General features: G+C 40.4%; 11 protein-coding genes, 2 long non-coding RNA genes and 1 pseudogene across 34 annotated transcripts in view; 7 read left to right on the top strand and 7 right to left on the bottom strand.

Annotated features, from left to right (window-relative positions):
- Window positions 1-8137, bottom strand: part of LOC146545473 (uncharacterized) — a 22122-nt gene extending 13985 nt beyond the window's left edge. Inside the window, exon 1 of the long non-coding RNA XR_014887142.1 lies at window positions 4912-8137. This is a non-coding gene — a long non-coding RNA (uncharacterized LOC146545473). The remainder of the gene's footprint in view (window positions 1-4911) is intronic.
- Window positions 8138-54243: 46106 nt separating this feature from the next.
- On the bottom strand, window positions 54244-62434 carry NFKBIZ (NFKB inhibitor zeta). 3 transcript variants are annotated; one of them, XM_085238930.1, is made up of 12 exons: window positions 62062-62434; window positions 61710-61849; window positions 60745-60781; window positions 60537-60640; window positions 59663-60426; window positions 59119-59224; window positions 58648-58794; window positions 58237-58300; window positions 57502-57671; window positions 56952-57062; window positions 56694-56861; window positions 54244-55711 (listed from the first exon to the last, which is right to left on the bottom strand). In XM_085238930.1, exons 1-12 carry the CDS (start codon window positions 62285-62287, stop codon window positions 55658-55660), a joined length of 2091 nt encoding a protein of 696 aa, XP_085095056.1. In that variant the 5' UTR covers window positions 62288-62434; the 3' UTR covers window positions 54244-55657. The 3 variants fall into 3 exon arrangements, with proteins under 3 accessions (XP_085095056.1, XP_085095050.1, XP_085095043.1); XM_085238924.1 differs by having other exon boundaries at window positions 60537-60643; window positions 61710-61846; window positions 62062-62432; XM_085238917.1 differs by having other exon boundaries at window positions 60537-60643; window positions 62062-62431.
- Window positions 62435-70899: 8465 nt separating this feature from the next.
- LOC146545472 (uncharacterized) lies at window positions 70900-74318 on the top strand. The gene is made up of 3 exons (XR_014887121.1): window positions 70900-71248; window positions 71787-71929; window positions 73337-74318. It is a non-coding gene; the product is annotated as an uncharacterized LOC146545472 (long non-coding RNA).
- Window positions 74319-77578: 3260 nt separating this feature from the next.
- Window positions 77579-97634, bottom strand: NXPE3 (neurexophilin and PC-esterase domain family member 3). Of its 4 annotated transcripts, XM_085238941.1 has the most exons (8): window positions 97494-97618; window positions 95402-95544; window positions 93476-93526; window positions 92895-93102; window positions 87268-88028; window positions 86350-86423; window positions 82190-82396; window positions 77579-80718 (listed from the first exon to the last, which is right to left on the bottom strand). In XM_085238941.1, exons 4-8 carry the CDS (start codon window positions 92985-92987, stop codon window positions 80168-80170), a joined length of 1686 nt encoding a protein of 561 aa, XP_085095067.1. In that variant the 5' UTR covers window positions 92988-93102; window positions 93476-93526; window positions 95402-95544; window positions 97494-97618; the 3' UTR covers window positions 77579-80167. The 4 variants fall into 4 exon arrangements, with proteins under 4 accessions (XP_085095067.1, XP_085095059.1, XP_085095070.1 ...); XM_085238933.1 differs by lacking the exon at window positions 95402-95544 and having other exon boundaries at window positions 97494-97634; XM_085238944.1 differs by lacking the exons at window positions 93476-93526; window positions 95402-95544 and having other exon boundaries at window positions 97494-97634.
- Window positions 97635-102263: 4629 nt separating this feature from the next.
- CEP97 (centrosomal protein 97) lies at window positions 102264-119278 on the bottom strand. 2 transcript variants are annotated; one of them, XM_085238906.1, is made up of 12 exons: window positions 118949-119278; window positions 116927-117069; window positions 115206-115364; window positions 114675-114776; window positions 113985-114098; window positions 112888-113054; window positions 112129-112293; window positions 111080-111210; window positions 110167-110923; window positions 109037-109112; window positions 107776-108345; window positions 102264-106957 (listed from the first exon to the last, which is right to left on the bottom strand). In XM_085238906.1, exons 1-12 carry the CDS (start codon window positions 119016-119018, stop codon window positions 106892-106894), a joined length of 2520 nt encoding a protein of 839 aa, XP_085095032.1. In that variant the 5' UTR covers window positions 119019-119278; the 3' UTR covers window positions 102264-106891. The 2 variants fall into 2 exon arrangements, with proteins under 2 accessions (XP_085095032.1, XP_085095026.1); XM_085238900.1 differs by having other exon boundaries at window positions 102264-108345.
- Window positions 119108-123507, top strand: RPL24 (ribosomal protein L24). The gene is made up of 6 exons (XM_085220336.1): window positions 119108-119241; window positions 119468-119543; window positions 121234-121344; window positions 122251-122399; window positions 122797-122860; window positions 123377-123507. The coding sequence occupies exons 1-6, from the start codon at window positions 119108-119110 to the stop codon at window positions 123455-123457; spliced, it is 615 nt and encodes a 204-aa protein (XP_085076462.1). The 3' UTR covers window positions 123458-123507.
- Window positions 123508-127209: 3702 nt separating this feature from the next.
- On the top strand, window positions 127210-141636 carry LOC100545669 (zinc finger and BTB domain-containing protein 11). The gene is made up of 10 exons (XM_010720687.3): window positions 127210-127801; window positions 129958-130193; window positions 130835-131066; window positions 132136-132959; window positions 137334-137513; window positions 137975-138211; window positions 138995-139139; window positions 139832-139949; window positions 140247-140405; window positions 140874-141636. The coding sequence occupies exons 1-10, from the start codon at window positions 127492-127494 to the stop codon at window positions 141055-141057; spliced, it is 2625 nt and encodes an 874-aa protein (XP_010718989.3). The 5' UTR covers window positions 127210-127491; the 3' UTR covers window positions 141058-141636.
- Window positions 141323-142601, top strand: LOC146545471 (zinc finger and BTB domain-containing protein 11 pseudogene; annotated as a pseudogene).
- A 7538-nt stretch (window positions 142602-150139) lies between these two features.
- PCNP (PEST proteolytic signal containing nuclear protein) lies at window positions 150140-159909 on the bottom strand. Of its 2 annotated transcripts, none has more exons than XM_019619335.3 (5): window positions 159614-159909; window positions 155472-155640; window positions 153335-153409; window positions 152793-152848; window positions 150140-151811 (listed from the first exon to the last, which is right to left on the bottom strand). In XM_019619335.3, exons 1-5 carry the CDS (start codon window positions 159907-159909, stop codon window positions 151682-151684), a joined length of 726 nt encoding a protein of 241 aa, XP_019474880.1. In that variant the 3' UTR covers window positions 150140-151681. The 2 variants fall into 2 exon arrangements, with proteins under 2 accessions (XP_019474880.1, XP_010718742.1); XM_010720440.4 differs by having other exon boundaries at window positions 155472-155692; window positions 159614-159768.
- Window positions 159910-160897: 988 nt separating this feature from the next.
- On the bottom strand, window positions 160898-164063 carry TRMT10C (tRNA methyltransferase 10C, mitochondrial RNase P subunit). Of its 7 annotated transcripts, none has more exons than XM_085238827.1 (3): window positions 163884-164051; window positions 163391-163406; window positions 160898-162299 (listed from the first exon to the last, which is right to left on the bottom strand). In XM_085238827.1, exon 3 carries the CDS (start codon window positions 162266-162268, stop codon window positions 161024-161026), a length of 1245 nt encoding a protein of 414 aa, XP_085094953.1. In that variant the 5' UTR covers window positions 162269-162299; window positions 163391-163406; window positions 163884-164051; the 3' UTR covers window positions 160898-161023. The 7 variants fall into 7 exon arrangements, with proteins under 7 accessions (XP_085094953.1, XP_019474878.2, XP_003202833.3 ...); XM_019619333.3 differs by having other exon boundaries at window positions 163913-164047; XM_003202785.5 differs by lacking the exon at window positions 163391-163406 and having other exon boundaries at window positions 163913-164063.
- A 55-nt stretch (window positions 164064-164118) lies between these two features.
- Window positions 164119-165796, top strand: TXNL4B (thioredoxin like 4B). Its single transcript, XM_085238878.1, has 3 exons — window positions 164119-164471; window positions 164837-164988; window positions 165431-165796. The coding sequence occupies exons 1-3, from the start codon at window positions 164340-164342 to the stop codon at window positions 165594-165596; spliced, it is 450 nt and encodes a 149-aa protein (XP_085095004.1). The 5' UTR covers window positions 164119-164339; the 3' UTR covers window positions 165597-165796.
- Window positions 165797-166684: 888 nt separating this feature from the next.
- On the bottom strand, window positions 166685-169678 carry LOC100545050 (putative protein ARB2BP). The gene is made up of 3 exons (XM_010720396.4): window positions 169542-169678; window positions 169173-169246; window positions 166685-167964 (listed from the first exon to the last, which is right to left on the bottom strand). The coding sequence occupies exons 2-3, from the start codon at window positions 169200-169202 to the stop codon at window positions 166918-166920; spliced, it is 1077 nt and encodes a 358-aa protein (XP_010718698.2). The 5' UTR covers window positions 169203-169246; window positions 169542-169678; the 3' UTR covers window positions 166685-166917.
- A 1061-nt stretch (window positions 169679-170739) lies between these two features.
- On the top strand, window positions 170740-212378 carry SENP7 (SUMO specific peptidase 7). Of its 9 annotated transcripts, none has more exons than XM_085238775.1 (24): window positions 170740-170895; window positions 171875-171921; window positions 174462-174569; window positions 176498-176592; window positions 185690-185887; window positions 187518-187715; window positions 191524-191624; window positions 192368-192537; window positions 193466-193601; window positions 194377-194561; window positions 195296-195442; window positions 196713-196746; window positions 197428-197601; window positions 197994-198256; window positions 198770-198903; window positions 199700-199816; window positions 201330-201449; window positions 202939-203031; window positions 203835-204025; window positions 204417-204469; window positions 204786-204823; window positions 205052-205120; window positions 207643-207793; window positions 210170-212378. In XM_085238775.1, the coding sequence occupies exons 2-24, from the start codon at window positions 171886-171888 to the stop codon at window positions 210305-210307; spliced, it is 2949 nt and encodes a 982-aa protein (XP_085094901.1). In that variant the 5' UTR covers window positions 170740-170895; window positions 171875-171885; the 3' UTR covers window positions 210308-212378. The 9 variants fall into 9 exon arrangements, with proteins under 9 accessions (XP_085094901.1, XP_010718688.2, XP_085094879.1 ...); XM_010720386.4 differs by having other exon boundaries at window positions 193466-193808; XM_085238753.1 differs by lacking the exon at window positions 174462-174569 and having other exon boundaries at window positions 193466-193808.
- Window positions 212379-212806: 428 nt separating this feature from the next.
- IMPG2 (interphotoreceptor matrix proteoglycan 2) lies at window positions 212807-268377 on the top strand. The gene is made up of 19 exons (XM_031556307.2): window positions 212807-215575; window positions 216883-217125; window positions 227289-227455; window positions 235294-235325; window positions 235425-235448; window positions 242149-242195; window positions 242633-242724; window positions 245482-245643; window positions 248275-248333; window positions 252066-252310; window positions 252885-252967; window positions 257122-257446; window positions 258003-259771; window positions 260730-260949; window positions 262098-262308; window positions 264110-264298; window positions 264486-264684; window positions 265529-265608; window positions 266435-268377. Exons 1-19 carry the CDS (start codon window positions 215497-215499, stop codon window positions 266445-266447), a joined length of 4239 nt encoding a protein of 1412 aa, XP_031412167.2. The 5' UTR covers window positions 212807-215496; the 3' UTR covers window positions 266448-268377.
- Window positions 268378-286786: the final 18409 nt, after the last annotated feature.

Here is a 286786-nt window from a genome sequence, read left to right as displayed (position 1 = left end):
ACTGGGAAAACCAAAGATATTCAGTTCCAGTCATAACTACAAGGAGTTTTGCAATGTCATTCATTTCCCTAGGTAATACCCAAGTATTTCTTTTTTGCTGTGCTCCAGCTAATATCCACTTCAGCTTTCATATGAGGAAAAGAAATCAGACGTGAATTACGCAAAGCTAAAAAACCAAATCAACCACTATGAGTTCTTAATGGTGCACACAGACGATTATAATAAGCACAAAAGTATTTAGTCTACACCATTATCCCCCATTAAAAGGGAACAGATTACAGGAAAAGAACCACAATGAGAAGATATTCCTAGAATTAAATATCTGACAGGAGTTTAGGCCACAATACAGGAATCAGCAGCATCAAATAATGGGATTATTGTTGCATTGAAGAAAGACCCCTGTATCTGATCCTCAGCTGGATTAGCACTGTTCCATGTATATCAAAGGAGTCATATCTGATAGGCATTGCTGAGATCCCAACTGCCTCAACCTTTTATTTATTTAGTTAGTTAGTTAGTTTACAAGAAAAACAACTTAATTTATGGCAAGCCCCCCTTCTTTTTCTAGCCTACCGTTTTTCTAACTCACACTAATCCTGGCTGAAGTGGCCTTTATATAAAGTCTAGCACCCTGGGCAACCACCTCATGAAAGCAAAAGGTTATCCCTTCACAATCAAAACACTGCAAAAGATGTTAAAACTATTGAACTACAAAATGTACACGTTTCCTACCCACCAGGTGCTGCTGGTTTTCAGTGCTGATGGCAATTTAGTAGATGTAATATATTGGCAAGAAAGTCTTCATGGGTCACTGAAAGCAAAGAAAATCTTTTTAACATCATGTTGTGTGCAGTCTAGTAATCTAGCCAGAGTTTTGAATGTAAGAATGTGAACAGTTCTCTTCAACACAAATACTCACGAGGATAGGCAAACCTGAGCAATAGAATGTATTTTTTTTTCTATGAGAAGGTACCACTCTGTTCTTCTCTGAACTTCTATCTCCTAAGACAGAGAAATGAGAATAGCCCTGTATTTCTCTTGAAACAAGAAATTAAGTTGGTAAGCCTATTTCCCAGCTGAAAATACTTTGCTTATCTATTTTCCTGTCTCCAGTTGTCAAACACAGTGCTGCAGGACCTGCAGTACAGACAACCACAGTTTGAAAGCTGCAGGTTCAAGTGATTCTAATATTCCAGCCTCACTCAAAGGAACTTCTGGCTCCTGTCTAAAAGTGAGATGGCCGCTGCTGAGAGCCATACAGGGTTTTGCTAGTACTGTATGTGTACCAGTACAGTTAAACTGCTGGTGTAGAAGCAGTTATGGTGGGAAAAGCACAGTTACATGAGCCCTAGGCTTTCTGGCTATGGGACAAAGCCACAAGAAATGCACCAATATGGTTCTTGTACTAAATTATATGTCATCAGCTCCTAAGCCACGTGCATCTGGATTCTCAAATGTGCTCATCAAGTTAGGGTCATAGATATTCTATAAAGCAGGGCCATAGAGACTTTTGAAATGAGTTGTTGAGAAGAGTGAAATGAAATAGATTTGCAAATATTTTGAAGTCTGTTGTTCATTAGTGAGACAGCCTTGATTCCCAAGAATGTGTGGCTTTCAGCTTCTTTGACCAGATGGATGTCAAAACAGCTTTTAGCCCAAGTTCATTGCAAATAGTTTTGTTCTGCTGTTTATAATTTATTAAAGTTGTTTTGCATGCTCGCATTATATCTGCTTTTGTAACCTGTGACTGAAACACTCCAAAAGGAAAAATATGAATAGTAATCAACAGATAACAGCACTCAGTGACTAGGGAAATAAATGCTTGCTGCCACACACAAATACAGGCATTTGCCTGAAAGAAAACTGGCTGAACATACAAGCAAGCAAAGTCTGACCTGCTAGGGGCAGCTACTTCTCTTTGTGCCTGCCTGCATAGGAGTTTCTGAGCACCCTGTGAAGCAATTTCAATTTCACACAAGCCTAGTATTAAGGATGTTCTGTCCCTGTCCATCCACCTCGCACTTGGGTGGCCTTGCTGTAGGATGCTGACAAGAGGACTTTCTGCACTAATTTGTGAGGCTGACACGTCTCCCCTCCTTGCAAATCAGTTGGTGGCAGCCTTCTCTCTGAAAGTGTACCCCAGGACTCTATCCTCATTGAGAAATTTCAGATTAGCAACTTAAAAATGCCACGTATGCTGATAGAGACAGAATTGGGTGCTGTTATAAATGGAGAGAGCCTATGCAGAGGAAAATAATACATAGTTATCTATAGCATTTAGCCCATTTTTTTCAGTTTCCTAAGGAAAAGAGGCTTACACTACCATTAGTTTTCTCTGAGTTGCTTCATGTAATTATCCTCCCAGTGCCCCATTCTCACACTGAGCCACATTTCACCAATACAGAAATTTCAAAGACAGCAATTTCCTAGAAGTTTCTCAAGGCATCAGCTGGCAACAGGAGGGAGAGAGGCAGCCACCACCAAGGGAAATGACACAGAGGTTCACACAGGTTTTCATGATGTCTCTCAAGCACAGAAACCACGTCAGTTGTTGTCTGCTCTGTCTTTGGCACCAGCAAAGTAAACCACAAGGCACAGAGCTGTAGGCAACCAAAGTTTTGTCCACTTTCCACTTTCAGAAGTGGTCACTCCTGAAGTGGGTTACAGAGAAGTGGGTCACAACCTGGTTGCACACACACTATATGCATGTTTCTGTTCAGCAGGTAGGTTGGGTTGGCAGCAGCCGCTGCTGAGGGTGCACTGCCATGGCTTTGCATAGCCCCACAGCAATAAAGGATAGGTTTGCTCCACAATTAGAGAACTCTGTTTCTTGCTTCAGGTGACCAAGAACTTAGCAAGATGGATGCCAAGACACATTTGAGAAGGAATACACCCAACAGTATGAACATCACATGGAGCTTGATCATTTTAGTGAAAAGAAGAAGCAAGCCGTGGGAAGAAGGAGAAATGCTTTCTGACAGGAAGTGTAACAAAAACTACAGAGGGGCACTTATTAAAACAGTAATTTCCAGTTTGCTGCTCTTCAGGCCTGTCAGATATAGCGTCAGTCTAGAGAAGGGCAGACCTGGGCAGGTACTCCTGGGAAAAGACAGTCTTGTCCAGAAAAAGGTTACCATGGAAAAGGTTTTGGAGGAGGCTGAGTGACTGCCATACACCGTGCCAGCTGCAAAAATCCCTAATCACTGGTTAAGACCCCATCCCAGGAGATGCTGAGAGTAGCACACCAAGCTTTGCAGTTTCTGAAAGGTGAGTGGATGATAGAGGGAATGCAACTAAGGGTGGGAGCCTACCTCAGACTGAAACCATCACACATCTCGCCTGGAAGCTGCAGCACAACAATCAGTCTCAGAATTCAAGAACCATATGAATTCTCTCTTCTCCCCACCCATTCCCTATAAAAATAGTGTCTGGAAATCTGAGCCAGAATTGCTAATATTAGGTGAAAAAAAATGCACACACTACTGAATATTAAAATTTAAAAAGTTTCTCAGAAAATTATGTCTATGATAAGTCTGCACCATCAATATAGGTTTTAAAATCTGTTATAGCATTTGCACTGAAACAAAAGACCAAGTCTACACAGCACAGCTCTTGGAAGGTAGAGAGACCTGGGTATCCACCACATAAAGGTAATGGAGCTCCACTTCTTTGCTTACTCATCAGTAGGTGAAAACCAATGTACTCAGATTGGGAGTGAGGGGAGAAAAAAGACTTAGTAAGTATCTCAAGCAGTTTTTGTCAACTTGATGTGAATCTGAATGTTCTTTCCTGTTTCAGCTTATGCATGCTTTCCATTGCTGGCTGAAGGTTTTCATTTTCCATTTCCGAAAGCATTAGATTTCCATCTCTTACCCTAACAACTGTTTCTGTGGTTTATTATTTTCCAGCTGCTTCTGATTTGCTCAGAGAATACAGATAGGCCAGCTACAATAAACAGTCACAGGATGTGCACATTATTCATGACAAACAAACAACTCTGGCCTCTTGTTGCAAACACAAACAACAAAATCATAACAAAATGTTGAACAGAAGCTGTACCACTGTGCGCAAATGAGTGTTTATTTCAGATCTAAACACTCCCTCTGCTTTCCAACGTCTGGATCTGACTTCCCAACTGACTCTTTGAGAATCAAGAGAATCTTGGCCTACAAATGCAAATATGTCTTCAGCTCTGAGACTGCTCACAACTAAAAGAACTGTTGAAAAGTAAATTGTTTGGTCTTTACTGTGGACAAAATGTCACTTGGAGCTATATCATGGTTTTGAGATCACTGAAGTCCTCAAAAGACAAGGTTTTGCCTCTCAGAACTATGTTACAATGAACCAAGAGTATAAACGGTGTATTCTTTTTTAAGATGGGTGCTTGGATTTTGTTTTCAGCTCTTAATCAACACTAAATTGGCAGAAAGAAACACTGGAGCCACATTCATCACTCATGATGAACGTCTTCTTGAAACAGCCCTACGCAGCGTTTCCCTTTGTCGTGGGAGTGATGTGGATGACTTGACAACAGAATCAACTCTGACTTGTCATTCTGAGGTCTAACAGCCTTCTCATTATACAAAATATCTGTCATTATCAAGCATATTCTGAGCCCTAGCCAGATGATAATAAAATGCTTCAAAAAAAAATCAAAACACTTTAAGCTGAGCAAAGTTGCACTGTTTTCCACGTTTTTACAGCCATTCTTGCAAATGAAAAATGATCGGATGGTGTTTTAATTACACATCTCTTGAAACAACTTTTCTAATCATTTTTTTTTAAACACCACAGTGAAAAGCATCCATGTGATTTGGCTGGGAAGAGAAGCCAGGAAACATTACTAGTGGTTTAAGAAGTTTTAATCTCATAGAGATCAGACACATAAAGAAAACCTTAAGGCTCACTCACCCAAAGCTGCCATTTGCAAGTTTTCCACAATAAAATCTCTGCACACTGTATCTGTGGAACCTTTAGGGAAGCACCATCAGTTTGGTTAAAGAAAAAATCAAATAATCTCTTCTTATTGCTACATGTACAAATCCAACTTCTGCAAAATGATTCTAGAGCAAGAAGTTCAAAAATCCTGGACAGAATTCCTATTGGAGTGTTTTAACTCTCTGAGCTCTGGCAATGATGATGGTTATGATGTTGTTAATGACAATCACATATGCCTGAAATCCTCATAGTTTCTGCTACTCACCATTTTTATGTCACAGCTGTTCAGAAGGGCTTTGATTCTTCACTAAGCTTCCAGGAAGCATTGCAACTTTGATTAAAACGATGATATTTGTAAAAGGAAGATTAGTCAAGTTTAATGGCCTTCTTCCCTATAGAAAGCTTTGAGCAATAAGGAGTCAGTGATCATTCAATAAATTCTTAGTATGCTTTCTCATAGACAAAAAGTTCTTGGAGAACACATTTTCAGTACAGGAGGTTAACATAGAAATAGGAATGAGATACCAGCAAATATTCTCAAGGAAGCCCTTTCTTTTCAATATGACTGTCAGAAAGTTAAAAGCAAGACAGACCTACCTGTCCCCAACCTTTATGAAGGGTTTGTAAATGTTTTAAAAGGAAAGGCAGGCTACAGTCAGTTCTGTTCAGAGTTCAGTTACTGTAGAGACACAACTCACTAATGCCCACCGTGGAAGACTGATTTCTTTTTAACTTCATCTAAAAAATTGTTGATTTGGCAGAGAACTCTGTAAATTTCGGTGTTAGAGTGAGGACAGCCTAAAGAATGGTCTGGTGGATTTACTAACAAGTTGGACCGATGTAAAGAGCCTCAGAGTGATTAAACAGAAAAAAAAAGAAAAAAAAAAACAAAAAAACTTCTAAGCAAGTCACTCAAGTGGGAATGCCCAAATTTGATTTCCAGCTTCTTTTCTCATGTCTCCTCAAGAAAGTCACTGAGTTGTGGAGTCTCTCAGCAGCCATATGTGCAAAATGTCTCAGCAATAACTAAGTGTGCTGAAATTGCGATTGTGGAAATCAGGTAATTGAAATGAAGCCTCTCACGCGGAAAATGTTGGTGGGGGAGGAGTGAAAGAGAACACAAAAACAAGTTAGTTACTGAGCGTTAGCAAGCTCATAGTAAAATCCTAATGGAGATAAAGTTGTTTTGTTTTTTTTACCACAAGATAACTAAACAAGGACAACTTGCTTCTCTCCACTCATGGTTAACCTCACCCTTTTTGTTTCACTACACATATGGTATTTGCAGTGAGTAAACCAAATATAAACTGTAGATAGCACATCCCTAATAGGATGCCACGATGTGCATGCTCTTTAAATCAATTATATTAATCTTTTAATTAACATAAAAAGTTTTAACTGATGGTTTTGAAAGCTTCATTTCAAAAGGCTTCATTTTCCTAGGTGTGGATTGGCTTGCTTCATTTATGCACACAAACATACAAAATCAAAGTCAACCTTTGAACTGGCAGATCTTTACTTCCACCTGCACACTTTCTTAAAATGGAGAAAACCAGGGGCTGAACATGACCCTTCACAGTGATGGTTCTGCAGTAGTCTTATCACTCTCCTTAGTCTGTAGCCTCTGAAGATGAACATGGTCCCAAAACACCATAAGCTGCCATCTGTATCTGGAAGTGTCACAGGCTGTGGGAGTTCTCTTCTAGGCCTTGAGAACCGCTGTGCCATTAGGGCTTAAACATACATGTATTTAAGAGCCCACCGCTGCCAGATGTTCCATTGGATAGAATATCTACCATGGTCTCTCATGTTTGAAACCTCAGGGACAGAAAGGAAGTCAAGCCCTACAGCAAGGACAGCCACTGAGGCTTGCTCTCTAATTTTGCTTCCTCTGCAGAGAGAATGTCTTTGCCCAGTCCATCAAAGAAAGCAATCTGAAGTATGGAGAAAATGAAAGAAAGGTTCATCACAAAGAAAGAGAGGTTCATCACAATATCACAACTTTTACAAACGTTAAGCAATATTTCAAAAGCCTACTGCCATTGGGCGTGGGTGGGGAATAAGTGCCATACACTGCAAAACTCAGAATGGACTTTCCAGTGCTGCACACTGGGTCTAATGAAACGACTGAACAGAATGCTGGGGTGCCAAGAGCTGCCAGCTCTCCTCTGTGGGGGTTTCTTTAGACAGCCAGACTTCAAGTCTTCATGGATGGATGAGATTCACAAGATAAGGTAAAAGAGGGTGGAAAAAAGTGGAAAAAACCAATTATGCAGACTTGCAGAGAAGGTCTCAGGAATAACTCCCTAAGCGCATTCATAACTTCTAAAATATTTTGTCATGCTAGGACCTTGCAATTTTGTGTGTAGACTCACTCTTGGGAATAGACAAGCTTGAGTTTGGACACAACTATCTATTATCATGATAACCAAGTCCCAACAGTTTGTTAAAGCTTCCTTGGATCACACACTGCTCCCTATCCTGTACTCGAGTCAGACAGTATCTCCTCCTCCTACCCTCTCCTTCCATTCCCATTCTGTCTGTGGGGGTAATCCCCATGATCTCCTGGCCCTTGGCAAGGCAGGCAGTGAGGGCAGAAGAGCAAGCAGAGATGGCACCAAGCTACAAATGCCCAAGTGCAGTCACTTGCTGCCAGCAGCACATGTCCCCAGAGCTGCTGGGGCTGGAGATGGTGACGTGGCCACATCAGGGATTCAGTACAGGGTCAGCAGAGACCACCAGGCCAGTGCCAGGAGAAACAGAAATGATGCTTTAAGTGTTTACCTAGAACAGAACCAGGACTTCCCTATCATGGCTGGGGCTGCACTGGCTGGTGCTGCTTTTGGCTGTGTGAAGGTGGAGGAGGAGCTGCAGCTTTCCTGGAAGTGGCAGAGTGGGTGACCCACCATGATGAGAAGCACTCTGTAACCCCTGTGCTAGTGCACCTGAAGAAGGAAAAACATTGTTTTTTGCTGCTCAGGTCACACTGAGTTGGAAAAGGTACTGCCTTTACCAACTTCCCACTTGGAAGGGTATGAATAGTCCATGATTTACAGAGATGTCTAATTAATATCCAGTGTATATAAAAAGAAAACTATGCGTTGCTGTGCACTTCAAGCTGTGGAACAGAAGCTGTCACTTCTCTAATTAAGAAAAAAACAGAGCGGTTTATTAAGCACAGTTGTGGGAACATAGTTTCAGTCTTCAGTGGGCTCATCTGAATGTTTTTCCATTTTAGTTCATGTAAGTTCATGCCCTTTGGGTTTCACACAAAGCCCTAGGGTCTGAGCAACTCAAAATCTCAAAATCAAAATGTCAAGTTGAAACGAAACCATAAAAGGTATTTGGATTTGCATGAAAACGGGCCCAGATTTGCTTCAGGAGTTCCTGAAGCCTGGTAAGGCTTTTGAAGAGTCTAATCTGAGTTTTGTGGTTTCAGTACAGACTGAAACCAGTGCGAGAGAACAGATGTGCTCCTTTCAGGAAGCCAAAGCAGAGGAGAATGATTAAGAAGCTATGAGAACAAGAACCACAGGGGAAAACAAGTATCTAAAACCAGAATTTCAAGTGCCGAACAAAAAGTATTAGGAACTAAAACGACATGGTCCACATTTAAACACTACCAACACTTTCTGAGGATCAGGTCCTCAGTGTGACTGCAGTTCGGATGAAAGTCCAGTCATAATAACACCACGTGTCCTTCTGCCCATATATAAATAGCTTTACTATTGCATAACAAAACACGCACCCCGAGAAGCACAAATCCTCTAAAACACTTGTTTTAATGGGGATCTTGTCACCTTAAAAGTAAATCCATACTTGCAGCACTCTAGCCACAGCAAGGAAAAATGTAAAAGAAAAAAGAATAATCTGCTGCTTTTATTCTCTCTGGTTTACATCTATAAACCTGTCTCGACATCAAATATTTCTGGCTTTGATCTATTTTTAAAAAGTGCAATATTAATTTCATATACTCTATATTTATTCTTATTCTAAATTTTTCATGACATAAAAGTAACATATTACAAGCCGGTTTAGTGAATCACCCGAGAAGATGCAAACACAAAAGTAAGTTTAACTGAGAAAATAACATTTCTTTCCATTGATGGTCTGTACATTGCATTCAATTACACTCTACGTTAGCATCACTTACACTGACAGGATGCAGAGGAGGTTACTTCCTGAGTAGGGGCTGATGGGGCTAATTGATCTCTTTAGATTTAACCTCTTGGCTGAGCAACTGAGCATCTTAAAAACATTATCATATCATGACAATCAAATATTATAAATAACATAAGGGAAAACCGTGAAACTTACAAGTGCCTTGTTTTAAGAGCATTTTGCCTAAATATGTATAACTTGAACATTTAACCTGCAAATTAAACTTTCTGTATGCATTTTCTGGGAAGAAAATAAAGACCAACAGAATAAAACATGAATTTGGCTGAAATGCTTCTTTCCCTATCAGCAGGATACTAAGTTTCACTGCTTTATACTTCATCTTGCCAAGGAAATCCAATAGTTTCCCATAGCTTAAGCATTAGGTTGGATTCATAGGAACTCAGAATGCCATGCATCATGCACTGGGGAGCTGTGACAATCCCCACTGATGTTCTTATGCAGAACCTCTGTAGTGTCAGCTCCAGCATCGGAACATTTTGTTTCCATGGTTTTCCCAACAGGATAAAACAGTATTTTCAATTCCAAATTTCATCTTTCATCAACATTTCACACTCCAACATTTTTTTATTTACGCAATGTGCTGTACTATTTTAACCTATAAAACCTTTTACTCTTGTCAAACTTTCAACAGCATTTTTTTGCAATTGAAATGACTTCCCATTGGTTCGACCTGTCCTCATATCACAAATTCCCTCCTTAGCCATGCCTTCTATTTCAGAGTCTGTTGCAGGTGCCATCAAGTACTGCAGCCATGCCTTGCCTGGAATCTTTCACCAGGGAGGATGGTTAGTTTCTGGCACTGCGAGAAGTTTTCTGCATCCTTTTAGCTAAGATCAGGCCCTGGCATTCAATGATGCTTAATCATGCCATTTTTATTGAAATCACTGGGGGTTAAGTGCTTAAGTAAGCCTGCAGGCTTGACCATACAGTCTATAAGCTAAATCTATTAGATAAGAAGACAAGCGCTCCTTCCCACATTCCTGCATTGTAAAGACAAATATAAGGTTGGTTTGGAAAATTTTAATGAGGTTTCTTTCCCATCCAACATCTCAGGATCAATTTTGGTAATCATCTGGGTCAAGTAAAAATGATTCAGGGGAAGGAGTTCCCATATCCCAGCAGATCAGGGATTTCCCTCTTTCCAGTGATGATATTTCAGTGTTTTAATTTTGTAGAAATAGGCTAGAGTAGAATAAAAAATCTTAAGAAAAGAACCAAAACCACAACAATTTACTCCATCCAAACAGCAGTAAACTATTTTATTTTCCTTCTTGGAAAGAAAGGATTCGAAGGTCTGAAGCTTTGTTTTTCAGACAGTTTTGACCTTTGGGGAAAAAGAAACCCCAAACGATCAAAATTCTCACACCTCCCATCAATGGGATTTGGATGTCCAGCCTGGCCCTAGGCAGGGACTGCAGATCACACAGGAGACAGGCACAGGCAGCTCTCCATCCCTACCTGCTGGCATCCCAAATAGCTCAGTGCCTTGTAGAGTTACTGACCTTTTTATGGTCACTTTTTTTTTTTTTTTTTTCCCAAAAGGAGCTTCAGCTTCAAAGGAACAGCTGTGCTGGCAGCCAGACATACAGGAATTCCATTTAAATTGCAAGGTCTTGTTGGCTGGCCTTACAACACTTCCATGAGGAGTTCAGAATTTTCCTCAGAGAAGGGAAAGAAAGTGGCCCTGAAAGACAAGCACATGGGTCCAGGGATAGCTTGCAAATTGGCACAGGCACTGCTGTAGAAGGGAGGGCTCGATATGCCAATATTTCTCTCCCCATTGCCTGTGCTTGGAGCTATTGCTGCCTCAGGGGGCAGAGGTGGGCCATGAGGAGAGTCTCAGAGCTGTCATCTCAGCTTCCTGAAGTGTGTCACCACTGATACTTGTTTCCAGAGGACAGTGAGATTTTGGCAGCGTCTCTGCAGATTTCACAGTTTCTAGCTTCCATAAAAGCCACCATCCGATTCTCAGCTGCACTGTAGATCACTTTAGACAAGAAAAAGAACAGGGAGGCAAGCCTTCAAATCATGTCATGTTCTTTTAAAAAAAAAAAAAAAAATGCAAAGGAGGAATCTTTGCATTATAAAAGTGACAGCAAAAGTAAGTGAAAAATGGGAAATAGAAATTATACAGGGAAAGGAAAACACAGTAGGCCAAAGTGACCTGAGGGGTAGCTGAGCCATCAGGGCTTACAGTGCTTACCCTGACATTTGTCTCTGACTCTATGTCCAGTCTGTGGCCTGAGGCAAGTAAACAAACGAAAACAAAAAACAACATGCCAGTGAAAATACAAAGCCCTCAATTATATTAAAAAAGAAAAGAAAAAAGGGAAGGGAAGGGAAGGGAAGGGAAGGGAAGGGAAGGGAAGGGAAGGAAAGGGGAAGGAAGGGAAGGGAAGGGAAGGGAAGGGAAGGGAAGGGAAGGGAAGGGAAGGGAAGGGAAGGGAAGGGAAGGGAAGGGAAGGGAAGGGAAGGGAAGGGAAGGGAAGGGAAGGGAAGGGGAGGGAAGGGAGGGAGGGAGGGAGGGAGGGGAGGGAGGGAAGGGGAGGGGAGGGAGGGGAGGGGAGGGGAGGGGAGGGAAGGGGAGGGGAGGGGAGGGGAGGGGAGGGGAGGGGAGGGGAGGGAGGAGGGAGGGGGAGGGAGGGAGAGGGAGGGGAGGGGAGGGAGGGGAGGGGAGGAGGGGAGGAGGAGGGGAGAGGAGAGGGAGGGAGGGAGAGGAGGAGGGAGAGAGGAGAGGAGGGGAGAGGAGAGGAGAGGAGAGGAGAGGAGAGGAGAGGAGAGGAGAGGAGAGGAGAGGAGAGGAGAGGCAGAGGAAAAGCACAGCTGGAATTATTTTGAGAAACTCTGGGGTTTGTCCTGTTAGTTTTTTCTCTTTTTTTTTCTCTGTTGGTTGTTTTTTTTGTTTGTTTGGTTGGTTGTTTTTTTTTTGGTATTGATGCAGTGAGGAAAACATAACGCTTTTCCCTTTTTTTCCTTTTTTTTTTTTTTTTTTTTAATAACAATAAACACACAGTCTAATCAGAATGTGCCCAGGACACATGAGAATGGATCTTGACCATTCTTCACTAGCTGGGTAGGCCACAGCTTCCCTTCTGAGGCTACCTTCACTCTCGGGAGAGCCATTTGCTGCTGCAAGGTCTGAAGCAGAGGTCCAAGGTGGCATTGAAGCCCATTCTGCTTCACCTCTGCCCTCTAAAACCAGCCATGCACCAGTTTAAAAGAGTGTTGGAGGAGCACAGACATATGACAATGTTTCCCGTGGGCATAGTCCCATTTTTCAGCACTATAGGACCTCCTGCGTCATCAGTAGTTTCTGTGTATTTACACAGGTTGCTTCAAAAGTAATGTCTCCTATTTATTTGCAAGAAAACAGCAACCAATAGAAGGAGTACAGTGACACTATTTGACAGAGCAAATTCTCAGCTACAAAATACTCTTTTTCAACATAGTCACCATCACTAACTATGCATTTTCACCAGCAATGAACAAAAGCCTGCATGCCACGCTCATCAAAATCTGCACCAGTGGGGAGGTGACCCACTGTTGCCACTACTAAAATGCACCACTCACTGCCTCACTTTGCTCATATCCACTGTTTAGTCTCCAACAACATTCAGCAAGTATCAACAAATATCAATGGGTGCTGTTTTTTCTGCATGTTTTTTCTTCATCCACACTTCTGTGCCAGATGTCATTTTGTCAGACTGCCTCTCTGTTGCCATCAGTTGCACAGCAGCGAAATGTAAGGGAATATTGGTGGGAAAGTTCCACCTCTACTGCCATACCAGCAATATCTATCTCTGATGTCATGAGCCAACATAATAAAATTGGAGGCATTACTTTCAGAGTAGCCTTTGTAATAACCTCCAGTGGATTTTTTTGCTCCAAGGCTCAGCAGAACCCTGGGCAAAGATGCACTTTTCTCTATTAGTTTTAAATATGCCACTTGCAATGCCTGGCTCTTCAAGGGGGCAAGAACGGCCAGATGAGGGAAGGGAGCAAAGGGCAAGGGGACCTTTTTGCCACTGCAGGAACAAGGCTGGCTGCAGATCCAGAAAGATGGGGTACTAGGCAAGCACAATCCCACACAGAGCTGGAGTATTCTGTCCAGAGAAGCAGCACAGGACCGGTCAGGCTATGTTAGCCTCAAGCCCAAGCAGAAGACATGAGCCATGGAATCCAAGGAAATGCACCTCCTGCAGAAGAGCACTGAGCTTTCCCAAGGGCATGGCATGCCAGCAGGCAGCTAAATGAGAGGCCAGATTTTCCCCCAGCTCAGCGCATCATGCTCAATACTTTTTGGAAAACTTGACTCACAGTGTTACAAGCAATGTCAGCAGCACAAACCCTGTTATTTATCTGTAGGACAACAATGTCTAGAGGCCTGAGGCATGCCATAGCACTTCTCTGTCCAGGCGCTGTGCAATCCTGCTGGCTGCAAGCTGTAGCTCCAGGAGAGACGACCTGGCATCAGCAACCTTGATCAGACATGGCTTCCTGATGGCCACAAGCCACTTCATTTCTCTTTTCTGATCAACCACATCACTGTAGAGAATATTTAGATTTAAAACCACAGAGCCAGCCTCTGGTGACTGTTGCTTCTGGGAGACATCTGAAGCACATATCGCTCTGCTTAATTTCACTACACACAGATTTAGCCCCAGTGGATTTGCATCACAGGTGAGACAGACACTACCAAACAGCATCTCTCTCTATAGGTCATGCATGCACTCCTAATCCTCCATCAGCCTTCAGGGAAGAAGCTGCTGCTCCCTCTCTGAGCTCACATTTTTCTTTATTACATCAGGAGTTTCCCTAATGTTCACTGTGGGGAGGCCCTGTGGCATTTTCTACCTTTTGTTCATTGAGACCTCCTGAAAAGTTCTAGCTGTGACTTCTCCCACATACAGATTTCAGAGGAGTTAGTAAATAAACAGCCAGAATTCAGCTGACATCAGCTTCACCACAAAATAGACATGGAGCAAATCTGGGACACTTCTCAGCCTTTTGGCCTACAATAGGAGAGGAGACAGTGCTCCTTGGCAGCCTCACCCAGCTGGGGAGAGGCATCACTCAGTGATCTGCATCAGCAATACCACTATTTCAGAAGCTCTGTGCAGAATGAAACAATCTCTGCCAGCAGCAACAAAGGACATTTTAAACTACAAAAGAAGAAGTGAGCTTACCCAAACCAAGAAAGGAGAGGAGGAATGTGGTACATAAAGATATAGATTCACTTTTCTTTTTTTTTGCCTTGGCTTTCTTTGTGACCTTGGGCTGTCTGCCATAATCCTTTGCAGAAATCTAAGTATGTTCTCTATATTCTGGAAGGACCAGTGCTTGGCACCCCAGAAGACCAGTTATTTGCATGCCTTGCTTGCCATGCTGGGGATGGCACCACATTACAAGATATCAGGAGCAACCCTGGCCACAGATACTCTTTTTGTTTGTACCACTTCACAGAACAAGAAGCATCCCAGTCTCCCAAAACATGCTGTCTGTTCTGAAAAGATCTAAGAGCTTTCTTTCAGAAATCAAACTGTTCTGCATCATCCTCCTAATTCTAAACAGAAGAAGAGAGGGAAGTGGCACCACCTCTACAACATAAGTCCTACCACCCATCTGACCCATCACAAAGTGGATCAGAAGAGCCCCTTCTGAACCATAATAGCTGGCATAGCAAAGAATTCCACCAAAATTATGGGACAGCTCCTTACCCTGCATGAGTCAGCAGGAACGTACAGCTTTTTGTGAAGAGGAGGAACTGCTCCCACAAATACGCAATAAAACCTACCTGTATACTTTTTGTAGGCATTCCCATAGTAATTTGTTAGAGAGAAGCATACACTTCAACAAGATATCCACAGAAATGGGCCAGCAGTTTAACTTTTGGCATGGAATGAGCAACAGGGTAGGTCTTTGTTTCAGATCTACACCTCTTAGGCCTTGGAGATCCATTACCAAATCTTAAACTATTAGCTCAAGCTAAAAATTAGAATGAGGGAAGTAATTTGAACAATTATTTGTTATATAAATACTCCAGTTTTAGAACAAAAAGTTAAGAATGCTGTTAAGTATCTTTGAAGGCTACTTCATCTGTTTAGAAGAACCAGGTCAGGAAGCTGAACAATTAGCTATACAGTGTCCACACAGCTTCATCTGGTTGCACCATATGGACACTGGGATGCAGGTTTTGCATCTCAAACAGTAAGAGCTCTGAGATCATTCATACTGAAAGGGAATAGGGGATTTTTTGTATGATCACAACACAAGATGTCACCCTCTTTTGTCCGGAAGATTTCTTGAAAATGACCATACCAACTTCATCAAAATATAAGCACATGCATGCTGTGGTCTGCTATCACTCCCCACTTGCACTCACTGTGGTTTCTGGGCTCACAGCAGAAATCTGTGTGCTACAGACCAAAACAAAAATACAGATTGGGAAACCAAAAAGTTGAGAGAGGATTCATGCGTGCAGAGATGCAAGATTTCACAAGGAGCAGAACAGAAAATCCTAGATAGGTCTGCATCCAGCTGAGGTCAACTAGTATTTGTGGCTGAATCAGTACAAAAGAAGTATGCATATAGGAAAATAATCATTTCCTTTACTTCAGAAATAGAATCAGTGTCAGCCACAGGAAGTGCACATGCTCTCATGTTTAGATTTTCAAATAAATATTGGATGAAATGACATCAAAGAAGTAGAAAAAGCCTGGGAAAGTCCTTTTTTTTTGTAGTCTTTCCTTTGCATACAAGCAAGGCTTTGCCTTATTTCTACATTCACAGCTTAACTGAAATCATTTCAGTGATACCTGAAATTCAAAGTATATGACACTATGAGATACTCAGCAAGTGGTCAGGAAAAATATTTGTATGGGTTTAAAAATAAAACAGTATGGGTTACTTCAAATTGGAGTGCAAGGTCTGTTAACTCATTATAAAGATTTCACTAAGAGAAAAAAAATAAGGTCAGTGCATAGAAATTACTTACTCCAGTAAGAGCACAAAAGTAATTATAAAAACTCTTTTTTTCACTTACTTTACACCTTGTCTTCCTACACTGGAATACTTCCGCACACTACTGGACCTAGTGGCTCGTTTTAAAGTTCCTTCACTGTTACAAGCATTCTTTTGAAATCTGGTAGGCTTAGTGCAAGTGAAGTGTACGTTATTTGTATCTACACTAATCCCTCACTTCCATCTTAAGCCTCAGGCTTAAAAGTATAAGTGGGAAAACATTCTGGATAACACAGCAAATTTTTGCCAGTGATCAGCTGTAAACATTACTGTCTGAGAGGAGAAGGAATCTTTCCATGTGTGCTTTGAGCCTCAAACACTCTCCAGTTTCTGACTCAGCCTTGAGTCCTTCTGATTCTTTCCATTTCAGTTGTAGTGCATTTCTGGGAACTGTTTCCACTCCACTCCTTTACAGGCAGTTGCTCTCTTGAACTCCACTGATGGGCTGTGAGAGAGGGGAGACCCCTTTGTTTGGGAACAATCTGGCCTGTGGGATAACAGGTAGTGAATCAGAGGCAGACTTATTCTCAGCATTTCATGTGGAGCAGCAGCTGCAGAAAAGTTTCTGTTCCACCAAACGATATGTCAGGTATTAGGGCTATGACTGTGACATACGCTACTGGAAACCAGAGATAATTTGAATTCCTCCATATAGCTCCAATGGAATCTGACAGTTGCTATGCACCAAGCACTTGCACTGACAACCGTTGGGAAGGGTATGCACAAAAACTGTGGCATTACCAGTAAGGTCTACAGGTTACATCTTGTGTGTAGACACCTAAAACAGCACAGGAGAAAACAGCAGGACCTTGAAGTAAATACCCAGAAGCATCTCGCTCCCTATATGGGCTTCTCTCCAGTGCTCCAGGTTGGAAAATGAACTGCCAAAACTAGCCTTTACCCCAAAAACAAAACCTAAACCCTGCCTGTGTTCACTTTTTGAAGAGAAGAAAAGGTGATGGATGATGGCCAACAGCCTACAATCCCACGCTCTTGTTCCTTGAGAGCCCAACTCCTGCCAAGCTAGAGTGGTGGCTGTATTGACTGCATGACACCTACGTGCCACCAGACTTGTATTTCAGAGGATCTCTCTTCACTACATTTGTTCACTAGCGGTACCATCAGTTTCTCTGTACCCATCACATGGCAAAACTAGTGCTGTCTTTTACACAGTGAGCACTTTTACACAGTGTGCAGGACTGCAGCCACAGCAGTTCAGCCTTTGTTGGCCTGAACAAAGTCGTAGAATCATGGAATCATTAAGGCTGAAAAAGACCTCTCAGATCACCTAGACCAACTGCCAGCCCATCCCCATGTCCCTGAGTGCCACATCTACACAGCTCTTGAACACCTCCACGGACGGTGACTCCACCACCTCCCTGGGGAACCTGTGCCAGTGCCTCACCCTCTTCCTGAGAAGACGTTTTTTCCTATCTCCAACCTGAATTCTGAGCAAAAGAAGTAACCTTCTAGCAGGCAAGAATTGGAGTAACTGAGCTCTAGGGAGAGCCTAAACAATATACCAGGTCTTTTTAAATCACAGTGCAGGCTAATTTTGCTTTCACAAAGCAGATGAAACATGCATATATCTCAACTAATTTCAAGGGAACTTCTGCTGAGTCATTCTTCCTCTAATCAGTTTGCAGGAAAACAACTCAGTGGAGCCTCCCGTGTCATACAATATGGTGATCTCATCAAAATGCACTTTCTGTTTTTCACAGAAAAAGAGAAATTGAAAAGATCACTCTTGTTTTTGTTTGGGTTTTTTTTTTTCTTTTTTTTTTTTTTTTTTCCTGAAACTCATTTATTGTAAGTGTTTTTGGCAGTGCAGGAAACTAACTAGAAAGGCAGAAAGGCAGGTCAAGTGGTTCAGCTGGTGGTCACTGGTTTCTGCTTTTCACTTGTCACTTCCCCCTTAGGAGGCCTTTACTCATTTTAAAAAATGAAGCATAAGACCTGTTTTAAAAGGGAGAACACAGAAGTTTGTGTTGTTCTTTCTCAAAGAAACTGCCAGTAGGTGCTGAGGCTGGGAGAATAGAAGAATCATCAGGTGATCTGAGCACCCTGAAATGAGAGGTGCAACCTGCTTCTCCAGCTCATTGGAGCGAAACACAAGAGTGAGACAAAAAGGCAGTGGAAAGGGCAACACTATGCAAATATCCTTGAACCAGCCAGCCTCAAGCTTTAGAGTGCTATATCCAAAATAGTGCCACTAGTTTATGGGCTAGAGGCTGTAGGGTCTGAGCCCTGTCTTCCCAGTGTGGGAGTCCATTTTAACACACAGTGCCCAGGTTAAAGCCCCGAGTTCATCCTGATCTTCCTCTTCTGCACCCACCTGAGTGTCACACCAGTTTCTTGCCCTCAAGCAAAAGTTCACCAGCAGCCAAGTGCTGCCAATGGGACTGACTCAGCAGACCTGTGGGAACAGATCCACACACCCACATGAGGAGATGGCAGCGTTTGGTCAGATGCCAAACCCCATCCTGCCTGTCCTCCACTCACCACACAGCAGACAAGGAGCCCCTCTCATGAGCCAGCAGCCATCACCTCCAGCCCTGGTGCAGCGCCATGAGCTGTGGGGGAGGGTTTATGTTCCTGGTCAAGGCTGTATGGTCCTGCTTGCTGAAGGAAAGAGCACAGCTGAAGGCAAAACTTTGCAGATGGAGCACCAGGACCTCCACCACAGGAGGAGAGCCAAAACTACAATTTTTTGAGGGAGATGCCTTGCAGCAGAAAGCAATCTCAAAGTGAATGATAGGAAAGCCTGAGAACATGTCTGTCAAGGAAATAGAAACTGTTCTTTATGCACCTTGCCAAAAGGGAAAATGGGGGGTAAAAACCTTTCTTATGTAAGAAATGAGGAAAAGCTGATGGCTCCAAAAAGGAGTCCCCAGCACACACTGTCCAGATGTAGCTGCCATCTCAGTGCAGTGCAGGGAGCCCAGGCTTCCAGACGTATGTCATGTCTGCTTGGTGGCTAAGGCAAGTTAGATAGAAGCAGGAGCTGACAGAGATGCTCTAACTCCCTGGTTTGGGCTGTCCCTTCACATTACAGATGTCTGTCCTTTTTCCTTTGCACTGCTGTCTTCACCGCTCCAGGAGCTGCTGTCTCTGGCATCCTGCTACACATGTTCCTCCTCCCTGCCCAGTTAGGCAATCAGTGAAGCTCTTGTTAGAGAGAGAATACAGCTATTGTCCACCAAATTACCCAGACATACCAGGTGCAATAACTAAATATTTTGCAAGACCTGATCCTGTTTTATGTCAATCTAGTTTATATGAGTACACTTTTCACTTCCTCAGAAAGTCAGTAGGATTTTTGGAAAGGATTCCTCAGGTCAGGAACAGATCTTCTGACTTCGTACAAATCAGCAGCTCTCACAGCTTACATTGCAGGCACCCAGAGAAGGACATGGGGCTCCTCAACAGCCCTACAAATGCTATCTCCAACAGAAAGGGCTCAGAGATGAGCTTGGTTTCCCACTGTGCTCCCCTCTTCCCATCCTGTCCCTTGCTGATGCCAGCTCCCTCTTGTTCCTCCTCCTTCTCTGCAATGTGCTTGGGCATAGCCCCATGGCTCACACACACGCTAAAGCCACTGGAAGACCTGACAAGGAGAATCAGGCCCTGACTGCTATTTCAAGGCAGATCTGTATCTGAAGCAGTGCGGTGCATTCCAGCCTCTCTACTGGCTACGCTTGCAGTTGTAGAAAGCCATGTTTAAAGTTTTTTCCTCAAGCTGGAAATTCATTAGGGCTATGTTAAGCTAGTTAAGACAACAGCAATCTGCTTCGGCTGGCTCAGCCTCTCCTCATGCTGTCTGAAGAGGACTGAGGAATTCATTTAAATTAAATTAATGAGTGAGATATTTTTCTGCAGTGATAACAATTGGATTCCTCAAAGTGTGTTTAAAAATGCTGGGCAGCTGCTGGAAGGGAAACCCCTTTCTACACGACACTTAAGATGAAGACAGAACTCCAGCCACACCTGCTCATTGGTAAGGACTCCAGTAGCCTCTCACCTGAAGGTTAACTATAGGCATGCAAGGAGACTGCTGTGTCCTGATCTCAGATAACTGCAGAGGGAAAATCTAAATTTTTCCCCTCCCTTTTTCCTGCTCAATTCTACCCATTGAAGCCTCACCAAGAAAAATGCTAGCTTCAACTTTCAGTAGCTCCTGAGCTCTTTGGGGGGGCTCAAAGATCAACCCCAGGAAAAATGTAATCAATAATAAGAAGCTATCCAGAATCTCTGCTTTTACTATGTATGAGATAAGCAACTCTGAGCCATGAAATGTCTTGTTTGACACTAAAACAAGGCATCACCCTAATGCATAAAGATCATGAGCAAGACTCATAGTGGCTTTGGCTGGCTTTCCACAAAGCCCACTGAAATTGAAATGCAGACTCCAGTGCTGCTTCTCATCACATCATTCTGCAACTCAAAGTATCTGAGAGTTCAGGAACAACTTTAATCACAGCAGACACTCAGACATTTGCTCCCCTCTCTATCCTCCACCATTTAGAAATACCATTGGGCAACTTCCCATTGTTGGGGATGTAAGCAGCCTTTCTTGTTTCCAGCTCAAAAGTAATGGGAGTTATTTCACAGCCACACATACTTCTCTAATTGAGAGGTCATGGGTGGATGGGATTTCCAAATTTCACTGTCAGCTCAGTAGCTTAGCATCCCTACATGCCCATAACCTCTTCATTTACTTCAGTCGAAGCACACTCATTCAAAAAGTTTAAATAGCTAGATGAGGCTCCTTTCATCTCCATCAGGGTGCAGATAACGAGCAGTTTTGCTGGCAGATCTAGACAGGGTTTTGCATTGCCTCCCATGCAGTACCCTTCCTTGTGCGCTTGTGCCGAGGGCGAACCCTCAGAAACCCAGAAGAAGGAGGCAGGCAGGTTGTGCCCATGATACACTCACAGGGATCCCTCCACCATGCACCAGAGAGGTCTGACACTTTCATGGCTGCCTTTCTCAGGTACAGAAGCAGTAACAAGCAGGCAGGTGATGGTATTGTCTTCCTTTCGCAAGCTGGCTGAGATTGAACTTGCCTCGAATTAAAAAAGAGTGAGCAATATAGCTTGGCCAGCTATTTAAAGAAGAAGTAATAAAAGACATCTCTGAAGAAGCAACCAATAGATAGCCCAGCTGCTGCTCATTCTGTTACAGCTATTTTGAGGTTACAAGCTCTTTCGTGCAAGACTCAGATGGGGAATTCACTTCTAAAACAGTAATAGCTTTGAGCTATGATGAGGGTATTTTATCAGTGCTAGGCAATGTATGGACAGTTGTCTAAGAGGAAGCAAGCTTTTAGCAAGCGGACTTCTCTTTTTCTACTAATGTAACAGAAACATTTGGAAGGCCTAGAGAAGTTATAATTTTAAATACTCTCTACCATCCACAGCGAACACACACTTTAAATTGCAATTCAGGGGCACACAAACAGTAGTTGAGCCTCATTTCAGGATCCAACAAAGATAGCTGGAGGACAATGCTTGGCATGTTTTTGTTTTCCAGACAAAGGTCAGTGCAACACTGACTTTATATAGAAGGGCCTTCAGGTCGAAAAGATCAGAGAAAAATCAGACATTAGCCATATTATAACTTGCTCAAGGGTTAAATGCACATATTGAGAGAGGATGAAGACAGCCCCACTCTCTTAGGTTAGCTTTTCGCATCTAACTTGGGTGCTTATACCCGCCCTGGGTCGTCAGCAGAGTAACTGGAAAGCAGTTAACATCCCCACAGCCTCCAGATCAGGATGTGTGCCCCAGGCAGGCTTACCATCTGTGCCCCCAACCCCACAGCCAGCTCAGGTGCCCGCAAAGCATTATACCAAATCAAGGCTGCAGGGCACAACAGGAAGACAAGCAGCACATGCATCTCCTAGTAGAGAACCCAAAAACAGAAACTGCCAAAACCTGTGTCTCTGCTCAGATGCCATCCCTGGGATGCCACTGAAAGATGTCTTGCTCTGCACCTCCACCCATCCCACTTTGCTGACCAGGATCCCTCCAAAGAAATCCTCAGCTCATACATGCAGTCACTCTTCTGAGCATTGAGGCCCCATCTTCTCAGCACAAAGCAGTACCACTCAACTCAAAACCAGCTGTGGCCAATGTGTTCCCCACCAGAGCACAACAAATCTCTGCATGTCATAAGTTGGAACAAGCACTTAAACATGAGAGCTTCAGAGAATCATCAGCCATGTGGCAAAGCACCTCTTCAGAGACATGATGGCCTAAGTACAGAGCTCTGCTGAGACCAGCACGTGCTTCCTCCTTGCTTAATAGGAGATACCTTTCAGGAGGAGATGAGATTGATTACACCTTCAGCAGCCACCAGCCTCATTTCCTGTCTGGAACACGTATGTATCTATTCTAATCTAAGAAATGGATATCAAGCACTGAACTGTGGCCAGAGAATCCCGACTTTGTTTCAGGAACAAGCATTATTCTCCCTATGCCATGGGCTGGATTTAAGCCACTCCGTTACAAGAGAATTAATCTCTATTCATTATCAATATTCAAATTACCTACTGGCATGTGCAAGTTTCTTTTTCGTCTCTGCCATGGGTACACACAAACACAGATGCACACCACCAAAGTACATTTCTGCCACTCCTAGCAGCTCCTGAGCATCAAGTTTGCCATTAACAGACACAACAAGAAACACAGCAATGTGCACACGCTGATCATCAACCACATTCAAATGTGCAAGGCCACCATCTTGCCTATCAGCCATGCTCTGCATGGAGGGCATCATAGAGGGATGGACAGAGCATGTACAGTCTGCCAGCCACCTCCTGTGCAGGCATCAGGTTTAATATTGCCATGGTGAAGCCCAGAGTCCTGAGCCTGGGGCAAACTGGTATCCTAAACACCAGATGAACGTGAAGAATGTGGAAATGCTGTAGAGCTGCCAGGTCCCTCCCACAGTGACAGAAAGAAAACTGAGGGAACGGTGCCCTGATGTGCAAAAAGTTGGCTTAATTCCCCCAGCTGCTTAACAGCAGGAGTGTCCCTAGAGTACTTGCAGGACCTCCAAGTGTGCACAAAACAGAAGACTTTGGTGTTTGCTGTGACACTTCAAACCATTTTTCTGCTGCTACTGCACAACGAGGAGGGCCTGTAGGAGTTAGTGGAGATCTGCTATTTCACATCAGTTGAAAAAACATAAACTTGAGTTGCTAAAGCACAGTTTTTCTCAGATGTCTACTCTATAGGATAAAGCCTCTAATTAACTATATGGCAAATGTGATGGGAAGACTTCTGCTAATTATTTCTATACCTTTAGGCAATAGAATAAAATCAATAAATACCAAGAAATTGATAGTTAAAAAACACTGGCAGCTTGCAGGGCAGGTAAATTAATTGTGTGGTGACAATGAGAACACCTCCACAAGTCAGAGTGCAGGTGGAACCAGGCCTCAGGTGCTCATTGCCTGCCAAAATCTCTTCTACTTTCTTAATGTGTTCCTGCCATGGGTCCCACAGCCTCCTCCTTCAGGTCTCCCTGCAGCACTCAATACTTCTGCAATATCTGGAAGGCATTAATTAACTGTGCTGCAACATTCAAGGCAGGAAGAATGACAAACAAGTTGCAAATGTGCACAGATGAAGCCCTCATTGAGGACTCTAATATGCGCTCTCAATGCATGGAGCTAACTCCTCCCTTGCTGTAACACACAGGAAAACTCCCCAGCCTCACATGTCAGTCACGGGCAGCACTAAGGGATGTTCTGGGCACTTCAGACTGTGCTGCGTGGAGCTCGTTACAAGCTACTGAGCTACTTTGCTGTGAAGCAAGGCTACCAAATATGGCCGCAAGGGGCAGCCCCGGACCAGAGGTTTCATCCATCCCTGAAAGCATGTTGCTTGTCTTCTATGGTCAAAATCCTTCATCTGCCATCTCCCCTCTATGACTAAACTGCATAGTGAATAGAAATAAATACAACTTTCTTGTATTTATCTGCTTCTATTTTGTTTTCAAAATTCAAGACATTCCTCATTGAAATAAGATATTCATATTATAATTAAAGTAACTGAGGGATGAAGAACTGCAGAAATAATGTCCCAGCATGCTGACCAGAGAGTTCTGCCACATAGCAAAACTTTTCTGAAGCAGAAAATCCTTAAATCACTTTCTATTATTCAAGAGAAAAGACTATGTTAGGAATTATACTGCTTTAACACTACAGGAACAGCCAAAAAGAGGAAAAATGATCTTAAATACATTGACTTAACACTGTTCATTATTTCTCAGAGAATAAATTTCTGGATTCAGTTACACTTGTATGAAACTAGGGCTTACAGTTGTGTAGAGATCTATAACCTCTTGTTAAGAATGTCTTCCTCCACACACAAGACCAGATCTAAGTGCTTTAAGCCAAGGCATTTGTAATTTTGGACCTTCTATTGTGCTGTGCTCAATTCCATTATCAGAATTTGCATTTCCAAAAGTCACTTGAAGTTTAAAGTTGGGCACCCAAAAACCAAGCCAATATAGGAGTTACGTATTTTGGAAAGCCTCAGTGTGTTGGCTTCATTTGTAGGCCACGGAGTTAGTTTCATTGATCAGAAGGTGAGATAAAGATTTGAAAAACAAAACCACAATCGCTCATTAGCTATAAGCTTCTTCATACATGCTGTATTAATTCAAATGTGAATTAGTCCGATCAGACGTGGAAATACAACCCCAGCGCCTGGTGCTGGCAGAGCAGCTTTGTCTTCTAGGCTTCCCGTCAAGTCCTGTCCTGCCACGTTCCCATGCCAAGTTGGCAGGGACCAGTGTGCTGCCAGCAAATAAAGCTGGCTGCTGCACGAGAAGGTGCATGCAGAAGGCATGTCTGGCGAGTATGCTCTCATGACTAACATTTCATTTCTGTGATAACACGCTAGGCCACCTACACAACTAGCCCTCTGAATAAACACTTCACTGCATGGGTTCCCATGAACAGACTGATGGGAGTCCTAGATAAACTGCTGCTGTTGCTCTCACAGTGGTTTACTAAATCTGGACTATCCCCTAGATCTCACAGTATTTTTGTAGCTCTGTTTTCCACTGGTATTGCTTGGTCCAATTATTCTACCACTCCATTACTGAGATGCCAAACTACAACTTGATACTTATGTTTGTATTGCTAACAAACACTTTGGTCAATGTGTATGCCTCCACGGCCACGCACTCCTCCATGGCTGAGCACTGCCCAGCAGCTTGTGGCACGGTTGGCTTCCTTCCCTTTGCTGTCACAGTCACAGCCTTGCACCACTGGTAGAGTACCCAGTGGCCACACTATCCAGACCCACAATGACCATTCTTCTCCATCAGCCAGCCACTCTGTGCACAGCCCCAGCTTCTCCTGGCATCCCTACTATCACAGTGTCCTCTCAGAAGAGGCTCAGCACATCACCCAAAGTACCTACATGAACTAGGTAGTAGGTATATGAACTAGCTAAAGCATAGTAGATGGGATAGTGAAGCCCCTTTCCATCAGATGACAAACACTCATCTATTGAGCCACATGGGCCTTCCAAACCAAGTGCTCCACAGCTCCCAGCTGGTGAAGGCTCTCCCCACTCCCTTTCCACCTTTTCTCTCCCTCCACAATGTCTCAGACCAATATGTATAGAAAGGCATATCCCATGTGTCTTTTCTGTCATCACATATCAACAAAAGCATTTACAGCTTCCAAACCTTCAACAACAGAAATTCCCTGGCTTTCAAATAGACGATTACAGGCTTGTTCACAAAAGTGAATTTACATCAAAGCAAGTCGTTGGCATGATTGCATTTACCAGCACGAAAGAGGCACATTCAGCTGTTGGCTTTTCCACCAGCACAAGTCACTGCTTTCATTTCCTCTGCATTACGCTCTGAAGCCTTGAGGGTGAGTAACCACTGCTCCTAGGACCTGAGCACTGTGGGATCATTTCTGCAGCACATGACAGGCAAGCTGGAACAAAAGCCATATAAAAATCACTGTATCTCACACAAGGGATCAAACCTCTGAAAGAGAAGGATCTCAAAGTCCACCCTCACTAGGTAATGGGAAAGGAAAACACTGGGAAACTCTGCACAGAGCAAGAATGGGACAACTAGCACTACGATCACATCCACGAACAGAATCATGCCATCATCACTTACATGGCAGAAGCATATCTCTGAAATGTGTCATATTTGGGAAACCTTCGAGGAGTTTGAGAACATCAGAATCCCAGCATCATCTGGACAGGCAGGCAGATAACCAAGGCTAGGTATGACAGAGGGACCAGCCCTGGAGAGGAAATTGACAGGAGCAGCTTTCTAATAGGATTTTCCAATGCTTGCTATTGCCAGGAAATTAGAGGTTGGTTGGGGTGGCTGGAGGCCAGTAAGGCACTGGGTCATCTGGGTATTCCTTGGTCATGGGTAATTGCTGAGGCCAGGCACTGTGCAGAAGTCTGGGTGGACCACCACAGCAGCCACTGGCAGCTTTATTTCTCAGAGATTTTTAAACCAGAACCATCTCATCTCTTTCTTGTTTGTACGAGGAGCCTCCTTCACCCCATATCTTTAATTAAGAGGGTTGCATGCTGGTTTTGTTTTTTTTTACTGTGTGGTAGCTTTTATCTAACAAGTATATGTAAAAAGTATGCCTGGGGAAAATCATATTCATGGGAACAGACTTTACAAAGCTACTTTAACCCAGCTGCTTTTTTAAGAAGCACCCCAGGGCAATCCCTTGAAGATATTTATGCTCCTATGGTGAGTTAGAGGCTTCTGAAGACTCCCACTAGTCTATCTTCCCTTTATTACCCTGGTTAGAAGCACTGGGAAACGCCACTGTCCCTTTTCTCTCAGACTAGGGCATTCATGACAAGCCGCTTGGAAGCAGGAAGATGAGCTCCACCCTGCAAGCTGCTGAGCACTGCACTCCCTTGCAGCACCAAGTAAACACTCCTGTCAGCCCAGGGGCTTCCAGAGATTGTGAAACTCATCCAGACCCAAATACCTGCCTAAATCTCTGCTGGCAAGATGCCTCACTGTGCATCACACAGGCCAGATACACATTGCAGGCTTTTGCCAAAATTGCTGTCAGTCAGGGACTAGGATGTCTGGCTGACTCAAAATGTGCTGAAAAGCATGGCACATTCAATAGATAACACTGCCCCAGCAAAATCCGGTGATGAGGAGGGTTTAGATTAGGGTTGGAGATTGAAGAGTATTTTCAGGCTTTTTTTCATCTTTCCTTTTGGATCTCATCAATATGTAACATCATTTCAAGATTGGCTTTAAGATTCTGCTAAAAGTCTATATAAACCACTGTAAAAGCTTAATCCAGATCCTACTGAAATAGAAGGTCTGGAGTGTCTGCTTGTGTCACCCTATGACCAGGAGAGGTTTCCAGACTAACGTACCAAAACACAAGAACATGCATCTTGGTCAAGCTGGCAAGGTTGACTCAGAAGGTGAAACATGACTGATTATTATTATTAATGATTATCATTATATTTAAGAAATGATGTTTCCAGGAGGATTCAGGAGCTCCAGCCTTACTGTGGACTCCACATCAAATAGCAAAGATGTTCCTGTCCCAGAGAGCTGCTGAGTTCATCCAAGAGCACACCCAAGCAGCTCGAGGCAGCACAGATAAAATCATTGCTGCATACCCTCATGTTCTGCCATCAGCTTGTGCTGTCAGGAGCAAATGCTAGTGCCTAGCCTGAGCCACACTTTTAGCTGGCAATGGAGAGACAGTAGTCTAAATCACATATCCATTCATTTTACACTGCAAAATGCCTCCATCTCAACGTAGCATGTTTAAAAGTCAGTCGACTGTGAGCTTTCATATCAAAGGGCAAATACTGATGTGTGAGAGGCAGAGTGGTACAGCAGAGAAGTAAATAAAGCAAGAGGCCTTACAAGGCTCACAGCTGCCCTGATATAAAAGAATCATCTTTCATGCTGATAAAAATAATGTTACAAGTCCTGATAAGAGTAATCTCCCAGGCTCTGATAAGAGCACAATGAGAACAAGCCTTTTACAATGCAGCACTAGTGAACCACAACCCCAGCCTGCCCAGAAATCCCCTTTCTAGATGCCGCTTTCCTTTGTTCACCAGCAGCACAAGCACTGAGAAGAACTGCTCCAGCTTTCTTCCCTGTCTAGGAAATTCGAGCAGCGCAACCAGGACAGGACTGGATGGACTCCACCCAACTGAATATGGAGTAATTCGCTCCAAAGCAACTAAAGCATGCAAATAATTTCATTGACTTCAAATGAAATTATTACTAGTTTAAGTGCTCTACTGAATCAGGGCCAGGGTGCTTGGCTTGCTGGACTATCAAGTCTCAAATGTTTTGGAAGGCTTTAAGTGAGAAGGAATGGTTTGGGAAACAGGGGGGAGGACAGTGGGAGGGAGAGGAGTTCTCCCACTGAATAATAGATCAATTATTTATGTGGAAGTTTTTGGTAAGTATGAATTGAGAGAAGAACTATGAAAGGTTTCAAACTGTTTGGAAGTTCGCATTAAATGCGAGTTACCACCTCATATCCACTCTAATCCAGAAAACAGACCAACTGTATGGTTATGAAACTGAATTAAGAAATACATCCTCTGTGTGCCTCTGCACACAACAGAACTTGTTCTCCCCATGTTTCTGTAGCAATACAAGCCAGCCTATCACTATTGAAGGAATGAGGTGATTTCCATAGCACTAAAAATGCCTGAACCCCTACCTTGTAGGTGTCATATTGGTGGAGCGTAAAGCTCTGCTCCACTGGCCAGCTAAGCATGAGCACCTATCCATGCTGGTGGAGGCCACCTGTAGCACCAGGGAAATACAGGAACACAATGGCAGAGCTGCTTTGCTAGCTTGGTCACATTCACAGCTGCAGGCACAGGGATGGCTCCTCCAGAGCTGCGGGCATAGCAGGAACAAGTTAAAAAAAAAAAAAACATGGAAATGATCACAGTGGCCACAAATATAATCGTTTGGCTGCAGCTACCCAAGGGTCCTACAAGTGAAATTAAGTAAAAAGAGAGGCGGATGGAAAGCCATTGCCTCAACTTCATGCTGGTAACACCAAGAGTATCATTTGCCACATCTCAGTCCTAAAAGGCCTTGTCCCTTGGACCTAGATGTACCAAGCAGCTCGTTCCCATCCTCTCCAAGTACAGCACCAACTTACCATCTTAACAGCAGCACATTGCACTTCTCATGTCTGAACTCGGTTTATTCCAAAAACAACAGATGAAAGCTGGTGAGCATTAAAGTAAATAGCAGTTTTGCTTTCAACCACATTTGGAGCAGAATTTGACCAAGAATTAAAAGGACACTTTCTAGCAGGGATCCAGCAGGTTTCTGATGCTGTTCCAATAGCTCCAGGAGGCACACCTGCTCTTGGATCTGCATGGCAATTTCTGTGGTTTGGCCACTGAGGATGGTTTTATATTATTTTTAAGCACTACCATTAGAAACAAGGACTTTTTTTTTATTTTTTTTATTTTTTTTCCCTCCACTTCACTTCCTTTGCGAAGAGCTTAGAACTGAATAACTATGCAAGTGAACAGGCCATACAGAAAATACCCACTGCAGTGTTTTGGGATGCTTTGGTCAGCCCCAGCCTCTCATCCCATGCCCATTTCCCCAACTGCCTGCTGCGAGGGCTGGCCCCAAGCACATGTGGTGTGTTCCCAGGCAGCCTCAAGTCCTCCATGCCGCATCTTGGCCTTGCACCAAGAACTGACCGATGGGTGATGCCATAACAACAGACCCTGCCAAATCTGCCATCCACCCATGCTGCTGTTCCGCCATGCACACGGTGAGGCTGAGGCACGGCCTCTGGCTCACATGGAGTGTACAGCCCCATGGGATGAGAGGCCTGGGCCGCAGCCGAGCTCTTCCGCTCACTGTCTCCAAGAGCACAGACAGTGCTTTGACTACTATGTATACAACATTGGGTGGTGGTTGCTAGAAGTGAGCACATCAGCAGGGAACTCAGTGAAAACATTCATAAAAACACATTAAACTATCAAGCGCTACTAGCTATTACAGCAGTTTTCCACAAGTATTGCCAGTGGTGCAAAGAATAATCCCAGTTCAACACAGCGGTGGGGAAACCGAATTCATGACAAAACAATTATGGAGGGTGTGCTGAGAATCAGGCCGGGATGTGGAGGAGAGACTTCAAGTCAGCAACTGTGATTTTAGCATCATAATTTTGGATAACAAAAGTGTGTAGGGCACATATAGGTGAAATGGTGCTCAGGCAGGTCCTCAGAACATGGCTTCTGGATAGAGGTGGATGAAAAACCCCACAGATCTAAATCAGAGAAAGGCAGGAGTGTTTCATTCCAGAAGAGATGAAATGACCCTTTCTATACAGACTGCCAAGGCACCGGGGGAATTTTCAGTCTTGTCTGACACCAGAATACTGGGAACAGGAAGAGCTGAGCAGGTCATTCCTGCCTGGGAGCCAACAGCACAGCTGAAATTGGACCCTATTTGCGTCACCATCAGACAATTATCAACTGCTTCAGGTAACTCAGGTCATATGCCTATGCTTCTGAACATGCTGGTGGCTGGATAAGGTCTGTTGCATTCCTGCTGTCAACCAGTTGCTTTGTGGTGAACTTTGTCACATCAGAGCATCCAGTGGCCAGAGGAAGGCACTTCCTGAGATGAGCTGCTGCCTCAGAAGGGACACCAGGCTGAGGTGCTTCCCAACAGTTTGCACAGGTATGGGCATGGTGGCACTCTGCCCTGGGAGGCCAGTAAAGAGGGGTGAAGCACAGTGGTGGATGCAGCACCAGCAGTTTGCCGATGCTCAGTCAGGTCAGTGGGAATTGTGGTCACAGAAGTTATTGCTGCAGCCTGGTGAATTTTTAGCACTTTGCTAATTGAAGTGGCTGTAAAGCCATTTCTTAGTGTGTAAAGAGCAGTAACATATCAAAATTGGAGCCATTGCAGAAAATGTTCTGACATTTTCTACAGTGAGACATTTTCATGACTCACCCTAAATCCAAAGGGAAACATTTCTATTACGTATTGCAAATGGGCTGACACACATAACATCTGCAAGCTGTGGTTCCTCTCTGTTCAGCTCAGCAACTCTCAGTGCCTCATTGTGCCAGCATCAGGTAGGTATATCAACATGCCCAAAAGTCAGTTGCTCTCTCAAAGAAAGTTACAGACTTCACTTTTGTGAGTATTTCTAAATCATATACATAGGCAATTTTTGGTCCAATTTCAAAAACAAAAAAGGAAAATGTATTACTGCTGTTTCCATTTGTTCTCCTTTTGTACAGAATTCATCATCACTAACAACAAACACTTGGAACTTTTTTTGCTGGCTTGAGTTTTACATTCATTTTGCACTTTGGGAGGGATGTTAGAATGCTTCCACACACACATCAAGACATACAGTGGGAGAAGGTATAGAAGAGTCACTCAGAGGATTTTAGGTGTCAGCTGTGGCAGTGAGTTGGCCAGTTATTGCACCAGATATGGTGGCATTGCCTTTCATGTAAGGCACTCAAAGGTGTGATGATCACACGAGGCAAGATAAGGACAGCAGCTCTCAATAGGTAGAACGCAGAAGAATTTACAAACTAGAGCTTTTCGTTTATTTTTTTTCTTTGATAACAAAACATCAAAAGTTGATGAGAAGACCAACTACAGCTTCCCATTAAAAATTTTATACTGCTACCATTCAGAAACCCTTTGCTGGAAGAGAGGAAGCAAAGGATCAGCTGTTCAGTCCATACAAATGAAAAGAACATCTAGAATCACTGCTATGAATGTGTGGAAGAGTTAGGCTTAAAATCATTCCTAATTATTAGCTTGACAGTCAGCTGAGCTCAAAGGCAAGATAATCACCCACTTTCAAGGCTTTTGGACTAGATCTCTAATAGGTTTCAGGCCCTGGCATATGCTTCCTTGTTTACAAACAAAACCAGGAGGAAAAAAAAACCTCCTAAAACAGCAAGACAGGCAGAGGAATAAAAATATTAGAGAGCTGGAAGGGAGAACAACTACTTAGTAACACCACCATTATCCAGTAATCAAAACCAGAAAAAAATAATTGCTATTAATGTGTACATATTAATTCTAGATGCCTCGTACATGTAATCCTTAGATGTCTTCTGTGGATTAAATCCACTGCTGATGTAATAGTTTGTAGCTAAGTGGAGCTACACACACCGTGGTTTGGTTTCCACCTGTTTTTAGGTAAATCCCCGCTTCCCTCTGTTCTGCATACCCTTCTTCCAGGAACCAGAATGCTAAAACAAGCTGTTTGCTTTGCTTTGTTATCTCTAAAGTATATTGTCATAACATTGAAATTCAGTTTCTAAAGGCAGCAAAACCATAGCAAATAAATAGCTAGGATGGAAGACTGTACCAAGCAGGCTTGATGATCCATAAAGTACACATGCAAGTATGTATTTGCCTTAGCAGATAGTCAGAATGTTTTGTAGGGATGTAAAAATTACTTCTGTGCCATTCCTCATGGCAGAGGAATGGAAAAGTATAGAGAGCAGTTGGATAGTAATATTGTTTTTCCTGAGAGAACCTTACATCACTGCTGTTCTTTTTCTATCACAGAAGCCAACATCTGGGAAACTGAAGAGTATAAATCTGCTAGCAAAAGAAAAAAAAAATCATGCTGATTAATAGTACCATTTCCCTGTAAATTCAGTTATAATCCCTATGCCCCTTACAGGAAAGTAACTTGATAAAGGCTAATACAAAGCTAGCAGTAGAGCTGAAGTCCACTGCAACCTTGCCATTATATTGAAGACCACTGTACACATCCTTGGAGTCATGAATCAAGTCATATACAGTTACCAGAGAACGTCTCTCCAAGTGTGGAAGGATCAACCCATAACAGCAAGACTTAGCCTAGTCAGTGGAAGAAGTTTATCATTTAGGGATGTCTTTTTAGTAGCAGAGTAAGATATTCTAAAAGCAATCTCAGCTTTTAGAAAAAAAAAAAGCTTTTAGATGCTTTTTCTGCTTGCTGTGAGCCTAAAAGCTAAGGTCAGTCTAGGCAAATATTTTCCCATCTCAGATTTTTTTTTCCATTCTACAGCTTTAAGCCATTATCAAAGCACGTCACAGCTGGGAATAAAGCCCTGCAGGAAATGAAAAAATGGAACGAAAGGAAGAGGAAGGCTCTAATCGGAAGGAAATCTCTCAAGATTAAAAATAAATAAATTGATAAATATATAAAAGGAAGCACCAAGCAACTGGCTAACACAAGTATCACTGAAATGTCCTGTGCTTCCTTTTCCTCTAGATAAGGTTGCGCATTGACACTAGAGAAACAGTCTTTTGAAAATTTCTTCTTATCTATTTTATTTTCATCACTGCTGATCTCAAATCAAGGAGGTGGTAGAAGTGAAAAAAGGAGACAGAGTTCTAGCTTTTTAATCTATAGTTTCTCATTTCTATTTTCCATCCCCTGGGGATGCAGGGCTGAGAGGACTCTACGTCAACAAGTGATACTGAGTCCCTTGAGAATGATGACAAGAGCAGTTTCGAAGTTAATGCTTGTGGCTCCAGCAAGTCACTCTGTTGCAAGCACCAAAAAAAAAAAAAGTCCAGTTAACAGACTTTCCACTAATTTGCAAAGTCTGGTCCTACTATTATTAGGAAACTTACATGAGAATCAGAATAACAGGCACCCAAGTCAGCAGCCCAAGACTCTCTTAGGAAGCAGCACGGCCGCTAGGGCTCTTTGGGGTTCACTGGACTGTAGGCAATATGGGCACTCTCTTCTGCTCAGCTGACCCCACTCACTGGCTGCACTGACCTTGTCTTTAGTGGCATAAACTGGCCTGTTGGGTGAACTAAAGGGAAGGTTTTGCCAGAACTCCTTATTTTCCAAGAAAAATGGAAGCACAGTTATGTCAGAAGCTATCTTTTGATACAAAAATAAAAAAACAGCAACAACAACAAAACACCTTACATAAGTCAAAAAAAGCACAAAATATGTCTTTGGAGAAGCAAATGGGAAGTTTCTTCAGCTAATTCAACAATTTTTTCAGCAAAGTAATACAGCGGTTTCTTCCACTTCAATTCAAAAAGCTTATTAAGAAGCAGATGTGACGCAGGGTAGTAGTTCCACCTCAAGAATTAACTATGTGGATACAAATATACATGTGTAAGCGTACATAAACACATTACCCAAGATGGCAGATGTACTTTGGTTTCATATATTGTATAATAGCGTTACTGGTTCTTGGTTTCTTTGCCATTACAGATGTTACGCAAAACCCAAATATTTAACTGATTGCATTTTATTTCAGCTAAAGAGCTGATAGAAACATCCGCCACAGAGCACAGGTGGAGTTTATTCATAAGCCATACAAGTGGATATTTTCCCTTGACCAGAACCCATATGCTGTCCAACTGCAAAAGCAGACATGGATATCAGTCTTGTAAATGGATGTGTAGCAAATCAATAACGCATGGACACCTGAGGCTAATAAGGAATGATTATGAACAGACAGAAATTAACTGGACTCATACTATGGCAAGAATTCTTAGAAGGCACCAATTTGCTTTCAAACTGAAGAACAAGGTCAAGCCATCTATTCTCCTTTCCAGATCTATTCAGCAACACTGGCTTTGACATCATGGAAGGAATATGGAGCAAGATCACATCCGAACTGCTCAAAATGAGAAAAGTTCACCCTGCAAGACATAGCTCAACCTCCTCCACTCAGTGACTGACACCAGCTACAAAGTACAAAATATGTTGGCTCCATCTGAATTATTCCAAACAAAACTCTGACGCACAGTCAGTGGCAGAGCCAGCGCTCCAGTGCAATGAAGCGGCCTGCCATTTCACTGGTCAGCCAGCTATTATTTCAGATGCATCTTTCTGAAGCATCTACCTGACCTGTACATAGCAGCCAGAGCAGGGAAGGCAAAGCCACACTGATCAAGTGGAAACTTGGCACCTGGTCTCTGTGCCAGAAGCAGAGCAGGGCCCTCAACCTTGTCGAGCCACATAGCGGTGGCACAGGGCAAACAGCTTGGCTGCTGCCTGCGGTGCCCCAAGAAGCATTGCTGGAGGCACCCAAAATTTGCCACCAGATCTCTGGCAGCACAGGCATGAAGAGGAGCCTCAAGAGCAGTGCCTTCCTTGCAGCACAAGTAGGTGGAGGCAGGGGAATACCCAGGCTGGTAAGAGGAACATCACCCACCTACCCAGAGAAAGATGAGTCACCTCTTCCTCCCTCTGTAAACAAAGTACTTGAAACCCTGGTTTAGTGGTAAATTGTGAGAAGCATTCTTGTTCTTCTTTCAACCAAGTCACTTGCCATTGGGGCCAGCATCCTGCACGCTATTTGCAAGGTGAAGAATCACCAGTGCTGAGCTGGTGAGCTCATCCGCGGGAAGGTTTCTTGAAGTGTGGTTTTATTGCAGAGCAACTGTGATGCAAAGTTACCTTTCCTCTGCAGGCTCTGCCTCTGTGGGGTGAATCAGAGTTTAACAGATGTCTTTGGTGACCAAGATAAGTTTGCAGGGCCAGGCCTGGGCAAAAAACTGGGCGTGCTCTGTATCCTCTGAATTGGGCAGTTTACCCCATTCAGCACAAGCCAGTGGGACACCCCAGAGATCTCTTGGGTGCACCAGTGGCACAACGCCCTGCTTTGTCCCAGCAGGACACAAAACGTAGCCACTTGGGCTACTTGCAGTCACGTGTTGAACTATGAAAAGCCTGTGACCAATATCACCCCCTCCCCACTAGCATCCCCACACCAGGAATGGGCTCACATGTGACAATCCTAGTGACACAGCAAAAGCTGTATCTCATGCAAAGAGCTTTTTATTTTCAATTGAATTATATTTAAAGCAGCTCCTTCTATTGCCTTCTATTGCTTTTTACCTTGCAATATTCAAACACCAAAGCAATCACAGTACTCCTGCAATTAAAATGCAACGGACCAAAGATCTGCTTTACACACTACTAAGAAATTACAATAATACATCACCACAACCTCTTAACAAAATGGACGGTCAGCCCTTGAATGAGAGATGCAGTAGATTTGGAAAGAAGCTCTCCCATTTTCTTCACCCTACATGTGCCACATTACAAAACCAGGTTACAGCACATTATAAGATTTCCTCTGAAGCATCAGGTTTGCTCCCCTCCAGACCCACATATATGGGAAGTGGCCTGAAATAACAGATTGATTTCATAAAACATCTCATGCATGAAGTTAACTGGAAGAGGAGGGAAAATGCAAGTACCCCAGTTTACTCCTTTTCAATTCAAGTGTCCTTCTCGCTCTTCCCCACAAGAGGAGGCAGTGGGATTCTCCAGCTATCTTCTGCTGCTAAACACCAATCTTATCTGCCATGTTTTTCCCTGAAGGCAGTAGACCTAACACAGAGAAAAAATCCTGCAAAACAGAAGAAAGTGCTTGTTGGAGACCTTGTTTTACTACATAGCTCAAATACCTGAAAATACTTGGAAAAACACCCTTGTTGTTTTTTGGTTTTTTTTTGTGTGTGTTGTTCTTTTTGTTTGTTTGTTTTGTTTTGTTTTTTAACTTGCAGATAATCCTCCAAGTCTCAAGGAAAACTATTCGATGTGCTTAATTCTTCATCAAGTCCTTGAGGATTTTCCAAGCAAATCAAAAGGCACACACTATGTGTTTTTAATGTAGCCCAGTAATCTCTATCTTAACTTACAAGCTGCCAGAAGTAAGCTGTAGCTTGAGAATGTCATCTTTTATATTTAATTAAAACATTCCAATTAAAGCTTCTTCCCTTTAGAGTTTCTGAAAGAGTAGATCTTGAAAGCAGGATGTGGGAACATCCTGAAAGCAGAGAAGAAGAAACAGTGCTCCAAATTGCCTGCAGATGAAGCCACTCTTCTAAGCCCCTCAGTTCAAGTTAACCATGGATTAGTGCTGGGTTAGTGAAAGCAGCATTCTGGGAGAGCAGTAAGTCTCCACTTATACTGGGGAACCAAAATGAGCTTATGTACATGGTCAGATTTCCCTTAAGAAGCCAACTGCTGATTTTTATCATCTTCCACTTGGCCATTCTCTCTTTGGGTGCTTCTTTGGAGGACACATGTAATTGCATAATCCACAGCCAGGAGCTCACAAAAATGAACACAACCTTTAGTCAATGCACAGAGGTTGAGAAAAAATCCACACATAAGGACTTGGACATGCTGAGATGTGACATCAAGCTGAGCAGCAGAGCCAGAAGCTGAAGGCACAGATTCCCTATTTCCTGCCAGAGCAGGAGTGAGGGCTTTGGTCAAGGTTTGCCCACTGTGCAGTGCACATAGGGACCAGCCCTATGAATCATGGCATGTGCTTTCCCAAGGGCTTCTCAGGAAATTTGCAAGTCTAATCCTAATTGTAATTTGCTCCAAATAGCCGCTGGCAGAGCTGCAGGCACACCATCCCATCTTGAGCCACCCTCGCACCCCTCGAGCAAAACATTCCTGTTCTTAGCCATCTCTTGTTATTCATGTCCTCAAACTCCAGCCCAGCACTCATGCCCATCTCCACCGTCTGGATCCGGTTATGTCTCTTACCATGGGGAGCAAGAGCTGCATATATGTTCCTTGCACCATCTGCCATGACTATCTCTGCAAGAAGGTTCTTACTGGAAAGGCAAAATACTACCAACCTCTGTCTTGTATGCAGTCAGTCTTGCTTTTGGATCTACCAGTTAATGCATTGGTGGAAAGCTAAAACGGCCTTCCTTTGGCATGGAGCACCTTCCTGGTCCTAAATATGTGAGCATGGTGGTGATGGCTTAGCTGACAGTTGGATTAGATGATCTTAGTGATCTTTTCCAACCTGAATGATTCTATGAAAAATCGCCCTGGTCAGAAACATCTTTAGAGGTATATAAATGCTTGTGTGATTCTAAAACTTGCTGCCACCCTCTGCTTGACCAGAGCTACATAGCTCTTGAAAGATAATCCAATATAGTACAAAACTGAGAACAGAGAAGAGCTAGGAGCTCAGGAGCAGGAAAAAAAAAAAAGAAAAAAAAAAAGTTGCTGTAGAAAAACAGATTTCCTTGTAAAAGATAGTTTCATCACAGCTCACAAGCAAGATTCTTATGTCCTTCTGCTTGGTGCCAGCATCACCTGCATGGTCAGTGCCCTGGAGTCATCCTGGCACTTCTTGAAGAGAAGAAAATTACCCAGAGCACTGATATGGCATTGAGCCCTCTTGGACGTTCATACAACATGCAACTTCGTGACTGTTTTGGAATTCATGCCCTGGTCAAGTCTCAGCAGTGGCTACACCAGAACTGTGGGGAGGAAAGGTCATCACTGAGACCAGATGTCCCAATCATCAGCCATAAACAGCTTCACATCACCACATTTGTAGAAGAGGAGACAATAGTGGTACAAAGCACACAGAAAAAAAAAATCACCTCAAGAATTTGGGCAGACCAAATTCTCCAAAAATAACCATCAGTGTCATTTGTAGAATAACAGCTCAACTCTCCAGATTGTCACTGACCATTTCTACTTTTCAGAAGCAATAGTCATGCAGAAAATTATTGCACTTGAAAAGAGAACCACGATCATCAGATTATCACAGATCCAATTACAACCAATTTAAGTATTTCACACAATACATACAGATTTGTATTCACGTGCCAAACAAGATACAGACCGCTTGGGAGTTTGACGTCAGTTTTTCACTTCAATCAATATTTGCCTTTTAGGTCAATACATACTGATGTTTGCTATACCAGAAGCTAGAACCAACATGCTTATTCTTGCAATTATTTTGCTTAACCCTTTCAATCTCTGGAATAACGCTTGGAAGAAAAAATGGGGAGCTGATCAAGAGCATGCAGCCTGTCTGCATGGTCCTTCTCTCAGTTACATCCAGAAAAAATACTACTGCAGTTCTGTTATCTGGAAGAATCATGTTGTTCCTTGCCAGAGCTGGCACAGAGCAAGCAACAACACTGCCAGTAATATTAAATATCACTAATAGCCCACCTGAATAGCCGGGAGACAAACATTCAGTTATTAAAAGCGACGGCACAGAATTGCCTAATTAAGCCTGGTAGCTTGCTGTTTACAATGGATTGCTGCCAGAAGAAGAACACAGTTTTACAGCCTTTATTGCTATTGTTTCAGCGTATTGAAAAAGTAGGCAGTTTCCAGGTAACCTCCAAAAAATTATTTTAATCAACGAGAGGTATTTGCACTCCCTAGCCATCACTTGGTTCAGTCACACCGAGATAAGCAGGGGAGTGAGCACCCGTGTGCTCATCTGCTTGGTTTATACAAGCAGCAAGTACACTGTGTGCTCATGCTCACTCTACTCCCCTTGCCAGCATTCCCTAGTGTGAGCACTTGCAAGGAAAATAGCATCTGCCTGTAAGGGTTTGTGCAATATGTGCCACGTAGGCAGGTGCAATGCCTGCACAGATGGACGGATAGACAGACAGCTTCCCCAGTGTCTCATGCATTCTGCAGGACTGAATTCTTGTCTGTGAACATCCCAGCTTCAAGTGAGCTCAGGATTACAGGAGGACGCAGAAATAAGAGCTGGTGCTTGGGGTACAAAAAGTACCAGCACATCCACAAGTGCCCTGCCAAAAACATGCATGCACACACAGTAAGCTTGTGGGCAGACTCTCTCCTTCTCTCACATGTATATGTACATATGTTTATATATGTGTATGTATATGCAGATATGTGTACATATGTTTTTTTTTCTTTCTGGGCCACAAGTCTCCCCTGCAAGCCTGGAATTGCCAAAAACCTGCTCCAAGTAGTTAACAAGACCAACGATGGGATGCATTCCAGAAATAACAGGGAAATGAGAAACAGGCATGCTGTACATTAGGAGGGAAGGGAGAGAAAACCATGGAGAGAAGGGCAAGCACACAGAAGAGATTTCACTATCCATGGGTTAAACACAGGGTGACAGAGATGCAGTGCTCTTGGAAGGGAGCAAACAGGAATTTCTAACTTCCTTCTCACATCAGCTGTCCCTGGATCCTTGAACAGGATCCCAACTTCAGCACAGGCACTGGGCAAAGCCCCATTGCCCACCTCAGGGCTTCTCTAGTGCCATGTCTGTTCTGCAGCGCCAGCACCCGCCCCACTCCAAACACAGCTCCTCAAGGCAGAGGTGCAAGGTCATCGTGCTTCAATGCAGCCTAAAAATAAAGATAAAAACCAAGCCAAGTGGGCTATTAGTGCATGTAAGACAAACACAGTTTTAACCTGCTTTCCAGTAACTCACTGCCCTAATGGCAGAAGATTGGCAATTAATAGCATGGCTTCCGCCTTAAATCACATCAGGAGCTATGGTTTGAATACACTTTAAAGAAAGGAGGGCAATCGTTTAGAAGGCGTGAGAATTGTCAGGTCGTGCTATCCCTCCTGCCTCATACTATTGCATGAGGCCCGATGCTGTAGAGAGGTTTTAATGAAGGCCTTACATCGCTCTAGGTCAGGACATTTGCATTTGTGAAGATTACATTGAAAGCAGAAGAAGCGAAAGATCCTGAACAAACAGAGATGTTTTCATCTTTAAAAACAACATTCCCTCCGTGGGAACATGGCGCAAGACACTGGGAAACAATGGTTTCTATTTCCAGCTCTGCAGTCAGCTCGCAGGAGTCTGACCTTAAGCAAATCGTTTTGCTCTGGAACCTCATTTATCTGCCTCGGGTGTGTGAGTCTCATTAGTACTCTTACTAATGAGCTTCGCATAATCATATGCAAAGCATGGCCTTTTAGTAGATTTTGGAAGACTGAGATTTGTAAAGTCCTTTGAAATTCAAGATGATGAAGATATGTAAAGATCTCCCTCATGCTCTCCCTCTTGAGCACACAAACAGGCAAACACCACCAGGTGATACAGACAGATTCTGCTTCAGAACCTCCAGGACCCAAGCACAGCCTCGTAGCTCAAAGTCCAGTTTTGAAGTTTTATTACTTCTTAGAAACAACATTGCTATAACACTCAAAATGAACCTGAACGGCGGTAATTTACTGGAATGGTTGGTCTTGAGAGTGCAATAAAGCCTAAACAAAGCTGAACTTCGGACTGTGTGCTGTGTCGATTTACTGAACTTGATAGGTTAATTTATTTCTTTGGCCTGGTTTACACGTCGGCTGTACATTGCAGAGCTCCTTCTGTTGAAGTGCTGCTCGTAAACCACCTTGCCCTGTAGTAGCGCTAATTGTACTGACGCAGTCACCATACAAGTCTCTCTCTTATTCCACTAATTGGTACAGGTAGAAAAAAACAGTTTTCGTGCCTACTGTCCCAAAGCAAAAAATCACTCTGTTCCTAAAGGACCATCTCAATCTTTTGCAGTGGCAGCTGTCGGTCTAATAAAAGATGTTACCTCCCCCTGCAAATGTCATCCAGCTGATGCTCTTTGAACAGCACACTTGTAACGAAGCACCAGGATAAGAAATCTGTCTTATTCCTCTTCTCTGCTCTTCCTGGCAGCCTGTGTGCATTCACAAAGGGCTGGAAACCAACAGGAGCACACTGACTACAGCTACTTACGCTGCTTCAGAAAGACTGAACTTTTCCCAAAATAGCTTAATGGGAAAATGAAAACAAAACAAGACTGCTAAGTGCAGCATCCTTGCACAAAGCAGCATTTCTCCCTCTATGTAGAGTGACCATAAGTTGTACCTAGCCAATTTTTGGTCTCCTTTGATCTAAGCCAAAGCTCCCTGTGAGAGCCTTCAGCAGAGTAGGCAAGTAAGTCTCCCCTGCACAAAATCCAGGGTTAAAACACCTCTCTGCATGCAGGGAGCTAATCTGGACCCCATATACTAGGGTAGAGGACTTGTGATCTACTTTGCAGAACTAAGGGATGTGAAGCCATATCAATGGTGCCACTACAGGTTTTGGGACACAGGAAAGGCTACTTCATCCCCACCAGGCGTCCTCTGTGGAGTCAGGGCTGGAGCAGAGATTGGGCACATCTACACAGCAGGCAAGAAGCAGCCTGGGCATCAAAATTAAAGAGAACCAATAGTTTTGATTGACAGACAGGGAATTCACAATTGAGGTTTTGCCAGGATGAGGAAGCAACAAAAAGATCACCATTTTAGAAAAGATGAGATCAGATTCTTATCTCTGATCAGTTTTCTATTATTGTTTCTCCACTGAACCTAATTGCATTACTTTGCATTTATCCTTGGGTAAGGAAAAGGAAAGCATAAGTAAGGTTCAATTTAAGAGAAATTAGGTAAGGCAAGGAGGCCAGAAGGCTATAATTATAGCCTCATCTCACCATGCTCAGTGCTAGCTCATGCCATAACCCCTCAGATGCACAAAGAAAGGTCTTCACTGTCTTGCAAACAGCCCAAAGCCCCTCCACATCCCAGAGGAGCCACATGGCTCCCTCTGAATTTCACCACATCACAAGCAGATCTCCAACCATATCCCAGACTCAGAGGGCTGCAGTGCTCTATGAGGAGACAGAGGTCTGCCAAGAGCAGCAGATGGACCTAAAGGCCTAGAGCCCAATAGAGAGAGTGCACCCAGAGCACCCAGAGGCCTCAGCTTTTCCCATGGAGGCAGAGCCCTGTGCCCAGTTTTGAGCTACCTATCAGGCTAGGGGAATGGCTGATGTAGTAAGAGATGTCAATAGAACTGGTTTAAGTTATCTCTTCCCACCAGCCAGCTGCACCAGCAGTAATCTCCATGATGCAAATTGGACATGGACTGACAGGGACAAGTAGTTCCCTTTCCCCTCTCACTCCTTCAGTGCAGGAAAGCATCCTTTTCCTCCCAGATAGGGATGAGTCAGCACGAGGCAGGGCTGCTCATGGTTACAAGGCCATTCTCCTTGTCTGCTTCCTGAACCAGAGCTAATGCTAGAGTATTTCCTGCCCTCTCACAGGCACTCAGCAGCCCAGCCACTGAAGTCCTGGCAAGAAAACTTGTTCCCTGTCCTACGCACAAGTTGGCTCTCAATGTGTTTGCATGTCTCCTGGTAGCACAGGGGTAAGCACTCTTCCAAAACTCTCAGGTTGGAGACACCAAGAGTCATGAATTCCACCACACTTGGCCTCTTACATCAGTCACTATCCCACACACCTCCAAAGCATGATTTATGAAAGTGAAGAAAACCAACACATGAGGTGACCAGCACAGGCAATAGGGCTCAGGCCTGGCATGGTAGACCAAGCCAAGCCACACCAGGCACAGGGCCACAGTGCCAAGATATATTTCCTCAAGTTTGCCCATCCAGCTGCTCTTGTAGCACACAGAGCATTAAGCACAAAGGCATCAAGCTCAGGCCAGGCAGAGATATACATGTAATATGTTTTTTACACACTCAGCTCACCCATTCCTGCAGTAGGGCAATCAGCCTCAGCACTGCTCCATCTTCAGCCCAACCTCCTCTTTCTGAGGAGGTTGCATATCACACAATCAGCAAAACCAGGCACTTCCAAACTGTTCTGTGAGGCCTTCTTGCCTGGTCAGCAGGAAAGGAGAGAAAGTAGAAGACAGACTTGGTCACCACTAGAGAGCAGATCATTGTGGTAGCAAGCTCTACAAAAGCAGACTGGTGATTCCTATCCTCCACCACACAGCCACAACCTTATCAAGGAACATACCAGAAGAGGTTGGTGGCACCACACAATGGGTACAGGAATGGTTCTGCTGGTTTACCCCAAGGCACCTCTGCTTGGAAAGAAGCTCCCAGCTGCACTGACAGACATAGCAGATTAACTTTATTTAGGAGAACATCCCAACACAGGCTTCCCCCTGGCTTCCTGATAAAGGATGTAATAACCAGGAACTGCACCAAGGGAGGTTCCCTGGGCTCACTGCAGTCTGCAAGATCCCTGCTGACCCAGTTGAAGGTCTGCAATGGCAGCTGTACAGCACCACATGAAGAGAAGCTTTGGAAAATTGTGCATTCTGCTCCAAGATATTGCAGTGTTTCTACAGCTTATGTCAGGCAATGGATCCGTCTCAAAGGGACTTGGACACAACCTGGTGACCCAGGATGTTAGCAGTCAGGAAAGAGGAAGAACAAAGACAGACAGACAAAGGGGCAGACAGATAAAGGGAATACACTGTTTATGAAAAGAAAGGGGGTGGGGGGAGGGCTGGAAAAAGTATAACGTTCTGTGGGAGACAGTATCCCCACAGGAAGAAGTAGAGGCTTGTTTTAAGTGGGTTTATTTTTTTTGTAACATTACAAGTATTTTTTTTTAAGGAATGATGTTTCACCTGTAAAACCAGAGTTCATTTTATCTCCACCCACACCTCATTAATCAACCTCAAAGCACATTTTTACAATAAAGAGATACAGTATTAGTTAAACTAATGACTTACTTTGGCAGAATCATTCCCTCGATCTTGCTGATGGCTTGGATTGAGCAGACGAGTCCTGAGAACAGGTCAAGTACAAACCAGATCCTTGAAGGGGGTTGGCACTGAGGGGACACCATGGTCTCAGTCTCTATTGACAGCAATGACGAGGAGCACAACACAGACCATAAAGACATGACATAGCAAAGAAGTGCTTCTGGGTGTGCACACAGCACAGCTGGAAATGTTCACTGGCCAACATTAGAGAAAGAAATGGTAGTGTCAGTGCAACTGCTGGACTCCACATTGAGAGGCGAGATGCAAAGCATGCCTGAGTAGATACTGCTGTATATATCAGTGAAGCCCTGCATGAAGGGTGGCAGGAGGTCGGCTGCAGGCTATGGCTGGCCCCCAGCATGGCTGAGATGCAGGGACGAGGGCTGCACAGGTCCTGGGGTCTGCGCACTGAGCACAGAAGCAGGCACTCAACCTTTTAGCAATGAGTTATGACCAGAGGAACTTGAAGAGGAGAGTAAGGCAGTAGGATGGATAAATGCTAGGTAAATCAGCAAGGTTTGGCTGTTTCTTCTCATAAAGAGTGGTGAGGCAGTGACACAGGCTGCCCAGGGAGGTGGTGGAGTCACCATCCCTGGAGGTATTCAAGAGTCGTGTTGATGAGGCACTGAGGGACATGGTCAATGGGCATGGCAGAGATGGGCTGATAGCTGGACTAGATGGTCTTCATGATCTTTTCCAACCTTAATGATTCTACGATTCTAGTTTTGACCACTGTTCCCTTCTTCACAGCCAATACTTTGATAGGAGCAGGCACAAAAGTACATTGGTGGTGCTGCAAAATAGGATTTGCACAAAAGGGAAAATGGACAAGGGAGACAATAGCTCCAAAGGTGAGGCTGGGAAAGGATATGGGGCAGGGAGCAGCAATACAGAGCATGAGAGAGGGGGTGGTGTGACAAGGCAAAGCCTTAGATAGCAACAAATGTAGATAAGCGGGGTGGACAGGAGGAGAAATGGGCGTAATGAGCACCCAAGTGGAACCAGCAACGGACAGAGGTAAATAGCTCAAAGGCAACATGAGAGGCAGGACCTGCCCACATGAGAAAGGGCATGGCACTCCAAAGAGACTGAGCAAAAGATGGGAAAAAGCAAGTGCCATGGTTAGATGCGACTGAGTGCAACAAGAGAGCTCTTGGGAGCTACCCAGGAAAAGAGGCACCAAGGAGGTGACAGCAGCAGCCTTGAGTAGAAAAGCAAGTCTAAAGATGTAGTGTGGCAGCAAAAAGGAGGATAAAGCATTTCCAGCAAAGTGATCAGCACACAACAAAGCAAAACAAACAAACAAAAATACCACACTGGCAACATGAGAAGTAGGAGAGATGGAGGAAATTGGACAGGCAAAGGACATCAGAACATGCATGAAAGCAGAGAGGGAGAAGACAGAGCAAAATAAATCCACCAGTACCCTGCAGCCCTGAGAAATGCAGTAGGGTACAGGCTGCAGAGGAGAGAGTAGGGATGCAGTGAGACCAGAAATGCCCTCGGGAAAGGATGGGGATAAGACTCCATGATACTCTGCATAGCATCAACGCAGGGATATGTGGAAAGCAGGGCAGGGAGAGATGAAGACCAAGCAAGCTGAAAGCAAAGCTAATGGCTTTAGCAAAGGTAAGGAGGAGTCTATACCAGTACGGGAGCAATAATTAAGAGGATGTGGCACTAAGATATGATGGCAAGTAATTAAAGGTTGGTAAGAGGCAGTAATTTAAGGCTAATAAGAGGCAGCAATTTATCAGGAGCCAACAAGAGTAAAGAGTCCAGGAGCAATAAATTCAACAATGGAGTAAAACTAAACAGGCAGAGCAAGAACCAGAGCCATCAGTGTGATAACAAGGACCACAGCACAGCAGCATGTAGACTGTACAGAAACCAAGCCAGAAGCTGATGGATGCCCCATGGGGCAGCCAGGCCTCCTCCCTCTCCTTATTCAAATCTCCTCATGTATGCCGGAAGGCCTTTTGGAAGAGTCAAGCAAACAGTCAGGGAAGACTCATCTGTTTGATGCATGCTCATCTTTGTGGCAGCGTCTAGACCAGGAGCTCTTCAGGGCAGAGGCTGTCACAAGATCTCAGCAGAATGTGGGGGCAGCGGGAGATTGCAAGGGTGGGCAGCACCTGAATAGAGGTGCGTGCTTCTTCCATAGAGGGCCACACCGCCTTTCCTAAAGTTCTTGCTGCATTTTTCTGGTAGTCTCCTCAAAAGCAAAAAGACTTTTTTTAAAAAAAAAGAAGAGTTTATTAGTAGTGCTCCTGCCCCATCCATGTTGACAGGGGATGGCTGTCAGTGACCCTGCAGCAAGTACCTCTTACTGGCAAAGGGCACACTGGTGGCCCTTGTGGTCGGGACAACCAAATGGTTGTGCTGTGCCCCAGCACATCCTCACCCGCAGCAAGATGTGGAGCTGGTTAGTGCCCAGCCACCTCAGACAGGTTCCCCTCCAGCCCTCCCTGCCCAGGCTCTGCCCAAATATAGGGCTGAGGCCACCAGGCGTGGAAAGGCAGTGCTACCTCAAAATAAAGGGAAAAGTCCTGAGATGCTGATGTAGAGAGCGTGGGAAAGAGGCTAACGACATTCATGCTCATCAGGAGACAGATAAACCACTTTAGTAACAGAATTTCATTATGACAACTAAGGAAGAAGAAATAAAAGTTCTTTGTACTTTATTACAGACACAGCGAACAAAGGCATCTGCCTTTGCGCTACTGGTTCATGGGCAGGCTGCAGTCCTGGATGAGGGCTGGAAGCTTCTGAAGCACTTTGTGCCATGTTCCAAGCAGCACATCAGACCCTCACCATCATGACTCAGCCATCCCACTCCAGCTCAAATGTGCATGCAAACCACCTTTTCTAGGGTCTTCCTCCTCCTCGCTGGAGCAGAGAGAAGAGACAGCAATGTTTACGATCTCACATAGACTTACTCTACTTATGGGGAGAGACACAACCAAAAGGGAAACAGGGAGGACACGAGGGTCCTCACCAGCCATAACAGACATTCTTCATCTTTGTCAGGCATGGGAGAGTCTACGTTGGCGTTCATTCTCAGGACAGAAATCCATTAAAAAACCTGACTTTATTCCATGTGGAGCTTTGTTATTTTGCTACAGGTTTTTACTAGTGTATTCCATTTGCAAATTCAAGGGAATAGTATGGGAAAAGTTTCTATTTTTAACAAAAGAACTTAAAAACTTCTGAAGTAATGAAGTAATCCTGGATTAAAAGATTAATCTTCTTGAAAGAGTTTTGCTGCCTTATGCACTCCCACGCAATACATTTTACATACTTAGACTTTGCATGCATACATACATACAATTCTCTTACAGAGTACAAAAATAAATTGATCCATATTCTAAACTTACTCTACATATGCATTTTTCTTCTTCAGACATACGTGAGAAAGTTTGAAGAACTGTACCTGCCTGTGACTAGGGCCAGGGGCAAGGACAGAGATGGATAAAAGCAGCATACTCTAGGCAGTAAAGCATCCTCTCCTACTTGATAACTGTTAAAGACACTTATTTTATTTATTGTTTGTCTATCCTAAGTAGCAGTCCCCACCTCTTAGTGAGTCAATCGCATCCTGAGCTGAATCATGCCACCCCTGCCCTAATAGGAAGACTTACACTATACAGCTGTTGCAATATTCATAGCAATATTTTAAGCACATTTAAAAACTCCTATCAGCAAAACAAATGTTTATTTCTATTTGAATCATCTCCATTCTTTTCTAAGAAATACATCAATGACTAAAACCGTGTTCTGTGATCAGCTTTTTAAAACCATAGAAATATATATATAAGCTGGAAAAGATCTTTAAGATCATCAAGTCCAATCATCCACCTCACACCATTATCCCACCATTAAACCATGTCCTAGTGCCACATCCACCAATCTGTTAAATACCTCCTGGGACAGTGACTCACAGCTTCCCCAGGTAGCAGCCTATCCTCCCTTTCCATGAAGAAATTCTTCCTAATACCCAGTCCAAACCTCCTCCGGTGCAATAAACTGGAGGCCATTTCCTCACATCCTATCAGTTGCCACCTGAGAAAAGAGACTAATCCCCCACCTTGCTGCAGCCTCTTTCAGGCAGTTGTGGAGAGCGATAAGGTCTTCCCTGAGCATCCTCCTTTGCAGATTAAACAATCCCAGCTTCCTCAGCTTCTCCTCATGTCTTGTTTTCTAGTCCTTTCATCGGCTTTATTGCCTTTCTCTGCACACACTCAAGCAACTCAGTATCCTTCTTTAGTGAGATGTCCAAATATATTATTTCACCTTACATAAGAAAAAAGGCTTTCACAATTCCACCCCCAACATTCACAAAACGCAGCAACAAAAGACATGGATAAAGCTCAGAGTTCTCTGCAGTTGTTGCACACTACATTTGCTTCAGTCTGTTTTTTCCTGATCCAGGTCTCTTTTTATTCTTCCTGTTCTAGCTGCCTGGAGTTAACAAGATGAAATTCTTCTGGAAGAAGTTGCATCTCCCTCCTGAACTTTTGACCAGTGGCTGATCCAAACTGTCTGGCAGCCCCAGCCATGCAGAATCACACAGAATCACAGAATGGCCAGGGTTGGAAGGTACTTTAAGGATCGTGAAGTTCCAACACCCCTGCCACATGCAGGGCCACATTTAATACTCCACATTTAATACTAGATCGGGCTGCTCTGGGCCCCGCCCAACCTGGCCTCGAACACCTCCAGGGATGGGGCATCCACAACCTCTCTGGGCAGCCTGTTCCAGCACCTCACCACTCTCTCTGTAAAGAACTTCTCCCTGACATCCAACCTAAATCCTACCACTAGCAGGGTCTCTCAAATCGAGTGGAGAATTCACATTGGCACAACATGAACTAAACTTAAATTACTTATAAAAGATTGTGAACAACTGACAGATCAGTCATCGCTCACTGCAAATTTTGAAAGAGCAGGAAACTGCAGGAATAATTGCAGGCTTTCACTGCCTTTAGATGAGGTTCTTGTGGTTCTGTGAATATCTTCAGGCAAGCTTCTTCTCTCTACTTCTGGTTTCTTATCTAGGTGATAGGATAAATGTCTGGCTGCTCTTTGAAGCCACCTGGAAATCTACTGATGAATGGTAATAATAGCATGTTGCTATATCGATTGTTTTTCCTCCAGTTGCTCCAAAGATCTTCCTCAAGATGTATGCAGAGGGGCAGTCACTGGTGACGCCATTCTTACTCCTACATGCTACACCAAACTGCAACACAGTGCAAAGGACAAGCACTGTAAGCATCTCTTCTCTCAAAATCTTTCATTGCTGTTGACCTCACATATCCAATCTTCTTACAAGAACCACAAATTTATTGGTGTCACTTGTTTTTGGTGGAATGAAAGTTGTTGAGAAAAGGCCTGTGGTTTGTCTGAGGATAATAACATGTACCTGCCAAGTTCAGCAAGATTTATTGGTTGTTTATGTAGTCCCACTCTTCTTGGCAATTGTATGGTAAGCCTGAGTTTGACATCTATGAATTGCAAACACTCTCCTGTCTCTCTTAGTCCAGGGCAGCTCTGGGCCTTTCCAGAAAGACCCCAAGAGACACATATGCAACAACTGAATGCCATCCCAAGGAGCCACAGACTGAGATGAAGCAAGCGCTGTCTCTTTCCAAATCTAAGTCAATAGAGAGAGCTCAGCACTGCCAATGAGATCTTTTAGCTGGGGCCTAAAAACCAATCTCAGACAGCATTTGGTATCATGAACTATACATACATGACTGGGACCACCTGAACAGGACTACAAACTTTCATTAAGGATATGTGAAAGCATCTCTGTATTGCACCCATGTAAACATTTCACCAAGACCCACTGTCAGTCCAAATCACAGCCTAGGCAAGTTTAAAGAAGCAATGAGCTTCCACTCTTAAATCAAAACCACTGCCTTCGTCATCCCTTGGGCTTTCTGACTAGCAGGGGAGGGTAGACATTTTACCAGAAACTAAGAGAAAAAACCACAAATGTGGTTGCTGCACTAACCAATCTATTTTCTAAAAACAGTTTAGATCAATTTTTCAGAGCTAAGAGGAAGGTTTACCAAGTAAAATCCAAAGAGTTACTGAGTCATCCTCTTAATCAGTTCTAAGAGCTGAAAATACACACTAAACAAACATGGGCCCAGATATATCACCTTCCCCCCACAAAACCGAGATAGATGCCTAAAGGTGAAACAAATCTCCAAATCAAATCATTTGAAAAGAGATAACTTCACATAGCATCTCTACACTATTGTGGTTCCCAATTTCATCAGTATCTTTCATCAGGTCTCGAATTTTTGCTAAGAGTGAGCTAATCTGTAAATAAACAAACAAAAATAAAACACTAAGATTCGACATGGGTCCACTAGTCAACAAGAGTGGGTAAATTGTGCTAGGAAACACAGCTGGCCACGTGAGCTTTGTCTACAGATCAGCATTCCCACATACCAAGGCTGGCTTCAAACTATTTCAATTAGGGGCTAGTTCTGCCTCCTTTAGAGGCAACAATATCAGTAAGTCCACCCCTTAAGCAAACTAAACCTTTCTCTTCTCAAATTAGCATATAATTTTCTGGAAAAAGTTCTAAGGTGCTAAGAGAGGCCTCTTCTCAAAGTGGAAGAACACAGCCAGGCAAGCCCTCACTCAGCCCTACAGATAATGGGGAAGGGAGGCAGGGCAGTTGTTAAAAGGCTCCCTGGCTAACAGGGGAGCCACTTGCCCTTCAGAAACCAAACACAGGTCATTCTCATCACTGGCAGCATCAGTCCTTGTCCTAATCACAAGAAGTAATAGGTAGCAGTGTCACAATGGTGGCTGATACTAACCGTCCCAATGTGAAGCCAGAGGTACAAGTCATCAGTACCTTGAACCAGCACCACTACTAAAGACTCAAGAGAAGTAGTAGATCAGGATGATAGGAGAACTTGCTTTGAATGCTCTAAGAGATTTGATCAATTTCTGTCAGATATTTAGTTGCAAGAACCTGTTCTCAAGCTTCCGTTTTTAGGGCACTTGAATCATCCTACAGAGGAGAGCATTTACGTTTTTTTAGAGAGGCGACCAGATAAGCAAACAGTCAGGCGAGAAGAACAAGCACTTCATCTTGTATCTTTGAAGTCTCTTCCACCACACCCAACCTCTCTAAGAATGCACTTCCTGGACATGTTTTCTTTTTCTGATAAAAATATAAAATGAGCAATGAATGTGGGAAATGTACTTTTTCCATCCCCAGAAGCAGAACACATTTCTTGTAAATCATGAATTGCCACCTTCCACAGTTCCAGCCAGATGAATAGTCCACAAAAATCAAAAAGCAACTCCTTCCTGAGGTTTGGCTTACTTAGACAAACAAATCAGAAACATCCTGGGAACAAAGCTCTCTACCTCTTAAGATCCCTACTTAGACCAAAGCTAGTTTCTTTTGCCTCTATTGTATATAGAAACAAATGGCACGCCTGCATCCAAGTCAATAAAAGTGGTTCTGCACTTTTCCAGCACCACAGGTTTTCAGGTAAACACTACTGGCCTGCTAAATATTTAACATCACTTGCCTTTCAGTAAAAGAAAAAAAAAAAAAAAGGATCGTTTCAAATAACTATTCATGTCACATCAGATACGTCAGAACTTCGCAATACTATAGGACAGATAAATGAGTCAGTTATACTTGAGGTGAGGAAGCTTTCTTGTGAAATTACCTACAGACCTCAATACAATGAATTAGACTGTGTGCAGATTAAATTTGTTCCAAACACTTCTGCCCCACCTCAGGATTTTTTTCAGTTTTATATATATATTTTTTTAATGTAGAGTGCCTTCAAGAATACTTACAAATCAACAGCACTAATATCACTGAAACAACAGCCCCCGCTTGTTAAAAGCCTCTCACCAACAGCACCTATTTTATACATAAGTACAGTGTACACACTCATGCTCTGCTACCCTCAGAAGCCCAAGGTGCTTCTATCCCTTTGTTAAATGACTCAGCCAACAACACCCAAAAATGAGTGAATGAGTGCCAGGCAGGCAGATTGGGCTGATGTGAAGGACCAAATCTCATCAGCACTTTTTTCCTTTGTAATCATCTTTTATAAAGAACATGAAAATGCAGAAAGCTTGCAATTTGGCTCCTCACAGAAAAAAAAAAAAAAAAAAAAAAAAAAAGACAACTTCACTAGCAGTAATAGATGCATTCAGATGGCATCATATCCAATATAATCTCAGCCTATAGCCTAATAGAAATTCAATCCTATTTCCACTCTCCATCATCATTTCATACTCTTAACTACTATATAAAACACGGCCTCCTCTTTCTGCCATTTCTCAGCACAATAAGCTATTTTTAAGGCCTCCAGGGACCACTTTCTGCACATAGCAGGAGCAGACCAAATGATCTGCTGGCCCTCCCTTGAAGCACTCTGTTAACCACAGGATGAATTTCCCAGATTTTCCTCCCACAAAGGTGCAACTGGAAGCAACAGAGACAGGCTGAAGCTGAGAACCAACCACTAAGACCCTATCTGCAATGACTTGGACAGAGGATATAATCATCTACTCCAGCATCGTATCTGTTAGAAAAATCCCAGGAGAGATTTAAGAGCAGGGCAAGCTTGTACGATACTACAGAGCTTTATCAAGTACTTTCTCAGCACCCTTCAACACAGGGAGGACTGACACGGTTCATCTACTTACTAATCCTCGACAGAGGTTTGCCTTTTAAATATGTATACAGCCCTTCCATCTCAAATAATCACATCCTTTTGTCTGTTGTGCTCTTGATTCCTTCATTACTAGTGTTTGGCTTTTGTACAGTGGAACCCACACTGAGCAGCTAATCCCAGTGCAGTTTCTCTGGCTGGACAACAGCACAGGTCTGTGCTATCTGCTGTCAGTCACCGCTCCTGCAGCGGAAAAGTGCTCATGTATTCTGCTCTTCCCTGTAGGGAAGCTCTTCCACAGACCCACACCTCTTCCAATCCCAACACAGTCCTACCTGAGCAGACACCCAAACTGCATGCGACAGTGAGGTGGGGGCAAACAATGGGTTTATTCAATAGCACAGAAATGATCTAGTTCCCCTCAGTTCCTCTCCTACTGAAAGGGACTACATGGTTCATTTGCTTTCTGACTGCTGCTGTCTACCAGCTCAGTGCTCAGCCAGGACAGTCTGTCATAATAGTTCTCTTCTTGAAAGATCAGTTGGAATCAACTCAGAGCCCATCTTTGCACTTGTGAAGTGAGAACAGTCCTTCCCCAAGCGTATAACTTGTATGGACTTTCATCAGTGCTAAATTGACCGTACCTGAGCTGCCAGAATAGAAGGCAGGCAAAAAAAATAACAGGGAAAACATGAGATTTTTTACAGAATTGAAATTCTTTCATATAGGGACAATAAAAGAATAAAAGATCCTCCGTGAGAGAAAATTGTTCAGGTAACGATTTAGTCGCTAAGTTGTGCAAATTCTAACTCCTATTTGAGGCACAGCTACCAATACGCAGGCAACCACATGGTGCGTGACCCAAAACACATTAGGATCACCCACAAAAAATAGCATGGAAAGTAAGCATGAGCAGTGAAGCAGAAGGGAGACTCCATCTCACATCTCACAGAAGGACCTTCACCAGTCTTGCAGTACTGCTGTGCTATATCAGTTTTATCTCAAGCTTGGTTTTGCCATCAGTATTCGTACCACAGACAGTAACCACCAAAATGTGTAATTAACATGTTTATTCAAACACAAGATACATTAAACCCTTCAAGAAACACATCACAGCTCAGCCTCAGCATATTAGATTTTCCCACTTAGCTTGCCTACAAGACATACTTTGCCACAACAGCACAATCAGACTAAATGGCTATGGCAGAGAATCGCGTGTGATGCGAGAACTGGATAAGAGCAAAGACCACTAGGAGAACATATTGCTGGAATTACAGCCCAGTGTGGATTGTTCTGAAATTGACGAGAGAAGGAAGCTTTCTCCAACAGAATACAAGTATAATTAGTACACATTTTGCATTAATATTTATAATTATTAAAAATAGAAAAACATTAGTTTCAACTGGCTCTCTACAATACCTATAAGGTAAAGCCATAAATGGACTAACTCTGCTTAGGTGAAAAATGCTAAATCTCTAGAACTGACTAGAGCCCAATTCAGTAGATAACTTAGGCATGTGCTCAAGTTCTACTGACACTAGTGGGGCTTAAAAACATTTAAGTATCACAATGAACAAAGAGAGATTTCAACATGCATCAAGAGCTAAATACATGCTAATTATCTCCAGTGAATCAGGATCATAATCCTTAAAATATGACAAAGTTATATACACTATGTAAATCACAATATTTCTCCCTCAACCTACTGTCCAGACAAAAGAAAACGCCTCTGCTGGATACAAAACCACCCAATACTGTCCCCTGAACAAGCATGGCTCTCATGTTTTAACAGCTACAAAAGCACGAACACATCAGTGCTAGGGACAATTCATCTTAACCGTTCTTTTTGCCCCAGTATAGTATTAAAATTTCACATGTGATTTAAGAGTTCAAGATCAGCAAACTCATCTCTTCTTCAGCTCATTCCCAATCTACTGATAGATGCTCAGAACTATACAAGTGTACAACAATGCCAATGATTATATACAATCATGCACAGGATACTGGAAGGAAGCCACAAAGGTATATAAATAAAATTTCCATTTGAAAAAAAATATTTCTCTTACACTTAATACTAAAGTGTTATCACAAACAAAAAACTCTGCAGTGTTGTCACGTATCAGCCATCTCCAAACAAGACTGACTGTAGAATCATCCTTTTCCAGAAGTTAGCTTGTCATAGCTATGAAATCCAGGTATCCAGGCAAAGGTTCCACATACTTGGGAATGAAACATTCCCATTTGCTCAGAGGAATTTAACTGCTGGTTTGTTAGGTTTTTATGGCTTTTTTTTTGTTGTTTTTGTTTTTTCCCTAAACTTACATAACCCACTATATAATAGTGAACAAAATACTTTTGTTTCATAGAAACAACTAACATTTGCCAACACCAGGCAAATGGTCTATTTACAGATACAATAGGACTGCCTGACTGACAGTGAGTGTACGGTAACTCCAAGTAACATGGAGCTCAAAACAGGGACGCTCTCTGTTGAACTGTCTTCCCTTTTAGGATACGTCTTATCTAGACAAAAGAAAAAGACAAAACCATTAGCACATATCATCCTAAAGTGAACCAATCTAAAACAAACAAAAAAACCAACATTAGAGGTCCAACTCAACTCTTTACAAAGATAGATAATACATGACAAAAGGAAATGGTTTTAAGTTGAAGGAAGAAAGATTTAGGTTGGATGTCAGGGGGAAGTTCTTTACTATGAGAGTGGTGAGGTGCTGGAACAGGCTGCCCAGAGAGGTTGTGATGCCCTGTCCCTGGAGTGTTCAAGGCCAAGTTGGACGGGGCCCTGGGCAGCCTGGTCTAGTATTAAATGGGGAGGTTGGAGGCCCTGCTTGTGGGGAGGAAGGGAGAAGGTTGGAGCTTCATGATCCTTGATGTCCCTTCCAACCCAGGCCATTCTTTGATTCTGTGAACTCTGCATTCCTCATTTATCTGAGTCTAGCTTCCAAGTTCAGTTATATCAGAATGGATCCAATTTTACAAGATTTGAACCAACAGAATTACTCAGTTTATTAGCTTCTTAGCTCAAGAGCCATCTGTTTTGGTTACATATTTGTACAACTGCTATTTCTTCATCTGTTATTCAAGCCTAAGAATTGCCATTTTCCCTGCTTGTTGTAATTATTAACATGGCCTTACATCATACTGAGATCAACACATGAAAGGAGATGACCTCCCATATGCTGCACATTTATGAAGAAAATACTTCTAAATATTATTTTCATAGGAAAAAAGCTTCTGAGATGGGGAAGAAGCTTCAAATTAAATCTGTAGTTTCAAGTCTCTGCATATTCTTCCTGATTCTAACATTAAAGAAAATGTTAAAGAAAACACCAGCTGCAGGAACTTTTCTCTAGAAGTTACAAGAGCTCAAAACTTGGAATATTTTGAGAGAAATATAACTTCTGTGTTAGTGCAGGAGGACAGGGGCTAAGAGGTTGGGGATTTTTGGGGCGGGTTGTTTTATTTATTTATTTATTTATTTTACCTGTTCTCCTACAGGGCCATCAGGAACCAAGTGAACTGGCTGTTCATTTTCCAAATTTCTGGCACTTGGATCAGCTCCCTTTCGCATTAGCAGGCGAACTGCATCCAACTGACTCACCCGATACTGCAGGCTGGCAGCCACATGGAGTGCTGTGTTGCCATTGTAAGCCTGGAAAAGACAAATTAACACCGTGAAAAAAACAGCAAGGGGCATGAGTGGCAGCGACAGGTGTACACATCCTGGATTATATCTACCTACCTTTGCATTAACAAAAGAGAGGCAGTTGGGCAGCTCCAAGAAGAGACGAATGAGCTCCAGATTTGCTTCCTCTGCTGCCAAATGTAAAGCAGAGCGACCGCTCTTGCGATCCTACCAAAAAAAGGAAACAACGTTGAGCAATAGTACTCATTTCACTGAAGGTCTGTCTGGACAGGAAGCAGTACTTGACAACAATTTACAGTTCAAAAGCAGTATATCATCAGCATCCTATTACTACAACGCTCCAAACATATTCTTAAATTTAAGGCACAACCAATTCCAACTGGCATGGTATCATTCTTAATCCAGAAATTAGACCGTCACCTCCCTTTTCCCATGGTTCATTTGCATTGATAATACCTTGTTCTTAATAAATCCAACATTCTTATTCCACTTAGGTAAATTAAGCTTTAGGTTGCTTAGGAAGCTTTCAAATGAGTCTACTTCCTCCCTGTTAAGTGAGCTGAGATGTGGCATGGGAAAAAGGGGCATGATCTGCTTCCATGCCTTCTTTGGATCTGGCATTTTACACAAAAATTGTTCTACTTACTTTTGCTTCAACAGAAGCTCCCATTTGTATCAGAGTCTTGATGGTTTCAACCAGGCTCTTGTTTCTCAGCAGAAGTTCCTGAACCTCAGGGGAGTGAGGTGGTTGACAGTTTTGTAGTTCATGCAGCACAGCATTATGGGCCAGAACAGCACAGTGCAGGGCTGTCAAACCTTAACATGAGAAGTTCAACATTAATGAATGAATGTAATACAAAATTCTTGACTGGCTGTTTGCTTCTACATTTTTAAGTAAGAATGACTACTACTCCTGAATAGCTCAGGATTTGGGCTGCTAGTCACTCTAAGTGACAAGTCACATAAGGATCTCTGTTAAAATACTTCTTTAGAGAACATACTTCAGGAAGATCTGTCACACGGAAAATAGGTTCAATTAAAACAACTCTCTGGTGCTAGAGACACTGCATTCTGTATCCAGCAATATACCACTGGTACTCACATTTTAAACAATAGCCTATTATCATCTACCCTTTCCATGTCAAACACATCAATCACACATACGAGAGACCAGGGAAAGATCTCAACAGGCAGAGGCTAGCTGTGCCTTTATCTGACAGATATGCCAACTGTAATGCAATTTCAATTCTAATTGTGAATTTGAACCTGGCAAAGATATAATCCATTTTATTGCTCTTTTCCCAGGATAACATTCACATCAGCAGCTATAAAACCCTGTATCACCCAGTCAACTGTAAGTTATAAACCCCAAACTACTCACCGTCATAGTTCGTTGCCTCAAGGTCCACATATTGATTGCTTCCCATGGCTCCCTTTTGGATTGCCTACAAACGTGGGAACAGGTATGCATTTAGGTCTACCTAAACCACACACTGCTTCCTCAAGCTTGTATACAGTTCTCGCTGCAACAAAGTTGCATTCAAAAACAGTATTAAAGACTTAAGACTTACTTATTGTTTTCGTATACTACACTACCTAATCCCTCACTGGTGGGAATCTTACAGCAAGAGTCATCCTCACTTTAAACCGTTAATGTAGAGTCTAAGATAATATCAAAAAGGCTACACAGGAAAAAGATAAGGAGAAGTGCAGCATTTTTGTAGCCCTCCAAAACTGCTAATATCAAGTTAGAACTATGGATAGGGCAGAGCCATGTCTGCCTCATTCTCACCTGAAGGACCTGGGCATGCCCCTTCTCAGCACAAACATGCAATGGTGTTCTACCCCAGCAGTCTGTGGTGTTGACTTGAGCCCCCAGGCTAACCAAATCCTGCACAATGAGATGCTGGTTGGCAGCCACAGCAACCTGGAAAGCACTCTGCAAACATTGAGAAGAAAATTTCAACTATTAGTCATCTGATCTCTAACAGGAAAGAGCAACTAAAACAAACAAAAAGCCTAGCTACCCAGTATTATTTAAGCAGTGATTATGAATACCAGGAAGCCAGGACAAAAAGTCGAGTGTATAGTTTTACCAGCTCAAGGTGATCCCAAGAAGTATTAATAGCTCAAGGTTAATATTAGTATGCAGACTAAATCTCAGGGTTAATATTAAATAAGCATTTCACCACATTTTCCTCAGGGTCCAGACATCAGAGCACTCAGGTGCACAAAGCGGGTGGGAAGAGTTCGAGAACCTCACCTGGCCATTGTGCTCTTTAATATCCAACATATGCAGAGCAGCCATTTTCCTTGCAAGAACGTAGGAGAGAGCTCGTCGGCCCTGGGCAACAGCAATGTGAAGGAAGCTGCATAAAGAGGGGAAAACAGTTAGACAGCCACACAGATTGGGGCTCAAGTCACTACGCAATTCCAAACGTACACTGTGGGAACGGCTTTATACTGTCAGCTTCAGACTTCATCTGAGTGACTAAGATGGAAACTCAGGCACCTTCCTCCCAAGGCAATTTAAAGCATCTAAATTAGAATCTTTTTTCTCTCATTTTACCAGATAAAAATCTAGTAAGTACCTGACACGAGATGATACAGCTATCTTATCTACTAGATATGCTGCAACTGCATGCATCACAGCCCATCAGCAAGACCACAGCTGGTGAAACTACTGCACTCATGGCACAAGCACCACTAAGAAACAGCTTTCACTACAACTTAGTGGTCTGCCAAAACCTGAACAGAAGTACTCTCCAACATTCTATTTCAGAAACAGTGAGATAAGGGCTACTCACGTGTCTCCATCTGAGTCTTTTGCTAGGAACTGGTCTTGAGAGATGTTAGCCAATTTGTTTTCCTCCTGCTCCACTTGCCACTGGAAAAACGACTTGCCCAACTGCGTTGTGTTTCTGGCAACACTTTGGGGTGGTAGAGAGACATTTAAAGTGGCCAAAGACACACTGCGTTCAAGACTACTGCAGACATTATTTGGAGCCAGGCTGAAGTTCTGAGCGTGGGGGCTGACAGTAGCCTGCGGGTGGGCACTGGTCAAGGACTGAAGGGGAGCAGAGATGTTCTCCGAGCCTTCAGAATCGTTCAGGAGGGAGGAGAAACTTTGTGATGGGCAATACTGCAGTTCATGGCTCTCAAAGGCGTGCTGGTGGTAGCCTGGAGACTGGTCATTGGCAGAAAACGGCCTGTACTCCAGAGATGCATCCGAAGTGTAGTTCTGTGACAAATCCTGGTTCTGCGATGAAGGAAACTGGTAATGCTGAGGAGGATCAAGCATATTCTGGGAGGTATGATCTTGGAATGCTTGGTACTTCTGGGGTGGGGAGAAAGCCTGTGTTCCCGAACTGTCATGGTACTGTTCTCCAGGTGAGCTGTGGCTGGAGACACCGTGCAACCAGCTAACCTGCACTGTGTTCAGGGAAACAGGGCTGGACTCGTTCTTAATGTTTATGATGTTCTGAAGCAGATCAGAACTGCTGTCATGCTTTGGTTCGTTTTTATGCGTCTCTTCCATGTTATCCATTGAAGTTGGGGTCTGGGGTGGCGTCTGTCAGAAAAAGAAGCAAAACAAGCCCCACGGAGTCAGAGGTATTGTTTTAGGAGATACTTTCCGATTACAAAGAAACAGGCATAGAAAAAATACTACTTCAAGCTTACCAGGAGGTGTGGATGAACATTAACTTGGCGTTTGAAAGGAGGTCCATCAGAAAGGAGCTCAGGAGCCTTTCTTTTGCCACCCTGACCTAGAACGCTCTTTAACTCTGCTAAAATAAACAAACATATCAATAAATAAACAATTATTCTTACAATCAATTTTTAAAATATCATTGCAGAGTATTCAGAAATGTTCAGGTGTTTTTCTTACCTGTGTATGGTTCGTAGTTTACCAATCCTCCTTGTGCCTTTTGAGGGGGAAAAAAAAAAACCAAGAAAAACAGATTATTCAATCATTATAATGCTATTTCAGTGAAAATGAAACAAAACAAAAAGAAGCAGAGGTTTGCTTTTATAAACATAGAATACGTCTTAGAATAATCCTAGTACAGGACAGTCAAGCCTTAATTTGTTTTCAATTGAGGTTAGAAAACATAAAGAGTTTTATGCAACTTAAATGAAAACTGCCTTTTTTCTTAAGGCTTTTTTAATTAGCTATTTGTTACAACACCACAGAACTCAAGAAAATGTAGCGAAAGACAACATTCCCCAGTGAGGTCTGAAGATTTTGCTTTTTTTTTTTTTTTTTTTTTTAAATATGAATTAGCCTGCTCATTTTCTCTGTCTCTAATGCTGTGAACTTTTCTATGCAAAAAGTTTCCAGTGGCAACACTTGTGTAAGAAACTCCAACACGTTATCAAAAGGCAGACTGTGAGGAAAAACTCTCTCTAAGCCTCTCAGCGTTTCTCACATCTTCCTATTTTCCAGACTGCGGTCTGTCTGCCTTTACACGGGAAGAATGCAATACGCTGCTATGTAATTCTCCTCAGAGAAGGCTCTCCGCTCCTAAAACGAATGTCCTCACATGAGCTAACAGGGCTTGTCTAAGCACAGAACATAAGCCCATTTTTATCTGAATTCTCCTCAAAATGTTTTTTGAGGAGAATTCAGATAAAGATTATGTTTTTTGAGGAGGGCTCAGTGAGACGTTCAGGTGCCCCCCACCTGTCTTGCCCATCTCCTCCCAGCTCTCTTCTTCCACGGCGTGTATTGAAAAGGAAGAATTATGACTCCATCCCCATCAGATAACACCAGAAACTTTAACGCGTGCCTTCCTTCGCCAACCTCAATCATGGTTAAACCCCATTATGTCAGCCCTGAAAAACGCTCATTACCTTGCCTTCATCCGCAGCGGGGCCCGAGGACATCTGCTTGCTGCTCCTGAAGTGCAGCAGGAGCTCCTTCACCGAGTTCTTCACGCGGACCCCCTGGAACGGCCCTCTGTGCTGCTTTCCTCCCCCCATGTGCTGCTCTGCTGTCGAGAGAGCACACGGAAGACGGCGCTTAAGCCGCGGGGTCGGCATTCACAGAAGCAGACGAGCCCGTGGAAGGCACCCAAAGTCGCAGCCGAGAGCCTCATCAGGCCCGGCCCAGCGCATCGCTACCAAAAGAGCCGGAAAGAACCCGAGCGCGGACCCGCGGCCGCCGCCACGTCCCCTCCTCCCCGCAGCCCCGGCCCCGCCGTACCTTGCAGCGCGGGGCGGGCGCCTCCCCGGCCGTCCCTCCGGCCTCCGCGGCTGCTCACCGAGAGGTCCGAGTCTGAGCCCGGCGAGCCCGGGGCGGAATGCGCCGGAGAGCAGCTGCCCTCGCTGGAGTGAGGCGAGGCGCCGTAGAAATAGGCGAGGTTAATGGGGCTGCTGAGAGCCCCGCCGTCGCCGTCGGGCGCTGCGTCCCGGCTGCTGTCCACGATCATGGCGGTGCCGCGGGGCGGCGGGCGGCGGAGAACGGCGGGCGGCGGCGCGGCGACGGGCACGTCCAGGGCTGAGCGGGAGGCGCGGCGGGGACTGGCGGGCGGCGGCAACCGCGCCGCGCTTATAGCGGCTCCGCCCCGCCGGCAGAGGCGGGCCCGGGCACGGGCGGGGCCGCGCTTCCCGTAAGGGCGGCGGGGGGAGGCGGGACGCGGCCGCGCCCGGAACGGGGCTGGGGCACGCAGCCAGGCCGAGTCACCCCGCAGCGGCTGCCCAGCGCGGAGCAGGCACCAAAAGTGTCTTGTTTTGTGCTGCGGTGGAGTCGGAGCGCAGCAGAGCGGGGAGGCGAAGCTGTGCGGTGCCTGCGCTAAGCACAAGCGCAGTCTCTCACTCGCTTTTAACATCAACCCCGCCGGCCTGTTAACTGTATTCACAGGGCGCGCTTCTCCCTTTTCTACCTTTCGGAAAGGTGTTTCGGCTGGCTCAGCTGCCACCGTACTCACCGTCACACGAGCCCGTGTTTGTCCGCAGCAGGTTGTGATTAGGATGTTGTTAGCACTGCGGCTGCCCCGAAAATATGCAGTAAAACACCACTGTATTTCTGAAGTATATTATGCAAATTGGAGGTCTATAATTTAGGTTATTATACATGTTCTAATTGTGCTAAAAAAACATGAGACAGGTGCAACGTGAAATTATATTAATCAGCTGTGAGGAGGCAGGAGGGAATTACCTTGTAGTATTCAAACATTTTAGCCCCTGTCGAGTGAGGAAAGGGTTTCACTTGGCAGCATCCACAATTTCCTACTCCAAAAACACTGCTTTTAAGCCACAGATCAGATTTATGCAGTGACAGTAAAACTGGCAAATGCAACATATAAAATGAAGTCAAACGCTACCCAGTGCCAGAAATAGCATAGCCTAATAAAGCAAGAAATTCATTTGCTCCCTCATCAGCAGCAGGTTTCAATGAACTGCATTATGCAAGCAAGGATTTCTGAAATCAGGCTGTATGTTTTAAACATGTGACTTTGCCCTCTTGTTCTCCAAACCTCAAGATCTCAATCATGATACCTTAGCTTTAGGTAGGCACTTTGACTATTTTCTTGCTAAAATGCACTTGCTGAGATCCCTTACCTCTAGGACACGCTTTGCAGACTGATGGGAAGATCCATAACATGGCTTTCTGAAAACAAATCTAACTGATCTAGTCTAATTTTTGCATCTCTGCTCTGTAGTTGGGAAGCAAATGATTTTAGTCTGGTCAGAAGGGTCTCCAACTGCCAAAGTGAATGGATCTTATCTTTTAACAAACAACGTGAATTGGAGAAGTATGTAGATGGAAGAAATAGATTTAGTGGCATAGTGGTCTGTAATTCCCTTAGAAATGCCAAGAGTAAAAGTGGATGTCAAACCAGAAGTGGGTTTCTCTCCTCTTAATTCTATTAGGTCACGCAAGGTCCATAAAAACACATACAGGCAGAGCGAGCAATACCTTTACCACTGCTATTCCGTAATCATTTTGGATCTGATTTAATTGAAGATTAGCCTCTATGTGTAAACAAAAACTATCCTATGAAAAAATATAATGAGGTTTTTACCTTAATGCAAAGAGGTTGTGGAATTTCTATTTCAAAGTTGCAAGTCTACTGAAGGCTGAACTGTTGATCTGCTCTCATTGTACTGGACAAAATCCACTTCGGGCAACACTCTGATACCTCAGCTCTCAGGTGTTTCATCAACAATGTCTCATTTATCAGGTCTCCTGACATAAATCTGCTCCCCATCAAAGCAGATTAAGACAGGTCTAATTCCACCAAACTCTGTAACAAAAGACTCTTTCAAAAATACACACACCCAACGTTGCACAAGATGAGCCGGCTCCCAACAACCTCTCAAAGTGCTCCATGCAAGTTACTGGCAAATTATTGCTACATTTACAAATTGTAATTATTAATACTGCAGACCTCGAACGTTTCTCTTAGCCCAACCACCACGTAACATTTGTGGTGACCAAAGCTCCAGCAAATGTCTTCAGCCTAAGGAAATTCCTGCCAGGCAGGGTAGCAACCAGAAGGGCTCATCACCTCTTCTCCTGCCAGGAGAGCTGGCAGAGCCTGTATGGACGGCCACAAGCTAGGAGGAGGAGGAGGTCAGTAGAGTAGGTATCTACAAAGGCACTCACCAGGCAGCTTCAGCCAGCTTTAGCTAAGCAGTAACCCAGCAAAACCCATGGAGCTACAGAGCCAAGAGGCCTGTGTAGGGGTGGACACCTCAGCTCCCTAAGCAATGGCCTCCAGATTCTCATCACCCCTCCTCTTGTTCACTGCGATGCATCAATAATGCCAACTAGTGGCCAACATTAGCAACATTTGTCCCGAAACCTGTCTTGAATAAGGCAGCAAATAGCGAGTCGTGCTTATATTCCTATCTCAGATTGCTGCTAAAATGAGACACAGTGTATCGGTTTTCAAATCAAAACCTCAGCTTCTTTCCTCGCTACCAATTAAACATGTAGATTAATCACTGCTGCCTGTCTCCACGTTGCTGTCTTATTCAGAGCCAGCACTGAGCAAAGACGCACTGGAAATGCTGTACTGGGCTTTCCCACGCACAAGGCCTGAGATAACTGTGTTCTTGACATAAGAAAACAGCTGACCCACTGCCTAAAATTGAAGCAGATCAAGGAGCCTGTTCAGAGCTTTGGGGGTTTTCTGTTAAAACACATTTTCATTATTTTCAACACATTTTCTAATCATAACCATGAGGTTTTCCCTCATTTCTGGGTCCTGGTGCTGAGAGTAGCACTTTAATCATGACAACATAACTTCAGACCAAGAGAGATTTTTTCCCGTCCAGCTTTCAACCATCTCTGGTTTATCCTTTCTCACAAAATGCCTATGGCCTGAGCTGGAAGGGGAAGGGGACTTCCAGACCATATTGCAGCATAACATTAAAGAAACCAGAAGGAAATTTTCTGTGAAACTGCCTCAATGTTGGATGGGGACAATTGGTGCAATGAGTTCTGCAAGGTAATGGAAGGGATTGAGCACTCCCAGCTCTGAAAAACCTGGGCTGCACAGCTCAGGTAGAGGTTTGCAAATGCTTGCAAATTACTTCCTCCTAACACCCTATATCATCCTCTTTAGCTTCATAGGTAAGTGATCACCAATCCAACAAAACCAACCCCTACTTTTATATGGTCAAACGACGCAACCCCACAGCGTACCCTCATATCCTGTTCCCAGGATTGGTAACAGAGCATGTCCATGAGCTCAGTTCTGGGATCACCAACTCCTAAGGATGAAACTTCAGTACGGTTTGGTCTAGGACTGCTCCCTACAAGCAGTTGTACAGGCAAGGCTGTGTCAGTTTACCTCCCGCTATTCTGAATGACTCTCCAAAAGGCATCCTTCCTCATCTTCCCCCTCTGAAAAATCCCCTGGAAGCTGTAGCTCCACGTCACATATGCAGCAACAACTTGCTTGAAAAGTAGCACTGTGTTGGCAGTGATATGTTATTTCAGGCACTCAGTGTTGAAGAGGGGGAAAAAAAAAAAAAAAAAAAAAAAAACAGCCAACAAACCAAGCATGGAAAATATGTCCTGAGGAGGCCACACAGAGCTCAGAAAAGATCACAGCAAAGGGTTACGCTTTATGAATACGGCCAGTCTGCTGTAGGGAAATGGACAGCCTATACAGCATCTGTGCCTGCACTGCCTGGTCCCTAGGGCACACACTGGGGTGAATGCAATCAGGGATATCGACTTCAAATAAGTCAACTCCAGAAAGCAGAGCTTTGCTTTCACTTTACAGCAGTACGCAGTTGTCTCTGCCAGATATGTGGCCACTCCTAACACACTGGGGAGCACAAGGAGAGTGCCAGCCCCCGGAGCAGCTCACAGTTTGGTGGGAATGGGAGTGGTCTAAAGCCTCCTCAGGCTGTCCGAAGTGGCAGCACAGAACAACACAGAACAGCCTTTAGGTAAATTGGCAGGGACAAACTAATAGTAACAAGAATTTGGTTTTGCAACACATTTCTGGAATTGTATGACCTCTGTGGTGTTTCTTAGATTGAAAATAAAAATGGTAGCTTACTGTCCAGTTGCTTAATGCAAGTGAATATTTGCTGCGTGGATGTCAAATGTTGCTTATTCTGAAATAGGTATAATTAGCCTCCTGCTGCAGCCTTTGAGTCAAGGTGTGTGAATACAGCTGCCACACCTCTGTGTGCCAGAAGCATTTCTACGCAGCATACAAATTCCAAACAGTCCAACATAACACTGAGTTGGCTTTTAGAACAGCACCAAGAAAACTGGAGATGAAAGCTTAGTAATAACTTCACTCCCAGAGACTGTTCTACAGGATCAATAAGCATGTTTGCCCTAACAACTTAAGAGACCACATGTTGGCAAGTTGGAAACAGGCCATGATGCATTTTTCTTCCTCTAAAAGCTAGTACAGAGGAGTCTGTGTTCCTTCCCTCTGCTCTACTTGTATTGCTACATTTTTCCTCGACATTGGTCTCCATGATTGCCATTCTAGGATTAGTCTGAACTTCAAAAGGGAGCGTGTATAGTTCTTCATATTAGAGAAAAAACTCAGACTATTTACCGTGTATTTTTTGGGTCTTACTCCTTTGATCTGAAGAATGCTCTCAATTCTGCTTTTTTTTGTTTGTTTGTTTGATATTTAAGAAAAAAAAAAAATGTTGGTTACTCCCAAGTAGATTTTTTCACACTGTGTATGTAAAGCCACTGAAATCAGTACAGGGGAAAAGAAACACCAAACCTGTAAGTGTTCAAAGCTGCCTAAGCTGATTTCTTTGCAAGTAAACAGTCTCCTTTGTACGTCTTGTATTTGTGGACATTCCTTTTGGCATACTCACTGCCCTGATTAGAGTAGCTTAGGAGAAAACATGACTATCTCATTAGTACCTTGCAATAGGAACTCATCACTAAGACACACGCACCGCTGATGTCACAGCATGTAAATACAGAGCAAAATGCTGTTTCCCCATAGCAAAGGGCAACATCACATGTCAACTGGAAAACGTACTGCTGTATGCACACGTGAAGTAAATAGTACATGTTCCTGTCTCAAAACACTATGCTTACAATATTTTGGTTTAGAAAGGGAGTTAGTGAAGTTTCTCAGTGCTATTGAGACCACTGTAGATTTAAAGATGCAAGCATGAGCTTTCCTTATGATTCATGCTGAAGGCCTTTTTCCTCCTAACTCAGGTGGCCAACCTAGGACAAAAACCTATCGATCATTCTAAGCCCACATTCATTTTTGTTTTCTGTTGTCAGAAATGGGAGCAGTGCTACAACCAAGGCAATGGGTTAGGCTCCAGCAGGCTTGGATTTCAGTCTCCTTATTTTCCACAAACAAGGACAACTTTAACTACAAGGAAAACAGAATCATGTTCTCATAGGGGATACAAAGTTGTCTCACAGAATGCAGTAGCATAATTCAGCTCTTCAATGCAGAAATATGAGGAAAAACTGCTTTATCTCAGAAAGGCTTTAAACCAGAAAAATATAGTTTTCAAACTGCACTTTGCCTAGGATCAAACAGTCTCTCAATTTACATAGTACTGGATAGTAATGGATAGACTAATGCGCAGGTTACCGTACATTTAGGCTTCACAAACATATTTTTCTACTCAAAAATGTTGCCCAGACAGATTTTGAAAAATTACCCACTTCTTGGATGCAAAAATTCAGTCACATCTATTTCACAGTACTCACCGGGCTGACACATGGCCAGAAATACCAGGCACAGTGGTAGCACACATGCAGATCAACTATGCTGTAGCTGTGCGGTGAGATCAACACCTGCAGGGAGCTTCAGCATTGATTTCCACTGTCCTACACAGTTGATATGCAAGGATCTGCTCAATCTGAGAGTGCATATCAGCATGCAGGAAATCCCAGGCAGAAACAAGACAATGCTGAGTGTCTCACACCACTGAGACTCGCACCACTTTAACAACTCAAAGTTTACTGCAGCAAAGCAGTTGCTGTTCTTGCATGCCTTATGTCTTGACCTTATTTCACTATGATTTTCATACCATAGATTTTAAATACCTTTAGTTCAGACTTCCAGTTACTAGAGAAATCCCAGCTTTCAAATCACATGGCTATTTGACCCCAGGAAAGTCCCAAAACTCAGCTGTGGAACTGTCCTCCATTAGTCAGACAAAAATTCAATAAACAGGAAATATTCTCACTTTTCTAAAAAGCACCTAAACCAAGGCAGCCAAGTAAGATTTCGCTACGGTAAGGAAAATGTTGGTTTCATCCAAGCAGCATTATAAAAACTTCCCTGATGCTTGGGATGAACTTTAAATTCCAGAGTAGGATTTATCCACAGTTAAATGTGTGCAATCATCCTCAAGTAGGACAACGTCACTATCAGAATTTGTTGCCACATGTGTCTCAGCAATATAATTCCTACAACTGCATGAAGGGTACTAATATCATGAAAAAGATACTAGCGTCACGTCTTCTTTTGACTCTGTAAGATTAACAGCCAGTTTCTACACGCTTAGAAAGAAATCCATTACAATGGATAGTAACAACACGTTACATTAATACGCAAGTTGTGCAGCAGTTAGCAAAAAATAGCAAGAAACTTGAAAAGAAACCCTCTGGATTTAGTGGGGCATCATGAAAAACTCTGTTCTCACACCTTGGCTCTTTCCTTCAGTTTTCAGCTGGGAAGATGTATTGTCTAAAGCCAGACACATACTATCTCGCAGGACACTGCTTTCCATGGAAGCTAGACCATGGATTTTTAAGTTTCCTTTTCAATTCCTGCCAATTTCCTGAAAAGAAAGCAGGGCTTAAGGCAGCTCTAGACTAGTCTTACACGTTTCGTCTCTTGGAGCTGGTGATTGGGGATGCAAAAACTGCACTCAAGTTTTCTGGCAGCATCATTAGAACTGTGTTTTGCTGTCCACAAAACCCTGGGCTACAGCAGAAGGGTGGGCTACGGCCACCCCTGCTATTCTACTGCTCTGGGAGGCTAGGGATAGGAAGGACATGCCCAGGGAAACAGCATTCAGTCCCAGAGCTTTGCCAGCAACTAGCCATAGGCACTTGAAGTCAGAGGGTGTTTGCTCCCCACACACACACCCTCCTCCTATCAACCTCCATTAAATGCAAAGGGAAATATGGCTTTCTGTAAAAAAAAATATAATAATAATTTAAAAAAAAAAGTCAATAAAAGGTTTCAGTAGCCAAAAATAAATTGATTGCCTCAGGAACAAAGGTGATACAAGAGTTTAATTTGGAGCAGAAATATGGCTTTGTTCCCAGTGTCCTTAGGTGACATTTTTCCCCTCACTAGATGGTCCCACAGACTGGCTAATAAAGTGTCCAGGGTTTGGCTCTTTCTCTGGTCTTGAGGGAAGCCAAGATGTCCCAGCTAAAAATACCCAGCTTCTATCTCAAACAGTCACATGCTCCCCATCCTCAGCCATACACCTGCCTCAGGTGACACTGTAGCATGGCTACAATTACATTTTGTTCTCTCCAAGAAGCTCAGTGCTGAGCTGCCTCCCAACCTGCAGATACAGGCACAGGTAGCAAATCGGGATGCTGCATAGTCAACCTCATGTGGTAAGCCAGAGAAACCCTCACCAGGCAGTGAAAAGGAGTTTATGGCCTGGTTCATTAAACTTATAGCGTACTGGATTTTTAAAGTGAAGTTTGGGTTCATTAAGTATACTTCTTTTAATTTCCACAGGCTTTTGCTAAATCTCAAAAGCAAGCATAAATCCCTGCTCTTATACTTTTTGCTGTGCTGTCTAAATGCATCGTGACAAGTTTACTCCTGTCCTATTGAAACTGGCAAACTTGTATGCTGATGAATTCTGCTATCCCATAATTACTCACTAGATTAAACAAACAAACAAAATGCTGTAATCAAGATACCCAAGACAACTTGCATCCATTACCAATCTCTCTTCCAGTCAATGCCCTGATTTTAGCTGCCCATCTGTCCTAACTCTGGAAAAATGATTACACCCTCTCCTCAAAAAAAGGTTATAGTCAGGGAGAATCGCTCAAAGCATCAAAACTGTTCGGGGTTAAGAACTGCAGTTATTTCACTTGTGTTTTGTCCCTAGACCCACTGCGAGCTTTCAAAATCCCACCATTTCTTGTGGTTTCTTCCTTCTTGGTTATCACCCATTACCCATCCAAAACCCAACTTGTCTTCTACACCCAACCCCAATGCAGATGTGTCCGACGTGCATATATGTAATATGTAAGTTCCAATCAATTACAGCTTTCAAAGAATAAAGCAAGCAGAAATAGAGTACCTTCATGTCAGAAGAGCGAAGTTAGAGCTCTGTGGAATACAAGCCATCCCCTTGTACCCCACTGGCAAGCGATCATCCCTTATGGCCACATCTGTGAGAATGACTGAAAAGTTCCTCTGAGGTTTAACAATATGAAACAGAAGCGACAGCAGGGAAACTACCCACCAAACATCTCGCTTACACTGGCTTTTTAGTCATGGGGAGAAAAAAAAAAAAAAAAAAACAGCTAAAAAAAAAAAAGACTCCCTAAACACCTTCTCCCTAAGTTTTAGAGCTCCAGGCTGAGTGCCCACAGGGCTGTTTTTATTGCAGTGCCCAGGCACCATTTATCTTTTAGCTCTGGTTAATCGGGGAGGGCCAGAGGGGAATGTTATGACATGTGAGAGGAAGCGGGAGGGTGGAGGACGGCAGCGCGAGAGTGGCTCCCTGGACTTTTTCTGCATGGTGGAATTTCCCAGGCAGGGTGAGCCCCATCAGGGACATTCCCCTGCCAGGGAGGCTGGCAGGAAACCCCAAGCTGGCGTAACGCTGCCAAATAGGGTCTAGAACACACTGACGTATGTTTTACAGCAAGAGCAATGAAAGAGGTCTGTTACAACAACGCAAGGGAACAGAAACCTGCAGTGTGCAACTCGGTAGGATTTCTTTCCTCATGTAGTTTAGTTCCACCTTCTATTTTCAGCACTGTACGTACAGCCGCAAGAAACTGAGAAACATTTTGTAACCCTCTTCTGTCACTGCGCTACAGGGTAGTCTGTACAAGCAGGTACCCGTACAGCAGCCACAAAGAAAGCAAGCAATTCCATGGATTTAAAAAAAAAAAAAAAAAAAAAAACAGCTTGAGCCTTCACAATACAGAGCAGGGAACAATACCTCTCTCCTAGGTGAGTGTCTGGATTTCAGGGTGGTTTTGCCTTCAGAAAGACTGAGATGAATTTCACAGAAGCTACTATCACTTACATCATGCAAACTCCACACAATCAGAAGCTTGATTTAAAAAAAAAAAAAAAAAAGTACTTCCCCTTAGTCATAGATGCAATGGGTGTAAAGCAGTCATCTGCTTCAGTAGATAAACTAATCTTGAAATCTTTATAATGGGAGAAGTTCCCTAGATTTTCCTAAAAGGAGAAAGGCTCCTTAAAAATCATTTTGCTTTTCTTCCCCTTTCACCAGGGCCACAGGCTAGAACACTTCGTGCTCAAAGAGTGCAGCCAACAAGGAGAGAACACTCAGATCTTCTCAGAGCAAACACTTCCTGGCTTTGATGCATTTCATTAAACTTTCTCAAGCACAGTTAACATACATCTACTAACGAGGTAAGAACATTTAACCCCTAACCCACTTGTATCCCTTGTGCTTCCCACAAGGGAAGTAGATGTTTAAAAAAAAAAAAAAAAAAAGTAAAATAAAAACCAGTCAAACTCTATCCCCACCTTCACCCTGCCTCAGCAAGCTGAAAGACGTAGGAGAGAACTTTTTCTTCCCAAAGGTGATAATTTTGAAACCTTCCGCCTGCAGGCAGGAAATGCTGTGTGGGCTCCATCTTCCTGTTCTCAGATCTATTATATCACTGGAACATGTTCAACTGATAATCTCAATGGGCTCAACATTTCTTCAAAATAAAGGTATTTTCTTCTAGCCGGGGCAAGAATTTGCTGGGCAGCTGTAGGCCTAGAGTGCCCTCAGGGTTGTGTAACACACGGCAAGGCAGTACCACAGACCAGGCCCTCACCCAGCTCACTCCCACTGCAGCTTTGCAGCAGTGAGAGGCCACTCAGGCCTCTCAAGACCTCCCCAACAGACCAAGATCTCTCTTTACAAAGAGGGGATGTGGATGGACCATCATCACCAATACCTGGAGCACCACTCAGCTCATCCAGCTCTTTCCCCACAGGTGTAAGCTGCCTTCCAAACCAGGGTAGCTGAAGTGCTCTGTGTCCTAAAGCCATTATCAGATACTCGTTATCAGCTGCAAACATACCAGAGGTCAGCCCTGGGAGGAGGACCATCCACTCAATCTAACTGCTGCTGCAAAAACAAAGTCCGAATGGGACAAGAGGTAGGAACTGAGACACAGAAGGGCAAAGAAACAAAGTCAAGCATAAAATGTGCAGCAGAACAGGAAGAAGAGTCAATTTCAGTCAGAAATAAAAATATCTTCTCGTAGCAATATTTGCTAGACAGACCAATTAGGACAATAACATATTAGGAATAAGTCTGTTGCCACAAAATCTACATTGCAAATTGTGGATTTGAAGTCAGTGGGATTGGAAAATACTCATTTATTGGACACATTTTACAACATAAATAATTGTAGCATTTGTTTGCTACTTGAGTTCTTGAATTTTTTTAATTAAATTGTGAAGACAGTATCTCCTTTCCTTATTTTTTTTTTTTTTTTTTTGGTCTTACTTATCAAAGGCAAAAGACACAGCAGAAGCAACTAATAATACAAACACAAAGGGCAAAAATGTTTGGCAAAAATGTTTAAGATGAACCAGAACGGGAAGACAAGATTAGAAGGAAGAAACAGCTAAGACAGAAATATCTGCCTTGCCCAGAGAGAATCTGATTCAGGTAGTGAAAAAGGGCAAGCGGTTCTGGAAAATCTGACTCACTTGTCCCAGGGAATAAGAGAGAGGAAGAAGGATTGGAAAGAACTGAGTGCAAAATTGCAAGGGAAAAAACATCAGCGCGTTCTGCTTATTCTGCTTTTTACTCAGGTAACGTGAGTAAAAACCTGGTGAGCCCCAAATGGCAAGTCCCACCTTGAAGCTATTCTGTGAGATCCTTCAGAGCAAGCTGCCATGGTGTGGCAGACCAGCACTCATGCCATACCAAATCCCAATTACTGCAAACAAGCTGCAGCAGACATTCAGACGGAATGAGAAAGGAGAGCCCTGCATCAGGCTGAACCAAAAAGAAACCAGACTCATAAAGATATGCAGAAGGCTCAAGCATGAAGACAGGAGGTAAAAATACACTCGTCTACAAAGGCTGCTCTGAAAGTAATGCCTCCTATTTTATTATGTTGGCCCATGACATCAGAGTTGGGTGTTGGCAGTATAGGTTAAGCCATCCCAAAAAGTTTCTTTACATTTTGTTGCCACAGGACTGATGGCAGCAGATTGCAGCCTGACAAAGTGGTGTATGATATGGAAGCACGTTTGAAGCGAAGGTGTGTCACTGAATTCCTCTATGAGGAAAAAATGACACTCACTGACATCCATCAATACTTCTTGAATGTTGAGAGAGACCAAACAGCAGATGTGAACTGAGGCAGTAGAGGGTGCATTTCAGCAGTGGCAACGAGTGGGTCACTTCCACTGGTGTAGATTTTGACAAGCATAGCATGCAGACTCCTGGTCATCACTGGAAAAAATTCAGAGCGAATGGTAGTGACTGCTGAAAAACAGTGTTGCGTAATTAAGAATTAAATCTATCAAGCAAGGTTGTTGTGCTCTTTGTATTTGTTGTAGTTTCCATGGAAATAAATGGGAGGCATTACTTTTGGAGTGACCTACATATAATATCACCTAGTGGTGTTTGTACCATTCATTTTTAAGCCTTAGGAATTAAAAGATGAACCACTATCAATGGCAGATTTGAGAAAGCTTTCATTTGAGAGTCATCCCAGGCTCTTTTTCAGTGCCTCAGAATCCCCTTCTAGGCACTTTCATTAATGATTCACTAATCTGTTAAGCCCATCCCAGCTGACACAGCTAAGATGCAGGCCAAAGCGTACTATACTTTCACTTGGGTTTAGTTACACACTCACTCTGCATATAGGGCTCACAGAAAGCTATTCAAACGCTGTTAACTTTCTAGCATCCTCCCATAAAATCCCTCAGCTCCACTTCAGGCAATTCACTCTGACAGAATCAGAAAACAGACCAGTTTATTTTACTCCAAAAGACTAGATGTAGTAAGACAAGCAGTAAAGAAGGATAACATTTGAGTCACGGCCCAAAAGTGGGCTAGGTAACCTAATATGAGAGCTCAGACGTGTGAAAGCAGCAGAATGAACATTTCAGGAGAGATTCAAAGATCCAGATTTGGAGAGATAATAAAACATTTCCCTCATTTCAGAGCTTCCTGTACCATAAGAAGGACAGCTGATGTGTTGGAAATTACGTAGTATTTTGCTAACTAAGGATGCAGTGATAAACCATGGGATGAACACAAGACAAACCGGATCAAAAACCCTCAGGTCTCACCTCTTTGTTAGACCCAGTGTAGCACCATTGATCCAGAAGTGCTAGGCTCCAGCCTTATTGTCAGAAACTCAGGTTCCAGTCCCCTCTCTGCCAAGCACTTGTTTCACTTCCGGAAAGTTAGAGACCTTCTCTGAGTCACCACCAGCTCTGAACAGCACTTGGCACATGATGAAAGCCTGCTTGCTTACTGCTCCTTATTCTGTGTTTTGGGCTTGGTTTAAAAAGTTCCTCACCTCTGTTATCTATCACGTCTACAGACGTTTGACAACCCAGTACACATGGCTGTATAAACAAGCCATAAGCAAAAAGTTTTACAGCAGTGCCTAACAAACAATTTGTATTGCATTACAGTCAGGAAGGGAGTTCAGAAAGAAATGTCTGAACAGCCTGAGCGAGGAGAACTGTTCCTTTTCAACACATTTGGAGAGCAATATACGTATTTCAGAGTGTTATGTCACAGGAGTGACTCCATCCCTCACAATTCCTATTATTGCCTATGAAAACCTTAGCATGACCAAATAACTTCATTCCTCTCCTCGATGGCGAGGAACATCTCCACAGAACCATAGAAGACCTTAGCATGACATTCCTCAATCTTGTTATTTTCGCTTCCCCTCTTTCCTATTCCTTATTCCCCTTTCCTCTCTAAGCATGTCTGAGGCCTGATCTCACATCACACTGAAAAGCATCTTACACTTTGCACCCTCCCTGCTCCTTTTTTGGTTGGGTGAGCAGATGGGACACAATGGCAGCACGCTTCACTCAGAAGAGCAAGCTCACTGAAGAACAGCAACTTAGATGACTCCATAGGACATTGCCTCAGATCCTGCTTCCTTCTAGGGTCGGCATTAAATGAGAGGGGGGACAGAAAAACAGAAAACATTTTGCAGTTCTGCCTCGGTATACTCACTTCCATTTACCAGGAACTTGTAGTTGAGGGATTTTTTCCAAGTCAAACAGAGTATTGTTGGCAACACACCCTGCTTACTTGCTTCTCAGTTGTGAATCCTGGCTGCTGTGTAACCCCAGGGTAACCCAACAGCAGTCCCCCACCTCCTCCATCCTAGCTCTCAAGCCACCATAGGGCAAGCACAGCTTATGTCCTAACATGGCAGCGGGCACGTACTCAGACTACAGCATTTTGTCCATTACTTAAAGTAATGAAGTGACTAAAGGATTTTCCATTGGCCAACTGGGTTTTCAAAGCCCTCAGAGAAAGAAGCCTACATTACGTACAAAGTTTTCTTGTATGTCAGGACTGACACTGACAACAGGAAACAGTGTGTTTCAGTACTGGGTCTGGTGCCAGGCTTGAGCCACTTGCACAGATCACGCCTCTCCAAATATACATACATCATCTGAAAAAAAAATATTAAACTGATTTTTATCTATAAACTGCTGTATAAAACTTTTACCCAACATGCAACGCATAATATAGTAGTTAGGTAAAATTAAGGGAAATATGACACATTTCTAAAGGAACTATAAAAAGAAGGAAAGTTATGTGATGTTAGGACAAACAAGATAAACTGATACCAAATCAGATCAAACATGTCTGGTGCACAAGCTTGCCCATTTTAATAGGAACTTCTTACTCTTTGAGCCTTTTTGGCTATTTGAATGGCTTTTCCAATCTCATCAGGCAATAATATGTTACAGCCTTCTTTGTACTGTAAGCAACTCAGTATCATCCATATAATAGGAAAAAGACACCTGTGAAACACATTCTTTTTTCTAACATACAGAGACCTCCACTGCCACCAAGAGCCTTCTGAACATTCTAAATGCGTAGCATGAACTAAGTACGAAGAAGTGATCTGGGCTTAGTAAGTAAGAGCTTTCTAAGTTAAATATGCATTTTGAGACAGACATTTTTTACTGTTACTTAACCATGAGCACAAAGAAGTTTTAACTCATGCTTCTGGAAAAAAAAAAAAAAAAAAAGTAAAAAACCCAATACTCTTACCCTAACCAGCAGACAACTTCAGATGTTTGTGTTTGTCATGTATGCATGGAAGCATTATCTGTAGTACACAAGAAGTCATGCTGACCCTTCTAGTATGCAATATTCCTTTTTTTAAATGCTTACCTTTAACAATGAAGAATAATGAAAAATACTCATTTGAGTCTCAAAGTAAAAGTGCAGTGGTGTTGCAAAGAGGAGAAATCAAACAGCTGAAATTGAAAAAAGTCATGACAACAACTGCCTTTTGTCCTCTCTTTCATCAAGAACTCAAATAACATTTCCACTAAGTATCTAGAATTAAGAAAACTGTCTAACATGGTTTTCAAAAAGCAATGTCATGAAAAGCAAGGTCAAACTATCAGTAGTGGAAAATCACTGAGTATCAGTCTGATCTGTAAAATGAAGATTACTTGCTTTACAAATTGCTCAGGTATCTTCTGTTGAACACCATAAAAATACAGAGTTTTTCACTGATACTTCAGTGATCTGCACATGGAATAAAATAAAGAAAACTTATGTAATGAGAGATTAATAATCAAAAGGCTCAGGGTTAGGAATAAAAATATCCAAAGTAGTATAATTTTCTTCCATTCAACTGAAGGGAACGGAAAGAAAAACAGGGCTTTGAAAAATCTCATGAAAGAAATTTCTACATGTAAATGAAGATATTCCACTGAAACCTGCAAAATTCCTTTTGAGTCCCATTTCAAGTAACTCGAAAAACAACCAACCTTTTAAGTCCTCATTAAAGTCCATTTAGAACCTTAAAGGTTTAAAGAAAGTGATTTAAAAATATTTTATTGCTTCTGATTATGTTACTATATACAGGACGTACACAACTGGTGAAACTGGTAGCAAAAGGAGAATAGAGATGAAAATAAGCTTACAGTTGAACCAAATGACAAAAGCATTCTGCTCTCAGTCTTTGCCTTTTAACATCAGTAATTCCTCAGTATCTCCCTTTTTTCTCCATGTCTATTCCAGAGCACAAAGAAATAAATCATCAGTCCTCATCCCACATTAACGGTCAATTTTCCTCAAGTTCATGACTTGCACATTAATCTGTTATTAAAAAATTAATCTGAAAGGCAGAGGTTCTATCAGGAGGTGATTAGACGTCTTTGCTAATAGAAATCTAGTTCTCGCTTTCGATTGTCATAACATTCAAGATTTTTTCCTCTCTATTTTTCATGGCTAACAGTGATGAGAAGTTGTTGTTGAAGAGCACTAGTGAGCAACAGAACGTTCACATAAGAAACACGCTGTCACAATGCTTTCACACATGATACAGCATTTTGAGGAAAACCAAATGGTTAGTCTACAAATTAAGTAGTTTCCTTCAAAGTAAGAGTTTGAAGTCTTATTTTCATTAATGTTATTTGGATAGATTTCTTATTCAGGATGAAAGCTTTGTACTCTACCCATTTTAAAAACGCACCTAGAGAAGATGAAAAGTCATTTTGCATTGTGGTGGTTGGGGGTTTACATTCCCAGGACTGAATTGGTGTGGTCTCTTACTGGCAGCAGATGTGCTGCTATTAACATATTCAAGTAAGAAACACTTACCTAAAGCTAATATATGCACAGACACTAAGCAAGGCAGTTGTCAGTAGCAACTGATGAAGTGGACACCCTGAATTCTGGTCTGAAAAGGTAAGATTAAGTGCTATTTGGCTGTACGCAACTCCTACAGTGATTTTTAAACTTTTTCAATTTGTTAAGCCTATTGACGGATGGTGTTGATTTTTACATGCTAAAAGCACTTACATTTGTTTTTAAAACAGTGTTCCTGTAGCTAGCAGCATAAGCTCCCGTCAGTGTCCAGGGACAAGAGCACAGCCTTCCCATACATGCAACAAACCTGCAACCTGTCCATTTGTTCAGTTTTTATCTTCTCAGTTCACTCACTAATAATTGACTCCTATTCTCTTTAAGCATTATGGACTTCTTCAGAAGCACATGTGTCTTGACACATTTCTCAGTACTGCCATTGGTAAAGACCAATTTTGGCTTGAGTGGGACCAGAAGTAAGACCACACTGAACACTTTCCTACTCTGCAATTTCAGAGCTGAATTTAATCAAAATGTTCAAAGTGCTACTTCTTAAAACTGTAGGCAGGCTCAGTCAAATTAGCAGCATTGAAAACAGTTCCAGAAGGCCTAAGAGCCACCTGCATTCACATGGACAAAACAGCAAATATTTACCAAGCACCTGTATGAAGGGCATTCCTGGATGTTTGGTACGGGGTGGGATTTTTATTATTTTTCTGTCTTCTCTTTATTCAACAGCTTCACTGTTGCCAGCGTAAGTAATAAAACTGCTCAATACAGAAGGAAAGGAGGACATCAGCACAAAGCCTTGATGCTAGTTTACGCCAGACTTATGCTACCCATTCATAAATTGTTAAGTGTATTCAAGTAACTTGGCTTCTCCTGACACAGTGTATTATGTATGTACAAAAGTACATAACAGAAGCCCAGCTTTACAAGAGCATAAAGGAACAAGTTTATCTAACAAGGAAGTAAAATGATTTCATTAGGAAATGCCTCAAGCAGGCAAGCTTGCAGTTTTAACATGCACAAACTGCCTGAGACAGTGCCTTCACTGGGGTCAACATACACACATTGCTTTGTTACAGATAAATCAAGAAGACGACAGTATCAAAACTCAGAAGAGATTCAGTAGTACAGAAAACTCAACTAAAATACTGGCTATTTGCATTATTTAGTAGCTATCTGTAAATACCAAGAGTGCCTAACTAGTGTGCTTTACTAAATTTTAGCCAACTCCTGATGACTTTATAGTATAGACATTATGATTGAGCTTCCTTGAATGACAATAGCAGCTTTAAGACACACACTTCACATTTCTGATTAGGACTTTGAAAAGAGAATAGGCATTGTGCTTCTCTGACCAACGTAGGACTGCAGGGGATCCTCCTCCAACTCTGAGTTGACAGAGAGAGAGAGAGTTTGGGAGAAAGACTGCTCCCAAATAATTCTTTCACTAGATTCCACCCAGTTCTGAGCAGATTCCACATTATGTGGACTAAACATACAGTGCAGATAACTAGTAAAGCTAATAACCCACATAATTCCCTATTGAATCTTGTCAATTTAAGGTGCTTACTAACAATCTGAGATATTAATAAGGTTCTAAGGAATCAACCTCACAGGAAGATATGGCATGAACAGTTAACTCTTCTCCACTATCCCTCACAGCTACTAGATTTATGGCCAGCCTGCTTACACTGAACGCAGATACAATAAGCACAGTTGTCCCACACCATCCAGCATAAACTTAGTAGCTCCAGCAAAGACCAAGATTACCTCAGCTGCAGCAAAACGTGACACATGGATGCCTACTTGTGCTAAAATTGCAGAGGGCACACGTAAGATAGAAATGTATCTATTTGATTCCTAACGATTACTTCTTTTGGGTGCAAGTTATGTGGCAAGTAGTGAGCCAGAGACATCTCCCAAGCATCCACAAAGTGCACAGCAATTCCTGAGAACATTTTCCTCATGACAGAATCAAGCTGAAGGGAATACCAGTCACTGTTAAAGAGGCTCACTTCTGGCCCAAGCTCCTGAACGTTTGCGGTTCTGATGACAATTAAAGTCTTGGGGCTGCGGTCCAGCAGTTGAATAACTGCCCTCCGAATGTTCCTCAGCCTCCTGATATACACTTCCACAGGGAAAGTGCTGAAGTGGGACCATATAGTTATGGCTATCACAGTGTTTCTCCCCCCAACGATGCCATTCAGTTCGTTAGCAATGTAGCGCAGTTCACTTGTAAAGACTGTCGTAAAGCGAATGGGTGGCCCGTGACAGCGGAATTTCAGTAGGACGTTGTGCTTCAGATCCACAGACATAAAAGGGCCCACGTTCTTAGGACTCCCCAGGTTAAATTCCACTAGATCTGAAAACCCAAGAGCAAACATTAGTTCAAGACAGAAAAAGACACAAAATGATTCATCAGGACAAAAGGATCACAGGGCAACAGTAGCAGTGAATACATACACAGTTCTAAGAATCCTAAGGTGAAACAAAAGATAAGCATTATCATAGAATAACCTAGGTTGGGAGGGACCTCGAAGATCATCAAGCTTCAACCCCCTTGCTGTAGGCATGGTTGCTATTCACTATATCAGGCTGCCCAGGGCCCTATTTAACTGGGCCCTGAACACCTCCAGGGATGAGGCATCAGCAATCTCTCTGGGCAGCCCGCATCCATGCCTCACCACAAACAGGTTAATTCATACACAAATATTACAGAATTGCAGACCCTTCAAGTAAAAAATTTCTTCCTAATATCTAAGCCAAGCCTTCTCTTCCTGTTTAAAACCATTCCCCTTTGTCCTATCACTATCTGCCTATGTAAAAGTTTGGTCTTGCTTCTGCTTATAAGCTCCACTTAAATACTGGCAGGCCAAAATGACATCTGCTGCAGTCTTCTCTTCTCCAGGCTGAAGAAATCCAGCTCCCTCTACCTTTCTTCACAGGAGAAGTGCACCAGCCCTCTACTAATCTTTTTTCCTGCCTCTGGATCCACTGCAACAGCTCCACAGGCATATTGGCTACATTTTCAAAATGGAGTTTATATAACTGTTGAAATTTGCAAGCCAGCACACTTTACCTTCAAAAAATCCTAAGTATTAGTACTTTTTCCAAGTTCCCCAAACTGTTTTTTTTTTTTTTTTCCCCCAGGTAGAAAAAAAAGCATTTCCAAACAGATCTCTTATTTTACCAATAGGCTTTTCCATTGTCACCCTATGAGCCCAAAGTGCACTAACTTTTACAGCAACTTCAGAACTCCATTAAATTTAAAGAAGAATTTAATTGGTTAACATGGAGTCTCAGTCTCCATTTCAACACTACTGAACTGCCTTAGAGTAGGGATGAAGGAGGAATACCAAATGGGCTACTGAAATTGTAGTAAGGAAAAGTTAAAATAAGGAAAATGGAAAAAAGAGCTCAAAATCAAATCAACAGTAGTCATCTGCTTCTGGAAGTCATTTTGCTACTTCATTCCAAAAGTATTACCAGTCAAGCCTCACCCAGGCAATCCTCCACAAGTTTTGGTATGCCACCTCGTGGCCACATAATAACTCACAGTAGCAACAATGTTCTTAACTAGTGAAACATTTTATAATGACAGCTTCATAGATGCACAACTTGTGGCCCTTTTTCTCTTGAAGCCTAGAAGTTTGAGAAAACTTTAGAAACATTTGAATGATTGCCTTTCTATCAGCACTTGTGATGATGTTTTTGCCTTTCCTCTTCTTTTTGATATTAATATTCAATAAAATAAACTCTGCATCTGAGATGAGTAAAATAAAGAATTGCAAAGTCTTCAAGGTTAAAAAAAAATTAAAAAGAAAAATAACAACCTGGAACAGCTGCAGTCAGATACTCAAACCACTGCCTTATTGTAGAGTCTCCAAACAAGTGGATTACTTTTCCTTGCAAGCACTTGCTTATATCATCTGACTTGTTAAAATGATAAATCCAGTGTGTTCTCGGCCTCCAAAGGTCTTCATAGTAATAACCAGAAGGGGAAACTGTGGGATCTTCAGCCCTGTCCATATTGCTTGAATCTGGAAGAAAAAAAAAAAAAAACCTTTGAAATTAACATATAACAAACACACCTTCTATCACTTAAATGGACATGTACATTCAACTACTTCACTTCAGAATGTATATAACATACATTAAAAAGCTCAGTGCATCACAAGTCTGTAAGACCAAGCACGTTCCCCACTATTTCTGCACCAAAACCTACTACACATGACCACTTGTAGCTTTAAAGTTTTTTTTAAACTTACTTTTAAACTTAACTACTTTTTAACTTATTTTGAAGTACTTCTAAGTTAAACTATATCTGATGATGATAAAGAAGGACAGTCTGGTCAATATCACAGAATTTCCAAGCCTCTCTATGCCTCCTCTGCCAGCACACATCTGCAATCTGCCAAAGTACAGCTTCCCCCTCTAGCGGCCAGTCTGCCAACAGGAAGGTATGGCAGCTGTTGCGCTCTACAGGAGCAGCACCTCAAACTGCAGCAGCGAATACCAGCCCTAAGGTGACAACATGCAAGAGATAACCTGATACCACTTGTATTTGCTAGTGTAAACCCATCTATGGAACAGTCCACACACTAACACTAATACAGGCCCGTCCATGGGCGCTATAAGAATGAAATCTGAATTATGAGGACTACAAAACCAGGAAGTGCCAGAATTAAAGCTACTGCCAATAATTATGTGCCTTTTGAATGTATGAATTGTGTTAAGTATGAAACTCATGGAATTAAACTTTTCTATTGTCCAACTTCTTCCTTTTTCACTGCTGGCATAGGTTGCCCTCTGAGGAGTAATTTGACGACACCAGGGAAGCTCTGATTCTTTGGACTCCTCTTTGTCTTGCAGAAGTTGGATGTTATGTTGAAAACTGGGACCAGTGATTACAGGAAGAGAAGCTGCAATCTCAAGGTTACATCAGTCAAACATTGCCTTATTTCTCATAGCAGCCAGTGTGATACTAGCACATTGAACTTTCATGAGGTCATTAAGTACAGGTTCCTCCTCTACCACGTATCTATTCTAACACTTAAGAGCCTGGAAATGAGCTGACTCACAGTTCCAAAGAAACCCAAAGCGATAGCCTGAATAGAAAAGCTGTCAATGAACAGTGAACTGAGAAGCACAGAGCTGCTCTCTGGCACTGAAGCCAGCTAACTGCACAGAAGAGCCATGACCATCTATTAAAAAACATTTACACCCACCTTAGCACGGAGACTACTTGTCCTTGCCCTGTCATAGCCTGCAGCTGTTTGGGACTGCACACCCACACATGGCCAAAGCCATGCCAGTGCCCATTCTAACTAAAGAAAAGTAGAAGCAGTGGAGTTCTAGTGCCCAGAAACATCCTCTGCTATATGTTTCGTTATAACACAGCAGCAGCTAAACTCTCTAAAGACACAGATTCAAACAACCCCCACAGGCATCTTTAAACACCCATCCCTAATCATCATTTTTGGTCTTACCATTCCTATACAATATTCTGTGTTTTACATCAGTAGATTTTAACCTCCTTATACTTTACAGGAACGTTCACAGAACACAGTCTAATCTTGAGAACCATAGAAAAATCCATTAGAAAGTCTTATATTTGGATAATTTCTTAAATAACACGTAGCAAATAAAGCAATAGGGCCATTGAAGGAAGAGCAATCAACTAACAATGCTGAGTAATCTAAACCATATGAAATAGGACTCCTACAAAGGAATTGAAAAGGCTACTATGTGGTCATGTAACTAAAGACAAACTCATGTGAATTCACAACTTAAATTCTTTTGTTTTGTAAATTTTAGTGTAAAGATTCACAGAATCATAGAATGGCCAGGGTTGGAAGGGACCTCAAGGATCATGAAGCTCCAACCCCCCCCTGCCACAGGCAGGGCCACCAACCTCCCTATTTAATACTAGACCAGGCTGCCCAGGGCCCCGTCCAATCTGGCCTTGAACACCTCCAGGGACGGGGCATCCACAGCCTCTCTGGGCAGCCTGTTCCAGCACCTCACCACTCTCATAGTAAAGAACTTCCCCCTGACATCCAACCTAAGTCTTCCCTCCCTCAACTTAAAGCTATTTCCCATTCAAACCCATTAAAATCATTCAAACTTTTTAAGTGATTATTTTACTAAGCATATAAATAGGATGCTCTGAAAGTAATGCCTATTTATTTCCATGGAAACTACAACAGATACAGCTACAAAACACTATTTTTCAGCATGGTCACCACCATTAACTATACATTTTTTGCTAGTGATGAATAAATGTACATGCCACGCTCACAAAATCCACACCAGATGAAGTGCCCCACTGCTGCTGTACTGCTACCCACACAGCCTGCCTGCATCCACATCCACCGTTCAGTCTCTAGAAGTGTTCTGCAAGCTCCGATGGATGTCAATGGGTGCCATTTTTTTCCCCACATGGAAGAATTCAGTGACACAGCTTTGCTTCATCCACTCCATGTCAGACACCATTCTGTCAGACTGCCCTCTGCTGCCATCTGTCACACAGCAACGACATGCAAGGAAATGTTGGTGGGATGGCAGTAGAGGCTGAACCTTCCCACCAATATCTGCCTCTGACATCACGGGCCAACATAATGAAATGGGAGGTATTACTCTCAGAGCAGCCCTTGTACATATGTGAAGTGGGACATGAGAACAAGCTGTGAATTCACAGTAAAACTAACACCAGGTTTTGAAACCTTTGTACAGCAGCATACCTGTTACGCTCCAGAATTCAAAGAGCCATTACTTCTAGTTTTGATGAAAGAAGGTAAAAGCTCTGATCTGAACAGTTACAAACCAAGAATAGAAATAGATTATAGTTCAGAAAAAAATGAAATTTCAGAAGTGAACTATATCTACATTTACCTCCCAAAGAAAAGAATGTACAAAACTAAAGACAACAAAATAAGGAATGTAAGTAGGCATTAATCCTAAATCACACATCCATCATGTCTATTCCAGAGTATTAGATTTATTCATTCAGAGACTGTTCCTGTTAGAAGGAATTTCCCTGAGGAAATTGTGCCATTCCTATCAACTCTTTCCAACCTATCATTAAACCTCAGGAAATAAAAACATACTTTGATCATCCACCTCCTATAAAAAGGGTGATATAATCAAATCTCAAACAGTTTCTACAAGAAAATATTTTAAAAATTAAACAACAGAAGACATCACATCTAAAGGGTCTGGAGACAGAAGGGGGAAAATGCTGCTGGCCTGATAGCATCTTTTTATTTTTTATTCTTTAAATAAAGAGAATGGCAGAACTAAAAAGAAGCAGCAGTGTAAGCTGCTTTCTTTTATGACTTAATTGCTCAGGTCAGGAACTCTACCTTTAATATCTCCTACAGCTTAAAAAAAAAAACTGGAAAACTTTCAATTAAGGAGTAATTCTCTATCATATTTTTATGCAGTGTATTTAGAGGCATTAAAAGCATGCTGGTGAACTTGAGTTAGATAAGTGTTTCAGTTTAACTTAGCACAGACTGTGTTTTCTGTGCTTAGACATGATACAGAAAAACTAGGTTCTAGTCCACAACTTTAAGTTATGACACTACATGGTAACACAAGTGATACTAATAATTAAATGCAAGTTATCTGATACCTATTACATAAATTTCTTAGAAAAATAAACGTGTAAAACTTCAAAGACACCTCACAGTTAGTTTTGCTAGATTAACCCATTTGCTAAGCAGTTAAATAAGACATTTTATATCTGAGTAACCATTAGAAGTAAACATCAATTATTTTTCCGAAAAGTTCAATTTACATGTCTTTTTAGATAGATTTGCTCTTAGTCCTTAGTAACATTCAAAAAGTTCCATCTTCAACACAAAAAAAGACTTGAGACTATTTCTACTCCACCTTATGAAAACTAACAAACTCATTAGTATCTCATGCTTCTCACTCTTTTTATTTAAATATGAAATAAAAACCAAGAATTTTATAAAATTCACTATACCTGCAAATGCCTTGGGCTTTACAATCACCGAGTCGGGTCCATTGGAGAGTATGGGCATTTTGATATTCACATCACTTGAACAAAAATTAAAATAGTTATGTGACATTATCTTCAAGTTTTACAGCCTTACAGATCACTTTTCTTAATCCACGTGTTGACTCCATACAGCTGAATTGATTATTCAATTTCCTTAAGACCACTATCACTGTTTTCTGTCAGAATTCAAGATTTAAGAGCACGAAGACAAAAATCCTGTGCACATTCTTACTTGCACAAGCCTAGATAAAACCATTAAGCTATGAGAAGTCTATTATATGCTTTAGGGGATTAACCACAAAGATTGGAAGTTCCCAGCTTGGGGCACGTGGACTTCTGCCAGGAGGCAAACTAATTGAGAGGGCACGCTGCTGCATCAGCTCCCAGCTCTGCCTCATTTCAGTAACTGCTTACCTCAAGTGGAGGTGGCTGTTGCTTTCAGCCTCCACAATGCCACATGCTGCTTCACAGTTCACATGGGAATTCTAGCAGCCCAGCATTATCACCACCTCCAATTTTAGCTCTATGCTATGCTGCCAGTTGTGACAGCAGCATTAGTCAATATCCAACCAGTCTCAGAGATCCTCAGCAAGACAGCAGTTTGCTCAATATGGAAGCAAAGCTCACACCCCTACACACAAAGAGCTCTCAGAAGTGCTTGTTTGTGGACAGCTGAATGAACCTAGTATGGTTCTGTGATTGAACCCTACTGGTGGAATACAAGAGATTCCCACCCTTAGAGAAGGTGTGCATCTTCAGGAGCAGGTGCTTGAATCAAGTAGTTGAGTATTTTCTTCCCCTCCAACCTAAAGTTTGTCTTAAAAAAGCAAATATATATTTAAGAAAATGACTGAGTACATATAAAGTCAATGACATACATACCTTTGGAAAAAGAGGCTTTCTTCATGCGTCAGAAGGCCTTTTTGATATCCACCCTTGGCATGGCTGATTCGGCTGGAACAGGACAGTTTTCGTGGCTTGTAACAGAACCATGGCTCACCAGTGTAGAGATCTGTGAAGTTACAGACTGGAAGATCTCCAGGCAAGCATACGTTACACTCAGTAGTTTCTGAAAATCTCCCAGACTTAAATGAGCTTTTGAAATAAACTCTGTCAGGCTTTTCTTCTCGTAAACGCAGGAGGACTTGGACTGCTTCACTTGGATGAACAAGAGTCACAGATACTTTGACCTCTCCTGGCCAAAGTAACGTAAAAAAGACTTTGTAAAGGCCGTTACGGCAATCTACAGTCCTTCCTATTGCTCCAGCTTTCAGCAGAGGAGAGTGGATTCGTGCCTGTAGATAGTCTCCACCATATTGCTTGGGTTTTCCTTGGAAATCTCTCATACGAACAACCACCTCTAACTGGTCACCCACCTTGAAGAACCTGCTGGGCTTCACAATCACAAAGTCACTGTGTACTGGATCAGTGCTTTGCAAAAAAGCAATTTTGCCATCAGGGGGTTTCGGCCATTGCAGTGCAGCAAGCAATGATTCCTGTTCTGCTCGTTCTCTTTTGGACAAAGTCTGCTGCTCATAACCACAGTAAGGCTTCCTGGTAGTTTTAGTCGTCTGTGATAGAGAAGGCTGATCATTGTTCTCAGTTATCCAATTTGATCCTGAAACTGTGTAGTCATCCAGGTGCTAGAGGGGGAAAAAGAGCACAAGAAACTGTGCTATTAAATGAAACACAACGAAGAACAGATGCTGTCTTACGGAACAACCCTAAGAACCAGGAGTTTGCTTCGCACAGCTTTAAAGCTGACCAAATGAAGCAACTTTAATAGAACATATAAATTGATTTCCTGGACTATGAGGTGTCTAAAGAAGCAGTTGTACAACCTGTGATTACCCAATGGCTACTTTATTCTGACCTGGCAAAGTGGCTTTTACATAAGGACTCAGTATTTTCTGTGGTAGTATTTTGGCTATTAGCGTATTCTGTATCAACGATATGAAATACAGAAAGCCCCTACAATTAAATAGAAAAGTAACCCATTTAATATTCTTACCATAATTAGAGTCTGGCCAAAGCATTATTCTGATTTAAGCTGCCTTGTAGAAAATTACCTCTATCCCAGCCAAAGTAGTACTATGTTTTGGACTTGTCATGAAAAGAGTGTTGATAACACACCAACTGTTTAGTTGTTGCCTAGCAGTGCTTACTGGGTGAAAAGACCTTGACACAAGTATTACCTAGCATATATACACATACTAAGTAGCTCCCCCTCTTTATGTAGTATATTAATGTACTCAAATTAAATAAAAGAAAACTTTGTTTATATTTCTTTCTTTTCCAAAAAAAGTAAACCTGACAAGAAATAGAAACTTACAGGTTTGAAGGTCATTATAAGAAGTTGGTTTTGATCAGCTTAGAATGAGAGAATAATGAGCACATTATAATGTAGAACAGATATACATTACTTTCCTGTTTGATATCCATGTTAACTATAAAATATGCAATCATGAGTTGTAATATTTTAACTACAACGCAAAGTACCCATGGATACTTTTTTTTTTTTTTTTTAAAGATGATTTATAATAAAACCTTCTGCCTGTTTTATTTTTCCATCCAGGATTTTCAAGAATTTCCCCAAAGCCCATTAAAGGTAATTCAGAATTATTTCTATTTTCCATTGTATCAGGTAAAAATGTGAACGTCTCCACGCATTTTTTCTAATCCAGTAAATTCCAGGCAAAGCTGAGAATGACTCTCAAGCACAGTTCATTCTTAAATCTTGCCCACATATATTTTTAAATTACACCAAGTTTCTACTTTTGGATGTCTTCATTACTTCCTTTCTTCTGCTCATACGTATAAGTGGCACAGAAAACATTGCATAGTAAGATTTTTTTTTAAAAGTTAGTTATACATTTGAACACATCCAACACACTAGTAAGTATGCCTTAGTTTGCAAAAGCATTTAAGAAACTTCCTAAGGAGGAATGTGGGGGAGAATAGGGGTGTTTTACAAACTCTCAAATTCAGTGGAGATTCTCATGGGATAATTTCTTCTTTTAGCTTGATTCATCAAGAGGATGTGGGCTAGGGGAGTGGGATGGGAAATAAAAAAGCATAGACATCCTTTCAAATGAGACACAGCTACCTAAGAAAGCCTTAAGAACAGGCCTATAATTGCTTTAATCTTCCGTAGATTTCTTCAGAGTTTATCCTATTCCTTCTGCCAGAGATTTATTTGTACAGAAGATGGCTATGAGGTAGCTAGCCTTTCTAAAGTATCTCCAAGGAAATATCTATAGAATTCAGTGGAAAAGGGCACAGAGAACACTAAACCAATTCAAGGTCACAAAACAAAGTACATAATATAGTTCAATGTTTCTAAAACAGTATACTTAAGCAGCTTTTTTAGCACAGTGCCAAGCCAAAGCACTTCAGTTGCATGCAGCTAAGTTCCCAAACAAGAGCTGACACATCAACTGAAGCATCTCCAGATTATGACAAAGCAGAATTGACCACACCATAAATACTCTCTCAGTCAACCCTTAAGGAGAAGGGGAAAAAAAACAAAACAAACCACACCCTCTCTACAAAGGTAAATGCAAAACTGTCTCCACATCATGGAAAGACCATTCTTCCTGCAACAATCTCACTCATCTTTACAGACTTCTTTCAAGCCCAAATAAGACCATATATTATTGCAAAATTATAAGTTAAGGGGTGAAAGTATGCTACAACACATGCGGTATTCACAGGAAAAAACATTAGAAATTAGCTTTTTCCAGTTAAGGCAGGAAAAGCTTCAGTGTCAATTCATATATGGAAGATCTTTGATTGGAATTTCCAAACCATCTTCCTTTCTGAAGAGGTTCCCTTGCTCATTTCCAAACAAGTGTTCAAACTCTCCTACCCCTACAAATAGGCAAACTTTGCCCTTTGGATTGATAGATTAGTTTGTCCCAACACCATTCCCTATCCCTACCTTTTTCTAGGGTCTACAACTCTCCCCAATATCCAGTCCATTCAGAAGCCTGCCATGCAGAACTGTGGGCTCTATAATCAGCAGTGAAAACAAAATCAAGTTTCTCATAGCAGGCAAAAATAAATAAGTAAATTAAAAATCTTGAAACACTTCTCAGGAATCCTCGCCCTAGATCTTAGAACAGATTATTTTAGTTTCCAATATAATCTCCATATCGAATAACACTTGTCCTGCTTTATTTTCACATATACTCCATACAAAAATGTCTTGATTTTGAATGCAATTCCTAGCATTTGTTCATTTTCTGCTTTCTAAAGTTAATCAGAACTCCAGTGTGATCACAGAGTAATTTAATGGCTGTCTACCTAGTAAAGCAGGCAAGACAGAATGGATTACACATCAATTAAGCTCATACAAGTCTGTCAGCTGTTCCTGATGCATGACAGCTATGCCATAAGCAAGTAAAAATGGAAGCTGTATTTTCAGCTTCTAACATCCTTGCTACCAACTAAGTGAAAATAAGGTGTAATGTACAACATTACAACCCCAGAGAGGCAATCACAGTCTCAAAGACATGTCCCTGCCCAGGGCAAAGGAGTAAGAATACATGCTCTTTGAAGATGACTTTCAAATCAAACCTGTGACATTCTAGACCTGTGACTTCATTAGATCCGTAGCAAACCCTTGTTCTCAGTTAAATGCAACAACACAGGTGGTTGATAAACAAAAGAGGCTGAATATTTCAGTTCCTGCTGAAAAGGTGGATCTTCATCTATGTTTTGAAGTCCAGTATCATCCATGAGTTGTAACTGTTAGATTTATGGCAATTGCTCCACATGTACTATGCCAAACTGTTTACCTTCCCACATTAGAGCAGAAAACATCCCAGGAGACTTCCAAATGACAGGCACGGAAGTAAAAAAAGTAGTTCAAGTTCACCCAGAGTCTTAATTCATACAGCAGATAATACTTGAGACCAAATATCAGCTACTGAAAGGCCAGTCATCTTATTTTCAGTCATTTTACACTCCAAATACTTTAGCCCTCATATTCATCTACAACAGCCGTGAGATCAGCTGTCTTCACTGCGTCACAGCACTGAGTAGATGCTAAATAAATCCAAAATGACAAAGCCAGTTCTAAAAAGCCACCATCTGACACACAACTGTTCCAGCAATAAACTGAATGAGATGACAGTTTTCTTCTGCAAAGATCTGCAATTCAGCAGCAACACCGCCACAAAAAAAAAAAAAAAAAAAAAAACAGCATTGTCATATAGTTCATTTGTTCTTTGTTCTTTTTGTCTGCTGGTGAGAGGTGGATGGTTGGACAACATGATCTTAGAGGTCTTTTCTAACCTTGGTGATTCTATGATTCATCCTGACTTTTGAATGTTTCCAAGCAGATACTCAGTCTTACTGCAAGGACTTTTGCTGTTTTGCACTGTTTGCCCTGAATCCGGCACCCACAGTGGAATAGGCAATGAACATTTGTTATTTTATAATATGTAGCATGGGAAAAATATCTCAGACGTTATCCTTGCCCTTATCTGAACCTCCAACTCAGCAGTGCCTTTTTAGGCATAAGAAGGGATCACTTTACTTGGGCGTCACTAGCCAGAAGATAAAGACTTTGCAAGTAGGTTACATGCAACTTAAACTTATAACACATTTATCAGCTAATATGAAAAATAATTAGGATTTACCGTTAGGCTAAGCATTATGCTCACCTGCTAAATGCTGCAATGGAAAGTCTGGGCAAGCAGCCACAGGGAAGAGTCAGCCTCCAAGGCTCCCTGCAATGGATCCTCAGTGATGTTATTTAGCTTGACTTCAGTGAGACTCCCCTAATATCCTCATAGACAAACTGATGCAAACTGCTACATAAATGCAGACGAAGCTGGACTGAAAACTGACTAACTGATCTGCCGTTGTGATCAACAGCATAAAGTCCACCTGCAAAAATAGAATTAGGGTTTCTGGTAGATAGCCAACTGATCAGGTGAAAACTCATTTTCTTGCCGCAATGTGTTAACAAGAACATATCCAGTTAACTGAGGGAAGTGCTAATTTCTCTCAGCTCAGCCATGGTAGAGCCGTATCTAAAGCGCTATATCTGTTTACTACATCTGTTTTTTGTACACCTACTGCCACAGTTAAAGTGAAGAGACCAGCTGAGAATCCCTAAGATGACTAAGGCTTTGGAATACGTGACATACCAGAAGACACTAAAGGAAGCAGATTTTCAATAGTCTGGAAAAGATCAAGAAGGGATCTTTTTTACTACCCAAATTGAAGTTAGAAATTGTAGTCAGAAGCAGACAGTAAAAGGACAAGAGGCAACTTCCACATGCACGTATTGGTAATGTTCTTTATATACAGCAATGAAAGGCTGCCCAGACAGGCTGTAGAATGCCTCCTTGCTGAAAGACATCTAAATTCAACTCAAGAACATAGTGAGCAAATCAAAATAACTTGGAAGTTATCCCTTCGAGTGTTGGAGATCTCCATACACACCTTCTGCTCTGAATTTTTCTGCGATTCCAACCATCCAAACCATCTCCACTTACCTCTAACTGAAAAAAGTTATGGACCAGCACCACAACAGCCAGTACTGCCATAAGAAGGCAGAAGATTTGCAGTCTGAATGAGTCACGCCACATTGTCCATTCATGTCTTTTCCTCCCATGTTAGATGCTGCCATGATTTCCATTCATCACAAACATGAATGTCATTTCGTCTCAGTAGTGCACACTTCAGTTGACTTCCACTTCATTCCTGCAAATACATTTACAAGAATTATATAAAGCCCCCCCAGAATTACTTGGAGTTGAACACACAAAGTATATAAGTGGTGGAACTCTTCACTACAACAACTGGTTTAACAGACCTGGTAAGTCTATAATCAGATTTTTGAGGCAATCTGAACAGCACTGTCTATAATTTTAATGGGTATATCAAGGCAAAAACATCATAAAGGCAATTTCACCTGTATTTGACAGAGAAAAATAAAAAGAAAAATGTGATTTCCTTCTGGCAACTAGGAAAATAACCATCTTATTTATCTATTAGGCCACACTGTCACCATCCAGCCATTTTAAGCCCAAGACTTTTAGCAGAAACTTGTGGTTTTAGGCATCCCCACATTTACCTGATTGGAGACTGCAAGAAGTTATCAAGGACTGAGGTCTGAAGCAAGTCTCTGTAAGTAAGACAAAAGGTATGTCATGCAAAAGGCTAAGAGAGGGAAGCAAATAGCTGTAACACCTAGCAGTTCAAGAAGAGATGTGTAACAGAGCTGGATGCATTAAAATAGAGTGAAAACTTTAGAATTCCTCTAAATGTTGGACTACATCCTCTCTGATTTTTATCATTCCTTTAATACAATGCATTTTTACAAAGATCTAATGGTTAAAAAAAAACTTCTTGAAGAATGCAGGATTGTTTTTATGAAATTCAATATGTAATAGCCATGCTTTTATAAAACTTAATTCTCAAGAAATATGATGTTTCCTCGATACTGCTTGATAGCTGATGAACAACTGTGATACAGAACTACAGACTTAACAGTTGATAAACAGTTCTCGCAGCTTAATGCTTTTCAAGTTTGAATCTTTTGTCTTTCTCCTTTCTGAACGGGATAACTTCAAGGCAGTGATTTTGCAAGCTAAACGGGTTTCATTCTTACAGAAGGAGAGGATCTGAACTTGGAAACACAACAGATGGCAAGCAGAGGCAGTCAAAAGAACGCAGTCCCCTCAAATCCAATATTCTCCACACAACGTTACTCAAACAAACATCTACCAAGTGCAACAACATCACATGATTAGATAAGCATTGCACAACCTTCTATAAATAGTTTAGCTGAAAAGCAACAGTATTTATTCAGACTGTATGAAGAACATCGCATGAACTTAAATATAATGATATTTTGAATATCACAATTACCTAATTAAATCTTTCACTAGATGAGCATAGATTAGAATCCTGAAATATACTACTGCATAACCAGGACAGTCTCAAAATAGACTGTACATGGAATTGCTTTATAAGGATTATATGGATTATAACTGCAGTTGCTTTGCAGAGAATTACAGAAAACATATCTCCAACTGACAAACAAGCATCAAAAGAGGAAAACATCCATTAAAATAGAAGTATCCAACTGATCTAATGCAAAACAAACAAAAAAACCCACAAAAAACAGACTTATTGCAATAGCTCTGTGTTAATATAAAGTATTAAGTTTGGATAAAATAACAGATAGGTTTTTAAGCTATCCTCCATGAATCTCTTAGACTGTTCCCTCTTTGTTGTATTGTATTTCCAGAAGACATCTGGGAAGTAGCAGTCCTCTATGAGAAGAAGGGCTAGCGAGCACGAGACTTCTCCTCACTGCACACAGAATACTTTACCTACTTCTTTGTCCTGGTTGGGTAACAGAATCCCACTTTAATGTCAGCCTTACTGGCCTTTTCCCTGACTTCTACTCCGAGATATTCAACCCTTTCATAATTACTGCCAAGCTCTATGCAGACAAGGTGTGTCCTAACTTAAAGGGCTACCCCATCTCCTCTCCTATCTCTCTTCCCTAAAAAGCACGTAACCATCAACACTGGGCAAGTGAATAGCTCACCATGTCTCACTGAGGCCAATCACATAGCCCAGAGACTTTAAACTTTCAGTTTCTCTTGTTTCTTTCTCACACTGTGAGCATTCATGTAGAGGCATTCAAGCTGGGCCCCTAATTAAACCAATTTATTGCACGAAATATCTGGAATTGCCCCATGCTGCTCTCCAGGTGCCCTCCTGGAGACCTCTGATCCCTCTCCTGGTACTGTAACCAGTAACATTTCAGTGGATTGAGGCTCCCCTCCTCTGCTAGTTGTAGTTTAAAAGCTCTCTCCATCAACTTGGCAAGCCTGTAACTGAAGATGCTCTTCTCAAACATGTTTCATAGCTCTCTTGCTAGAAGAGAAATTTTGCTCAAAAATACTACATCTCCGTAAAAGTCACATGCTCCAAAACAAGCAATAGCGTGCTTTTAGAGCTTTCTTTAGTAAAGGCCTCAACTTACTTCCAGCTTCATCATCTGTGAAGAACAGATCTAGCTCATCTTTTATATAACACAAGCTATTTAAGCAAGACAAAAAGCCTTCAATTCTTCCTGTATCCTTGAAGTGTTCTCTGGAGGCATCCGTCTAAAAGGCAGAAAATATCCTTGGAAAAAATAAAGAGGAAAGACAGAGGAATTGTATGCATATATGTGCATATATAATATAGAACCATAGGGGATGGAAGTGACCCCATAGAGTCTAACCCTCTGCTAAAGCAGATTTCCTACAATGGGTCACTCAGGTAAACAGTCCAGGTAGGTCTTGAATACCTCCAGAGAAAGAGACTCCACCACCTCTCTGGGCAGTCTGTGCTAGTGGTCCGTCACCCTGACAGTGAAGATCTTCCTCATATTTATATACAACATCCTGTTGTAATGCTGTAATGCAATGGAAAGTGCAGCAGTGACAGCAGAGTAGCAAAGCCCTATGCTGCAGCAAGTGAGGGCTTGCTCAAATGCAACAACCACAGATATAAAGAGGCTGTTTACCTTCAGAAGGCCTCAGTTACACAGGGATCTTCAGCAAGATACCAGTACCACCACTGCCAACCCTTTAATGAGATGTGGGAAGGAGTGGATCCTGGCTCCACCCCTTCCAGCACTCAGGTGGACTGCTTGCACCTGAGCTCCCCTGGGTTGGCCCTGCCTTCCTACCAGGTGCTCAGTCACTGCTTCAAGCTGTGACTTAGTATTTCCGCTACATCTGTGTTCCAGTTTATGCCCAGTGCTCCTTGTCCTGTCACTACACAGCACTGGAAAGAGCCTGGACCCAACCATTTAATTCCCACACTTTAGATATTCATGAAGAGTGATGAAATCCCCTCCCTGCCTTCCAACTCTCCAGACTGAACAGTCCCAGTTTTCTCAGCCTTTTCTCATTTGGGAAATAATTCAGGTCCCTTTTATGTATATTTATATACATATTTATATTTATATATATACATATATAAATATAAAATGTAAACTGTGTGTGCATACACACTATTTGCTTTCAGCAAAGTCTCTTATGCTGGTGGTTTGCTTCCAAAAGTAAACAAAACATGACAGGCAGTTAAGATTCTTTTATAAGATATATATTTTTTTTCTATAGCAAATCAGGGGTTTTATTTATTTATTTATTACATTTTTCACTTCAGTCCTACGCTTACTTCTCTGCTCATGAAGTATTACTCCTATCAGCTTTGCACCACTTCAAGTTATTATATCCATTGCTTTCTCCAAGGTTACAAAAGAAACACATGAAATTAACGACGTTTTTATGATCAGCCTTCCAGTTCTCTGACGCCCATTTACAGATCCGCCTTTTATTTTATATCACTGTCACCTCTGCCCCCAAACACCTGTGAGCCAATAGGGCTGCCAAAGCACATATCAGTGCATCCACCTCAAAGAACTGCGGTGCACATCGCTAAGATACAGATCTAATCCTGGTGATGGCTCTTGTATGCTAGGCACTCAGCTGCTGCAGTCAGAGCAGAAGAGAGGCGCAGCCGCTTCTCCTAGCCGAGGCTCGCTCCCCAGACAGCCCTGACATTCAGAGGTCATCACAAGCCATTGGCAGGAGCTCGCTTTGCTGCAGCTTGCTGCAGCTCCTCCACCCTGATAAACACGCGCTGCCACAGCGCGGGTCCAACGCGTTTCCACGCGCAGGGGGTTGGGAGAAGAGAGCAAACAGGAGGCACCGCCGCCCGCAATACAAACCATCATTCTGCAATTAAAACGCTATTTTTTTTTTTCTTTCTTTTTTTTAAAACCTCATTCTTCCGGTCCGCAGCACACCTTCCCCTCGGCTCGGAACGGCCCGGGAGGCCGCGGCCGGAGCCAGGCAGCCCCGCGCCTCCAGGGAGCCTTCCTGCCTTCCTTCAGCCGCCGCCGAGACAAAAAGCGAGCGAGGCGCGGGAGGCAGCGGGCGCTGCGGGATTCTCCTCCGCTACAGCGCCCCGAGCCCGACCCGGCCCCGCACCCGCTTCCCCTACCGGAGTTTCCCGTCCCCATACAACCCCACCGCCGCAGGCCTGATCGCCGTCCAGGCTCCCCGCCACCCGCCCCTCACCGTGATGCCGGCCGCTCCCCCGGGCCAGGAGACGACAGCTCCCTCTCTCCCGGCCCGGAGGCGGCACGCCGCGTATCTGCCGGCCCGGTCCGCCGCTGCCATGGCACCACCTCCCGGCACCTCCTCCTCCACCCCGGCCCCGCCCGCCGACATCGCGTGCCGCTCGGTCCGGGCCGCCCACAGCCATCGCGCCGAGAGGGTCGATGCCGCGTCTGCTCTTGTCCAGCGTCTTCATCAGCGACCTGCGTGAAGGGATGGAGTCCACCCTCTGCAAGTATGCTGATGGTACCTGGGAGGAGTGGCTGACACACTAAGAAGGCTGTGCTGCCATTCAACAAGGACAGGCTGGAGAGTTGGGCAGAGAGGAACCTGATGAAGTTCAGCAAGAGCAAATGAGTCTTGCACCTGGGGAGGAATAACTGCATGCATCTGTACAGGTTAGGGGCTGACGTGCTGGAGAGAAACTCTGCAGAGAAGAACCTGGGTGTGATGATGGACAGCAGGTTGGCCATGAGCCAGCAGTGTGTGCCTTGTGGCCAAGAAGGCCAATGGTATCCTGGGGTGCATTAAAAAGAGCAGGCCAAGGGCGGTGATTCTCCCCTTCTGTGCAAGGCCACATCTGGAGTACTGTGTTCATTTCTAGGCTCTCTAGTTCAAAAAAGGCAAAGATATCCTAGGGAGAGTCCAGCAGAGAGCAAGAAAGATGATGAAGGGCCTGGAGCATCTCCTATACAAGGAAAGGCTGGAACAGGCTGCCCAAATTGTGAAGTCTCCTTCTTTGGAAACTTCAAGACCTGCCTGGATGCCTACCTGTGTGACCTGCTTTAGGGAACTTACTTTAGCGGGTGAGCTGGGCTAGGTGATCTCTAGAGGACACTTCCAACAGCTAAATTATGATTCTGTGATGAAGCTGGAGAGGTAGTAGGCCAGCTGCAGGAGCTGTGCTAGGGACATGCGTAACAGCACAGCAAGAGGGCAATTGGGCAATAAGCCATGCTGGAGGCAGGAATTTCAAGAGCCTGGGTCACACACACAGACAGCACTGAGCCTAATGCTCTGTGTCAGAGCTGTACAGCATGTTCAGTCTGGCAACAAGACATCTGCAGTTGGGTTTGCCATTGTAAGTAATCACAGTGCACATGGAGGAATAACTCTGCCCAAAATATTCATGTGCTACCTGCTGCTTCTGTGAGTACAGGTTAAAGCACGGGTGTCCAACCTGTTGGCTTCCCTGGGCTGCGCTGAGTGAAGAGGAATTGTCTGGGGACATATATAAAATATATAATATAGTTAACATATTTAAGTAACAAAACATTTATAAAAAAGATAGCAACAAAAACAAACTAGTGGGATATTTGATCTTGCAACCTGTGTGAAACTAACACATCAGTCTGCTTCAGTGGCAGTGGCTGCAGTTCTTAGTGAGCTCTCAAAGTGTTTGACAGGTTTTTGATGAAATATTTCTCTTCCTGTTCCTGTTCCCTTCCTCTTCTCATCCTTGAAAACAGTTTTTCACAAATGTACGTACTGCCAAAAGCGATGACGTGAATAAGGTGTGACTGTGAAGTGAGGGGTATTCTCTCTGCTAAGAGGTTTATACAAGTCTGGTAAAGAGATCAGATTTCTGAGTTGAATGTCTCACTGCAACTCTGTACATTCCATTTGAAAATTCACAGGTCATTTATGTTGACTGAAAATGAAGTTGCAAATATATACTTAAAAAAAAATCTTTTCAGCACTCTTGAAACATATTCTCAAATCTATGTGTCACAACAGAAAGCACATCTGTGTGTTTTTTACTGCTCACAGGGATGTGTTCAGCCAACGTACCAAAATGCGTAACATTATTTGCCACCATTTGAATCAGCACTGCACTGTGCCCCACATCTCAGTTTCAGCTCAGACAGTGCCGCTCACACAGTGCTGTGTGGTTGCTGTGAATGATGACGGGTGTGTGTCCAGGGCTGGGATGAGCCATTCAGTGGGGCAGAGCCACTGCCATGATGATGTGGGGCAGGGAGCAGCTGCAGGGCAGGGTGGGACGGCACACGGATGGGTTAAAAGCTCAATTACGTGTCTCCTAAAGAAAAGGTAGCATGCTCACTTCCTCACAGAGAAGCTGAAAACACACAGAGCAGCTGAAACATTACCATGAAAATAGCATTTTAGCTATTATAAATGTTAACTGCTTGCTCATGGGCTGACCCATCAGCCAAAACTATTTAGAATGAATTAAGTGACATTGCTTTCACTTCTCCTTTTCCACACATTAGTGTTGACTACTTGATAGAGACAAAAAGCAAAGTCTCAACAGACACCATCTTTTGTTACATGCAATATGAGGACTGTTTCAAAAGTAATACCTCCTATGTTGTTACACTGGCCCACAATGTCAGAGGCAGATGTTGGTGGGATGGCAGTAGAGGCTGAACCTTCCCACCTGTATTGCATTACAGGTTGTTGAGTGACAAATGGCAGCAGAGGGCAGTCTGACAAAATGGTGTCTGACATGGGAGTGCAGATGAAGCAAAACTGTGTCACTGAATTCCTACATGTGGAAAAAAATGGCACCCACTGACATCCATCGATACTTGTTGAACGTTTCTGGAGACCAATCAGTGGATGTGAGCACAGTGAGATGGTGGGAGTGTATGTATGTTCCACCAGTGATAGCAACAGTGGTGTTAAAGACAAGCCACATTCTGGATGGCCATGTACAGCTGTCACACCATGAAATGAAGAGCATCTTCATCCATGCTCGTCCAAGTGAATCAGCTAATGGTGGTAATTGTTGAAAAAATACTGTTGTGTAACTGAGAGCTTGCTCTCTACAACAGCGTAATTGTGTTCTTTGTGTCTATAGTAATTTCCATAGAAACAAATAAGAGACATTACTTTCAAAGCAACCTATGTGTAAACTACCAGTCAAGACTTGAAAAGTTATCTGGCTACATAAACAAACTAAAAATACAGGTACCTTGTATTGATTTTTTCCTCCTCTCTATTACTTCCAACCGACTTTTATAACAGGCTCATTACTGAGACTCTTTCCTGAGCCTTGCAGGGCTTCAAAGCCTCTTACAGTTCAAAGTGAGGCCTCAGGCAAAACCATCTAATTAGTGTTAAATGTCGGGCATAAGCCCCTGTGTGTAACTAAACTGATGGCGGGTGTGAGGGGATGGAAGATGACATCATCACCAAAACCTGAGCTCTTGTCAGAGGAAATAAATACCATTGTGCTCTTTGTGATATTTTGCAGTTCACCGCCAACCTTCCCCATAAATTACTTGTTATTGAAGCTAGTCTTGATGATGGCCTAACAGTGAATCAGATGTGTTTTTCTAATCTCTGTCCTGTTAAGTCCTTATGCCCAACAAGGCCGCATTGATAACTGAACATCTGCCGCATACTCTGTGGAAGGGACCTCCTAAGAGGCAATTTGCATTTCAGCTATTTGAACATCAATGGTTCCGTAAGGACTGTTCCACCAGCAACATCTAGTTTTCATTAGCCTCCAAAATCTACATCTCCAGCAGCAGTTACTGCACTTTGCTATACCTTACACCTTTCCTGGTTTTCACAACAGAGGGGTGTAACAAATATCTTGAGATGAATACTGAAAGATAACGAATGCAAAATAACTAATCTTTCCCTGGTTCTTTTTTCCTAAGTTATGCTGAGCCCTTGTCCTTATCACTTTTCTCTCACCAATAATATTCAGTGCATCAAGGTTTATTGAACTGATCCTTAATTCCAGGAAGCGTCAGGGAGTTGTTTGCTTTATCCCAATGGCAAACAAAACACATATTTGTGCTCAAATATGATGGGACTTCCTGAGCAATGCATTGGACAGTCTTGAGCAGAATCTGCAAAGAACACAACCCAAAACTGGGACCAAGCAAGCTGCAATGGAGAGAAGACAAGTGAATGAACTCCACACCAGAGAGATCAGCACAAGATACCTGTGGAATGGATCTTGAAAATGTGTGCTGCTGCAGCCCATATTTCTGCCTTCAACTTCAAGCTGAAGGAGCTAATGATCAAAGAAAAAACTTCAGGCCACAGAAGTTCTCAGTATCTCCTCTTTCTCTTCAGGTCTCGCAGCCTCTTCACACTTCAGCAGTAACGTCCTGAGCTCCTTTTCCGTGCATTTCAGACATCAGAAAATAAAGCAGCATGGAATTGGAGAACTTCACCTGATATAACAGAAATTGATGGGCACAGACATCAGAAAGATTGATGCTTGAATGCAGTTAAGCACATTTGCAATTGTTTTCCCTTTGGTAAGTCTTAGGAGCAGAGTCCTCATGTCTGGGGCTACTTAAGAGATGCGTAGATGCGGCACTAGAGACACAGTTTAGTGATGAGATTCAGTAGGTCAGGCTGGTGGTTGGACTTGATCCTGAAAGTCTTTTCTAATCTAGACAATCCTATGATTCTCCATCTGGAGAACTCTGTAGAGAAGACTGCCACGTATTTTACTTTAAACACAATAGACAATTAACAATATGAAAAGAGGGCCGGTGATTGAACCAAAAGACTGCAAGTAAGGAATCCCAATTTCACTGACATCTGCTAGCAAGCTGAGTATAAATTTAGTACCTACTGCATACTATCTTTAGCACAGTGGGCTATTAGATGCCTTCATGTACCTAGTCATGAATGCTAATGCTTACCTTGTCATCATTATTTTGCAACTCTGTCTCTAAAAGAGCCCTCCAACTGTAAGTCAATGACTAGTAGCTGTAAGAGTCATGGATAAAGTACCAATTAACATTTTCAATAAGCATACAAATCATTTATTTAAACTTCAAAATACAAACAAAATATATAAGAAACAAATTCAGAAACTGTAAACACTTATAGAAAACATATGAACTGTACCAATTTAATGACCCACCATTCTTGACAGAAAATGGTTAGAAGTAGAAAGACAAATCAATGTCCAATTGTTATTTTTCCAGATTCTAGTTTAGAGGTAGAGTACTACTGTGAAAGACTTCATAAAATTTAGTTCAGTAGAGTTATGCTACAAGTGAATTTGGCCAATATATTTATAAATGCAATGAAGTCATAAAATAAGTTGTTTTTTTTTTTTTTTTTTTTTAATCCAGAGCTCTTAATCTATACAATAAAACTTGGTTTGGCACTTTCCAAGAAATAAAGCACCTTTCCTGATAAATGCTTTTTTATGATTTTGCAAGTTGAGGATCCTGCACTTCTTCCATTACTGAAGAAAAGAAAGCATTTAAAAACAGGCTGAAAAAGTCCTGATTTTTTGGCAGATTTACAGAAAGCAGGATTTTTCTTTTTCCCTCCAGTATTTTGTCCTAGAAAGCCAAGCAGGAGGAAAAAAAATCCTGTAACTGCAAAAGGAGATTTTGAGAACTCACAAACACTTCACATGTATTTATTTGTGTGGCACAGTCTTCAAGGTTAAAAAAAAAAAAAAAAAAAAAAAAAAAAACAAAAAAACAAGGAAATAAGATTCTTTTACACTGACTAAAAGCAGAACAATTTTACATTTTATTATCATTCAGCGAGTCTCCACTAACTGCTACAATTCTACCTTCTCAGGTAGAAAGACATACTATAACTTCAAATCCAGTAAAAAGTTCCCAAGTAGTTTTAAAGGAATGTACCTTTGATTTTTCTTCAAATGACCTGCTGCAAGTAGAAATTAAGCTTGGAATTCTTCAGACAGTATTTACAAATCCATTAAAAAAAAAAAAAAAAAAACAGGAATAAATTGCAAACTCAGTAACGTACAACATTATTCAGGAAAACCAGATATATACAGACAGCCTGGCTGCTAAGTGCATTATTTAAATTGGTGCATGCAAGTACAGTCTGTGGTGGCTTAAGGAACTTAACTATAACCTGTTAAACTTCCATCGTTTAGTGTAGCAAGGACTATCTCTAGTATTAGGTGAAATTTGTGTTCTAGAAGCAACAAAATCAGGTTTAGAGTTTTAATGCCTTCTTGCTTTGTGGTATAAGAACACTTCCGAAGATGTAGATAATGGTAAATCCCAACTTAAGCAGCCAGTTCACAAGCACTCAACTGAAGTATGACCTCGTTTCTTTTAAGTAAAAGAAAAGTCAGGTCGATGTTTAGAACCTTAAAAGGCACCCCACCTTTGCAGCACATGCTTATGATATTTATAAAATAGCACCACACAGTAACAGTCACCACAACAAAATGTTTGAGTCGCTGCATTCATTCAGCAGCTAAATGTTCCATTAGAGTTTTAGGGATGGAGAACAGAGCTGTGACAATTAAGTACAGTTCATGGAAGAATGCAGGAAGACAAGCTCACCTGCTTTCGTTAATGATGCACTGCCTTGTGTTTTTCTTTGTAAAGTTACCTAACACACAGAGGAATCAATACAATCCAAATACTTTGGAAAACAAATAAACAAAAAAAAAAAAAAAAAAAAACCTTGAAATATAAAGCGTGAACATGCTTGCTTCGATAATATTCTACTTTTCAAACTATCATCTGAACAGCATTAAACATTATATACATTAGAAAAACAGCATTCCTGATTACATGGAAGATTACAGTATCTGTAAAATAAACGTACTTGGTAGAAAAGTGGAATAGCAATGAGCTGATGTTACTATCAATCAAACTTTAAGCCTGAAAATACACTGAATTGCACTGCCATTTTTGTCCTTGTGCCCCTCTTGAGAAGAGCAAGAGAAGGAGTCACCTCTATCAGACTAACTGAAAGGTTTGCATGAGCCAATTACGTCACTGGGGGCAAAACTAGTTGCATTGATTCATCATTCTAAATAGTTAATCTAAGCTCCATTTAGCCAATCTTGACAAACCAAATGAACAAAGCGCTTAAACCACACTCACAGCAGAGCAGACACTGCCTGACAGATAACCAGTAGTAACCTCTTTCATCAGCACTGGAGTGTCAGTCCATGCCAAAATGCCCCCTTTTCTCCTAGAAAGTACATTCTTCTGTTGAATACAAAAGCCTCGCAAAAGCAAACTACCAAAAGACCTACAGTATTAATACAGGAAAGTTTCAGATGTGGATTTTCATATATTTGGCCTTTTGATTCTTTTATGAAATCTCAATCATCTCCAAAGGGAGCTGTACATCCCTATCCATGGAAAAAAATTAGACTTGGATGAAGAAAGCTTAAGTAGACAAACAAGAGTAAGTGTTAAACTATATATTAAATGTGTACATTGCCATATACAGATTTTTTGAGAGCTCAGAATGGATTTAAAGAAGCCATTCTGAAGTAGGAACTTGTTTAACTCTTTATTTTGCTACTGTATCCCTTTCATGCCTTTCCCTGTATATGTTTCAATGGCCAGACTGAAAGTGTTTCGTGCATATAAAAACTAATTCCTTTTAGCCCTGTAAGGATTAATCCAAAGTTTCATCTGTATTTGATTTCTTTCTGTACCTTCCGATCTTATGCATACACAAGATACTTCTCAGAACGTCAGAAAAAGACTATGGTACTTCAAAGCTTCCACAAGAAATAAGATATATATGATTATAGGACACTATACATTTTGCAGTATCTTCATAAAATCAATTTCAGATATAAAGGTTACAAGTTTAAAAAACAAAACCAAGCCAACAGCTGACCTAAGCATTAGTTAAAATAAGTCTCCTTGCATTTGTGTTTGTAAGCTCTAATAATAATAGAAATGTTAAGAAATCCTAGGGTTTTCATGAAATATTTCTTTCGTCAACTTTGCATCCTTTGACACATTTCCAAAATTAAACTTGTCTCTTCTCAAATGTTGCTGAGAAAGTGATACTAGTACAAAACAGAAATATTTATAGCATTTTGGTGTCTTCAGTGATGCATTTTTTATCCAGACAGCGGTCTAGTTTTTTTGCAGATCTGGCACATGCTAATCAAGCACTCTGCTGCAAAAGAGAGCTTATGGTTTCTTATTCCTAGCTGCTGCCTTCAGATGCTACAGTCCAATAACTGATTCAAAGACAAATAATTTCTCTTAAAAAGTCTCTTTAAAGGCTTACAAGATCTTGGTAACAGACTGATGGTCCGGGAGAACTGCAGAGATCTCCAAGCATGAGCAACTCAAATACACATTGAGAAACTTCAGAGGACAAGAGTATGGCCAGGTAGATTACACAATGCTTTGTACAGCTAGTACTGTGATAACTCAATGCACCTCTACCACTTTCAACACCCAAGCATGTAAGTTCTAAGATTACTGATGAATCTGTTTACCCCACAAATATGCTGTAAACTATATTGAGTTAGGAAAATAACACGTTGAGAATATACCACCTTTTTTTTTTTTTTAATGCTCTCATGTACGCAAGGCACAGTCAGTTGTCAGCCAGGCTACAATGGCAGGTCTCTAGAGCATTCAGTGCCTTCAAATTCCAGAAAGAAAAACCAAATAGATAAACAAAAAGATGATGGCTACTCTATATACAGAGGTAAGCTTTATTCTTCCAAGGTGAACTCCACCACTGAGCAGTGGGTTGGTACAACTCCACTTATGTTCTAAAGAAAGGCTATTTTGAGGCCTCAGGAGGATGCTGGCCTCATGCCAAACACCTGAACTGTGATAAACTTCAGCTCAGAACCTAAAATAGACAAGCAACAGAAGCTTTTACAACAACTATATTATTTTGCATGGTAACACGGTCAGAAGAGTTACTTTAGGACAGCACTAGTTGATTTTAGTGATATAGTAGCACCAGAAGTTGATCTGTGTGTTCAGAGAGATGCAATAAGCATACGTGTTTATGTCTTTGTAACTGGCAGTATTGTTCTTGGAGAAATTAGTATAAGCAAACTGTTGAAACACTGGCTTTTCACTGCATGTTGCAAAACACAATAATAGCAAACCTAATTTACCCCTAAAAGCCATGTCAACTTTTCCTTTTCTGACATTCATCTCAAATTGCTTGGCAAAACAATTTTCCCTTCCCACTTTTGTCATTTATTAAGTTACCTATCTTTTTTCACTAAAAAATAAAAAAATAAAAAAAAAAATTAAATGGCTTAGACAAAACACAAATGCAATTCCTCGCCTGGTGTTTAGGTGAAAAGAGTTTAGGAAACTAAGCATATTTTCCAATAGGCAATTAATACAGTTTTTTTTATCTACATGCAATTGGAATGTCAAATACCAAAAAGTAGAAAAAAAGAAAAATGACCCCCCCCAAAAACAACCAAGAGAGATATCAATAGTTTTAAGCCATAACATTTGCTTTTAATATTCATACCTGTATATAGGAGTTGTGATCCAAACACACTCATGTCTAGAAAGCCATGAATCCCAAAATGATATTAGCAACCTCGTGGAGGCAAAATATGTATCATTAAGTCTGCTGCTGAAACCCAGCAGTGTACTCTTGGAAACTAAGCTCCCAGATCACGTGCCCTTTTGAAACTTATTTAGTAAAGGCTGCTGCAGGTTCCACTTGGAGTTTTTTCTTACCTGAGAAAAAAACAGGGAAATTCAACCCCAGGGAAAACAAAGACCAAAAGTTTGTTTCAAGTTCCCTAAGGTCTGACTCTAAGTCTTTGTTTCAGAATCTATGTAACTGACCAAATTCCAAGCCAGTAGCTTCAAGTAAAAGACAAAAAAGATGTCACTGGCTTGGACACAGGATTCATGGAACACATTTTTGAAACACTAGTTAACATTTGCTGTAGTCAAAAACTTTGAAAGGCAACTGCTTTCATCTTTTTTCATCAAATTTTTCTCTTTGAAGAATAAGGATTCAATTCTGTTCTCTAGAAGAAAAAAAAAACAACAAAAAAATCACAAGACTAACTAACACTTTCACTGAGGTGAATTTACAGCCAACACCACCCTGCGCCCCTTCAGAACTAATTTCAAGGAAGCCAGTTACTAGAATATCAGCTAAGTGTTAGAAAATAAAGTGCATAATGAAAGCCACTGAAAACTTTGGTGATTTCAAGCTAGCAGTATATGTCAGTCCTCAGCAACATGAGCAGAATGCTAATTAAAACAAATTGTTAACGCGAGTACAAAACATGAATAAATAAAATCCAAGCACACATGGAAATTAGTTTTATATAAATGGGGAAAAAAAACAAAACTGGAAATGGAATCCCTAGTCCTTAGTGAAATAGAGCCTACTACACAGCTATTCCAACATGCAGCATCTGAAATGAAGAATCACAGTCTGTTTGCTTCCCTTCACCTATTCCTGAATTTAGTTTGCAGCTGTCAGGCGTCTGACTCATTTCACCTCGTGCCGGGGAAGATGTGCCTTGAGGGATACCTACAGAGAGAATGTCAGATGAAGAATCTTGGCTCTCAGCTGAAATATCAATTTGCTGCCAGCCACCCTCTTCTCTTCCATCATTGCAGTTCGTCCCTTCATCTGCCTCTTCTAGCTGCTCAACAGATTCCAAATACTGCTGTAGAAGCCTGTTGTCCTGCTCATTATTAGAGCTCTCTCTGCTTTGTTCACATCCCCCATGGTCATCTTCTACATCTGAAGAATGTTCTGAAACAGAATTGCCACACTGTTTGACAGTTTCCAGCGAAAGAGAGCCCTCAGTTCCTTCTGTTAAACTCTTTTCATAGCTACATGAGTCACCAGTATGAGTCTGGTCAGCCATGGCAGAATGAAAACCAGAATCTGGGAATTGTAACAAAGACTTCTCCTGAAGAACATCACTAGCTGGAGCTAACCAAGCAGAACTAACATCTGATGGGGTTTCTTGCTCAGGTGTAGATGTTTGAGCAGAGGGTTCCGACAGACAAGTACCACCAGCCGAAGGGATCCCAGGTTGACAAGCAGCACCTAAGTGTTGTGTCACCGTAAGCTGCCACTGTTGAAGGGATTTAACCTGTAAAGTACAAAGAGCACTTAGTTTCTAAGCTATTGTAATTGGCAACAAAACTCTAATATAACATTTCACTATACTTTAGGGGAAAATACTTTTTTCCCCCAATGTTAAATAATAGTTTTTAAACTAGATGCCCGACATCCACAGAGCTCACAACCTTGATGTTTCAAGAAAAAAAAGAATATCTTTCCCTGAAGAAAACAGGGAATCTTCTCTTCAAGGCAAAAAGATAAGAAATCTTTTAAAAATAGCCCATTCTTAAGAAAACAAGCCTTAGCTTGGGGAGAAATAACAACTTATTAAAAGATATATATTAATATATGTTTTTCCTAATCTAGAAATTATTTGCTTAGAAGCAACACTTCTCAACAGTGTTTCATTTGCCCTAAACATGTAGCAGTCACATCTTGTTTAATGCCTACTATGCTTGTTCAGTTCTCCTTGCATTTTGTCCTTCTTCTCATATCAAGTTGTATTTTATCATTTAGTTACACAGTTTACTGTGTTAACACTTCTGAATATTAGTTTTTCCCAGTATAAAAGAACAGCCAAACCCATTGCGGTTACATTCTAATAAGCCACCAAGTTTGTAATTGGAAGAATGAACCATATTCACCATCTCTTCATGCTCTCTTGTATGAAATCTCTTCTCAGTTCATAAGCAAAAAATAATAGGACTAAAGCTATTTACCTGGTTCCAAAGAAATCTGACAGCTTCCTCCTGTACAAGCCTCTGAATCTTATCTTCCTCTCTTTCTTTTCTTAGTCTGCAAGAACACCAAAAATTATGCAAATTAAATAATATTCTGGTAACAAGATCAACATACATAATACATACATAAAAATACCTGCTTACAAAAAAGAACTCTTGAAAACACCACATTGAGACAGTATTGCCATCTGGCTTGTTATCAATATCTAGTTGCTGGCTTTAAAGTATACATTTGTTTCTCAAAGTTACAATTAGATTTTGCTTTCCTTTTGCTATAAAGCATGTATAGCTTTGCTAATACTTCAGGGGTCTTTTTGCATACTGAACCTGACCTCTTCATTTTAAGTAGAGGTGTCTCTTTCTCTTGAGTTAGGAAGGAAATGATGGGGAAAAAAAAATAGTACTTCTGCGCTTCAAATTATGCTTTCCCCACCTGATACCACCAAGATAAATGTGCAGTACAATGTGAAAGCATTAGGATTTTCTATAGGTTCACCAAGAGCTCAGCCTGATTCACAGAACTTTTGTCATTATGATAGCAAATGAAAGGGATCTGTCAAACTGTTCCCAGGCTGATCCTGAATGATATTAATGAATTCACAATTTCTGTCTCAGAACTTAAGAAACTGTGATTATAATCCCCTTAAAACATGGATTCACATGATCAAAAAAATAGAAGTGTATTTGAAAATTATATCATGAAAGACACTGTGAGAACTCTTCCTCTGACTGATTGTTAACAGAGGAATGACTCAATACCGACACTTAGAGACTTTGTAACTGCTAAGAGATTAAGTCAGAAACCTCACAATTTACAACTGCCATTTTGATTATGCAGCAAAACACACATGTCCAAGTAACAAAGGAATTGAAAAAGTTAATTCCAATCCGACCCACTCATAGAAGACACGAGAGGATGAGAAGTTACATGCATGCATAATGATTATATCTTACAGGTATTCTTCCTCTAGTGTTATCACTGTTTTGTATCATTAATGCTGGGTCCTACTGTGCACAGTTATATGAAGACTCATTTATACCTTTTCTGAACTATCTTGGAGCAAGCTATATTCAGGCTTGGAAAAATGCACAGTACAACCTCAACTTACTTTTGTATTTCATCAGTTAAACAAATTATGTGCTCCTGCATCCTGCTCAGTCGAATTTCATATCGCACTTCCTTGACTTGGGGGTGGTAGTTCCTTGCATAAAACCCCTTCCAGCAGGCTTGAAGCTTGGTAGCTGCTTTAGTCATTCTTTGGAGTTCATCTGCACCTTGACCAACAGAAGCTAAAGAATCTGAATTTTCTCTTGTCACCTGCTCAGTACAGAGTGTTGTAACTTTCAATTCAGCGCCTACTGAGTTGCCAGGCTGACTGTGCAGAACTTGGTCTTCAGAGGATACTGAAGAATTGCTAGCATCAGCCTGGTTAGCCTTTACCAGATCAAGAGATGATAATTGCACCCTGTCTTTGATTTGCTCTTGAGTTTCCACACTTTCTGTCACTTTGTTGGAGTCCTCTTTTGTAAGCCAAGAAGTTTCTTCTTGCTTGTTAACTGTTTCTCCTCTCTTAGCATCTTTTGCATATTCAATTACAGTACTATCATTATCTTCTAGGTCCAAACTGATTCCACATAACTTCGGGTCTGAAGTAGGAGACACTGGAGACAATCCTGAAGCAACTGGCATGAAAGTAGACTCTGAAGATAACAGGCTGCTATTTAGTTTGTCTTCATCAGTCTGTATGTCTTCAAGGTACAGCTCCTTGTGACAATTTCTTTCATGAAGAAAAGTGTTCTTCACTGCATAGGAATGATCATCATTCACGCTTGGTCCAACCCAGGAATTCTTCTGGATGACACGTTCTAGATAGGCAGAAAGACATTTTCAGAAGTTTCACAGTGTTTCAATAAAATACTTTAATTCACAGAAATTCATACTTTATTTGTGTTAAAAAAAAAATAAATCTGCATTTATTTTACACCCACTGGTAAGGTCACAGGTATAAATTTACATCTTACCATTATCAAGAACTATCTGTGGTAGATGGGTTGGACTGCTGTGTCCAGAAGTAACAGGCAAAGTTCTGCTGGAAGCAGATGTAGCTGGTCCTTCATTTTGGTTTTGATACATCAGCTGCCTCTGGTGGAGCCTAAGCACAGTTTCAACAGATTACATATATTTTAATATATATATTTTATATTTTATATTTTTTTTAATTTTTTTTTATTATTTTTATTTTTTTTGGTACACAAGCCATCTGAAATAAACTATCAGCTACTCTGAAGTAAACAAGAAATCAAACCATTCTAAAACAAGATGCTAGCTACAGCTAGTAGGTGCTAGCCTACACCTAGTAAAAGGACTACTCACAAAGTAAGGGACTGCACAGGCTGCTCCTGTTCTCCTTCCTTCTGCCTCTTTCTTTTCATTATATATATGTGTAACCAGAAAAATAAAAGAATAAGAAAAAAAATACAGCACACAATTCTGAGTACAGACTGAAAACCACGGAGTATCTTTATACACAAGCAAGGGATACTGATATTTTAAGTGTCAACTGCAGGACATACTATGCTTGTATGTGTGAAGAGTTTGAGGAATGGACTTTTAGGCTTGAAAATGACTTTATCCAAATGCATGACCCTGCACTCTAATACAAAATCAGGTAACAGCATTGCCACAAAGGCATTCCTTACAATCTGAGGAAAGAGAAAGATCATTTCAACCTAGTGAAATTAAGAGATCATAAGGTAGATATTAAAAAATCCCTCTGCCTTAAAGATCATATGTGTATAAGCTTTTTCTTTGCAATAGAAATCTGGGAAGTTAGAGTTTATTTTAATTACAGTCCTTGTACAAATCATCTTCAATTGTTCTACAGAGCACAGACTGCCTCCAGAGTGCCCAGCAAACACTCCTGCTGCTCTCTTGCTCCTCATTCCCTTCATCCTGTACCTCCATTACTCTTCCCATCTTCTGCTCTTGCTGTCGCTTTAAAACACTTAAAAGGAAATATCTAATACATAATGAGACATTTTCTAACAACAGAGAAGCAAGAAGTTCTCACCTTTGCTTACTTAGTATTTTTTCCAGTTTGGCATCTTCTTCAGTCTGGAGCCCATATGTAGATATAAGAGGACAAACAGTAGCCAAGTACTGGACTAACTGAACATGCTGCCCAGGTCGATATGATCTTCCTTTACCTTGACTGTAGAGCCATTCTGCTTTCAAACTGTTGGGAAGACAGTCTCTGTTAACATATGGCATAAACCTCATAACTTTGCTTTGAGTGCTGTTCCTCTAAGAGCTACCAAAACACTGAATGTGAACAGTGTCCAGACACCTCCGCTATCATACATATAGCAGTGATATACACAGTGATACAGTAAATACTGATATTTGTAAAACAAAAACAAACGAATTTAAATGGAAATGAGACTCCTTACAAAAGGGCTTGAGCTTCCCCTAAGATAATAGCTTTAACAGTTGCCTATTATCTCATTCCACAAAGTCAAAGAGGCTGTGAACTTGAGAGAGATAAAAGACCACTGATTGTTTGCTACCACAGTTTGGCTTTGTACAAGTGCTACAGTGATTTGAGTAAAAAAAGAAAACCTTAATTCCTATTTAAATGATTTTATATAATAATACCACTATAGCAGATAAAAACTTTTGCAAAAACAATGTATATTGGCCAGTATCTCAAATGGGCATTAGCTAGACAAACAATTTCAGATTGTTAGCATTTTACCTATTTTTTATCATATAAAAATGAAATTTCAGCTTACACAAACTTTACTTGATAATTCCAGAAGTATCACATTACCTTTCTTTCTGAGAAACCACGTATCCATCAAGAATTTTAAGGTTGAGACACCAGCTGACTATGTACGGCCTGTAATCAAAGCCAGGGATTGAAGGTGTGGCCATCACACAAGGATTGTTCATTATTGACAGCTGTTCCAGTTGAGGAAGAGAAGCCAGGAACGAAACCTTGAGAAAATAAGATATATTTGTTAAGTGAAGAGAACCATTAGCAGCTTACAGAACATAACCTAATGCCTAATTGCCTAATTACAGCAATACATCTCAAAAAACAGCAACATTACAATTACACTGAAAACCACACTTGCTTGTTAAACCTGACTATCTTTTAAATGGTCTTTTAGCTACTACCATCATGTGCCTGTTAATTTTCCTGCAAGAAGTATAGCTCTTGGAAAACATTCGTTTCTCTTAAAATTCAGGAGTTAGCTTGCACATATAAGAAAGTGTATTTGCTGCAGTAAACTGGAATACTATGGAGATGTTGACAAAACAATGGCAATCTGAAAAGCTGAGAAACATTGCCCAACACTGTAGAAGGGAGAAATACATTACCAAATGAGGTTTTTCTTCCAATATTGATGTCCAACTAACATGTTTTTTCCTCATATTAGAATAGATAAAGGAAGAAGTCACACACACACACACACACACACACACACACACACACACAAATCCAATAAAGAAAAAAAAATATCACAGAATACTCATTTATCTTACATAGAGTTTGTATGGGAGATTAGAGACCATGTTCTGAACAGAACAGCTGAGCTGCAGCAATTTATCAGCTCAAGTTTCAACCTTTAGATAATCAGGAAAGTCTCTCTGTGAATCTAGTCCTCGAAATATAAGACATTCATAAATAATATAAAAGCATAAAATACAGTAAGAAGTCCTGTAAGGACAAATGTAAAAAGCTGTTACCTAACTTGCACAGCTAGATCAAACAGTTATTACACAGAGAATTAAAGTTTTCTTCTATTAACAAAGGTGATTTCAAAGAAGAGAGTCTATTTCACTTACATACTCAAAAGAACAATCCAGCTATTTCTTTTCACTCTCCCTTAAAGACAAAGTCATACATTTTCTACATCTTACCTCATTTAAGTCTCTGATTTCATTTTCTGCCAAAGAAAAGACAGTCAGATTCTGAGGTAGGCAAACAGGGGCAGTACGAAGTGAAGTTATAATATTTCCATGCAGCAACAAGGTCTGTAAAATAGCAATATGGTGATAAAATGCATGTTTGAACAACAAAAAAATAGCGTTTCTTCCCCATCGTTCCATCCAAACAATAACTTCAGAATACAAACAGAAAAAAAAATGAACAACAACTAAGGCTTTCTGGCATAATCAAAATAATGTTTGCATATTCCAGGGAGGGAAAACTGAATTTTAGATATTAAAGCACAATGTTATTATTAGGAAATACAGAACTGACACCTAGCTGCATTTACAAAAAGTGTATTTGAAACATTATACAGTGTATGTAAAAGACTTAACACTATGCTTTGTCATGATTCATAACCCGTTAAGAGAAACGAGTGCTATCTTACAGCATTACCTTAATCAAAATCATTAGTGATTGCATAAGAATCACTGACCCAGTTTGTGCAACCTGAAAGCAACAAAAAATCTCTTATACTCTTCCTTCTAAAAGCCATAAGGATTAATTAGAATGCTTTAAAATCTAGCATTTGAATAATTAATGCTTTAAAAGCTAACAATTTTCCAAAAAAGAATGCTCAATGCAAAGAACGTAAGAAAAACAGCTAAAAGTGCATCTACCTTCAGAGACATAAGTTTTGAGAGATCTCCTAGCTGAGATATGTTGTTGTCTGACAAATCAAGGTGCTGAAGAGATGCGCAGGAATTGATTTGCTCAATGGCCTACAAAAATAAAGGAGTCAATTTCAATAGTTTTTTAGTCATTAAATCGAAAGAGGTGTCAATAACTGAAAATTATCTGGGAGCTAACAACACTGTATAACAAGCCCAACATTAAAACCATGGTTTTTAATCAGTTTAATTTTAAAAATAATTCTTTTCCTGTTTTGTAGGCTACCTCCCAGTTCTCATTACATGTTGGTGTCAAGCCATGTTTCATTTCTCCCCAAGCCAGTTCATGTCCAAAAGTTGCCCTCTTCCACTTCATTACACTAGTGGACACAAAGGTTCAACATTTGTTCCCATTAAAACCAGAAGCAGAAATTGACATTTCTTTGCAGTGGAACAGAAACATTGTAAGGATCATCTTTAATGTGTTTTCCAAATTACTATGGTAGATTCTGGAAAATGTATAAGACTCTACGTACTTACCTTAAGATTGTTTCCTGCCAAGTTGAGCCATTCCAGGTGCACCAACTCCTTCAGCCCTTCTACATACCCAATACTATTATGAGGCAAGTTTAGCACACGGAGCTGAGTCAGTTTTGCTACACCCATCATTCGTACCAAACGATTGTTGGCTACAGACAACTGCAGATGGACACACAAACAAAAGAAACAGTTTCAACAATTAAACTCTACTGATAGCATAGGCTGTCTGTCAAGATAAAAGTCCAATCTAACAGGAACTACTTCAGTGTATATGTTAAATTTTCAAACAAATACTAGAAATACAAAAAACTGCAAGAGACAAGAAATAAACCAATCGAAGTAGATTTCCACTAAGTCTGTAGAACTGTGAAGACTTTCTCATATCAATAGTTAATTAAAGAAGGAGAATAAACAAGGAAATGAATAATATGAAAATAAGCTTTTAAAATCAGAATTGCCAAATCACTGTACAAATTTTTGCAACATTCCTGCTGTAAAACCATACTTCTTGTCATGTTACGAGATAAAATATATTTCATGATTCTCAGAGAAGTCCTGCGCTAACAGAACACAAGAAATACCAATTAACACCGCAACTGTGAAGCTGGCAGACTGGTGAGGGTTTGTGGTAGCAATTAAAAGAACCCTCTCCAACGTCAGTTTAGCTCGTCTCTAGAGGTTGTGTAGGCGACTCCTCCAAGACTATTTGCAGGCACTTGCAATATTTAACATGGACTTGTACAGCTTTGCTCCAGCAGAATTAACATTGATTTCTCCTAGCATCATGTACATGCTTAATATTGCTACTACTAATACCCTCATGAACCTAAATGAAACGTTTCAAAATTAAGTATATTAAAGCTAAGCACTAACAACATCAGAGCCTGTGTAACTCAATATGTTAACAAGAATCATGGAATCATAGAATTGCTCAGGTTGGAAAAGACCTCCAAGATCATTGAGTCCAACCACAACCTAACCATGCTACTCTAACTCTAACAACATGACTAAATCATGTCCCTGAGCACCACATCCAAATGGTTTTTTAAACACATCCAGGGATGGTGACTCAACCACCTCCTTGGGGAGCCTATTCCAGTGCTTAACAACCCTTTGTGTAAAGAAGTTTTTCCTGATATCTAACCTAAAGACAACAGATCTCTCCCACTTAATGTTTGTAATTGCTAATTGCTGAGTTGTTTTCTTCTTCTTTTCCTTTTTTTTTTCTTTTTCTTTCTTTTTTTTTTTTTTTTTTTAAACCTAATACATATGGCTTATTCATTTATTCCTGTAAATTAAGGCTACTAACAGTTCTCTGTGAAGAGTTTTGAAACACTTACAGGACTCTCCCTAGTTGCATGTCTGCACATTTGTCTTTACTCCATGTAAACTACATAGCTACTTTTAAGATTACAGAGATCAAGTACTCAAAAACTCAAAAGTATCAAAATCAGGTCAGTGACCTTTCTAAATATTCTTAGCTACATTACATTAATCTAACTTTACTTACCTAAGAAACCAGCAAAAGTTTCCTCCACCACCAACTGCAGAGCTGTGCTGAAAATAGAGCTTTCTACTTTAGTTCTCCATTGCTTAATTTTCTATGAAGACAGTAACTGCTGACTGACTTCTACCGTATAATGTGGCCTTATAGCAGAAATATTTCAATTAGCACCACAGTACCATTACATCACAGCAAATACAACTCAAGTAACACTGACCTGCATCAGATTCCTGCATTTTTCCAAATGTTCCAATTTAATTATCTGGTTTTTGTCCAGAATCAGAGTGTGAGTATCGGGATCACAGGGTAATGTTGGACCCAGCTTTTGCAATCCTTGACCTGACCAGTTAACTACCAAACCTTAGAATAAGAAAAAAATACAACAGAAAGCAATCAAACTCAACACTTGACATATGAAAATGCATACTGAAAACACAGAGTAACACAAACCGATCTGCTTTTTTAACGCACACAGCTAATTTAGTGATAAAAATGCACTTTCTTTTCCACTTAATTCAGACTAAATACATTAGGAAAAAAAAAGCATCCAGTTATTGGAAGATGGGGATGCCAGCCCCTGTCCAAATAAAGACTTCTGGCTGAATTTTGGCAGCAACAGTAACAGAAAGATCCCCTGAAGTGTGAGGCTGAGCTGAGTGAAATTCAGACAGCTAAATTTAAAAGTGTAATCCTCAAAACCCCAAACTTAAGAAAATCTATATTTTTTTAACTTCCTCGATGGTTTCAAATTTTAAGCACCTTGACAATTAGAGTGGCTCCTATGTGTTGGACCTCTCTATCTAATAAATTCCTGCTGGCAGGCATACCCAGAACATCCTGAACACTCCAAGTACACAGCAGCAGCCATATTTGTCACTACACAAACAACTGTAAAGGACAAAAAGGGAGAATGATACAGAGATGAGCAGCATCCACACTTTAGTTGCTCAGAACACAGGAAAGCTGACCAAGATGCAAACCTACAAACTTGGCTCCCTGGAGCATTCCATCAAACACTCTGATACAGTACCTGAAGATTAAGGCACCTAACTCCTATTTGTTAAATGTTCATTTGACAGTTCTCAGCTGAAGGAAAAGAAATAGCCTTGTGAACAAGTCCTACAAAAGCTAGGCCAGTGAATAAACACCTGCAGTTTTCTCTTTTTTCCTTTTTCTGCTTCAAAAGAAAAACATTATTAGTCTATATAAATTTTTTAAAGCACAGTCTGGTACAAACTCAAAGAGGAAATTTCTAACTGTGGAACCCAAACTGACACCTCTTTGTTAGGAGAAGTCAGGTGCTTAAACCTGACAGAAGAAACAAACATTAAGATTCACCCTACGCCCTTGAAATTAATTTAAATATTTAGTATTTAGAGACACACTTCCTCTTAGCAGTTTGGCTGCTGTGAAGACTAATCTTAGTATTTAACTTATTGGGTAGGGAAAATACTTAATTTGGGGCCAAAGGTTGCAGTCCAGGACTTCAGTGGCCAAACGGGTCAGTGCATCTTGCCTAAGTACTGTGGCAGTTGTACACATGTTGATAGGCTAAACGTTGTGTGCTTCAGTAAGGTATCCAGTGAAAAGCCACACAGATAGCCTGTTCATAGCAATGCTACAGCAGAGGTAAGATTTGAGCAGGAACAAATTGTAAATACAGTAGAATAGTATTTAATTAGTGGAACACCTGATTAAAATGTTCCATGAAAAGCCAACATTGAGTTAAGAGGAAATCACTTGACATCTACAGGGAACTTGAACAGCTGGGTACCTATGGTGTGTGGCAGCCACTAATCACTGCTTCCATACATTTACTCCCTGCTCTGCATTTTGCACGTGTGCACCATTACAGTACTTGTTTGTCTCCTGGTCTGTAGATCACACTCCATCAGCAGCACGTTCCATACAGAGTCCCTACCCCAGTGCAGTCTCAGTACTTGAAGAGCCTTCCTGCTCTAAAGTTCAGCTGTGCGAAGGATGGGGATGAGCACCGCCGGCACGCCATTCTGCCAGCCAGACATCCGTTTCCCTAAGGAGCACCCCTGGTGGCATTTATTGCCGCTGCTTCTCAAACCCACTGCGACCTGACCGCTCAGCGGAGCCGCAATGCTGAGCGCGCAGTGCCAGCAACCTGCCATACTACACCTCCCAGCACGCACGGCGCGCCCCAGCCCCTCAGCACCGCACAACGGCGATCCAAACAAACGCCGGCCGCCCGCCGCGGCGGCCCCCTCACCCCCTGCAGCCGGCGAGGCGGGCTCGGTCCGCGCCGCCGCTCCTGTGCCCGCCGTTCCTGTGGCCGCCATGCTTCCCTCTCGCCGACGCCGCCAGGCAACCGGACGCTGGGCGCCGATTGGCTGCCTCGCTCCTCGACGAGAAAATTCCCGTTGTTACGATGATTAACTTATCTCCGCGTAGACTGACTGCCCCCGCTCGCAGGGCCGCGCGGCGAGACCTAAGGAGACCCGGAGGCAGCCGGCAGAAGCTCCCACGACGACCCCCTTTCGGGGGCCCGCCCCCCCCCGCCGGGCCCTGTGCAGGCGGAGCGCCCCCGGCATGCCCCGCCCCGCCCTCGCCACCCCCTTTTCCGGCCGGCCCCCCCCCTTTTGGGCCCGCCCGCCGCCATCATAAATTGGGGGGGGTTGGGGTATAGGGGGCCCCACCCCCCGCCATCCCCGGCGGGGAGGCCGCGGAATGACTGAAAAACCTTTTGCCCCCGGCCCAAATTTTCTGCTAACTTTTGTCCCCTTCGCAGGGTCGAGCTTTTCAGCTTTAGGGGTTTTAAAAACCCCCCGGGCCGGGGCCCCCGCTACCCCCCAAAGGAGGGCAAGGTGAGGCCGCGGGGGGGCGGGCGGAGCCCCGGGGAAGCGGGGCCCCGCCTTGCCGGGTAGGGAACCGGGTGCCGGGCGGGCCCTGCGGGCAGTCCCGGCTGTGAGCCGCCGGGGGCTGCGCGGTGCTGATGATGTCAGTGCGCGGCGGTTTCGGCCCACGGGAATTTTGCGAGCCGGCAAGGGGGGTTTTATGTGTGGGGGGGTTTTGGGAGGGGTGGCTTAGCACGTCCGGTGTAGAAAATGTTAGTTAAAGGGTCTGCTTCTAACGCTGAGCTCTGCTGAGCCGGGGGGATGTGTATCTAGTGTGTTAGTTTTGGATAATTGGTTTTTTTATTTTTTGGGGACAGGGTTAGATTTATGGTTTTTACTTTTGTAAAGAGATGCTGTATTTCTTGCCCCGGGTTTAGATTTCCCAAATTCAGCTGTGGTCCCCTGTCCCTGTAGGCACTAAAGGGGGGGCTGGGGGTGGCCCTGGGCAGCCTGAGCTGAGGGGTGGCACCCCGGCCCCCCGGGGGGGGCGGGAACTCCCTTTGGGGCCCCTTCCAAACCCCCTATTCCAGGGGGCTTTATAGTTCCAATGCTGTGGTCTTGCTGTGCAGCGTTTCTTAGGAAATGACAGCTAAAGAACTGGTTTGAGTGATTATTGATCTCCTTAAAAACTGAGAAATTTAAACCCGACCAACTAGTAGGAACTCAAGGAAATCAGGCCCTTAATTGGGGGTTCAGTTGGGTTAAAGGAAGAAGGTTTTGAGCAGTGCTGGTCTCCCAAGAGTCGCTTATGTCCACTTGTGACCCTCACGTACAAAAAGTACATAGTTAATTGAGAAAAAAAAATTTTGCACTTCAGAAAATGGCTGTTTATGCTGAAAATTAAGGAAAGTACCGCAGTGTGGTGGGGATTTAAAAAAAAAAAAAAAGCATTGTGAGCTTAACTCTGAAAAAAAGCATCAGAGCATGCTGGGGTAGGCCCATAGAAGGGCCACAAGACTTGTGAAGGGGTTTGAGAATATGCCCCCTGAGGAGTGACTGAAGGTATGGGGGTTGTTTAGGCAGGGGAAAAGGCAGCTGAGGGGAGCCAAAATTGCTTTGTTCCAGTGTTTGAAAGGTTCTTAAAGCGAGAACGGGGTAGGTTTTTTCTCACTGGTGACAGGTGACAGGATGAGGGGAAACCACTTCAAAATGTGCCAGGGTAGGTTTAGGTTGGAAAAAAGGAAAAACTTCTTTACAAAAATGGTGGTTCCGCACTAGAATAGGTCCCCCAGGAGGTGGTTGAGTCCCCATCCCTGGATGTGTTTAAAACCCATTTAGATGTGGTGCTCAGGGACATGATTTAATCATTTTGTTAAAATTAAGGTACTATGGTTAGGTTGTGGTTGGACTCGATGATCTTGAAGATCTTTTCCCAATTTTTTTTTCTATGCAACTCTATGATTTTTTCCCGGGGTGGAAAAACATTTTTAAGTGGATGCTTTTTAATGGAATGAAATTGATTTGTCAAAGGAACAAAATTCCATACCTTAAAATTTGGGGACAGAAGCTGGATTCAGAAAAAATTGTTGTCTGTGTAAAAAGATACAAAAGCATCGGTGTTGAAAAACACAATCAAAAAATTACTTGATATGCTGACATAAAGTGGGAATTTTTCTTTCACAGAAATGAAACTTAGCCAAATTCTTCCTTTTTTTCCTAGGTTTTCCAATTCTGGAAAGCAAAATGTGAGTCTGCATTCCTTTCCAAGAGAAATTTCCGTCAAATCAATTGGACTTTTTTATATAGGGGGAAGCACAAGAAAGGACAGTCAGTAATTTTAAACCAGTTAAAGCTGCTTTCAAGTTTTCCCCCCCCAAATCGGTAACTGCTCTGTTAGATTGGAGGTAACTGCAGTTTGGGGATGGGTAGCAAAATTATGACCCATAAAACCAGAAGGTGGTCAGTTTGGTGAAAGGGGGTTTTTAAGCTCCCCTTTTTATGTTGCTTTATATTTGGAATGGAACACTACAAAAAAAGTGCTATAACCAAACATAATCATGTTTGAGGGTTTCCTCAGAACCACAATAGGGGCATCAGATTTTAAAAGCTGTCCGAATTATACGGGTTCCCCTTTTTCATTTGAAAAAGCTCTACAGACGATGATTGATCTGGAAACTGCTTTATTATTTGGACTGTAAAACTCCTGAATTTTTTAAAAAAATATTGATTATCAGATGATGTGGAAAATGATGAGTGAGGGAAACCCCCATGTAAGCTTCTTAAAAACTTATGTATTTAGTTTTAGATGTCTGTGTTCTTGTAGGGGAGTTAAGCAAAATTTGGTTTTAAGGTCCCTCCCAGCTGAAAAAGTTCTATGATTCTAACTTTGTAGAATGCCATTGTTATCCAGGTGCCACTGCTCTGAAATAATACAGCATGTTGGGGTAGGTTTTTTCCGCCTCTTGCTTAAAAAAGCACACCAAAAAAGTATTTAAAAAGGGTTACATGGAATTACCCATTCAAAAATTGTGAGTTCATTTAGAGAAACAAAGTCAATTGCTTTCTGATCTGTTTTGGCAAATGGGAAAATTTTTTATGCCCAAAACGAGGAATAAATTTCTTCTGAAAACAACTTGGTAATACCTTCAATCTTAATAGCAGCTTGTTTCTGAAATTTTCTTTATGTTTTTATTTAAAGCCTTTTGTTGCTAATTTTCTTTTTATTCTGTCATTTTAGGAAGAGATACAAAAAAAGCGCACACGCCGTGCTTTTAAATTTCAGAGGGGTTTTTCGGGTGCATCCTTAGCTGAGATTATGGTTAACCCCAACCAGAAGCCAAAAGTCCGAAAACCGCAAAGGGGGCGGGGTATCAGGGGAGAAAATAGGTGCCCCGGGGTATTTTTGGGTTATTAAAAAACCCCCAATGCATTTACCTGCAAGATTTTGAGCTCTAGCTAAAATCAGTTTTTTAAAGGCATTTTGGGGGGGTCAGTATATTTGGAGGCAACCCTGAGTAATCTCAGCAAGAGTTACTGTCAGCAGAGAGGGGTCGTTTCTTGCTCTTTTCCTTTGTGAAAATACTGCTTTTGTCACACGCAGTTCTGTTGTCTCTGAAATAGCCTTGCTAGAGGGATTAAAAGCGGGGGATAAATTTTAGAAAAAGTATTTGTGTCCTGACCCTTGGGGGCTCTTACAGTGGTTGAGACAAAGAAACAGTGGTTAAGACAAAGAAACAGTGAATGGCAGACATGAATAATTAGCTTTTTTTCTGTGAATTAACAGGGCTGCAAAAGAAGCCAAGAAGGCTAAGCAGGCCACCAAGAAAACGGCTGTTTCTGCTGCAAAGGTAAGATGCAGTGGGTATACTTGGAATATGCCAAGCACCACTGCATGTTATAATAACACCCAACACCACTGCAGCACTTCATTGGGAATTTGTGTTTTAATTTGTCTTTTTGATCTGGAAGCATACTGACCAAGCTAATGCACTAGAGATACACATGTGAACTGCTGAACAGAACAAACCACTTCTTAGAGGGAGAGTAGATATTACAGTAAAACCACTTTCTGACCAGATGCCAATGATGAGTAGATGTCAGTTTGCCTAGATGTGACATTATTTAGAGACTTGGTAGCAGTGTGCTGGTGAGTGTTAGCATGCTCTTCAGTACTGCTTCTGATACTAATGCTGAAGATTGGCATCATCCATATTTTAGGTTTATACTCATACGTGTAGTAACAATCTATTAACTCTGATCTGATTTTTAGATTTACCTAAAGAATTCTAAGTGTAGTATAGGGACACTTTCAGTAATGTGGATAATTTGTTTCTCTTTGCTCACATGTTGTTTTTTCTCCACAGGCTCCAACAAAGGCAGCACCTAAGCAGAAAATTGTGAAACCAGTCAAGGTTTCTGCTCCCCGTGTTGGTGGAAAGCGCTAGCTTGCCAGTCTGTTAGCCATACTGAATAAACACCTAACTTGCTTTCACAACTTGTGCTATGTTCTTTTCAACTGTGTGCCAGATACTGAAGAGAATTAAAGACCAATGAACACCCTCGTGCCATAAAATGCTCAGTTACTTAGAGGATCTGCTATGCTAGAAGACATTTCATAAGTCTTAAAATGAATGCAGTAGTCTAGGCACCAGGAAGGATTGAGCTGATATATACGCAAGCAGAGTAAGCTTCTACATGAATGTCAAGTGCTACAGAGTTGTAAGTTTAGAATGCAAACTGAGGGGGTGAAACAGTGCAGTCTATGACATAAAGTACACTTCTTCCATTATGAAACAGGTGTTTGCAAGATGTTGTACAGGATAAAAGGAAAAATGGCTTTAGAAATGAACATTTCATGAACCACATGGCTGTTAAACAGGAAGTAACAAAACTTCTGAGTGCTGGAAGCCTTTGTCAGGCAAAGCTTATTAAGGTCTTGCCTTGCACAATTTCCTTGAGTTTTTAGTAAGCTAACTGGCGCTATTTGACCTAATATGGCCCTTCTGCAATTGTGATCTAGTCAGCAGTGCTTAAAACCACTTATAATAGGTTGAATAAGCTTAAAATTGTTATCAGAAAGATGGTGGGAATTAATCATATAGCTGGAACGCTACAGTTGAGGGCTACAAGCTTTTTAGAAAGGATAGGCAAGGTAGGAAAGGTGGTGGAGTTGCCCTCATGTTAAGAAGTGGATAGACTGAAGAGTTGCCTATAAGAAACAACCATTACCAGAAGAGCCTATGGGTTAAAACTATGGACCAGTAAAGGACACCTGGTTAGGTTCTGTTACAGGCCACCTGTAACGGGGAGCCTGTTCACAAGACTTTGCTTCAGCTGCAAGAAGTATCATGCTCACAGGCTCTTATCCTGGTGGGAAATTTCTACTGCCCAGATATCTCCTAGAAAAACAATGCAAAACTGACCTTAGAGACAAAGAACAGAATAGAGCTGGCAGCTCTTTAAGGATGTCTTTCTGAGAGCACAAAAGCTCTCCATCAGCAAAAGAGCAGAGGAGTCAGAAAACTGGCATTGGCTGAGCAAGGAGCTGCTGGCCAAACTGATGGATAAGAAGGAAAAATACAGGTTGTGGAAGTGGGGATGGGAGGCCTAGGAAGAATATAGGGATGCTGTACAGGTGTGCAGAGATGGGATCAGGAAAGCTGAGGTACAGATGGAATGAAACTTGACAAGGGATATAGAAAATGATAAGCAACTTTACAGATACATTGGTCAGAAAAGGGACAAAGGAGAGCCTAATCTGACCTAAACCAGTCTATGAAAATAGAGTTGTTGGTATACATTTACTTCAAGCTCATTTAGACTCATAATAAGCAACACAGACATGGGATCCCTTAGTAATTCTCTCCCACTCCCAGGAAGAATGGCTATCTAAACTGTTTGTATGGTACACAGCTCTCTGGTTTAGGACTTAAGCCTTGTAGGCAGCGTCCCCAAACTTCCCCTTAGCTTTGGGTAGTAATAGCTTCAGGAAAGCAGTGTTTTTTAACTTACTAGAAGTATAGGAGAAAATGAACTTTTTTATCTTCTTGATTGATTCTCCATTTATTGATGCTACTTAGAATCTTCAAGGACCTCAATCGCTGGTTCTGATTGCCATCACCATCGTGCTCACTAATCCTAAGTGTCACATCTGCATGGTTCTTGAATGTCTCCAAGGACAGTGACTCCACCACTTCCCTGGGCAGCTTGTTCCAGTGCTTGACCACTCTTTCTGAGAACAATTTTTTCCTATTAGCCGATGTGAACCTCCTGTAGTGCAACTTAAGGCTATTCTCTAGTTCTATCACTAGTTACCTGGGAAAACAGGCTGACCACCACCTTGCTACAACCTCCTACCAGGTAGTTGTAGAGAGAGATAAGGTCTCCCCTGATCCTCCTCTCGAATAAACAATCCCAGGCTCCTAAGCCACTGCTCATAAGATCTGCATTCCAGACATTTCATTATCTCTCAGCCCGACCCACGCTAACAATGCAAAACAGTATTACACTTGGCAAACCTATAAGGAGTACACTTTTAGTACAGTCAGTTAAGTTCTCAAAGCTCTTGAAAACTAAAATGCAATACTGTTTGTTTTTTCAATCTGTTTGCCACTTTACAGATGATTTGAAGAGCTTTGAGGGCTTTCTTTGTTATTACTTTAGCTAAGAAATAAACTCTTTTTCATAGTTTTGCTTTCTCTGGATCTTTTAGACTTCAAAAATGCAAACAGTAATGGATGCTTTGAGTGACAGGTATTTTGAGTTATATTCAGGTTTCATTAATAAACTAGACTACAGATCACATCAAGTTTGCAACCCTTATACAATAGATCCAGTTTGATTGATTGCATTAGTGGAATTTGTACCAGAAAATTCCTAGTAGTAGTGTTTTTGCTATAAGAGTGTAGGAGCTACTCTTGTTTAGAACTCAGTTGAAGATCCTTTTTAAACTCACATCAAACTTTTTAAAGTGAAGAAGCCAGAAACTTAACAGGGAAGAGAATTTAAAACTATATACACTACTGAATTACTTCTGCTAGCAGTAACTATTAAAACTTGATTTTATCACTTGTCTTTTAGTATTGCTTGCACACTGCATACATGCCTGCCAAAGCTAATCTCAGAAATTGCATATAAAGTTCATCAGCTGAAAAGTGGAGATAAGCCATTAGAAACAATTTGCTTGTAATGCCATGAGCGATACGTAAGAATTGATTGTCAGATATGATAGTCCAAGTCTTGAAGTCTCAGCCTTTGGATGCTCGAGATTACTGTACTGAAGCATAAGAACACTAAAGATTACTCTTTATTGCTGTTTATTTATGAGCTCTGACCAATACAATGAGACTGGGTAAGGAAGAACAGCCCATCAGGTTACTCCTGTGAGATACGATGCTAATGAACAAGGCAGGCTGTAGTCAACTGCACATTATTCAGCTCAAACAGATATAACGCAGTGCATTTAACAAAGAAATTCATAAATAAAAGTCATTGTGGTTACCTAATGCAACGTAATTGATCCTCTATTAAATATTTATCACAAAAAATGGAATGCTTAATTTTTTTCTAATAGACCCATGGAATAACTTGAAATGGGCCTCTAGAGGTCTCTCCTTGCTCAGAGAACATCTGATGGGATCAGGTTGCTCAGGGCTGTACCCAATTGAGTCTTGCTGTCTCATAGGAAAGCCTAGTCCGGTGTTTGATAACTACCATGGTTATAAAATAAACCAATAAGATATCATATATATAACGAGAGCTTTCTGTGTACAAACCTGTATTTGTTGCCAACTACTACACAACTCAGAGGAGCTTGCCTCTACCTTTCCTGCACCCTCTGATGGGACAACTAAGGAGCAGCAAGGCCCCCACGAAGCCATCTCCTTTTGAGGTCCGGCATACCAGATCTCGGCCTAACCCCAAACTCGGTACTCAGCTCTCCGACCGTCTCTGAGACACTTCTGCCAACCCCGTACCACCCGGCGGATAACCAAGTGCTCGGCCAAGGTACTGAAGCACGCAGAAGCCTCAGCCACGGCCACTCCAGCCCTCCAAGCCTCCGCCCACATCTAAGATGGCCGCCGCCAGCCTTCCGCCCGGCCCGCGCCGTGCCCGGCTCTAAGATGGCAGCCCCACTCTTTCTATCCCTTCCCTGCGCACGCTCACCCACCCCCGCCGCGGCGCGCGGACCGCTGACGTCGCTTCCTCTTGTGCAGCAGCCATTTTGTCTTTCCGTTGCTGCTGCTGCCCGAGCTTCTCCCTCCCTCCCGCCGCCGCTGGCCGCGAAACTCCAGTTCCCCCTCAGGCTCGGCTCCCGCCGCCTGTCCGTTCCCCTCCCCCTCGCTACGCCCGGGGGCGGCCGGCGCCCACCCGCCACACGCGGATCCCCGTAGCCCCCCGGCACCCCTCTCCGGGAGTTCACCGCACACGGCCGGCCGCGGGAGCGGGAGCCCGGCCCCGCAGCCCCCCTCGTCTCGCCATGTCCAGCGAGGAGAGCTACCTGGCCATCCTCCGCTACCTCACCAACGAGCGGGAGCCCTACGCGCCGGGCACGGAAGGCAACGCCAAGCGGAAGATCCGCAAAGCGGCCGCCTGCTACGTGGTCCGCGGCGGGACCCTCTACTACCAGCGGCGGCAGCGGGACCAGCAGCGCTTCGCCGAGCTCGAGGTGGTGCTGCAGGCCGAGCGCCGCGCCCGCCTCATCCGCGCCGCCCACCTGGCGCCCGACGGCGCGCACCGCACCCGCCTGCAGACCTGGCAGGGGCTATCGCAGAAGTACTGGTGGCGAGGTGAGCGCGGGGGGCACTCGCGGGGACGGCGCTGCCGCGCGTTGCCGTGCTCGTCGCCTTGGGGACGCTGAGGGGCAGTGCCTGCGTGCTCCGCCGCCTCGCGGCTGGCGCTTTGGGAGTGGGAGACTCTGCCCTTCAGAGGGGAATGAGTCGTGAGAGGACTCCCGCGTGGTGCTTCTCAAGTTGGCCTTAGGTCGGTCTTTAGGGTGTCGGTCTTGCTGTCGTAGGTGCGCCAGCAGCACCGCTGTTGAGTGTGGTCGTTACACTCACCGTTATATTTGCCTGTTTCCTTCCAATGAGAAGCTGCACGCACAGAGCTAACCCCCAGCTGGGAGTGGAGTGATGTCACAGCAGTTAGAAACAGTGCTAACTGTTAACATCAATAATTCCCAGTCATAGCTTTCTTGCAGCTGAGCCAGCAGCTTGGGATCTGTGTTCCCTATGGAGCTGGTGTTCTACTTTCAATCTGAGGTATCCATTAAACAAATCTCCAGCTTCTCGGTTGCCCAGAGCCTGCTTTCTGTTCATCCTGCTTCTCTCGTTCTGCTTTTTTTTAGCTGTCAGTAAGCAAATCATAGAATCATAGAATGGCTTAGCTTGGAAGAGACTTTAAAGATCATTATGCTGTCGGCATTGCTACTACTACCAGATCATCCGTCTGGGCTTTGAATGGTTCCAGAGATGGGGAATCCACAATTTTGGTGGGCAACTTGTACCAGTGCCTCACCACGCTCTGAATAAATAATTTTTCCCGAATATGTGCTCTTGCAGCTTTAGTTTTCTCTGTCTTAATTTGCAGGCTTTATAGTCTAGCTGCAGCCCATCTTTCTAGTCCAGATCTTGTTGAGTCGAAGGTCTTTAATGTGAAAAAGGATTTGGAGTCTCCAAGCTGATAGACGCATTCTGAATGATGGTCTCCTTGCCTTCGTGTAGGTTCTTGTTGTCTACCCGACATCAAACTGTTGTGGCATCTGTGTCATCCATCCATCCATTCTTAATGGACCTCAGTTTATCTTCTGTTTGTCAGAGTAGGACATTCTGTATCTTTTAATTTTATTAGGTAGCTTTATTTGCATAATCTGTCTTATTTCTCTTACAATGCTAAAATTCACACCTAGTTTTCAATTTGTGCATTTTATTTTTTCTCTGTGAAGACAGTGCTTTTTCCCTGATGTGATGATCCTCTCTTGGTGTTAGGGCACAGCAGCTTTCACTCATTCATCATTCCTAGGTTGATGCTGACCTACTGGGGCTGTAGCTGGGAACCAGTGTGGCTCAAGGGTTGAGAATGGTATTAGAAGTGGAATGGTATTAGAAGACAGGAGACCTCATGTCCTGCCCAGGTTTTAGCTGGAATCAATGAAACATAAACCATGTCTGAAATGGGTACAAATGTCCTGTGTTTTCATGTCTTGGGTTGCTTGAGGTCTGCGTTTTGCCAGTCCTTGACAGGAATGCGTATCTAATGGTGGAACATGGCATGTTCCACAATAGTACGAGCAGCGTGAGTCTAATGCAGTGTCAGCCAAAGTTCTGGGATGTGATAGATTTTGAAGCATAAAGGAATGGGTTCTATGGGCTCTTATGCTGACTTTGTGGAGAAAATAAATTTGGGTTCAAAACTGTACTCTAGAATGCATTCATGTCTTAAAGCTGATGCTGAGGTTAGGAACTGTTGAGTATCCAAAATTACTTGGTTACATCTCATAAAGTACTGGAGGAAGGAGTTTCTTTAAACTTCTAGATTCTAAGCTGATTTAAATGAGTGTTAATTATACATACCAATGTCATTGCCTGTAATTCACTTGGTCCCAGTTTTGCAAGAGCCTTCACATGAGCTTTTTAATTCTTGTCCTCTTTAGTGATGACAAAGGGAGATCCATTTGCGTGGAACTAATTGCAGGATCCATTTACAGCTTTCACTGTCTTGGGATTCTTAAAATGAATGTGTAAATTGAAATATTTTTCCTACCTTAAAAATCATACAATAGTGTGATAGACAGAACTGGAAAAAGAGAAAGGATAGAGAACTGACGTAATTTTTCTTAAATATTCATTTCATATATTTTTGCTGATCACTTACATTTTTAATTATGTTTTTAAGGTGAATTGAATGAAGATTAGAAACCTAATTAACTTCTGTTAATTTTCCTTAGGTATTCTTAAGCAGGTTAAAGATTACATTAAAGAATGCAGCAAGTGCCAGGAAAAGCTAGATCGTTCTAGATCTCTGTTAGATCCTTCAGAAATGCTGGAAGAACTTGGACTGGATGTAAAATCTCATGAAGACAGTAATGAAACAGATGATGAAGTGAGCAATGCGGCATCAATCCCAGCTGCATCCCCAAAGCCTGTGAAGAAGAAGCCAATAGCAAAACATGAGCTTGTATTTGTAAGTACTGTTGTTTACATCTGAATGTATTTAAGATGTTAATGCATTTCTAGTGGTACATCTATTTTCCACTGCTATTATAATCTGGTAATGATAAGATGACATATAATTTGGCAAAAATATTTGGTATGTGGAAGAAGGTGACTGCTATATGTGATATGAAACTAGTGATAGTAGGTGGCCTTTGGAAAATAAAATGACTTTAATTTCTATATATGCATTTGAGACTTGAGGGAAAATGAACTGCAGAAGTATAAGTGAAGTATTCCATATAAGATTCTCATGATATTTGTATCTGTTACTTAATAAACTACGTTATGTTTATATATAAAATTTTTGATGCTGGTGAGCAGGGGTTCACCTGTGTAAAGGCTGCTGAATCTAGAAGCAGTTTCATGTTGCAGCATTGAAAAATACAGTAAAGGAACAGATTGGATACATCTTGCCATGTTTCCTGTTTGTTTTAACTGTTTGGAGGGAGGGTGAGATTTGGCACGTCTAAAGAAAGAGAATGATAGTAATTATACAGTCTTGAACTACTTTTATGGTTGCAGCAAATAATTCTTTGTGTTTCAGTATGAATGCTTAAAGAATGGCATAGTCTAAATGTAATGAAGTTCTCATAATGTTGTTTGTGGCAGGTTGACAGTAAGGGCCTTGTGAAGCAGTCGTCTTCCAAACATTGTCTGTCAGTCTTAAACCAACTGAATCAGCAGAGGCTTTCCAATCAGTTCTGTGATGTGACTCTACTGATTGAAGGAGAGGAGTACAAAGCTCACAAATCTGTCTTGGCAGCCAACAGCGAGTACTTCCGAGAGCTCTTCATTGAGAAGGGAGCTGTCACTAGTCATGAAGCTGTAGTGGATCTGTCAGGTGAATTGTTGTGGCTTTCAAAGATAGAAATTGTTATGTATGAAGTAAGATGTATAGTATTTGCTTTAGTCTCTTCTGAGTTGGTTCGAGACAACCAAAAACTTTATCTTGCTTTTTTTTTTTTTCTTTTAATCTCTAAGTATTTTGTATGCATTTAATGCTTAAGTGATCGCTCTGGTTTTGCATATCCGATCTCCCATATTGAATTGACAATGGAATTCCATCTCCTAATTTCTTAGAATCTTTGATTTCTTCTTTTTTGCTTGTTTACATGCATTTTCTTCTTACGTTAGTCCCAGACTTCAAATGTTAGAAGACATGAAGAAGGGATGTTCACTGGCTTCTCAACAAATTGAGAAGCAAATACTAAATTGTCTCATGTCTGGAAAAAATGGCTACTCATATTTTTGCTTCTTTCTCAAATCTTCTGTTTCTTTGAAGATGGGAGATGGTCCAGAAATAAATGCTCAAAAAATAGCTTTGTAGTGATGAAGAATATTGTACAGAACTTGCATGTGTTCCATTTTTTCCTGGTGGTTTCTTAACCGTCTCTGTCTTTGCATGAACAATAGACATGAATGAACATATATGATGGTCCAAAAAGTTCCCCAAATATTAGATGTATGATTTATCAAACTGTGGGAAATTATACCAAATGGTTCTTCGCAAGCTTTTGTTTATCTTTTTTTTTTCCCCACTGGCCACTTTTTAGCCTTATTTTTTCTGCAGTATCAGTTGTTATTTAACTCTTAATACTTTCTGAATGTAGCAGTCCAGAAAGACTTGGGTTAAATTAGGATTAATTTGCTTCAAAGATATTCAAACAATCATCTTAAGAATTTTATTGTGAAACTACTTCTGTTCTGCTTATTGAAAAAGTTGTCGGTCCATGAACAAAATATGTAAGGAGGATTTGAGTTTGAGTAGAGGGGCTTCATGTGGGTGTGTTTTACTCTAAATTTCGGACTTAACCATATCAAAGATGAACTGCTGTATCTATCATCAGGTATTTTGGTGTAACTGGGGGGTCATCAGTATTTGCTCTAATCTTCTGTTTTGTTCTTGGTAGGGTTTTGCAAGTCAAGTTTCCTTCCACTATTGGAATTTGCTTATACTTCAGAATTAACTTTTGACTTCTGTAGTATGGCAGAACTGGCCATGCTTGCCCGGCATCTCCTCATGTCAGAGGTTCTTGAAATCTGTGAGAATGTTCACAAACAGATGGAAGAGAAACAAATTACAGTGTACCAAAAGGGAGATATTCAAACAGTAGAGTCAACACAGAATTTAACAGAGCAAACTGCAGTTGAGATGCCTCCTGTGGACAGTGCTGAGCAACCTCTGCCAGTAGAGCTGACAGCCAGTGAAGTGACAGCAACTGTGAATGGAGCTCCTTCCTCTGTTGAGCCAGAGGAGAAAGCAAAATCCCACCCTGGCATCCCACCCCCAGGGCCTGTGGAGGCCTGTCCTGATGATCTTTCAAAGCCTGTGGAGCAGTCTGAAGCAATTGAAAATGGTGTCAAAATGCAGCTGGTAGAGAGCGTTTCAAATAGCTCCATGTCTGCCAGGCAGCCTGAGCCATCAGTTGTGGAAGCCATGGATACAGAAAGTCCGTTGCAAAAGGAGACAGATGCAAATGAAAATTGTAAAGTAAATGCAGAGACTATTTCTGGAGACTCCTCAGAAATGCTCAAGGAAAAGCATGGCAGACAAAGTAGAGAACAGAGCCTTTCTGCTTCACCACCGGAAAGCTTGGCTTCCAGTCAGGATGACACTTACAAGAGTAAGCTTCGGCAGCGGTCTGTTAGTGAAGGTGGATACATCAGATTGCATAAAGGAATCGAGAAGAAACTGCAGAACAGAAAGACAAATCCTAAATCTGCAATACAGCAGGTATTCTTCTGTTTAGGCCTGTTTGTGGTCGTTTGTTTTCAAATCAATTTGAAAAGACTGTTTCTCATTTGAAGCACTGTCTGGCAAATGTTTTAAGTGTTTTCTTTTTTGAGAAATCAACATTACTGCAAACTGAAGTAACTTAATATGTGACCATTGTTGGGGAGGAGTATCAAAATTGTTTCCAGATTGGAGATTTTTGGAATGCTTACTATTCTTAACCTACTTTGAATACCACCTTCATAGCTTTTCATGGTTGGACCAAAGGTGTATCTACTCCCTAAAGTTCTTAATGACCTGCAGGTTTATTTCTTAGGTGGCACATGTATATGTTAGTGATAGACAAATATGTAGATATATAGATCCATTACTGAAGTCAGACTTACATCTGTTAAGACTCACATCTCAGGTAGGTTTTAACACAGTCATAAATCATCACAGTAAATGCTTAGTAGCTGAATATATATATTTTTTCTTTTAATGAAACAGAGGTCTTATTCTGTCCCATTCAGGAGCCTTTCCTGTTTTGGTGTACATGGTTATGTGACATTGATCTCAGTGAGTGTTAGAGTTTTTTTGTTGGTGGTGGTTTTTGTGAGAGAGAATAGCCTAGAATCATAAAATGGTTTGGGTTGAAAAGGACCTTTAGTATCATCTAGTTCCACCCCTGTACTATAGGCAGGGACACCTCCCACTAAACCAGGTTGCTTAAAGTCCCATCCAGCATGGCCTTGAATACTTTCAGGAAGGGGGCATCCACAACCTCACTGGGCAACTTGTTTTGGTGTTTCACCACCCTCACAGTAAAGAATTTCTTCCTGATACCTAGTCTAAATCTACCCTCTTCCAGTTTAAAACCATGTTCCCTCATCCTGTTGCTACCTTCCCTTATGAAAAGTCCCTCCCCAGCTTTCCTGTAGGGCCCTTTCACGTACTGGAAGGCTGCTGTAAGTTCCCCCCAGAGTCTTCACTAGGCTGAAGAGCCCCAATTCTCCCAGCCTGTGTTGTAGGGGAGGTGCTCCTGTCTTCTGATCATTTCCATGGCCCTACTTTGTACATACTCTGACAACTCGGTGTCCTTCTTGTGCTGGGTGTCCCAGAACTGGATACAGAACTCCAGGTGGGGTCTCACAAGAACAGAGTAGAGAGGCAGTATCACCTCCTTTGAACTTCTCTTGATGCAGCCCAGGATACAGTTGGTTTTTCTGGGCTGCAAGCACACATTGCCGGCTCGTGTTGAGTCTCTCATCAACTGACACCCCCAAATCCTTCTCAAGCCATTTTCCACCCAATCTGTATCTTTGCTTGAGATTGCCCTGACCCAGGTGCAGGACCTTGCACTTTACCTTACTGAACTTCGTGAGGTTGGCATGGGCCCACTTCTCAAGCCTGTCCAGGTTCCTCTGGATGGCATTCCTTCCCTCTGGTGTATCAACTGCACCACTCAGCTTTGTGTTGTCTGCAAACTTGCCAAGGGTGCACTTGATCCCACTGTGCACATCGCCTACTAAGATGTTAAATCACACTGGTCCCAGTACTGATCCCTGAGGTACACCACTTGTTACCAGTCTCCAGTTGGATACTGAGCCATTGACTGCAACTCTTTAAGTGTGTCCATCCAGCCAATTCCTTACCCAGCGAGTCATCCATCCATCAAATCCATTTTTCTCCAGTTAGGTTATGAGGATGTCATGTGCGACAGTGCCAAACGCTTTGCACAAGTCCAGATAGATGATGTCAATTGCCCTTCCTTTATTCACTGATGATGTAAATCCATCATAAAAGGCCACTGAGTTAGTCAGGCATGACTTACCCTTGGTGAAGCCATGTTGGTTACCACCAATCACCTCATCTTTATTTTCCATGTGCCTTAGTAGGGCCTTCAGAAGGATCTGCTCCGTGATCTTGCAGGCGTGGAGGTGAGACGACTGGCCTGTATTTCTCTAAATCTTTTTTTTTTTTTTTTTCTTCTTGAAAATGGGGGTTATGTTTCCCCTTTTTCAGTCAGAACTGCCATGACCTTTCAAATATGATGGATAGCAGCTTAGCAACTTCATCTGTTGGTTCCCTCAGAACCTGTGGAAGGATCTCATCAGGTCCCATGGATTTGTGCACCTTTGGATTCTTTAGATGGTCTCGAACCTGATCTTCACTTACACAAGCAGATCTTTTCCAGTTCTTCCCTTTGCTTTCTGCAGCTTGGGTGAAATGGCTGGAGCCCTTGCTGGTGAAGACTGAGGTAAAGAAGTCTTTGAACACCTCAGCTTTCTCCATATCGCTCATGACCAGGTCTCCAGTTTCCTTCTAGAGAGGGCCCACATCTTCCCTGAGCTTCCTTTTATCACTGGTATATCTCGCATATAGAATTTTTCTTGTTCCTCATTCTGCCCATGGCTAGATTTAATTCTATCTGGGTTTTAGCTTTTCTAACCTGATCCCTGGACAAATTCTTTGCAGTCCTCCCAGCTAATTCATTCCTGCTTCCACTCCGTGTAGGCTTTCTTTTTGTGCTTAATTAAGTCCAGGAGCTTTTAGTTGATGCATGGAGGCCTTTTGGCATTCTTGCTTGCTTGCTTTTTTCTCAGGATGCACTGCTTCTGGGCTTGGAGGAGTTGGTCCTTAAATACTGACCAGCTTTCTTGTGCCCCTCTTCCCTCCAGGACTTTATCCCATGTCACCCTGCCAATCAGTTCCCTGAAGAGTTCAAAGTTTGCTCTCCTGAAGTCCAGAGTAGCTTGCTGCATATAATCTTTGTTGCTCTAAGGATGTTGAACTCCACCATTTTGTGGTCACTGCAGCTTATGCTGCCCTTGCGCTTAATGTTACTCACCAGCCCTTCCACGTTGGTGAGGACAAGGTCCAGCATAGCATCTTTTCTTGTGGGTTCTTGTAGTATCAGTTGGAAGAGGAAGTTATCAACACATTCCAGAAACCTCTTTGATGTCTGGTGCCTTGCTGTTTGTTCCTCCAACAGATATTGGGGTGGTTGAAGTCCCCCATGAGGACCATGTTTTGTGAATGTGAAGCTTCTCCTATCTATTTACAGAGGGCCTCATCCACTTTGGTCTTCCTCATTGGGTGGCCTGTAGCAGACCTTCGCTACAATGTCTCTTTCCCCTGCCTTCCCTTTAACCCTAACCCATAAACTCTGTCAGCTCCTTGTCTGTCCCTAAGTGGAGTTCCATGGACCCCAGCTGGTTGTTGATGTGGCAACACCCTTTCCCCTTCTCCCCTGCCTGTCTTTCATGAAGGGTTTATACCGAGCTATTACTACATTCCAGTCATAGGAGACATCCCACCGTATCTCAGTGATGCCAATGACATCATAGCCCTGTAGGCACACATGTGCCTGCATCTCTTCCTGCTTGTTCCTCGTGCTCCGTGCATTAGTGTACAGGCATTTGAGTTGGGCTCCCATTGAGGCTGATGTACCAATTGCAATTCCCTTAGCTTATATGAAATGGCAGCAGTGAGTAGTAGTCTGTGGGATGTATGATGTCTGGCAGCCTCTCCATCACACCCCTGATGAGTAAGCTTTGCTTTATTCGTTCCACTTCACTGCATGTTACAGAAAACTGATAATTTCCAGTGTTCTGTGAAGTTTTCCCATTGTAGATCTACCAGTCCCAGGCTCAGAGGTGTAATTTGTTACTGTTATCCTAGCAAATGGTAGCATTAGTCTCTATTAACAGGTTAAGAAGTTAAAGCCAAGGTACTGAAACAAAGATAGTCAAAATATATCAAGTGCTGTATTTGTGACTTTGGGGTTTTTTCTGTTTTTGGAGGGGCGTAATCTTGAAGGTAGTTTCAGGAGAACCTTTGCTTAACTTACTTGTCAGATTTCAAGTTCTTGTCCTTGACAGAGGAATGTTTTAAATAATTGTTCAAATTATTTAATTTGAGTCAAAAATAAGTTTCTGCTTTCAAAATCGATTTCATAGTGTTGCATTTTTGTCCCGTGCTTGTCTCATCTCCCCACGTGGTGCTGTATGTTATATGAGGATTAGGAAAGAGCCGCTCCTTCCTGAGGTTCCAATTTTGATACTGGAAGACTAACATGACAGAAATTGCAGCAAAAAATATTGCTGCCTTGAATTGCAATAATTGCAGTTGGCATGGAGATGTCAGGAATAAAGCATGAATTTTCGAAGCTCTTATTAATCATCTACCAATACTGCCTAACAAGAAAGTAGAATACCCTTAACTGGAAGTAACTGTGCTTAAATATTGTAAATTTATTTAAGTGTAAATTAAGCAAGACTGATGTTGTTGATGTTACAGTAACAAAGAAATAAGCTTTAGTGCTGACTTTGAGAGGAAGTATGAATTGTACTGTAATAAAGTTCATTCACAAGTTATGCTTTCCTGATGTAGGTTGCCATGAAGCTGGTTCAGAGAGGGAAAAAAATGAAACAGCCCAAAAGAGAGACCACGGAAAATAACGAAGTAGAAGCTCAGCACAAATGCACTGAGTGTGGAATGGTGTTCCAGCGACGCTATGCACTTATCATGCACACACTGAAGCATGAAAGGTCTAAAGACTACAAGTGCCCAGTAAGTTCTTTGTCCGTAACCTTGCTATTAAATTTCATTCACTAATAACATTAATAATTATTTTTCTTGTCTCTTTTAGTATGTGCTTTTATTTTCCTCATAGATTTTAGAGACAGATGGAGCCCTGATCTGAGTAGGTAAAATTCAGTGCAGCCACATGCACTTGCTCCCATGTCACATGATGCTGTTGTTCATAGTGCTGGGGTGGGTTTTCCTCCTTACCATAGCAGTACATCTGCAACTATGTTTAGATTAGCTTGCAAGCTATAGCTTTATTGGGAAGCTATCAGCACTTCTTTAGTTAGCTATAAAATTCAACATTTAAATAACCAGAGATAAAATGTCTATTGGAGTCAAGCTGTAGACCTACCTAATTTGACTACAATTCTTAAAATCCTTGCTCTAGCTTTTTTGAAATTACTTTTAAAGGCAAAGTAAAGTTGTAATGTTTTCTTTTTCAGTTGTGTAAAAAAGAATTCCAGTATGGTGCCTCCCTGCGAGCCCATCTTGTCCGACACACGCGCAAGACTGAGGTGAATGCTGCAGCTGATGGTGTAGAAGAGACAGGCGTGTCCTCAGTGAAAGGGAGAACTAAACGGGAGTTCATATGTGATATATGTGGGAGAACTCTGCCTAAGCTCTATTCTCTCAGGATACATATGCTCAAACATACTGGTGTAAAACCACACGCTTGCAAGGTAAAGAGAAAAATATTTTAATCTTGATCCTCTGTTCTAAAAAATAGATTAATCATAGAATGGCCTGGGTTGAAAAGGAGCACAATGATCATGTAGTTTCAACCCCCCTGCTATGTGCAGGGTCTCCAACCACCAGACCAGGCTGCCCAGAGCCACATCCAGCCTGGCCTTGAATGCCTCCAGGGATGGGGCATCCACAGCCTCCTTGGGCAACCTGTTCCAGTGTGTCACCACCCTCTGTGTGAAAAACTTCCTTCTAATATCTAACCTAAGCCTCCCCTGTCTCAGTTTAAAACCATTCCTCCTTGTCCTATCACTATCCACCCTCATAAACAGCTGTTCCCCCTCCTTTTTATGCGCTCCCTTCAAGTACTGGAAGGCCACAATGAGGTCTCCCTGGAGCCTTCCCTTTTCCAAGCTAAACAATCCCAGTTCCCTCAATCTTTCCTCATAGGAGAGGTGCTCCAGCCCTCTGATCATTACAGAACGGAGAAAATACTGTAAAATTCCTGATGATATTTCTTGTAGTCCAAAACTGAGAAGTAGAATTGAACTAGATATGGAATCTTGAAAATTAATGTTCTCAGTCTAGAATATGAATTTGCTTGAGCATTCCTGTTTTTAACAGACTTGTTTTGGTAAGTGCAAGATATCACAAGCTTGGTCATCCTAGTTACTAAGAAATCCAGCAGTTTTTTCTGTGTTTGAAGATAACAGCTTTTCAAAGCAGGTGTATTTTAAGTATTGAGATTTATTTGGTTTTGGATCTGGATTTCTTTTTAGGTTTGTGGAAAAACCTTTACATATAAGCATGGATTAAAAATGCACTTAGCTCTTCACGAAGTACAGAAACAGTTCAAGTGTGATTTGTGTGAGAAGTCCTTTGTCACAAAAAGAAGCCTTCAAGAACATATGAGCATTCATACTGGTAAGTGAGAAGGAAGAGGAGCCTTTTACTTTAGATGGCTTTTGTATGCTGGTGAATGCTAACATTGCTCTTCAGTGTAGAAGGTACTGTTAGAAATAATTAGTTTTTCCCCTAGGTCGGCCTGTTGACTTAGAGGTAAGCAGTCATTTTGCATTCCTTCTCTGGGCAGATTTCACTATAGCTTAAGGTTAATATGCAAATACTATATATGAGAACAAGGAGTCATGTTTAGTCTGTTCCTATGTTTTTGTTGTTTATGCCTATATTATATCAGTTCAACAAAGACAGACGAGGCTAGAATATTTCGGAGCACGTATGCTTTTGGTCTGTACTTTCAGAGTACAACTTGCTAAGTTAAATTTCTTCAGAATCCGTGTATGTTTTACAAGATTTTCTGTACTAATTAAACATTTGTAAAGAAAGAAGATATTATTTGTTGCTCTTCTAAATTAGTAAAAGATAGATATTTTTAGTCAATATGAGAAATATCTTCCAGTTCTTTTTCCTACTTTTAAATAGCTTACATCTTATATTGTTTTCCTCTTTCATGGGATATTATTTGTATGGTCTGCAACCTGTAGGTGTTCTCATCCCTTCAGATAAATTCCAGGAGAAGAAAATAATGCTCTCACAAAGCATTCCAGAGAGATGGAGGCTTGTCTTTGTAACATGCTTGGTTTTGTTTTTGTCAGGAGAATCCAAGCATCTTTGCACCATCTGTGGAAAATCTTTCCACAGGGCATCGGGACTCAGTAAACACATAAAGAAACACCAGCCAAAGCCTGAAGTTCGTGGATATCAGTGTACTCAGTAAGTTGTTCCGTGGTGGTGTTTTTTATTAAGATTAAAAGCAGTTCCTGTTTGAAACACAGCTGTTCGTTTGCCTGCAGTAGGACTTGTAAAGTGCTAAATAATAATAATAATTTAATAAGAAAAATTTTAAAAAAGGCTTTTGTTAATACATGCATTGGAGAGAGAAAATGTTTTTTAACTAGTCTCATGCAATTGTGTTGTAATGTTCTTGTATACACCATACAGTACGTTGAGCAAATGTTGTATGAGTATTGATGACACTACATTGGAATGCTAAAACCTTTACTTCTACAGGTGTGAAAAGAGTTTCTATGAAGCTAGAGATCTCCGTCAGCATATGAATAAGCATTTAGATGTGAAACCATTTCAGTGCCAGTTCTGTGGAAAATGTTACAGTTGGAAGAAAGATTGGTATTCTCATGTAAAGTCTCACTCTGTCACAGACCCTTATAGGTAAGAGGAAATGTATTTCACTGAAATATATGAGATTATACAGCCACACACCCCTAAATTAGTCAGAAGGAACTGTCTAGTCTGTGGTAAAAGTGCTAATTGTTTGTCCTCAATGAGGGCCTTGTGTTTTTGGGAATGGATGGATGAAATCAAATCAACTGATCAAACTGGTAATTTGCTGGCACAGTCCTGGGGCTAATACATAGGAAGTCATAAGAGGATAAATGTATTTAGTTTAGAAATGTTTTGTATGTGATCTTGCTGCTCTGGAGTGGTAAGTGGAAACTTTGTGGCTGTGAATAGGAGAAAATATGGCTTTCACATTTTTAATTATGGAATTACCTGTCATATGAAGCAGCATTCCTATTAAACTTTACCTACATTAATTAAAGTTAAATTTTTGTTCAAGCAGCGTAAGAGAAGCATAGGATAATGGTTCTGACAGATCTCCTATTTAACACGTTCTAGGTGTAATGTATGTGGTAAAGAATTTTATGAGAAGGCTTTGTACAGAAGACATGTGAAGAAAGCCACGCATGGGAAAAAAGGAAGAGCAAAACAAAACCTGGAACGAGTTTGTGAGCATTGTGGAAGAAAATTCACACTGCTCCGGGAGTATAGGAGACACATGAACAATCATCAAGGTATGTAGAAAGCAGGTAGTCAGGACATTCCCCAGCCCTAAAAATGTTGCAAAAAGATTATTGTGGGTTTTCATTGGATCTGTGATACAGGAGACACAGAAGTTCTTATAGATTGGCCCCTTAGTTTTAGACTTGTCCTAATTAGTTAAATTGCTTGCAGTGATTCCCAGAAGTGGCTGTTGGGGTCTTTCTAAAACTACGGTGGCATGGGGACAGTATCAATTTGTCTTTCTCAAGCTTTAATGGAAAAGGAATTTTCTATTTCTTTTAGAAATGATAAAAAGCAGTGTATCTGCCAAAGGTTTGTATGCAGTAGTTTGGAATGGGCACGCAGTTAACAAAATATTTCTAAGTCAAGAGAACTGTTGGCTTGAATTTAGAAAAAGAACTAGTGGAAATTGGTCACCTTTCTGATTTATTACAAGATTATAAAAACTTCACATCCCATGCAGTATTTCAATGTATGCAGAGTGAAAGAGGAAGAAAAAAGCTGTAGATGGCCTTAGAAGCTAACTAAAATAAATGCTGATTCGATGAGAGGTGTGTTTAGAAAGATTTACAAAAAAGAGGTGTGAGTGGGAAAATAAAGTGACGCTCTTTAAAGTGAAAAATCATTTCCAAAGAGCATCACAAAAAAAAAAGTACCTGCTTTAAATTAAGCAGCCTTTTTTGGTAGGAAAGAAACTGCAAAAAAGGGAATTTTAAAAAGGAATTTTTGGGAAAAAACACTAGTTTGTGAAGAGCACTTGGGGAAAGGAAAATCTTAATGTTTGGTTTTTGCACAATACTGCATTACCAAAGGGGTAAGCGAGATCCTTTTCTTGTATGGAAAAAATTGTGTTTCTATGATTTCTGTTCTGTTATACTGCTGTCCCCCCTGTCATTTTTCATTGTTTCAAAAGGGGCGAGTCTGCTTTGCTTTTTTTTTGGTTTGAGAACAGTTGAAAAACCATTTGAATGTCTAATTTGGGGGGTCGCCTGGGCTGATGCACGCCCCCCGAAGCGCCACGTGAGGACGCACACTGGAGAACGGCCGTATGTCTGTCCTTTTTGCAACGAAGCTTACATAGATCCGGGGACGCTAAAAAAACATATGACCAAGTTTCAAAGGGACTACGTACCCAAAAAAATAATGCTGTAAAAAGATACTCTTCAATTTCATCCCCCGGGAACGCGGGTGGAACACCCCCTCAGCATTTTAGCAGCAGACATGCAGGAACAAGAAACTGAGATTAGTTTTTGGGGTGAGGGGATCGAGACTTTGGTGGTGAGTGGAGACACTTTTTAGGCAATTAAAACATTTGCAACTACTGAACAATGTTTATCAGTCTCTACTTTTTCTGACCAAAGCATCATGGGGGTGGTAAATTATGTACTTGCACAGCAGCAAGGACAAAAAAAGGCTGAAGTTACTCAGGCTATGGAAACTGTAGAAGTAGAAGTAGCCCATGTTACAGAGACAGAGTGAGTAGAGCCTGTAAGAGAGAGCAAGGGGGGCCAAAGTCTTACCATATGGGGCAGAAAAACTCTAGCTGGATATCTGAGACTTGCAGCGACAAATTTTTTAAAATTGTTAAACCCCTTTACTGAATTTCTTGATATGAAATATTGCACGGGGGGCTACAGGGAAAAATTTTAAATTTTTCAGTTTAGGCTAATGCTTTGAAGGCAAAAATGTCTGTACTGGGCTGGTTTAAAAAAAAAAAAAAAAAAAAAAAAAATTGGGCTAATAATATTTTCTGGGTAAGTATCATGCTGTAAATTTAAAAACCCCTACAAAGAAGCTGCACAAAAACCTAGAAACATATAGCAATTGATAACTTTTGTTTAATGTGCAAAACATCAAGTTCGTGAGCAAATTCCCAGAGTTGGGTTCCATCACTTTCCCAAAACAAGGAAAAAATGAAATGCTTCAGCTGTGCTTTTTGTGTGACTTAAAGAAAATCACGGGCCTTTGTCTTTTGGCAGTTGTGAAAACTGAAATCAGTGAATCCCAATTTTTCAGAAGTTATTTATATTCCAAGTCATTGGGCAGCAGGTCCAAGGTTCAAAAAAAACCAAAAGGGCACCACTGCACTGATGTCAGAGGGTGTAAAACCCTGAGATGAGGAATACAAGTTCACTGGAAAACAGCCCATTTCAGAGGTATTACTCCACAATAAACTGCCTTTAATTTTTTAAGTGAGGAAATTAAACCTCATCCTCTTTTATGTTTAGGTGAATAATGTTAAGATGTGTAAAGGAAATGTTATTTTGTGTACCCCAAGCGGGTAAATTAGTGATGGATATATTTCTGCATTAAAAAAAAAACAGAAAGTTGTAAGTGAAAGGGATGTAATGGCACGTTTCTTTAAAAATGGGCATATGTTTTTACTGAAGGAGTCCTGCAACTTATGATCTGATTTGGTATCTTGCTGATGGGAGGAACTCTGACAATTCCCAAATGGGGGGGAAAACAATATCAGGGTAGAAAATTTTAAGTATCTCAGTATCCTGTAATAAATTGGTCAAAAGCTCTTCTGGAGACTGGTAATTTTTTTTTTGCTTCCCTAACAAATGCTTTGGCAAGCTAATTACCTAGTGTTAAAATATGTGGATTAAAAATTTTCCCCTTGTTTTTTAATTTTTAAAGCTTGCCTCACAGCAATGCTTGGCCCTAGTTAAAACCCCCGTGATTTAGTACTTTTTGCATCTCAAGGTTTGGGTTTTTTATTTTTTAAATTCTTTTTAAAAAACAAATGTGTTTAGTTGGGGGTGATGGGATGTATATGAAGAGTCAAGACTGCATTCTTTAAATTTGTCCCTCTAGCACTGTCAAATGTTTTCCAATTTTGACAGCAGCAGTGTTCTCATGGAAGCCCGGAACACTGTAAAATACCCCTGGTAAATGAAGTTGGATTTGTGTATCTTTGTATCCGTGAAAAAGATCCACTGAGGAGCACTGCAAAATCCAAAATAAAGTAACCACTTCACTTGAATTAGTATTTTTACCTTTTTTCACATTTAATTATGACCATCTGCTTTCGAAGCTACAGGGCACTGCTCTTTTTCTATTTTACAAGCATGAAGATTGGGGTTTTTTTCTTTTTTTTTTTTTTTTTTTTTTCCAAGGCAGGCCAAGTTCCTGGCTTGGATTTTGTTTAATCTATGGATTACCCCTTTAGAGGTGAAGGGCATCCTACAGAGAAGTAAGGTCATCATTTTTATTTCCTGCAGCCTTTACAAGTGAGGGGTTTGTTTTTTCTTTTTTTTTTTTTCTGGCTACCCAATTGAGTAAAATTAAGAGGAATACTTTGGGGAAAAAGTACTGCTAGCTATAACGCTTCAATTTTTGTATGGTAAAGGAATCTTGAGATAGCCATCCTGCTATAAATTATAAAGACATAAGTAAATTAACAGTTCCATTATGATGAGAAAAGAATAGACTGCTAGGTAATCTTTAAAACTTACTCCAGTGTTTGTATCTGATAAATAATTATGTATTAAGTGATGAAATTTCAAGGAAATACAGCTGTAAATAATGCTAGAACATTATTTGTATATTTAGTGTTTTCCTTACAAAGAATATTATTGGCACCTCAGTTTAATCTTTTAATCTTTGGTGCATTAATTTATTTGCCCAATATATGGTAAAAACAGAAATTTCAGAGCCTGTAGAAGTGCTTTAACTGATGTGATGGCCTGCCATTTAAAAAAAAAAAAAAAAAAAAAAAAAAAAAAAAAAAAGATGAAAAACCACCTGAAAAGTTGTTTCATAAGCAAAACTCAGCCAGGAATATCAAAGCTGAACATTGGGACATCCCTTTCCTGACGTACTGTGCCTTGCCTTTTCAGAATGGCATGAAGTTAGCAGGGGCTGTCGGTGCCTGTTTTGCTGTTCCTGTGTTTGTACAGTTGCCTTATGTTTTTCTTTAGATTTCTTAAGCTCTTAATTTAAGATTCTCCCACAGCCTATTTGAAGACTGCTAGTAATGCAGTTAATATTATTTAAGTTGATTTTTTTTTTTTAATAAAGCTCCTAAGATGTATCCATTTATATTCCTAGTAATAAATTCTTGTACATAAATTTAATCTGTAAACTATACTGTTTTTATTTAGTGTATGATGTATAAAGTTACGGTTTCTGTCATTAAATAAATCCAGTATTGTCAGAAATTATTAAGCAACCTTTTTTGTGGAAAATGTTTGAGTTATTTATTCCTTCTCTGTATTCTACCATCTACATTGGTTCCTTCAAAGTAATGCTTCCACAATGCAAAGAGCAAATAACACTTTGATAGAGCACGTTCCCAGCTACCAAACATTTTTCAGCATAGTCACCACCACTAGCTATGCATTTTCACCAGCAGTGAACAAGAGCCACACTAATGAAAATCTGCACCACCCATAGCTGCTATGACTGCATTGTTGTTAGGAAAACAGGATAATGTTGCCCATGTAGTCCATCTTTCATTGCCCTGAACAGATGGAAGTCAGAAGTGCCAAATCTGACCTATACATTGGATGTATAAGCAATTTGCTCCATGGTCTTCCAACTGCCACCTAGTATGGAAGCGTGGTGTTATTGTGTTGCAAGAGAATGGTGGTTGTCTTCTCTGACCTGACTGGAAATTTGAGCCCTGAGCTCGTTCAGCATTGATGGTTTGTTGTGGTTCCAGGAAATCCAGGACTGTCTCTTTCCTACCTCAAAAGACAATGAATGACTGTACTCACTGACTGCTGCATATTGAACTTCTTTGATGGGGAATTCACATGTTGCCACTCCACATTATTTTGAGTTTGACTTGTAGTGCTGATGCCATGTCTCATCACCTGTAATGAGGGGATCCAGGAAATGGTCATCTTCAGCTTTCTTTCTGTTCTTTCTGTACCTATGTGAGCATCTTTGGGACCTACCTGGCATGGACTTTGTGACATTTCAACATTGTGTCCAATGCACTGAAGCTGATATTCAGCTCCATGCACAGTTCCCTGGTTGTAATCTGCTCATTTGTGTGGAGATGACTGAAAATACTTTGTGGCATGACAGCTGGGTATGGCCATCCAGAACATGGCTCATCTTTCACACTGCTGTTGCCACTGCTGAAATGCACCACCCACTGCCTCACTGTGCTCACAGAATTACAGAATGGCCAGGGTTGGAAGGGACCTCAAGGATCATGAAGCTCCAACCCCCTGCCACATGCAGGGCCACCAACCTCCCCATTTAATACTAGACCAAACTGCCCAGGGCCCCATCCAATCTGGCCTTGAACACCTCCAGGCATGGGGCATCCACAGCCTCTCTGGGCAGCCTGTTCCAGCACCTCACCACTCTCTCTGTAAAGAATTTCTCCCTGACATCCAACCTAAATCTCCTCTTCCTCAACTTAAAACCATTTCCCCTTGTTCTGCAGTTATCAACCCTTTCGAAGTGTTGATTCCCCTCCTGTTTGTAGGCTCCCTTTAGATACCGAAAGGCTGCACATCCACTGTTTGGTTTCCATCAGTGTCCAACAAGTGTTGATAGATGTCCATGGGTGCATTTTCTCTGCATAGAAGAATTCAGTTTTGCTTCAAACGCACTCCCATGTCAGCAGTCATTCTGTCAGACCTCCCTCTGCTGCCATCTGTCACAGCAACATGAAAGAGAATATTGGTGGGAAGGTTCAACCCTTCTGCCTCTGACATTGTGGGCCAACATAACAACATAGGAGGCATTACTTTTGGAGCAGCCCTCATCTGTATACCTAGGAGGCTGTTCCATATGGTTCATTTAACACCTGTATTCAACTTTTGCTTAAGTTAAATCAATTTGTACAAGGATAGGAAAACCACTGCATTCCTAAATTAAGTGTTAGGACATGGACAGACTAGAGCACAACAAACACTGTATAAATGTATACTTTGGCTGTGTTTGTGTAACACTGCTACCCAGGAGGAAGCATCATGTGGCACTTATGTCTTTGCCCCTACTCTGGGTTGGGAAGCTCTCCAGCATCACATTCCTGGCTGAAGGACCTTAGTCATGCAGCTGCCTTCTCATTACTGCTAGCAACTTAAGGCAATGCTGGTGTTGCAGAAAGGCCAGCTTTGTTGTTGTTTTGTTCCTGGGGAGGTTGTTTTGTTGGGATTTGTCTGTTGGTTTTGTTTATCCTGCTCCCTAATGGAAACACTAGGACTTGGGCACATTAACACTTAGCATTTTAGCATATTAGCTAACTAACTCTTCTGCGAGCCCACACAGGAATCCAGGCTACATCAGAAGTACACGTATCAAAATCAGGATTTCAAAAGGCTGAGAACAGAAGGAATAACATGGCCTAACAATGAACAAATACTATTCAGTAAGGCTGCAACTACAGATGTAAAAATTAAAAACCACAAGTGATGTGTGGATAACTTTCCCTGCCCTTTCATTTGTGCCAGAATCACATTACTCCTGGCTGTTAAATGAAGAGCTGTGCATACCTAAAGCATTGGAACTGTGTACCTACTTAGCAGGCTAACCATTTGGTTATGTCACAAGTCTACTGTGACTATGAAGCTCACTCATCAGCTATGAGACTTGCCAGAAAGCTCAGCAACATATGAAAAATATATCTCTGTAAGAGGACCTTGTCTTATAAATGGTAGCATCAGCATTAACTTATTCTGTACCACTAAGTTCAGCAGCCCAGGCTAGTGCTAAACAAGCACTTAAGATATGCTTTATTTTTTTCTTACCTAAGATATGCTAGCTTCATTATTAGTCTTCACACTATACTGCTCTATTTTGTGTCTGCAACACTGGAGTGTAGTTTTGTTTATGTATGAACATGAAAAGCTACCAGATTTTTGCACAAAAGCAAAGGTTGAATTACCATTTTATAACCACCTACCAAGCATCAGCCAATACTTTAAACATAATGATTACAAATTATGGAAAACTAGGGGGAAAAAAAAAAAAAGAGAACTGTATTTTTATTATGACTTGCATTGCCTTAGATTAATATATTCGTATTTCAAGGAAAGTATTCACATAGGCTTGTGACTTGAAGTTTCAGCAGAATTCTCACTAAAGAACCACAAACATTTGATCTGTGCATTTGTTTCACTATGAAATCCAAGCAAGGAACCAAATTTAAGAAAGAGGTCAAAGATGAGCAAAGGTTTTTAAGATCTCACTGTACTCAACTTCATCAGATAGTTTATATTCTAGTTGCTAGCTGTGGCAGTCACTGCCACTCTTACCTACCCTGAAGGGAAGCTGGCATATATCTATTTATACTGCAGAAGGAATGCAAGCTAGATTTTAAAGGTTTACTTTGTACCTATATCTCCTGCTCGAGCTCCTATCACTCTTAGAAATGGAAATCCACAGACATTTAGTAAGTTTTACACAAGGTTAAAATGTAACAGCTCACGCTTCTAATTTTATAGTTATCCATGCCTCTACTCAGAGGCAATGGCTCCAACTTATTTAACAAGTAGCTTTCCAAAGTAAACACAGTGTAATTTTTAGGATGCAAATATGTATCTGTTAGGCAGTAAAAGTTTCTGGGCTTCCTCACAATGAAAGCTTTGACAAGACCACTCAGTACACAGAACTCAGCACAGCCCTGTCAGTTCTGACAAGGAGGTGCTCTAGGAATCACGAGCCTAGCAGAAATGAAATGCAACAGGCCTGAATACAACTGTGGCAACTGCCAGGGTGAGGATGCCATGACATAACATCTGCTTTTGCCAAAGTTGTCTGAGGTAATCTACTACAAGGAAGTAAACCCACAAAATTAAAAGAGCATCGTCTGTTACCTTACAGACAGGCAGCTTGATACTTCCTTCTGCTTGATTAAATATAGATTCTGAGAATCTGGACAGTACACTTCTTACATTTTCAAAGGAATGAAATCAGGAGTGAGAGGCTACACCAGCAATGCTTGAAACCGCTACAAGTAGCTGCCTACATTCATTATCTTTTGTATAATTAGTGTTAAATGAGCTTGGATACACCAACAACCCTGCCACAAAGCAGGTTCAAATGCAGTCCAGGCATGGAAAAGGTTACCGGATAATTACTTCTGCCTTCACCTTATGTCTTAAATGTTTTACAAGCTTCTCAGGTGCTAAGTAAAGTTTTACTGCTAAGCAAGCATAAGCCTTCTGATTAAAAGCGTAAGTTGTGTGTATAACACATTTCAACTACTGATAGTCAGACACATCTCCCTATAAGGCAGCTGAAGTCTCTGCAAATGCCCTTGAAGAACTTAAGGCAGCTAAATCAGGTAGTTCACAATTAATTTTAGAACTCTTTAATATTCTTACCAAAAAACAAACAGAATCCCTGAAATACATAGCTTTCCCCTTTATTACTACTATATTCAGACAATGAATATTGCAGAGGAAGCCCAGAACTCCAAGTGAAGTTCCAGCTAACATTCTCCTCAACCATACTTCTCAGATCAGTTCTTCCTTGCATCAGACAACAGACACCTTTGTAACTACCAGATCAAGCTTGTCAGACATTCAGTCTCAAGTGGATTTAGGTAATCCTGGTTAGATTTTCTTCCACGCAGCACTGAGAAGGAACTTGAACTTCAAGTGAGACAGGATTTCTGCTTACCTTCAATTCAGATCTAGAAGTTATTGCAGTCTCTCACAAAGAATGGAATTACATTTACTGACCACGAAAGTAAATCAGACAAATATAAAACTGTAATCTGACTTCCACGAAAGCTACATCCTAGCAAGTGTGCTGCTCTGCCTACAAGTACCAGGAAACTGTTGAAATCAATACCTGCTTCAGCCAAAGAGGTGGAAGACGTGGTTGACAGCAGGGTTAATTAAGAAAGAATAGTCTTACTCCAAGTCCCCTTTTGCTTTCTCCTAAGACAAGAGACCAAGAATGTATCCAGTAATTGCTAAGAAGCAAGATAAAACAGCCACTCACTAATAATACCTACTATCTTCAAGGATTTCTTTGGACAAATACAACCATATGTAGTAAGTGAAATGCAAATGCTTCATTTTGCCTTGCCAAGCTCCATAGCGCCCAGGTTGGGTTATCTGTTGCTGTTTTGTTTGTTTCTTTGTTTTAAATAAACAAAAGATATATGCTATGGAAAAAAAAAATAATGTATACTTTTTTATGTTACGTTTATAACAAGGCTTTTAAAGAAAATAGTTACAGGTATTCAACTGCATCAGACTTCAAAAGAAAAAAGATTACACATACAATACAAAAATACAAAAAATATTTTTTTAGAACATACAAACTCAAAAGTCTAAGTGGTCAGAGCTTTCCTAAAATAAAATAAAAAAATACAACTGAAGATGCACTTTCCTTTCTTCACTTGCAGGTTTAAATTTAACATGAAGAGAAGCTTTAGAGAGAGGATAAAAGCAATTAATATACCGAACTCTACGATCAGTTCCAGGTTAAAATGAAAGTGGTTGTTGATGCTATCAGGTATTGGAGTCTGGAAAGAACCTTAAGTTTTTTGAAGTTTTTTTGTTGTTGCAGCTGTTACTTTGTCATTTTTCCAAATTACTGCAAAAGGCAGACATACAGGAAGAGGATGAGTTTTATTTCTAGTTGATACTACACGTATTAGGACTGCAAAAGCAGGATTTTTTGAAACCAGATAGCATCCAGTGAAGACACAGGCATCAAGGCATTTTGTTTTACATGGCAAGACAGGGAAAGTGCATCTTAAGATTTTTCATACTTAAGCAGTGAGTTATTGATTTTTGGTGTGGCTTTTATTCCTTCTAGGCATAGTAAAGAAAACTATTTCAACCAAACGGGAAGCTTAACGTACATTATCTTGTCCTTTTGGTGGTGGCCTTTGTGTATCACTCATTGCTGCATTTAATATTAGTCTCTATTTAATTCACAAGGAAATGCTAACAAGCACTACTGAAGGCTAATGACTTAAGAGGAGCACATTGAAAATACTGATTTATCCTTGTAGTGAATATTCTTTACAGACTGTATCTAATATACAGACAAGGCCCATTTCCTCGGTGTGAAACAGGCCACAGAATGTTACACATCCTACATGAAGTTTTAAACAAAATTAGAGCTAAGTTACCAGAGCCACTCAGAGCAACATAATTTCTAGTTTGCAAAGACTTAACAAAAAGTTAACTGCGGGGAAAAAAAATAAATCCAGGTTCTTAATGTTTCCTGTTTAAGTTCTTATTCAAATTAATAGTCCAGTAACACTTCTAGCACAAGACAATGCTCACTCTTTAGCAGTATTCCCAGGAGCCAACTGTTTCTCCTGTTAGGAAGAGGGAGCCAGAAATAAGAATGCAAGAGCACTCTACGTTAACCTGATTAAAGAGACAGTAACCTTTTTCCTTCACCTTAATTAATCACTGACAAAAAAAAAAAAAAAAAAAAATCTTAAAAAGGTACCACTCCAATTTCTTTATTATCTGTAACCTTTTGAAACTAATCACATGGAACTACAAAATTAGCAAATGCCTTGAGATCTGTATACAAAACATAAATTACCTCTAATTTCAAACTCAGTTATTAGTGTACCACTCAAAATCTTAAAAAAGTGGCTCCAAAGATAGTCTTACACCATTCTTAAAAAAGGAGACTGTTCCTTTAATGTTACACCCTCCCCTCCCCCCAGACACCCAAATCTCAATCCACATTGTTTAGTTATTCTCTTGGTCATGGATATTTCCAAGATGAGATTTTATATTTCGCTCCCATAGCTTCTGGTTGTCGGAAAACCCATGCTTTCCTTTATTGAAGGAATTTGGTCCTGCTGAGGTTGGTGTATCCCTGTGAAAAGCAAAACAGCATCAGTTGAGAAAGTCACTTTAACGACAGTAATTTCTGCAACAGGGCACTGAAAAAAATCAATTTCAAGTCCAACCTGCTGCCAGGAACTACCACACATTTCTTTATTTCAGTTATGTCAGGAGTCCTAACTACTAGCAACTGTCGGTTGGCAAAATAAACTCATCTGTCTGTGGTACGTCAAGATGAGATGGGGCAGCAGAGGGAGTGGAAATGGCAGTAACTGCTGCTAACTGTGAAGAATTTGTAGTACAGGCAAAGAAGCTGAGGATCCAAATCAACTGTTGGAGAAGAAAATTCACTGAGAAGCATACTGCATTAACAGTAAGTCAAGTCAGGGATCTCACTTTAAAAGCAATCTATAATGATGAACATCTTCAAAATATATATGCTCAAGATTAATCTCTCACTTAAGTAAAGCCTTCCCTCTGTTTAACAGTGACTCTAATGTGCCACAAATCTGTGTCAAGCAAAAGAGCCATATATGTTTATTTTAAAAGTAAACCAGCTATTTGGTTTGGTTTTTTTTTTTTTTTTTTGTCTCTCCAGAAGACCATCTTCATCTTTCTCTTGCATGAGTTTAAAAATCCAAGCAGTCTACATACCTCAGGTCAATGTGTAAAATGGGGAACTACCAAGATATAAGACTGAGCAGCAAACAAAAACTTGCAGTTTGAACTCTTGACTACTAATCTCCAAGAAGAAAACTAGTTTTTATGTGACAGAGAATAAATTTCTTCCTCAGGAAGAAGGCAGCAATTAGATCCAACATATAAATGTACGTATACTACTCTTAAACTACAATAGAAACATACGATCTATATTAACTGTGCTTGTTTCTGAAGAAAAACTTTTTGGACCTATTCCATCTTTCTGTATTGTAAGCCATCTGCAAGACTTGACTTGAGCTTGATATTCTTCCACGCTTACCCTTCTTCAAACCACAGTTCACAGCTGACCTACCTTCCAATGTTCTTCATACGCATCTTAGCTTCTGGAGGCATTTCCTCTGGTTCACTCTACAGCGGAAAAAGGTGTTCAGAGTGTGGCTGGCCACTATCTTACGAACACTTCAATGCTAAACTATGGAATGCAGCCCGACAGGAAAGCAATGTGATTTAGAAAAAATAAAAATAAAAACAATTTCTCTGATCATCTCTGTGCAAGAAGGAGCAGAAACATGACAATGAAATACTTAAGAAACCAAAAAGAGCACAACTTCTCTTTGCCTCTCCTTTATAAAGCCCAGAGAAAGCAACCAGTAATTCAAATGATGTATATTTTGTTTTCAAGGAGAAGTTATCAGTATATTTAACAATCTCTTGAACCAGTAGAGTACTACAGAATTGTACATACTTAAATGGAAAATAAGGAGTTGCCACTAAGCTGAAAATCCCCGTCACTTATATTAAAAAAAATAAATTAAATGACTTGCTATCTCCTTCTAACTCTAATCTGCACCAATGGGACTCTTAAGTTGTGTCAATCACCGGCTTATTACTCACATCTTCATCTTCATTGAAAGCAGCTGCTACAGAAAGGGTTTTTGGAGCAAGGGTTGGAACGGGCTCTTTAGGCTTCTGAAAGAGACCAAATACACGAGTAAAGTAAATCTACTAACTCAAAAAAAAAGAAAAAAAAAAAGAAAAAAAAGAAAAAGAAAGTTACCCTTTGCATTTTAAATAACACGGTAAAACAAAGTCAAACATTTTCACCGAAGCTGAAGGGGCAATGAGGAGGAAAAGTATTTTATTTTTAATCAAAACAGATGAAATTTCTCTCTAATGAAAAGGAAAATGGCTGCTCATCTGTGCAAAAAACTCTCCGAAAAGCTGGTTGAGCCTTCTCAGACTACAGATCCCCACAAGTAAATCTCAACTTACTTGCACTCTGCAGGGACACACAGCCACTGGTGCATGACATGAACAATTAGATCAGAACCCAAATAAGTGGTTGTATTAAGAATTTTACTACGCTATCCTTTTCATTATTCTTTTGGAGTATCGTTACTCATTAATGCCAAGAAATTGAGTACATTTATTTTCTTGCTTTTTCACAGATTAACAGCCTTCTGGCTTAAAACAATCTGAACCTTTTTATCCAGGATCACTCACGCTTGAAGGCCTGAACAGTATAAACGTCCTCTGAAAAAGTACTTTTTAGACTTCTGGTAAATAACCTCCACTATTTCAAGCACATCAAGCTATTGAACTCATGATTGCCACATGTAGTAGAGTTACTTCTGATGTCTTCTCTGCAAGACCACTAAGGAAGTGCTGAATCATCAGTAACAGCTTGCTTCAACAGCACTTTTATCTAAATCAATTATACGCAGTGCTTCATCCATCATCACTTTATTGGTTATCATTTTGTATACATTCATATTTTGGAAGCTGATACTGCAGAATAATCCTTAGGCCACTGCCTACAGCTTATCCAATATCCTATATTATATAAATATTGTGTCATCTCTTAAAAGCATCGGCTCCAGAGGAATGGGTAGCATAGTAAGAAAAAAGGAAAAAAACTAAACTAAAAGGAAACAGGCTGAGCTACAGCACTGTCAAAAATGGTACAATATCAATCACTCACTAAACTCAGTGAGCCAGAAATCCTGAGATAAATTTACTGCCACTGGAAATAGCTTCCTACATGAGAAATCTGAGTTTGCTAGTTGCTCAGAAGGCAGATCTGCCAATTTTTCAGTCTGATCTGACCTAATTGTGTTTATACCCTGGAATGCTGCCAGCCCACGTCTCCTTCCCATGTGAAAATAACAGACCACTCTTTTCATCTTCTGCAGATCTGCACAATCCTGGCACTGCAGGTGCAAGTCTTTCATGATTGCAATCTGAACTTAATCCAGACAAGGATCTATAACCTATCCATCACAGTGAAATGTATAAGGGAAGTATAAATGAACCATTTAATACAGGGGGAGCATCTGGCTTCTCCTTGCTTGAGCTAGTACAGGTCTACTTTGTAGTAAGGAGAAGCATCAGGTTCACTTCAGAACAAGCACAAAGTATCCTTCACTGTTTATCACAGAGCATAAGAATTCTTCGAGACCTGTGCAATGAGGTCTCATCTCTTGCATATTATTTCAATTTTCCAAATAAATCCTTCAAAAAAGTTACAAAACATGCAGCAGCAAATGAATCACACTGACCTTGCAAGTAACGAGCTGAGTTATGAAAAACAAACTACATTTCCCCATGCAAAAAACAAGATCTTCAGAATGGAAGACTTACTAGGCCACTTCAGAGAGCATTTGCTTTCATGAAGCTTTAAGCATCCCATGCAATGAAGCTCCCAGCTCTCATTTCAAAGTGACTTGAACAGATTAATGAGTCTGCTCATTTCCCTCAGGAAATTATTCCAGACTATCAAATTTCATTACAAAATTATTGTGCTTATTCAGAGATCTATAGTTAATTTCCACCAGGTTTTATGCTTCCTAAGACAACTGACCTGGTATTAATCACCTTGAAGTACTTACATATGCATGACTAGGTGGCTCTCAACACTTTCTTAATCTTCATCCAAGTCACCCACATTTCATTCAAGATTTGCCTTCTGCAAGGAAGCCTCCCTACAGTACGTCCCCTTTTCCTTAAAATTAAAAGCCCGCAGACAACTTACATTTGCTGCTAGTTTGATGGATATTGCAGATGCCTTCTTTGATGTCTGACTGCCTATGGAAAATCCAAACTTGGACATTTTGGCAGGGGCAGGCTTTGTGGTGAAGTCTTCAGCTTCTTCATTAGCTGCCCGTTTCTCTGCGCTGCGACTCGAACTTTCCCCTCCATTACTGGAAGAAACAGTCTTAGTTTTCACAGGTTTTTCTGCCTCTTCTTCAGGTCCTGGTGAAGTCGAAACAACTTACCAAGATGAGCTATTTTTACTGAGCAGACTGATGGGAGCAGCAACCTCAAAAAGCATTATACTTTGAGTGCAATAGGTTAGGTGTTTTAAGTGACAGCAGTTGTCACCAACGTACATTTAGTGGACAGCAAAACACAAAGAGCAGAAGAAATCACAAGCACTCCACTATTAATACAGAACTTCTCATGTACGAGCCAGGAAAAGAATCTTGAAGCACAATCTATTTATTTAGTATGGAAGTCAAAGTTCACGTAGTAAATTAAGTGCAGATGACTAAATCTCTTTAGGGTTTAAGTTGCAATAGATAAAGTTTCACAAACTAGAATCCCAATTCCAAACCTAGAGCAGATGACCTAAGTTAAAATTAATTCTACTAAACTTTTATAACAACATGTCCATGCCAGTCTCTTGGCCTGTCTGGCACAACTCTAAGACCAGGGAAATGACTACAGTCAGGCCGGCTGTCTCAGTCATGTTTCAAGTCACTGCTTGTCCGCATCTCATCTGTAATAAATTTGCCAAGCTCTGCTTGAGGAAGGAATCGGCACTGAAAAAACATATATATAGATTTCATCTTTTCTATTTTTGCATAAAATCATAGAAGAACACAGTAGTTGCACAGTGGTCTACAGAAGAAGAAGGACTTGAATCACATTTTCATTTCCTACAGACACGGTTGCCTCAGCTACGCCAAGGGACAAAGGTGCCCTTGGAACACTCATAGTGAACATAGCAAACACTTCAACGAAAATACATTTCTCTGCTGCTGCAATAAGCAAATCACTGCAGTAGCAGATGGAAAAAAAAAAAAAAAAAAAGCATGCATTAGAAAAAGGACAGGTAAGTGCTCATACTATCAGTCTAAGAAAAACTAACAGTGGTTTCTCATTGTATCAAGTTGAGAAGAAGACTCTCCACAAACAGCAAATTCAGAGCATGAGGGAAGAAAAGTTCTTGGTATTGCCCTCTAGCAACAAAAAGCAGAAATAAAGCACAGCAATGGGGGAGAAGCTAGTCTGAACTGGGGGTCACAAGACTGTAACTCTGGGATAAAAAAAAGAAAAAAAGAAAAAAGCAAAGAGAGTCAGGAGAAAGGAAAATTAAGGACGTGAAGAAATGTTGAAGAGAAAAATGAAAGACATACGCTCCAATTTGGCAGGTTTGTTGGGTTGGGTTTTGGTAGTGGTAGTTATTTGTTTAGTTTTTAATTGCCTTAATTTTCACAGCCGCTCAATATTGAAAATTTTCAGGCATCCATTCAGTACAGTTACTACCTATCCACCATCTCTATATTGCTATTTCCTAAATCAGAAGTGTTGTCTCAGTAACAGAACATATAGACTTTCTACCCTAATGTTCGAGATAGTGAGAGACAGGAACAAAATTGATTTCTCATTCATCATTGGGAAAATGGTAGATGACAAATTTCTTTCTTACACAGATGTAAAAAATTCTAACTTCACTCTATTCAAAAATAGCACTAGTCTGCATCACTGGAAATCTGACTCAAATTGTAAGCACGAAAGCAACAAAGAGAAACAGGCACCATTTTCACTAGTGACCTTGGGTACTGGTTGCTGTCTTAGAACAGCTTTCAAACAGCACTCTCCAGGGCTATGAGAAGCTGTTTACAGCTTTTTCATGAAACAGAATATTCAATTACTAATCTAACTTAGGTATATCGTAGCTTGTAAAGTGATGTGAGGGCAGGGAGAAGATTCAGTGGCCCAAAAAGCTTTGGAACGATTGATCTAGAAGCCTGCCTCAAAGGCAACCACAACATCCCAGACTTCAGGTCACACTGGACCATTCCAGGCTTCTAAGCTCACGCTGGCTTGAAGCTAAATCAAATTATGATACCCTACAGCTTACTAATTTGACTGCAAATTCTAGAACATTGCTAAACAAAACATGAAGCCTGAGACCATCTAGAGTTGGCTGTACCAACTCCCACACACATTTTCTCACCCTTCTCCAGGAAATGTTAAATAGCCTCCCTCTCAAAATTAGATCCTACTGCCATTGCTTTTGCCAGGCTCTATTTAGGACAAACTGCAGATTGCTGAAATAAATGGTTTCCTTACAAAAACTTGCTTGATGAAGGTGCTACAAATGGCTCAAGACAACTGGGGGGACTAACTGCTGTACTACTCTATTTCCAGAGGAAACAGAAACGAAGATGCAGATCATTCCTGAAGTAGGTCTCTGTTATTTCCTCAGCCAATGCAGACATATTTTTAAACAATTTTTACTATTTCCTAGGGATTTCTAAATGGTTCTATTTCACCTATCACAAGCACCATTGCTATTTGGAAATCTACTATGACCAGCGCTTTTTTCATGGATCACAGTAACAATACTGTCTCTGGTGACAGCAACAGGATCCAAGTGATCAGCATGGAGCTGTGTCAGGGGAGGGGCAGCTGGGGGTTAGGGACAGGTTCTGCACCAGAGGGCGGTGGGCATGGAATGGGCTGCCCAGGGCTGTGGGCAACCCAAGTTGCTGGGTTCAAGAATCTTTTGGACAGTGCTCTCAGACACAGGCTTTGAATGTTAGTTGGTTCTGTGTGAACCAAGAGTTGGACTTGATGATCCTTGTGGGTCCTTTCCAACTCAGGATACTCTATAATTCTATGATAAGAAGCCACACTGCTTTACATGGGAGTTTTCCTCACAAGCATCAACAAGCTGTGTGTGCACATGGACATCTTTTCACTGTCTTGGTGCTAGAAGTGACAAGAGCAACAATGCTGGGTGCAGAGCATTTGGGGCTATCTTGCCCCAGGAGTGGGACCAAATTTCAACTGCGTTAAGTTCGAGAAGGAAAACATTGATTTTGGCAAAACAGAAGGCTCTAAATTGCTTTAAAAAGTCATTGGGGAATAACAGCCACCATTAGGGACAATGTAACATAACTCATTAAGATCACATTCCAGCACACTAGAGAAGTAGGTGGTACAGTACGGACACTGGACAGAGTAATACTGGCCAGTTATAATACTGCACACACAAAATGAGAAATAAAATAATAATAATAATAATTAAAAAAAAAAAAAAAACAGAACATGAAAAAGTCCAGGAACCACCACTCATACTTTGGTGATCAGACATAAGATTCATTCTTAATACTATCTTATTTGGTTTACAAGACAAATTAAATCTTCCAATAGATCTAAGAAATACCTTCTGTTTCTAGCGATATTTAATTCAAAACCAGGGAAGGGAAGCTTTAGCAAGTCACCGTTTTCCCAATTTTAAGTCATAGGAAAAAGAAAGCAGGTAAGAAGGAAAGACACATGATTAAACATTCCAGGAGAACAGATGATAAGCAGTACATGAGGAGACAGAAATATCTAAATAATACGAAACTAAATAATAAACTTGTAGATTGCTGCCAAGCAAAAAAACAAAAACAAAAACAAACAAACAAACAAAAACCCTCGTGATGCTTAAGATGGCACACAGGGATATTCACTGCATCACTACTCCCCAGGTGCTACAGTTGTTAAAGCCAATGTTGGGGTGTTTCAATGGCAACCGTGAAATCCCTCTCGATACACGGCAGAATTATTCCGTGTATTTTTTCATTAAAATAAAGAAATAAGAGAACGCCTTAACGCGGCCAGGGCGAATTCGTCGGCTACAAGCGCTGCCGTGAGGCCGAGGCGGCCCCAGGCGCCGTGCCCAGTCCGCGGCTTCCCCTTCCGCGCAGCCCCTCAGGCCCGGTCAGGCCCGGGCCGCCCCCTCCCCAGGGCCGGGCACACGGCGCAGCGCGGCCCGGCCCAGGCCGGCCTGTCCGCCCCGGGGGCGGCACTCCCCGCGCCCCCCACCCCCGGGGGCATCCCCCGGTCCCCACAGCGCGCCCCACGGGCCCGCGGCGAGAGGCGCTGCACGTTCACCTCCTGCGGGCGGCGGCCGCCTCGCCTTCTCCCCCTCCGCTCTGCCGTCCGCCATTTTCCCCCGCCTCCGCCTCCCGCGCAGCGCATGCGCGCCGCGACGCCGCGGGCCCACCGCCTCCCGCTCCTCCCACGGCCATGGAGAAGGCGCAGCGGGTTGTACCGGAAGCGGAAACCGCGCGGGGAGGGCGGGAAGAACTCCTAGCGGCGCCTGTGTGGTGCACTTCCGGCGGGCCAGAGCCGGCGCGAGCTGAGTAACGCCCTGCGGACTGCGCCAAAGTCATCCAGCCTCCCTCCATCCCTCCCAGCCGTTTCCTCACGAGAAAAAAAAAAAATAAAAAATCAGAGGGCCCCGTTCTTTGGTTTCCCGGATACAAACCACTACATGCGATCGGTAATTTGAAGCACCAGTGTATGCAACTGATGAAATCAAGACACTTTAATTGCCTATGAACGAATCCAGATGCTTCTTGCGTTCATACGGTGCCCATTGTCACCCTGCAGTCTGACCACTGGCTGCTGCAGACTGATCCATGTACACTCAGCTGTCATAAAAAATAAAAGGCACTCTGCACTTCTTTAAGTACTCTCTGAGATGACCTTATCATCTCAGAACTTCCAGCAGTCTGGGAAATGTGCAGTACACAGACTGAAAACACAGTCATTAGCAGGGAAAAGCCACTCAAAAGAGCGCGAGGTATTTTTTGGCAGGCTCAGGAAACTCTGGGCTATTCCTTCCTAACTGTGAATTCCTTTGTCACAGAACACTCAGAAACAAACCATGCAACTTCCACAACTCCCCAAACTCACGTTAAAAGAGCAGAGAAGCATTGGCACAGGCTGCCCAGGGAGGTGTTGGAGTCACCATCTCTACAGGCGTTCCAGAACTGCGTGGATATAGCACTGAGGAACATGATTAGTGGGCATGGTGGGGATGGGTTGATGGTTGGATTAGATGATCTTAGTGGTCTTTTCCAGCATTAACAATTTTATGATTCCATGTCAAATGTCAATTTGACAAGGAAAAGTGTCCTCTTTTTGGTCTCGCCTAATCTTTTAGAATAAGGCTGTGGATTGCCTCCACTTGCAAACCCATAGCACTGAGGTATTCCTTGGAGAACAAACTTCATATTTTGTAAGAATCACCCTTAGCCCATTATGACTCAAGTGAACAGATTCATACACATTGTAATCTAATTTCTATTGCATAATTTCAAAAGTGCACAAGTAAATTCAAACAGACCCAATAACACGGTCATTAAAAAAGAAGTACTCTTAACAAAAGTCTTTTTGAAGTAGTCTAATAAATTTTAGTGACAAATAGTAATTACAGAATACAATCCCGGAAGTCTCAGGAAACTGGCACATTTAGGGTTATAGCTTGCCCGTGAAATAATTTTCTTCTCCGTCACTCTATTTTTGTGTTAGCCTCTTGGAGTAGTTGTTTGCAAATCGTTTTTGTAATTCTTCTGGTCTCTTTCCAAGTTTAAGCATGTTGACCAAGTTTAAGGTTTTTTTCAGTTCATGCATAGGCTTGTTTACAAAGCCACAGTACTTCCTTTTTGGAACAAATTCCAGAGCCTTCTTCCAATCTCCAGTATCTTTCAAGGTTAATAAAATATGCATCATCTGATCCAGCGTGAGATTTTTAGCACCACAATTCCAAAGCAAGTATTTCTCCAATGGAAGGGCTGCAGTCTCTAGCCCCAGTCGTTTTGCCTGTGCTAAAGAGACTCCTGTTCTTATATTCTTATCAACCAGAGACCCGACAATGTAGATTTTGTCATGATCAAAAGTTTTCATTACTTTGGGAGAATCAGCAGTCAGATAGATAAGCTTATCCTTTGGAAAGATGTCTGTGTAGCACTGGTCTGTCACAGTGATAAGCAGCTTGTCCCATGCTCCTCTATAATGTTTGATAAATTCCTTATGATACAGACTATCATCTTTGAAATTACAGAAGTGAATGTGGAATGGATCTACAGATCTTCGGTTACAACCTTCACTTAATACTATTTGTCTCACTGCATTTGCTACTTCTCTGACAGACATATACTTTTCGTAAGACATATCAAACACCAGAGGCTGGCCAAAGATCATAGACTGAGCAACTCTCCAGTTGTATGCTTTATCCATAGAGCTGCTCCACAAACAAACAGATGGATTCTTCTTGGGCTCTTCAGTTTCTGAAGCTCTCTCTTGTGTTTCCAGCCTCTTTTCCCTTTTCTCATCCATCTTTCTTTTGTTACTTTTCTTGTACAGTTCTTTAAGATGCAAAAATTTTAAATACTTCTTTTTGGCTGATTTGGAAGGACATTCCATAAAAGCTTTTAGCTGTTCTTCACTGATTTTTTCAGGAACTGGTCTACCAACTAGCCTCCACAACTCCAAAGTCTCACGTGCAGCAGCCAAAGCGGAGAGCTCCTTAGGCTCAGAGACTGTCTCACTGCCATCCTGCAAACCAGACTTCATAACTTCCTTCCACGCATCTAAATCTACTTTTTCTGAGGAACTGCGTGAATTGTCCTCTTTCAGGCAAGGTGACAGAATCAAAGTTCTACTCAGTGGAAACAAATCCCGTTTCATCCCATGTTGTATTGAAAATGAGAAGGCAGAGCATCTTACAATTTTTTTCAGAAGCATATTAGCAACCTGCATACTTGAACGTGTGCTGTGTTCAAACAATTCTCTGCAAAAAAAGCACAAGAGGGGGAAAAACTTGTCAGAAGTCATGAAGAAAACACAGATGTTCGTCCTTATTACTGCTGACAGACAAGTTACTTCCTGAGGAATACTAGGAATTTCTGCTTCCACTATTGCTTTTCTACTGTACTTAAAAACAATATATATGGCACTGTTGCAAACAGATGTGTTTAGCTCTACTGCTTAAAACAGCTGTATCTAATGCAATTCAAAACGCAGTCAGTTTCTCAGTAGTGTTCATTTTCATTTTGTCTGCCATTTGACAAATAGGACCTTTGCAACAAAAGCAAGCAAAATGCTGCATGGAGACTGAAAATAACTTAAAACCACATCCAGATACCTACCTAATTTCTTTTCTATTTTAGTACCTGTTTTAATTCTTCTATATGTTCCCATATAGTAGGACACTGAGCTACTACAACTACCACTGCTATAGTTTTGCAAAACCAACAGTACTGCCAAGGAAGGAACGCTTATATCCCTTACGGCCCTCATTCCAGGCTTCCTTAGCAGCACAAGCACTCAGCCCTTCACTGTAAGAAAGATGCTGAGGCTATGGAGAGCATCCAAAGAAAGGCAATGAAGCTGCTGGAGGGTCTGAAGCACAAATGTTATGAGGAACAGCTGAGGGAACTGGGATTGCAGACCTTACTGCTTCCTACGGCTACCTGAAAGGAGGTAGAAGCGAGGTGGGAGTTGGCCTCTTCTCCCATATGACAGGAATAGGATGAAAGGGAACGGCCTCAAGTTGCACCAGGGGAGGTTCAGGTTAGATATTAGGAAAAGTTTTCTCTCAGGAGTGGTGAGGCATTGGCACAGGCTGCCCAGGGAGGCAGTGGAGTCACTGTCCCTGGAGGAGTTCAAGAGTCGTGTGGATGTGGCACTGAGGAATACAGTGGGCATATGGTAGTGATGGGCTGATGGTTCGACTAAGATGATCTCAGTGGTCTTTTCCATCCTTAACAATTGTATGATTTCTGAGGCTGCACTATGAACCAAACCCAAACCGATCTTAAGGCCAACTGCTTGGGAGAGGGGGAATGCTAATTATTAACCCTACTAAAGGAGATTACATACCTGATTTGTTAGACACCTGCAAAGAGATGGAAACGGAACAATAAAAATCTAAGATAACAGACGACCATCTTTTTTCTTGCTGCCAAGTTGTCTGTGAAGCTCACATTACTACATAAAGCTAAGGTCATAAAACACACAATCTCATAAACTTCACATACTGGTTTTTTAAATGTAAGAGGTTCGCAGAAGAATAGAAATATACCTTAGAACGATTAGTATTTTCCTTGTCTTATACAAACCCTTAAGCAGGGGCAGCGCGAGACATGGGGTGAGCAAAGACGCAGCCCCTCGGCAAAAGGCAGCACTACACGCTCCCACTCCCAGCAGGAAATCACAGCAATAACAACCAGCAGCCCTCACCGAAGCGAGGCGGGCTTAGCGTACCGCTCCCAGCTCGCACCCCGCCGGTGCACGGCCCGGAGGCGGCAGGGCTCTGTCAGTATCCGTAGGGAGCGGAGTGGGCACCCCGAGCTCCCACGGCAAGGAGGCTTACTTCTCGCCCCGTCCCTCAGTGGCCCACACCTGCCCGCACTGCGGCTCGTCCGCGCGATCTCCACCCGACTGCTCCTCTGAATCGCGGGCGAGCGCGGTTAATAGTTCCCGCACACCACGCCGATCCTCTCCGCCATCTCCTGCGCGTTGGGAAGGCGGGAGCGCCGCTCAGCGCGTGCGCGGGGAGGAGTCAGTCCGTTCGCTTTCTTGCCCGGGCCCGCTGGGCGATCTCGGCGTTCTGCGGGTTCTGAACAGACGTTCCGACGATCATCATCCCACCACAGCGGTCGGAGCCCCAGGGCTATATCTCCGCGCGTTTGGGCTCCCGGCGGGGCGGGCTGGCTCGCTGATTTCATCCTTCATCCTTCGTCCTTTTTTTTTTTTTTTTTTTTTTTTTTTTTTTTTTTTCTTGCTGTGATCGTCAAGAGGGGGTCGGTGGAGGCTGCGCTCTGTCAGGATGAGTTTCCTGCTGCCCAAGCTGAGCTGTAAGAAGGAGGTGGATCAGGCCATAAAAAGCGTGGCAGAGAAGGTTTTGGTCCTCCGGTTCGGAAGAGATAACGATGCTGTCTGTCTGCAGCTCGATGATATTGTAAGAGCTTTTTTTTTTTTTCTTTTTCCTTTTTTTTTTTTTTTTTTTTCCTCCCCCAATATAAGTGAACGCTCCAGATATGCCTGTTGTTCACAGGGCAGTGCCATAGGTTGTGTTTGGGTGATAGAGTGCCTGATAAAGATGGTGGTAGTGTTTGCAGCTGACATTTAAAAGTAATACAAAATGTTACCCTCGACAGTTTGACACTTAAGCATGCAGACTGCTATGTGTGTTAAAGTGCTAGAGGTAGATGGGACATTCCAGCCTTGCTTAAACTGATAGGATGTAATGGAGATGGACTTCGTAAAGCTTGATGCCTTTTTTCCACTACTGCCTCAATCCATTTTCCCCGTCATTCTTGTCAGCTTGCCAAGACAGCTCATGACCTAAGTAAGATGGCAGTCATCTACTTGGTGGATGTGAACAAGGTTCCTGTGTACACCCAGTATTTTGACATCAGCTATATTCCATCCACTGTATTCTTCTTCAATGGACAGCACATGAAGGTCGATTATGGGTATGTCATCCCACCTGACATTGTCTGTTACATTTTTAGTAATTTAACAGTCTCTATGTTACCTTGTCTAAAGCAGATAATGCTTGAAAACTGTGTTGCTGTTGATAGAATCTGCATTGATAACTATGTAAGAAGGCAGAAGTACATAGCATTACAAAGTAGTTTGAAACACTTTGACATAATAAGTAGGTACCAGCTGTGAAATATGCTTACCTCTGCAAAACAGAGTATGATTAAAACCTTAGACACAACACAGCACCTTCTTGGACTTTGGATATCAAGTCATAGTTTATTCCTGACTTGGTTATGTCATCACTGATGTGGTTCTTTCAGAATCATCAAGTCAAAATCCTTAATTTCATTATACAACTTTTCTTGTCCGTGTTTTTGTTTTGAATGTTTTGATGTTACAATACTACTTTTATTTTATGCTTATCTTTAGGTCTCCAGATCACACCAAATTTGTAGGAAGCTTCAAAACGAAGCAAGACTTCATAGATCTGATTGAAGTGATTTACCGTGGTGCCATGCGCGGAAAGCTTATTGTGAGAAGTCCTATTGATCCCAGTAACATTCCTAAATATGACCTTCTTTACCAAGGAATTTAGTGGGCTGACCTGAGTTAAAGAATTATGGGATTGGCAGATATTCTAGAGATGTTTTTTCTCTGAGCATTTTTATCCACTGCTGATGCCGTGGGACACTTTGAGCATTTATGGTGAAGGATCATATTGGTCTGTTTCTGAAGACAGACGTTCTGTCACTTAGTACTTCTGTCACAAATAAAGCTACTTGTTAACATCTAGAATTCATGTAAGTGACTGTTCTTTGAGTTGCATGCTGACCAGCAGCTGTAGAACAGATCTGCTGCTTGTATGCATAATGATGGTGTCAGCACAATGTTAATAAGTGAACTAAACAGTAGTGTACTCTATTAAATGCCTATTCAATACTACTTTCATTCAAATATGATATTAGCCAAGCTGTATTTAAAAAGCTGCAGTTGTTACTGAAAGTACTTACCTTGCTGTGCCTTTCCAATAGAATTATATATTTCTATCCATTACTACATAATGGTATGAAAGCTTTTTCAGACAGCATCAGAAATTACTAAAATCAGAAATAGATGAACATAATAATAATAACATAAAGGGAATTTGATACTGTTTTTTGTACCTAGTCTTACTGTTCAGCAATTATTTTTTTCTTAATAAGATGGGATCTGAAGATGTAGGGCAAGGTACAGTCACCCTTCAAAGCTCTTTTGCGGACATCGGCTGCTTTTAATTCCCACACAATTACACTGGGAATTCAGAATAGCAGTTTATTTTACGTATGCTTTAAAGACTATTTGGCCTTTTCCTTTAATAAATTGCAAGCCATTCGTATGGACACTTAAACTGTTTCCCACTTCTAAAAAAATAAAACAGCTGAGAGGGAACAGCTACATCATTCTCTCGTATCAGTTTGATAACTGTAGGTTGCTAGCATATTTTATAACCCCAGCAAGTCACTCTGTGTAGCCTCACTGATTTAGTTGGATTTAAAATTGCAAATTTGCAATACTTTGTGTATTCCAGAATTGTCCTTTTATGCACTTAAGAAATTAGAGTTTTGTCGATCGTTTAGTCCAACTACAAGGCTGCTACCACAGAAAATCCAATTAAAAAGATTATACAGACAAGCATTGATATACATTAACATCTTTATTTTGTGCAGCTTTAAATTTCACAGCTTGCTGAAGGGATATGACTAAAGCTTTCAAGAAGGCATTTTCTTTCCTCATGGTTAACTTCTATTTTTGTGTTTCTCAAAAACAAGTGTCTTCAAACTTAAAACTGTAAGTCTCTCCATAGTGAAGGATCTTAGCTGCAGGGATGGTTATGAAAAGAAGAGATTACTATCAATCCCAAGTCAGTATACCTTTGTTTACCAACTTTTGCTGCTTCGGGTTGCAATAGGTGAACGTGTAAAGGCTGTGGTGGTCTTGGCTTTCAGGGTGCTGTTCAGGTACTTAAAGACAGAATGCAAGCAGTAGGAAGGTGCTAAGCTATACTTTTCAGTTCCAGCAGAGACGGTTGGACAATTCACTTTGACAAGGGAGCCTACAGCTTTACCTAAAGGCTTATTGTTTGATACCCATTCACAGCAGTGTTTCTGTATCCACCATTGTATCTGTGGATCATTTCTAACCTGATGCTGTATATTGTGCATAGAATCGATGAATGCCACAGAAAACACTTTATTCATCACTTCCCATTTTCTCTGCACGAGCAGATCAATGAACACCAAACCACCATAGCCGTGGGCAATGAAAGCCACATTCTTGGCTGCACTTTTAGAAATGAAATGATCCCATACATACATGGTATGCTCCTCAGGGCTACTGGTGCACCGCTTGGGGATCCACTGGCAGGAATGCATACAAGTCACTGATTCTACTCTGGTAGAATAGCTTAGCTTCTCCCTTTCAGTCTTCAAGTCAATGAGATTGTCATTGGGATTCAGTACAATCACTCCCCCGTGGCTTTGAAGGGCCATTTTGATGAACGGTATTTGTGTTCCATGGTACAGGCCCTCACTGATGATTGTCTTTTGCCCCCACTGGCCAGCACGAAAAACTCCATGGTCCTGAAGAAGGACAATTATGCTAGAAGAACTTGTTAGTGCTTTCTCACTCATAAAAAAGAAACTTCTTGGTTCATCCTCCGCAGCATCAGAAGGAATATAAACTTTTTGCAGCGTGCAGACTCTTTCCAGGAGCTCATAAACATACTGGGTAATCATACGTCCTAAAACTTCATAGCGTTCATGATTCTTCTCGTGGCTGTTTTTGTAGTAATTGAAAACAAAGGATTCATTTGTATCCAGATGCCTCAGTTCCCCTTTTTCATTAAAATCATACTTCAGTTCCTCTTGATAACCTGAACCCTCTAGTAGTGTCCTCAAGCTTAGTTCATGTCCTGTTTGTAACCACTGCAAATTAAGAAAACTACGTCAATGTAATAATAGACCACCATACAACAGTTATATAAAGCGTGCTGTATTGTAATCAATATTTACATGTGGTTACACACAAAGCATTCATTGCTTTTGGTGGGCTATAGTAAACCTGCTCAAAAAGCCAGATTCCTTTTGCAACAGCAGTACATTGATACTAACTCTTCCTTTGTAAGCACTTGCAATGTGGAAATTATAGAATAAATGACAGAATTAACTAGTGTGATCTGGGAATAATAAGAAGGGAGTCCATGCCTCAGTTTTCCCACAAGGTTACTACAGCTGAAAATGGAGACCATCATATGATTTTTCAAATCGTGTGACCAGTTGACAACAATTATGCTAGGAACAACGTGCCCATTTTCCTTTTAAGTAAAGTGTAGAGAAAGCATTCTACAACAAACAGAAAAAGGTAAGTGCAGTTTCCTCAAGACTATCATGCTATCCAACAATTCTGTCTCTTTCTTCTCATTCCTAAAAAAACTGAGGCTGCAGTTTTCCAGCACATTATGAATAGCAAGTTAGTACCAACTAGTAGTAGCAAGGAATAAGTATTGATGAACAGCACTTTAGAACATAAACTAGCTTGGAGGACAGATTTTGTACCTGCAATGCCAAGTATAAAATTAAAAATCAGCAGTCACTATTTTAGATACAGTTGCATAATGTATTTCTTTCTTTTTTGTAAGTCTATATCCTAAATCAGTTTTGACTGCTTCTTGTGCTACATTTCTATATACAAACACAGTATTCAAGGGTTTCTATTCTATCTTTACAACCACTATTTTGATTTTTAAAAAAATTACTGTTGGGGAGAAAAAGACAGATAACAAATACACCCTTTCCCCTTCCTTCTCTTTCTTTTTTCTGCTCATACTGAAAGATAAGGAATGGGTGGTTGAGTCACTGTCCCTGGAGGTGTTCAAGAAACACTTACATGCAGTACTGAGGGACATGGTGTAACGGTAAATGTTTGTGGTAGATGGATGTTCTGACTGGGTGATTTTGGACATCTTTTCCAGCCTTGGTGATTGTGTGATTTTAACATATTTCACCTGTAAACTTAGCATTTGCACATCACTTAGCACGTTATAAACATCACTGAAGTATAAATCACATAAGCATTACTCTTTAGGAGATTTGCCATTTAACAATTTATTCTAATAAGACCCAACATTACCTACCATATGTTCCCCTGTAAAGTCTGCCATCATCACAGATGAAAATCTTTCTGACTCTGGGACCGTAGGCAATTTCTCTGTGTGAAGAAAATGAGTTCCACATTAGTTCAGGTTCCATTACTTTATGTATATTAGTCTTAAATATATCTAGGAAATATATCATTTGCTACCAGCTAAGGTCTCTAGTGTTTCAATCTAACATCTTGTGTTTGTATTTTACACCTGAACAGAAGTTAAAGCTAAGTTTCTTTTGCATGTAACAATCGTTAAAACAGGTTTTGTAGAGCTTCCTACTACTTGATATAAAGATATTACATTAATAAGCAGAGAAAACAGTTGGTATTACTTCAGAAAACCACACATCAAACTTACAGTTCTAAAGCCACCTTAGGAAGAAGAAAAAGATCTTTCGTCTTTTTATGAAAGGATTTCCAAGGCCACCAGCTGGAAACCATTGCATCAGCTGAGCTTGTTACTTTGCTACATGCTGAGCTGGAGCCAGCCTACTCAGCTGCAGAAGTTTTTAGGTTTCAGCAAAAAGGTGTGGCCAGCAGGGAGAGGGAGGTGATTATCCCCCTCTACTTGGCTCTTGTGAGGCCCCATCTGGAGTACTGTATCCTGGCCTGGGGTCCCCAGCACAAGGATATGAAGCTCTTAGAGAGGGTCCAGAGGAGGGCCATTAAGATGATCAAAGGGCTGAAGAACCTCTCCAATGAGGAAAGGTTGAGGGAACTGAGCTTGTTTAGCTTGGAGAAGGCCCTGGGGAGACCTCATTGTGGCCTTCTAGTACTTGAAGGAGAGCGTATAAACAGTAGGTGGAATGGCTGTTTTATGAGGGTGGATAGTGATAGGATAAGGGGGAATGGTCTTAAATTGAGTCAAGGGAGGTTTAGGTTAGATACCAGGAGGAAGTTTTCCACGCAGAGGGTGGTGACACACTGGAACAGGTTGCCCAAGGAGGCTGTGGATGCCCCATCCCTGGAGGCATTCAAGGCCAGGCTGGATGTGGCTCTGGGCAGCCTGGTCTGGTGGTTGGAGACCCTGCACATAGCAGGGGGGTTGAAACTACATGATCATTGTGTTCCTTTTCAACCCAGGCCATTCTATGGTATGGAGCTGTGGAAGTTCTGGCAATATATATGCAATACATGGGGGTGGGGCAGTGCAAATTGAGGTGTAATTAAACTATGAATCCACCTTCAGGATTCTGACTGAAATGAAGGTGAAAGTCTCAGTAGTAAAATGGGGTCGACGAGGTGCAATATAAGCTTCATTTCGTTTGGTTAGAAATTACTGAAGAACAACCGAACAACAAGAAGGCGTTTTCCGTAGCGCTCCCTCAGAGATCACAATTTCCCCTCCTTTAGCACTAGCTTCCTTCAGCCCCGCTGTTCGTCCGGCTCATCAATTCGCCAGACGCGAGCTGGCCGCCACTCAGAGTCACGCCCGCTTTCCCCTCTAGGTCCCCGACGGGCTGAGGGAGAAAATTAAAGCCGAGTGCTGCCGAGGGCGGAGCCTCGCTGCGGGCGGGCAGGCCTGCGAGGGGCCGCCTGCGAGGTTGGCGCTGGGGCAGCCGTTGTTGAGCAGGTGGGGCCGGTTCCCCCGGTTGGGGCGGGGCTCTACCCGGAAGTAACCGGCGGAGTTGCGCAGGAGGCGGTGGCGGGGCCTTAGCGAACGGCAGCAGTGGTAGCAATAAACAACAACAACGGCGGCGGCGGCATTAGCGGTTGGTGCTGGGGAGGGGCTGCAGCGTGCGCTTGGCGTTGCTCTGTAGGCGGGGCTCCGGGAACCCTTTAACTGCTAAGGGGTTGGGTGGGTGTTCGGAGGGGATATAACGGAACCCGGTCAGCCGCAGCGCCGGTGGTCGAGTGGGTGTTTGCGTTACTTCCCCGTTAAACGATCGCGAAACCGCGAGGGAGGACGGCGGAGCGGCCGGCGCCTGGCGGCAGTGTTGCTGCTCTTTGTGAGTGGCCGCAGGCCACTCTTCAGCCCCGCAGGCGGCCGGCCGGGAGCTGTCGGTACGGCGTTGGGCTAGGCGATGGCCGGGTCCTCTTATGTAGCCTACACATACTGCTCTTGTCCAACTTAGGGCTGAAAAATTGCTGACCGAAACAAAACTACCCAGGCTTAAATGGTGAGCTAGGCTTCTTGAGTTATGCATGAGGTTTGAAGGGTTTATGACCTCTCTGCGTCTCATGTAGAGTATGTGTGAACAGAAGAAATGGCTTGGAACGCTTGTGGTTCTGAAGCTCTGCTCTTCCAGTGAGGAAGAACTTTATCTGTTAACAGATTGAATTATATTACTTTATTATTATATATATATATATAAGCGTTACAGTGTTACAAATGTCTTTCTGTGGTGCTTTTTACAATCAAAGATTTGCTTACACTCTAGCAAGCAGGAAACATAATTCTATACATGCTTCAGGGTAAATACCTTCCTTCAAGACAAGTTCTGATGAAAACTTTGTTAACGAGTCCATACACACACACTGATAATGCAGAGCCCTGCTGAAGCAGCTGTCTCTTGCCATTGTGGCTATCTGTGAGCTTTTGTTGTGCTAACTGCCTGAAAAAGGGTGTTTTTGTTTTTTTTTGCTTACCGTCTACTGCTGCAATCTTAATTCCTTCCAAATAAATGAAATGTAAATTGCTAAGCTTATTTTGTATGTGTATGTGTATAATTATATATTTTTCTTTTCTAGTGGAAAAAGTCATGGAAGGAAGACCATCACCTTCAAGTCGTGTCAGTGTAAGTCTTTTACAATTTATAAAAAGTAGCTTTCAGGATGTGGGTATCCTGAGATGCTCTGGCTGTACTTATGTAACCAGTCACTCTGCAGGGGTCCTGTTTTCACTTTATTGGAACAGCTTTCTTGAGAACTAGCTTAAGCTAGCAGCAGTCAGTAGTAATGTATGCTGCTGAACATGTTGATACAATATAGGGTTAATGTTTAACATAAACCGAACTTCTCAAGGCCATATTAAGACTTAAGCAACACTTAAATATTAATAATAATACTCAAGTCAATGAGCTGTGTAACTGATTAATCTTTGGTTATCTACTGAGATGTGTGTAAGAATCCATATGCTAGTGTCATTTTTCTTAAAATATCCATGTTAGCTGTAGTTTCTAGCAATGGAGGCATAAGTGAAAACAAACTATAGGCACAGCAGCTGATTTCATCCAGGTAAGGTCTGTCTGGTGTTTTAGAAATAAGCACATTGTTCATATACATTCTCTGACTTTTGCTTCTGTGGGTGGCAGATAAATGCTACTGATTTAGATGCAGAATCTACAAAGTGCATATATGTGTTGATTCATTTGCTTTCTGTTAAGGGAAAGCTGAGGCAGTTTGCATACATTGCACTTAAAGTAAATTCAGACTTCTGTTGGTTACCTCTTTACTCTCTGTTTGTCCTGTATGTTAATTGCAGCTATTGCTAACCGACATCTTAATGAGTACTAAACGTTTTGAGGATGTGGTGCACTGAGGTGGAAATTTTGCTGATGAATAAATCTTACACTTTTTGTCCCTCTGTTGGATCATCTGTTTCTGTTCTTTGAGTCTGACCTTATCTTTTCTCAATGTTACGTTATTACAGAAGTTGTCTGAAGCTCTGTAACACAAAACACATATTTAAATTTTATACAGTTTTTTGCTGTCGGGAATCTTATAGCCTGCTGCTTTCCTTCCTGATGGATTCTATATTGGTTTTTTTTTTTCCTAAAGGAAATTGATACCTCACCATTAATACACATGAGAGAAACATCCTGACCAATTAAAGTTTATAGGCCATTTCTCCATACAACAAAATACCTCTTATTGCAGACGTTCTTAATAAAAAATTGGAGATACTTCTATTAAAAGCGTTGCCTATGTGTGCCTATATTATTACCTTTATGATTTGATGATCTTGTAGATCCTTTCCAACCTTGTGATTCTATGATCTGATATTGTATTTGGCACTACTGTTTGAACATCAAAAGGAGCTTGAGGTACTGTATAGAAATTCAGACCTGATAATTCACTTAAAAAAATAATTCAAAGAAGGATAGAGAAGAATAAAAGCGATCATGATTTAAGTTGAAAAATGGAAGGATTATCTCATTGGCAATGCAGTATGCTTCAGTTATGATCTGAAAGACTGCATACAGGGCTAATGAATGAAGCTTCTGTGTTAACTAAGTTGCTGGCCTCACGCTTTTCTAGAATACTGACTTGTAATTTCATCTTGCAAAGTAGGATATCAGATAGCTTGCAAATAAAGTTTGCAATGCACTTTGCAGTAGCTGTCATGTAGAGTAGCTTTTGGTTTTTTTGAGGGGGCTGATGTATTTAATTAACTGAAAGATCAGCACCACATTCCATATCTAATGCGTTTGAATCTAGTCCTGTTTGCAGCCTGTGATTTTGCACATGAAGGTGTCCAGTGAAATGTCTAGGTTTCCACTTTTATGTTTAGTTGAGTTTGTTTAATGTGTTTAATCAACTTGAGAGTGACTTACCTCTCTTCTTCTTCTTCTTATTCCTTGTATTGGCAAATTGCTGAGAATTATTGATAGCCCAGAGAGGCAGTGAATGCCCCATCCCTGGAGACATTGAAGGTCAGGATGGAAGGGCCCTAAGCAACCTGATCTAGCTGTACATGTCCCTGTTCATTGCAGGGCTGTTGGACTAGATGACCTTCAAAAGTCCTTTCCAACTCAAACAACTGTATGATTCTTTATTTTCAATACTTAATTTTGATGAGGTTGGTAATGACAACAGGCAATACTATTTTGAGGACATTGGAGAATGCTATTGCTAAATAATCATATTAAAACATTAGTAATATGAGAGGATAAATGATGTTCTTTATTTATTTTCTGAGAGCAAACATAGCATAATTCAGCTGTTTTGTTTTCTCTTGATTGCTCTTCAAGCTGTGATGCGAAGATCAAATTAGAGCGTTAGCAGGTTAGAGGGAACCAAGAAAATGGAGTAACATTAGATTGGTTTTGTTCTCACCTTTTGGGCACATATTTGAGATTGTTTTGAAATTAATGAAGTAAGATTAGTTTTTTTTCTTGGTGTTCATCGGTTAAAACCAGCTCCTGTTAGAATGACAGTGATTTATGATGAAACATCAATGAGAATACTTCTAAGTTAAAGTAACAGGTCAGTGCTTTGCTTGCAACTTTGTTATTTTACCTGATGATTATAAAATCTTTGTATCTGGCAGTATGTCAGCTCCTAGCACCAGTGGATAATTTAGTTTTATCATGTGTGTAACATCCTCTATTTTCAGTTTCGTATACCAAAGAAGAAACCAAACAACAAGTCAGAGGATGTTCAAGTTCAGTCCCCTTTGGCAAGGCTCCCAGGCTCTCAGCATTGGGACTACCCTTTAAGAGAGGTAAAGAGAAGTTCTTGCAGTGTAAAGTGCATAGGAGAGTTGTATGGGTTTTTTTGTTCTGCTCTTTTAAGTACCAAGTGCTGCCTTGTACCTATGTGATCAGTACCTGACCCATGTTTCCTGGGAAGGTCAAGCGTGTAGATCTGAAACATGTCTGCAAGAATTAGAGCTACAGCAAGGGATATCTGCTGTATCACCAACCTAAATCATTAAAAAGCAGAGTTGGTTCTTAGATGTGGTTTGACAGGTTTCCATAGTAATCTCAGGTCCTGAAGTTAACTTTTAACTCAAGAATTTAAAGGCAAGTATGTTTATGTGCAATTTTTCTTTAGTTCATTGTTTTTTGATTCCTGGACTTGTAGGTAATATTCAGGTTGCTTATCCAGATTGTTCTCACAATGCTATGGAAGTAGCTTTTACATTGAATTTTGGTCATTATTTTGTATCTAAGAGCTGAAACTCTTAGGAATAGATGAAATACAGCATGGCTTCATAGAATAATAATAATAGAATAACTCATTTTAGTACTAAGAATAAGAAATAATACATGTTCTTAAACAGAATTAGCATAAATGATCATCTTGATCATCTTAGTCATGTATAGAAGCAAGTGTTTAGGGAATTTCCAACAGATTTGTATGCTAAATATTTTTAAAATGCCAAATCTTGGAAATTATAATAGTATTTTACTGCTTCAGTGCAGCTTTAAGTTTATTGCCAATTTTGTTGCTTTCAGAACCACAGGACTGGTCAAACAGGCTCCTCTACAGAGAAGGCTAGTGAGGGAAATTAGGGAATCTTCTGACTTACAAGAGTGCTGACAGTGTGACCCATTTCTTATGGTAGGCCTGGACATTTGATTACTGTGCAATATAGACTTGCTGTATTATGTTCTATACTAGTAAAACAAGTAGAACATCCAGTTGTATTCCTACTTTGAAGCAGGAAGCAATGCAACCTTCAGTCACAAGCAGCAGCCTCTTTTGCTGAGCCAGCTAACGTGTAGAACTGTCTTTCTCTCTGCTTCCATAAAAGCAGTGATTGGACTAGATGTATTGAAGAACCGCTTCTTACTTGAATATTGTCTTACTTTCCATTTCTTGTTTTTCTTACCTGTCTATATATAACAGATTTTTCCCTGCAGTTGAGGCCTTTTTAAACATTGCCTGTTCTTCATACTTTCTTGCAAAAGAGATAATTCTTAAGGTGTGGACATGAATCTTTCAGGTGGCCTTTCACAGCACACTTACACAGCATTGTAAATATCTTTATGTGATTTCAGACTGACTGGCATCACTTTCAAGCCTCAGTTAGGTTTTAATGTGAGGTGAGAGTAGAAGGTAGTGACAGGAGATAGATTTCTGGAATTGCAGAAACAGCTGTATGTTTTGGTGGGGCTTTTGTTTATTTAAATGGAAAAACGTAATTGCATTCTATAAGGTAAGAGAACTGAAAAGGAAAAAGGAATTACTGGCTTTGTGAGTTTTGCCATACTATGCCAGTGTGAAGCCTTCAGATTCCTGTTGTTTCTCAGAATTGTGCATTTTTTGAATGGAATATTGCTTGATTAACTTCATGGAGTTAAATAATAAGATATCTAACATAACTGTGGTTATCTGGAGCAGACCTAATATTTAAGTCTTCATTTGGGACAGTGCTACCTTAAATACAAAAGTAGTTGAATTGTGCTGTATTATTTTAGATGAAAAATGAAGCAAGTTCCGATAAGCCCAGTACTACACAGATGCTTTATAGTAAACAAATCCATATGTTACGAAATTATTATTATCATTATATTCTTTGTGTCTCTGCTCTGTCTGATCAATTGCACTATTTCAATGCCTGGCCTTGTTCCATTTTTCTTATGTAATGTCCAATGTGACACTGAAGTGTGTTGGAGTGTTCCACTTTTGTTTGTTTTATTTCAGTGGCGATTAAGTGCCAGCAACAGAGAGACTTCTACAAAAGGAAGAAGGCAAAGGGACTGTGATAGATGCAGCTCTAATGATGAAGAACCAATTGGGTACGAAGTCATCTCAAAATTATTCTGTTTGTATGTTCTGCAATTAATAACATTTATTGAATATAGGTAGCTTTGGTCTTTAGTTAATTGGGTCATGTGAAAGGTTTTCAAAATTTTGACCGATCTTCAGACGCTTGTGTGTCAGTGATTTATTGATGCTGAATTATGAAACAACCATGTTTTTTTTTTGTCTGCTTAAATACAAGGCTGCAAAATCAGAATGAAAATGCAATATTGGCTGGAGAAATTATTCCATGGAATCTTGAAAGGTGTTTGTTACTTTTTGTAAACTATCATTTTAGCCCTAGGTATTTTAAGGTTTAAGGTTTCCAGATTGTCTTTGGTATGTCATTCTCTGCTCTGCAGCCCACATTCATTATGGAGACTTCATCAACTGTTAAAACAAACAAACAAAAAAACCCAACAGGTATAATGGTAAGTAGGGAAAGGCTGTTATTAAAAACAAAACAACAAAAAAATCCCAACCAAAATTAGAGGCATCTCATCTCTGTTATGTTTAAGACACCTAATTGAATAAAGAACTGCCGAATGTGCTGCTTCTTAATGCTCTGTTGCCAAAAAAAAAAATGTGTTGATTTCTTTGAGATTATGGCAAATTATTTAAAACTACCTTCTGTGAAGCATCAGCTAGATAACTGTTTACCCAAGAAAGTTTAAAACTTCATTGACTATGTAGTTAAATGAAAATGTAGGCTTATATTCACTGGCACTAGCTAGAAAGTATACTGACTTCATGATAAAATTAACTGTGTTCATGGTAGTGAAGCAACCATTATTCCACAGATCATGCAAGTATAAGCAAATAATCCCCATTCTCTGCCTTATTTTCTGACTAGAACTTAACTTGATCATAGTGATTTATTGTCAGTAGAGACTGCTAGAAATGAAGTTTACAGATTATGAGAATGCTTAATGACAGCAAGTGCTTGAAATACTCATTTCAGGGGTTGTGTGACCTATGAAGCATCATCAGTTGGCCCTGTCTTTACATTCAGAATGCTTCAAATTTTGCAGGCTAAAACTGTGTTTGATGTAAATCTTGAATTTATTTTTCCTATTTATTCAGAGAGGTAGCTGTTTAACTTGTTTTGTTACCTCAGGATGCTTCACTGTAACTTCAGCAGAAGTGACTTACACTGAAGTACAAGAACTTAAAAGCTAGATTAATTGCAGTTTCCTGAGTTTTGATTGCTATGAGTGGTTGATGTTTGACATCAGTGATGGAGTAAGGATGAGTGGGAGTGCTTGTCCAGGGGTTGAAGTCTTGAACAGGCAAAAAGCAGACAGCAAAACCAAACAAACAAAAAATAACCAAAAAAACCCAAACAAAACAGCTGAGCTTCTCTCAGGCATTATACATATATACACATACATATATTGAAAGCTTCTCTATATATACATATATATTGAAAACTTCCTTGCAGGAAAGCAGGCTTTTTTTTTTTTTTTTAAACAAGACTGTCCTGTTATTTCAGAGGATTCTGTGTTTCACAGCTTTGATTTGTTGTTGTATGGGGCTGCTGAATCACGGCCTGAACCTCTGATTAATCTCCTGAGGTGAGCAATGAGTCAGCCATGGGAGCGCAGGTGAAGGCAATTCTCCTATGCTGCCGGAAGGGATGGAGCCTGACTCCACCTCTCCTAGACCTGTTTAAGAGCTGACTGCCAGTGGGGAAGGATCTCTCTGGAGATCCGCTCCACTGGAGTCTGTTCTGCAAGCCCAGGATAGGGTGAGTGTCTCTCTTTTCCTACTCCAATATAATAATGACATCAGCCAAGCTCCTGGATATACTATACCATCTGTATATTCATTGATTATACACTATACCATTTGTATATCCATTGATTATACAGTTGTCATGGCAATGACCTTGTCTTGCACATGTTTGAGACATAACAAGCATACTACACAAATTCAGAAAGTGTTTTTCATTGATCTGTTACAAATATCCAACCTGAATTGAGGCCATTCCCTTTGGTCCTGTTGCTAGTTATGTGGGAGAAGAGGCTGACCTCTGCCTCACCACAGCCTCCTTTCAGGTAGTTGTTGAGAATGATAGGGTCTCCTCTGAGCCTCCTCTTCTCCAGACTAAGCAGTCTCACTTCCCTCAGCCACTCCTTGTAAGAGTTTTGATCCAGATCCTTCACCTACTTTGCCCTTCTCTGGATGTGCTCCAGGGCCTCAATGTCTTTTTATAGTGGGGTGCCCAAAACTGATCACAGTACTTGAGCTGCAGCCTCACCAGTGCTGTGTACCCTCCTAGTCCTGCCGGCTATGCTATTTCTGATATGAGCTGGAATGCCCTTGGCCTACTTGGCCATTCCGTCATGCTGCTGGCTTGCATTCAGCTGGCTGTCAACTGATACCCTGTAGATAGGTGGCAGCAGTTACAATTGCCTTTAACCAGTTTCAGATCATTCAAGAAAGGTAGTGATCACAGTCCAGTAATGAAGAAATAGTTCACCCTTTTCCAAGGATCTGGGCTCACTGGAAACTCTCAGAGAAGGCAGTCTCCAAGTGGAGATGCTTCCCTTTTGGCTGCCAGCCCTTAAATAGGGTTAAGGTTGCACAGGTGAATTGCTCGCACTTGTGCTCACGGGGTTGGCCGTGCCCCTTCACCAGGTGCTCAATCATTGGTTCAGACCATGACCTAACAGTTCCTATACCTGCCCTCTGATACTTCTCTTCTGTGTAACTTTCCAGCCTCTCTCCTGCCCTGACCCTGTAGTGTTGCATGGAGGGATGCTGTGACCAAAGCATAGAACCTGGCACTTGGTCTTGTTGGAGCTCATATGAGTGGCATCAGTCTTTCCAGTTCCTTCTGTATGGCTTCCGTACAGGCAGATCAATGCTTCCTTCCAACTTGGTGTAATATGCAAACTTGGTGAGGGTGTACTCAGTCCCTTCACGCACTTCATCAATGAAGATATTAAACAGAACCAGCCCCAATACTGTCCTCTGGAGAATAGCACTTGTGACTGGTTGCTAGCTGGATTTAACTCCATTCACCACCGCTGTCCAGCTGTTTTGTTTTTTTTTTTTTTACCCAGACTCTTGTTTAAGCCATGAGCTGCCAGCTTCTCTGGGAGAATACTGTGGGAGACAGTGCTAAAGGCTTTACTGAAGTCTAGGTAGACTACATCTGCAGCCTTTCCCTCATCCACTAGACAAGTCACCTGTTCATAAAAGGAAATGAGATCGATCAAGCAGAACCTGCCTTTCATGAATCTGTGCTGGTCGGGCCTGGTACCCTAGTTGTCCAACACATGCTGTGTGATTGCACTCAATGTGATACCTGCTCCATGACCTCCCCTCATAGTGAGTGTCAAGCATGCTAAGAATCTTCCTAATGCAAAAGACTCTCTCTTCTTCCTAATGAGGACTCTCATTTATGTTGAAAAGTAGGAAATAAGTCTTAATAACAAACTCTTAGCTCTTATTGTGTTTTTTTGTTTGTTTGTTTTCTTTTAAGTATAATCATCTTCACTGATGGGAGCTAATATTAAATATTTAAGGAGTTGTATTTCCTCTAAGGTATTACTCGAGCATTGTTAGTGACTCCCTAATTTTAGTCAGAAAGGACTAGCTGAGTGCATTAGCACAAACTCACATTTGCTCATGGCCTAATTAAAATTCTGAATTGCAAAATTTGGTAGCTTGTTGCTTCTGTCCCTCCTACTGCGAGAAAAGGCCATGAGGGTTGGAAGCTGTGTTGTAAACCACCATTTTCTACATTTGAACACCTCAGCTCAGGATTTTGTGAAATGTTAATCTCAGGTGATTTGTTCATGATACCTAGACAGGGTTTGAGGGGAGGTTAGTTCATTAGTCCTCCTCATATTCTGGTGGTCTCTTACATGTTGCTGCGATTGTGTTAAAACAGATTAGGACTGTCACTTGATATTAGCATCTTGCAAAAAGGTAGTAATCATATTTATGTAGCCGATCTATTGATGTTTTGCATTCCACTTTTTTTTTTTTTTTTCCAGGAAGGGGATGATCTGGTTTTTAGGTTAACCATCACTGCCTGGAAATGGAGCCTAGAGGCATCCATTTGTCTCAGCTGTATACTCTTTTGTTGTCCAAGAGGAAAATAAAAACAAATTTAAAAATCTAACAACAAAAGACTAAACAGAATGCTGTTTTGAAGTTCTAGTTTCTGGTCCTGGTCCTGGTCTGTTTTTTTTCAGGGGAAGGGTAGGAGCAGTACTTTCATAAGGTGTGATTCTTTCAACTTGATATTTTAAACGTTAATTATAATATGTATCACAGCTGAATCAAGTACTACCCTGAGACAGTCATTTACATACTGTTTCCCCTTGCCTTGATGTAATCATCCAAGTAGTTGTAACTTTCAGGACCAGCAAAGCAACATTCATTTTTGCTGTTAAAACATTGACTTGTAATGAAGTGATGAAATATCAAGGCCTTGAAGTAGGAGGGCAAGGACAACACACAGAAGTTTTCTTTGAATAATGTAGTTGTTGAATATGGCAGTGAATTTTCCATTAATCACTGATATTTGATTTATTCTTTGAGGCTCTTTAAGGGCCAAGGACCATGTGGGCTGGGTACAACTGCAGAAGCTCAGATGGATGAATACACAGCAAGGTTGTCAAGTGGTTTTGTTCTGTAAACTCAGCTATTACAGGACTTGAAGGGGAACCTTCACATGGCATGTGGCAAGCCACTGTTAAAATATTTATTTGTACAGAATTTGGGCTTATGAGTAGAAGAATGTAGACATTGTAGATAATTGTCTAGGCAATTGCCGTTAATTTACTCAAAAAAGAAGTCAGTAACTTCCAGGTCTGATTTTGATCTCTCTCTAATACAAATTTGGACAAACTAGAACCAGTGGTATATACTAATTATATACATATATAATCATTGAGATAGGAGCTGATTCTAGGAGCCCAATTCCTTAGCGCAGTAGAGGTCAGACATTTTCTATCAGTTGATACAAATAATTAATAGCTTTTGTGCACTTAGTAAAGTAAAATGTTGTGGGGCCTTTTTCTTTGCCTGTGAAATGATTTAGGATGCAAGAGGAGCAACTAGCAGCATTTTTCATATTGCCTTTTTCTTTTTCATTATCTTTTAATGTATTCCTTTCTCTTCTGTTGAAGTAGACAAGAGGGGTTAGGATAGGTGTTTGCATTAGAATCAAAAAATATGCTGCTTTGGTTTTCCTTCACAAGATGCCTCCAGTCTTATGTTGCACATGTTCTTTTCTGTGTCTGCCAGTAGAACTTGGCTTTGGTGCGTATTTTGCTTGCTTTTTTTCTGCTTCACATCATTTTTTCTTTTGCAGTTTCTTTCGCATGGTTTGCTTACATTATTCTGCGGGCAGCTTAGCAGTTAAATTATGAATCTGTCCTAATTCTTGTTTACAGAGATGCAAGCTGGCTTAAGTGCAGATGTTTTTCTTAAATTTGTTTTATGCTCAATGACATGATTTTTCAAGAAATATTATCAGGTGCTATTTCGCCTTTAGAAAGGAAAGCTATTGAAAGTGTTTAGCACTGTACAACTCTGAAGATAAGTCACAACCTGCCTGTAGTCAAAAACTGATGCTATATAAGAAGTGATGCTTTAGCCTGACACTATCTTTTTTATAAAGATTTTTTTTTTAAATGTTAAGGCCCATTAAATGAAGGGAACGGTGACCATTAGTGACTTTATACCTAATAACAATCACTGAACCAAATTGCTAAGAGCCTGTCAGGATCTAATCTGATAGGACTGTGAGCAAACGATGTCAGATCTAAGTTTCCAAGATGTCCAAGAGAGCTGGAATCTTTTCAGTTATCTTTACAAGTCCTGATCATACGATTAAACTGAAGACTTGGTGTTCATGTATGGACTAATAATCTTGCTGACTCAGGATAAATTTAGAAAAAAATCATTAGGGTATGTTGTGATCAATAGACACAAATGCAAATCCTGTCATTTTTACAATGTGAAAGAAGTTTAGGTCTGTGAAAATACCCTGTTATCATGATTTTAATCAGGAGAACAGAGGAATGTTCCGTAGAGTAACATTTATATTGTTTCATGGAGCTCTACAGTAATAATTTTAAAATGCTTTTTATTTTTTGTATTGGAAAAATGATTTCAGAATCAGGTGTTCAAATTGCTTCAGTCAGCTGCTGACTGTTTCTGTGTTGTATTTGAAGGAAAGATGCTGTTTGGGCAATTCAGGGTTTTATTTGTAGTTCCAAGTCCTCTTGGAGGAATAGAAGAACTGTCTGGCTTAGTTTTCCATTGCTTATTCTCTTCTGGGACACCAGAATTATTTTCTCAGATTTCTTAGACATATATATTTCTCATCCTTATGTAGCCATTATTTCTAGTATACCTTACAGTTGGACAAGAAAAAAAAAAAAAAAAAAAGACGTATAGATCTGATCACCAAGATTAACGTATCATCTCTGAGCATCTGCGAAGCCCAGAAAAAAAGCTATAACTTCTGATTTGGAATAGACTTCCATAGGAAATATCTCCTGCTTCCTATGCTGAAGACTACTTTGCAGGTTTGGTTTGCTAGGCTGCTATGGTTGGGTTCTATGCTGTTAAACACTGGTGTTATTAAACTTCCCGTAGTCTGGGGAAACTACAGCATTTCACCCTTCCAGAGATAACTGAATATCAGTTATGTTGTTTGCTCCTTGGAAATAGAACAGTGGGACCAGCCATGTATCTTGGTTGCCTTAAGTTGCTCAGACCTATATTTACTTTCCAAGTTTGTCAGTAGGATAAACATGTCTGTAAAGAAAATCTTGAGCCTCACAGTGTAAAACAAATCTTTTTTAGATCTACAGTACTTGAAGTAGGTGCTCAGACTCTGCAAAGGGTTCTTAAAAAGAACAATTCTTGTCTTATATATGAAGAGTATATACAAGTGTATAAAATGTAAAATAGCAGATGCCTACCTGATTTTTCCTGACTGCCTAAAATATTCAGGAGCACTCCTGTGGTTTGGATCAGTCTTTTGATGAGTCCAAAGACTACATACATATGACTTCTCTTTGCCAATAAAAAGCTTATCTCTTGCTTCAGAAACCCTGGGTTGTTTTTCCTACAGTAGTTAGGAGCCATCCTGTACAGAACGAAACACTTCTTTGTTCAGATTCTTAGTATCTGAGTGCTTTAACTTTTTTTTTTTTTTTAATTCTTCAAGTTGAGTCATTAGTATTATTTGAGCAAGTTAAACAACAAGTAAAATATTGGTGCGTTACCAACATTTTTTAATCAGAAATCTGAAACATAACATCATAAGAGCTACTGAATAAAATTAATTATATCTCAGCCAAAGTCTCAGTACTTTTTGGCCGTTTCATTTTCCTCTGGGAAAATTCTAAGGGAATCCTAGAGAGTGAAGGAAGCTGCCTTTGTTTGAGCTAAAATTACTTAGTTTTGAATTGGAATTACTTAAGTTCTGTGTCTGTTGTGTAGGGCAGTTGTCTCCAAAGTGGTTTTCATGCCCACAGGGCAATCCGTTGGCATGCAGGAACAAGTATTGTTTATACCATTAATAAATTTTAAAAAAGGTTGTTGTTTATTTCGTTTTAAAATTTCTATTACTAACATATTAGTACAGTAGTACATCTATGTAATTCACAGTTAAATAAACACTGTGGTTTCTGTATGCTCAAAATACTCTTGCTGATGGGGTATGTGATTATAAAAACATTATACTACTAGTTCAGGAAGTTCATTGGAAGAGCTCTTGATGACAGCAGCTCATTGTGCATTCAGTGATGCAGAGATCTGACTAAAATTGATCAGCAGTCGTAGTTTACATGCAGGTTTTGCAGACTGTGCATAGGAAGCTTATTGACCTTTTTGTTCATTGAGAGGTTGTGTATTAACATGGCAAGTAACAAGGGAAAAGAAATCTCAACATGCAGCAACTCATGCAAGAGTGAAACAGAAGGATTTTGTGAAACACTTCCCTGTTCACATTTCATCAGTGTAGCAGTTCCATATATATAAATATATATATATATATTTAACGTTCAAACATACCTGTTCTTCTGTAATTTTCTTGCCAGTTGATCTGTTTACCACCTGGTACAATATGACTGTTCTGTTGATGAGAATGCAGCTCATCACTGGCACAACAGTTGTTAACCCACTGAGCAATAGCAACCCAGAAATACTGCTGTAGCATGTAAAAGCTATGTGAACAGTAAAACTTTCTATAGCTTAAAAGAAGGTGAGCAATTTAGAATAGGCAAGAAATTGCAAGAGAGAAGGGAGTTCTTACATTGGTAGTCTTATGAGCTTGAGCTTGTATGTGTGCTCTTATAAACAGCCCTGATAAAACAGGTCCAATTCTCACTTGTTTGAAATTGTAGTCAGCAATCTAGGATAAATGCTGATAAATCATCTATGGTATGTAATACTTGTCAGCTTAAAGAAAACTGTTCAAGTTACTGGCCTTGATACATATTTAATTCTTGTTTAAAGACCCTTAACAGGGAGTTTTCATTAACTTAGTAGTTCATAATTGTTTGCTATTTCTGTAGTGAAATTGAAGAAACATCATCAGTTGAAGCTTCAAAACTGTCAACTATATCTTATTTGATTTTATTTTACAGCAATATTGTATTCTGAATTTTGATATGGAAACCAATAGTAACGATCTAAAACAAAATGCCACAATATGAGTGGTTAATGTTGTACCCTGAAAATACTCAAGTGTATACTTTCAGAATAGTTTAGAAGGCCATTATGACTCCACTTCTGACATTTCGCAATAAGAAATAAGTACTGAAATTTCCTTGCCCCTACATGGAAGGTTTACCACTTCATAATCATACACAGATCAATCAGTCATTGATAATAGAAGAAGAAACCCTGAAAAGATATGCTGATAAGAGATGCAGTTATAATTTGTTTCCTACAGAGAGAATTACTTTGTAAATTGCTGGGAAAATGGCGTCAATACTACTGAAGATATAAGATATGATGCAGAGACAGGAAACTCATGGAAAAGCTTTGCTGCATTCGTGTGACTTAACAAGCTCTCAACACCCTATTATTAATTTATTATTATATGCATGGCAGGCAACCCAAAGTTATCTTGACGAATGTCCTGAGGACGAAAATAGGAAGAAAATACACACAAGCACAACCTAAAACTGATGCTAATTTTTCTGATGCTGGCAAGCTGCAGTCAAATCAACCACCCTCATCATCTGTTGCCAGCCTAAAGATATGGCAAATTTTAAACCCTGCTCTCCACAGCCCTTTTCTGTCTAAAAGGTATGTTGTCTTTGCCTTATATCACTAAACAAAATCATTTTGCTTGCAGTTGTTTTTCATGAGAAGGTATTCTATGTTGTATCACAGCTGTCGTGTTCATTTTTATTCACGTTCTTATGTCATCTGACTTGATTGAATTCCATTGCATCTACTTCCTTTTGATAATCTATGAGAGAGATGGTGCCAGGTGCACTGTAATGAGATTTCTGATCAGTTGGCTTGTTGGTGATCCTGTACTGGCAAGATCAGTTCATTCTGTTTCAGTCATTAGACATTCAAAAAATAGTTTGTTTTTTTTTTACTTTTTACTTATTGGGAAAAGGAGAACACATTTGCATTTAATGACCTTCTTTATTGGGCAAGGTTGGGAATGTATTGTCACTGTTTCAGACCAGTTATGAAAATATAAAAACAGGCAGAAAGATCAGAAGAGAAGTATATCAAGTCTAGTATCTCTTTTCCTTAGACAGTGGTCAGTTGCAGCTGTCTAGGAAACATATGGCTAAAGTTAATGTCTTTTTCACTCATGTTTCTCTCTGAGCTTCTGATAATGGACTTCCTTAATTGGAGTTTGCATCCAGACTGTGATATTCTTTTGCATCAGACTTCCATTATATCATATTTATAATAATAAATCATTGCATTTCACCTGTAGGCCTCTGCAACAGCTTGTTCTTAATATAGCCTCCTGATTAAAATTAGGTTTACATCTCAGTGAAGGAAGAGATCTGAGCACTCCCCTCCATGGAGTCTATACTGGAGCGTACTTTGTGAAGACAAGAGAATTACTCAGTAGATACCCAAAAGACAACGTTGTTTGTCATGGCAAAAATATCATGATGATACGTTGTAATCCTAAATAACTTGGAATGGAATTTGTAGAATTTAAATCCTAGTTTGACAGAGAAAAGGGAAATAAGTCAAAGGCTATAAAACAAGCCAGCTTTAGTTGCATAATGTGAAATAATTTGTGCTGCTGCTTATGTTTGTGGTCAAGTGGACAGTTGTGTGTCCATATTTTTAGTTAGCTTATTTTTGTGATTGTCTCTTCTAACACTTAAAAGATTTTTTTCTGAGCCTTGCTTTTGCTGTATTGTACAATGTCACCTGCAGGTTGAGGAAGGGAACAAACTCTAATGCTAACTTCTTGTGCATGTGCTGCTTTTTACCTACTGAATAATTGCTTGGGAGAGTTCAGTTTGTTTTACTGGAGGCTTCTTGTTCACAGGAAAATCAAGATTGCTTGCTCCAGAATTGAGAGAAATGTATACAGCTATTGTTCGAAACTACTTAGAGATAGACATGAGTTATTAAATTTTATTTTACTTTAATGAGGTATTAGGAGCAATGTAGTGTGAATTGTATCTGGTTAAGTTGAAATTATCTCATTGGCCTTTCGCTGTATGGATTCTGACTTGTATATTTTCTGTTTATCTGCTTACTCTGGATTTTAATTTCCATAATGGGATTTTGTTTTATGTCTCTAACTGACATAAGATTGAGAAAAGAGTAATGATGTTCGCTGATTTTGGAGATCATCCAGCCTCTAAGATGCATTAATATAACATGAAACTTCTTTCTCTAGATCTCAGTGTGGTATTTATGATTTACTGTTATATATATATGGCAGGCAACCTCAAGTTATCTTGACGAATGTCCTGAGGACGAGAATTGGAAGGAAATACGTGGACAGTCACATATTAATTGATTCTAATTTATCTGATGCTGAGAAATTACAATTGGGTCAACTAGCTTCATCATCTGTTGCCAGCGCACAAACATGTCAAATATTAAGTTCTCCTCATGAAAGTTCTTTTCTGTCTGAAAGGTATGTTACTCCATGCTGATTTTTTTCAGTCTTCCTGAAATGATACAGCTTCACAATGGAGAAGAACTGCCCTGAAACAATTTTTAATGATATTCCTGCTTTGAAGCATTTCAGTGTTCTTGAATGAAAACTAACATCTACGACAAACCATTTTAACTTTGCATTTATTCTCATTTGTGCTGTATCAGATATTAATGGGCTACTTTTCTCTCGTAGAAGGAATTTCCATTTTTGATAGATCAGTGTTTTTGATTTGTGAGGGTTGCCATGTAATTCAAACATATTTCACTCTTGCTTTGCTGCTGCTTTTAATATGTTCTTCCACAGTTTCAATTAACTTTGCAAAGTTTTGGCAAATTTCTCTTTGTTCATTTCTTTTCTCATTAATCCACCAGGGGTCGCAGTCTCATCAACAGACTGGCACAGTTTAAGGACTGTATGTGTGTATATCTCGTCGCCTAGCATATGTTTTTTTTTTTCTTTCTGATGTTTACGTTGACTGTCATAGCAAAGTTGAAGTGCTATACTAGCAGATAGTTGAATTACACAGTGTTTGTTTCAGTCCAGGATGACATTTGAACTTGGAGTAAGCTCCTGCCTTTTATGACTGTATCTTCCTTTACGGCCTTTGCTCAGTAGCAAAGTATTCACAGAAACAAATAGCAAGAAATCTATGTGGAAAAATAGAATGAGAAGGGAAAAGAAGAACGACTGGTGACTGCAGGAATAATCAACAGTTTCTAGCTATAAGAAATCCTACGCATTCTTGAGAAAATTAAGTCTTACTCTTCATTCTGATAGATGAACTTGATTGAGAACCTGAATTATAGGAATTGCTTTCTCTTTTACTGTTGGGATCTCAGTTACTAGTTAAATTAATCTGACAAAGTTGCAATTTAAATAAGAGAGTTAGAGCACTTCATTAAAGTGTCTGTTAAGTGTCACTCCAGAAGTATGTCATTTGTTGCTAAGACATCTTTTCATAACTTGGGACCGACTAAGTGTTGACGAGTTTGGAATTTTCTGTTGTTATCACTTTGCTGTACAAAATATTTAAAATCTTTAATTTTTAGAATTCTATTTTTCTTCTTGGCATTCTTTTGGACTAAAGGACTTAGTGCATTCGTAGAAAGAAAAGCATAAACTTTTAAATATTATTCTCCAAACCTAGGGAAGCATCTTGTGTAGTTTTTCATGCTCATAATTGAAGGCTGGCTGTTCAGTTTTAGTACAAAGTACAAAAATGGCTTTGAACTCTTCAGGACTGAAATAGCTGATAACTGTTCTGCTCTACATAAACCTGTGAAGAGAATAATGCCCAGTGACAGAAATTCATTAGAGATATACCATTAAAGTTCAGACTTTTTAGATAGGTATGGAACTAGATATATGTTTATATAGATTAAATAAAATCTGTACTTTTAGTTAACATCTTTTTGACTAAAAAGGGTCTATATCAGTTTTTTTTAGTACGTGATTTACTCATCTTATTTTAGATTTGGTGTTGAAGGATTAAATTTCTATCCCACTAATGTGTGAAGTGAAAAACTTGTTACTAGAAAGCAGGAATGTTAGGAGGATTTTGCACCTCTCCCTCCCCCCAACCCTCTCTGGGACCTTGGGGTATTAGTGCAAGTTTTAATAGGTACTACATGGGAAATGGAGAATTTATGATTATTTCCAACAAAGACATAGTTTGATCCTTGTCACCTTTCAGTAGTTAATGTCTGCATTTAGAATACACTTGGCATTGATTCTGTAGAGGCCTTTTCTCTCAGAGCAGATCAAAAGCTCCCCCCTTATGAATATACATATGTGGCCATTTGACATTCTCTGGTTCCATCAAAATAGCTAGAATATGGGCTCATCCTTACTGAAAATTGTTCCTTTGTTGTACTGCGAAAATCACAGATTAAGTCAAAGAATTGTGTGTTATCAAAACAGGGTGGTAATAAGTTAACCTTTTTCAGTCAACTAGAATTTGATGCGAGTTCCCCGTTTCCTTTCTTCCTTTTGATGTTAAAGAATTAGTGGATTTTGCATTGCTTTTTCACTGCAACTAGTGTGAAATGCATTTGTTTAAGTCATGGTCATTATAATGAATTTAAGGTGAGTGTTAAATATAAAGAAACTTAGGGTTGTTGATAGATTTATTTCATAGTTAGTTCTCATGGATGTTGAGAACAACTCAAGTATCATCATTCAAAGCAGTCAGATTAAATAGTAGTTCTGCATACAAGCATATAAATTGAGAGATACATTGGTTCCAAAATAGGTTTTCTGCAGTAAGGTAGCTATTCCATAACTAGAGCTGCCTCATCTATGGAAGACTTTGTCTTTTTCAAATACAGAGAGAATAATATTGCTTCTATGCATTTACACTTTTTGTGCATATGGACACATTTGTGGTTCATCATGAATCAAAAGAGAATTAGTGATTTCTTCATGGTGATTATGTAGCATTCAGCACTGTAATATCAGAGCAGTCCGGACATCTGTGTATCTTCACAGCATTCCCAAAAAGCTGTGATACTGCAGTTTACACATATGGCACTGAAGATTAGGCAGCTGTTCAGAAATGATTTTGACTCTCTAGTTAAAGATGTCAAGAGTATTTTTTCCTGTGTTTCATGATGTTCTTGTCTGAACTCAGCTATTTGTGATTTCAGTTGTTAGGATCATCAGTTAGCTCTTTGCAAATTGGACTGCAAAATTCCAAGTTCAGCACATTATAAAATTATTAACCCAAATCATTTTGTACTAAAGGATATGACAAAAGGAGAAATTGAATGAGTTTTCCAGAGCAGCATTAAAGTGCTTTATCTATGAAATCTTAAATTATTTTCTTACCTTCCAACACTCTCAGCAAATAAAGGAGAGGTCACAAAGGTTAGTTTGCTATTACATTTTCATAAGAGAAGTCTTGTATACTGAATGGAATTAAGTTTCTCTAAGAAAATATAATATGAACATATAATTAAATATGGTATCATAGTGCGTATGCTAGAAACCAAAGTATGGCTATGTAGACTTTTTAAATCTGTGGCTATAGGTATATTATAAAGGTATATTTACAAGGTCCAGACTCAAATGTACGGATGTCATAATGTTCAAGCTACCAGTGCATCCTGAGTAAATTCTCCAGTTTATTAAAAACAAACACAATCAACAGCAAAAACATCAACTGATTACTTTCTTGGATGTTTTTCTTTTTTGAAGGAGATTACAAACTCAGATGAACTCCTGTAGGTTTTCTAGTTCTCCATACTGTAGATTCTGTCTCTTTCTTTTCTGTTTCTTTCTCTTTCACATCCTTTCACCTTCCTTTACTCTCTTTCAAAATTACTGTTTCAGGCTCTTTTGAGCAGGAATTTCTATTTCAAGTCTCTTCTCGTTGCAGGAACTTATCCAGTGGACTCTATTATCAATTCTAAATCTAAATAAAAAATATACTACTTTGCTTCATTCCTACTGCATTCATGACAAAGGCAAGGATACAATCAGCTGACTTCTTCTCTTTTAAAAATTTGTTTTATGTTCTCATGGCAGTCATGCTTTGCTGCAAAATAATATTTCACTGTCTGATGTCAAGCATGTCAGATCTTCATTCCTTGCCTTCATTTCGTTAGTTATGTCAGAGTATCTTAATATTTTCATAATGGGAACTGGATTAGTTTGCATTTCATTTGCCAAGCTCCACGTGCTTGTCAGAGAGGTAAAAGTTTGTCTAACTAACTTGTTTCTGCTGAGATTCTTATTCAGTATTCTTTCAAAATTAAAGATAAGTTTTCATTCATGTTCTTCACAGGTCAGAGCATTGCTTGACAAAGTCAGATGGCAATCTTTCTAAGGAACCAGAAAGAGGTAACGTTGTCTTGACTTTTAGAAGACGAAAGCTGGAGAAGAAAGGTTTGTAGTGAGCAATAATCTAGCATTTAAATATGAATTGCTGGGAGTTTTTTGGGGGTCTTTATTTAGTCTGGTATTATGAGGAGAGCAGAGAAATAAACAAATTGTTTTTTGCATGAATTATATGTTTCCCCATAGCCAAGTTTTTACAAGCATGTTAAAATATATCAAGTAACAATGTCTTTAAATAAGAATTAACCAATGGTGAATCAGATCTGTGAACAAAAGGTAACTGAGAGAAGCCTAACTACACCGTTAAATAATGATTTTATATATTAAAAAAACCTTTTATAGTCAAGAATTGAATATATTAATTCTCAAATTGCGATTCCTACTGAAATTTGTTAAATTTTTGTTTTTTTCTTATTGAAAATAATGAGTTCTCTGCTGATCCTCTAGGGGGAATATGCAATCTTTTGAACACTGTTTAGTAGTATTTGCTGACTTGAGCAAGAATTGCAGAATGTTGCATCCAGCAGAAACGAAGAGAAAATCTGTGGAATATAGAGTGTTAATCCATATGTGGGAATTCTAAATTTAGCTACATCCTCATCAATTCTTGTGGTAACATAGTATACAATGTTAGGGAACATATTCCGGCAACCACATGCAATTGTGAAAGAGAAAAACTATCTTCTGTGGAAGGTGTCTAGTTCCATGCATTTTATATAAAACATAACAAATATGAAGAAATACAACAGTTTTTAAGGATAACCCCTTAAATTACTTATTTTCTGACACAGAAAACAAGAGCTCTGATGAACTGGATAAGAAGAGAAAAAACATGAACACTACCTCTCCTAGTTGGAAGGGATCAAGCTCTTTGGATTCTGAGAAAAGGAAAAGAAGATTTAGTGGCCATATTTCTGATGATTGTAAAGAACACATTCCAGAAAAATTGCTTCTACAGTCTGTAAGTTGTGTTTAATTTTAATGTTTATGCTTGTGTGTATATGTGCCCACACTAAGTGTGCATGAGTGCTTCTGTAGACCAGTAGCAAGATCCAAAATATGAGAGTTGTACCAACCAATATTGTTACAATAAAGGAGTTTAGTGGTGCATCGAGAAGAGTGAATGTAGGTTCTTCTGTTCGCAATATCAGTATATGGTTGTTGTAGCAGAAAGGTCACAAAGGATGAAAGATGACATTTCCTTCAGAGCAGAGCATGGAGGAAAACAAAATTGGAAATAAGAAATCTAGGTACTTATGTTTCTTTCATGGATGGTATAGAACTGATTAGGAAATTTTGGTACAAGACTTGCAAAGTATACCTGGAGTTACTGAAATTTTGTGGATGCCATATTCCTTCTTCCTCCTTTGTCTACCATACCTTTCCCTAAAGTTTTATTCTTTTCAGTTAATAAGATTTGGAGGAAAAAAAAAAAAAAGGAAAAAAGGAGAGGCTGACTGAATCAGTCAAGTAAATGTTATGGTTTCTATTTAAGCTTTTGAATATGATAAAGGTAGATCTGTGACTTTCTGATTAAAAACTTACAGAAGTAGGTAGTTGACCAAAGCACACATTTGCAAAGTAACAAATGTTGCTGTTGCTTGGTCGTTCATCAACAAATTCTGGGAGAGTAACTGAAAATCGGAAATAGTTTCTTGTTCAGTTTGAAGCAGTTTTGAGTAGGCTTTGAACAGGTTGTCTCCCATATCTGTTTGTAGTAAGAAATAGAGGGAGAAAGAAATTACACTGTCTTCAACTCTAACGGCAGTCTCCTTAAGCTATGATTACGTATTTTATGTAGAATGTAGCAAAGTTTCAGTTATTACTAGTCTGAACCAGCGTAGAAAGATTAAGGAATAAATAAACATCCTTTGATTCCTGTTTTCTAGAAAGAGCAAAGATTAAGCTCAACTCGCTCTTCTGGCTGCAGAATTCCCTGTGAGAATGAACAAGATCACAAATCTAACCTGGTGCAGGATTGCTTTGCTCAGACATTGGAGAGAAACTGTAAAGGCACTCCTACCAGTAAGCAATTAAGACCTGTTCACTGCTGTTCAGAGGAGGCTGGCTCTGAGTCTCCTTCCAGAAACTTGTCAGAAAAACAGCTTACCACTAGTGTTTCACCTCGAGTTAGTACCATCAGAAAGGTAAACATGGACACATCACAGTACGTGAACAAGTTGAAGAACAGAATCTGCAGGAGTAATCGGCCACTTGTTTCAGCTGATCCAAGTATGTACTGTAACTGTGTTGCTGAGATTTATTATTGGCATGCTTAGGGACTCATTCATGATTGACTAGTTGAAATATATACAGTCAAAGATTGAGGACACATATTGTGTTGTTCACAATGCATTATGCAGATCAGAGAACAGTGCCCAGTTCAGTCTAGCAGAGTGCAGAGCATTTTGTACTTGATAAACAGAGCTGAGAGCAGGATTTTCAAATTCCAGTCTGTATTCTGCAGCTGGCTTTGAAAATATAGAAAATCAATCTTGGATGTTTTAATAATATTTGAATTGAATTGAGTCAAATACTTTTGTTGTTGTTGAAGCAGATATTTTGTTGCTTGTCTCTTTTGGGAGTCAAGCAGTTTTGAAGAAGAGATACAAAGTGATAGTAAAGATAGAAAACTACTTCTTACAGACACCTTCATACACACAGCCTTTGGCTGGCTGGAATAACATACTTCAGTATTATATACTGGAAGAGAAAGAGCTTTTTGCTCATCTGAAATCTGCAATGAGATATTCTCAAGTCTGGATCTTGTAATAAATGTATATATTTTTTTACTCTTCAGTTGTCCTCTCCAGTGATGATGAAGACAGATCTTCTGAACCAAAGGATGAAGAAGGACTTTCTGAACCAAAATGCATGGAACAACTGCAGGATAGTATTACTGATGTTCAAGAAATAGACCAACAGTCTGATGACCATTTCTCTGAAAAGCTATTGGAAGATAATGTGGAAAGTCACACAGAACAGGTAGTGCAGTTTTTGAGCTATGTATTGTTATGTCAGAGTATTCATTTATTTATTTGCTGTTTATTTTTTCTTGCATGTTGTGGGACAACTGTGAAATGATTAGAGCAGATATGGACTAGTCACAACCAAACAGTAGCTGTAGTACTTTTTTCGTAGTTGTTTCTCTTGTTTTCTGATCCTCTGTTCTAACTTTTGCTGCATGGAGAAATTAAAACAACTCTCTGGACAGCAGAAAGAGGTGAGGTGAAGTTCCATTTCCTATGTGGCTAGCAGTGGAATTTGAATCTAAACCTAACAACAGTTGCCATGTTTTGGACTTAATGAGTCTTGTTTTGCTTTGTTTGACCTGAATTTGGTATATATTTGTAATTTCAAAACAGGCCAGGAGAGTCATCATTCTTTGTCTTACAAATGCATTGTTACTGTAATAAGCATTGAATTGGATCTATACTTTTGATATCAAAAGGAGAGTATTTCCTGTTGCTCCATTGTTTGAGTTTTTGCTTGGATATAGATGGCAAAGAGTCCGGGTTATGTCTTGGCATTTGGAGATCAGAGTAAGATACTATTCAGCCCTCGAGGAGATAGTTGGTAACGACTGTGATAACATGTACTGTTTCTATTATGCAATTTGTGAATAAGTTCTTAAAAACATAAAGAGAATATGTAGGACTACAGAATGGAAAGAACTCATTTAAAGAAGCTCATATACCCCCTCCATTTTTTTCCCTCAGCTTTTAACAAAGTCAGATGAAGATAAATGTCCTTCCAACTTGCCTTCTGGAACCATACATAGTGAACAAATGAAACCAAGATTAGACTTTGAATTTGAAAGCCTGTACATTGGGAATTTTAAATGGTCATCAACAGGTCCTGTTAGGGTAAGTTTGTCTATTATGGTTACATTTGAGAATATTTAAAAAACAAAATTCTGTTTAAATAAAGCCAGTGGAATTTAGTGTGGATGCACTTTTTGATTATCATTACATCAAATTGCTTTGGCTGAAAGATATTTGTATGTTTGGATTGTTGTCAGTAGAAATTTTGTGTAGTTCTAGTTTTCAGAGGTAAAGATTCTGGTAAATGCTGTGGGACAGAAATCATTTTGGGGCAGTTTTTTGTGAATTGTAACAGCAAATAATGGCTGTGGTAGAGTAGATGTCAATTGGAAATGAAATTAATTTTCTTAAAAATAATACAGATACTAGAATAAGATAATTATAGTTCACATGTACAATATGCATTAATCTTGCCATTTAAACAGAAAATTGTTTGTAGCTTCAGAGAGCTGTAAAATGATAACTAAAAGCATTAATTGCTGCTCAACAAAGTGTAGAAATATAAGTGAAGGTGTACTCTAATTGCAGTACCAACTGTGGGAACTTATATAGATCTTTGAACAGGCTCATTGTATGTATAGAAATTAAAAAATGTTGGAATACAAATGTCTTTTTTGTTTACAATAAGACATTTTGAAATACTGTAGTTTGCAATAATAAGAAAACAGCAGTTTTGTGCAGCAGTTCTCATGTAGTAATGAAAACATCTCATGGAAATTTCCTATATTAAATGACAAAGTAATTCCAGAGATGAGTTGGAATAGAACACTTAGGTAGAAAGCTTTCCTTGGAGGACAAACAAGTTTATTCTTTGTATATACCCACAGTATATCACATAAGGGAAGAGAAACCTCTTCTCTCAGCACATACTACACCCTTCAGTAAAAGTGATGATAAAACATTCTTTATTTAGCCAAGTTTTTCTAACATAGTGACAATATACATCGAAATTTTAAAGGCATTTAATTCAAAGATCAGTGCAAATACCAAGGTCACATCCCAGTGTGGACAGTTTACAGAGTGTTCTTCGTTCAAGTAGTGCAGCTGACAGTCTTTATCAAAGGATATCTCCTGAAATTCATTTTAAGTGTTAATCTTTTTTTTTTTTTTTTTTTTTGAAAGAATCTGAATGTAACTCTTTAAATTCATAATATGCATTTAGGAATTTTGTTTTATGTGAAAAAGACAAATCTCAAATTAGGCATATTATTTTAAGTTTATTTGACTATAAATAAGGGAGGATGTGGAGGTAATAAAACATTCAACTTGTAAAAAGTGAATTCATTTATATTGTTTTTCAATCTCATTCCAGTTTATGACCAAGTATATTACAATACCATTTCAAGGTAAGGCAAACTTATTTAGCCTTTTCTTTAAATTTAATCTTTAGAGTATTACATGATACTCAGCCTATAAAATTCATAATCTTTCACAAAGACACCGAATCACTTTTGAAATAAACATTTTTCAGTAAATGGAGGTAGTGGTATCTGTAGTGTAAGCATTGATAATAGCTACTTTTTGTGCTTTTAAAGTGAACTTGTCGTTTTAGTGGCCTTGTTTGTGCATTCCTGCCTATACAAAGTGTTGGACTGTATTAAATGTAACTATTTCATTTATTTCAAGTATATCCTTTCACATCAGGGGTTTTAGACCCTTAGGTTTATTAAAAATGTATGAGTTGACTAAAGCTAAGAGGAACGTAACTGTAGATTTGCGTTCATTCTGTTTTCCCAAGATGATGCATGGTTTATTGTATCTCACAGGAAAAGTTTTCTGAGCAGTTCTGGGTTGGATTGACTGAAAGAAAACAGGAAATTTTTGGTATTTTTGGTTTGATAACTTTGTTTTATGTAATTTAAATGGTTTCCCTGGTGCCAGGAATGAAATATACAATTACAGTTTTAATAAATTCCGATGGTGTATATATTTTAGTATGTGGTAACTCTAATTATTCATACTACAGCATGTAGCTTTCTCTTCTACAGCCACGAATAGTTAGTTACTTTAAATCCTATTTTTTACAGTGGCACTTAATAAGAATATTAAGTTGGCTGTGGATACCTTGGATGTGAGAAGGTTTGGCTTGTGGAAAAATGATGGTGGCTGTTCTTCAACAACAATAATTTTCATTTGGTTGTCTGTGGATTATTTAGAAAAGATTGAAACCCAATTAGGAAAACGTGTTAGCAGCGAACCATGTGAGTACTCTTGCCTTATATCCCAACATGAGTACAGTGCACCTCAGCAGCAAACCCCTTCTATCCACAAGGTGCTTCGGCATCAACTCATCTGGATGGGGTTCACACTTGGACTTGAGGCTCTCCTGGGACAGCACTGGGAAGAGCCCAGATGGGGATGTCCCTTTTTCCAAGTCCTCAGTTGGGGTTTTTGCCTGCCATTGTGCCCTTGTGCTTCTCTGGGCTTGTGGAGCTGGGCTTCTGATGAGCCGATGAACCTCTCTGATGAACTCAGGAAGGATATTACTTGGTCTTCTCCTGCTGTTGTTTCTCTATGCTCCTTTGTGGGTATGCAGATGAGCTTTTGTCACACAGCGGTATCGTTAATAATATCCATTCTTTCCTTTTTCCAGCCAAGTCTAGTGAATTTATTTTTCTTGAACTGTCCCAACCACTCACAGAACAAGAAGTCGTCAGGCTGTCTGAATTAATTACAGAGATAAGCAAGAAAAACAGAGCGCCGGATCTCCCTGAATTGTTGTCTTTGAAGCAAGCATTACTCTTGTTTAAGGACTTGTCTCCTGAAGAGAGCTCTTTTATAAGTTCCAGTGAGGATCTGCTAAAGCAGTGTGCAACAAAAGAGAGTATCTCGTTTGCTCAAGAGCCTACATTTCAGGTTAGCAAGTAACTGTTTCTTGATTAATTACCAGTTGTTGGTGTTCACATATTCCACTCAGTGTTGGATCAGACAGGTGCAGAAAACATGTTTTGTGTATGTCTAGTTAAAAAACAAAACAAAACAAAAAAACACAACGCAATTATGTTTGCTATTTACTTCTTACAAAGGGGACAATTTGTGATAAACTAGACTATATGTGTGAAGGGATAGCGGATAGGGACCTCATCAATAAGTGGCAAATGCTCAAGCTTTTGATTGACTTATGGCTGCATATGCCCAGACCATAAGGATTCCCTGCTGTTGTGGTGACCCAAGGGCAGCAAGCTAGGAGTTAGTCAAGTAAGAAGCAATGAATCTATTTATCAGTTGAACTAGAAGTGAATGGCTGCAGTAGAGAAGAAGCTGTGTATCTTTCCCATTCCAGAGACCTCTTGACATTCCATGGGCTGCTCTGCAGCTTCAAATGCTGAATAATGTTTTGTGATACTTTTTATTTTCTTTTTCTGGTAGAAACCAAAACCAAAAGTGGCCAGGCCCAGTTACGCCCTTGCGAATAAGCAGAATAGTGGTTGCTACTCTATCTCTCTATCTTCTGCACTGAATGAAGAATGGAAAGAAGTAGGAGAATCTGGAGCAGTTAAGAAGTATGTAATTTTCATTTCTAGTTAATTTTGGTGTTGTGTAATAGAGTATAGTATCACTAGATATAAATGTCGTTATTCAAAAGTTAACAGACGAGTGTGTTACAGGATGAAATAGAACCTCAGAAATCAGGGAATACCTGAATTGAGACTGCTAGGCTAGATCATGGATGCATCAGTGGGAGGATAGGGTTCTCATGGCCTCTATGAGTGTCCATGTTCATATTACAGCAAAATGATTGGTAACTTGTGTCATTTTTTTTTTTTTTTCCTTTAAACAGTGTTTTCTTTCACTGTTCTGTCACATTTGATCTATGTATAACTAGTTTGTCATACGTTTCACTAGTTATTACAGGACCTAGCTTAACAAAATTCATTAGAAAATGGGAACATGCAAATGTGTAATGCAGGTATCATATATTTAGCATGGCAAATATTAGTTGGAATAAATTGTTCTTGAGAACTTTCTGAGAATATGTGCCTTAGTATTTTTCCCAATTTGTATAGCCATTTATCAATTACTTTTATGAAACGAAAAGAGAAAAGGAGGAAAAGGTAAAAGTAAAAAATTTCATTTTCAGAAGTTTTCTCAAAATTCTAGTGTGCAGTGGGGTACATGAACACTATTGTAAACATTCTTACTATTGGGCTTAAAGAACTTTTGGGATGGTTAAAGATTCTGAGAACTTGCACTTTACCAGGTTTTCTAGAAAGTATTTTTCATGTAGAATGACCATACAAAAGAAGTGTTGTATAGAACGTGGTTCTTTACTGTTATGACGTGTTTTGTGTTTTTTAGTCTGATTGTTTATCCACCCCCACCTGCAAAAGGAGGACTTGGAGTCACAAGAGAAGACCTAAAATGCTTAGAATACGGAGAGTTTCTTAATGATGTCATCATTGATTTCTATCTTAAGTAAGTAGTCAAATGCTTACTTGTCCTCTTCTTTCTGAACTTGATCTAGACTTTCACGTAACTGTAAAAGTTGATTGCTAGGTATGGTATGATAATTTTTAAAATAACAGTATTATCAGGTTGTATGCCTTTTTTTAAAGCTTTTGTATACTCTTTGAAGTTCAGTCTGTTTCAGTTTCATTCTTGTTGATCCTTAAAAAAGCTGTGATACACTACGGAGATTATAGAACAAAAAGCTGGATGGAAAAAAGGCTGCATGGGTATCTCACAGAACAGAAAGTGCTGAGCAGTTTTCATCAGGCATTTAAACAAAGAGAGGTTCTGGGTAGTTAATTTACTAGGTTTACGTGAAGTTGAGTATCCTCAGCTATTCTGTGTAAGTGTTCAAGGATTCTTCTGATATACAGCTCCTGCAAAAAGCAACATAACAAACACTTCTGAAGAAGGTGAGCTTACCTGCACTATGCCACCCTACTAAAGTTGCTTGTGAAAGTAAGTGGCGTTGTAGGCATTCCCTCCTTATGCTGACTTAGACCTAAGCAGCATTCTGCCTTTCTTTGAAGATTAACTGCAGGAATTCCATTCAGCTTGGCATCAGTCATAGCTTCTGTAAACATGAGCAATAATGAGGCAGTTAAAACTTTTAGTCTAAAGGAATAGGATAGCAAACGTACCAGAGTGTTTTCTTGTATTTTTACAACAAAAGCTCCTATATGCAGTACTAAACCAGAAAAAAAAAAAAAAAAAATGCAGGATAGTCCTTGTAATAACTGTAGCTCCTTTCTACCAGGAAAAGAAAAGGAAGTTTGAATAAAGGAATTTGATGCAGTTATTGCAGAAAACCCCCTGCTTTTTATATTTGCTAGACTTCTTCCCATAGTCTTGACTTTCACTGTGGTAAAACCTCTATGATATATGACTGTGCTATATATTTCATTAAATGAAACTGGAGGCACCTTATGTAGTATTACTTAAATATTGAGAGCTTTGGCCTTCTGGAGTGACAGAATAAACACTCAAGTCATCGTTTATAGTAAAATGATCAACAGTAATATAATACTAAATGAGTACCTTGGAAAGTTCATCTCACACAACTTTCATGTGTTTAACTTGTACAAGTCAAGTTGGTAATTTGTACTACTAACCTGTTCTATTCTTTTTGTAAATGAAGTATAACACTGCATAGTCTTATATTAGGCCTGGCTTTATTGCAAGTCGTAGAAACATAGCTGTAAAAATAAGGATAGCAACATTAATACTGGAGCACAAACTTGAGATAAAAGCATCTGCATTTTTAGTAGCTGTTTGGCCTTTTCAGTCTGTGATGATATTCATCCATGTAAATAATATAAAATAGAGTAGATTAAAAAAAAAAACAAACGATTGTGAAGACAACTGATATTAAGCATAATCTAAATATGCAAAGTCATTAAAATAATAGTTATTCTCTTGATCAGTAAAGATACTTTCTAGAAAGGGAATAATGCTAATTTCCATCTTTTTTCTTTGATAGATACTTGTTGTTGGAGAAGGCACCAAAGCATCTTGCTGAGCGTACACACATTTTTAGCAGCTTCTTCTATAAATGTCTGACGAGGACAGAAAAATTCTCTGAGGAAGATCCCAAAGTTTCGTAAGTTCTTGTTAGATGGCATAATGACCTTAAGCAAACTATTTGTTGCTGCTATTGAGAAATTTGCACGTTTTCTTCAAATTAGCACGTTAAATATTAATCAGTTTTCTCCAAACGACTAGTGGTTAAATGTTGTAACTCACAGTTGAAATATATTAATTAAAATCTGTATATTATTCAAACAGAATAGGAATAAAAGTGTTAATACCTTTCCCCATTATTAGGAGTTTCATCTTCTTCACTTGATACAGTTACTTATGGATTTTGATTTTTTTTTTATTATAGATTCAGAGTTTTGAAAGGTATGCATCATTTTAAGTAACGTATGTCCAAAATGTTTTTAGATTTACCACGTATTTCATGTTGCACACTGATAATAAATTATTGTCCAAAGGTTCACTGAAAAAAATTTCTTACACACCAAGTTTACACATACAAGTCTCAAAAATCCAAGAAACGGTGCTTCAGATAATGTCTTTTTTTTAAAAACATCTCCCTTCTGATCCTGAATGTTTTGGAGTGGAGACAAAATTGTCCATGTTAAGAAAGCTTAGATGCCTATATAGGTGTTTTTCCAAGTTGCAAACATGTCCTCCTCTTTTATATTTCCAGCACTTCTCAATCATGTAGAAGAGAATGTTAGCAGCCTTCACTTAACAATGTCCTCTGCAGAGCTTTTCAGCAGCTTGGTTTTCCATTCCTTGCTCCTTTTTTCCCTTTCCTCCCACATTTGAAGTTATGATTCTTAGTCATAGTTCAGAATGTAATTAAAATAGTGATGAGATTTTGTCCTGATTTTGCTTTCAGTTCACATTAGTACAAGGCTTTTTGAACCATTAGTCTCCATTTTAACTTAATGATAATAAGAAACTGAAAATCTGAACTGAAATGTCTTGTAGTTTTTTTCTTCTTTTTTTTTTCTCCTAGAATCCTTTTACTATGCTTTATGTCTGTAGGCATAGAAACGAAATGTGATCCAACCATTATAGCTCAGGACTGGAGGGAATTTGTGCTGTGGTTCTGGCTTTGCTACCGGTTTGCTGGGGTACCCTAGGAAAAAGCATTTATGTTTGTGCTTCTGAAATGAAGACTATTCAATAGGTTCTCAAAAGAAACAGTGTGATATTGAACTTGTGGATGTTGTGAACTTCTGTAGATCTGCTTTTACACTAACAGATAGATGCAATTTTTGCATTTGGTGTAGTAAATAATTACTCGATAAATAATTGCAGCAAATCTTTCACATCAATGAATAGTTTACCAGAAAGTTTATGATTCAGAAATGGCTTGTTATTTACTTGGGCATAGTGTTTTGCTGTTTTTTTTTGTTGTTGTTGTTTTGTTTTGTTTTGTTTTTTCTGTCAAAAGAAAAATATGTCAAGAGCAAATGAAAAACCTGTTGAGGCATTAGGAATATGTAGGAATACTAAATCTGTATACATTACTCTTAATGAACAAACCTCAATAATAATTGTCATTTGGTTTCCAGAGTGGCACAAAGAAGACACAAAAGAGTAAGAACATGGACTCGTCACATAAACATCTTCAGTAAAGATTATATCTTCGTGCCTGTGAATGAGGAGTAAGTCTGTGTGTTTCAGACACCTTTTCTGATATTTAAAGATTTTAGTATTTGTATGTTGATTTTAAAGATTTATGGCTGTAGGCCATATGGCTACTGGCTTGGATTGTTGGAAGTGATCACATTAGATTTTGAAATAGCAGTGAGGTATGGAATGAGGAATTTTGAAGTCTCTTCAGAGGTTAATTTTCCTATTAATTAGTGCTGTTGTAAGTAAACTTTACATCTTTGTTCTTGGTTTTACTGAAAATTGCGTTTCTGTATTTCAAAATAAATTTCATACCATTATGATTGATTCTTGTGCAAGTAATGCTTCTATAAAGAGTCTCTGCAACTCATGGGGTTAATGGTAAAAGGAGCAGGAGTAGCACTGTGACTGGGCCTGGCTGAATAACTGACCTGCACATAAAACTCCAGGAGAACTGAATAGTAATTGGAAGTTACTGTTGAATACTTACAAGAAGACATAAAGGCAGAGTCATGTTTAACTTGCAACTGTATTCAAAGCTGGGATCACTGTCACCAATTATTTTATTACTATACAGTGGGGTGGGTGGTAAGAGAGAGCTATAAATTGCTGTGGAAGGAATTTATACTTATTTCTGCAGTTATGCCATAATGTAAAGAAAAAGGTGAGTCAGAGAATTTATATGTGATGCCATGAAAGAACATTGCAACAGCAGTTATGTGTAATAGATCAGTTTTCCACAAGCTCTCAGTGTAATAAAAACTTCTCATATCCTTTTCAGAACCAAATGTTACAGAATTTTGATGTTTTTCCTCCCCTTCTCACTGTTGGGCAGGTCTCATTGGTACATTGCAGTTATCTGTTTTCCTTGGTTAGAAGAAACTGTATATGAAGAGTGTCCTCATCAGAATTCATTTAATCTATCTCCACTTCAGTCAGAGAACAAGAGTGATGACTCTGTAATTGGTTCAGTGTTGGCCTATCCTGAAGAAGAAACGGATGCAAACAGATTTTTTTTCTCCAAAGGTAGATAATCTAAAAGAAAATTATCAGTTCATATACAATTCTGATAGTTTATTAATCCTCGAGGGAGAGAAATAATGTCTTAAAAGCTATTTCTTAAGTTGTAGTATGTTTTTGTATTACTATGAATAGCAAGGACTACACTGCATTCTTTTTTTCCTGCAACTTTGCAAAATAGTGGAAGAGAGGTAAAGCAGTGACATTTCTCATCGTGAGTGAAAGTTCTTGGAATATTGTCAGGATGGGAAGCCCTCTAAATCTGCTATTTGACTATTTAGAAGGGAAGCAAAATTTATTTATTTTTGAATGCTCATAATCATTAATTTGAAAATGAAAATGTTTCACTTTAAGGAATCTTTTCTTAATACTTACTACATTTGTTCTTTTGCACTAGGTGGCAATGAATCTGCTGATTCTGCCTCAGTCCTGGATTCAGGTATTTCTAAAGTAAGTGCCTTGCTATACTGACAGACGAAATGTGTTACTTTATTTCTGAAGGCTCTGAGACTTGAACAAATGATTTTGTCATCTTTTTGCAGCAGCTGTCATTATTTATGTGGTCTGCAGCATATGCAAGGCACTTTGAATTAGTCTGAAGTCCTCCTTTGCCTGTTTATATTGCTTATGCTATTGTTTCACGTTTTAAAAGATTTCATATAGTTTTCTGTTTCTGAAAGGGAAGGCTCTGGCTTTTAATCTGTAAAGACATTTGTTTTCACACTTGTACTTTTTGTAAAATTAATTTTATTTTCTCTTCTCCCAGATCTCCCTAAATAATTCCAAAAGGCAAATTTGTAAAAGGTATGTTTCTGTTTTTATGTTAATGTTGTATCATTAAAGATCTTATTAAAAAATTCCATGATGATTGATTCAGCTATTTGTTGTACACCTACAGATGTAGGGACTTTCTATTTTCTTGCACATTTGTTTAGTTATTGATGCTCTTGTTAAGCTATATTAAAAAAAAAAAAAAATTGCTTTGGTAGTGTTGGTAATGAAAGACTGAAATGACTTTGTTGTTGTTTACAGGCCTTGTATACTGATCTTAGATTCTTTGAAGGCTGGTTCTGTGCAGAAGACAGTTCAGATTTTGAGAGAGTAAGTGACAATAGTTTCCATGCTGGTCATATTTCTATGCTTAAAATACTTTTCTCTATGAAGATATACCTTTCTGTTGCTAAAGGATAACTCATAAGCAGCCACAACCATTATTGTAACAGCAATACAGAAAAATCTGTAAACCAGAATCTGTACTACACAGAAAAGACCCTTCTTGTAGAAGTAAATCCTTCATAGAACTGCAGTGGGAGTAAATGAAAATCAGTTAATTTTTTTACAGTATCTGTTCCCTAGAGAGACCTCCCCACCATGTTTGTCTTGGGAAGAAGAATGAAATAGCAATTTTAATTTTTAAATCTCTGTTTAATATATATTGGTGTAGCGACTTATTCTTTGAGCTACTCCCAGAGATAAAATTCCAGAAAGCGAAATTTCTTTGTTCAGTCACAGAGGTGTCACAAAAAGTCAGGAAAAAGAAGAGATGATTTACTGAGATGTGAAGCTGGGGAAGCAGACATCATAACCTCAATTTGCAGTTACACACTGAAAGCAGAAATTAAAAGAAAACTGATACAAAGGTTCCATAACTTATTGTTTCATAGAATCAAAGAATGGTCTGGGTTGAAAAGGACCAGAATGATCATGTAGTTTCAACCCCCCTGCTATGTGCAGGGTCATCAACCCCCAAACCAGGCTGCCCAGAGCCACATCCAGCCTGGCCTTGAATGCCTCCAGGGATGGGGCATCCACAGCCTCCTTGGGCAACCTGTTCCAGTGTGTCACCACCCTCTGTGTGAAAAACTTCCTCCTAAATCTAACTTAAACCTTCTCATCTTAGTTTATTTTTCCCTAAGTTGATTTTCATTATGCTTTGAGTAGTGTTCAAACACAAATAAAGTCTACAGGCATAAGTCCTTTTGGTGTCCTTATGACATGTGCCTCACTAAACACTCTTTGAATTTTGTTTTATGTTTGGTTGTTATTCACAGGTGCCATTTTTCTCAAAATTTGCTTTGAGTGTTTTATATGTATTTTTATTGTCAGAATTACAAGGCCTTGTGGAAATCAAACTGAGGTCTGACTTAATGTGTGTGTAATTTTTTATTCCTTGAAGTCAGACATATATTTTTCAGAAATTTTGAGTGTTTGCAACTGTAACTGAAGTCAAAAATAGTGCATAGCCTTAGTAAAATCCAGAAAAAATCCATCTACCACCTTTCCTTTGTCCTGTGTATATGTGGTCTTGTCATAAAACAATATCAAATTAGTGAGACAGAATTTTTTTGTGTGAATTTGTGTCGATGGGACCTGATGACTGTGTTATTTTTGAATGCCTTTCAGTGTTAATCTTTTCAATAATTTTTTCAGTTACTGAACTTAAACTAATAGGTTCATGATTTCCAGGGTCTTCTCTTTTGCCCTTCTTGTAAACTGGAACAATATTGGCTAGTTTCCAGTTGGAAGAGACCTCTCCAGACTCCCAAGATCTTTGGTAGATCTTGAGAGGAGTCCTGGTTCATTACAGTTTTAATATAACAAATAGAAAGTCATTGCTCCCCCAGCTTACAGCACTGGGCAATGAAAAGCCTGTAATTATTAAAGACCAAGGCTATCAAAACATTAAATGCCTCTGCCTTTTTCATTATCTCTATTCGTCAAGTGACTAGCATTATCCAGTAACATTCCAATATTTTCCTTAGACTTTTTCTTGCTATTAGCATACTGTTGAAAGGACTGTTTTTGTTATCTGAAACATTATTGGCCAATTTTAACTCTAGCTGAACTTTAGCCTTTCATGTTTTCTTCCTGCAAATGCAAACTGCAGCTTTGTAATTTTCCTCTGTAGCATCACCTTGCTTAGAGATCTGAATCTGACTTTTTCAGACACTTGTGCCTTCAATCCCATGTTCAAAATCAGTAGTCAGTTCAGAAAGTGAAATCAGTGAGTTGCTACTGAAGCAAGAGAACAATAAAAAAAACTGATAACAAGTAAGTCGTAATCATTAAAGAAATGATCCTTTAAGTTTTTTAACAGGTTTTCCAACACTTTATACCCTCGTGGGCTGCAAGGCTTATAATGGTGTAATTGTAGCTGAAGTTAAAAAAGTGAACTTTAAAGTTTAACTTTAATAGCTTTCTAAATTTTTCAAATTCTAATTTTTTTAAGGTAGAAAAGCACTGCTGGCTTTTTTGGATGAACACAATAAAATCTAGGAAATATCACTTGAATTCTTGCTGGAGCTCTGGTTTAAAAATGACCTAGTATCCTAATAGCTTGAATAAACTCAATGCAGATGATGATAATTGATTATTATTCTTAAATAATTTCACACATCTTTTCCACTTTGCTTATTGTATATTATATGATAAAACTGAATCTGTGTGGAAATTTTGTTACTTGTACGAATTTCTTTTACAGATTCTGTGAAATAAATTAGTTAAGGCTATCTTAACATTTTGTTCAGCTATAGAACAAGATCGAGAAGCTTATCAAAATGCATTGATCTTGGGAGATATTTGGTTTATTTCTCAAATATTAATCTATTTGCTTTCTTTTATAGGTACCTTGAAGTAGAATGGGAAGCTAAACGAAAAACACATCGTGAATTCAGTAAATCAACAATGATTGACTTTTATCCAAGAGTGCCTAAACAAGATAATAGTAGTGACTGTGGGGTGTATTTGCTACAATATGTGGAAAGCTTCTTCCAGGTAATAAAAGAATCTGCTTTTCCTATTCCCTAAAATCACCTCAAACCATAAACTACTATTTCTGAGAGAAGTACCGAGACAGAAAACCTATGTTGCTTAGTGTCTAACATTGTCTAAGGTATTTGGATGTCAGGGGGAAATTCTTAACAAGAGAGTGGTAAGGTGCTGGAACAGGCTGCCCAGAGAGGTTGTGGATGCCCCGTCCCTGGACGTATTCAAGGCCAGGTTGGATAGGGCCCTGGGCAGCCTGGTCTACTATTAAATGTGGATTTTGTGGCCCTGCCTGTGGCAGGAGGGTTGGAGATTTATGATCCTTGAGGTCCCTTCCAACCCTGGCCATTCTGTGATTCTGTATATGAGGAAGAGAACATAAAAGCTGTTCTTTGTGTCGTGTCAGGAGGTCTTTGTGTCTGGAACACAGATGATTTCTCTATGTTTCTTAGGCAGGCATTTCTACCTTGTGGTTTAATATTGCATTTATGTTAACACATTCAAGGTCTGCAGCTGTAAAGATATATTTGGATCTTATGTAGTTTATGAATTTCTGGCCTACAAATGGTACAAAGACATGTTTTCTGTGCAGGTCCTCACTTCTTGTTGCCTTTCAAACTTTGTTCAGCTTTTCCTTTGGATTTTGAATGGCACTGTCTGTGCAGGCAGCAGCTTCTGCAAAGAGGTGCAACTAGGATCCTTAAGAGACAATGCACAAAGCTAAGGGAATCTCTCATAAATGTTCAGTACATACTTCTAAATATCACCTTCTTGACCTTCTTCATGACTTGCTCTAGTACCTCCGTGCCTTTTTTAATCTGTGAGTCCCAGGACTGAGCACAGTTCTTCAGGTGAGATCTCATGAGAGCTGAGTAGAAGGAGAGAGCTGAGTAGAGGGAGAGAATCACCTCCTTTGATCTGCTAGCTACCTTTCTTTTGATGCAATCCAGAGTATGGTTGGTTTTCTGAGCTGCAGGTGCCCATTGTCAGTTCATGTCAAGCTTTTCATTCCCTAATACTCCCAAGTCCAGCAAAAGGCTGCCCTCTGTGCACTCATCACCCAGCCTGCGATCATGTGCATGACCTTGCACTTAGCCTAGTTGAACGACAATTTGTTTGCATGGACCCAGCTCTTGAGCCTGTTGGAGTCCCTCTTGATGGCATCCTGTCCCTCCAACATGTCCACGGTACTTCTCAGCTTGGTGTCATCTGCAAAATTCCTGAGGGTGCACTAAATCCCACTGTCCACATCACTGATGAAGATGTTAAATAATATCAGTCCCAATACCAACTCCTGAAGAACCACTTATCACTTGTCTCCACTTGGATAGTGAGCTGTTGACCACAAGTCTTTGAATGCAGCTATCTAGCCAATTCTTTATTCACCAAGTGTTCCGTCTATCAGATCCACGTCTCATCAGTTTAGAGTCAAAGATGTAATGTGGGTTGTGAGCTATCTGCTCTATTTGGCCTTGCTTAAGTAGGGAGTTTGGACTAGGTGACCTCCAGAAGTCTCTTCCAGCCTCATCCATTCAGTGATGGGGTAGGTATCCATTTGTGATAGGTAGGTAGAAGATGAATTTATTTATTTTTCTTTTTTTACCAATGTTCTGAACTGCCCATTCTGTAACAATGCAGAAGCCAGATCAGGATGAGGTAGTTTGCTGTTTGTGCTAAACATACCAGGACTCATAAGCCATTCTCACTTTGCTTTTAGAATTTACCATGAATCTTTATTCATGGGAAGGAGAAGGTGAAAAATAGGCATGGCAAAAGAACGATGAGGAGAGGAAGAAAAAAACTTTGGCAGTTGAGATATAGTGTTGTGGTCTTATTGTTAGAGCTAGCAATATCTCAGCCATTTGAATTTGCTTTCCTCTTTTGGTCCAAATTCTCCCTTTCTATGTCCTACTAGAATTTCTGGCAATACTCTTGCTTCTTTGTTTTCTTCTGTCAGATAGTCCAGCTCATGACAATAAAAAATGTGCCTAAAATTTGCTTGCTTGATTGCAGTATGCTTAATTATTCCATATAGTGTGATCCTACATGTGTGTTTTTTGACTGAAGTGCACCTGCCTCCTGTTAAATATGGAGAGCATGTCTAACCATATTGAGAGTATGTAGAATGAGCATTGAATATGAGCTTATATTAAAGTATCTTTAAGAGGAAGTGATGATAATCTGTTTTTTGTTTACCATGAGTAGCTCGTGTTATAGTGGAGGAACTGGAATTTAACTTAGATCTTGACAACTATATCTCGTGGTAACTTATTTATGCATGCTAGGTCTCAGCAATATGGAAGGCTTTGGAATTCCTTTTGAAGGTTGTAATGGGAAATTCATACTGCAAATATTCTTGTTTTTATTTCTTTCTCTTTTTACCAGAATCCCATAGTTGACTTTGAACAGCCAGTGCATCTGGAGAAGTGGTTTCCTCGTCAGCTGATTAGAAGCAAAAGAGAAGAAATCCAAGACCTGATCTTGCAATTGCACTTTCAACAGCTCAGAGGCAGCAGAAGCTAATAAATCCCATCTACCAGAACTGGCAAAGATATATATATATATATATATAGGTGTGCAGAGTATGTGTGTATATACCTATACACACATACTCTGCTTAGCAGCATTTTGGCTCTGCCTCCCTTGTGAGAAAGGAAAAAAAAATGTTTTTTTTGTTTGTTCATTATGTATTTATGTAAATAATTATTTGACTTTGGGTTCTGTGATGACAGAATGCCATTGGAGGGGAGGATGGTGGAAGAGAAGGTAGTAGATAAGTGTAAATATGTAAGTTAAAGCTAATACATGTGATGACTTGCTAATTGATTTTTTTAACTTGGAATATGAAAGTGTGTACAGGTATGTGCAACAAAGATGTAAAAATATTTTGATCTTTTGGAGCCTGTTCTTTACAATTCTATATAAACTTTACAGAGTTGGATGAGCACATAGGAGTCAGGCCCAAAGATGGGTTTTTGACCTTTTACTGTGTCTCTTTCTACTTTGCAGTTCATACAGATAGAATGAATACTATGTATTGTTTTAATGTAAGGATATAATATTGATTCTCTTTAGAGATTTTTTTGTTGTTGTTGTTCTGTTTTGTTTCTGATAATATACAGAAATAGTTTGCATTTATCAGAATATTCTGCTGGGATTTGACACTTCTGGGTTTTAATTTTTTTCCTCCCTAGCATTTCCATCATAAAAATTTATTTGCTTGACAGTGAATCTTGAAATCTTTTGAAGTCAGAAGTGGGCTCTTCTGAACGTCCTTTATGATAACTCTTTTCTTGTCAGATTTTAGAAATCTTGCTCTCAAAGTACATGTTGGTACAGTACATGTAGGCAATAGATTTTTACTCCTAATTACTTTATTTTTGGGAGTTACTCCTGTGAGTCTTAAAGGCATCATTTGCAGTAGAAAAGCAGTTAGGTTGTGGCTCAGTAAGATTGAGATATTTGAGAAATAAGCATGTTTTTATTTAGAAAGGATGTGGCTATATGTAATGTGTCTTTAAGACATGTTGCTTATATATAAGACATACAGGATTTATAGTTCACTTGGAAGAATTCAATGAAGGCACCCAAATATTCGAATGTTTGAACTCAGGACTTGATTTGATAAACTAGCACAAGTTTATCATAGTCTGTATATATATTTATTTAGTTTTTCTCACACAGTTGTCATGGAAAACTTTAATAACATGCTTTCTCCTATTACCCACAGTAAGTTACTTAAGTGTCATAGTACTCCCAGAAGAACCATGTTGCAGATAACCACCAAAGCTATTTGTATAATAAGCATATCTGCAAAAATAGAGGTCTCAAAGGAGGTAGGCTAAAAAATCAAAGTGAAAATTGAGGGCATCCCAAATACGCGGACAAATTTGTAGTGTGGCAGAATTCTCAGGGCCCCTTTCCTCAAGGCAACTCTGACACCTAGCATCTGGAAAATCCAGTCATTACTGCAGGTTCTACGCAGTCATCCAAAAAACTTGACAAAAAACAGTGTTGTTTCTCAAACCAGGAAGCATTCTTTCTGAAGAGCAGAAACAATTTCAGAACATAATTTGCTGAGCACAGTTATTTTTTGTGTAACTGTGGGCAGTCTAGTGCACTTATCTTGAGTTTTTTTTCTTTTCTAGGTCAGCTCAGTAGTTTATCACTACTCCCACCAATATCTGTCACTCTCGTCACAGAAATCAGTATGACTTTTCTCCCACAGACCTCATCACCACCATTTCTCACTCCTAGGGATAATCTTTGTATTTATTGTAAGAGATAAATGATAAAATGCAGAAACGTGTGCTTTTTCTCCACACCTTTTTAATGGATGAAATATTTTCAGTGTTCCCTTATTAAAAATACTTCGGACTTTTTCTTACAATAAAATTGGTTTATATCATAAAACAATATTTATTCTCTTTTAGATTAACTGGTTTATACCTAGATATTTAAAAGTAAAAGATATGTATAAACTTTTCTAAATTGGTTTTATAACAGCAAAGGATTGACTTTCTAGGTTAATGTTAGCGATGTGCTATGGGGATGCCAATACATTTGATAATAAAAACCTCCAGAAGTTACTGAACATGATTGTCACCATTCTTTTTGCTTCTGCCACAAAGAACCAGCAAGCTAAATATGAGATAATCTTACAGCATTTAACTTATGTCCTCAGTTTGTCCCTCCTAACTCAGTTTTTGATCAAAACAATTAATTGTTCTTCAGTCCTTAAAAATGCATGCAGCTAGATTGTAGCTTCCTGTGGCAAGGAAGACTACTTTTTGAATCAGCAACCTTATAGTTTTCTCTAGTTTAGCTTAACAGTGTTGACAACCTGAATGACCAGCCTGGGAAATTCCTGGCTCAAGCAGCTGCAGTCCACCCTGTTCCAGCCATATACATGTAACACATATGTGGTGAATACTAGGAAGTGTTTGTGGACTAAGTTACGCTCCTGATCGAACGATCGATCTATCTATCTACCTACCTACCTATTTACATTATATTTACATATATATATATATATATAAAATAAACTCTCCAGAGATAACTTTTAGTAGCATTCTTCTATATAGGGTTATCAGACTGGCTCAGGGATCATTTTGTGTATCTCCTGCATCTCCATTTCCCTTATCAATCCCTGTTTAACTTAAATGGTGGAGTGGTGTTTTGCTTCAAAGCAAACCAATCTTTATAAAGCCCTTTAACCTGCATTATGCAATTTGGTATCAAGGCACGTTATGGCTCTGTGGGACTTGATACTGGCTTCTATTCAGGAAATCTGAGTCATGGGGATTGGTGCAGAATACTGTTGACAAACAAGAAACAAGATAAATAACTTGTAGAAGTTAAATCTTCCAAGAAAAAAATAAACCATTTTTTTAAATCAAACAACAGAGGAATGAACCATGACAATGTGAGTGTGCTTTAAAAATTATCTGCAGTCGGCTGTGATTGACCTCTGGCAGACACAGCTTCACAGCAATCTGTCTCTTCATTTTGAGACTCACCTCCTAGGATGTAACCCTGAAATGAGGTTGCAATACTCAGTAATTACCATACCTTACAAAATAGCAAAGACTCGAAAGTCAAAGTGATAGCTCTCTTGACTGTGACAAGGAATTGCAATATTACTTTTTGCAATTTCTTCTGAAGAAAAAGTTCTCTTAGGTATCTAGATTTAAAAAGCAAGGATTGTAGAATGAGACATGGAAGATCTTGAAAGGACAGAAAATTCTTCATTAACGATTAAATAAAATCAAGACCAGTGGCAATAAATCTGTCCATTCTAACTGGAATCGGAAACTCTGTTCAAAGATGAAGCATAGGCACCAGGATCATCTTTTACTGTTGAACAAGGTAAGATGTACTCATCTGAGGAACAGTTCAGAAAAGGAGGAATATATTCACATTACACATTATAGACAGAGCAAATAATAAAGTGTCTGATTAATCTGATCAGTCTCACTGATACTTCTGCTCCAAGTGCTTTATAGTACTACATGATGGAAGAAGTGGCAGAATGACAGGGCTGATACATTGGAAGGCTAAGAGCCTTGGGCCTTGCTTAATGCATAATAATACAGAAAATAAGAAAACTTGTCAGGAAAGCTTTTTATTGAGTTTCATACCCTTACGCTCATGTATTCTGAGAATTTTCTCTAAGTTCTACTGCATTCTTGAGGTGAGAGAACCTTTGCCTTTGTAGGTTTGTGTACTGTTTCTTGTCTCTATTTGTTTACATTTTTTGCAGGTTAATGGAAGGAAGGCATTCATGGCAGTGGAAGCTCCCGTGTTTGCAGAGGATGAAAAAAGTCCGGTCTGTGTTTCTGAATCTAGCACTGTAGTATAGGTTCCCAAACTGGTCTCAGAAGTCCTTCTCTTTGCCTAGAGATGCTCAGTAGGCATGCCTCAGCTCCCCAGGGCTGTTCAAGATACAGCTTCAGAGTGCTGCATAGCTCACTTGCTGCCGCCAGCTGTATAGTTACCTTGACAGAGCCAGCTGAGGTGAGGAGCACTGCTCTGAGAGATCCAAAGTGTCCGAGAAGCTGTCAGAAAAGCTCAGCGGTTTAATTTAAAGTGCAGTTTAGCAGTTGTGTGGGGGAAAAAAAGGAGAAGTGTTTGTTGTTTTGAAAATATCGACTGGAGTCTGTTACATGTCAGAAGACAGAATGAATAAAGGGTGGTTTTCTTTGATTCCTGTGAGTGTCCTGGTTGTAAAATCTGGGATGATCAAAGCAGTGAGCAGCAAATCCAGAGCAGTGGCACCCATTAGGCAGCCCCAACACGGTTTTTCTTGTGGTCTGAACTCTGCCTGCCATTGCGGGCTGGCTTCCATACACGTCTCCGCACTGAGCTGACCCGTGGAGAGGAGGGGAGCTGAGAGTGCTGCTGTTTTCCTGCACCCTCTGTCCTTTTCACAGCTCTCCTTAACCCACCGTTTCTCCAGGTATCAGCACAAATCTGTTCTTAATGCTCATCTCAGATTACGTCTGAGCAGAGATGAAAGAATCGCCATTTGCCCAGGTTTTATCCTGGGATGTGAAGGGCAGTGGTGTAGCAGCAGATCTTCTGCTTTAGCTCAGACTCGAACAGCAGGACCTTGTTACTTCTGTCACCAGCATGACACCTACAGAATGATTGTTTCAGTCTTATCTCTGTGCTACAAGCAAGTCAGTGCATTCTTAGGTACATATATGAGTACAGGCAGAAGGCAAAGCTCGTGGAGACCTTCCACTGGAGAGTAGCGTGCTCACACTGATACTCTGGTCAGTATGACTTTTAAAAACAGACAGAAATTGAAGGGCCTGTGAAAATACGTGGTTAATTAAGTGTGAAAGGTGCTGTCCTTGTTTGGACTGTCTGTTAATGGTATGACAAGCTCCAGTAAAGAGCTTAGCTGGCCAGATTAAAATTAAAAAATTGTCTCAGTCCATCTGCCAGCTCTGAGGCGTTTACTTCATCACCTTTCCTTGTTTCTTCACTGGAGTGGAATACTCTCTTTGAAAAGATCATTTCCAGGATGTCTTGTTTGACTTTTTTAACCTAATGTTTTTCTTCGAAAGATAACTTTACGTGACGTCAAGACGCTTTTAAGAAAAGCAATGCTCTTGCTTGGCTCAAGGATACTTTAAAGGCAACGACTCTTTTGCTGAAAAGGATTTTCTTTTTTTCTTGCCTGTTGGCTTTTGGACACAAATAAAATGTTTGCCTTTCTTTGGAAAATTTCTTTCTGCCTCTTGGTTTCGGAAGTGATTACAGGAGACCTTCAAGCAATTGCAGGTAATGCAGACATCTTTCTTCTTTATATTCTTGTTTTCAGGGTTTCGCCTATAGTGGTATGTAGAAAAAAAATGCCTCTCTGCCTTAATTAAAATGAAGGAGGATAACACAAAGAAACATTTGGTCAAATTTGTGTTGTGATACCAGAGTTTTAAATACGGAGTGATTTACGAGAAAGATTTACTGTTATTTTAAGAGCACAATGCAGGCATGGGGTGCAAAAGTTTCCAACTTTGAAAGACATCAAATACTGATCAGCAAGCTTTCCCACTTGATGCTTTTTTTATTTAGTAAATTTGTATTAGATAACAAAATATATGGCCTCCATTTGGTCAATGAAAATGTGTCAGTTTGGGTAAAGATCAGTGTTTTGCCTTAGTGACCTTGTTTGTTCCCTTCTCCCTCCAATATATCATCTACAGGTGGCCTTCTGCTCTAGAGCTATTATTAGTGTATTAGAATAGCCATGATCTTTATCCTTCAGTCATCAAAGACAGAAACGCTATTGACTTTGAAGTTGCAGACTGAATTTACAGTCTGTGGGGCAAAAAAAATGCCATAAACCAATTATTATTCTTTCTGCAATTAGTTATTCATTTTGATTCTTCTTCAATTTTTTTCTGGGGAAACAGTGAAAGAAAAAGATTGAATTAACTAATTTCAGATAAGCTGCCTGTGGAGGTTAGAGAATGACAGTCAGACTAAAACCAAATAGATGCATTCTCCCCTTAGCTGTATGGTCATTTTTGTTTTGTTTTTTCCTGGAGGGACATAGAACAACTCAGAGGAAATTAAAAAAAAAAAAAAATAGCAATAAGCTAAAGCTGAGATGTCCCTTTCTTTTTATTTTTTCTTTTTTTCCCCTCTTGTTGTCAGGTTGGAACCAGGTCTTGTGGTGATAGAAGGAATAGTTGCTAGTTGCCGATTCAGGCAGCTTTCTTAAAGCATAGGACATAAATGTGGATAGAATGTATGGAATAATGGCACTTTAACTAATTAAACTTTCCATTCATGGCCCTGAAAATTTCAAGCACATGATTATTGACATGTGTAGTCCCACTGACTTAAGCTGAATCCCAGAAGCGAAGTTAAATACAAAACATTAGCATTCACGAGGTCAGATAACATGCTGTAAAAGAGGCTGAGTTTGTTTGTAATAGGACAGTCACACCGACAGGGTTTAAGTTTGTTAACAGAAAAAAAAAACAACAGTTAGGTCCTCCACAGACCAAAGCAATGGTGTTGAAACACACGTGACCGCATCTCTACCTCATCTGAGAAATTTATACATGGTTTCAATTTTACAGCAGAAGAAAAGCAGGCTAATGATGCTTCACCAACCCCTCAGCTCAGTGTCTGGCAGTTTGCAAGCTCCTCTCTGCCTCCTGAACTGAGAAAGCTTCATGGTATTGTGGAGGCTGAGCAAGTCAACAGGCATTCGCTGCGCCGAAGGAAGCGCTCCATTCTGTTTCCCAGTGGAGTTAAGATCTGCCCCGATGAATCTGTTGAACAGGCTATTGCCAACCATCTGAAATACTTCAGGCTCAGAGGTATGTGGGCACCAACATCATTATCTCATGAGTAACTGATAGCACATTTAGTTATAAATAAAAAATAATAGATGGAGCTTTTAAATGTAATAATACCATGCAATAGGAAATACACTGTTTCACAAGAAACTTAATTTCTTAGTGATAATCTTCCTTATGAGAGCTGTTCTGAGGTTCTGCTTTGATTTAGTGTTCTTGAAATGCTGATAGAATACAAAGAGGGACCTTTTGGAAGAGTAATGGCAGAGACGTTGGTCAGTCATGTGGCTTTTGGCTGTAGTTGGTTTTTCTCTCACCTAAAACAATCTCTTGTGTGTGAGGCTGTGGTGTAACAGCAATGAGGCCTCTGTATGAAGATGAAGAAGTTGGTGTAAATAAGCTTGCTCTGAAAATCTGAAATATACTCTGTAGCAGCTTTGCCCATATCTTGAACTATTACAGCAGTATGATGTATCTGTCAGATACACTTGTATCTGACACCACTGGAATGTATTGCTTTCTGCATTTATCTTAGAATCATAGAAACATTAAGGTTGGAAAAGACCACCAAAATTATCTAGTCCAATCATCAGCCCATTACCACCATATGCTCACTAACCACATCCCTCCGTGCCACATCTACATGGTTCTTGAACACCTCCAGGGACAGTGACTCCACCACCTCCCTGGGCAGCCTGTGCCAATGCCTCACCACTCCTGAGAAGGCGTATCCTAACATCCAACCCATATCTTTGTACAGCTGCATTCAAAGACTTTATTGGGTATTAACACCCAGAATCCATCAATGAAACAGGGAAGAGCTGCTCTCACTTAAGGAAGAAGGAAATGTCTTCAGAGACATGTGCTTTTGCACTTCTAATTAACATTCATTAAGGAGTAATAGATGTAGCTTAGCTACCAAAAATAAAACTAAAAAAAAAAGGAAAAAAAAGGAGTCTCTATTTGACCTTTGTCTACACTACTGTTATGCTCATACTAATGTAATAGGTGAACTATTAGTGGACTACTAAATCACCTTGGTCAATAATTCTACCCTAAACAATTTTCCTGAGGTCCAGCAAAGCTTGAGACAAGGTGAGTTGTTGAGCTTGTAATCTCTGTGTTCCACACTTCAACCATGAATGTTGGGTCAGCTTTTCTGCTCATGGGATTAACACCTCCCTCTCAACAGCCAAAAGATGAAGGCTACTCTATCTCTTCTGGAGTTGTGGAAGCCCCACTGGCAATCTTATGCAAGGACTTAAAGAAAGAGTTTTGAGCAAACACGGCTGATTTTTACAGCTCAAGGACATCTGCTGGCTGCTCCAACTGATGATACTGCATTGCTTTGATCATGCAGGGCTCCTTTGATAATTCAGCATATAAAACTACAGCTAGGCTAATGTGACAGAACCAACTGTCTGTACAGAGGTCTGTTGCTTGGCGCAAAAAGAAACAGATTCCCAATTTCCTTCTTTTATTGGCACCATTTAGGAATTAGTTTTACTTTGGTCTGCTGAACACTTCTTCTAGCTACAACATGTGCATCTTGGCCTAGCAAGTGGATTTGGAGTTATCTGAGTCATGGTGGCTGCGTGGGTTTTTTTTGAGAAGTCTTTTTCCAAGGCCTGTTGGAGAATGAGAGGTTTGGCTTCACATACTTCGAATCACGCATTCTGTATTCTTCCTTCAGAGCAGTGAGAAACAGTTACAGTCAGGAGTAGCTGAGTGTCTATGTAAAAATAAGTACAAAGAATGTATTTGGAGAACAAAATAGAATTATGTGGGATCAGAGCCTCATCCAAATGTTGACCCGTGCCCAGCTTGAGAGAGGTGTTGACATTGATCACGTAGTCTGACAGCCTTTGTGAGCTCCTTGTTTATGTCTGCCCGATAGCTCTGAGCTGGTATTTGTTTTGCTCCAAATTAATCCATATTATGTGCTTTAACTGCAGCCATCCCTCAATTACATGATACAGGAGCATAAGCAAACACTGAGTAAGCAAAAGTCAGAGTGAGAGTAAAGAAGGGAAATCTGTAAGTTGTTTTGTAAAAGCTTATTTATAACTTGATGATCTTAGGCTGAACCAAACGCCCACTGAATCCCTCTGCTTTCTTGTTGGACTCCTGGCTTCCACTGTCCCCTATGACTTCTGAAGTGGAGATGCTGTGGCCATCCTCAGCATCTTAAACTTTTGAAAAAGATCTCTGCAAAAAATAGAGATGACTTTAATTAGCGGCAAGTTGAGCAAGGTCTGGTTCAAGCAACCTGTCATCTTCATTCTGTTAGCAGAAATGTGCTGCATCAGAACTATTTGGTGAGGTCTTGTTAATTTCCTCCTGAGTAAATGCAGCTGAGCCCACACCTTGAGTGCTGTGTTCAGTTTTGGGCATCTCACTACAGGAAAGACATCGAGGCCCTGGAGTGTGTTCAGAGAAGAGCAGCAAAGATGGTGAAAGGTCTGAAACACAAGTCTAATGGGGGACGGCTGAGGGAACTGGGATTGTTTGATCTGGAGGAGACCCAGGGAAGACATTATTGTAGGCCCCCTAGTTTACTTACTTTTGCTAGCTTGCTAAAATGTTTACTAGTGTTAGGGACAGATGATCTAAGTAATGATATAGTTATTCACTCCTAATTGTTACTGCTACTGCAATAGTTAGAAACACCAGTCAAGAATAGGGTTTTTTTTTTTTTTTTGCCTGTTTCTCTACGCCTGCAGTCTAGAGGACAGTTTTCTCATGCGATGATTTACTCCTATAGTCATTCGCAGAACAAAGCAGCCTTTACATTAGTGGTATGTACTACTTTTGGTCTCTTTTGAGCTGAGTCCAGGGTTATGATGGTCTCTGCAGTCTCTGGCATGATAAATAAAGACACTGCACCTCCTGCAGCTGGCATAGAAGTCACTGCTATTGGCTGTCTTTGTATTTCATTTTTTAGAGAATGTGGAGATGCAAATCAGTCAGAAGTGCTTGCAGTTTGGGTACAGCAGGCCTGCAGTTTGAGTCTTCAATACATGTCCTTTTAATAGTAGCAGTAATGCTGCTGGAAGGTCCATGTAAATCTGATGGTGGTTCATAGTTGGATTGCTGTGATGAGCACAACATGTATCCAGCACGTTGGAGGTTTCACAGAAGATATTCAGTAGGAATCTAACTTTGGATTTCAGATAGCAAGTACGCAGAGTATAGTAATGTTGATTTGGAATAATGACTTTTAGTCTTCACAGCCAGGCTATGGACCAAGCCCCTGTTAATGAAAAATGTTATATGAAAAACAGCCATACCCATTCAGGCCAAAAGTCTGTCTGTTCCACTCCAGGCCATGAGACTGACCAGTCATTTATGATGACTGCCCATTTCCTTTGGTGTAAACTGTCAGTTGGCAGCTGAGAATTCAGTAGACTTAAAATGTGGACCTACCAGTGGAACAGAAACAAGGTAAGGGTTGCAGGGTTGATGGTATGCGCTGTTATCCTGGCATTGTTCCTAACAACTGGGTAAAACAAGGGATGCTGGGTTTTGGCACTGTGGCTTGGGATTAGTACTGCTGCTGCCTTTGGGATGGCTGAGATGTAGTTACTTCTGTGGCTACTATTCCTAAATTGCATTTGCATTTTTTCCTACTTTGATCCATGGCCTTCAACAGTTCAGTGTATTGAGTGAATGCATCATATTTTCATGCAAGTAGATCAGATGGTCTCTGCCAGAACTGTTTTTGTCAGCCAGAGCTTCAGGTAAAGCTGAACGTCTAAAGATAGCATTTGAGGATTCTGACCAGAGAAGGAAGTGTTCTGGCGTGTCACAGCTAATGAGAGCCAAGGACATTTCAGTACTTTGGAAAGAATAAAACAAATTTCTCACGAATGAAGTTCTATTCATGATTATAATCAAGATTTGGTAATCTCAGGCAAAGAACTGAACTCATAGCAGTAAAGACAGAATCTAAATTTTCTCCCCATTTCTTGAATTGATTTAGATCTATTTACTGAAACAGCAGAAATAATGATGTGATGTTCTGCACATGGATAGAGCTAATATTGGAGGTTCAATTTGATCCTGAAACCCTACATGACACAAATTTTGCAAATCTTGCTGAATAATGATGACAGCAAGCGGTCAAAATTCTTGAAAGCTACCTGGCTGAAGCAGTGTGCATTAAATCAAAGTGCCTGTCCAAGTAGGCCTTTTTTCCTCGTTTCCCTCTTGTCCCTGTCACTTATTACACATAGCTCATACTCAGCCAATACATTTTTTACAAGTTTATTTGTAAAAACTCTATTTCTGTCTCCCTCCACATTTGAATTATTAGATGTCAGCGTGCACTTCTCAAAGTCTCAAGTGTTATCTTGAAAGAGACTCCTTTGTAGTTATTGAAATATTACCAATGAGAATAGTTTGTGCTAGAGTTCAGTGTGTCAGCATTCATGGCAAATATCCTTCATGTGGATTAGCTAACCAGCATTCAGCTATTTTAATTAAAAATCCTGGACTGCTACATGTGTTATTTAAAGGTTGTCATGCTGTAGCCCATAAACAATGGCATTTCGGCAACAGCTGAAGTGACTGCACTGCGCATGACTTTATTAGTTTGTTTAGCAAGTTCTAATGAAATCTTTGCAGGAAAGATCTCTTAAGAAGTATCTGTCAATCTCCCTCTTGCAATAGTTCTTATAAAAACCCACTGCCATTAAATCTTCCAATTGTGGAGAAATTGCAAGGGAGGAGAAGGAATTGGCCTCAGGTTGCTTCAAAATAGAATATTCTGCCTGACTCAATGCTCCTAGCCACTGTACATGATTCAACACTTAAGAAGCTCTAACGGGATTTAACTGAGATTAAACTCCAGCGCTCTCCACTTACACAAATGGCCAGAAAGCCACCCTACCCCCCACTGGGTGCTGTCATGTGTTGCCTCCCCTATTAACCTCAGAAATCCCTGAGCACAGACTGAGATGTAATAGGCTAATTGTTTCTCATTTGAGAGATAAATGCATCCTGAACTGTAAAGCTAGAGTGAGAGAGGTGGTGTATCCTGCCCAGGTGCACATGAGGTAGCCATTATGAGATAGAGTCAGACAGAGATGTTATCGCAGATCTTAGCTGGAGATTTTGAGAAGATTGATGAAGTCTTATGAAAGTAAACTTCAATCACACTTCTTTTTTTTCACCCCTTTCATATGTTTATAGGACTGAAAAAAGCTTATGGCTACCTATTTGATTTTTTTTTTTTTTTTTTTTTGCTGAAACACAATTTGTCTTGAGTTTTTCAAGATATTGTTTGTACATATTGTGTGTAAACACTAGATTTGAAGCAGATAAGCTCCAAGGGCTGGGCTTTCTGGCTTCTCGAGGAGAGATGCTGAGATTCAAATGACCTTGGTACGTGTCCAGCTTTCTGAGGGGGCCTTTAAAACCCATCATGGCCCTTAAAAATCAAGACTGTGCCTATGACACGTTCTTCAAGTGGAAGCTTGCACAAGTGCACGAGTCAAACATGCTGTTGCTCCATTTTTCCTGCCTTGGCAAGAAAATCTTTTACCTTGAAGATGAATATATTTCAGGGATGAGTTAAGTGACTGAATTTCTGAGGACTTGTGTTATGTACATGCAAAATGTACAATGGGGAAAAAAAACCCCTGAAGATCAAGCCATCTGGTTTTCATTCTTACTTTGAATTCTGATTCATCATATCAGTCACACATAATCTGCATGCTTGCTTACTTTTCTGAGGACAGCTGGAATGATCACATCTCTATAGCAGGGAGCTGTTATCTCATAAACATCCCTTATTTTTTAGCAGATGAATTCTTCAGATGAAAATTGCAAAGCAGCTGAGTACTTAACACTAAAATACAAGTTATTTATTGCCAAGGCCATGGGATGAAGGAAGTTATTTTCTAGAGGAGCTTACCTTACCTTCCCACCCACGTGTAACTTCAAGGCTCTTAGCTCACTGCCTTAAAAGATTGATCTCGATTTTATGATGCTTTTAATCGGTATTGTTTACCAGGGATTAGAGGCCGGATGGCAAATCCTGTCTTGTCCAGGGCCTGATGCTGCTAATGCTGTCCCACATACTCCGTGATTGTGGCTACCCCTGCAGCAGGCCAGTGAAAGTTCTGAGCGAGATGTAGCTGTAGGGATGGCTCTCTTGTGCCCCGAGGGCTGCCCTGAAGTGACAGCACTATTAGGTCTGCTCAGGAGTTCCTTCATCCTGGAAGTGTTGCCTGGTTGGCTGCTTTGTTTGTGGGGTTCTGCAACTAGTCTTCAAAACCCAACTCTGGAAAGATTGTAATGTAAGGCCTAAACAGAAGATGTCTTTTACTTAGCAGTTGACAAGACAGAAAACATACAGGTAAATGTGTGTTTTGACTAGATGCTTATTTTCTTTTGTTTTGGCTCAAGGAAGTTGCTATTTCACAGAATCACAGAACTGTAGAGGTTGGAAGGGACCTTTGGAGAGCACTGAGTCCAACTCTCTCCTATAGCTGGTTCCCTACAGCTGGTTGCAGTAGGTTTATGAGATTTCAAATAATAGTTAAATGTTGCTTAATTTATGGTCAGAATATGTAGATAGTACACATGGCACAGGTAATGGCAAGTTGCCAGAAGGTCAGAAAGGAAAAATTAAGAATTATTTCTATACAGTAAAATATAGCTGTTTGCTGAAGCTTCCACTCAAGTTAAACTTTGTTTCCTTATGATTTATGACCTCAGGTTTTGCCTACATAGTCTCAGCATGCTTATAATCTACTTATGAAAAACAAGATTTTTCTTCTATGGGAGTTCTCAAAAATTTGTGGATAAGAACTTTGAACAACTTCCCTGGCCTGCAGGTAGTCAAACACCTGCCACAGTGATGGGCTCCACCTTTAAACTGAAAGAAGGATATAAACACTTATTATGGAACTGAATGCAACATGAGGGTGGTGTCTCTTCACTTTCTTGGGTGGCCACATCAATTATGCTGTGGTAAGAACTCTTTGACGTACTTGAAGGAACAGTTGGGAGATAGAATCATATTTGTTTCTTTCTTTATATGATCTGAGTCACGTTGAAGAAACTGTGCCATTCTTTTTCAGTGCTTGGAATGGCAACTCTCATCTATCTACTTAAATGTTGAAAAAGTACATGAGGAAGAAAGAATAAAAGACTAAAACAAAATTGGTCCTTTTCATAGCCAGGCAGTGGGTTTTCTCTTGAACACCATTTAGGCGAACACTCATGGGGACAGTTCTTGGTTTGAGCCCCATGCAGCCTGGATTCATTGTCCTGCCAAGCAATCCCCTGCTTCACAAATTGGCCAGTGGAATAAACAGGACAAAGACAAGATGAGCTGCATGTCAGAAAGGCTGCAACATGACTTAGTATCAGTTTGCACCATGCTGTCTCATGTTTTACTGCTTTTCACAGTGGAAATGGCAAGACAGGACAGGGGCCAGAGAGGACTCTTTAACTGCATCCCCCTTTCATCCTTCTCTTGTAAATATGACCCTGTTCTGACAGCTTAGGTCTGATTAATGGGCTTGAAGCCCACAGATGGCACAAAGACTTTGGGACTAGAATTCAGTGGAGTGTCTAATTCCAAATGAAAGGACACACAATAAATCTTTAATCTATTGGGAGCTGATTGGGGCAACTGTTCATACAGCAGCAGCTTGTATTCAGACAAGACACACTCATCACATTCATCAAAAAAAAAAAAAAAAGAGAGAGAGAGATTAAACTATTTAAGATTAAGAGCAGAAAGGAAAACTGCCTATAGTTGTCACTGCTAATTATTACTTGCAGCTGTAAAGCCAGTCCTTTGCCTGTTGCCATTGAAAATTAGGATTAGGCAGTGTCACAGCAGTGTATTTGCCAGCTCTAGCCATGGCTTCATCTCTCACTGACAGTGTCCTGAAGGCTTGTCCCAATTACAGGAAATAATCACATTTCAGGGCTGCTGCTGTACATTATTGCACCTGGAGTAAAAGGTCCATTAGTCAGAATGCAGGACATAAATTCCACCCAAAGAAATTAGTGAAAGTGGTGTTGCCTGGTATAAGCTTCTGGGTCTGAAACTAGACATAGGTCTCTATGAACACACAGCTCTTAGGAGAGGGATGGTAGAGAGGATACTACAGATGTCCTTTTGCTTCAGGAAGCTTATTAGTACTCCAGCAGGATCCAGAAATCCTTGAGAAGGATTATGGGTTCATTGCCTGAGGTCTGTGCAGACTAGTATGGAAATGCAGCCTTTGCTTCCTCAGTCACTGAGGCAGCCAGTTTAACTTGAAGTGGGATGGGAGAGGACCAATTACTGTGCTTTACAGATAAAGATGTACAGATTACACCTGGAAGCTGGAGGGATGCTAGAGCAGTAGTGTATTACAGACAGTTAATCATGCAGAGTCTGAAGACCATATTCCTCTCCATTCTTACCTGTTAAATGAGCAAGGCCACCTCCATGTAGAAAAGCTGGCAGAATTGTGGTGCAGAAATAAGAAATACCTGCATATCTGTAGTTCTACAAAGAGAAATGATATCAGCTGCTATGATAAACTGGAATAGAGAAAATAACTTTTTTTGCCTGATGCCATCCAGCACCAAAATCAGCTAAGCTTTTAGGTGTGACGGGGGACAGTCTCTTCAAGTTATTACTTATAAAGCTGTTGCATTTAAGAGAGATGCCCACCCTTGGTTAGAGGAAGCAATAATATTTCAGCGTGATTTTAGGTGTTAAATTTTACACATGCACATTTAATCAATTTTGGAATTCAGAATACAGGGAACTAAGAAGAAGCAGTATTTAAAAAGATACCGATTTTGGCAGCCTAGATTGTAATTTTAAGCTTGGCAAAAGCTTGATTGGCAAAAATGAGTCTCCAAAGATAGATCCACAGTCAATCTCCTGTAGGATTTTGCTTATGATGTCAAGACTTTCCCTGGATGCAAAGTGCTCCTCTGCCAAACCGTGCATATATATTTAACAAGTGAAATCAGATTAAAGCTGAAAAACAGGCTTGTTTGCATGGTGTTATCTCAGGCTGGCACCCGCTGCAGCTGATTTTTAAAGCTGTTCTCCTTTTAATGTTGTTATCTTACAGAACACATAGAAAATCCTATATGTCTTCATCTCCTCCATTTATTCTGGATCACAGAGAGATTCTTGCTTGAGCAAATGGTATGACCAACTGCTCTGACTGGCAAAAAGCACATTCAAGAGAGGCAGACTAAAGCAGCTGGCACACAAGATAATTCAATATTTAATTTGCAGGCTGTCTACTCTGTTACTGATCTTTCTCAGTGCATATACCCTTCTCAGGAGGGCTAGGGACTGCCTTATTGCTTAACATATTACATGATTATGTCATCGTCATCCTGCCTTATTTTTCAGTGATTAATGCAATTACAATTTCTGAAATTTATTCTAAATTCTTTGTAATGTTGAAACCAAGGGACCTGTTGCTGATTGAGCTTCTAAAGCTTTGTTCAGTGGAACTACCATTCTTACACACACACACAGACTTATATTCTATCTCTACTGTTCATGATGATGTTCACTTTACTATTTTGGCTTACTGAATTTTCTAAAAAAACTGACAAGTTTTTGGTCAAAGGCTATTCTTGATGGTTGTCAGAAGATCAGTGATCTCTCTTGGTCTCTACTTCTTCTTTAATGAAATAATTACTTCAGTAAAAATGCAGGAAGGGAAGTAGTATGAGTGTGTAAGATCTATCAGATCTTTGGTGCAGATTGTTGGTGCATTTAATGTCTTACACATTCACATGTAGTGTGTATCATAGAATTGCTAGCAGTGGAAAAGACCACAAGATCATTTAGTCCCAGTGTCAGGCCATCACCACCATGTGCACTAACCACATCCCTCAGTGCCACATCTACATGGCTGTTGAACATCTCTGGGGACCGTGACTCCATCATCTCCCTGGGCAGCCTCTTCCAATGCCTCACCACTCTTGCTGAGAAGAAAATTTTCTTAATATCCAACCTGACCCCCACCCCCCCCCACCCTGGCACAGCTTGAGACCATTCCCTCTCATTCCTATTGCTAATCATCATAATCAATATATTAATATACTGAAAAACATACAACATTTGAGGAATATTGTGTTGATCACCTTTGCCACAGACGCACTTCTGTTATACTAATAGCAGACCTCTCTTGTGCCTTCAGTGTGTCAGGAAACAGTCTGGGAGGTCTTCAAGACATTCTGGGATAGACTGCCAGAGCGTGAAGAGTATCACACCTGGATGAGCCTGTGTGAGGAAGGAACAATGAGCATTTTTGAAATGGGCATGAACTTCAGTCAATCTGAGGAGCACCGAAGTCTGATTGTGAAGGTGAGTGCCACACCAGGTCAGTGTTTTCTCCTAAGCAAGTGTATAATGTTCCACCACTAAAACCTGCTCAGTATATGACAGGTGGTAATATATGGGGGCAGTTAAGATTTAAGGATATGAATATTCCCAGCTTTTGGATCCATTGTTCAGAGATCAGGCTGTCTTAAAGTGTATAGTGGTTTGTAGCTCTTTCTTTAAAAATTACAATTGCTCTTTGCAAGCTAGATGAAACATAAGAGAAATCTTAAAAGTCTGATCAGAATCAGTAATGTTAGGCTAGTGTGGACATGCTGCTGTTTTCCTTTCTGTTTTTTTGTGGACTCCCGTGTTGGGAATGTGAAGTGACTCACACTGAGGAAGTGAGCGTGGAAATTACTGTGGTTTATGGGGAGAGAATTTTTCTGAGCCTGCATGCTACTCTTCACTGGTGGATACTAGCCAAAGTTTGCTCCTGTGATTTCTTGTGGTACTGTTGTCCTTAGAAGACTTCACAAAAAGACACTTAAACAGAACAAACAATTGGTTGATGTGTTGGGCTCAAAAGATCAAATTAAATGGAGTTACATCAAGCTGGTGGCCAGTTACCCCAGGGCTCAATTTTGAAGAGAACTGGCCCTGATGTTTTTATCAATGACTTGGATACAAGGATTGAAGGTATACTGAGTAAATTTGTGAACTAGGAGGACTGCCTCAAAGGTAGAGAGACCTTGCAGAGAGATCTTGACAAATCAGAGGGCTGGCCAATCACCAGCTGCATGAAGTTTAAAAAGAGCAAGTACCGGATTCTACATCTGGCTAGAGCAACCCTGGCTATATGTAGAGATTGAGGGGTGAGAGGCTGGAGAGGGGCTGTCCCACTCTGTTCTGCATTATGCAACCTCACTTTGAGCACTATGTGCATTTGTGGGTGCCACAGTGTAAGAAGAACATAAAACTACTACTAGTGTCCAAACGCAGGCTGCAAAGATGGGGAAGGGTCTGGAGGTGGATGGACTGAGCTGATGGGACACCAACATGTGCTAAGGAGGATTTAAAGCTGTCACCAATATGTTTTATACAGAATATCACAAATCTATCAGATAACTTGAATACAAGAAACAAAAAAATAAACATCAGCACCTCAATTTATATTTCAGCCAAACAAAAGGTGAGAGCACTCTGTCTCATCCCTCACCAGCCAGCTTCAAAGGGTCTCATGGTGTATTTTTTAATACACATAGGTCAGTGTGGATTTAATTGCTATTTCTAGTATTGAGTCACTCTTTCTCATACGTGCTTATGCACAACTTGCTTGTCAGAGGGTGAAACCTCTTCAAAGCAGCTCTGAGAATATTAAGTCCAGAGGCAGTGGTATCACTCTACTTTTAAGAACATCCTTCCTCCTGCCAGTCGCTTGCTCCAGGTTAATGTGGTTGTAGCAGATGGTGCCCAGCTCAGCCTGTGGTACCAGGTGCATGTCTTAAAGCACTGTCCTGTTTTTTTACCACATTCACCAGCTAAGCTGACTAAGCTGCATAGGAAAGCTTTTCCCTTACTCATGGGAATCTTGCTTCTCTCATTACAGCATATTCATTGATTTATTTAGTAAGCTGTGACAATATTTATATTTATTCCTTAGATTATATTCTTTAAAATGTGTAGCACTTCTTACCTTAGGACTGCCATCATTTCACAGCATGCACAATACGTATAGCATTAAATGTGTGAACAGTCCACACACTCAGTCGCTTGAATGGAAGAATCACTCATGCACTGAGATGCAGAAAAGCAAAGTATGTGGTCAGTGTCAATACAGCCTGTAAATTCTTTGTCTGGCCATTACACACCACATTAAATAATCCCGGCTTTTAATCTTCCTTTGCTCTCTTGTGTTTGTGAATCATCTGTAGTCAGCAGTTCAGCCTAGAGCCTGCAACTGACCAAAGTATTTCTGCTTTTTTTTTTTTTTTGGTGTTATGCATTACTATGGCTATTACTGTCATAGTGCTTAGATATTTTTTGAAAAATCTCAAAATGTCGACAAAAGTGACTACAGATTTCCTGAGAGCCATGTACCTTTTGCTGTGAGATTTACACACTGCACCCAAACCAATGATTTATGCCATTAATCGCAACAGCTACCGCAGGGATACGATATCTCCTCTTGAGGTACCCACCTCAAAAAATGGGCATGTTTTTTCACTTTATAAACTATGGAAATAATGCAACAGTTCTGGTGTGGCCAGCGGAAGTGTTTTGACACCTTCTTTCCTGTTTTTCTGTTCTTTCTTAAACCGAAGATCTGTTAGGGCTCCTATCAAGTTTTTGGATATTCACAAATCTTCCATAGAGGCATCTGCTGCTGACAGTGATTAGAAAAAAAAAGTCAAGCTAGGTGTACTGAAAGTCTTCAAATGACAAATTTTTGTTTCCTTTTTTCTTCATCAATCTCTAGCATGTACAGAAAAATAAGTACAAGGAATTTGCAATGATACACTTTTTATTTTAGGTATTCTGGCATTATTTATATTTCCTATTCATTTGATACTGTTAGTAAAATATATAACAAACAGAAATGCACAACAATTCCTGTTTCTGTCATAGAATTAATGCTGTTTTGGCACTTTAGATGGATTGGTTCATGTTACTGACTTCCTCTTTCTTGAGATCCCTTATTAATTTGAAGTACTGAATGTATTATCTTGAGTGTTATGTTATATTCAGTGTAGCTCTGTGGTGGTTTCACCCTAATGGGCAGCTAAACTCCAGCACAGCTGCTCTCACTCCCCTCCCAGCTGCTGTTTACTTCAAATTCTGCCGAAGAATCACAAAATTGCTGAGGTTGGAAAGGACCTCGAGAGATTGAGTCCAATCTCCTTGCTAAAGCAGGTTCCCAACAATAGGTCACACAGGTAGGTATCCACATAGGTCTTCAATATCTGCATATAAAGAGACTCCACAACCTGTTCCAGTGCTCCAATATCCTTACATTAAAGAAGTTCTGCTTTCTGATCTGAATAATTTGCAAATACTGTAAGAAATATTAGAGAAACAAAAGGAAAAAAAAACTTCATCCTTAATTCTCCCATTAGTGAATTTATTTGTATTAATTTTACACTAAGACAAGGGAGGTTTAGGTTAGATATCAGGAGGAAGTTTTTCACACAGAGGGGGTGACGCACTGGAACAGGTTGCCCAAGGAGGCTGTGGATGCCCCATCCCTGGAGGCATTCAAGGCCAGGCTGGACGTGGCTCTGGGCAGCCTGGTCTGGTGGTTGGAGACCCTGCACATAGCAGGGGGGTTGAAACTACGTGATCATTGTGGTCCTTGTCAACCCAGGCCATTCTATGATTCTATGATTATATCACAGGATGCTGCACTGAATCTTTAAGCGTGAAGCATCAAAATTAAAGGAGCTGAAGGTGTGAGAAGGGAGGGGGAGGAGGAAAAATGGTATTTCCAAGATGTTAAGAAAGATGTGAAGTCAAGCCCATTCCTGTATCATTGGCAGTTCTTTTTAGAAGCAAAACCAAAATCACAACATTCAGAATACACTGTAAGCATTCAGCTTCTGTTGAATGATACTGGTTTGTACTTTGTACTGGTTTGTACTTGCTACCTTGCAAATACTTTGATTGCTTATATTTTTAATGGAGCCTCAAGTGATTTCACATTGGGAATTTGATGCATGACTAATAGTATATATGGTACTTCAGCAAGAAACAACGACAAATCTTGTTGTGAATATCCATGAATCCATAAATGTACTGCAATTACAAGTGGAAGAAAACTACACATTCTGGGGAAGAAAAAAAATCTTTACCAACTAATTTCTATAAATGGATTAGGTCATGAATCTTTTCCAAAGGAAAGGATGTGATGTTTGGATGCTGATGAGAGAAGGATTTGGGCTGTGCTCTCTTTGGTGGGGCTGAGAACAAAAAGTCTAGCCATAGAAAGGGGTTTGTAAGACAGCTTTGTCTCAGAACCAACAGGCAGGTAGGAAAACAAGGGATCTCCAAGGTAGTGACAGGAGACACCCACCAAAATTGAGTTCAGAAAGCTCCTGGGCCAAGAAACAAAAGCTGTAGCTATGTTGACTCAGCAGCACACATGTTTAGTATTGACCTTTCACAGTCTGTCAGCAGCTCTATCTGTTCTGGAGCATGGACTAAATGTTTCTGGATGCCACAGCAAAATGCCTCCTTAGCATGCTGAAATGGGCACTGAGCAATGTCATCTGAGCTTGCCTGAATTCTGAGTTTCTTCAAAGTAATGAGTCAGCACCCCATTGCCACTGTTTAAACACTGCCTCCTATTTTTAACCTCTGATCATCTCATACAGTAGGTGATTTTGTCTTCCTGTAATGCAGAAAGACCTTTTCTCCTGTCCATCTTCAGCCTATCCTGTGTTCTTCCTTGCCAACATGTCTTTCTCTGTTTAATCCGATGTTTTCATTACAGATTTCAGTTTATTTTGATAGCTGACTAAGATAACTTTATATTTTTTCCTTGATATCAAGTATATCCAAGTTCTTCTAAATCAGAAAAAAAGCAGATCTCTTCTGCACTTTCAGCACCTCCCCTTTCTCTCTCTCTGCCTGCTTAAGGACACAAAAAACTTTCTTCCATTGCCCTCTGCCCTCCTTAGAGCTGTTCTTTTAGATTTTCTTCATTTTCTTTCTTATCCCCACACTTATTGTTGTCCTGTCCTTCCATTGACTTTGGCTCTTTTTGCACTGCAAGTCTTACACTTCTCTAATTTTAAAATAAAACAAAGAAGCTGAAACATTCAGAAAACGTCACCATATGTTCAAATCAATAAACTCCAGTTGCTTCTCCAAGTCTTATTTCATCTCCCTTTCATCTCTTCAGCTTCTTCTGTGTGGATTCTCTCTCTGGTCATTCTCCCCCAGTTCCAGCCTGATTCTTCCTTTTTAATCTCCCTTGACTGCAGAGGACAAAACCGTCAGCCATGAGACCTGTGCTTACATCTTCCAGGCAGAGCTCAGAGTCAATACTTCATCCTCATCGTCCTTGTCTGATCAGCTCCTTTACCTGGCAAATCTGCAGTTGTTCTTTGTTTTCTATGTTTTGCATCTCCCTAGACAGCACTGCCTAAGACACACCGAGAAATCATTTATGTCATGAGTGTTCACCTCACCTTTGGAGTTGATTCCTCCTGGACAGACTGGACCTTCAGCTAATTTCTAACATTACACCATGGATCTCTAGCTTTTGCTTCAAGTTGGATATGGCTAAAACATTTTCTGTTCCACCATATTTCTCTGCTATCTCTCCTTTTGCTCATTGTAGACCATCTTTGCATGTCAACTGTCAGAAAACTGCTAACCATCCTGGCCTTTTCCACCAGCTTCCATTCTGGATTTTGTCACCCTTCCTCTTGAATTGTCCCATCGCCTCAGCCTTGCCCCTGTGATAGGATGGTTCTGTAACACACTGTGGTGGGTGAGAGGACAGGCAAAGAAAGAATATTTTCTTGGTATGGCTTCCCTGTGTCAATAATGTGCACTGGTGAGTTGAATAAAACACACTTGGAACAATCCTACACAGGTGGGATTAAACTAACATGAGATTACTAAAGATCTTTTTGACGTTCCCTTTACCTTTTTCTCCTGCCTGGAATTATCTCAGAAAAGATATTTTGTCTTCTGTGCATCAGGATTGTCTCTTAGGATCAGGCAAAGGTATCCCATATAATAATTTTTTCAGCAATTCATGAGTTGAGAGAAGCTCATCCATCTGGTCAATACTGTGTGTGATTTAGAGTTGGTGGTAACGTGTATTTAACGCTATGGACTCGTAACAATTTTTGATGGTTTTGTATTATATAAAACTAACTGCAGGCTGTTGAGAAGGGTAAGCACCAGTGCAAATGACAAAAAAATTATTTCCTAGCTTTGGAAGAGCTGGTATGATAATGTTAGGAGATGCCCGAGGCAGCTCCACTGAGTGAAGCCTTTCCCTGGAGTTATGGTGTGGCTACTGCTGCTGTGTGTAGCTATTTGTAGATAACTTCAAGTGTTCAGTGGGTAAAGATATTAATCCCTGCAGGTTCCTTTGCGGTAGGTAGGAACATGTTTATAACTCCCATCTTGCACGTAATGAGACTGCGTCAGATAGGAGAGGTGATTTGGTCTGGGCTATTCTGTACTGAGAAACCAAGCCAGAAGTAGAACTTTAGAGCTCCATGCTTCTAATTAGAGGGAAAAGGTTCCTGTTTGCCGTGATATTCAAGTATATGTCCTCACCCCAGACTGGAATGTAAATTTCTCATATAAAGGAGCAGAAAGCAATCGCTACAAAGCGTTGCAGACTGTGCCAGCTTAGCCATAGGGAGATGGTTCATTTCCATATTCCCAGTTGGAAAATCAGGAAAACAACAAAAAGCCCAACCCAAACATTTAATATTACTCAAAAACAAGTCTTGTATTTCAGACTGGATATTGAGATCATCCTTTCTTTTTGAATTTAGTGTAAAATGTCAGATTTTAAGTGTGATATAAAGCTGCAAGATGCCAATAATCTCTCTGCAAACTTTGTATTGGCATATGGGTTTTGAGGGATGCTTGTTATTTTATTGGCCAATCCATTTATAATTTACTTTTAACGTATGCAATTCTTCAAACTTACTTAATTGCACAAAAGATGTGGTCTACTATGAAGAGAGAATATTCTGTTCTGAACTGGGTGAATTAAGGAATAATCCAGCCACCCCATGAAGAGGCCATCATTCCATACTTGCAGTATTAGGCTTTGCTAGTTTACTACAAAACTGGACAAAGACTGAGCTATTTAATATCTTTTTTAAATGGAGATATAGAGACAAGATCTGTCATGTTTGTTATGTTTATTACAGAATCACAGAACTGTGGGTGTTGGAAGGGTCCTCTAGAGGTCATTGAATCCAACCCCCATTGCTAAAGCAGATTGCCTACATCAGGCTGCACAGAAAAGTGTCCAGACAGAGTTAGAATATCTCCAGAGCAGCCTCTGCCATCTCTCTGGTAGCCTGTGCCACTGCTCCGTCACCCTCACAGTACAGAAGTCCTTCCCAGTGTTTGTATGGAACTTCCTGAGTTCCAGTTTGCACTGTTGCTCCTTGTCCTGCCACTGGGCACCAATGAAAAGAGCCTGGCCCCATTCTAGTCGTTGGCCATCAGGATAGTAATTAGGCCTCTCATGCTTCATCAGTCCTTCTTATGGTTTATCAAACAGAAGATTTTGCAATAGCAAGACATATTAGGTGGGACTTGTGACCTGAGTGTAGGAAAGCATGATGCCACCAGTTCCTTGGGGCACCCCACCACAGAGCGGGCCCAGAGAACCTCTTGTGGGGAGCACCCTTCCTGCTCGTGCAAAATGATCAGGGTTATACTGACCTCTGCTGCCAGAGGTCTTTGTGGCTGGGCAAGCAAAGCTGTAGGGCACATACTATCCAGAGGAAGAGCATTGCCACTGTGCTTAGGACAATATGGTTTTAAATCAATAGACAAGTTGCAGAAATAATGCATTTCTTAAGACGTCTTACTGGTAAATATCTAATTCCTAGTTCCCAGAGCAGCAAGAGATCATTGCTCCTGCAGGAAAAGGCAGAAAAGCAGAGCATCTTTTGACACACCTAGTGCTCTTGCAGTCTCTGTTGCTGAGTTTCAGTTGTATTTTAGAAATGTACTGTGCATTTATTTCCAGTGAAGGCTTTGTTAATAAATTCTGAAGTTAACAAATGAACATGAAATAAATGAAAGATAATTGTTTTTGCATTGGAAAGAGACATTTGAGCTTCTTCCCCCCTTATGATTCAAGTATAAACAGGGTTTGTTTGTTTGTTTTCCAGAAACTGTCCTATACAAAGGAAGCAATGGCTGGGTGAGTACATTTACTTTGCATTTCAATCTGTCTGGAGGTAAGAGCAGGGTTGAGTTGTGACATTTTGTGATGTTTTCTCTTTTATCTTTTTCTTGTCAGCTCCTGCACTGACTGGTCATGTGGGTAAGTCATTTTCCCTTTTTAAATAGCCTCTTGCTTAGTCCTTTCTCCTGTTTTTGCTGCTGGAGTTGACGAGTGGAAGATGAACAGAGTTTGCCTCTGTGCAAAAAGGCTTATAGAAAAGTATGCTATGTGGTAGAGAAATCCTGTGCTTCCTGCATGTGAGCCTCTCACAAGCTGTCCTAGCATGCTTGGTGTGCTGAAAATATCCCAGCCAATCTGGGGCTTGCACTTTTGCTTAAGTATGTCATCACCTCATTGCCAGTCAGACATGCAGGCAGGCTGTTGACCTGGAGTGGTTTAGTGGGGGAAATCTATTTTGGGAGAGTTGTATCCCCAGTTGCTTGTGTCAGTGTTCTGGAAGTCTTGTGAACCTTTTTCAAAGCTAGTCCTGGTCATCAGTATTAAAAAGAAATAAAAATGTTAGAGAGGTGTTACAGGCTCCTCACACTTTTAAAAAGGAAATAAAAATGAAAACTTGTCTGAATTCTGACTTCTTTTTTACCAAAGCAAACCTAAACTTGAGCTATTATTTTCATTTTTTTTTTTTTTTTGAAATGGAAGGAAAAACAGTTCAAATTATTACTACCCCATTCTCATAAAATGTAATCTAAAACTCTTATTTTTAGAACAATTCAAACCCAAACAACCTTGTGCTAAACTCCTCTCAAAACTTAGCAGATTCGATCCCCTGCTTTACCAGCCATGTTAGAGCTATGATAAATAAGTAATTCATTTACTGGAGAGTGTTCACCCAATAGGTTAAAATGAACAAACAAACACCACACCAAAAACCCACCCACACTTAATGCATTATTCCTATATTTCATAACCACAGTATTACATATTAAATTTAATAAAGTGAGATGCTAAGGGCAAAGGTGATGCCTAAGAGGTTGTTTTTTTTTTCTTTTTCCTTCTGAGCTGAACTTTCCTCTGACATGAACACTCCTCTTAGCTCTAGGTCAATTGTGTAGTGTAAATCCATACAAAACATAAAGTTGACCAAAGTTTTTTTGTGCTTTTCTTTTCAAAGAAAAAATAACAAAAATCAGGTGGATTTGCTCTGGACAATGAAGCATCAGAAAGAAATAAACATAATTTAGTTTGACAATATTAAAAAAGTATCTCATTCTAAGAGCATTCTGGATACCTCTACACCAGAAGGTTTGAGATGTGAAATTTAAGCCAAGATCACAGGAAAACAAAGCCACAATTGGCGTGCCATGGGTAGACAATGTCTCATCTAAATTCAGACATCCTCCATCAAGAGGAATGGGGGAGATATTTCAGTATTTCCACCAGACAATATTCTTTCCTGCAGGAACATGCTAGACTTTTCAGTAGACATCAGAATAAATAGAAGACCTTTTTTAAAATTTTCTTTAGGAAGTCAAAGTACACAACTCAGGATCACCCAGTCCTTAAGGGATGGTATGAGAAATCCAACATCAAGACCTTCCTGCACAGGAAGAAATGTGAGTACAGTTCTGCCATTTCCTGGGCAGTGCTGTAATCACCCATGAGCTTTTCTGCAGCAGATTTCACTGGGGCTTACCTACATGTTTAGGACCTAGTGATCCTGTAGATACGTGTTTAGTGCAGGGCAATACAGTGAATTGAGTGTAGCTGTTTTACCACTTGGCTGTGATATCTCCGTTGGAACGGGGAATTGACCTGGCCTCATGTCCTAAGAGATGGAGGGAGTATCCTAAAGCACCAGCTATAGATATCTAAAGGAGATGTTCAAATGAGGCTCCTCTATTGCCAGGAGAAGATAAGATTCTCCCCAGGATGTCTTGAAGCAGGAGTGTGCTTTCATCTATCCCCTGGTGAACTTCATTTTCTTTGGTTACTGCACAGAAGCAATTATTTTAGTTCAGAGGCCTAGCATTAGGTGTGTTTCTCAGTCTATTTTTACCATCAATAAGAACAGAGGAATTATCAGTAGGTTTGTTTTCTTTTCTAGAGCACAGGCCAGGCACAAGAAACTAAAAAGTGTCATGTTGTTTTTTTTGTTTTGTTGTGTTTATTAATGAGCTTTGAGCTTTTCTTTCCCTGCGAGACTATTGCAGGTTCATTTCCCTAATTCAGAGCTGATCTGGAGCTGAAGACAGATTCTTGATATCTGGTATTTTAACTGCATTAGCTTTCTAAATTAAAGTATGACTGTGATGAAATCTACAAGCAACTGAGGAATTGAAGCTATGATTTAAAACATTTAATATGCCTAATACACGCCTACCTACTTATGAATACTGTTTTTATCTAGTTGGAAAGTGCTCATTTCAGCTAGTTAAATGCTAAAATAGTTTTGATGTAGCCTACAGAAAGGTGGCTTGCACTTGTGATTTATTTCCCAGAATAACTCACAATCCAGCATTACTGGCAATTACATAACAGCAGGATGAAAGTTGTTCCAGTAAGTCTCACTCATGCAGTAGGTTAAACACCTCGCTAGCCTGGCTTTTTAAGGAATTGAGGGATTAAACTAAGTACCATGGAGGAGAAAACCTCAAAGGAAAAGTAATATACGGGAAACAATCTAGATTTTTATAGAGCATCCCAATATAAATTGGAGTTTTGCTTAGGCTGGAAGTGTGAGAACACCCCATCAGCTATCAGCTTTTAATGACTTCTTTATTCATTAGGCCATTGTGACTTTGCGTAATGAATTTTGCTCTTTCAATATTGGAGGATACCACATGAAAATAGGACAGTTGTCCCGTCTAGTTCCTGGTGGGTGAAAAACCAGATTTTGAGAAACAACTGAAGGCAAAGAAGTAGCACAAAAATTCTGCAGTAGGAAGCCACTGCTTGTATGTCATAACTTTCTCAAATGCTACACGCATTATAGCATCCTGAAAAAAACATAAGGAGTATGGGATAGCTGGGAAGGATGAACATAACAATGTGCTATTTTTTACTTCTTCTGACCCACATTAATGTCAAATATAGTTAAATAAGTAGAAATGTTTGTTTCTACTTGCTGATTGTGGACTCACTGAAATTAGGCATAATGAATCATGTCCAGACCTCCTTTGTTCTGTCTGTGTACACGATGTAAATACATTGGCAAATTTAGGATCCATATTTCATTGGTGGTAGCAGCAATGGTTGATGACATATCAACTCAAATTTTGTACCTTTTCTGTAATCACGCCTAATGAAAGAAAAGAGTTTGTCTTCTATTCTGGGATCATTTCAAGGGATGAAGTCTGCCTGCAGTGGTTTAGAAATATACCTGGACTCCTTTTTTTGCCTCCATTTGAAGCAACAATTTTGCTTGTTTCAGATGTTATTGAGCATCTGCGCAGCTTTACCCCATGTGAAGAGTTCCAGACTATTCCTTGTTAGTTGTGTATTATCTTTTGTTCTCTCTACTGTCAGATAAATATGAAAGGTTTATCCTGCTTTAATTAAAAACAAAAGAGTTTAAAATTCAAAATCTTCCTACATAAACATTAAGATAAATGGAAGTAGAATTAAAAAAAAATAATAAATCTAAATGCAATGCTCAGACTTGAATTCTGTACTTGGATAAAATATTTCAAAATTGCAAGCTTATTTAACTCTATTAGTTACACCTCTGCTTAAAAGGTTTTAAAAGAGGAAAATCAGAGCATAAATATTTTTTTTCTTCCCTTTGAGAAAGGCTTTTAAAATGAGCATTGACATAATAATGTTTAAGAAATGCTTGACAGAGCAAATTAGACTTTGAGACAGTCGAATTGGTACATGAGCTGATGAATATAAAAAACTTGTAGTAGAGATCTGGAAGCAAATTTGTGCAGAAAGTGAGGTTGATCACACCACAGTTTCTTAAAACAGCATTTTTATCCTCCTAAGATGAAAGTGATAGCTGTTAATGCGACCAAATTCAGTTCTTGCCTGGTCTTTCTTGATTAGATTGATTAGGGTTACACAAGGCTTTATTTAAGCCCTTGGCTTTTAATTTTCAGCCTAGTGTGAGGTAAAATTTTGTCAGAAAACCAGCTATGCTTTAGTGACCTGTATTTAAAAAGTTGAAGGAGGAGGACTAATGCTACATGGTGGAGCAGGGGTTCCCTGCAGATTGTGGAGGACTCAAATGGGGGGAGGTAGATGTGTCCTCAGGAGCTGCAGCCTCTGGAGATCCAGTAGAAGAGTGAAGAAAGAGGAGTCCCCTGGAGTCTCCTGCAGCCCCTGGAGAGCCAGGTAGAGGAGTCAGGAAAGGAAGAGTGAAATTGAGCCTGGGAAGGAATGGGGGGAACAGTGGTGTTTTAATGATTATCTATTCCTTGCTACACAAATCTATTTTCATTAGCAATAAACTAATTTAATCTCAGTCTGTTTTGCTTGTGATGGCAATTGGTAAGCAATCTTCCTGTCTTTATCTCAAATCACCAGCTTTCTCATCTTATTGTCTCCTCTGGCCTTGGTGAGGAGGAGGGTCAGAGAGCAGATGGGTGCCATCTGACCCTTAGACAGGCCTAACGCTGCACAAAGTTAGGTGCTCAGTTGGGTTGGTTCAGTAGCCACTTGGGTTTTTGTGAGATGTCCCAAGCTACAGCACACACCTGCAGAGAGCTGGCAGGTATGGTGTAGGTGAAATCTGTGGGTGGTTTGGCCAGAAAAGCCTTAAGGACCTTCTATGAAGTGCCGATGTGTGGGCAGTGAAAGGGAGTACTGCAGGTCTCAGGTTGAACTTTGAACCTGGTTAGTCAGCAAGCCACAGTTCTGTCTGACCTCTTCTGAATAAAAGGGGTTGATATGAGATTTAGCTGGTGTGTTTATATGAGTTTGAACACTTCAGCACAGCAGAATATTACAAGTCCTGTAGCAGAGTTGTTTCACTGCACATCACTGTGTTTTTTGGTTTGGAAGGAACCTTAAAAATCATCCTATTTGACCTCGAGGTGAAGGGCAAGGGCATCTTCCTCTAGTAAGATTTATCTTTCCGCTCTTGGGAATCATTCCAATATATACTGAGGTTGCCAAAGAACAGGAGAAAAGTTACCTTGTTCCAAGCTGGCTGAAAGCAGGTAGCAGTGTCCACGAGATGGAAGCAGACACAAATTCTTGTGTTCATTTCAAAGCTTGTGTAGAGCTTATAGGCTTTAGTTTAAGAAAATGAAGCTACAGTTTAAAATCTTGAATCTGTGTTTTCTGCTTTGCTCATCTGGAGGTTATTCTATTTTTTGTTCATATTTTCTGATTGTTACGTAGGTTTCATTCTGGCAGCTTAATATTTCCTGAACTTACTGTAGTGTAGCAGTTAGTCATTATGCACAAGATTAAGGCTATGCCTCCCAGGAGAGGATGGGTGAAAATGTTATGGGTCCAAATGGAAAATTAATCTTACAATCTGTTTATTGGTAAGTGTTGAATGTTTGAGAGAAGCACGAGAAGAAGCAATGTTTGAGATTTTAGTTAATGGGAAATGTCACATTTTGTCACATGCCTGTGCCCAGGCATCTCAGTATGCAACTTTGGATATGTTTGGCTTGTACTGGAATGCTTTGTTTTCTGGGAGAGAAATATAGAGACTGACTATAAATCCTGAAGAAGGCAAAATATCCATCAACTGTGATTTGAGTACAGACTGCAGGATCAATAATCTATTATGTGAATAAAAAATCAGACCTAGCAAGGCTAGAAAAGCATGGCTCAGGTAGTAAAATAAGCACTTGTGTATGTTACAGTGAAGATTCATTGCCTCAGTAAATACTCAGTAAATTACTCAGTAAATTACCTTATGGCACACAGATATGTCCACCAATAAAAATGAGTTCCTTTGGAAATGGGAGAAATATCTTAATACAATGAACTTCACTGATCTTTAGAGCTCTTATTTTAGTGTTCAATTGCTCTGCAGCGCTTAAGTTTCCAATCTTACACATTTGACTGTCTGTCTTAAAATATTTGACAAACTTAAAGAATCAGTTTCTCTTCATTCAGGAAACACTTGTTTCTATCAACATCTCTTTCACTTTTGGTAACTTGACAGTTGTTCAGGCTCCTGAATTTGTTCTAAGGAATTTGGATTTACTCTTAGAGCAGAGTCAAAGCTGTTGTTTTTTCCTCAGACAGACCATCTTCACAGTCTTCGTCTGATTTTTATTTGAAGTACTTTCCTTCTTCATATTTTGGCCTGGAATCGGTGGGTGTTTTTTGGTGGTTTTTTTTTTTGGTGTGTGAGTTTTTGTGTAAACGTAATAATTGAATTTGGAAGCTGGTACTTTTGAATGATGAGTATCTGCAGATGAGTAAAATTTATGATAAAATGGCCCCATCTTCTTGCAGTAATCTCAGTATAGCTAGGATGCTTTGGTGCACTGCAGACCATTTTTAAAATTGAAGTTTTTATAGGACATTACAGAATTCTTTGTGCGGTCTTCATTTTTACTTCACAATAGAAACCACTAGAGGGCCAAATGCATTTTTTTGTGGTGGATTTCAGTTGAAACGAAAGAAGTTTTGTAACCCTGGAGATGCAAATGATGTATTGTGTATTGCAAGTGACCTGATATCTAAGTTGCAGAAGATAAAAATTAAGCTTTGCAATATTCCAGCTATGAAGTTACTAGCAAAACACCACCATGAGAAGTTTCTTCTGCAAACATGCTTTTTGGTGCTGAAACAGAATTACAGAGGAACAAAAACTGGTCAATCTGTCTCACTATGCCCAACTTCAATTTCTGGTTTTGTTTTTATTTAACAGTGGAACTCCAACTCCAGCTTCAGATGCTGATGTTACCACACTGAGAGGTCAGTTTTCATCTAAATCTTGTCACAGCTGTTTCTGAATTACTTGAAAATGGAGCAATGTCTTGTGGATTTGTGAAAAAGTTGTGAATTTTTTTCACATCCAAATGATGCTGGTTCTGTTCTGGTGTTCAGGGTGTGTGTTGACATTATTTTGTTACTAAACGAATTGTGAAAAATCCTACTTGAGAAATCAGTCCTGGGCAGTTTTTACTGCTCTTACCTTGCGTTCTTAAAAATACCTTGCTGCTTAGGCAGCACATTAGCATTTAATTCTGATTAGCATATTTGATACTTTTCCTGAGGCTCTTCAGGTGTTTCCTGTGTTGTTTTTCTCACGATGATGGAAATAGGAAGTGTTACTACTTATGATTGTTGAGCTCGTGGGTGTATCTACACGTACATGAGCAAAAATAACAATACTCCTCTTTCAAATTCAGACGCAGCTGCCAATGTTCCTCCTCCTCATGAGGTCTCAATTGAGAGTCCTCCAGGTGGTACCAGCCATGAGATCGAAGATGCAGACACTACTGTGAGTATTCTTCTTTTTTCTTTTTTTTTTCATTTGGTTTAGCATTCTCTTGCCTTTGCTAAAGACCATGGTGACCATTTCCATTTTCTAGTACATGAAGATGTTTTAAGCATAAGGTGTTAACACAAATAAAGAATTCATAAAAGCAGGGAATGAACCTTAGAAACTTTTACATAACTTCCTGTGTAGATATTATTCCATTTGCAGTGGTTTTGCAGTGTGCCTTCTCCATCTGTGTGAGACAATAGATGAGTTACCAAGTGATGATTTTGTTGGTGACTAAACAGGACTAGTTAGTGAATGCTTATGGACATTGAATGCTTATGGACTTTGAATGCTCTGGGAAGGATGTGTTGTTATTCCTATGGAAACATGATACACATTAAATTGCTGTCCTAGTGTGTGAAATGTCCAAGTAGTACAGTTACTTAGGACAGCAGAGATAGCCTGGGTAGCCTTGAAGATTCCTTCTAATTCTCCATTCCTTTTCCTCTACTGTCATAAATGAATTTTTATTTATTGTTTTAAAGTCACGCTCACCTTGATATCTAAAACACGACTCCCAACAAAGGAAAGCCTACAGCAAGTACATTAAATGTCTCTATTAAAGTGAGCTGGCTTTCAGAAGTGCTGACCGCCAGACAGGTCCTGGGGAAGTGTTTGCTTCCAGAAAACAGATCTTCTGGATTAAAATTTAAGCCCAAACTCTAGATTCCAACTGCAGTGTGCTTGAGCCTACCTGACCACCAAAGAAAATTTTGCAAACCAGCCATACGAATCATCTGGCACTTGTTTGCATATAAATGTGAAACTCTCACTGGATTTACTGAGCAGCATACCAAGTTACAGGTGCTGCATATAATTGGAAGCTGATTTATGGTACTGGGCTTTAACTGTGCACCGTTCGGTAACCTAGTATGGCTGAGAAACAAGGCTGGGCCAAATTCCAGACTTTCTCTAGAGCTTTCACGTGTGTCTGCTGAGCTCTGATATCATGATTCCAGAAATAAACACTGAGTATGAAATAGACAGAAAGCTTCTGACTCTGGTCCAGGGGCTGATTTTATATTTATATACCATGAACACTTGTGGTTTAGTCCCATGTACACCATTATTTTTTTCTGAAACAGAACTACCTGAGCCGAGAGTAAGACCACTCAGTAAATCAGAAAGAAATCAGAATTGGATTGCTGCTGCTACAGTGTTTGCACTCTCTACAGTTACTTCTCACCTCATCATTGCTCTGAGCGGCCAAAATGCATTGCAAATTACAAGACCAAGAGTGAGCAAAGCTCGTCTTCATGAGTGTGCTTTTGTTTTTGGGGGACTGATACATGATTCAGACTACATGGAGTTGCAAACAGTCATGTAGCAGCAGGACATGTGCAAGCTAAGTGTGTGTTTGTGAGATAATAGCTGGCTTTAAGCAGTGTACCAATCATTCTGGTTCTTAACAAAGTTATTTAGTCAAAAAGGCGCGAAGGGGTGGGTGGGGGAAGAGAATTTAAGTAAAAAATCTAAGAGGGCCCTAAACAATATACAAGTGCTCACTGGTGGGAGCCAAGTTTCTGGAACTGTTCCATTTCCTGCACCATACATAGCACAGGCTGCAGTTTTGCTGAAAATGTCAGCTTTGCTGGCTCATTTCTTACTTTTTAATAGGGAAAAGGCAACTGCTGCATGTAAATAGCAAAATACATTTTAGCCGATTTAAGCCAGCCTCTTCCTCCCTCCTCCAAATTCCAGACTTTTGTTCTAGAATAGAACCATGAAACAAGATCTGTTTTCCTTGACATTCAGTATACCACAGGAAATAGTATGCTGCTTGAAAAATAGTGGGGAATGAAATAGCAAGGGCTCTTCCTGTGTTGCTCACCGATTCAAGTTAGATGAAAATTTGATTGGAATTCACTGCTGCTCACAGCAGCTATGTTAGTTCCTGAAGCCAAATTATTGCACAGGGTATCTGTACACGCTGTGCATGTAAAATGTAGAACTTGGCAAAGGTAAATTGTCTTCTAAGTGAGAAAGTAAACAGGAGCCTTGTGATAAATGGGTAAATCAGCCCATTGCTGGTTAGGCTCAGGTGACCCCTTGGTACATCCACAGTTGCACTTCAGATTGGCTCTGCTGGGTTTCTGTTTGTGACTCAGGTCAATGACACAACCTTGCACTAGAGCAAAGATGTGCAAATGGAGAATAGAAGTAATGGCAATACACAATATTAAAAACATTCTGGCTCATAAGTTTGTCCTATTACCTTTCACTTCGTCCCTGAGACTTTCTTGTACTCCTTTGTAGAGTACGATAAAATGTGTGCTGATGGTTCAAGTCAGCATGCTGTTCTTTGGCCTGCAGCTTCTGCATCATTAAGTACATTCATTATGCCATCTGTTTGGCCCGCCAGTATTGCCCTGATATGTTCCTGTCCTTACAGCATTTATGAAGAGGGCTTATTTTTTTACTACATCATGGGCCAGAGGATCCTCCAGGTCTGGAGAATTTTCTGGCCCTCATAAAAAAAAAGATGTTTGAACCCAGGCTGAGCAATCCAGTGTGCTGACAGCTGGCAGGACCACATGTACGTGCTGCCATATCTGGGGATATGTTCCATGTGGAGTGAATCCAGGATAAGTAGGAATCTGGTCTGCAGTGGGCAAAGGGGATTTATTTCTTGGGAAAAAAGCCACAGTCAAGTGGGAAAATAAAAAACACTAAATCACCTTTTGCTTTCTCCCTTCTCTCTTTTCCTTCCAGATCAATAATGAGATAAAGAAGGAGGATGAGACTCCAGTGAGACCTGTAACTGAGCAGATGATTGAGTTCAGCATTGTGATTGCTGGAGAGAAGTACAGCGAGGAGTTGAGCGACCCAGACACTGCAAAGTATCAGCTACTCTCTGAACAATTTGTTTCTCAGGTGATTTACCTTCCCCAAGTTCTTTTTCTTCTTGCTGACTCTGCAGAGCATCTATATTAGGACTGTTCTGCAGAACCAGCTTAGGGTTTTTGTTGCCTGAAGCAGGCTGGAAAATACTATGAGAATGCCCTGCTTTGTCTGACACGCTGCCTTTTTGAGATTGTAGGTCAGACATCACAGGTAGCACATCAGTTGCATAACAATGACTTCAGTTTTCTACCTGTGTTTCTTATGAAAGTCCTGTTTCTTTTAAAGTCCTGTTTCTAAATTTGTCCTTGCCATCCTCAGAATTTATAAGCACGTCTTCCTATCAGTGTTACAATAGTAGAGCTTTTGAAGTCACACAGAAGTGACAAGATTCTTTTTTGCCTCTTGATGCACCTTCATTAGTTCTTTAAGTTCTGAAAATTGAAGACTCTGACTTTTGAAGGTATATTTAGAATCATAGAATTTAACATCTCTCTAGTGACCAGTCTCTGTAGAGAATTTATTTCAGATCTTGTTCAGGTTTGAATTCTTCCATCACATAGTTGATTTGAAACTAGGTAGTAAAAATACAGTTTGAGAGCGTTGGCAAACCAGACTGCCCATGCTCTCCAAATGACAGGACGTGAATTGTCTGCTGCTTGGAGTCATCAGCCTGTGCTGGGGCAGTGCTGGAAAGCAGCTCTAGTAATTCTGATACAGCACTGCAGCAGTATGAAGTGCAGGTGGAAGACAGACTGGTCCATCAGCATCTGCTCATGTGGGCATTCTCTGGGTGCCCTATGAAAGCTGAACCCTTAAGTGGGATTTAGAAATTCTTAATGATTACAGTGTCCAGATTTTTGATTGCAGAAGTGAGGTGGTAAGTGACGAACTAATGAACAACAGAATTTATGTTATTTCCACCTAGGAGCAGCAATGAAATGCTGTTTGAAATCTAGGCTGCTGAAAAATCTCTTGTTCTTCATTAGTGTCCATAATCAGCAGTGCATACGGACACATATTTAAACCTTCCAACTTCAGAAATCTTCTTAAGCACATGCTTAAATCCCACCGGAGTCACTGGAAATGAACGGTAGTTTAGACTTTTAGGCACAAACTTCAAAGAAAAATACTTATGTGCTTATATATATGGATGTGTATATATACACATATAAAAATGCAAATAACCATATATACATGTACATATATGAATGATTTATTAAACATTAACTCCAAGTTTATTTAATTTTGATTAAATTGAATGCTTTAATTTGTATACTACATATAAAGTTACTGGCTCACCGACATGCAAAAAGGTACTTAAAATACAATATGCTACTCTCTCCTGAGTTACTTCTCCCTACTGTTTTCATTATTTTATTTATTTACTTTACTTTTTATTTATAATGATGGCAATCTTACCAACATTTTCTTGGGGCAGAGAGTTTGTCTTTCCTTTCTCCTGGGTGAAGCATCCAGGGTACTAAATGGTGGGATCATCTTTATTCTAGCTTTGTTTCCTTCTTAGTTTCATTTACTGGGGGTTCTCTGCTGAATTCCTTTTACTGGGGCTAACCCTAGGCCAGATCCTGGGCCAGATGGGAAAGAGATGTACTCTTCAACTGCAGCCAGAAAGCATCACCACAACTGTCACAAGTTGCTAGCCTAGGCTAGACATCTTAATTTTCCTAGTTGTGTGGCCAAGTAGCAATGCCACGGAGTGTGTGTGTGGAAGAAATGTCAGATGGGACAGAGTCCACCTGGCACATGGATGTTCCATTCCTTTGATCCCTCGCCTGGTTTTCTCTGTGCTTGGATGAAGAAGCTATTTAAAAAACAAAAAGAAAAGCAAGTCGGCAGCACTTGGATTGTTTAAATCTCACCAGAGACTGTTTAAAAATAGGGAGACTAGGGAGGGGAAGAAGAATTTGAGGAGTAGAAAATAATTCTTAATTGGCAAGGATCTTTCGGGAGGAAAAATACCAAAGCCAGCAAGAACCGGTAGTATTCTGTTTCTTGTTTTTGTCAACACAATTAACTATTGAATTGGGCCTGGACATGCTACCATTCTTCTGCTTTTGTTCTTCCTTTTTGAGTAGCACTAGTCACTCCTGAGCCCTCTGTATGTCTAGAGCAGCAGAGATGAGCCATGTTTTGCACTATGTTTTGCACTTGGGCATCTTTGGAATCTGAGATCCCTGTACCTACAGCAGCTGTCACTGCTTCCCTCGTTCTGGTTGCCAAGGTCTGAAGCACTTTTCCTGAATTTATTTAAATCTGAAGAGATTTAGGAGATAATGGAATTTTTGGGAGAAAAAAGGGTTTGTGGTGCATAAATAAGAGTGTGAATGTCATCTTTGCAGATGTTGTGCAGATCTCTGCAGGGTCTTTTTGAATTTTCTCCTCTTTTATTGTTTGTATACAATTCTTGGGGGATGCTAGATGGCGTGCTTCATACTTTTGCTTTCCCTTTTGTAATAATAAAACAGCAACACCAAAACTCTCCTGTAAAGAGCATATTTAACAATTTTTTTTCCCTATTAGAAATGGAATCTCAGATGCATTTTTAGAATTTTAGAAAATGTTGAAAATACTTTCTGATTTTTCTCTACAAGGAGTAGATGGAGGAAACTTCTGTGAATATTTTTTTTCCCTTCAAAATAGATCCAAAATGTATTTGAAGGACTACCTGGATACAAAAACATCCATGTCCTGGAATTCAGGTAAGAAGATACCGATGTGAATGTTCTGGTTGAGACTCATCATGTCTGATAGTACAATGCCCTAGCACCACACTTGGAAGAACATCAGTGAGAGGGAATTTCTAGGATGTGTTAATCAAAGGAAGAGTTCTTCCATAATGGTGTATGTGTACAGAGGTCAAAATAGACATACAGAATTGTATATAAATGCCTTTGTCTTTTTTCTGCTCCTCACCCACTAGAGAACCTCACTTGATATGTTTGCCTTCATCTTAAGGCAAGATATTAGGGAATCATACCTAAAATTAAAAGAGATGTTTTCTTATTTCAAACCAATATCTGATACTGTTGACATGTCCTAGTATTAAACAAGGAAGAACATGGAAATCCTTTTAGAAAATACACTGTTTACACTTTTCTTTTCAACTTATTGATGTTAATTTGGGATGACTACAAAGGTTGGTGTTAAAGTATGTAAAGGCTTTCTCCTGTGATCAAAGCAAAGGCAGGTGAATGCTTTAACTCTCTTCAGTCTCATAAATACTCTTTAAAGGACTAGTTTTCTCAAATTGATTTATGATTCACTTACACTTTAGGTTACTTTGGGGGAAAAAATGGGGATCCTGTGTATTATATATCAAACATCTGATTTATGATTTTTTGTGTATATGGATCACAAATTATGACTGGACTTGAATTGACTGGATATGACATTCAGAATCCAGTGAGGCTTTTTGTGAATCAATCTAATTTGTGTTTTCTATGTGAAACTCTGTAAGTTGTATTCCTTAAAGTATTTCAGCCAAAAAAATTCTAACCAGAATACTTCCAGATAACAAAACAGCTATAGTGAGGAAGTTTCTATGGTTGGAACCATATGGTTGGACAGTGTTCCAATAATACTGTCAAAAAAGGATGGTATAGCAATCAAATTATGAAATGCTTGAAGCAACAAGGCAGGAATGTTCCCTGTGGATTGATGAACTCCACTTTGTTGTGGCTGTGAGACAATAATTACCTGACTTGATGAGATTGATTCATAGATATGTAGTAATTATCCCTGCATCTGCAAGGAAAACAGAATGACAGAACGTCTTCAGCCCTCACTGGAGCCCAAAGGCAGGTTTGTCTTTTCAGTTGCTCCTTTCACTTCTGGCTACACTCACAACAAGCTGAGGCAATGACATGGGAAAACCCTGCTGAAGCTCTGCCTGGGAGGTTAAACCTTCCATCTCAGTGTTTGCAGTCTAATACATCTGCAAACTCTCTCTTCATTTCAGAAGAAAAATAAAAGGTTGGTATTTCTGGCAGGGTATCAAAGCTAGTTTCTATGCTCTGCTGTGCATGACAAGCAATGTGTTTGTGAACTACCTTTACGTAGAACTAGGGAGCCTTGTTTCTTGTGTTATTGGCAGGAATTTAACTGTATTATTTGCACTACAGAGCAATGATTCTGCTCTATTGTGATCAATAGGAAGCATCTCAATTCAGGAAAAGCAGAGGAGTTTATCGTGCAACTTTAAATCATTTTGCTGTGTGGATTTTCAAATTTGTGTGCCCTGTAGAATACAAAAGCAAATTTGGTAAAGTTAGACTTTAAGGAAATAATAATATGGATTTAACAGGTTCTGCTATTGTGTTTTATTTCTCTATTCAGCTCTCCTGAAGAGGACAGGTAAAGACAACATTTTTATACATATTTTTATTATACAGATGAGAAAGCACATGTTAGCTGGAGGATAGTGTCTTGGCAATTTGTGGTTTTGGCTCCACCAAAATCACAAATCCAGCAAAAGTACTGTGTGAAGGACTTCTACCAGAAACTACAAGTAACCAATCTGGTTTGATTACAAAAAAACATAATTTGCTTATTTAAAGGCTGCTTATCAGAAACTGCTTGAGGAGAACCTTTTTAAACAAGGTCAGCTACTGGGCTGAGTACAAAAGGAGAAGAAAATAATATTACTTAATGACTATTCAAGATCTTTCTAATTAGCAGTAATTAGTTAGATACAAGATGATTATTATAAGATAAATTAAAATTGGTAAGAAAACCATAGTTATCCAACAAAGGCAGTTAGCTTAGCATCTTCAAGGCCATAGTTGTTGCACATCTTAGCAGTAATCTTGCATGCATTTCTTAGCAGAATATGAGAACAGCATGGACTTTTTTTTGGTAGACATATGCAAGTTGAGTATCCTAAATTTTCCTCTGATATTATTTGAGGAATTTTACAGACAGAGAAACAAACCACAACCTTTAAATTACTGGTAGTATTACTTACTTTTGTATATTTCTCAGCAAAGCCATAACCAGTTTCCACAAGCTGTACTACAGAGAATGAACATTTTATTTTTAGAAGAAAGGTACTGAACAAATCTGTTAATAATCAATAATGAGTGGCACCTATCCTCTGCTACTCTACATTTCTGCAGAACAAGATGCATGCAACAATTCAGAAAGATTGTGTTCCAAATACCAGACATTATGGCATTTCTAGACAAATGATGGTGTTGTTATTACTTAGCAATTATTAACTGCAGCAGGTAATTAATACAATAGCAGAGTTGTATTAAATCTAAATGTTATTTTTTTACTAAAACACTGTATTCCATCTTTGCTTTGCCTTTTCACTACTGCAGTCCTTTTTCATTTCCTCTACTGACAGTCAGTACACAGGGTGAGTCTACAGTGGGCTCATTTCAGTAACAGCTCCAGCAGCAAAACTTCATCAGGCTCCTGGTTTTAGTCAGCGTTTGCTGATTATGTCTTTGTTGTGTCTGGCACTGGGGCTTTAGAGACATCCCTGAACAGAGCTGTTACTTTAGAAATACAGTCCAGCTCTGTGGAATGAGGGAAACCTGTCTTTGGAGCACGTTTTCCTAGCACTTCATAGATTACTTCACTTTCTTGCTGCAGTCTCTGTACGGCCAAAGTATGCTCTATTTTCTAAGGCTCTCTTGTGCTTATTCTCAGTGTATGGTAAATCTGAACTCTACCTAACTCTATCATGTGGAAGAGGACATCCAGGTGTATTTAGGAGAGCACCAACAAAAAAATAGGAGAGAGTCAATAATAAAACGCTAAGATGTTCACAGATATGAATCTTTCATAAATGGTTTCAATCAGAAGGGACTTTAAAGACTATCCATTTCCAATCTCTTGGGTAGTGTTGCCACACATTAGATCAGGCTGTCCAAGGTCCCATCTTTGTTAAAGAACAAATAATAAATGAGTCTAGAAAAACTTTTCCAGTTACAAAGTACCATTATATATCACCTAAGAGTGGCTAAAGGCATTATTTAATGCAGATTGACACTGCTCAGTGACAGTGATCAGGGCTCTTTTCTTACTTCAGAGCCATTCTCGTCGTTGGCATGACCTTAGAAACATTTTTCACACCATTGCTGTGCTGCTGGGTCTACTGATATGCTGGCAGAGAGCCAATATTTTGGTCTCTTGATGGTCCCTCTACCATTCAGAAGTAGAAACACAGGGCTGGGACCAGACCAGATGTCACGCTCTGGTAACCTTTTCCTTCAGAAAATTTATCAGTGGTAGAAAACATAGTCAGGCAGATACAAGTGTGAAACCAATTAAGTTGTTTTTAACTAGAATGCTTAAAAGCAGTATAATTTAACTTTTTTTTCAAAGGCTACTGACACAGGTTCTTTGAAAAAAAGTATTGCATTTGCTATACTTGAAAAACCTTGCAGTTCTCATCAGTGTTCTTTCTTTTTGTAAAACCAAAGTGGGGTGGAAGTTCACTATGCTGTTACATTTGATGGAGAAGCCATCAGCAATGCCACTTGGGACCTGATTAACCTTCATTCCAACAAGGTGGAGGACAACTCCTTTATGGGAATAGAAGATAATCCAACAGTTGTTTACACCATCAGCGATTTCCAAGATTATATTGCCGAAATTCTCCAGAAAAATGCCTTGCTTGAAAACACTTCCTTGACATTAGACCCCAACTCTCTCCAGCTTATTAATGGTGAGTACTGTTTATGATTCATCAGCCCTCTGAATAATTAAAAAGGAGCCACAAACACAAAGGTGTCACAGTTTGTTTTGCTAATCGGGTCAAGTCATTAGGAGTGATATCCCATGCTCAGTCCATTAGATTTGCCTTTTCAAATTTTTCTTTAACATCATTTGTAGAATGCAATTCCAATAATTCTTCAACAATCAACAGGAACAGAAAGGAGACATAGTTCATGTGATGCATATTGCCTTCAGCATGAAGATGACCTTCAGCATAGTCGTTTTGTATTTGCCTTGAGGAGCACAAAGGAAATACCTGGCTTATCACTGAATATACGAAGATCCTGCCATAGCTGGTGGAGGATCAAGAGTGTTCTATCCCTCTCTTCTCTTCTTTTTTTTCTGTACTTCTTGTGAGTGATCTGGGAATATTTCCAGAAACAAAATCTCTATGGCCAACTTTCTGGAAAGGTCTCACAAGTCTGTGATGAAAAATGGTTTTTCAGTCTAACCCAATTGTTCTAAAACAGTTTCTTTACACTGCTACTGCAGTTTTTATAGTCTACGTATTTATATTTTCCTAGTGAAAGAAATATTACACCCTACCCAAGAAGATCCATCCTGGATTACTGAGCATCCAACTGTATTGGAGCATGTGGAGTTTGATGTGAGTATGGTTCTGAGCAGTGTCCTTTTTAGTTTGTCATCTGTCCTTTTCACACATTCACACAGCTTAATTAAGCAAGATGGAATTAAAACCAGCACTCAGAAACTTCTCTATCTTATTGTTTATGTACAGAGGAGCAAAAACTCTGGTGAAATCTCTTATCTGATAATTTTCTGTCTGTTGAACAAGAGTTTTCCGTGATCATCTTATATTACATAGCTGTCTAGCCATGACTTGCTCTTCAGGCTTCTTTTCTTCCTTTGTCTGTTTTTGCCATAATGTTTAAGCTGTAAATATGTTAAAAAAAAAAAAAGAAAAAGAAAAAGAAAAAGAAAAAGAAAAAGAAAAAGAAAAAAAGATTACAACCACAGCACTACCTTTCTTTGGAAGTTAGAAATAGTTGTAAGGACTAAAGCAGGCTGCTAGAAGAGGTAAAAGGGTAAGTTTTATATGCTACTTCTGTTATTGTTTTATTTTACCTGCAAGTTCTTTGTTCGGGTTTTAAAAGATATACGCATCCTTGATGCCAGTAAAGTGTCTTAGTTTCAGCTGGAACGGAATTGTTTTCTTCAGAAAGTCTAGTATAATGCTATGTTTTGTTCTAGTAGAAGAATAATGTTGATAACACACCAATGCTTACATTTGCTGCTAAGCAGTGTTGTACAGAGCCAAGGTTGCTCTCAGTGAAGAGCCAAAGGAGCTGGGAGGGAACAGGGTTAGCTGACTTAAACTGGCAAAAGGGATATTCTATACCATTTGACATCATACAGAAGGAGTTTTGAAGGGCATGGGAGTTCTTCTGGCTTTCTTCTGCTGCTTAGGGGCTAGCTGGGCATTGGGCAGGGGGTGGTGAGCAATTGCTTGTGCATCACTTGTCATATACATCTATATATGTAAATAGTTATAACTATTTTCCTTTTTTCTATCTTAGCAAATAGTTTTATCTCAACCCACAAGTTCTACTCCATTATTTTTTTATTCTCTTCTCCATCCCACTGGGAAGGGGGGCAGACAACTGAGTGGTGCTGAGCCACCAGCCAACCACAACATAAAGGACACAGAAAATTAGTAGGCACTGGTTTCTGGTTCTTTTTTTGAAAATGTATTGTTATCTCTTCTGAATATCTCTGGAACAATTCAGGACATAGATGAATGTCCCCTGCTGGACAGGAGAGTTAGTACCCCTGAACATGTCTGTACAACACAGTGGGGCTTCAAGCAGAGATACCAAGTGAGGTGCCAAAGATGAAGAGATCGAGTTAATTAATTCTGCTGACAGCTGAATGCTGGGGCATTGTCTGGGCCTAAGGATTTACCCAGTAGGTTTCTACTCTGTTGTGTAACACACACATGCTTCCAAAATTAAATGAGCACAATTCATGCCACAAAAGCCAGATCCACCTATATTTAATTTTCATTAAGGTTTTCACTAAGCTCTCTATGAGATGCTGTTATGAACACAAGCATGCCTTATTTCAGACCAACTTTGGAAACATTCATAGAAGCAAAATTCTTAGTGACTTCACAGAAGCCAATGGTGTCTGTTCTATTGGTCACAGGTAGAATATCCTTAACTTTGTTACCAGTTTCCCCTGATTTTTTATAACTATTAGTATTGAAAATGCAAATTTGTATGAGTTTGCTGTATGTAGCTTAAACATGCTGCAGATTTAACTTTTAGGAAAGGGCTGTCTATTTACTACAACTATCTAACTGTATTAAAACATTATATATCTTTAATTTAACAAGACAATTCTGCCATTTTTATACTGACATATACATGCAAGAAGATTTTGTAGAAGTAGAGGTAGCTTTGTGATGATACTTAGTTTTAAACAAATTTTAGCGAATAATACATATAAGAAATATTACTGGATGTGCACAGATAATCTGGGAAGTAATTTCACATAAATTTAAGAAACTCATAAACTGCTTAAACAATAAACAAGGCTGAAATGATTAGTCAAATATTTGCACAGATATCAAACCGTTGAGGTTCAAGTAGATAATGTTACATAGAACTGTTACCTATGAAAAAGAGTTTAGCTATTATTTTTTGTGGCTGATTTGGGAATGAGTTAAATTTGTATAATCGTACTGGGTCATGACATAATGTGGGACTATCATTACTTCATCTTATTGCTAGCAGATGGCACCAACTAATCATTAATTCCTTTATTTGACTTTTACAAATCTCTTAAAAAATGAAGAAAAAAACAAGTCTAGCTTTTGAAACCTGTATTTTCTTGTTATTTCAGTTCAGTTTCAACAGGTAGAATGCATTGGCTTATTGAGCACAATGCCTTTCTGGCAGCAGAAAACGGAAAATCAGGGAGGGTGTTCTGTGTTTGCAGTCATCTGTCATATTTGTAAGCCTTTCAAGACATTAGCAAAAAAAAAGAACTTGCCAATATGATATTAAACTTGTTAATATAATATATAGCACTGTAACAAGAATCTTTGAATAATGTTTGTAGTCATAGGAACATCTATCCACATTAAAATAAATGATGAAGTGCAATTTCTGGCAACAAAATGCTCACATAAAAATGTATTGAGCAGCGATTGCTGGTAGTCCTTTTTCATTCTTTATGGAATTTATATGTGTAATTTGTTTCTAATCTTACACAGTAACTTTTTTTTTCACGAGTTTATTTATAATAGTCAATTTTGCTAAATAAGATAATTGCTGGAGCACGTCTCTTTGGTCTATATACTTTTCAGCTGATAGTTACCATATACTTTCAAAAATATGAGAAGGTTGGGTGGCATAACAAGTGCTATAAAAACCATGGTCAATTCTGGTAGACAAATAATTAGATAAAAATACCTTCACTACTTTATTTCTAAAGTTCAAATATAGTTTGAATGAAGGTGAAAATTTAATTCACCTGCATCTCAACCAGGATTATAATTCCAAGACTGAGAAGTATTTAGACTTCATTCGTACCAGAAGGAGATTAGAAGGGAATAGTGAGAGACGGAAATGTTTAGATAGATAGTTTTTTTTTTTTCTTTCTTTTTTTTTAACTGTCATATTTATTACCAAACCCTTGTTTGCTGTCCACTCAACTTTACTAATCACTATCAGGAATTAGTTGTAAGTAAGCTCTACTTTCTTCATTTGGCAGTTTTTCATACCTCAAGACACTTTTTTTGGTCAATTTCTGACTTATTGCACAGCATTCATAGTGGGACAGGTATCCATGCAAAGCAGTAACTCCTGAGTTTAGGCAGGGAGCTTACTTTTGTAGCCTTGATTAAATTAGTTAATTTCTCCTTTTTTTTTTTCTTTTTTTTTTTCCCCCAGTATGATTTCCTCATGAGACACTGTGGGAGTGGATTAATCTTCAAAGATAAAATGTGCTCAGTATTCTATCTGTAAAACAAATAATAACTGGGGTGTGGTCTTATAATTAAATTGTGTGCAAATTGGAGGCTTAGAAACAAATTCTTTTCCCACAGTTCATGTAATTGGCAAATTCATTGTGTATATTCTGTTGATAGTTTTCTTTCCACATTGGCATCTCAGCTTTGAGAGTGAAGTTATTCAAAGTTCTAAGTGCTCTTGGTTACATTATGATCACTGTTTCCCTCCCAGGTTCTCAGAGCCACGAATCAAAAGACAGTAATAAACAACTGTAGGGCATACGTACAGTCAAATTCAGTTTCTAAACTGTTTTATATATACTAGCAACTACAATATTATAATTAATGTAATGATCATGGAGCTGATGAATAGTAGCTGCTTGGACCTCTTCACTTCTTAGAAAGGATGACAATACTGTGTATCTTTATCTTTGATTTAAATAGAAATGGACAGTTCAATTTTTTCAGTAAGGAAAAGGAAAGGACACAGGGTGGGTATAGACTGCAAATTTCTGAATACCATTACCTGAAGCTGCGCCTGAAGAATTGGAATGGCGTCTTTCCCTTTTTAGTGGACGTGACTGGACACAAAATATGTGTCACAAGGACATGCATTTTACATGTACATTGGAAGTTATTAGCAAATCCTTCTCCTGCTATTTTGCACTACTTCCTCACAAAGGCAAAAGTACCAGATTTTGCTCCTGGTTAACACCCCTTCGTATATTCAGCTAGTATGGGCAGCCAATACTACCCCTGTAATAGAGGTTACGGTTTTGTTTCAGGATAACACTTTTTCAGCTGAACGGCCTTCAGCGGATGAATCAACTGTCAGCAATACCTTGCCCTTTGACTTCACCAAGCCAGATTCCACTTTAGATAGTGAAGAGTCCAACGACAATGAAATCCGACCAAGACCAGAAAGGTTGGACTCTGAGGTCAGTTTGATACCTGAAGCTCCACTTTCCTCAGAGGCTGACATCACATCTTTGCCAGATGGGCTGAATTTAGAGGATGGAAATCAGACTCCTGCTTTGGTCACTGCACCAGTGATAGATCATGATTCTCTGGACTCTCTGGAGTGGCTTTCAGCCCCTGATTCTTCAGATGGTAAGTTCATTGACTGAAGTTTAAGTTTGGATATCAGTGTTTCCGAATACTCACTAAACATATAGTTTACTAAAATGACTTTTCAGAAAGGTCTATACACTGGATATATTCCTCTGATTATTTTTACCTTCACTATGTACATGTATCCAAGAACAAGCCACTCTGATAACTTGCCCGTAACAGCTGATAATGCCTGTTTATCCCTTCAGCAACTTGTGTGTACAAGATAAACTTCTTTAACTGAGTAGAACTATTTTCATATGGAGCACGTTTAGGTGATTCCATGAGAAAATAATGAATCTCTGAAACAGAGATAGTTATCAGATAGTCTACTAAGGACATGCTACACAGTAACTACTTTAGTGAGTACTCTACAGTCTTGACTTGGCAGAATGAAAAGTGGAGAGGTCAACAGATCTTTAGACTTCAGCATGTAAAGATCAGTATATATCACAGGAAACATAATGAATGCCTATCTACAGACAACAAAATGAACATATTTTACTTTTTTTTTTGTATAAACAAAAACTAATTGGAAGCTCATTTTTATTTTTAGAGTTTGAAGATACTGGACTATCTGATGACTTTCTTCTGCCTTCAAGTCCCCCTTCTTACCTTGCGCCTGAAGAACCTCCATCTACAGATGATTACACAGCTCCCCTGCTTTCTGCACCAACAGTGGCCTCCTCATCAGTCGTGGAGACCGATACAAAAAGAACAGTGACTGCTGAGAAGGAAGAAGTAACTCAGGGTAGTCCTGCAGACAGTAGCAGTGCAGATTCTTTGTTGCACGAGTCTGTGGAAGAAAGTCCTTTTCCTTTAGAACGTGAAAATGATATTTATCTTGGAGATAGAATTATATTTGATGATGGATCTGGTTCAGCTTTTGATGGTTCAGGGAAAGGAATGGAACCAAGTATTTGGCCTTGGGATATGGCAACACTGGAACCAGTTTTCTACCCTGGTCCTGATAGCTGGCTTGATGATGATAATGATTCTTTGTTAATCAGAACTGAAGATATTCCCGAAGGTCTGATCTTAGATTATATACTTAACTCTAGGAATAAATTAGAGGATGATCCTTCCAAAGATGAGAATGAAGGTGTGGCCAATATAAAAGAAAATTTCCTTGACGAGTCTGAAATATTTGTCTTTCCAGAAACTACAACTCAGCAGGTACCTCTGCTACAGACAGGAGAGCCATCATCTGTGGAGCCAACTACACAGATGGAAACACTGAGCATGGATGATTCTTCTTTTGTTAAACCATCCTTTGTTTTGGAGCCATCAGAGGACTATTCCTTTGCAGACTTGCCAACTGGAGAAGATCCTTTCTTACCACACAGTACAGGTCTGTCTGTTGAAGATAGTCTCCTTACATCTACAGTAACTCTTGGTATGGAGGATAGACTCCTTACATCTACTGTAGCCCTCAGTGTAGAACAATCAGAAGAGTACAGTGTAGGTCAGGAGATCATTTCTGAAGCAGTTGAACATCAAAATGAAGACAGGCCAACAGAGGAAGAATTATTCACAGCAGAGCAGTCAAATGTAGCTGAAGCTTCTACAACAGGTTACTTGGACAAAAGCTCTTTAGAAACTGTTCTGACTGTGGAATCTTTTGAGGTAAGCACTGATAGTTCCACAGAAGAGCACCAAACCCTAGATTCATCATTGGCAGACCGAGACACTGGATTAGCAATAAAGAAGCCAGTTGATGTTTGGCCTACTGACAGAGTGCTAGAGAAGACATTAGATCAAACAGTGCAATCAGCAATGCCGACTGCAGCTCAAGTTTCAACTGCAGTTCCTTCTTTAATAGATCAAGCCACTGCTCTAGATGGCTTTGCTGGGCAGGATGGTACAGAACATGACACACATGTTTCCATGAGTATCAGCACCATTCTGAAGTCCTATGTAACTGTAACAGCAGGCACTGTTGAGCTTCCATCTCATCTCCCTCCCGTGGCATCCACAGTGTCATCATCTGTGGTTACCTCAGCAAAGCTGGGAGGTGAAACAACAAGAGTCCTGGATGTTTCAGTGGACCTGGATCATGTGAGTATGGTCAGCTTTTCTCCTGAGCCGAGTGAGGAGGCAAAGAGCATGACTGACAGTCACGTGGAGCCAACTACCCATGCCCACTCCACAGAGATGGCCGGCGTGGCTTGGCCCACGCATGAAAATCACAATAGCACTCCTGTTCCATCACGAGCTTTAGTTGTGTTTTTCAGTCTTCGGGTTACCAATATGATGTTTTCAGAAGACCTGTTCAATAAGAATTCCCCTGAATATAAAGCATTAGAGCAACGATTCTTGGAACTGGTAAGTGTAATTTCTGTGCTAAATATCCATTTCCATAGATAGAAATTGTTGGCAATTAAGAGTTAGTCTGCTCTCCTTTGCAGAAAGTAACTCAAGACTGGTGTTTCCAGACGTTATATGTGTCCCTCTCCAGGAAAATGCTATCTGGAAATGTGGGATGGGGAAGGCGGGGGAAGGAGGGGCATTTTCAGTTGTTTTTTTGTTTTGTTTTGTTTTCATTTTTTAGTCAGTCAGTAGTCTCTCTAAATCTAATGATCTCATTATCGTAATTTTCTAGTGATACTGGGCAGATGCTCTGCTGGTGTCAGTAGATGCAGCACATGTAGCTTAGTTTAGTACAATGTTTCCTTAAATTGCTTATGGTATGCTCTGGATTTAGTCTATGGGGAAAGAAGAAGTAAATACATTGGGACTGCTGATAGCCTTTCTGCAACTCATTCAATCCATCCCAAGTAAGTAGTAGTTTAGGGAAATAAGGTGTTTGTAAATGGACTCATCTCCTAAATAGTCAGTAGCTAGCAAAGCCTCATAGAAGAAATAGAGCAACAATTATCAAATTTTAACATGGAAATTCTCTTCTCCTGAGTGTAATGAATATTTTTCTATGGGAGATGGAGGGAGTAAAGGAGAGAGATAGAAAAGGATAACATACTTGAGGGAAATACCCTTTGAAATGACATGCATATGTGTTGCTTTGGGCAAGGGAGAGCTCCACGTACATCCATATAAGTGTGTATCTAAACTGTAGATTAGGAACTGTCTACAAATTGATATTTGGTGTGAAGTACTCAGGACTCTGGCAAGATGCCAGTATGGGCCTCAATCAGGAAGAGTTTTAATACCCTTGACATGGGATTTGGATAAACTAATTCAAACTCTCACTGCCTGATGCGATACCAACTGACTTGAGTATAGATTCAAGGATTCAGCTTTTCTGTCGTTGTCCTTTGTGTTGCAGCTGGTGCCATACCTTCAGTCAAATCTAACAGGCTTCCAGAATCTGGAAATCCTGAACTTCAGAAATGGCAGCATTGTGGTGAACAGTCGAATGAAATTTGCCAAACCTGTGCCTCGAAACGTCACCAACGCTGTGTATATGATCCTGGAAGACTTCTGCAACACTGCATATCACACTATGAACCTGGCCATTGATAAATACTCTCTGGATGTGGAATCAGGTAAAAATGGCAGGGAAGTAAGTTTTGAAGCAAGAGATTCTGCTTTAACAACCTACTTAGGATCATAACAGCTCGGAGATTTCCCAGTGCTTTTCACGAGCTGGGTTTTCTAAAGCCCAGGTCAGACTTTCACAGAGTTTAAATAAACAGAAGTCTGTTATGGGACTAAAGAGAGGAACAACAAAATGGGACCCAGATTGAACAAACAATATGGGGCCCATATAGAAATATGGGATTCAAACTGGCTTGCATAATTCTCATTGCACTTTCATTGAGGAGTTAGAGGAGGACTGGTCAGCAGGAACAGTGGTGCCCATCTCTATTGTGCTGACTTTCACATTTCTCCACATGGCTACCACCGTGAGTGGTAGCCAGTTTAACTGTGAGGTATCTATACAGAAAATAGTTGCTGACTTACTCTTATACTCAGAGCTTGATTGCAGTAAAAAGTGTCTGGCCCTCTTAGTCCATTTGTGATACAGGGAACTTTCTTTCTGTCCAAGTTAGCCAGTAGTGTATCATAAAAGCAACCTGAAAATAGTTCCTGTGTTAAACAACTCAGCTGACAAATGGCAACTATGCTTCTGAGGAAGTTCTGCTATAAACGCAGTCTATTTAGCATGAAAAATCTTGTAATATTGATATTAAATTTCATGCCAACCCTCTTAAGTTTGATATGCAACACATCAGATATACAACAGGCTTGTGCTCCTTGCAGACAAAGGCACTTCACAGGTAGGAACTGGATGCCTGAAGTCCCCTTTCCCTTCTCTGTGTGCTGCCTATATTTTCTGTGACAAGAAGTACTGGAGATCAGCTGTGTTTTACTCATTTGCAAAGTATAGTTCCAGCAGAGAGAGAACATCTGAGGTACGGCGTGTTCCAGTAAGAAAAAGAACACTTCTTATACTTGCCTTTTCAGTTGGCTTGCTGGGTGGTCTTAGCCAGACCACTTATGTGCACTGTGCAGAGGAACACTTCCTAGTGCTTGTTCACCTTAGCAGAGCCCTTTGAAACTCAGGAAAGACGCTTGCTGCATTTTGGCAGATTATTTTAACCAAGAAGTCATTTGAGAAAATGGCAACAGTGCTCTGCCTTAGGAAATGTTCTCTTCTATTACTAATATTTTCTGCTTTTGGTGTTCCCAGGAGAGCAAGCAGATCCCTGCAAGTTCCAGGCCTGCAACGAGTTCTCTGAATGCTTAGTAAATCGCTGGAGTGGGGAAGCTGAGTGCGTCTGCAATCCTGGCTACCTGAGCATCGACGGGCTGCCCTGCAATAGCATTTGTGATCTGCAACCCAACTTCTGCCTGAATGATGGCAAGTGCGACATCAGTCCTGGGCAAGGAGCCATATGTAGGTAGGTCATCTTCTGTTTGATTCACATACATTCCTCTGTCCTTGGGATTCCATGGGATGTGTGCAAAATTCCCTAAGATAATGCGTAACACGTGAGATGCTAGTGATTATCAATCATGTAACACTGTTGAGCGGAGGTCCCAGTTTTAATTTTAGTTTTCTTAAGTTCAAAAATGAGACAGTAACGAATTTCTTTAATAGAACAGAAATGGCAGGAAGTAAAGCTATCTACAAAAAATAGTAGCAGTGGTGTATATTGAGTTGTTCACTTCACTTTCTTTGAATTTGAGGACAGAATTTATCTCCAGAAGCTTTTCTAAGTAAGCAAAGTGTTAGATAACGTCATAAAACATATTTTAGTTGACTCCAATACAAAAATCCAGATTTGAAAGGCATCCTCGTTTAGCACAGATATATTAAATACAGTGCTCTTAAGAAAAAGGTTCCATAAGGAAAGAAAGCATTGCTAATTTGGAAAAAATAATGTGTGGTTCATATGAAAATCAAGACACATGCCTCAGATCTTTTTTTTTTTGCTTTTTAAGGTTCAGATGCGTTTAAACAGATGTTTGTATTTCACAGGTAACTGAAATAGTGCAAGGTACTGATAAATGTGCCCTCTGATACTGCACTATTTTTTTTCCCCTTTTTATCAATGCAATAATCTGTTTTTAATAACTAATTAATTATACCTATCAACAAAAGGTAGAATTACTTAAAACAGTGTGATAGCTATAACTACTTACATTAGTTATTATTTGTTATATAGTTACTTACACTAGTATAACTACTTATATTAGTTCATGTGATTTTATTTTAATAAGGTTTACTTAAAACTTTAAGGAAATTAATCTTAGGGGCTTAGCAGCTAACAAAAGAAACAATAAAATGTTTTTTTTTTTTATGATATGAAAATAGTTACTTTCACAGATGTGTATAGTGGTATAAATTTTATCATATTTGTATAACAGTGCTAACGGGAACCACATGTGCTCAGGTATGCTCTGGCCAGTACTTAGGAAGAAGTTTTCAAAAAAGTTGAAGTATCGGTTACTGCTTTTAGAAACTATTTCAGATATTTAGGTCAAAAGACTTAATTTACTGATGTTTTCTATTAATGAGGTTCACTGCTGTGAGTGGCTGTAATTCCTTGAGATTTTAAAACAAAATGCCCCAAAAACATGCAATGCAATATATTGTTTTTACTGGTAGATTTTAAGTAAGTCTGTATATTTTAAAAGTCTGTATTACCTAAAGCTTTCATATTCCAAACCGCAGCAAAGTGGAAATTATGAATGCTGATTAAGGAAGAAATTCCAAAGATTCATTCTTGGGAGCAAGCTTCTTCCTAGTCTTTTTATGTATTTACCTAACCATTGTAGAGTTTACACACTATGAGCATTTTGTTTAACATACATTCATGTGTATTCGCATATAGCATTAAAAGACTGTTTTCTACCATTGTAGTGTTTGACACATTACTTGCGAGGCTCTATCACTGCATGAGTTTTTATTTAGTCTAAACACTTCAGTTGTAGCACATCACAGGATGCTCCAAATAGCAAGTTTGCCACCACAGATGCATTATCCTTTTCTTATTCTACCTATCTTCACTCAATTCAGCGATACCAAAAGGCTGTTGCCAATAACAATAAAAAAGTTGGTGCTCAAACTTGCAAAGGCATTTATTTGTTGAGGTAAATTAACTGAGGATACGTCACAAGAAGAAATTAAATACATTTATATTAATCAAAGTTGCAGTTTTTGTTGGTGTTTTATTTCCCAGCATTTCTTTTTTGCAGGTGTCGCGTAGGAGAGAACTGGTGGTACAGAGGGGAGCACTGTGAAGAATATGTGTCTGAGCCACTGGTCGTGGGTATTGCCATTGCTTCTGTGGCAGGATTCCTTCTGGTGGCATCTGCTGTTATCTTCTTCTTGGCAAGGACCCTTCGAGACCAGTACACAAAAAGCGACACCGAGGACTCACAGGGGTATGTGACACCATCTAATGTTACAAAGCTCATCTGCCACAGTAAGGATAATTCCATCATAGGTCTTGTATCGTGCAGCTGACCAGCAGCAGGGTTTATGCGCACCTCCAAGCGCCAGGCTTCCTTAGTCTGTCTGCTGCCATTCTGGTCTGCAGAGAAGCTCACTGTTTGTTCATTGCTCCCCCAGGCAGGGTGACAGCCTCTCGTCCATTGAGAATGCAGTTAAATACAACCCCATGTATGAAAGTGATACGACTGGCTACAGCCATTATTATCGCAGATACCCTCAGCTAACGTCCTACAGTTCTACCAGTGCAGAGACATCCACCGACTACAGCAGTGAAGAGATAAGGCACATTTATGAAAACAGTGAGCTTACTAAGGAGGTAAATGACCTTGTTTTCATAATGCCATCAAAAAGATCTTGTGAAAAATAAGCTTATTGAACAATTGCAATTTGAGGCCTCAGTCTTTCTCAAAAATCTATGCTCTAGATAGATAAGTCACAACTATGACTGCTGCAACTATTAAAGAGAAGACAGCAAGCAGGGAAAGAAATCCTTTCTATCAGGTATACAGAAAGGAATGTGTGTGTTCTGACTTGTAATGAATTTCACGTGATAAAAGAGCTGAATGCTTAAGTAACTGCACAGGGGCTGCAGTGGTTTGCTTTAGTGCTAGACATGGTCTTTAGCTTTTGATGCCAACTGATATGCAGGAATCAATGCTGTAAAAATTTGGAACCTCCTGGCCTTTAATACAGGGTTTTTAAAGCTTACTTCTTAGTATAACTTGCAAGTTAGATCATACTGTCCTCCTATCTTGTTGTATAAGTGGTATCCAGGATTTGCTGAAGAGGAGAAAGGATTTACATCCAGGAGCAAGCCACAGATTCTTAAGCAATTGTGAGAGGTGTGAATCCAGCCTGTAGCCAGGGTGTGTGGGAAAGTATCTATGAGAGAGAAATGGTTCTGTTCAAGCCAGTTGAAATGTCACATTCTATCCAAACCCTGGTTTTAACAGTAAAATATGACTAGATTCCAAAACTGAAGTGCTCCACTTTTAAAAATAGCATGAAGAAGAATTTTAGCCCTGGACTGTCCAATTTCAAGATCTCCTCACTGAAACAGCAAAGGATATGAGTTTTATTTTCCAAGAAAAAGAAATAGATAGTTTCACTAGTACTCTAATTTCTGTTATGTACCTAAAATTGTCTTTCTTGTATTCTAGGAAATTCAGGACAGAATTCGAATTATAGAGCTCTACGCTAAGGACCGTCAGTTTGCAGAGTTTGTTAGGCAGCATCAAATGTGAGTGAAATATCTTGTCTGCATAATTCCTTTGATGTTTTCTCATGTAATCTTTACTACATTACTATATTCTTCATATGAAGGGCCTGGAAATGCTGGAGCACTAGAAGTTAAAATTTCAATACTTTTAAAGTACTTAATTTAATCACTGTCACAAGTAGGCCGTTAGATTAAAAATGGTGAAGAGGAATCCTGCAGTTAAAGCACAAATAGAACCTTCCTAACTCTTTTAGTGTAGATGTTGCTGCTATCTCTTTTATTTAGAAGAGAAATTTTTAAAAGCATGTTAGTTCATCTCGAGTTTGCAAGACTTGACTTGGCAGCTAACCCAGCAGGTCACTAGTGCAGTACTACCATCTGATATTATGGGCATGTTATCAGAATAGAAGGTATACAGTTCTGAACAGTTAACCAAGCTGAGTTGTGTGCTTTGATGAAAGTCAAACATGGGAAAGGCTATCAAGGAATTAGGTATCGCATTCAGTCTCCTACAAACTGTATTATCACTGTAGCAATAAGAAAATCACAGATATCTCTGTTCACTTAGAGGATTCTGAAGTGCAGTTCCTTGGGATCGGGTTAAAAATACAGCACAACCTCTGTATTCCAAAGTCCTCAACTACAGTTTTGTTTTGTTTTTTAATTGAAAATAACTGCTCTTCACATTTTTCCATGTCACTTGTTCATATTTTCATCTTGAGACAGATCAGCTTCTAAATTTTCCACAGCTGGAAAGTAGAAAGGGCTGCCTCAAATAAGCCTTGAATCCAAAGCTTGAAAGAGAAAGAGACTAACTTAACCATTGCTTCTCTGTTTTTCATTTCAGGAAGCTGCTTTAAGAAAAAAAAAAGAAATCAGTAGAGAGCACGTGGGAGATAAAGACTACCTTGTTGCCATAGCAATGGGCTCAGATGTAACTGCAAAGTTACTTATAGTCTTAACATTGCATGGATGGATACAGATGTTTTCTAAATGAATGGCCGAAATGTACAGATGTCTGTTTATCTCAATTACCTCTGGCTTCTCTGCATAAAGTGACATTTTTAAGAGGTGATCAGAAGTGGCAGAGGTTATGAAAGTTCATTTTTCATTAACTCTGAAATGGACAATGGTAATTTGTATATCAAGGCAAAAAAAATCTGCTCAGAAAAGAGAAGATACGTGCACAAACTAAAAATAAAAGGCACCTTTTAAATCCCGTCTGGCATTTATCCCCTCACTGGAGTCTACTGTAGTGAATTCACAAGTACAAAGCGCTAGTGGAAAGAATGTGGTTTGCACGTGAATGGTTTGTAGGAGAGAAGCACAGTGATACTAGGGTGTTAGCATTATTTTAAAGCATTCTCAGCATAAACACAAACGTAAAATCGTCGGAAAAGTTGTTATTTTACACAACTGCCTGATTAAACTTTTGCCACCTGGCATTAGCAAAACAGCACAGTGCTGAGGCTGCAGCCCTCTGAAATGCTCTCTCCACACAGTAAGTGTCACTGCTGGCTTGCAGTGACCACATCTGGTGCCAGACCACAACAGGGCACTCCTGCAATACAGAATTATAATGTCACGATGGTTGACACTCCATCTTTTCCTGAAAGACACACGGGCAGGGGCACAGAAGGTCTTCTATCATACAAATGTTGTGTAAAAGTTAAGTGACCAACATTGACTTTTTTGTACATAGACAATTTGTTGTTAAGATGCATTGTTTATTTGTTGTTTATTTCCTTACCAGCTTATTTTCAGAATGGATTTGACTGCTGAAATAGAAAGATGAATAGGTTAATGACAAAATACTAAGGTGATGTTTGTGCCCATCTTTTTTAAAGCCATAGTTAGTATTTACTTAGTGTTGAATTCAGCCAAATATTCGTTACATTTTCTTTTCTGAACTGAGCAATACTGACCCACCAGTCTGTGTTTCAAAATCAAGCTGTGGTATTTATACGCATACATATTTGCTGAATGGCAATAGTTTCTTAGGGGGAAGGAAAAAAGCCAGACTCATCTCAGCCGGGGTAGTCTTTCTCCAGGAGAAGGAGCCCTCCTGAAGCATTTTAGAGCAACTGAATACTTATGGGGACCTTACAAGATACAGAAACTGCATTTTATCTTGAAATTCTAAAGAGTGTTTTGATCACCTGTTGAGGTATGTGGGAGCTCTGGTTAGACACAACATTTGTGTTGCTAAGGCACTAACACTGCAGTCAGGGCTAGGGCACAAACAGTCTGCAGTAGCTTCTACCTGCAAACAAGTCCAAGATGCTTGTTGTCTTTACAAAGATAATTGTAGCTCTCTGCCCACACGTGCCAACAGCCACACAATACTTTTACAAGTTCAGTGTTAGTGAGAATTACTTACTTGACTATAAGCTGATTTACGCAAGCAAGTAAAGATTTCAGTGCAATTTCTCTATGTATTCTGGAGAACCTTGCTGAATCACTTCCATGGTATCTTTTTGCCTTGAGGGACAGCAAATAGTTAGCAGAGCCGCAAATCTGTCAAAGAAAGGTTTACAGAAATCACTGTAAGCCCAAATAATATAAGGCAGTGGAATACGGTACAGATTAATACTGTTGTGACTAGGTATTAGAAGACAGAGGTCACACAGTGTGACCCAGTGCTCTCAGGGCAGCTGGGATCAGGTACGTCTTAATGATACTCAACTACCTGCTGGGCACACTCTTGGTTACACTGAGCTTGTGGTATTTCAGTGTATATACCATGTCTCTTTCCTGTTTGTGTGTGTGTACCTATAAGCATAATGATATTTTCACTACAATAAAATACAATTTCCAAAATGCTTTTTCTAGAAAATTGATGTGGAGACTGTGAGTTTGACATGAAGAAATGATGTATATTAGCCATGAGGAGTTGTGCACACAGTGGCAGGAAGTTTGGTGTTTGACTTCTTTTAAGACTGAGTTGGTTAAGCTGTTGACCTCATTGCTAGCACAAGTGCCAAGCATCATTCTTTATCACTTGCAGGGTTATATTCTGAAAATTCATGCTGCAAAACACATAATGAAGGGCTTTGCTTTCTACTATGATCTTTGCTCATTATAAAGCTATGTTGGCTCTAATTAAAGAACCAAAACATGTTACTGAGGGGATCTTGATTTCTTAACAAAAACAAAAGACCCCTCCTCCTTCAGGCCTCCTCTCATGAACTCTGATGATGCATCTCACAATATGTCACGAAGAACCTAATGAACTGTCTTGTTTTAAAGTTTCCCAGCCAAAGGCAGAGACAAAACCCTCTAAATATCCTCATAAAAACAAACCAAGCTCTGTATAAAAATCTATCAGTACTTGCTATTAATTAACACAAAATTTTTCACTTGCGGAAAGTCAAAAAGCACAGGTCTGAATGTTGGGTTAATTTAAGAGCACACATAAAGGCAGTTTTTGTTTGCTTATCATGGGCCGGTCCATCAGCTTGTGCTGACCATCCATAGCCCTCAGGCTTGAAACAGATGAAAACATAGCCCTTCACAACACTGCCAGCTGCCCTGTCACTGAGGCTCACAAACAGTAGCCACACATTTCAGACTTGCAGAAAGCACTGGGGGGTAAGCTCAGCCTTTACCAGTCCAACCTGTCACTCACATCCCTGATCAGACCTGCAGGAAGGTGTCCTTGATGACAGAGGCAGCACAAGGAGCAGGAGAGAACTCCAAACTCTCCCCAACCCTGTGTCTGTGAGCAGCAGAGATGCAAAGGTGTTACAGCTGCACAGCAGGGACAGGCATCTCCTCCTGGTAAAGCAAAAACTCAATGCCAGTATATCTGTAAGCACTCTAGGACAGACACAGACTGACTTTGTACAGCATGTGGAATCCAACAGAGTGCTGTCACTCTTTAAGTATTAGTAGTTATGCACAGCAATTTTCTGGTGCTTTCTGGTTACTCAAAGTGTGCTACAGCACCAGCAGCAGTTCTGCCTTATCTTTCCACTGCTTGATTTGGTTTGGGATCAGCAAATCATTCTACATAATATCCATCCGCTTGCTTTTGTTTCTCAAATGAAAAAAAAAAAAAAAAGAATCCAAAGCTGTTTCTGAGACAGGAAAGGCACTTTTTATATTCCATCATTCCAAGCTGGGAAGTTTTGTTTTTGCCACATTTAACGCTAGCTGGCTCTCCTGCTCCAGATTATGAATAACTCCAGGAATTTCAGCTCACTTCCTGTCTTCTCAGGCTCTCCCTTGCTGCTTGTCACTCTCCCTCCCTGCTGCTTCACCTCTGCACTTTGCAGTGGGAAATACTCTTGCAGCAGGCAGCTTTGGTTGGGGGATGACAGCAGGTTGTAGGACAGAAAGTGACAGCTTGCCTGAGATGCTGCTGTTGTTCAGGAACAGCTGAACACCATTTCCAAACCTATGCTTTTACTTTTCCTGCGTTTTCAATTCAACATGAAGACAGATTTCAAACCTTTCTCTTTCAGGATGAAAAATGCCCCCCAGTGCTGGAATTTTCTGAAACACATGCCAATTTATTTTTTGAAAAATCAAATTTGCTGTCAGCACATCTGATGACTATGTTAATGTATTTATTAAATATGTAGGTCACAGTCAGCTACAATTGAAGCCTGCCCTTTTCTTAAGGAGTTCCCCTCACCAGGTGGTGTCATTTATACAACACAAACAACAACAACAACTACAATCTGTCTTGAATCAGAGAAGGTGGAAATGCTAGCCAGAAGTCTCCTATTAAACACAAATCAAGAGTTAGTGTTAACTGGAGTTGTGATTGCATCTCCACAGCTGATTACCAGATGGGGAAACTATGCCTTTCTGGAAAGGCTGACCTAGTTTGAACAGAAATAAAAGCAGTAACAATAAGGGATACAGCCATACGTCAAGGCCTTATGCAGTAATGAGGGCAAGCAACTGGATGAAAGAGGGCAAGAGCAAGGGCAGTCCCAGCAGTGTGCACACAAGCAGTCCCGAGAGGATTACACAGCAACTGAATGACCTCTCATCTCAGAGAGGAAGAGGATGCAAAAGTGCTTCCAGTAGCAGCATGGAGCTCAAGCCTCCTTAGCATGACCTACAGGTAACCACTGGCTTTGGTCCTTCCTCACAGTCTAGTCACCTGCTCAGTAAGGGAGTGCCTGTGGTTCCCTTCCCTATCTCCAGATGGTGTATTAGCGAGTTTTGATCCACAGAAATGCTCTGTATGGTTCCTCAGTAAACCACAGATTGCTGCATAGCATTTTTCTTGCTTCCACACAGAATCACTTTGCTTTGTGTTGATTCCTAAAGTTCTGATTAAAATCAGCAACAATGCCAACAAAAAGCCGCCTTCCCACAGGTACATTTTTAGGGCTCGCTTTCCTCTATGCATAGTTGAAAGCTCACATCCAGCCTTGGTGGGAACACAGCGTGATTCAGGACAGTTCCTCCAAGAGATCTCACTGTGCCCATCTCCCTGCCACATCAGTGTGTACAATGACAGCTCCTGCTTGCCTGCATTACAGACATCAAACCAGCCAACACGCCTCCTGAGAAACATCCTCCCAAGGCTTGGAGTGAGCAGACACGCAAAGGCTGACCTTTCAGAATAGGCCAGCCTCTTGTATTATGCATACGGGTCTGGATGGGAGCTGTCATGTCAACACTGAATACACTGAGCTAACAGAAAGCACAATTAGTGGGCGGATGACAGAGTAGACTGACTTTGGGGCCATCTCTTAGGACTCAACATGATTCCATTGATTTTTAAAAGGGTAAACCACAGAAGGCTTTGCACTTACCTGCCAAAAAAAGGAAAAATGAAGCTGCTGGTAAGGAATTTGAAGCAGAGAACCAGGCCACAGCCTGGAGGCGGCATAAGCCAGTCCCTTGAAAGGGATCATTCAGCTGGAAAAGATGGAAGAAAGAAGGGTTAGGGGCTCTGCAGTAAATAAAGAGGTTATTCTCTTTACTTCCTCTTTTACTTAAGAAGAGGAGAAATAACCCAGAATCGTTGTAATTTGGTATGTGTTCAAGTCAATAAGCAGTTCCTGGTGAAGTATCCCTAATACTGATCAGTGAAGGAGAGGAAAGAACTCTGACCATGGCCCAGTCAAGCACTTTTCAACCCACAGCAGCCATGTACAGAGACAGACAGGAAGAGATCTACCAAATATGTATCCTGCAAAGATGATTAATTGGACAAGGCTAATTTTAATTATGGAATATAAGTGAGGGATGTACACAACTGAGTACAGCAGAGGTTCTTCAGTCCCACTGCTCAGCACCTACTGGTGAATGGTCTTGCATCAGGTGCCCTCAGCAGCCTACAAACTTGTAAGCTACCAGCTGTTCCTCTTCCAGATGCAGCATTGCAAAGAGTGTTCCACATCATGATATAAAAACCTGATTATCTGTGCTGACTGGTATGTTCCATAAACATTTAACAAAACTTCCCACTGTTGAATTACTTGTGTGCAAAAACCAGATGATTTTATAAAATGAAAAGCTTGAGCTGGCAGATCATGGGGGAAATAAAACCACCCACAAGAGACTCCAGTAAAAATAGCAAAGAGATTCATTCCTGTAATAAAGAAAACCAAATATACAAATTCTTCAGCCCCATCTAGCCCCCATGTGAATCTCTCACGAACATTTCTGAAAACAGCTCTAACTATCTAAGCCTCTTGCAGTACATTGTCCAAAAGGTTGTGTGCAGCTCCCAGTCCACTCTGAGAAATAGGAAAGCTCAAATCCAGCCAAGATCAGTTAGCACCTAGAGGACACATTTGTGGACCAAATTTGAAAACCAAGAGTATTTATCCAGTTTTAAATGTCAGACTATGCATAAAAACCACATGTAATTCATTCTGAAAAGCAGTTTGTAGAGCAAAATAAAACTGCCTGCTCCTTGATGAGGTTCTCTAAGATCATCAACTGCCTCATTCAGCTGGAGTTACTTGATCATGTCAGGGTAACTGCTGTCCTGTACAGTGCTTGCTTCAGAACCTTGCAATTTCCAGCTTTCTTCCCCCTGGTTAGTGAGAAAAATATCAAGAGTTTCAGCTTGGAAGGACCTGATCTAGAACCTTATGCCAGTTAAAGAAGTCTTCAGCCTAGAATACAAACAGCAATATTATCTACCCTATATCTGTGTCACTGGGATCTCACTTCAGTGTGCTTTTGAGGAGGCAAGAGGAATGGACTGAAGAGTGGAAGAAAATCAGACAACAGATGAAGTATGGTTACAGACTGGGTCAGCAACTACAAATCAGAAACAAAACTCTAAGCAATCAGTTTTGAATGATCCCCTGTCCCCAAAATCCACTTCTGCTTTCTTTTAAAGACAATTTCTAAAGATAGGACATGTGACAGACGTATCTTCACAACAGCCAGTGATGGGAAAACAATTCCTCAAACTCTGGAGGAAGCCTGTATGGCCATTTGCACTGGAGGACATGAGGAGCTCTAGGAAATACTTGTTTCTGCTTTTTCTGTTTGGTATGTGCACTCAAATATCTGCTCTGCTTTTCCACACATGGAGCATTATAAAACCAGGGTTAAAAATCTAACCCCTAAAATGAACTGTGGAAGAAACTTGATGCAAGCCAAAGCATACCTTCAGACTGAGGGAGGGAGATCTGAGCAGAGAGCTCTAATGTTTCTTACTAGTGCCAAAAGCGATCTGAATTCTCTCTACCTTTCCATACTTTTTCCACTAAGATATAAAGAAAAAGTAAACACTGTTTCAGGTTTTCATAATGTAGGCTGTCCTCCTTTAAATTCCATAACAAACTTTTACTATGTATTTCTTATTATTTTTTTTACTACTTATCCATAATTATGGCATATTCAGACCCCTACTGCCAACCTCCCACCTTGCATGACACTATGGAAAAGTTTTATCAGTGGCAGCTGCCAGCTACTGCTCTGAACTCAAGCTTCCTTCATTTTGAGGCTGAGAACAGAATATTTCGGGTGGTACTGTATGGAGCCAGGAGTTGGACTTGATGATCCTTATGGGTCCCTTCCAACTTAGGATATTCTGTAAGTCTAAGATTTGATGATTTTCCTATCAACCCAGTCATGTTTTCATATTCTATTTTTTAAAATAAAATATTATTAGAGCTTTTTCCAAAGCAGTACAGCAAAGGATCTCACTAAGATACAGGACAGACTTATTCACTGCTATTATTTGAAATGCTGAATGTACAAAGCCTTTCTTGTATTCATCCCAGTCCAAGGGCGAAGCTGACAGCCTGCACCCCTATAGCTGTTGATGTGGGGCAGAGATACTGCACTTCCTCCATGTTTATGGCACCAGATCAGCCATGTCCATAGTCTTATACTCCATCCCAAGAAGAAGAGATGTCAGCCTATTCAAGCTATAAGGTTTTCAGTTTTCTCCAACTGACCAAATCTTATCTTCAGCTACTGTCAAAATACCTTACTGACACTGATGGTTCTCCTCAATACCAGCAGAAAGGCCAGAAGCAATCACAACCTGCCAAGCAACCATCAGCTCAGCAAGTTTGGCATGTTATGTGCAGACCACAGTCAACACTATAATAGAATATGCGTTTAGGTGGGATTCAGACCAGTGGTCTACAGGTAGAGGTCGTGTGAAAGGAATCAGAGAGGGCACAACAAGTGATGGCTCCCATGCCTTGGTCAGTGACAGAGCTCTGGAAAACCAGGACGGCTGCAACTGTAGCAGAGACTGGCTGTTCCTGGCCTGGGAAGGATGGTCATCCCACCAGAGTAGGTAGCATCTCACTCCTTTGCACTCCCAGTGACAGGGCACTCCTCTCAGCAGGACTCCATGTGCTCATTCCTGTGACAAGGAGGCTTTTTCAGCATCGCCAGAGCAGATAGAACCTCAGAGACTTTTTCATCCTTTTGTGCCAGGAATCTGCCAAGAGATTTGTGTGCTTGCAGTGCAAACTGGTTCCATGAGTGGCCACTCTACAGAAGACACTAGTGGCTAGAACAGTCCTTTCTGCATAAAGAGTGAAGAAACGCAGTCTTATTCAAAATGTCAGCAAAAGCTTTAAATCTTTTCTTGCTTCTTAATTTGTTTCTCTAAATCAGCCTGGAATGCTTAAATCTATCATTTTGAATAATCAATCTGTCACCTCTGGTATTGGCACAATTCTGAAAAAACTGCAGCCAGTTGTTTGAGAAGATAAAAAACTCCTGGATTTGCTTCTTTACAAATAAATGGTGGTTACCGCTATGCTATTATAGTATAAAACATTCTGTAGAAGACACAACTGTTCAAATAGCCTAAATTCAAGCACTAGTATTTGCACATACCTGTGCAATATCTATACTAAACAGAAATTGTTTCATTGTAATGCAGTCATACTAAAGATGCTTCAGCCCCATTCTAGAGGCACTGTGTTGCCACCAAGATGTCAACTCCTCTGGACATCTACCACCCTGCAGAACATCCAGCCCTTAAGCCCTAAACACATCCTATGGATCCAGAATTGTTTATGGGCTAGTCTCCAACTCTAAAACTACTGGCCACCCAAGCAAACAGCAGGGTCCAATCTTTAATATCTGCACAATCAGTCCTACTCCCAGAGCTTCAAAGAAGTCTAAGCCTAGTCAGGAAGTTTCTTGCCAAAGTGAAAACAAGCAATGACCATCATTCACGGTAAAGCAGGGTTTTGTACTAATAAATAGGCAGTATCCATTAGAACACACACTACTTTTCAAATTGTCAAACTTATTTGCAGTCTACCTCTTTGCTAAGATTGCCAGTGACAGCCCCTACCCACTGCAGACTGCAATGACACAACCACCTCATTTTACATATGCCCCCAACTGGCTGTCCAAGGGCAATTAATTTTCCAGTTGGCACTGAACCTCAGAATACTCACATAAAATAACCCAAACCAAATATTCTAAGTTACGCTTCATCTGAACATTAACCATATAAATAAGTACGGACAGTAATGAAAGGGAGATGTCAACACTGAAAGGTGCTGAAAATTACATTAGGAATAATGAATGCTTCGGGGATTAACAGTACCATATGGTACCTTTCATGTCCAACTTACTGGTACAAATCCAGATAGAGCAGCTCGGATAAAAACCTTTACCATCTGGTGACTTATTAGTTCACGGAAAATAAACAGGTGCCGGTGTCTCACACACACAAAATCCACCATCATACCTGGAAGTCTTGTTGTCTTTCTCAGTAGAAAGATCAAAGAGGGCCAGAATACCCTTCTGTCTCCCCAAGTACAATGTGAGAAATGAGGACAGCTGAATGTAGTACACTGCTACCACCCACTGCAGAACTAAAGCATGATCACACAGATTTCCAATAATGATCCTTTTCAGGGAACAGGAGGATTTATGATTTTCAAGATGAAATCTTGTCTGCCCACACACTTCTTTCCCCTCCTACGGAAGCAACAAGATACTCTCTCCCAGAAAGCTTCATTTTGCTTGTGTTCTCAGACTATCATTAGTATGAGAGTACTACTGCAAAATATTTCACATTTAGCAGCCCTCACATCAGTCTCAACACGGAAGCCTGAAGTAACCAGCACCCGCACCTCACTGAGCCCATCTGAACATTCATCCTCTTTCTTATTCAAGAGTATTGTTTGAGTTTCCCGGTTGGTTTATAAATTTTCTCTCCCATGCTTCAATTTCTCCCTATTACTTTGGAGAATTTTTGTTTTATTATGTGAAAACTGCAGACAGTTACTACTGGTTTTAAGTGTAATAGTGGATAACAAAATACCCTCTGAGTTTCCTCTTTGCAATTTATTGGGAAATCACTCTTTGTACAGCAAAATGTACTGTCTGATTAATACAACCTATTTTTGCTAGTGGTATATAGGAGCTTCTGTGAATAACTTGAGACTGCAATGGTCAGAAGATAATTCGTCTTCTTTGATGCTCTATTTTTATTCTGAAATGCAGCATTTTTTTTTTGGCCTAGGCTGAATATAGATACTCACGTGTCACATGATGATCAGGAGCACATATCACATCAGAGAAATCTCTTAAGTTTCATTGGTAAATCTGCACCTGCTGTTTTGTAGCTTAATGGGGAAAAACAACCAAGATCAAATGAACAAAACACCCAACACAAGAAAACCAAAAGCAACAAACAAACAAAAAAAATACAAAAGAAACCCCAAACCCCACAACAGTAGGTATTCTTAATGTCATCACCCCATGTGTACTTTGAACAATACAGATCAAAGGCATGGCAATCCAAGCCAAAGTCTTTCTATTATTCCTCCTTTGTTTTATGAGTATGATTAACACACATTAGATAAGACAAAGGTAGGAATAACTTAAGAGTGATTTGTTACACCAAAGATCCACCAGAATCATCATCCTTCAGATGATATTTTTTCTCACCATACACCAGTCACTCAAACTCCCTGGTCTGACAGGATAGCCTACCTCCCAGGGATATTCTTCATCCATCTTCTAGACATTCCCAGGCATAGCTGAGCTCTTATCCTTGTTCTTCTAAATACAGACATACTAAAATAAAATATCAGTGCTTTATTTCTGTCATTAAATATTCAGGGTCAAAACTGGCCCTGCACAAGGGAGATCCGTTTGCATTATTATTATTGCAGTTTACTCTAGTGAGACCTCACCTGGAGTACTGCATCTGGATGCAGAGTTCTCAGTACAGGAGAGACGTGGACCTGCTGGAGCGCGTCCAGAGGAGGGCCACAAAAATGATCCAAGGGATGGAATACCTCTCTTACGTGGACAGGATGAGGGAGCTCGGCCTGTTCAGCCTGGAAAAGAGAAGGCTCCAGGGAGTCCTGATAGCAGACTTTCAGTATGTAAAGGGGAGCTGTAAGAAAGGACAGACTCTTCAGCAGGGTCTATTCTGATAGGACAATGGAAAGTATTTTTAGACTAAATGAGAGTAGATTTAGACTGGATATAAGGAAAAAGTCTTTTAGAGTGCAGACGGTGAGGCACTGGAACAGGTTGCCTAGAGATATGGTGGATGCCCCATACCTAGAGACATTCAAGATCAGGCTGCAGAGACTCTGAGCAGCCTGATCTAGATGTAGGTGTTCCTGTTCATTGTAGGGAGTTGGACTAGTTGACCTTTAAGGGCCCCTTTCAACTCTAACTATTCTATGATTCTATGGTAAGTTATATGTGAGTGTGCAAGATTTCAAGATGTGTTTGTCCCAAAATTCAGTGCAATATATAAACTTTTAGTCAAGAATTTCAAAAGGCACAAGAAGTGCACTGATACTGTCACTGTCAGGCTCAGTCTGTTAGAAAGGCTTAGCCCATTTTAGGATTTGCTTGGAACTTATTCATTTAAGATTTTAATCTACAGCTTTTGTCCTTTAAATTCCTCTACAGTTTTTGACACAGACAGAAGACTGCTTCATTGGAACCTTGCTTTCAGACATCTTCCTCATCATTCCTGACAACTTTCTCATCTCTTGTCAAAATGCATGGCTTTTCTTCGTCAGCTGTGTTCTAATCCAGCCTTCTTTCCCAGAAATTAAAAAAAAAGAACAAAAAATTGCTGGCCACTTGACACTCGATAAAACATAATTACAAACTGGCTGAAACTCAACTGATGCCTGAAAAAGAGATTAAGGATAAATTCTGCTTTTAAGAAGAGTATAAAACATCACCACAAGCATGCACTGCTTTAATAAAAGGCAGACTGTGATTGTAGAGTTCCTGGAGGTGCCTAGGCACCCGAACAGCTCATATTAGAGGTTGGTGGTATTTACAAGGCAGGCTAGTAGCTTATCTGAGACTGTGTAAGAGCAGAGCACAGACCCCAAGCAATGTGGTAACCTCTCCATTTTACAGGGAATACATGGCCTAACCTTACCACAACTTCAAAATTCTCTGGGTTCAAAATTCAAAGAAATGCTCTTAAAATTCGTGGGAACTCATCAGTGGTTCCACCATGCAGTTCAAAGACCCTCAAAGAGGCCTCATAGCCCATCCAAGGATGTACATCAAGAACTATGGGTGTAGTTATATTCTTCTGGGCAAGTTGAAAGCCAGATTTCAGACCCGGATCCAGATTTCTTGATTTACTTGTAGTAAAAAATAACGAAAACTGCCTTTAACTTTGTAATCAGGTGCTAGCTTTTTGGATCTCCAATTTCAGAGAAAGACTCTCAGTCTGTGGAACTGCCTATGCAAAGCTTTCATCAAAGCTGTGATGGGGCCTACAGACAGAACAGAACACTCAAGCATTCAGCATTTCATCCATGGAAGCTTTGAGTAACAAAGGTGCAATTTTACAGGCTGCTAAACCAACTTACAAGCACTACTTTGCATTTTCTCTTACACTGGGCACTTCTGCTGCTTGTGTGTCATGGCTGGATGTTACTTAACAATACCTTGAGCTTTCAGAGTATCTGAGGAAATCAGACTCCTGAATGCAATGTGCTCTTTTCTGCAGAGAAAAGAGAAAACAATAGCGAAGGGAATATTTTTGCACACCCATTTGTAAGAACTTGAGGCTGGACTTCTTTCTCACTGAAAACAAAGCCTGAAGGACTGCAGAACCCTTTCATTAATAACTGAAGAATATGGATGTAAGCATACCTAGACTATAGGTGTATGGTTAATTCTTTTAACTCACTCTTCACGTGTGGGGAAGGGGGCAAAATAAATTAATAAATAAAATCAAAACTCAAAAGCAGATTCTATTTTCTGTGGGACACAATTGCCAGGTACCTAGCTGCAGGATCCACTGCAGTCATATGTATCAGGAAACCTTCACAGAAAAAGGGAGGGGAAAGCTAATAGAATGTCCTACATTCCTTCACTGTCATTTTCCCTTTTCCAGTTTCTTTTTTAGCTTATCTGTTCTCTCCTTTAATTTTCTCCAGTTCTTCCACACTGTAACCACTTTTTTTGTATTAAGAACGTAATCTTCCCTTCATGAAATGGGCTTGGATATGTCCTGTACACTGAATAGCATCTGATGTAATTTTCTCATGTCCCAACTCAGGTGTCCCAACTTTAAATTCTCCTCTGTGACCCCTCACATCTAGTTGTCTTTCCTTGATTGCATTGTTACAGCCTAAGTTCAACAGCCTGAGCTAATTACAGATGAGGAGGACTGAAAGATGGCCAGCTTGCTGTGTATCTGTAATAAGAGAAGCTGTCTGAAAGCGGGGGTGTCTTCATCTTGCATACAAAGGCATTTAACAAGATCCAGTGACCAGATGGTGAACTTAGAAACACTGAAGAACAAATGAGAAGCAGTTTTCCTGCGTTTCATCACGCAGTGGTACTGGAGGGATTGCTCAGATCCCAGATTCACTTCCACTTGGAACGCTAAAATTCTGATACCCACACGCTCCCTCCCTTTCTAAAAAGGGACACCTGAACTTCTAAGGGAACAACGCAATGGTCACATGTGAAGGCATTTGGCAGTTGAGCCTTCTGACATGAGCATGCGTACTTCATTCTTGTCCTCATTTGCACCTCCAATGCAGCTGACTGCACAGAGCTAATATATTCCTTTAGCCTTTCTCATCTGTCCTCACCTGCACTTGGCAGTTCTGGCTGCCATACTTTACACATCTATACAAACACAATATAGATGAGCCTTTGAGTACAGAAACACTTTTATAAAATTGGCTTCACCAAGCATAAAAATCAGGATCTCTCTGTAATAACATCATATAAACGCTAGAGCTGTTCTAGCCAGCAACTTCACACCATTATGTTGCTGTGAAAAAGAAGAAAAAGATATTTTCAAATATTCTGTATGGGTTTAAAATACAACACCAAAAATAAGCTTGGATTCTTCTGTAGCGATATTGCAAAAACTGACCATACCATCTTTGTCTCTTTTCAAGGTTGTGCCTGCTGTTTCTTCCTACAGGTATTCTTAATTTGGTCTTCTTTCATCAACCTGGTCTTTTTTCCTTACAGCCCTACAGTATCTTTGACTGTGACAGCCCAAGTCACTTCTGGCTTTTCATACTCACTTCACCCCTTTGGGGCTATTCATTGCAATTCTACTAAAGTAATTAATTACTTCAGGTCGTAGCATCAGTTTCACAACCTTCACTGACATGTCATCCTTTCAGGCTTAGTAGCTCTATCCACGCTCATCCTATGTCTCCAAGACCTGCTCTTCCATTTTCCTCCTTCATGGTACCTGCACCCCCTTATTGTGATGCCACCAGCCTTTGGTGTCCCACTGCCTGCACTGCTTTGGTGGAAGGCTCTTGGCTACAGCTGACTGTGGCAATATTCCCACTCCCCTTCCAATCAGCTTTTCAAACATCTCTTAATCATGTTTCCTTACTCCAACCCTGCAAACAGGCATAAAAGGCATTTCCAGCTATGCACTCTAATGGAAATTCAAAAAATGAGAACTTGTGAGTTACTGATAACTTAAACACGCACACAAAACCACCAACTCCACATCACTACCAATAAACACCTTAAAAAAACCCACAGAGAAGCAAGAAATTTAAATTTATCTTCTTTGTAACAACACAGAGAACTATATCCCTTTCCCAGCTATATGTAACGCGCACACACTTCTCACATTCTGAAGTTACCTTAAGTCTTGCACACTTAGATTTGAGAATCATACTAAATTTTTGACCTTAAAAAAAAAACAACAAATACACCAAAAAACTCACAGTTTTGTAAGTAAGCTAAGGCTTGGGGTATAGCTGAAGCTCTGTCACAAACTTTTTGTGTTGTCTTGGGCAAGTCACTGAATTCCTAAATAAGTGAGAGTCTGATGTACCTGGTTCTGCACCACAACAATCAACAAGAATACCCATTTCCAAGCATTTGTGACAGGACAACCAATTCAGACCTGCACACCTGTTTTCTGATCTATTAATTTTGCTCCTGTAACAATTAGACAGGCATAACAATAGTGTCTCATCTGGTTGCTGAAGAGCACAAATAACCACAGAGCTCATACAACTGAATTTCAAGAGAAGAAACTTAAAACCCAAAAAATCTCAATGAATCTGGCCAACAGCAGAGAAATAACTCAAGCTCTAACTGTGAAGGATAAATAAAGATTTATGGAAGATTTTGCTTCATGAGTTACCTCTCCTCTATTTTACATCTAGAAAATTCTCTTCAATTTACTTTTGTCAACTAGATATATAGGTACATCACCTTGTATCTCATTAACCATGATGGCAGCTCACAGCAAACTTAAAAGTGACAAAACTAAAAGCTGTCTGGAAAACCAACAGCAGCGATGCCAACAGAAGTGCCCCTTAGAAAGAATAAAGGAGAAAAGTTGGTCGAACTTCCCTGCAATTTTTGCTTATCTTTTAAGAACAATCAGGAGAACAGATGGTCTTCCATTCTTGTGTGGCTTCTGAGTAAAGAGAGCTGATCCTTTTATTTAAGAGCCTTATCTTCTGTCAGCTCTCTGTTTGAGAAAGGGTGTATTGCAAAGTTTCCCCTTACTAAAAGAATGACTGGAAAAATTTAAGCTTTCCTGTCAGTCAGATGAGCCCCTTTATCCCATCTGGCAATGAATTTTGGATAAAAATAAACTGCCATCTGACTAAGCAACTGTGAGACAAAGACACATATGCTGGAATGTCACTGATGTGACTATTAGTTGATCAGCTGATGGATTTCCAGCAATACCGTATGGCTTCTGGGAAAACATGAGACTTCTTTCAACAGTGCACTTAAAAACAAGAAATAAATAAATAAAATCATCTGTGTTTTTCTTTTTTTCTTTTTTCTTTTTTTCTTTTTTTTTTGTCTTCTTCTTCTTCTTTTTTTTTTTTTTTTCCTAGTGGACATACTACACATTCCCTGTTTTAAAGACTTGTTACTCTGACCCTGTTCCATGCACTCCATGTGAAGTTCTCCTGCTATTTTCTTCTTACTGTTTCTGCACCTCTCTCCTCTTTCACTTTTTGGGACAGAAGGGAAAGATAATAGACTCAAGAGCAAATGTACTTCAGAAGGTCTAAAACATTTCTACCTAACAGACTGAGGCAATATATACCAGTTTGGCATGCGAAAAGGACCACTGCTGGTTATTACAAGGGTAATAGAATCATATCATAGAATCACGGAACGGTTTGGGTTGGAAGAGATCTTTAAGACCACCTAGTTCCAACCTCCCTGTTGTAGGCAGGGACACCTCTAGACCAGGTTGCTCAGAGCCCCATCCAGCCTGATTTTCAATACCTCCAGCAAGGGGGCATCCACAACCTCTCTGAGCAACCTGTTCCAGCATCTCATTATGTCATAGCCGAGAATTTCTTCTTAATATCTAGCCTAAATCTACCCTCTTCCAGTTTAAAGCCATTTCCCTGCAGGCTGTCACTATATGCCCTTACAAAAATAGGATACATATAGATCAGTCTTTGTAATAACAAAATATTTCATGGTACTTTAACAGTATTATGAGTATTTTGATTTCATGTACAGACAATTATATTGTCTAAAATAAGATGAAAATAAATAATTCAGAAGAATTACTAAAATAAGCTACAAGAAGTCAGTGAAGTAGTCGAACTGAAAAGATTCTTCCTTTCTGCAACATCAGTTTTGTCTTTTGAATTGGCTAAACCTGAAAAAAAAGTTTTGTGGGAGCAACTTTGCTAACTTGAAATTGGATCTGTTTTGTTGCTTCAGGTCAAAGAAAAATTCATGCTAGTTCAGAATTCCCTGAATTTAAACCATAATCTCCAAGAAAATTTAATGCACATCTATATATGCAACATAGCTTTGTTAATCTTTGTTATCTGAATCCCACATTTTGGATTTGGAAGAAGGACATTTTAGGATTACTGCAGCATGTACTTTCCATGATCTAGGAACATCCTGCTCACCCATATGTTGCTTCTCCCTTTAAGTGCAGCAAGGAGCATTCATCCTAGCAGTGGGACTGCAAGCAGTCAAACTAAATTACTGCATCTGTGCTGATGAGGATCAAATGAACATGTAGGGTCAAAACAACTGTAACATCTGAGCTAATTATAGAACGGGTAAGGAATGAGTGTTGGCATGCTAGACTTAAATTGCAGGAGTATAAATTGTGAGGATTTACTGCAACACAAATACAGATGGGAGAGCTTGAGTTGCAACAGCTTTTAGCCCAAGAACTCAGGATAGGTGAACTATTGACTGCAAAGTGTTCTCTGCCTTCAGCAGCATGGGTAAAAAGAGACTGTCCTAATGCTGATCAGTATTCTCTTTTCTTTTACTGTGTGTGTGTGTGCCAAGACACTGGTATGACAAAAGATTCCATAATGCCTTCTTTTTTGCCCTTTAAAAATGACTCCCATCTTTAAGCATTACCCATTTTTATTATTTCAGTACACTTCTAGGAGTCTCAAATGGTATTTCTGCATATTCAGGGGTAATGAAAGGATTTTTATTCACCAGACTGTCCATCACACCTGCATTGAGCAACAAAGCACAGCACAGAGGTAGGTGGGCTGGCCCTTCCAGGCTAAGCAGAGATGTACCATGGCCAGACTGTGGCGGCTACCTCCTAAAGAGGGCTGAGCTGCAGAGGCAGCACAGGGCTGCACACCAACAGGCAATACCACCTGGGGCTTACTGACTGACAGCATGCTGACACACTCACAGTGCATCCACAGAGGGTACAGTCTCCAGCTGGTTGGTGCACACTGTGCCCCATAGCATACAGTCTCTCTTACCTGAGAGCCAGGCCTGGTCTAGTGTGCCAAGTTCTCCACTGTATCCCCAGAATGTCTGTGGCACGGCAAAGAACAGAAGCCTAATCTTCGGGTTTTAAACCAATCCCAAGGATTAGGGATTAATAGCGTATACTTTCAGGGCACAGGCAAACAATCCATTTTGGTGAGTTAGAACTTGAGGTAAAGAAGTAAGAAACCAATATAAGTTTCTGAAGATGTTACAATAATGGGAGTTTTCTTCAGACAGCATCTAGTTGCACAGAGGGACTGAGACTTTAGCAATACTTTGCCATGGAACATACGGTAAAGAAAGGGGAGATGTAGTATGCTCTACACGCCTTTTCTTGGGAACTTCATCTCTTTTAGCTCCATACAGGTTCAACTTCCAACTAACCCCCCCTTCTGACAGCATAGGATGCTGTAATTTTCACAGTCACGATGGTTCTACCTCCTGCTTCCATGACTGCCAAATAAGCAGGTTTAAAAGCCCTTGGTTCATAGTCTCTTTCAGATTTTATTGACTCAACTTCTGCCTTCTGTCACTGTTAAAATCTAAAATATCCCACAATATGGTGAAGAGCCTTTCCTTCATCCTCATGGACCTTATTCATGCCATAGTAGCGTGTATTTTTCTTGTTGTTGTTTTAAAAAGGACAAAAAAAAGTTAGCATACGCTCCAGCAAGCGGCATCTTGTTCTTCCTACAGAATTTTGAAACCCATTGTCCCCAGTCAGATGTATCCTTTTTGACAGCCTGCGAAACATCTTCTTCCCATAAAAAGACATCTGCCTTTGCTATCTCCTGGTTGTCTCTCATAAAGCCAACTGAGTTATCCACTGCTCTCTTACTTTGCCCACAGTCATTAAATTTTTTTCCTATGAGTTGTAGAAAGAACACATAGATCAGGTTTCATTTCTTCTGGTTAAACAAAGAAAAAAATACAAATAAAAACCAACAGAACAAAACACAGGACTATTGAACTTCAGGGATCCCCTGCTTTGATTTCACTGTTGTTTTTTTTTTTTCCAGTGAGTAACGCTCACCCTCTTTGTGTGCTAGTCCATGACAATACTACTTTTGATAACTCACCAACACAGAAACAAGAAACACTCCTGATATACATACTGCCACATAAAAGTCAGTTGTGCATCTCATGCATTTTACGAGGGATTCAGCTAACATGTAAACATGAGAGGAGCACAATCCACTTGAAGTGGCACAGAAGGCAAAGGAGGGTCAATTGTTTTACTACAGGACTACCAGACACAGTGCCAGTCCAACTTGCTTTGCAGCTGTCCTAAACGAGCTGTTTCTACTCTGTCCTCACCAGCTGTGACACTGCTATGAGTGACAGCACTGCAAAGCCTTGGGCAACGAACTCCTGCATTGCTGCTAACCTGACAACTAAAGACAAGGCCTCTTAAACTTGGCTTTTGTCTCCTGACTTAATCTTAAAAATAAGAAAGGCTGCAGTGACAAGTACTTTGGTACGCTGATATTAACCCATTGCGTTGTTACCCTGCTATTGCATCATTGCTACTAGTGTCCACCGCCACGGGCCGGCAGAGCTGCATGGAGGGGCCTAGGCCCTCCTCTTCCACCTATTCTTCTTCCTCCTCCTCCTCCACCTTGTCCCCAGTACACACTTGCACACGGTGCTGCCCGGGGAACAACCTGCTCTCTGGCCACTGGGCTGAAGGAACATTACCAGGGAGAAGTATTTTGTATGCTGCATGACCTACATAAGAGAGCGCTGACAAACTAATTTTATAGTGAGACCTTTTAATAAATGTATGCACATAAATCTAGTATATATTTAATAATTATTTCCTATGAAGTTATGTTTTCATAGAAGTCAAAGCATTAATCCATTCAACTTCCTATTCCCAGCTGTCAGTCTGAAATATCATCACCTCCAGAACCTAGTTTTTCTTCAGGATGCACTTTGGTGCTGAGGAGCGGCTGAGGGAGCTGGAATTGTGCAGTCTGGAGAAGAGGAGGCTCAGGGGAGGCCTTACCACTCTCTACAACTACCTGAAAGGAGGCTGTAGTGAGCTGGGGGTTGGCCTCTTCTTCCATGTAACAGCAATAGGATGAGAGGTAATGGCCTTACGTTGCACTAGGGGACGTTCAAGTTGGACATTAGAAAAAATTTCTTCTCAGAAAGTGAGGCACTGGGACAAGGTTCCCAGGGAAGTGGTGCAGTCACTGTCCTGGAAGTGTTCAAGAACTGCGTAGATAGGCTACTGAGGGACATGGTTAGTGGGCATGGCTGCAATGGGTTGATGGTTGGATTGATGATCTATTTTAGCATTCTTTTCCAACCTTAATGATTCTATGATTCTGTGTATGGCATTGAGCTTCAGTGGTTATTTGAACTTAGTTAAGCTATAAACCCTTGGGAAGCCTGCTGGCTGTGTTTGCCTGGAAGTTCTTGAGACTGTGTACTCAGGGATATGCAAACTCATTGCCTATCTGCTTTCAACCATGAGCAACTTAATACACTTCTGAACATTGCTCAACTCTGTGAAGCTTTTCTGCTTCTTTGCAAG

The sequence above is a fragment of the Meleagris gallopavo genome, chromosome 1 (genome assembly GCF_905368555.1).
Source record: "Meleagris gallopavo chromosome 1, MGAL_WU_HG_1.1, whole genome shotgun sequence".
NCBI classification, from domain to species: domain Eukaryota; kingdom Metazoa; phylum Chordata; class Aves; order Galliformes; family Phasianidae; genus Meleagris; species Meleagris gallopavo.
The sequence above is the reverse complement of the archived record's forward strand: the minus strand, read 5'-3'. Positions and strand labels throughout refer to the sequence as shown.

What these genes read in the sequence shown, in the direction of transcription:
- SENP7 (XM_010720386.4), top strand. Translation starts at nt 171,886, where the DNA reads ATGGAAGGAAGACCATCACCTTCAAGTCGTGTCAGT. An exon ending in AGCCCTTTTCTGTCTAAAAG is followed by an intron (nt 185,888 to 187,517) that starts GTATGTTGTCTT and finishes TATATATGGCAG; the next exon opens with GCAACCTCAAGTTATCTTGA. An exon ending in AAAAGGCAAATTTGTAAAAG is followed by an intron (nt 204,824 to 205,051) that starts GTATGTTTCTGT and finishes TGTTGTTTACAG; the next exon opens with GCCTTGTATACTGATCTTAG.
- TRMT10C (XM_003202785.5), bottom strand. Translation starts at nt 162,268, where the DNA reads ATGCAGGTTGCTAATATGCTTCTGAAAAAAATTGTAAGATGCTCTGCC.
- LOC100545669 (XM_010720687.3), top strand. Translation starts at nt 127,492, where the DNA reads ATGTCCAGCGAGGAGAGCTACCTGGCCATCCTCCGCTACCTCACCAAC. An exon ending in CAAAACATGAGCTTGTATTT is followed by an intron (nt 130,194 to 130,834) that starts GTAAGTACTGTT and finishes TGTTTGTGGCAG; the next exon opens with GTTGACAGTAAGGGCCTTGT. An exon ending in ACATATGAGCATTCATACTG is followed by an intron (nt 139,140 to 139,831) that starts GTAAGTGAGAAG and finishes TGTTTTTGTCAG; the next exon opens with GAGAATCCAAGCATCTTTGC.
- PCNP (XM_019619335.3), bottom strand. Translation starts at nt 159,909, where the DNA reads ATGGAGGGAGGCTGGATGACTTTGGCGCAGTCCGCAGGGCGTTACTCA. An exon ending in CTTTCAATGAAGATGAAGAT is followed by an intron (nt 152,849 to 153,334) that starts GTGAGTAATAAG and finishes TTTCCGCTGTAG; the next exon opens with AGTGAACCAGAGGAAATGCC. An exon ending in CGTATGAAGAACATTGGAAG is followed by an intron (nt 151,812 to 152,792) that starts GTAGGTCAGCTG and finishes TGCTTTTCACAG; the next exon opens with GGATACACCAACCTCAGCAG.
- TXNL4B (XM_085238878.1), top strand. Translation starts at nt 164,340, where the DNA reads ATGAGTTTCCTGCTGCCCAAGCTGAGCTGTAAGAAGGAGGTGGATCAG. An exon ending in GTCTGCAGCTCGATGATATT is followed by an intron (nt 164,472 to 164,836) that starts GTAAGAGCTTTT and finishes CATTCTTGTCAG; the next exon opens with CTTGCCAAGACAGCTCATGA. An exon ending in CACATGAAGGTCGATTATGG is followed by an intron (nt 164,989 to 165,430) that starts GTATGTCATCCC and finishes GCTTATCTTTAG; the next exon opens with GTCTCCAGATCACACCAAAT.
- RPL24 (XM_085220336.1), top strand. Translation starts at nt 119,108, where the DNA reads ATGATTAACTTATCTCCGCGTAGACTGACTGCCCCCGCTCGCAGGGCC. An exon ending in ACCCCCCAAAGGAGGGCAAG is followed by an intron (nt 119,544 to 121,233) that starts GTGAGGCCGCGG and finishes TTTTTTTCCTAG; the next exon opens with GTTTTCCAATTCTGGAAAGC. An exon ending in AGCACAAGAAAGGACAGTCA is followed by an intron (nt 121,345 to 122,250) that starts GTAATTTTAAAC and finishes CTGTCATTTTAG; the next exon opens with GAAGAGATACAAAAAAAGCG.
- NFKBIZ (XM_085238917.1), bottom strand. Translation starts at nt 62,287, where the DNA reads ATGATCGTGGACAGCAGCCGGGACGCAGCGCCCGACGGCGACGGCGGG. An exon ending in AAAGACTCAGATGGAGACAC is followed by an intron (nt 59,225 to 59,662) that starts GTGAGTAGCCCT and finishes CTCTTTATGCAG; the next exon opens with CTTCCTTCACATTGCTGTTG. An exon ending in TCTCTTTTGTTAATGCAAAG is followed by an intron (nt 56,862 to 56,951) that starts GTAGGTAGATAT and finishes TGTCTTTTCCAG; the next exon opens with GCTTACAATGGCAACACAGC.
- CEP97 (XM_085238900.1), bottom strand. Translation starts at nt 119,018, where the DNA reads ATGGCGGCCACAGGAACGGCGGGCACAGGAGCGGCGGCGCGGACCGAG. An exon ending in CGCCTCGCCGGCTGCAGGGG is followed by an intron (nt 117,070 to 118,948) that starts GTGAGGGGGCCG and finishes TCTTATTCTAAG; the next exon opens with GTTTGGTAGTTAACTGGTCA. An exon ending in TTAACTGATGAAATACAAAA is followed by an intron (nt 109,113 to 110,166) that starts GTAAGTTGAGGT and finishes GTGTTCTTGCAG; the next exon opens with ACTAAGAAAAGAAAGAGAGG.
- LOC100545050 (XM_010720396.4), bottom strand. Translation starts at nt 169,202, where the DNA reads ATGATGGCAGACTTTACAGGGGAACATATG. An exon ending in ACTTTACAGGGGAACATATG is followed by an intron (nt 167,965 to 169,172) that starts GTAGGTAATGTT and finishes CTTAATTTGCAG; the next exon opens with TGGTTACAAACAGGACATGA.
- NXPE3 (XM_085238933.1), bottom strand. Translation starts at nt 92,987, where the DNA reads ATGTGGCGTGACTCATTCAGACTGCAAATCTTCTGCCTTCTTATGGCA. An exon ending in GAAAGCCTCTTTTTCCAAAG is followed by an intron (nt 86,424 to 87,267) that starts GTATGTATGTCA and finishes TTTTTGTTCAAG; the next exon opens with TGATGTGAATATCAAAATGC. An exon ending in TCTGACTGCAGCTGTTCCAG is followed by an intron (nt 80,719 to 82,189) that starts GTTGTTATTTTT and finishes TTGGGTTTTCAG; the next exon opens with ATCTAGTGGAATTTAACCTG.
- IMPG2 (XM_031556307.2), top strand. Translation starts at nt 215,497, where the DNA reads ATGTTTGCCTTTCTTTGGAAAATTTCTTTCTGCCTCTTGGTTTCGGAA. An exon ending in GAAATACTTCAGGCTCAGAG is followed by an intron (nt 217,126 to 227,288) that starts GTATGTGGGCAC and finishes TTGTGCCTTCAG; the next exon opens with TGTGTCAGGAAACAGTCTGG. An exon ending in ACCGAAGTCTGATTGTGAAG is followed by an intron (nt 227,456 to 235,293) that starts GTGAGTGCCACA and finishes TTTGTTTTCCAG; the next exon opens with AAACTGTCCTATACAAAGGA.